The sequence below is a fragment of the Phocoena phocoena genome, chromosome 7, assembly GCF_963924675.1.
Source record: "Phocoena phocoena chromosome 7, mPhoPho1.1, whole genome shotgun sequence".
Taxonomy (NCBI): domain Eukaryota; kingdom Metazoa; phylum Chordata; class Mammalia; order Artiodactyla; family Phocoenidae; genus Phocoena; species Phocoena phocoena.
This window is the reverse complement of record NC_089225.1, coordinates 36,283,405-36,518,796: the sequence shown is the minus strand read 5'-3', so window position 1 is coordinate 36,518,796 and position 235,392 is coordinate 36,283,405. Positions and strand designations below refer to the sequence as shown.

General features: G+C 39.1%; 1 protein-coding gene across 1 annotated transcript; it reads left to right on the top strand.

Annotated features, from left to right (window-relative positions):
- The first annotated feature begins 3,412 nt into the window (after nucleotides 1–3,412).
- On the top strand, nucleotides 3,413–229,351 carry NEB (nebulin). Its single transcript, XM_065880211.1, has 142 exons — nucleotides 3,413–3,490; nucleotides 4,104–4,187; nucleotides 4,782–4,846; nucleotides 8,185–8,226; nucleotides 10,057–10,257; nucleotides 12,109–12,216; nucleotides 12,686–12,790; nucleotides 13,483–13,587; nucleotides 14,269–14,373; nucleotides 19,710–19,814; nucleotides 24,148–24,252; nucleotides 24,894–25,001; nucleotides 27,530–27,646; nucleotides 29,269–29,373; nucleotides 29,460–29,567; nucleotides 29,665–29,769; nucleotides 30,163–30,261; nucleotides 31,479–31,583; nucleotides 32,788–32,895; nucleotides 32,981–33,094; nucleotides 41,370–41,567; nucleotides 43,580–43,687; nucleotides 45,998–46,096; nucleotides 46,864–46,968; nucleotides 47,056–47,163; nucleotides 48,644–48,955; nucleotides 49,061–49,267; nucleotides 58,341–58,445; nucleotides 59,229–59,336; nucleotides 62,104–62,415; nucleotides 63,419–63,625; nucleotides 65,674–65,778; nucleotides 67,315–67,422; nucleotides 68,369–68,680; nucleotides 69,252–69,458; nucleotides 69,922–70,026; nucleotides 70,215–70,322; nucleotides 71,199–71,510; nucleotides 72,651–72,857; nucleotides 75,890–75,994; nucleotides 77,429–77,536; nucleotides 78,998–79,309; nucleotides 79,437–79,643; nucleotides 80,031–80,135; nucleotides 81,125–81,232; nucleotides 84,541–84,852; nucleotides 85,049–85,252; nucleotides 87,443–87,547; nucleotides 89,411–89,518; nucleotides 89,863–90,174; nucleotides 90,628–90,831; nucleotides 91,105–91,209; nucleotides 91,298–91,405; nucleotides 92,674–92,985; nucleotides 93,275–93,478; nucleotides 117,859–117,963; nucleotides 119,486–119,593; nucleotides 120,813–121,124; nucleotides 121,447–121,650; nucleotides 122,379–122,483; nucleotides 124,785–124,892; nucleotides 126,293–126,604; nucleotides 127,408–127,611; nucleotides 128,081–128,185; nucleotides 129,144–129,251; nucleotides 130,832–131,143; nucleotides 135,193–135,396; nucleotides 136,783–136,887; nucleotides 137,034–137,141; nucleotides 137,541–137,852; nucleotides 148,133–148,336; nucleotides 148,689–148,793; nucleotides 152,620–152,724; nucleotides 152,826–153,137; nucleotides 153,839–153,943; nucleotides 154,493–154,591; nucleotides 154,793–154,894; nucleotides 155,018–155,125; nucleotides 156,242–156,553; nucleotides 157,891–157,995; nucleotides 158,121–158,225; nucleotides 158,598–158,705; nucleotides 159,506–159,613; nucleotides 159,715–159,828; nucleotides 160,277–160,474; nucleotides 160,865–160,969; nucleotides 161,669–161,773; nucleotides 161,871–161,975; nucleotides 165,581–165,688; nucleotides 167,850–167,963; nucleotides 168,280–168,477; nucleotides 168,814–168,918; nucleotides 169,578–169,682; nucleotides 170,758–170,865; nucleotides 172,264–172,371; nucleotides 173,548–173,655; nucleotides 174,210–174,314; nucleotides 174,418–174,522; nucleotides 175,525–175,623; nucleotides 175,955–176,065; nucleotides 179,792–179,896; nucleotides 180,596–180,700; nucleotides 181,110–181,214; nucleotides 183,291–183,395; nucleotides 183,551–183,655; nucleotides 184,306–184,410; nucleotides 185,415–185,519; nucleotides 186,838–186,942; nucleotides 189,086–189,190; nucleotides 189,867–189,974; nucleotides 192,118–192,222; nucleotides 193,782–193,886; nucleotides 194,328–194,432; nucleotides 195,057–195,161; nucleotides 195,252–195,362; nucleotides 196,313–196,423; nucleotides 196,638–196,739; nucleotides 196,850–196,954; nucleotides 201,281–201,391; nucleotides 201,992–202,096; nucleotides 202,654–202,758; nucleotides 204,963–205,067; nucleotides 206,481–206,591; nucleotides 207,003–207,113; nucleotides 207,696–207,809; nucleotides 208,301–208,405; nucleotides 210,278–210,382; nucleotides 211,168–211,272; nucleotides 211,911–212,003; nucleotides 213,053–213,145; nucleotides 215,131–215,223; nucleotides 215,710–215,802; nucleotides 220,214–220,306; nucleotides 221,873–221,965; nucleotides 222,257–222,349; nucleotides 222,679–222,771; nucleotides 223,537–223,644; nucleotides 223,750–223,933; nucleotides 224,239–224,331; nucleotides 225,284–225,430; nucleotides 225,725–225,831; nucleotides 228,876–229,351. The coding sequence occupies exons 3-142, from the start codon at nucleotides 4,811–4,813 to the stop codon at nucleotides 229,047–229,049; spliced, it is 19,260 nt and encodes a 6,419-aa protein (XP_065736283.1). The 5' UTR covers nucleotides 3,413–3,490; nucleotides 4,104–4,187; nucleotides 4,782–4,810; the 3' UTR covers nucleotides 229,050–229,351.
- Nucleotides 229,352–235,392: the final 6,041 nt, after the last annotated feature.

Below are 235,392 nucleotides of genomic sequence, written 5' to 3'. Positions count from 1 at the left end.
ATAAATAAATAAATAAAATTAAAAAAAAAAAAGAATGACTATAAATCAGTATAGGTGGGGAGATATGGGCCAATAATACACCGAATAAAAGATACAAATGGTCGATAAACATATGAATAAATAACCAACTTTATTAGTAGTTGGTAAAGTGCAAAATAGAAAAAAATATATAATATGCAGGAAATTTTAAAATACAATGTAATTATTTGTGCAATTATATATTAAACTTATTAAATTATAAAATAATTACAAAATATAAAAATTAAGGGGGTTATTAAAGCCTGAGTCTCCTTCTAGCTTTACCTTTCTTAGTGTATGACTTACACCCTCATGCTCTGCCCCCGGACATTACATCTGTGTCCCAGGCCTAGAGAAGGGTGGAATGGCAAGAGGAAAACAGTACGTGCCTGCTGAATCTGACCCTGCTCCTCAGTAAAATCATACCTTTCCCAGAAGGCTTATTCTCTAGAATTACACTTAAATCTTATTGGCAAAACTATGTCACCTTTTTCCCCTAACATTTAAGGAATTGAGGAGGAATGTATTTTTTAAATTAGCATATTTCTGTCCCAAACTAAATTGCAGTTCCGTTAAAAAGCAAGAAGTGCTTAGTCAACTCCTGCTGCAGGATGGAAGCACCTAGAACAGTGCCTGCTACATTGTACATAATAAATATTAGTTAAAGGACTGGGAATTTTCATATTATAATCTACATAATCCCCAGAATGACAGTGAGGGGCATCAAGATGAGATCTGAGTACCAGGAAATTAGGTCGGATAGAACAAAAGGCTCCCTGAGAGATCTAAGATGAAATAGATATAACTATAAAATGCTACTTGATGTCTTTGAAAACACCAAGAGCGGATTTAGACAGAAAGTTTGAGGTAGTGATAAGCCTCTAGAATTGTGCTGTTAACACCATAACCACCAGCCCCATGTGACTATTTAAGTTTAAATTAAACAAAAAAATATATAAAAACTCAGTTGTGCAGTCATGCCAGCCATATTTTGAATTCTCAATAACCGCACGTGGCTGGTGGCTACCATCTTGGTGCTGCTGGTATAGAACTTTTCCATGACTACAGAGAACTCTATTGGATACTGCTTATCTGGAAAAATGAAGCCAATGGAGAAAAAAAAGGAGAGACAGAAAACAAACAACAACAACAGCAACAAAAACTATCAACTTGCAGAAAAACAAACCCTTGTGCAGGAAAAGAAAAATAATCATAATATATATATGGGGTTCAGCTATGAATGGCCTTTTGCAATCATAATAACATAAACATTGAATTCTGAATTACATAAATAGAACATTATTGGGAGGATAGAGATGGGGCATGAGGCTTGTGTCTGGTGAGAGTGGGGGTTATATAAAAGAGAACTAAAGCCTGATCTTCCAAGGTGGGAACCTGACAGATAATACCAATGACTGGAAAACTCAGAAAAGAATAATATAGACATTTTGTTAAATGTGTAGAGATAAATAACAAAAGATTCAGTTAAAAGGGTTAAAATTATTGTTTCCAGGGTGGGAAAAATAAAGGAATAGTGGAAACAGGAGGCACTGATTTTAATAACAAGCCTTGCAAAACTATTTGATTCTTAAATGATGTGCAGATAAAATTTGGTTAAAATAATTAATAAAATCAAACTGCAGCAACAAAAACTCTTTTACAATGCCATTTCCTCCATCAAATCTTTTCTGGTCCCCAGACGTGACACTTCTATACTTTGATATTTCAGAAAGCATCATCTGAAGCTCTGCTATTGGTACCTCACTGTACCCTGCTTTGTTTTGTAGCCAATTATATTGGCTTATAGCCAAATTCCTATTGATTCATAAATTCTGAGACTAACTACCAACTGGTTTCGGAAGCTTCACAATATTTTGGTATTTCAGTCTAATATAAAGAGTAAAGATTCCAATAAAATGTTTAAAGATGTAATAATAATTTAAAAATAATAATAGCTAACATTTATTGAGCACTTACTATGTATAAGGCGTATGATAAGAAGCTACCAATAGATCAAGGTGTCAATTGATTCTTTTTCAACAGAAGAGGCCGTTGATAGGCCAGAAAAATAGAGGTGCTCTTTTGTCTCGAGGGCATAACTCCAGATAAGCATTAATCTATGCCTATTTTTTACTTTTTAAAAGGCCCGTATTATTTTTCAACTTAACACCATCTTTTAAAAAGCACATAATGAATAGTAAGTCATAATTCTAGTTTGCAGATGCCAGGTGAATGATCTCATAATCCACACAAATATTCCTTGGTCATAAAACCTGTGGAAACAAAAGGAACAGGTATAATTAATTCAGATGATAAAATGATGTTCAAATTTTACCACCATATGAATCATGGAAGGGGGAGAGATACGTATGTTTGAAATGTGACATTACTTCCTAACATTTAACCAAAAAGAACTATAACAATATGTTTAGTTTCAAATCCATATCAAGATGTGAGTGACCCATGGGGTTTTTGCCTTAATACAGGGAAGTGGAAAGGGATTAAATCAGTGAAAATTGATTTCAGGTAGAAAATTGTTGGATGATTTTTACGAAGTCAATGTCTTACACTCTGACTTGCATAATAGAGCATTATCTTCTAGTAATTTACTGATTTCCATTTTATCTGCCCTTGCTGTTCAGAAATTGAACCCTTTTGTGCCTGCATTCACAATTTGCTTCTAGGAAGCATTTGAGTAAATAGAAAATCAATAACCCAGTTACATATGAGAGGCTCTGCATTCCTAGCAGCTAGGAATGCTTAGAAAGGGAGAAGGTGATGAACATGATCTTGGCATTCTCCCCACCTGGTTTAGTAATAGAAAAATGATGGGGCCTAATCTCTCTAATTACGCCCTGTGGATACCTTATCTAGTGTCACCATCAAGTATTTTCACCAATCACTTCATTTTTATCACATTTTAAAAAATTGGTTTTGCCAACTTGATGTTTTCTGGATCTTATCCCCCTGTTTCTTTCACATTAACACCTGTGACTTACCTGTGGCTCACCTGGTGAGCTGTATATGAGCAAGCATAGTTATCTCCATGAAGATTGGAAAATTGACAGGAAGAAAGTTGCAGAAAGCTTAAAGCCCCTCAAAGTCATGCTGATTTTCTTCTAAATTCTTTTGCATGAATATGGTATTAAACAGAGCTGTAGGAAATGAGAGATTAAACATAACTTAGAACCCCATACTCTGGAAGTTAGGTAAAATTCCATTACATTTGAATACTTCTATGCAAGCAATTTGTTACCCTTTATCCTTTAGTGGAATTGATGAACAGGTGGTTTTCAGAAGCTCACTTAGTATATTTAGCTTCTGAAATTTGAGCAACTCGAGATCTGATTGGCTGCTCTGGCCACATGATAATTCGGAGCCCAGGCTCCTCGCTGGCTCTTGCCTGGGGTTCTCAGGAGGGGAGAGTTGGGAGAGGCTTTGCTGCTGAGGAAATTTATTTGGTAGATTGAAGGTAAGGCCAATTTACGGCTTTTTCTGTAATATTCTTTCAGGACCTGTTCCACAACTTCCCTTGAAGTATTTTCCAAAGTTTGGGTTGTAACTGGGGAAATGAGTGACGCAAATGTGACTAGGAAAGTCTGTAACCCCATTGCCCTACTCAGACCTTACTAATACGTGACATGTAGTGTGTGATTAGAGTCGAGTCCTATATTAACCAATTTATTGCTTGACTGAGTTGGATCTGTTGTCTAACAATTTTTTTTTCATTTTTTGCCTTTTTTTTTTTTCTAAATATATTAGTACAAAAAGGATCTATGTTCTACGTTCCTATATTTATCTGGTTCTACTGGGGTTCATTTGCCTCAGAAGGAGCGGCAGTTTTGCTAGCGTAACAAAACCAGCCACAGCTGGGGTATTGATTTACATGGCAAATATCTTTGGCCGAAGGGACAGCTGCTCCAAATCATCATCCACTTTTATCAAGGGAGAGTCCTACTCTCTGGCGTCAAACTAAGAAGGCCTTGGGAGATCCTTTTGCTAGTTCCTGCATTAGAAGCTTAGGCCAGAGACCCACCATCTCATATGTACTTCAATCAATGCTTTAACAATTTGTTATTTTTCAGGTTTGAACAGAGCTACAGAAACAAAAGAGAAAAAGCCACACAGGCCAATGGTGTTCGGGAAGAGAATAACCCCATTGCCTTGAGGTTTCTATTTTTTCTCTTAAAGTCCGTTGACAGATTTATTTTTATGTGTTCTAATTTGAAGCATAGGATCTATTGCATACAATGTAGTAGAACAGGATGGAGACCTAAGGCAGCCCTCCTAGAATTTGGGTGCTACCAGGAAAAACTCCAACTTTTTCTGAAAGCCAAGCTGAACTTCCACTAAAATTTTTGCTTGAAATTTTACTTGAAAATACTGTTCTCCAGGTATCTGGAAATGTAGATACTCTGTACCTTTGAATCCAAACCCTTTACCTCCCTTACCTCAGCTTCCTTTTACAACTTTAGCTAAATTGATCATGTAGCTAGAAGTAGCAATACAAAACACATTCCTGCGGGAATCAAGAGAAAGAAATTTGAAAAAAAAAAAGAAATTTGAAGCCTCAGATTTTTTAGACCTGTATTTAAATGTCTTTTCTCACTTAGCCTGCAAAAATATATGAATATGTAGAATGGATTAGCCTTAAATTCTGTTTTTAGAATGTTATAAGATGGTTTCAGTCCTGGGGATAGATTCTAATGTATTTTCTAGTGTATAGATTCTAATGTATTTTCATTCGTCTGGAATATGAAAAGTTTGTAGGTGCCACTACTACTCTGGGAAAATGGCAGATGACGAAGAATATGAGGAGGTGGTGGAGGTAAGATTTTTTAAAATCCTGACTCTGACAGCAGAGAATTTTATGTGGCGACAATCAATATCGTGTAGGTGAACTAATCATTCGAAAAACACATTGTCTATTATAACTTCTCAAGGAGTCATCATTAAAGCATAAGAAAGGAATATTTTACGTTCAGTTTCACTATAATTATGTGGGAGTAGAACTGAAAAGAAGTATCACTGTTTCCCACTTCTGCTTTTCTTTAAACTCTCAGAAAAAAAAAAAAAAGTGTAGTGTAAAGACAGATTTTCATTTGTCTTCTGAAGTTACATTCTTCCCCACTTCCCAGACCCCATGATCAAAGGGACTAAGGGGATGAAGAGAAAGTTCTGAGAACTGAACTCAATTTCTTAGTGTCTGCACAGCCACAGAGGAAAAAGAGCTACTTACTCTTTGCTTCAATCAGCTAATTATCTATGTATGGGGCGAAATGGACCAAGTGTTCAGAATAATGTATATATATGAGCTTATAGACATATGGGAGATTTTATATATGTGTTTATGTGCACACACATACATATATAAAAGCAAACTCATGAGTTTATTTTTACTTGTCTCACAAGTGACGGCTGGAGCCACACTTCCCCACCAACTCCAATATATTTACCCAAGAGAACAAGACTAGCTTTTGCATTTGAATTTTGAAAAAAAAACAAAGATCATAGTGGGCATCTTGAAATATTCCCTCAAGATTATTGGTGGATATCTGACATGAGTTATAAAGTTAATTGTTTATTATATATTTATTTTATTTTATTTTGTCTTTATTATGTTGTGGGTTTTCTTTACCACCTCTTGCCTTTAGCATTCATGTGATACATTGCCATTGAATCTGAAGGTCCTTAATAATTACCAATTAACCATGATGATCTACACATGTGAAAATCTCTAAGTGCCCAAGATAGGTGGAGGCAGCTTTGAAAATCTGTGCTTTTTAATAAGAATGAAATTAACTTTAAGAGTTACCCAGAATCAAATTCAAATTGAACGTGCCAAAATTTGTCTTTGGAAGATTATTTTATGGAGCAGTTTATATTTAGGTCAAGAAAATTTTATTCTACAAATAAAATTGCTTTTATTACTGAAGGATAGGAAGAAGAAGGAAAAGAAAAAAAAAACCCACACTGAGACTCATTCAATATAATGTTCAACTTATCTGGCTTAAATGCCAAAGGTCATGTCTTCAGTGTTCAATATTATCACTAGTGCATTTTACATACGTCCCTGATGGTCAGAATAATCACTATGAAGCACTAACACAATTATAAATTAAATTGCCTTTCCTATGATGGTAATACCAGGAATACTTTTTAGCCTCCAGCTTAAATATACCTTGTCTTTCTTAAAATAATTGTGTTCATTGGTCCCTGGAAATTGTCCTTAGTGCTAGATTTGATGGATTTAACTAGATGTCATAAAAATGGGGGAGGCTATTTTTAGGCATCTCACCCTTGCCATTTTGTTCCCATTACTGCTTCTGGGTCTGACCAGCAGGTGATATACTAATAGACTTTCTGCCAGAGAGAATTGAACCAAGGTCTTTCTGACCTCAAAAAAGATGCCATGAGAATGGGATGGTGGCAGATTTAAGAAAACGGGCAGGGAAGAATTCACAAAACAGACAGGAACTAGCTTTAAAAATATATCTCCTGGGGATCTTGGACAACTAAATAAAATTGTACTGTCATTCTGTACTCAAACTTAAACTTGGAAAGAAAGGAAAAGGCAGAGATGTACTATCTAATTAGTGGCACAGCTCTAAAAAAAAAAAATGTGAGATTTGGCATGTAAGTTAATGCCAACCATTTGGATAATGTTGCCTGTTTTGGTAAGCTTTTTTCTAAGACATGTTTACTAATGATGAGAGCCCAGTAAAGGTAAAATTTGATGGCTACCAAAAAGCTGCTTTTACTTGGATGCTAAGAAAATCCAAAATAGTTGTGAATCACTCACTTTAGTTTAAAATTTCTTTTCAAGTCACTGATGTTTTGTGTGGCCAGAAAAATGGTTCCATGTAGATCAGCATCAAACAGCATTTCGTAAAGTGTCCAAATGATAGTTCCCAGGTGATGAAGGCACAGCACACAAGAGATTCTCTGTCCTGTAAGAGCTTGTGATTTATGTTGCTATGTGTAAGGGCACAGAGACAGAATTAGATTTCAAATTTTTAAAAAACAGTACAGGAGCAAAGAAAGCACAGGAGTGGGGGACGTTAAGCAAGTTTTATGCTAATTTTACTGCAAGTGAAACAGACCATGTGGCCTACTGACAATGGTTAAGTAATTTGATGAGAGTTCACTGAACCAAGGGCAAAAGAAAGGCCCCCGAGAGGGATTTTGCCTTCAGTGTTTTTTCCTCCCCGCAAGAATGTTTTGGTGGCAAAGAAAAAATGAAGCATAAAATGTTACACATTTTGTTAACTGAGAAAATGAACCAAGTGTTTCATTTTTATCCCTTTCCTTGTATGCCTCGGCCTAAACTAGTCTTTCCTTCTGTTCACCCAGCTTTGCTGGGTGATGCTGGGGGCAGGATTCCACTCTCCTTAGCATCTGAAACAAAATGTCAGCCAGCTCCTATCCACGTCTATTTATTGCTAGTGATGTCAGAAGTAGCTCAAAAGTAGATTTGACTTCATATCCAGCCTGCAGGCACCTCAGAGCCATCAGTGGCAAATCGCTGCCTAACTTTCCCACATTTTGTTGATGAGGAATTTCTCCGTAGCAACCCTTTCAGGACCATCATGCTACTAGAAGCAATTTGCCCATCACTCCAGAAGAAACTTATTACTTAGTACTCAGGGTGGTATAGGGATAATTGAGATGTGTCTGTGCTTTCGGATCTATCATTTCCATGATAACAATATTTTAAAATTTTATTCACACTGAGGTTTCTGGTTTTCTTCTTTTTTATTGTTAGTCAGCAGTGAGTTTTATCACAGTTCCTCTCTGCCAACTCACACACTCAAGATATTGTTATTATATTCTTTTCTCAGCAAACTCTATCTAGGGTACCATAAGAAAAGAATTTTACTTGTCTCAAGTAAAATAGCTTCAGCAGATAAATAGCCAGCATCAGACACTTTCCTCGTCATTCTGTCTGCATCTCCTTGTCCAGTCTGAGGGCTTTCACTGTAGCTACCCTGATGTTTCACATAGTTGGAATGCGTTCCAAAATGTGAACAGCCTCCCTCATCTACGTCCTTCCCACAAATATTAAAAACCAACTGGACTAGTGAAATAAGCCAAGTGGTTCTACTGAGGCAGAGCAGAGGTGATTTCTGCTTTAGTTCTCATGATAACTTTGTTCTCTATTTATAGTATTACACAGAGGAGACAGTCTATGAAGAGGTGCCGGGGGAGGTAAGACCCAGCCCACACCTGCACAAGCTGCATGCTCATTAAAGCAGAAGGAGCCTTCTCCTCTCAGACTCCCAGGGCCACCGAGCTGGCAAAAGGGAGAATCTGGAGGGTCACTCACCTGTGTGCCCAGCAGCCGGTGTTAAAAGAATGAACGTTACCTGTTTTTACTATTCAATATATTCAAGATGGCTAGGGATGGTTTCCCCTGTTACTCGTATTGTATTTTTGGTGTAGGTGATGCTTATTAGAATGACATCATTGGCTATCACCACTCTCTGACTGCAGCAAAGGTATTGCCTTGGACTTCTGATTTGCACGGGGACCAACAGTTTTATTGTGTACTGTCATAACTTCTGGGGCACCAGCTCTGCCAAAAGAGATGGCACCTCCAAGCCTTTGTTCTTGACGATACAATAAAATGCTACTTAGATTTTGGCACATTAGGAATTCTGAGAAAGTCATTTCCATAAATATTCCAAGTTGGAACTTTTTTTTCCAAGCTCTCTCATGCTTCATTTTCTGCATGGAGCTGTTTCTCTTGAGCATGACAAATAGTGATATGGATGGCTAACCCTGAAGCCTGCATAAAAACTAACACCTGTAGATGTTGTAAATTGGTTAGTTTCTCACCATCAGCCATACATCAGTAATAACGGGCAGAGAGCGACCTATTAACAATGATCTGACAAGAGTAGAGGTAGTTGTCATAGATGTACAATTTCCTTATCATTTAGCTTTCTATTTTCATAATTGATGCTGGAACTCTTCCTTTGGTACAGATGATATAAGCTGTGAAGGAAACTTTACTATGAGATGGATTGAAGATTTAGCTACTTATTTCTTTTCTTACATACTGTATTTTTAACCTTGGACTAGACCCAAACTTTGGACCTTCGTTTCTTCCACTATAAAGCCTGTTGTAAGAAACAACAATCTCCCACCTACCACATACGTAGGACTGTTGTGAGGCTAACCAATTACCCCATTATGTTGTCATCATTATTCTTGTCTACCTAAGCATTTATTAGTGTAAATGGCACTCCAGTTCACATTAATTTTTTTAAAACATCTTTATTGGAGTATAATTGCTTTACAATGTTGTGTTAGTTTCTGCTGTATAACAAAGTGAATCAACTCTATGTATACACATATCCCCATATCCCCTCCATCTGTGTCTCCCTCCCACCCTCCCTATCACACCCCTCTAGGTGGTCACAAAGCACCAAGCTGATCTCCCTGTGCTAACTGACTAAGCCAAAAGAATGGTAATCACTTGTAATATTGATGTGATTCATTTTTTCAAGTTCATCATTCTTTGTCTCATACTACAGAATGCTTAAAACACCTGCAGAACAAGCAACCAACTTTTTCTTAGAATCATTTAAAAGTTAATATTAAAGTCAAGAATTTGAGCTTTGATTGTCTTCATTTTTTTGTTCCCTGATCCCAGTTTGCTTTTACTTTACCCATGCAGTTTAAGAAGATTTTTAAATGTTTGAAAATATTTTTATTTTTGATTTTTATCCTATCTTAAGGTGTTCCTTTAGGCAAATGGAATTTTATGGTAATGTTGCAAGTCAGTAAAGAGTAACCATTTTATTCCATGCAATCTGACACAATCAGCATTCAGATTTATGTCACACAATATGCCTTCACATGAATATAGCATGTAAGTTCCTGCTTTGGCTTACGTTAGATATGGAGAAGTAACACCAGGGATATCAGTCTGACTTGAAGTTAGAATAATGTATATCAAGACTATGGTATCTCAGTTTTTACTTTCATAACAATGTTGTCAAATTTTGACATAACTGTATGTCAAATTTTCAGACAGTAACAGAAATCTATGAAACTACGACAACAAAGACATCTGACTATGGGCAATCAGAAACTTCCAAACCGGCACTGGCACAGCCAGTACCAGCAAAGCCGATGGGGAGGAAGAGAATCGTTCGAAAGAAGGTGGACTCTTCAAAGTTCATGACCCCTTACATTGCACACAGTCAGAAAATGCAGGATCTCTTCAGCACAGTAAGTTTCAAACAACTTCTGCTTATCTGGTTTTATTATTGAGAAATTACTGATCTCAGTCAACTCTGTTTTGGATGCTGGCTGGATTTTGTTTCTCAACCATGTATGAGACAAAACTTATTGTACAGAAATATAATGTCTTGTAACTCTTGAATTCTGCTTTCAGGTAATTTACTTGTACCATTGCAGCATCAGGGGAAGCATCCTTATTGAAATTGTCCCCACAAAATAAGCATAAGGCCAACTATAAAGCATTTACTGGATTTAATCACTCTTTGATAGCCAGTCTAGAATAATGGAAATCATAGTTATAGATTTATAGATATAGATTTAGTTGAAATCAGTTCACAGAAGCTAAATAACACTTATCTACACTATGTCTGAGCATGATGCCCTTCAAGTAGACTAGCTGACAGTATATAACAAGGTATCTAGGAGGTATAGTGCAAAAGAACGTGTCGTTGAACAAGCCAGGATCAGACTAAGAACTCTTCTGAAACTGAGGATCAGAATGTTTTACTGTACCTTGGAACAGCAGTTTTTTAACTGTGGCTGCACATTGGAATTCCCAAGGAGCTTTAAAATTACTGATGCCCAGGCTGTTCTAGTTTAATTGGTCCAGGCAGGCCTGGGACCTGTAGAGGAGGATTTTTAAAAGCTTCCCAGGCTCTCATGTGCAGCCTGGGAAGGTTGAGAATCTTCAGGTTGAGAATCATTGCTTTTGATGATCCCTGGTCCTTACATTTCCATGTACATTTCCGTAGGTTACAGTGACTGGCAGCAGGTTTAGACCCCTTTGAATGGATCTCACTTGTTGATTTCCAGAGTAGACTGAGGTCTCACTAGGTGGCCTGATTGCACATCCTCTGGAGGTTTGAAAAAGATGAAAGGTACTCAGGGGAACATCGAATTATATAGGATTAATGCTTATGTCAAAAGCATCCTGTTGTGGTTGGCCAATAAATATTCATTTCTGGTTGAGTGTTAACTACTGGGGACTATTTGGTAAATTTCTAGTTCAGATTATTGAATGATCTAAAATTTAGGTTTTCTAAAATTTAGATTTCTAAAAACAAGATTATCTTGCCTCTTTTATCACAGTCGTATTCAGCAAAGATAGAAAAATTTGTCAATTTATTGTCATAAAAATCTCATTAATTCAGACATTAAAATTCAAGAATTTCTGATGGTCTGAACAAAATGTTGGCAAAGGTTTGTAATATTTTTAAAGTGATTAGTAATGAAATCAATAGTATAATTTAGATTGTTGACTATTCCACTTGAGTCTTCCTGAAGCATTAATAATGATAAATTATGCATATTATTGTTAAAGCAAGAACTCGTATATTTAGCAGAAATAATAAAATTGCATTCCTTTTCAAAATACTCATAATTTAGACTTCCCATTAATTCAGCTGGTGTCTCAGTTATCTAAATTACTGAGATTTAGCTGCAACTTCTGAACTGAATATTTTTGCATTGTATTAGCAATCAAATCTTTTCAGACTTGACTCAATTTCTATACTTATTTCCTAAAATTATTGAGGTTCCAGCTTTTTATGTGTGAATTTAGACAATAAAAATATTGAAAGAATCATTTTAGGGCATTTCCAAGACAATATTTTATAATAAAATTTCTACTGTCTCCAGTATTCAGCCATGTTTAGGAAGAACAATTAACATATCTATTTTAGTTTTTGAGAATCAGGGTAAGGGACAAAAAGAGAGCTATTATAATTGATAATTGTTATAACCTGCAAGATTAAAAAATAAGATGGGGATGTGTGCATTGCCTGAAATTTCTGCTACTGTGTTGTCAGGGTTTAGGCTAATATCTGATATTCTTTTTAGAATAAATACAAGGAGAACTATGAGAAGGCAAAAGGACAGCCATACGCCATCACAACTGATACCCCAGAACTTCGCAGAATCAAGAAAGTACAAGATCAACTCAGTGAGGTGGGCTGCATTGCGAAAATAAAGGAGAGAGACATTTCAAAAATATGCCTACTACTGGGAATTTGAGGGCTTTAAATAGGTGTGGAGAGAATAAGGGGTCAAATTACTATGAGCCAGTCCAGAAATCTAGAGGAAGCAATGGCCATAGATTATGCTGCTGTAAATATGAACCTAAAGAGATTTCTAAAAGCTTGGCTTCAAGGTGATATGAGATGGGAGTTCCAACTCGCTGTGATCCTCCATACTGGAGCACAGAGAGGCTGAAATTTGCCCGGGAAAGCAGACACGCAGTAAATACAGGTGCTCTATAGATCTTTGGAGATCACAGTTTTCTACCTAAAATGCAGAAACTTGGCTTTGTGATGCAGACATAGAGTGATTGGGTCAGTGCTCTTTATTATAAGATATTCTTTAATATACTCATATGTTCATGCCTGTCATGAGTTCTAACTGTGCATTATTTTTGCAGGTTAAGTATCGAATGGATGGCGATGTTGCTAGAACTATTTGTCACGTAGACGAAAAAGCAAAGGACATTGAACATGCAAAGAAAGTGTCGCAGCAAGTCAGTAAGGTAAGGTCATGGGATGGATAGCTGGGGTACTAAATAGCATGTGCATTGTCTCTGCCTGGCCTTAGAGGAGAAAACTGGACTGGCCAGATCCTGCTCACCAGTCTCACTTGAACCCACAGGCATGGTGGGCTCTAACGGCAACACGTGTCAGGAAGGCTGCACAGGTGACTGAAGTGGCTGGTCAGAGCTATGGGGGTTGGAAAGCCCAGGCCATGCCACTCAGTTCCAGGCAGGTGCTGCACAGAATGCAGTCCCAGTGTCACCAGAATCTCTTATTTATTTTTTAAAGAAGTTGGGAGGTGAATTTTTATGAGAAATCTCCAAATTTCAAAGGTAGGCAACTAATTAAAACATTAAAAAAAAAATACCGTCTAAGTCAAACACATCTACCATCCAAATTCAGTGAATGACTGACAGGTTGCAACCTTTGTAAAGAATCTCTAGAGAATTAGAATCATGATTTAGTTTACAAAATTAGGCTTTTCAAGTAAAAGCTTACTAATGCAGGCAAATTATCATGGGATGTCGACATGGTCAGTGTTTCCATAATTGATGCTGGTGGCACATCAGCAGGCTTTGCATGAGGACAACTTGAGTTTGAAAGACTCTTCATAGTGCTCTCCTTTGTGCTCTAAATCCTCATGCCCTTGTGGGAGACATCAAGTCACAGGTCCTCTGTTCTTTCTGTCCAGGTTTTATACAAGCAGAACTGGGAAGACACCAAGGATAAGTACCTGCTTCCTCCTGATGCCCCTGAACTTGTCCAGGCCATCAAGAACACAGCTATGTTCAGTAAGGTAAGGGCCTCTGCTCTGTCGCCACTTCTATCTTCTCATGTCCTCCCACACGTCATGCAGAGGGATACCCCGTAAACCCTGGCTAATCTGGAATATGGTTCCCCAACCATTTTGTGAGTAACCTTGAGACATGTGGGGCTGCAGGGGTAGGGCTGGCCAGGAGGAACTGAGAAGAAAGCTCTTGGGCCGAGTAGAGGAGAGGGTCTGAACAACCAGGGAAAACAAAGATGCACCTGAGAGCCTGCTGTGAGACCCACAAAGACCCACAGAGTGTAGAGCCTGTGCTACACTTTGGATATTCCCAGCTGTCACTCTCATTAAAGCTTTAATTTTCTCACTCTTATTAAAGGTTTATTAAAGGTTTAAGCACAGCAATTATGCTAAGTGCTTCCTGGCTCCTTACATTTGCATTAGTACTTGCTGCAGGAGGCAGGTGCAGTTACAGAGGGGAGATGAAACAAAATCAGACACATCTGCCCTTCTGTAAGTAAGACTTGTCAGGAGAAGCTGGAGAAGCTATTAATAAATATGACTTGGATTGAATGGAATTTGTGAATTCCACTTACCTTTGCTCTCACCTTGCCCTGGGTTCTTTATGCCACTGATGGATGAATTCAAAATTATATATTTCAAGTAAGTGTGTTCTCACGTTCTCATAACTTTCATTCTTCCCTGATTTAGAAACTTTACACTGAAGACTGGGAAGCTGACAAAACTTTGTTTTATCCATATAATGATAGCCCGGAGCTGAGGAGGGTTGCCCAAGCCCAGAAAGCTCTCAGTGACGTAAGTGCAGTGCAGTGTGCACATTTGGGAGTGTGGAATCAGGACACCTCGAGTTATGTCTTCTAGCCAGAAGTTCATTGCAACTCCTCCTGTAAAAAGACTAAGTGCTATTATTGTAAAGGAGTACATCTAGAATCATCATAATTTATGATGTCTAATTTAAATTAGATTTTATAATTTATATTACATATGTTAGTCTAATGCCCTCTTCTTACTGGTGAGGAACCTGAGTCTAAGGTCACATAAGTAGTTAGTGGCAGAGCCCAGACCAAAAGCCTCGTCTTGTGATCCTAAGACCAATGTTCTTTCCGCTAGAGCATGTGTCCTTCTATCCCGCTGGCTGGAGTTAAGTTTTTCTGTGACATTAGAGTGGCATTTAAAAAAACTTACTGGGATTATAGCCACCTTCCCAGTTGTATTAAGGGAACAATGTTATTGAAGGATTTTGCTTTGCTATCCTAATCATAAAGTCTGAACTGTGGTATGTCACCTACTTCTGCACGGGGGACCTGACTACGTACTTGTCCAAACATCTTGGTGTAGTTATCTCACAAAGAGCTCTCACCATTGAGTGTACATAGAGGATATTTCAGAGTTAGTGAAAAAAAAAAAGTCAGCAGCCCCACTGGCCAGAATTTTAGTATCCTAGACCTTGAAATCTTTATTAGAGGAACTTAAAAGGCATAATAGAGCTCTTAGAATTGAGAGCAGCAGCAGCAAAGATGACCACTTGGGTCCAACACTAGCCCTTGTTTTGAGGTACTTTATTTCTTGACCCCTTGATTTGCTAGAGGCCATACTGAAAATAAGACTGCTCTAGGCTTCAGGAAAACACTGTATTATAGAATGAGACATTGTCTTTCATTCAATAGACCCCTGAACCTCTTACGTTAAACATAGACTTAAGTCACTTGGCATCTTGAGACTCATTAGAATGCATCCTAGGATCCTATCTTGCCCTGAACTGAAGTTATACATACTCATTTGAAGGTATCTCCAACTTTTGAGCTCTATTTTTTAATTCCTATCATTTGATATCAACTGCAAGTTTAATAGACATATTTCTATCCCAGTTTGCATATATTTGATTAAAATATAGCACAGATATAATCCTATCCTTCCACAGGGTAAACTAGGAAATAATGGAGGCATAACAAAATTTTAAGGCCTGCTAGTAAATGGCAGCAATTTTAATGTGTGGGGACCTTCTGCCTCTCTTTTAAGATTAGCTGTTTGGTTTTGAACCTCATAAATGTACAATGTTGTTGTGTGGCCTTTATTAAGTGATCAATAATTTTTTTTTAATTGAAAGTCCATTATGCATGCATACCTGGCAGGATGAAAAAGTACAAGAAATTTTCATCCTTTCCCCCTCAGAATTTAAAACCAGGCTGGTAAGATGAAAGTGTTCTATAACAAACAACAAGACAAAAATTAAAAAAAAACAAAAACAAAAAAGCCAAACCCAAACCATACAGTCTAATATTTGCTAAGAGAAAGACAGGACATGTGTGAATAATCAGAGAAAGCCATGTGGAGGTGGTGATCCCAAAGGAATAGGTAGTGATGAACAGGAAAGGCATTTTGAGGAGAGATAGTACTGGACAAAGGGACAGTAGTGAAATGAGTCTGGAGTTTTAGGGGACAAAGAAAGTGAATGCTTGCTGTGATAAACCATAATGGAAAAGAATATAAAAAAAGAATGTCTCTGTGTATAACTGAGTCACTTTGCTGTACAGCAGAGATGGGCACAATATTGTAGATCAACTCTACTTCAATTTAAAAAAATTGAAAAAAAAAAAAGTGAATGCTTGGGTGCTCAGTTAGGAAGGCACTTGTAAGAAACTGGTATCAGGACCTTGAAAATCAGACAAAATAGCTTTGATATAACATGGTAGGCATTGAGAAGCATCATAAGATTTTGGAGAGGAAAACAACATGTTAAAAGTAGAATCTCAGGAGGCAGACAGCAGAAGCAAGAAGAACTATAGTCCTGCAGCCTTTGGAACGAAAACCACATTCACAGAAAGATAGACAAAATGAAAAGGCAGAGGACTATGTACCAGATGAAGGAACATGATAAAACTCCAGGAAAACAACTAAATGAAGTGGAGATAGGAAACCTTCCAGCAAAAGAATTCAGAATAATGATAGTGAAGATGATCCGGGACCTCAGAAAAAGAATGGAGGCAAAGATCGAGAAGATGCAAGAAATGTTTAACAAAGACCTAGAAGAATTAAAGAGCAGACACCTGAAAGTAGAATCTGGAGAAATTTTGATGGACCATATGGTGGATTGAGACAGGGAACATCATGATTTGTAGAACATTATTTTAGTAACAGACAAATCAGAGGGATGATGGAGACAAAGGAGAGGAAGAAAGGAATCTGAAGGTGGTATTTAAAAAAATGTTAATGACATTAGATATTGCAGATAAAGGTGAGAAAGGAAACATCCATGAGTTTATGACAGACTGGTAGTCTGGGTGAATAGGGGTATAAGTGGTAAAGATGCCTTTAGTGAAAAGAGAAATAGAGTTGAGATAATGGAAGAAACATTCAGATCAAGGCATTTGATAAACTAGAAATTTAGTTCTATTGCACAGGTGTGATATCAGGACAAGAGATTAATATTTGAGTCAAATAATTTTTAAAAACTGACAACTGTAGACATGAAAATGTATGAGGGAGGCAGAACAGTGTATGGCCAAGGGCAGAGTTCTGGAGGACACCCACACTTAGGACATCTGGAAAGGAGCCAACAGAAGAATGACAGAACAAAGGTCAGAGAAGTTGAAGGGGAACCAGGAAATGCCATGTCATGTAAGCCTAGGGAAAAGTTTCCAAGAAGACTCTTAATCTCCAAATGTCTCCTTTTACCCACAAAATGGAGAGATGAAGAGTCACCTCTATGCCACTTTAGTGCTATGGACTTTGAACAATTAAAGTTGACCACATTTTTTGAGATATCTCAATAGATGACATAATGAAGAATTTATAATAACGAAGTAGAATCTTCCCATCCTTGCCTCAGAAAGACTTGGCAGTTGAGGTATGGCTTTTATTTTTGCTGCAGACCAAGTATCAGATTACCAGCATGCCTATTAATACTGTTTTCAGCACCATGAACTTCTACAGTTATTGGACACAGGGCCCCAAACAAGCTGTTGTCCACAAACATACCACTGGGTAGGTTCATAGATTTTGAGCTAAGGGTTTGGTTTCAGAGGCTCTCTCTCCCTCTCTGTGTCCTTAACCCTACTTAACCATGTTTTCCTTATTATCTATCTAAGTAGAGACAAACGACTTTGCAAACACTGAGAGTCTAAGCCGATCCGGAGTACCGAATTCTAACTAGACAGAATTCTGAACAAAGGTTCTTCAGAAATTAGGACTTCTAGATCTGATCTCTCAGAAAGTTCTTGACAGCATGTCATACTTAGTAAGCATTTCTCCTGGCAGAATGTTGCTTTCTCCTTAAGGACTTAGCTAGTCATGGAAAATACAGGTTGCCCTATGCCTAGAATAAGTCTTCACTTATTTAAAAGAAAATAAGCCATGGAATTAATACAAATACATTTTAAAATCTGTCTTTTGTATCCCAATTGACTTAGTATTTGTGAAAGCGTTTATATAGGCACGAGGCAGATATTTTTAGAATAAGATATAGTTAGACTTGGTTAAAGTATGATGAAGATGATTGTGACCTTGGAACTATCCTACCTATTTACTTTATAAATAAGGACACTGCCACATGGAAGAAGAAATCATCTGTAGAAGTCTCACAGCTGAGTAGTGGAAGAGCTGGGAGGATGATTCTCCTCTTCAGATCTCCCCCGATGGCCTCAGTTTGTAAAACACACATTCAGAAAACAGTTATCAAACCCTCGCTCCAGTCAGGTACTAGACAGGGAACAGGGTTCCCAAATGAGAGGTTGCCATCCCAGAGCTCACAATCCAAGGTGGGACAGACATGTAAACAACCAGTTACAGTGTCATCCGATAATTCCTTTAAAGGAGGTAAGGGCCAAGTTGAGTGAGATCCCAGGAGAAGGTCATCAAGACAAAAAAGGCTCAAGAGGTGAAATCGTGCCTGTCCTGAGACATGAAGAATGAGTAGCAGTTTGCAAGCAGATGGGGAGAGGGTGGAGTTGGAGCTTCCAGGGAAAGGGAACAGCATGTCTGAGGTTCAGAGGCATAAAAGGACCTTGTGTGTCTGGGGATCTGTGAATGTTCTACATTGTTAGAGGCAGGGGTCAAGACTGGTAGAAGAAAAAGCCGGAGAAGTCAGTAGTGAAGAAAAAAGGGAGAACAGGAGCCAAGGGGATGCATAGTTAATGGGCACAATGCTTATTTTAAGGTTCGAGAGGCCTCTTGTAGGCTGAAGGAAAGAAGCTAATGAAGGGGGGGGCTGTTGAATCTGTAAGAAAGAAGAGGGGTGGCTTCTAGAGCTGGGTACCCAGGGCTACTGGAGTGAGCAGCACCCCATGTGCAGGACTCATGCCCTGCAAGGGATGCTTCCTCTGAGCCATGCAGGGGCTGGGAGAGGCAGGGATGAGGATAGATAAAGATAAGTGTGTAGGCTGTCTTTATGAAAGAGGAAGCTGAGAGGAAAATGGAGCGGATTGGACAGTGTTGGGGTTTCAGACGAGTCACTGGGAGTAGAGACTGACCAGAGACACAAAATGGGATGTTCAAGCTTCAGTAAAGGCAAAGTAGCAATTGGATACCATAAATGCAGAGTTTTGGGCACACAGCACCAAGTAAGTAGCTGTTCACAGAACATACCATTGGGTAGACACATAGATTTCAACTAGAGGCTTGGGTTCCAGAGGCTCCCTCTCCCACCTCTGCACCTTCTTCCAGTGTCCCTTTTAACCCTGCTTATGGTGCTGTCATTACCTAATCCATAGAGTTGTGTGATTTTCCTCGGCAGCACTCAGCATCCTGGATATAAGAACAGCTGAAGTGTGTGCCTGACTTTTCCAGAGCTGGGAGTTTGTGAGCAGGTGTGATGTAAAGACAAGGGGATGGGAGTTGAGGGTGCTACTTAAGAGAATAACTTTAGTTGTAAATCATGGTGTGGAGACGAATGGAAGGGGATGGATGTAAGGCCAATAGTCTTGGAGAAGGAAGACTCAAAGAAATTGAAATCACTAGTAAAGCTGAGAGAAAGGGGCTGTAACATTTAAAAGGATAAATTACAGTACTCTAAAATGTAAGACTTCAAATAAAGTGGAAGACATAGCCTTTTCTAAAAAATGTCAACAAATGGAATGTGGGAAGTAGATTAATTTGCTATAGCTCTTGAGCATCCCTGTCTTTTATTTTGTCAGATTGCCTACAAAAAAGGTCATGCTGAACAGCAAACTCAATTCACATCTCTGCCGGATCCTCCAGATATAGAATTTGCCAAGAAAGTGACCAATCAAGTGAGCAAGGTGAGTAAATGGGGCTGGGACAATGTTTCCCTTGAAAACTCTGCTGAATAATCTCAGCCATCAGAGAAAGTAACTAAGGTAAACCTAAAAATGCAACACAAACACTAAGAGTATTTGTGTATATGACCGGAAAACTCTACAGCTAAAGAAACACATCCATTTACACCGTGGAACCATGTTAATAAATACTCAGCCAGCTTGATGACTCAGTGATTGATACATGGGAAAGTGTTTTGAGAACAGAACCCATGTCCTGATGTCCTTTGACATTTTGACTTATGAGAGGGATACTAACAGAGTAACCAAGTAACTGCAAATTTCCACAAAGGATCTGATTGTTTTAATTCAGTGCAGACCCTGTATAGTTTTATGCTCAGAGTCAGACTTGGAGAAAGTAAGAGCGCATGAGTGGTCTCTCAGATGTAGTTTGGTTAGACAGCCCTGGGAAGTGCACCTCATAATTTTTAAGGCCCTGGCAAACAGCTTACTCTGTCTGTATTTAGTCAGGTAAACTAGCTCTGAGGAATGCAGCCCTGACAGGGAATGCAGAGAAACAGATGTTCAACTGATGAATAGATCCATGCTAAATTACCATTTTATTTGTTTTGTTTTTGTTTTTTGCGGTATGTGGGCCTCTCACTGCTGTGGCCCCTTCTGTTGCGGAGCACAGGCTCCGGACGCACAGGCCCAGTGGCCATGGCTCACGGGACCAGCCGCTCCGCGGCATGTGGGATCCTCCCGGACCGGGGCACGAACCCATGTCCCCTGCATTGGCAGGCGGACTCTCAACCACTGCACCACCAGGGAAGCCCCTAAATTCCCATTTTAATTTGGCCCAAATCAGGCCACTTTCTTCTGGGATACTGCTGCTTTTAAATACTTTCCTTTGCCCTCTGTGGAGTTGACTGTCAGTTTGGTCTTCTGCTTGAATTGTGATGGGACCTCATGATTTCTATCTTGTTTAAGTATTTTGGGGGAAATTATGTCTCCAGTAAAGGAGAAGGAAGGAGATTACAGATGATGAAGTCTATTCAGCAATATTTTTTAGTGTCTGACATTGCAGATTACCTACTGGTGTAACCAAGGGCTATTTGGATAAAAGATCTAAGTACAGTAAATTTTCACTGATAGGAATACCGTGAACCTGAAATTTTGCCCAGGCAGGGCTAAGCAGATATTAACTTTAGAACTAACTATTCACAAAGGGATGGCCTCCTGAAAGTGTTGCTACTGTAAATAAGATTGGAGAGAAGGACAATTAGAGAGAAGGATGGTTATTTATTTATTTTGGAGAGGGGGAGAAAAATAAAAAATGGCTTTCAAGTAGTCATTTAGAAAGAAAAATGAATCTATTTTTAATATTTGCAACATTCTTTTACCTCATTTGAGTATGCAGGGTGGGTACTTGAAAGTGATTTTAAAAAAAAATCTATTTCAAACTCCTATAATCAGTCTCTCCACTAATTTAGGCTTGCCAGTTAGTCTAGAGCTGCACTCTTTTTTTTTTTTAACATCTTTATTGGAGTATAATTGCTTTATAATGGTGTGTTAGTTTCTGCTTTATAACAAAGTGAATTAGCTATATGTATACATAAATCCCCATATCCCCTCTGTCTTGCGTCTCCCTCCCACCCTCCCTATCCCACCCCTCTAGGTGGTCACAAAGCGCCGAGCTGATCTCCCTGTGCTATGTGGCTGCTTCCCACTAGCTATCTATTTTACGTTTGGTAGTGTATATATGTCCATGCAACTCTCTCACTTTGTCCCAGCTTACCCTTCCCCTCCCCGTATCCTCAAGTGCATTCTCTAGTAGGTCTGCATCTTTATCCTGTCTTGCCCCTAGGTTCTTACAATTTTCATTTTTTTCTTTTTCTTTTTTTTTAGATTCTATATATGTGTGTTAGCATACGGTATTTGTTTTTCTCTTTCTGACTTACTTCACTCTGTATGACAGTCTCTAGGTCCATCCACCTCACTACAAATAACTTAGTTTCTTTCCTTTTTATGGCTGAGTAATATTCCATTGTATATACGTGCCACATCTTTATCCATTCATCTGTCGATGGACACTTGGGTTGTAGAGCTGCACTTTTAAGAGAGTAGCCACCAGACACATGTGACTATTGAGCACTTGAAATGTGAGGGTATGAACTGAGTCCTATATGTGTGAAATATACACTAGATCTTGGATCTTGGACACTTGGTATGACAAAAGGTAAAATAGCTCATTAATTATTTTATATTATGTTGAAATGACAATATTTGGCATCTATTGGCTTAAGTAAAATATATTATTAAAATTAATTTCCCACCTGTTCCTTTTTTACATTTTAAAGTATGGCTACTAGAAAACTTAACATTACAATGGTGGCTTGGATTATATGCCTATTGGATTGCAGCAGTCTGCTGGATGCAGAGACAGCATTGGGTACTTTGAAAGCATTGCTACAACTGGGTTTGCTTTGTGGAATAACAATATGATCCAAGGGGAGGAGGGCTGTGGATGAAGGTCATTTAGATTCAGCCATGGTGATAGTTATTCATCCCAGTCTCATCCAGATTTCCAACTTCTAAATGGCTGTTGTACATCCAAAATAATAGTCAAATAATAATAGCCCCAATATAATAGTCCCAATAATAATTGGGAAGAAGTGCTTGTGATGGGTAGCAGTCCATCCAACAACAAACCATCCAGTAAGAGAGGTGTAGGGCTGCCAGGGGTGACTTAGATGTGGGACTTGCTGCCTTTCTTTTGAAGTTTTCCTCACTCTTAAGCTGCTTTGACCCATGTTTCAGTATCATTTCCTTTCTCTCCAAAAACGTAAAGTCTCCTTTATCTACTCTCTTTCGTGCTGTAATTTCTTAGCATTTCCTTGTCAGATTATGTCTCCCAGATCCATCCCTTTGTCTTACAGCCTCCAGTTCAGATTTTAACATAAGGAACACATATCTGTAATGATTATATTGCCATTACATTCTGTTTACCATCCTTCCTTACTGTACCTTTCAGAATCAAGTCTCTCACCTTTGTCTTTGGCCAAAGCCATCAAGTACATGCCAGCACCGCCTCCTGGCTCAGCGCGTTTTGTAGAGATGGGTAGGCAGGCAGGGCTGTTTGTGTACACCATGCCTACTACAACCAGCTGGGGTTGTTACAGGGGGTTCTGTAAGAAACACTGGGAAGTCCCTTTAGTTAGCTTCTCTGTGCTAACTGCTTCTCTGCTTTCTTACAGACTCGTAATAGGAAAGATATAAGATTTCAGGTTGGAATTTCCAGTTAACACTAGGTCTGGACCTGAAAGGAGAAACTGGGATCTAGAATGTTAACCTTTTGAGAAGAAAGGATATAGGGTGTTAGAGAGAGGGCTGGGCTTCCTATAACTCAAATTCTCTGGCTTTGCGTATCACTCACCCTTGGTACTTGTTCTTTAAAGGTGTAACAGAAAATGACTTTCTTTTTCTTTGAAGAGTGTGGTGGGGGTATAGGCAGGCAAACACTTTGAGACCCCCTGGTAATGTCTGTGGACACATTCTATTGAGCAAAGGAGGGGAAATTGCTCTAACCCAGCTCTGGCTCGGGCTCATGTCCCAAATTTGGGGTTAATTCGATTCCAAGAACATTCAAGCCAAGGTAGTCAATATATCATGGACTAGGTTCAATTTAACATAGTTGAACATACATTTATGTGGTAACTTCTGCATGCTGCATTTTGTGTTAGATCCGGAGGATTCAAAAATGAAAATGATACAATTCCTCTTTCCAAGGAGCTCACAGCCTAAGATTCAGGTGGTGTGGTGTTTGTGAGTTAATATGGGACAGCAGTTCAATTTTTTAATTACTTGTCAGTTCTCATTAAAATTTCTTTAAGTCTAAACCAGGAAGTCTTATTCATTGGCCTTCATGCCAAATTTTGTTGTGGTGTTGCTTTCTGGATAACTAGGAGTTTTGGTAAAGCTCAGAAATTAATGGCAAAGTTCATCGGGCATGAAAATCTGGGGTTGAGTGGTTTTATTATAACTATGAATTATAGAAGGAAGATGCATCCAACTCTCTCTTCCCTCAAACATCAGGGACCATCTGTGAGTTCTCAATGAACTAAGTCTCTAAACTCAGCAAAGCGGGGATTGATACCTCTATCCCCCACACCCAACCTTCTTTTGGGTAAATTGACACTATACTGGGAGATTTGAAGACATCTGTTAAGTACCCAGGAAGGGCCTGGTCAAGATATTTTTAAAAGCCAACCACTACCACTTAATTAGCTGCTTTATTTGGCAATTCCCAGATTTTGCTTCTCTTATTTTCTTTCTTTCTTGTTTTTTTTTATCCTAGCAAAAATACAAGGAAGACTATGAAAATAAAATCAAAGGCAAATGGAGTGAGACACCTTGCTTTGAAGTTGCAACCGCCAGAATGAATGCTAATAACATCAGCACGGTAAGTAGGAATGGATTGCCAGATGTCCTTGGGTTGAGAGGGTGACCCTTTCCTATATGACTTCTAGCCACCTGCTGCTCCAGCAATGGTACTGGAACATTTGAATCTGGGCACCTCTTCTTGGGGGTAAGACCTGTGTAGTGTTCCTATTTAGAAAGGAATTCCACAATCTTGCCTTCCTTTTGAGAAATGCTGTTTTTATTGGATTCCATTATTCTTGCCTCGGTTTTCATAGGAACAATATGGTTTCAAAGTGAGTACAGGTGAAAGGGGCCCTTTTAAGTTTATTCTGTGTCTGGGCACTCGAACGGTACATTTATGAAACTGATTAGTTTCTTCCTAGATTCTCCTCCCTGGAAAACATAAGTCCCCTTTTTCTCTTCTCTTAAATTCTCTGCCTCTGGCCTTTGAGAGCTCCTTATCTGAAGTTGTCTTTCAGCCTATTATAATTTTCCCAAGTCTCTGTTAAGTTGCTAATGGTTTTTGTGATGGCACCACATTCTATAATTGTAATCTGACCTGCAGAAGCTAAGAGGAGCATGGCTTTGGGTAACATCTCCAAATGGCCTCTGTCCTCGCGTATAAAATATTTATGTAGTTTGTTCCCTCAGCAGTTCTCCAGCATGTTTAATGTCTTACAGAGGAAATACCAGGAAGCCTTTGAGAATATGAAAGACCAGATCTACTTCATGCAGACTGAAACACCAGAGTACAAAATGAATAAACAAGCTGGGGTGGCAACTAGCAAGGTATGGGGACATTCTCTCTTTTATCTTGATGGTCTCAGTGTGGGTGAATTTCTTACAACTCTTACTTTTGTATATAATGGGAAAAAAAGGTTCTTAGGGGAACAATAAGAAAAATACTTTGGGATTACAATAGGGCTACCAAATTTTTTTTTTAAAAATTGCCATGTAGGAGAATTCACAATACTCAATTACCATCTTCAGCATTTCTTAGACTAAAGGACGTTCTGATACCCAGAAGTAGAAAGGACAAAAGAATTTCTCAAGAAAAAGCAACTGGCAGCCTTGTATGCATATAGACACTTCACACTTACAACTACCATCATTTTTCTATTTTCCTACTAACTGGTGAAAATATAGTCACAGACAAGATACTTGAATCCATGGATCTGCTCATATACTCTATAGAGTGACTTTGGTAAATAGTCTACTCCTAGGCATTCTAAAGCACTAGAAAGAGCAATATGTTCAAAGCCAATCAGACTTGATTCTAACCCTGGTGCTGGCTCTGCTGGAGCAGTGAAAGCAGAAAAATCACATCACTTAGGAGGCTATTTCAGTATCCAGGTGCAAGACAGTGATATTTTGGACCAGGAGGGTAGCACAGAAAGTGATGAGAAGTATTTTGAAAGTAAAGCTGACCTGATTTGCTGATGGGTTGGATGTGGGATATGAGAGAAAAGTTTTGGTCTAAGCAACTAGGTGGATGAGGTTTCCCTTTGTCAAGATAGGGAAGATGGTGGAAGGAGTAGGTAATTTCTTTTTAGAGGGGAGACCTGAGCTCTTCAGATATGTAAAATTTGAGATGCCTTTGAGACACCTAAGTGGAAATGTCAAGTGGGCATTTGATTACATGGGTCTGAAGTTTCAGGAGAGATATCTGGGAAGGCTGTATAAATTTGGGCATCAGTAGCATATGGACTGTATTTAATGTCATAAGACTGGAGGCCATCAAGGAAGCAAGTGTAGACAAAACTCTAAGGACTGAACTCTGGAGTGCTTCCATGTGAAGACATCAGTGAGATGGGATTGGAGCAAAATTAGGAGAAAGTGATGTCTTGGGAAGCAGGTGAAGAAGGAAGGGAGCGAGCAACTGTGTCAAATGTTTCTGAAGTGGATTTATCAATGTATGGTCTCTGGTGAACTTAATAAGAGCAATTTGGTTGAATCTGCTTAGAGAGGGTTTGTGAGTGAATGAAAAGAGAGACATAGAATATGAGTGTACTCCACTCTTCCAAAGTATTTTCCTGAAAAGAAAAGAAGAAAAAGGGGTAGTAGCTGATGGATAAGTAGGTGAAGAGGAGATTTTTTTAGGTAGGAGACAAAAATACCATGTTTCTATGCTGATAGAAGAAAAATCCAGTGTAGTGGGAAAATGTGATGATGTTGAGGGCCGGGGGAAGAAAGTGGCTGGAGTGTTGTCCTAGAATAGGGGAAAGGAGAAGGGACCTGGCATTTAAGAGGAGGGGATGGCTTCCTCAGAAACAGGAGAGGAGGTTGCGAATCCAAGATGCAGATAGGCGGATAGTAGGGTTTGTGAAATTTCCTTTCTGGTTGTTTCCATTGTTCAAGGAACTAGATAATTCTATAAGATTGAGAGGTTATCTATATCGTCCACTCCTGTAGAACACCCCCTGCGAGTCCCCTGTTTGGGCTCTAGGGGGTGGTGCATCTGTGTTTCAGAGTGTATCTCCTGCCTTTGGATACCAAGATGATTGTATTTGTTTCTGAGGTTCTTAAATGTTGGCAGGTTATCTAGGATTCCCTCAACTTGTCTATATTCTCACATTACATTGCTTGAACTAATAGCTGGCACTGGAGATCATGGTCAAGATTAGGACCAGTTTCTTGTTTTCTTTCCTTTGGACATGCGCCTGAAGGGGGCTTTTGTGCCCTCACTTAAAGCTTCTGTCATAGCTGGAATTGAAGGTGCAAAGCAGGGGGTGCAGAAGGAGAAGATGAGGTTGCCAGCATTCATCTAGCCCCAGCCCCTTCCTCTTCCTCCCGCGTGTACATTAAATACACATGTGCTCACACACATAGTCACGGATGAGGCATGAAGCTTCCAGCTTTTTTCTTTAAAAATGTGTTGGCACATAGGCAGGTAGAGGTTAAGAGATGAATGAGGGTTCTGGAGCAGCAGGTATCTGGGGCATGATGTACTACCGTTATTATGATGTGCATCTTTTATTATTTCTCTCCCCCTGCCCCCCACCTTCCCTCCCTCTCTCTCTGAGGTCAGGGACCATGTGTTACTCTTTCTTGTATCTGTCCCAGGGCCAGGAACGTAATCAATGCCCTATGGATATTTTTGAATGAATAAATGAATGAGAAGAAAAGATATCCTGAAAATGTATGCAGTTTCCCTGCTGCTGTCATAAGTTACTATGAATATTTTGTTTATGAAATGTCAAGCTGCCATTTTTCTAAAGAGAAAATCGATTTGTGGAGCTATGTCATAATATCTGTAATAGAGACGAGAGCAAAAATAACCTGGAGAGTTACTTTATCACTTTATTTCACTCCTACAGGTAAAATACAAAGAAGACTATGAAAAGAATAAAGGAAAAGCAGATTATAATGTACTTCCTGCTTCAGAAAACCCACTGCTTAGGCAGCTGAAGGCGGCAGGAGTTGCCCTAAGCGATGTAAGTATATTCTTGTCAAAAGTGTGTTTTTAACCTTAGCAGCAAGAGAGATGAAACTTCTCTCCTTCTATAATGAATAAATGCAAATAGAACTTTACAAATACTTTAAGATTATGGTGTAACAGTTTCCCTGGAGCTGTCTAACCACAGGAAGGCATTAGTGCCTCTGAGTATGATGTGTGTCAATTTGGGGAGCCTGTGGACTTATTTCAGCAGGCAGGGAAATCCTCATTTGCTTATAAGCTCCAGGAGCCTATGCCTTTGTGTGGGCAAAGAGTACATTGTAGGAGTTACGTTGTGATTCTGACAGAGGCAGAAGGAGACTTTAAAAGGGGAAGAGAGAAAGACGAAGCCACTTAGTGCCCTACCTTTGTGCTCTTCAAGCCTGCTGCTAGGAGAAGAAGGAAAAGTTCCTGTGTTTCACAACTTCTCTCCCCAGACTCTGCCATTTTCTGCTCAGGTCTTGGCCCCAGAAACCATCATCTGCAGATAGCAGAACTTAAAAGATGGCTCCCTAAGTCTTCAGAGCAATTTCTACTTGTGGAATATTAAGAGCTTGTCTAATCCATTAGGTTTCAAATAGATTAGATAAGTGAGAACTGGGCCTGGCATTAAAAGACTAACAGCCCAAGACCACTTTGATTATATATCAATATATAAAGACACTGAACAAAAGATCAGTTGAGTTTTTCCCTTTTGGTTAGGCAGTATTAAGTTTTCCAGTATTTGAGGATTATATGTAGCTCCCTGTGTGAGTTAGTTGTCTTTTCTTTGTGCCTTGAATTCAGCACCACAGAAATGTGTACATGTGACTGAGGAGTGGGGCAAGTGGAGTGGCAGGTGAGAGGATGTAAATGGATCTGTTCAAATAGCTCTACTGGGAAATCAATGCAAAGCACATCGCCTGCTTCCTAAATGAAGGTCATCTTTATCAAACGTATAAGAACTGAAGTTCAAATCCATTTTGTTGAAAAAGACAGCAATATAAAAATATTGAAAATGAATAGCACTATTTACAATTTCAAAACCGAACATGAAAAAATCATGTTTTGCACTGTAAAATCCAGTAACTTTTAGAGCTAAAGATAAATCCTAGCAGAGAAGAGGAGTTAGTAGACTCTTGTATATACCTTATTTTTAAGGTGTACTGTCTGTTCGTATGATAAGGGATTTTTTTCCTTGGTGGAAAGAGGAAGAGTGCGTATTTCTCTGTGTGCTAGACTTTTTCCATGAAGGTTTGTTTAAAAAAAATGAAAAATTTGCTGTTGCTCAGAGTATTCCTGTTTATTGGGGCATCACTAGTGAGAGAAGAGTATTGAGTTGGGAGGTCTAAAAGGCAGCAATTCAGATACGCAAGAACCTCTACAACTAAGGTCTTGGTCTGAGGCAGTATAGTGGTTTCTTAATTTTTTGGAGAATAATAAAAACTTAGGCTTCACAATAATAGCTAATAGAAAAGGTTTATCATTTATGACACTCCAATGTTTGATTGTCAGTTTTTAGACAGTTGACAGGTAATATCTTTTTTCTTCTTCCTTTGTTTAGTGTTGGAAAATACAAGTATAATAATCGGGGTGGGAGTGACAGGAATCTACTGTAACTGATTTTTTTTTCTTTGACAGAAACTGTACAAGGAAAACTATGAAAAGACAAAGGCAAAGAGCATAAATTACTGTGAGACCCCCAAATTTAAGCTCGATACAGTTCTGCAGAACTTCAGTAGTGATGTAAGCCACCCCATGGTCATTTCCTCTGTTAAATCAAAGACCCATCACTTTGCCAATAAACAAATGAAATATGTTTTGTCTTTCAGACTAAATATAAAGATTCCTACTTAAAGAATATTTTGGGACATTATGTAGGCAGCTTTGAGGATCCATATCATACACACTGCATGAAAGTCTCAGCTCAGAACAGTGATGTAAGTCCTAAGGCAATTGTTTGACTTCCCAAATAACACATTTTTAGGGCATGAATACACTGGTTGCATCCTTATGTCTGATTTCTTTTCCTCATAGAAAAACTACAAAGCAGAATATGAAGAGGACAGAGGCAAAGGCTTCTTCCCCCAGACCATAACTCAAGAATATGAAGCAATCAAGAAACTAGATAAGTGTAAAGATGTAAGTCTGTAGTATAAACTGTGAATGTTACCACCCTCCACAGTATCTAGTGATCAAGATGTGTTTAATATTTTGACACTTTTGCAAACAAATGCAAGCAAGGAGTCTGTAAGAAACACAATTTATTTTTCCCTGTTGTCACCCACATGTCTCAAGAGCTCATTCTAGCTCATTTTCCCAAAGAAAAGTAATCAGGAATCTGTAGATATGGGAAAGTTTCCTATATAGATGTAAGAGCATCTCTCAAAGAAACTGCAGTCTAATTAGAAAAAATGCATTTTGCTTACTGAAAGTTTCTTTTCTTTTGGGGGATGGGGTTCTGCTTGCTTGGCCTTTAGGCCAACTCAGATTTGACAAGTGATACTACTAAACGTGATTCTCTTTCCCCCACAGTACACCTACAAAGTCCACCCAGATAAGACAAAATTCACTCAGGTCACCGACTCTCCTGTTCTGGTGCAAGCCCAAGTCAATTCCAAACAGCTGAGTGATGTAAGTTCCCCTAAATATCCAAGAAATCCAGTTATGAGGGATAGCATATCATAACTCTATACGTGAAATCCAGTGACTTGTCACATTTATAAAAAAGGCTACGTAACTTTTAACAAGTTTAACTTGTATATATTTGTAATCACCTAAAATACTTTCCTATTTAGTTACCTTACATCTTCTTGGGTGGATAACAATTATAGTAAAAGAGCTCTGCAAGGGAAACTAACGTAGCTTAATGCGCTGGAAAGAACATGAGTTTCTGAGTCAGAGAGAACAGGATTCAAATTCCAGCTCTGTCATTTATGACCTGGGGCCTAGGAAAGTTGTTTAACCTCTCCATACCTCATAGTTCCCTTTGATAATTTGTGGTGGTTTTGAAGATTGTGAAAGAAGATACGCGCATAGTACACATCCTGGCCCAGAGCGGGTATTCAGTACATGGGATTTCTCTGTCTCTCAAATAAGTTTTTAGGAAATAGAGTCTTTGAGATACATTTTATCATATAAATTTTCAGTGTGAATTTCCAAACTTGTGTTGAAATAAAAAAATGAAAAATAAAAGTAACCTCAGTAGATTATGGCCAGAAATGAAGGCTTCAGTTAGAGTATCCACAAACCATAATGCATGTGAGGGGACATAACCAGATTTGTTAGAAAAGATTTTCCAGTGGTTGGGCGTTGACAGCAGAAAGGAAGAAAGGCTGTCACTCTCAGAACCTACAGGACCAATTGTGATATATAAAGAGGGGAGCTCCCAAGTATGAAAGTGCCACCTCTTTCCATTAGGGCCCTACCATGGTGACAGATATGATAACAGCTGTCAACTATCCTCACGCAGTGTCAGTAAGGCAGAGTGGCCCACCCTAGATCTGGATTTCTCTTTTTCTTTTTTTTTTTAACATCTTTATTGGGGTATAATTGCTTTACAATGGTGTGTTAGTTTCTGCTTTATAACAAAGTGAATCAGTTATACATATACATATGTTCCCATATCTCTTCCCTCTTGCGTCTCCCTCCCACCCTCCCTATCACACCCCTCCAGGTGGATTTCTCTTTTGATCGTAACGACTCTGTCAGTTGTTATTTAACAAAATGTATTTTACATTTTATCTCATGAAATGTACCACCCAATATTTTTTTTTCTTTTGCATTTTGGAGCAATCTTCTTCTGAATTGAGAACTAAATGGCTCATTTTCTCTCTCTCTCTTGCTCTCAGCTAAATTACAAAGCAAAACATGAAAACGAAAAGTTCAAGTGCCATATACCTCCAGATACTCCTGCCTTTATCCAGCACAAAGTCAACGCCTATAACCTGAGTGACGTGAGTTCCTCATGCACTATGCCGTGTGTTATACTGACAACTATGCTTTTATTTTTGAATTGCCTCATTGAATAAATATTTCAATGTTAAAGATGGGAATAACAGTTAACATTTGTATTGTGTCCCTATGCCCCTGCCAGGGTAACTTTAAACTCACCTTATAAAATGTGTGTAGCGATCTTATAAGTAGCTTTATACAATGAGACAATCTTAATATATTTTAACCAACCCTCAAAATACCACTGTTCATGTATGTTTAATTGCAAATCTTAATGTAAGCTCTTTTAGCCATATATCCTTTTATACTATACTATAATTTTCTTTCAGAACCTCATATTTTAAGATAGTTTCATTTTGTTTACTCCCCAGGCATGTAAAGTCCCTTCTTTCACACAAATGATACTTATTTCTACATGTAAGAGAACTTGCACTAACAAAGATATAGGGTATTCAAAAGGCATAAGGCCAGGTATCCATTGCTATCTTTCATTTCCAAACTAAATAATTTTATAGAAAAGTCAAATTACCCTTGAGGGTTTCAATTTCTTCAACAATTCTTTAAATAAGTACTAAAACTATCCAGCATCAATGAGTATTGCAATGATTCGTGAAATAACCTTTCCAGAGGACTTTGAGATCAAATGAAAATGGTGCCTTTATATAATACAAAGTAAGTTAACTATAGAATATTTGTGCCACTCTATAAAATATTCAGTGTTAGGAATCAAATATTAGTATGATAACTAGAATGAAGTTAATATAATACAATATTCTCATGGAGAGTAGAGAAACTTAATCTTAGAGAATTGGAAGATTCCTCTTGAGGAGAATTATCTAAAATATGCACAATTTCTTTTTTTTTTTATTATTTTTTTTTTGCGGTACGCGGGCCTCTCACTGCTGTGGCCTCTCCCTTTGCGGAGCACAGGCTCCGGACGCTCAGGCTCAGCGGCCATGGCTCATGGGCCCAGCCGCTCTGCGGCATGTGGGATCTTCCCGGACCGGGGCACGAACCCATGTCCCCTGCATCAGCAGGCGGACTCTCAACCACTGCGCCACCAGGGAAGCCCTATGCACAATTTCTTAAACAAAGAAAATGGTCTTTTTATATTAAGACAAGGTATTGGGTTACCCTCTAGTCTTTAAAGTGTGATAACATGCATATTACTTTTGCCCATTCCTCTGCTAAAATTTTTCTGTCCAGAATGCTTATAAGTATGACTGGGAGAAGACCAAAGCTAAGAAGTTTAACATTAAGGTGGATGCCATTCCCCTGCTGGCAGCCAAAGCCAATACCAGGAACTCTAGCGATGTGAGTATGGCCTGGGCACCTGGACAGGGGGAGCCTCAGCGATCTTCCTGATGAGTGAGATCTGGCACGTGTGATGTCTTTGCAGGTGATGTACAAGAAAGACTATGAGAAAAGCAAAGGAAAGATGATTGGAGCCCTCAGCATTGACGATGATCCCAAGATGCTGCACTCTTTGAAGACGGCCAAAAACCAGAGTGATGTGAGTGCTTTTGTGAATCTGTCTTGTTTTCAAGATTGTGTCCCAGTCAACATGCCCAAGGGTAATGGTGTAAAAAGATTCCATATCCATGGGCTCTCTCAGGTTCACAACAATGAACTGCTGAGGACAACTTTAGAAGTACAGTGATTCCCCAGACTCTTGCACCTCTCATGTTTGAGGAGAGAAATTAATGATTTGTACTTGATCTTCATTTCACTTTGAAAAAACCTGTATTCATATTTAGTAGAATATTGATTGTAATTCTCAACACCTTTTGGAAAACATTAAGATGTTTTCATATTTTCTAATTCAAAAGTAACTTAAAACTGTGGTTTAAAAAGTGACTTTATTTTGGAAGAAAATCATGAGTCAGAGATAAAAATCTTAGTATAGCTAACATTGCTCTTTACTGACTTTAGTAATTAGTATTGGCCTAGGTCTAAGATTCCATTAATTATAGGCCCCGTTGAGAATCTGATAAAAGATCTGGTCCATCTCTTTAGGGAAATGGAGTTTTTTTCACATCTTTTGCCTGACTTTCATAGAGAATTCATGGACTCCCTAAGGATAGCCTTTAGGATATCTATCATCTTCCAGTTAAAATTCTTACCATAGAGAGGCAAACATATACTATTGAAAATTGCAATATACACTGTGTTTTAAAATGTTTGGAGAATCCCTTAAAAGTGGTAAGAATGTTCAACATAGCTTGCAAATATTAGCTTTTCATGGTGAAAGAGAAGGGTGTTTGTATCATTTAGCTTCACTTTAACCACGTGTTCATATTGTGAGCTATTAAACCTTCTTTAAATCATTTCACATTTACTATATAGTCATATAGCACTTTAAATGTCTTATTCAGTTATTTTCTCTAGTAAATTCACACTGAATTAGATACAGTGTGATTATATACAGTCAGTATACAGTGCTCACATACATAATACTATCTTCTTCACCAGTTCCTTATTTTGTCTCAACTCAAGAAAGTTATAGCTCCCATTGACAGCACGTGTATGTTTATCTTTGGTTTTTACCCTACCACAGAACCCATTAGAACACTAAGTTATTAAGTGCATAATAATTGTTCAATAAGTACTTGTTAATTGATTCATGTTGGCAACCAAAAGGGATAGTCAATGATGAGTCATTCTCAAATAATATTCAGGCTAAAATCAAGCTGCAGATACAGAGCACACATCGCTTTAAAAAAGAGTCTTTTAAAGCCATTTGGGACTAAACAACATGCCACTAAAAAAACAGTCAGGCTTCCCTGGTGGCGCAGTGGTTGAGGGTCCGCCTGCCAATGCAGGGGACACGAGTTCATGACCCGGTCCGGGAGGATCCCACATGCCGCGGAGTGGCTAGGCCCGTGAGCCATGGCTGCTGAGCCTGTGCGTCCGGAGCCTATGCTCTGCAATGGGAGAGGCCACAACAGTGAGAAGCCTGCATACTGCAAAAAAAAAAACAAAAAAACAAAAAACCAGTGAGTCGATGAAGGAATCAAAGAGGAAATCAGAAAATACCTCAAGACAAATGAAAATGGAAACAACACTCCAAAATCTATGGAATACAGCAAAAGAAGTTTGAAGAGGGAAGTTTATAGCGATATAGGCCTTCCTCAAGAACAAGACAAATCTCAAATAAATAACCCAATCTACCACCTAAAAGAATTGGAAAAAGAAGAACAAACAAAACCCAAAGTCAGCAGAAGGAAGAAAATCATAAAGATAGGAAATAAATAAAATGAAAATTTAATAAAACAATAGAAAAGATCAATGAAACCAAGAGCTGTTATTTTGAAAAGAGAAAAAAACTGATAAAGCCTAGATCACCAAGAAGAAAAGAGAGGACCCAAATAAATAAGAAATGAAAGGGACAAATAACAACCAATACCACAGAGAAACAAAAATTATAATACTATGAACAGTTATAAGCTAACAAATTGGACAACCTCGAAGAAATGGACAAATTTCTAGAAACATACAACTTGCCAAAACGGTATCAAGAAGAAACAGATATTTGAACAGACCAATTGCTAGTACTGAAATTGAATTTGCATTAAAAAAAAATGCAAGCAAACAAAAATCTAGGACCAGACGGCTTCACAGGTGAATTCTACCAAACATATAAAAAAGAACTAATACCTATCCTTCTCAAACTATTCCAAAAAATTGAAGAAGATGGAACACTCCCAAGTTCATTCTGTGAGGCCACAATTACCCTAATATCAAAACCAGAAGAAGATACTAGAAAAAAATACAGACCAATATCTTTAAGTATAGATGCAAATCTCCTCAACAAAATATTAGCAAACTGAATCCAACAGTATATAAAAAGGATCATATACCATAATTGAGTTGGATTTATTCCAGGGAGGCAGGATGGTTCAATATTTACAAATCAATGTGATTCACCACATTAACAAAAGGAAGGATAAAGATCACATGACCATCTCAACAGATGTAGAAAAAACATTTGACAAAATTCAATATCCATTCATGATAAAAACTCATCAAAGTGGGTATAGAGGGAACATATCTCAACAAATAAAAGCCATTTATGACAAACCCACAGCTAACATCACACTCAGTGATGAAAAGCTGAAAACCTTCCCTCTAAATTCAGGAACAAGCAAGGATGCCCACTCTTTCCACGTCTATTTAACATAGTATTGGGAGTCCTGGCCACAGCAATCAGAAAAAATAAATTATTAAAAAAATAATAAAAAGCATCCATATTGGAAGGGAAGAAGTAAAATTGTCACTATTTGTAGATGACATGATACTTTATATAGAAAACCCTAAAGTCTGCACCCAAAAACAATCAGAACTAATAAATGAATTTAGTAAAGTTTAAGGATACAAGATTAATATACAGAAATCTGTTGCTTTTCTATACACTAATAATGAACTATCAGAAAGTAAAAAAAAAAGCCACATTTAAAATTGCATCAAAAAGAATAGGAATAAGTTTTTTTAAATTCAAACAGAAAGTCACAAAAATTATAATCATCCTCATCAGTTCACTCAGTCCCATGCAATTAATTTTTTTTCATCTTGATCTTTTGTTAGCACTTTTATGGATACATCAGTTTTCCATTAGAGTTCTGAAAATGCTTATTCATTCAGTTCAGCAGTGTAGTCAGTTACCAGAAACCTGTACTTGTCAGAGTCTTTTCCATGAATTCCTTGAAGATGAAATCCTTTTATAGGAACATTTTTGCAAAAGCATCAGAGTACACCCAGAACTGTCTGTAAATGACAAAAGACTTAAAAATGACCATGGTTAAAGATTTGATGAAAGTTCATAATAATGCAATTAACAAGGAAATTTAGTTATTTCTGAGTTATAATTTTAAAGTAATAACTAGAATTATGACTTATAACATTATACCAGAACATACAAGATTTTTAGAAATTTCATGTAATGTCTGAAACATTTATATTAACATATTTCCATACAAATAACCCAAAGAAAGTTTAGTATTAGTTGTTTTTTGTTTGTTTGTTTGTTTATACTGCAGGTTCTTATTAGTCATCAATTTTATACACATCAGTGTATACATGTCAATCCCAATCGCCCAATTCAGCACACCACCATCCCCACCCCACCATGGTTTTCCCCCCTTGGTGTCCATACATTTGTTCTCTACATCTGTGTCTCAACTTCTGCCCTGCAAACCGGTTCATCTGTACCATTTTTCTAGGTTCCACATACATGCATTAATACACGATATTTGTTTTTCTCTTTCTGACTTACTTCACTCTGTATGATAGTCTCTAGATCCATCCACATCTCAACAAATGACTCAATTTTGTTCCTTTTTATGGCTGAGTAATATTCCTTTGTATATATGTACCACATCTTTATCCATTCGTCTGTTGATGGGCATTTAGTTTGCTTCCATGACCTGGCTATTGTAAATAGTGCTGCAATGAACATTGGGGTGTACGTGTCTTTTTGAATTATGGTTTTCTCTGGGTATATGCCCAGTAGTGAGATTGATGGATCATATGGTAATTCCATTTTTAGTTTTTAAGGAACCTCTATACTGTTCTCCATAGTGGCTGTATCAATTTACATTCCTACCAGCAGTGCAAGAGGGTTCTCTTTTCACCACACCCTCTCCGGCATTTGTTGTTTGTACATTTTCTGATGACGCCCATTCTAACTGGTGTGAGGTGATACCTCATTGTAGTTTTGATTTGCATTTTTCTAATAATTAGTGATGTTGAGCAGCTTTTCATGTGCTTCTTGGCCATCTGTATGTCTTCTTTGGAGAAATGTCTATTTAGGTCTTCTGCCCATTTTTGGATTGGGTTGTTTGTTTCTTTAATATTGAGCTGCATGAGCTGTTTATATATTTTGGAGATTAATCCTTTGTTGATTCATTTGCAAATATTTTCTCCCACTCTGAGGGTTGTCTTTTCGTCTTGTTTATGGTTTCCTTTGCTTTGCAAAAGCTTTGGAGTTTCATTAGATCCCATTTGTTTATTTTTGTTTTTATTTCCATTACTCTAAGAGGTGGATCAGAAAAGATCTTGCTGTGATTTATGTCAAAGAGTGTTCTTCCTATGTTTTCCTCTAAGAGTTTTATAGTGTCCAGTCTTACATTTAGGTCTCAAATCCATTTTGAGTTCAATTTTGTATATGGTGTTAGGGAGTGTTCTAATTTCATTCTTTTACATGTAGCTGTCCAGTTTTCCCAGCACCACTTATTGAAGAGACTGTCTTTTCTCCATTGTATATCTTTGCCTCCTTTGTCATAGATTAGTTGACCATAGGTGCGTGGGTTTATCTCTGGGCTTTCTATCTTGTTCCATTGATCTATGTTTCTGCTTTTGTGCCAGTACCATATTGCCTGATTACTGTAGCTTTGTAGTATAGTCTGAAGTCAGAGAGTCTGATTCCTCCAGCTCTGTTTTTTTCCCTCAAGACTGCTTTGGCTATTCGGGGTCTTTTGTGTCTCCATACAAATTTTAAGATGATTTGCTCTAGCTCCATAAAAAATGCCATAGGTAATTTGGTAGGGATTGCATTGAATCTGTAGATTGCTTGGGGTAGTATAGTCATTTTCACAATATTTGTTCTTCCAATCCAAGAACATGGTATATCTCTCCATCTGTTGGTATCATCTTTAATTTCTTTCATCAGTGTCTTATAGTTCTCTGCATACAGGCCTTTTGTCTCCCTAGGTCGGTTTATTCCTAGGTATTTTATTCTTTTTTTTGCAGTGGTAAATGGGAGTGTAAAATAGGAATAAATTTAACAAAGGGGGTAAAATACCAGTACTCTGAAAACTATAAGACATTGATGAAGAAAATTGAAGGTGATACAAAACAATGGAAAGATATCCCATTCTCATGGATTAGAAGAATTAATGTTGTTAAAATGCCCATACAACCCAAAGAAATCTACAGATGTTATGCAATCCATATCAAAATACCCATAACATTTTTCACAGAACTAGAACAAATAATTCTAAAACGTATATGGAACCACAGTAGATCCTGAATAGCCAAACCAATCTTGAGAAGAAAGAACAAAGCTGGAGGTATTATGCTTCCAAACTTCAGACTGTATTACAAAGCTACAGAAATCAATACAGCATGGTCCTGTACAAAATCAGACACAGAGATCAGTGGAACAGAATAGAGAGCCCAGAAATAAACTCACGTGTCTATGGTCAATTAAACTATGACAAAGGAGGCAAGAATATACAATGGAGAAAAGACAGTGTCTTCAATAAGTGGTGCTGGGAAAACTGGACAGCTACATGTAAAAGAATGAAATAGAACATATTTGCAAATGATATGGCCAAGAAGGGGTTAACATCCAGACTATATAAATGGCTCGTGCAGCTCAGTATCAAGAAAGCAAACAATCAAAAAAAACAAAAACAAAAAAGAAAATGGGCAGAAGACTTGAATAGACATTTTTCCAAAGAAGGCATACAGGTGGCTGACAGTCTCATGAAAAGATGCTCAGCATTGCTAATTATTAGAGAAATACAAATCAAAACAACAATGAGATATCACCTCATACCTGTCAGAATGGCTATCATCCAAAAGTCTACCAATAGCAAATGTTGGCACGGATGTAGAGAAAAGGGAACCCTCCTACACTGTTGGTGGGTGTGTAAATTGGTGCAGCCACTATGGAAAACAGTATGGAGGTTCCTTAAAAAACGAAAAATAGAGCTACCATATGATCCAGTAGTTCCACTCCTGGGCATATATCCAGAAAAGACAAAAACACTAGTTCAAAAAGATACATGTACCGCAGTATTCATAGCAGCATTATTTACAATAGCCAAGATACGGAAGCAACCTAAGCAGCCATCAACAGATAAATGGATAAAGAATATGTGGTATATATATACAATCGAGTATCACTCAGCCATAAAGGAGTGAAATTCTGCCATTTGCAGCAGTGTGGATGTACCTAGAGAATATTATGCTTGTAAAATAAGTCAGACGGAGAAAGACAAGTACTGTATGATATGTGGAATCTAAAAAATAAAACAAATGAACGTATATAACAAAACAGAGACAGACACAGATATAGAAACAAACTTGAATTGATAGTTACCAGTAGGGAGAGGGAAGGAGAGAGAGGCAAGATAGGGGTATGGGATTAAGAGACACAAACTGTTATGCATAAAATAGATAAGCAATTAGGTTATATTGTACAGCACAGGGAATTATAGCCATTATCTTGTAATAACTTTTAATGGAGCATAATCTGTAAAAACACTGAATTACTATGCTGTCCACCTGAAACTAATATTGTAAATCAACTATACTTCAATAAAAAAATAAATCAGTAGGGAATTCCCTGGCGGTCCAGTGGTTAAGACTCTGCGCTTCCACTGCAGGGGGGCACAGGTTCCATCTCTGGCTGGGGAACTGGGATCCCACAGGCCACACGGTGGGACCAAATAAATTAATAGATAAAAATAAAAATAAAGCCATTTGGAACTTTGACAACCTTTTATATGTGCAGCATGTGTGAGCTTATCTGAACTTGAACAAAAGGGTCAAAACAATTTAGTCAAAAACACTTCCACACACCAACTGCTATTGCAACATTGCTTTATCCGTTTATTTCTAATAAAGACAAACTGTCTTTATTTTTTTCAGTGTTCTTGCATGCCATCATAAAGTTTCCATATTTTATTTTCATAAACCAGGGCCTAGATTTTACAATTAAGAGAGGAATTTATTCTGTGAAACTGACTACCCATGATGTTTTAGAAAGAAGACTATATTCCCTAAGAAAGTTAAAAGATTGGATTATTTGTAAAAGGAATTTCTGCAGGAGATTTATAATGCACATCTATACTTGCTAGCTTGGATCACTGTCTTTAGAGCTTACGTGATTATAGGGAGATATAATAGGTTTAGAATCTTCCTAAAGGAAAAATTCTGGGTCAGAATTTTTCTCTCTTTTAAGGTAATTGGTGAGCAGACGTGATGAACCTGGGACTTTGGCCTAATTAACACCCTGTCTAACCATTCCAGAAAACCAACCGATGAAAGTGCCTTCTGAGGCCAGTCAGGACATTTGGTTTATGAGAACACTGTACATAAGGGCCAAGGTTACTTCAGTGGGTCAGTTTCATAAATTTTTCTCCTTTGAGGTCTTATAACTGCTGAAATCTGAAACTTCTTTTAAATTGTTACCAAAATTAAACTTAGTATGGAAAAACCTCTGGGGTTCTCAGTGGGGCTTATCTGTTGTCCAAAGTAGAATAGTCAGGTTGAAAAATCAGTAACTATTCACTTAAAGATGACTTTAGAAAGGTCAAGAAGTCAAGTGTACAGCTCTGTTTATGAAGTAGTCATTTTATAAAATCAGAAGTATGAAATGATTGTCAAATGATTTTTGACAATTTAAAAAATACTTCTTTAATGGAAGACTCTTCCAAGGTTAGATTACCTTAGCAGAAATCATGCTTGCTAGTGGTCCTTGAAAAACCCTGTTTTAAAATAAAATAATAGCTGGCTGAATCAGAAGCTGTGGCCCATTCCTGCTGTCTGACAGTTCCTCTTTGATCTAAACAAAGATTTGAGAAGATCTGTCCATGCATCTGCCCATGATTTTGGGAGGGGCGGTTTCAATGATAGGAAACATATGATCAAATTTTAGGAAAAAATAACGAACTAGAAGGAAAAAATCTCTATCTTGTATTTGTTGTTTATGAGAGATCTCTGTGCTTTTCTGGAAATCCATTGAAGGTTTGTGCTAATAAATGGTAATTTCCTATTCACAGCATGAATATCGTAAAAACTATGAAAAGTCAAAAACTATCTACACGGCACCTCTTGATATGCTCCAAGTGACTCAAGCTAAGAAATCTCAGGCAATTGCCAGTGATGTCGACTATAAGCACCTCTTACACAATTACAGCTACCCGCTGGACAGCATTAACATGGACCTTGCCAAGAAGGCTTATGCACTGCAGAGTGATGTGAGTAACCAGATTTTCTCTATTCCCTCTTTTTAAGGTAGAAACTGAAAAGGATTTCTAAGTTGAGTGATTTTTTGGCAATTCTCAGAAGTATCTGCATTGTCTTCTGTATGTAGCAAGTAGTAATGGGAAAATGATCCTTGGGATTCTATGAGAGCACACCCCTCAGAGGTAGAGAGGCCTGGGTCTGGCAAAAGCACCCCATCACAGTTTCCTTTTGGGAAAGTGATCAGCCTTGCTGAGTTTAGAGTCCTCCTGCAAAATTGGAATAATACAAAAGAATTGTTTTCATTATTTAAATGCATTCAAAATACTCTTAGCATGGTGCTGGGCCCTGGTGAATTCTCAGTAAACATTCACTATTATCATTATCACCATTATCATAATTATCACATTCATCATTATCAATACTTTTTTGTGTAGATTGCTTTCTTGTCTGAAAATAGAATATATTATTTATAGCATTACTTTTTATAATAGCTGGGTTTTTTTCCCTGCAGATCAAAACTTCTTTAGGCAAATTAATTTGTCTGAGCTATACAATTGAATACTTTATCCTAACAATTCTATTTTTTTAATGGTAAAATAGACATAACATAATATTTGCCATCTTTACCAGTTTTGATTGTACAGTTCAGCAGCAGTTACATTCCCATTGTTGTGCAACCAATCTCCAGAACTTTTTCGTCTTGCAAAAATGCAACTCTCTGCACATTAAACAGCTCCCCATTTCCTCTTCCCCTCAGTCCCTGTCAACCACCCTTCTATTTTCCGTCTCTGTGAGTTGGACTACTCTAAAGACCTCGTATCAATGGAATTAATGCAATGCTTTCCTTTTGTGCCTGGTTTATTTCACTTAGCATAATGTCCTCAAGGTTCATCCATGTTATAGTATGTGTCAGAATTTTCTTCCTTTTTGAGGCTGAATTCTATTCCATTCTATGTGTATACATTTGGGTTATCCATTCATCTGTCAGTGAACATTTGGGCTGCTTCCACCTTCTGGCTATTGTGACGAATGCCACAATGAACATGGATGTATGAATATCTTCAAGATCCTGCTTTCAATTCTTTCGAGTATATACCCAGAAGTAGAATTTCTGGATGATTTGGTATTTCTATTTTTAATTTTTTGAGGAATCGCTGTACTTTTTCCCATAGCAGCTGCACAATTTTACATTCTTATCACTAAAAATTCTATTTTATGCATTATTATCTTATTTGTTTCATTTTGTTATGTTTCTTCCTCCCAAATAGATCATAGGTTTTTCAAAGGCAGGAACCAATGGTTTCTTGATTTTTCATTCCAGTTAGAAGGCCCACACTAAAGAACAATCATCAGAATTTTATATCTAGAGTACATGTTTTAGGTATCACCTATAGCCAGACAACAGGAGTAGGTCATTATTTTAATAGCATCAAGTAACTGTCTCCCAGATAGGTCCAATTCCAAATGATAACTGCTCTCCATAAGCAAATTATTGAATACAGCTGTATTAAAGTATGTTGTTAGCCAATGTAGAAACACTCCTAAGCTTACAATTACACATGAAGGGCAATATGTGTAAACACTTAATACAAATAACTACTATCAAGTCTTATCAGAAAATGAGTAAAATGATCCACCTTCAATATGGCCTTCAGTTATAATCTGACCATAGAAACATAATACATAATATGTTCTAGTGAGCAAACATCTCACGTTTGATGATCTAAATATAACAATTTCATTTATTCTTTGAAATACAGCTTTGATTTTAGCAGATTGGAATTATAATTCCACATACTTTGGAAATAAGGGTGAAGTAGAACATATGCCAACTAGAAAGAACAGTGCAAACCTAAGGGCTGTTAAAATCTTTCCCCAAGGAAATGTTTAAAATAACCTCAACGTATGGAATAAGGAAACTGGTCAGAAAACTTAAAAGCATTATTTTGGGGAAAATGTTAATGATTTTACGAAGAAGGATGATGCTGAGAAAAGAAATGTAATCTTTCTCTTGGTGTTTTAGGTCCAATACAAAGCTGACTACAATAGCTGGATGAAAGGTTGCGGCTGGGTACCTTTTGGGTCCTTAGAAATAGAAAAGGCAAAGCGAGCTTCAGACATTCTGAATGAGGTAAAGCCATCATATCTCTGTGTGTCACAGAGATAGATTTGTGAATGTGACATGGTAAAACTTCCCAAACCATGGGAAATGCCTCCTTTACCACTTCATTTTCTAGTATTGTTGCTGAGGAAAAAAACCCCAACTTATCACGTGCATGAATTATCTCGGTAGATAATCATACCTCTTCACATCACCAAAGTCGTTTACGTTAACCACTCATGACAGAAATATTTTTAACAGCTTTATCGAGGTATAGTTTGCATACCACAAAAATTCACATATTTTAAGTGTACCCCTTGACAAGTTTTAATAAATCCATATAGTTGCATAGCCATCCCCACAACTGAATTTTTTTTAACTGGTAAATGCATCTTTATTTTTCAGAAGCAAGATAGAAAATGAGTAGTATATTATGAAATACACAATATAGGAGTGAAATCAGCATGGTCTAGGGAGGTTGGACTGCAAGCTCTGTTAGGTCGTTGGATGCAGTTGGTATCAAGAGGTTAGGTCAAAGTTGCTTCAACTTTGGCCTTGGGTTTCATGAGATCCCCCTACTAGTTAGGAATGGTTTTAGCAGCAAGAAAAAGAGAATACTTGAAGTTATGGAGGCTACTCAAATATTTTGTCTTCAAAATAGTCAGGAGGGGGTTGGCTGCTGGCGTAGATTCAGGGGCTCAGTGATATCAGACCCACAATTGAATTTTTTTTTTTTTTTGCGGTACGCGGGCCTCTCACTGTTGTGGCCTCTCCCGTTGCGAAGCACAGGCTCCAGACGCACAGGCTCAGCAGCCATGGCTCATGGGCCCGGCCATGGCTCACGGGCCCAGCCGCTCTGCGGCATGTGGGATCTTCCCAGACCGGGGTACGAACCCGTGTCCCCTGCATCGGCAGGCAGACTCTCAACCACTGTGCCACCAGGGAAGCCCCACAATTGAATTTTAAGATGCTGCTAGCACCCCAAAAAGTTCCCACTCCCATTTTCAACCCCAGACAACCACCGATCTGCTTTCTGCCTCTATAATTTTGCCTTTTCTAGAAATTTCTTCTGTATCAGTATCAGACATATGTCTCAATGTTTTTGAGGTTCGTCCATATCTCTACATGTGTCTGTAATATTTTCCTTTTTATTAGTGAGAGTAGTATTCCTTTGCACGGCTATATCACACTTTGATTGTCCAGTTAGTGGGCATGTGGACTTTTTCCAGTATTTGGCAATTGTGAATTATGCATATAATGACTATTATAGAAATTTTCTTTGAAGTATTATTTTACCTTATGCTATATTCTTGATGACTTTGAAGTAGTATATATGTTGTTATTCAGTCTAAGAAGAAACAAAGATGATCTTGGGGCTCTTAAAGCAGTCCCTTCTCTGACAGCAACTGAACATTCCCCCTGCTGTCAGGTGAATCCGTCATCCAGGAAGTTAGACCACATAAAGAAGGGTCAGAGGTGCTAAGTGAGGGTTGTCTTCCACACCCAAGTTTTTGTTGTTCTTATTGTTTTGTACATCTGTTTGTTTTTGGTGAAAACCACTTTATCTACTCAAGAGATCTTTCAGAAAAAATTCTGGGTTAGTGGTTTTCAGAAGTCTGAAGTTGAAAGAGGGATGCTACTATATACACAAAAGTGGGATGTATAGTATGAAAAAATGAAGAGAACTAGGAGAAAAATATAGGAATAAGGGTAGCTAGATGTTGCCAGCTCCCAATTGAGACATCTTCCCCATGGCCCCTCTCCTGTGTCTCCTCAGCACTTTAGTGATAACTTATGTACTAACCACATTAAGGCTTACAAAGCAAAAGTCCTCCTTTTCTTATTAGTAATCCATAGCTATTGCCCTAGTTCCTCAATTCCTCGTCCCTCAACTGGAAAACTTCAGTTGCTGATGGAGTGACAAAGAAAATGACATTCCTGGGAGCTTGTTTAGTGTCATGCAAAGATACTCCAAAGATACTCCATACTCTTGCATGCTTTCCTGTTAATCCTTTAGAAAACTTTGTGATGTTTCGAGATTCTGCTGAGCTTTCACAGTGCCTTCTTTCACATCATAAGCAAGAAATTAAGAGAATAAAGTCATTCCTGAAAGTTGTATTGGTCTGTACTGCCCCAAACAATCCAAAATTAAAACAATTTCTTTAAATGTTGGTTTTTGTATTGTATTCATTTTTTCACCCAAGCCAACAAAGAATCAAATATTTTTACATTTTAAAATCAGGAAAATTTCTTGTCCCTCCAAAATAAATTTAAAGTTTTTTAATTTATTAGCCTTTGGTGAAAGTATTATTATCTTTCTCTTTTTAATTTGTCAAACAGAAAAAATATCGGCAACATCCAGATACTCTCAAGTTTACTTCGATTGAAGATGCTCCAATTATAGTACAGTCTAAGATTAACCAGGCCCAGAGGAGTGATGTAAGTGTTAATTCTCTCTGTATTTAAATGTTAACTAATACAAATACATTTGTATTCTAAATGTAATGATCACCTGTACTTATTAGGCAATCTAAAGAGACTCAGTTATATAAACAACTGTATAATTCCCCAGGTTTTCATTAAAAAAGCACACCTAATTCATGTCTTTAGAGGATTATACATATTTCAGTGATTGGACATTGCTCTCAAAGGAAAAGGTAAGAGGGGCTTCTCTTGATAACCAGAAACACAAGCCTATTTCTAGGAAAGATCAGGAAGGTGATTATAGACACTACATCATATGAAAGGGTTATATTTAAAGTCAGAGGTAAGACAAAAATCATGCTTAGTAAAAACTACCCCTAAGTCCCTTTAGTCACCCACTGCCCACAAAATATAACATAGATAGTTGGTAAATCCCACCCTATTTACTTTTCCTATGCTCAGGAAAGTGTCTACAGGTTAACTTTGTCTTTGGGTCACTTTCCTGGGCTCTTAGGTAGGTCCCCCTACCTTAGTCTGGAGGTTCTTAGCACATACCAAGGGACTTTTGCCAAGGCTAACAGGCACTAAGATCAGACCCTGTGCAATTACATAGGAGATCTTAAATGCCTACAAATATTTTCCGGGGAATGTGGGGAAGGCACAGAGAGTGTCTTTCATTAAAAAAACTCCTCTGTGCAATGTGATCTGCTCCAAAATTATTCTCTTGTGCCATTAAACACTTTCCCCTACTTTGTTTGTTTATGCATTTTTTTCTCTTCCAGATTGCCTACAAAGTCAAAGGGGAGGAAATTATTCACAAGTACAGTCTGCCGGCGGACGTGCCCCAGTTCATTCAGGCTAAAGTCAACGCCTACAATATCAGTGAGGTGTGCATGTGGGCTCAGCCACTCACTGAGGGTTAAGCCTTTTCTACACGTGGTCTGAGTTATCTTCAAATGACATTTTTCTTTCAGAATATGTACAAAGCAGACTTGAAAGACCTGAGCAAGAAGGGGTACGACCTGAGAAACGATGCGATCCCCATCAAAGCTGCCAAAGTTGCCAGGCAGGCAGCGAGTGACGTAAGTCCAGCTGGTGGTTACCTGTGTGTAACCAGAAAATGGGGGCAGGTGGGCTTCTTATCCAAGTCTCCACGTCTGCTGTCCCTGACTGGAAGAAAGCCAGGCTGAAACTATTTAGAGAAGAAAGTTCCCTAAACAGATCTGAATTTTCTTGGGGGTAAGGATTTGTATAACCTTAACCAATCTGTTCTAATCAAGCCCCCTAATTTAAAATTCTCATCTATATTTCGGTACAAATTCACATTATTTCTCTTATAGAAATAAAGAAGTTACCTGCTATTTACATCATAATAACCTCCTGATGGTAAATCTTTATCTCAAAACTTGCTTAATTTCTATGAATTCCCTCTTTGCCTTACCTCTCTTTTCATTTCATTGCTTCTACAGACTGATGAATGGGCTTCAAGTGTCAGAGCCCCTAAGAGTCAGTCATTAGGTTGCATTAAAGTGAAGACTTTTGTTTCTTTTCCTATCTTACTTCAACTCAGATGTCAACTGAAGTCACTTTGCTCTTTGAGATTTAAATAAAATGGACTCAAGCCCCCTCCTGCTGTCCTGCAGGAAGTGGGATTCCCTCCCCATGATTGCTGCATTCTCTGAGGTTTTTGCTTTTCTGATCACCTCTGGCTCCTGGTTTGCACATGATGGTTTTGCTCTGGCTCACCTGGGCTCTCCTCCCCTAGATTTATTCTCTTTCTGCTCTGCATGATCCAGAGATGGAACTCAGCCCCTTCTTTTTGGTTTCCCTCCAAATCCCAAGTACAACTTTAATAATTGTTTGAAATGGAGTTGTCACTGCAGCAATGTAAATACATTAAGGCTGAATAATGAATGTCCATGTCCTAAAAGCCCTGCTCCAGAATTTCTCACTGATCCCCTTTCTCTGTGGGTGATCTCCTCCAGCCACCCCACCCCAGCATACACATAAACCTTTCCTCACATCTCTGCTACTCCGTTTCCTGGGGTTCTTCCCAAGTCTCCTCAAGGACACTTAATTCTCCCCACTTTATTATTCGGAACCAATTAGTGTTACACACTACTGGTTCTGGGTCTCCCTTTGAATATCCAAAGATTCATTAAAATTGTACTACTACTACTACTAGTATAACTCTATTATTAAAATAGCCAGCTATTTGGCTTTAGAAGCACAGTATAATTGGTAGAGTTTGTGAAATATTTATCTTTTCATTTGTCTCTATCACTAAGTGGAACAGAACTTATTTTACTTTGTCACTGATATAAATTATAGTAACGTCCCCCAACCTCCCTTGGGTGGCAGAAGCAACCACAGACAACCAAATGGGCTCTAAATAACATTTTAATTTTAACAGGCTACATTTCATATATATACAAGCAAATATCAAATTGTTTGGTTATTGAAATAATTTCTGGGAAGCTCAGTTGCTCAAATCATGGTCTCATTGTTCAGTAAAACCTTCATAACTACATTAAAAAATATGCCCACCTTTGTTTCCAACAGGTTCACTACAAAAAAGATTATGAAAAAGCCAAAGGGAAAATGGTTGGCTTCCAGAGTCTCCAAGATGATCCTAAACTGGTTCATTATATGAATGTGGCCAAAATACAATCGGACCGGGAGTATAAAAAAGACTATGAGAAGACAAAGACCAAATACAACACACCCCATGATATGTTCAACGTTGTGGCAGCTAAGAAAGCTCAGGATGTTGCCAGCAATGTCAACTATAAGCATTTGCTTCATCACTACACCTACCTGCCTGATGCCATGGACCTGGAATTGTCGAAAAACATGATGCACATACAGAGCAATGTAGGTGACATTTACTCCACAAGACAGTCCCTCTCTAAGGAGGGAGCCTGCGTGAGAGAACCCACTGCCTGGGGCACTCACTTCTCTCTTCTCTCTTTGGTGTAGAACGTCTATAAGGAAGACTACAACACCTGGATGAAAGGCATAGGCTGGATACCTATTGGCAGTCTGGAGGTAGAAAATGTTAAAAAGGCAGGTAATGCCCTGAATGAAAAGAAGTACAGGCAACATCCAGACACCCTCAAATTTACCAGCATCGTGGACTCCCCAGTTATGGTCCAGGCAAAACAGAACACAAAGCAAGTCAGTGATGTGAGTACAACAAAACAGAGGGTGCAAAAGGATGGAGGGAGGCTTCAAAAGATGAGCTCATCATTTTTATTCTCTGAGCCTGATATCTTTTCCTTTTAAAATTATTATTTTATTTCATTTAAAAATAATAATTACAATTATTTTTAGTTTGGGCACTAACATTTTCTTTTTTTTTTTTATATCTTGCTTTTTACCTTCCTTTTAAAAATGTCTTCCTTTTTAACTGCCTATAAATACTGTGTTATTGGATAAAGTATTTGAGAAAGTGCAAAAAGTTCTACCCTAGAACGACACACACACAAACAAAACTTAAGCTTAAATCCCATACACGTTATTGTGGCAAATGCATCATATTCAATTCTGTATTAAGTTGTTCATATATAAAATATTAGTACAGGGAAATAATACACATGAGTAGATGATTTCTCTCCTCAGAATTCATCATATACAATTATTATAGATACTTTATTTATGTCGTGGAGATTAGTGTATTGTTTGCCTGCCTGTCCATGAGGAATGTATATGCTCTGGCTAAAGACAGCTCTCAAGGAAAAGTTGTATGAAAGAGCTAAAGGGACATCAAAAAACATTCATTCATTAATTCATTGAATGAGTGTTTTTGAACACCTTCCATGTGCGAGGCACTATATTATGTGCTGATGGTATAAAGATGAAACAGACGAGGATGAATGGGATACAGGACAAGAGTATAAGACAAAGGCATGGATAGAAACAGCATCATCATATGGAGAGACGAATGCTACAGGAGAGGCATGTGCTAAGTAAGTATAAGAGGAGAGGGTAACTGCCTGCCAGAGCTTCCCTGGCAAATAAGGGAAGGCTGCATTACTGGCAAAAGGAAAAACATAATGACAGTCAAAAAGTAATGAATGGAAGGACAGTGAAGGATGAAGGATTTAGGATTGTAATCCTTCAAGACCTGATTATTGAGGGTCTTGAATGTTAATTTATACTCTGGACATTATGGGGTAGGTAACAGGAAGTACTGAAGATTTTTAATCCATGGAGTTGCATTATCAGGTCTGTGTTTTAAAAGATAATTGGCAAAAAAATGCAGAGAATATATTGGAAAGGGGAGAGATTGAAGGCAAGGAGGTGAATTAGAAAGCTGCTACAGAAATTCGACAGAAACCTTATTTGGACCTAACTCAGGCAATAGCAGTGGGAAAGGAGATGTTTAGAAGGTAAAATTAACGAGATTCTCTGAATGCTTAGATGTGGTTTCTAAAGGCAGTGAGGAAGTGAAGATAGCTCTTGGATTCCTAAAAGAAATTATTTAGTATTTGGAGATTCATTTAGATATCAGCCATTTCAGATTTTACTTGTGATACATGCATACCAGTTTACATATGGTATTCCACACAGACATGCCTGGGAAATGGAGGTATAGATGATAAATGACAATCAAGAGATAAAAATTTACTTGGGATTCCGATTGTGTTTTAGTTTTAGAAACTGAGCAATTTCTTTCTTTTTCATTACCAAGAGGAGGATACAGTATGATTTCTACCCCATGCACTTTGGTGTCTTTCAGACATCTTTAAAATGGCAAAATAGGGTAAATGTGAAGTGGTAAACCTCTTGCGTAGGCTGGATTTACATATAAGCACCTTTATATCATGAGGAAATTATTATGTGCTTTTACTGATACAATTATAATTGGAAAGTTTTTAGGGGAATTGAAAGACTCATTCTAACTACTTCTTTCTAAGAATAAAAAACCAAAAAATAAAAATAAAACCAAGACTTTAAGAACTATTAATTCCACTAGCAAAAATGACCTTTTCTGGCTTTAGTGAATTCTGTTATCCATTTTAGGGTTTCACATTTGAACTCAGTTTTTATTCATCTCTGGCAAGCAAAGATTTCTATTTTCTTAGGATTTTTTTCTCTCTATTTTAATACAGAGTTTTTGGGTCTTCCTTAATGAGATTCTTGAGTTTCTTAAAATAGGAAGATGGCTTTGATGATTTTTTTTTTTTTTTTTGCCGTACGCGGGCCTCTCACTGTTGTGGCCTCTCCCGTTGCGGAGCACAGGCTCCGGACGTGCAGGCTCAGCGGCCATGGTTCACTCCGCAGCATGTGGGATCTTCCCGGATCGGGGCACGAACCCGCGTCCCCTGCATCGGCAGGCGGACTCTCAACCACTACGCCACCAGGGAAGCCCGGCTTTGATAATTTTAAGTAATAGAAATTGTGGGGAATTATGCTAGGAATAACTTCTTTAAGCGTGTAATTAATGTATTTTCCTTTTTGTACCATCCATAATGCATTTTTCTTTTAACATCTTCATTGGAGAATAATTGCTTTACAATGGTGTGTTAGTTCCTGCTTTACAACAAAATGAATCAGTTATATATATACATATGTTCCCATATCTCTTCCCGCTTGCATCTCCCTCCCTCCCACCCTCCCTATCCCACCCCTCCAGGCGGTCACAAAGCACCAAGCTGATCTCCCTGTGCTATGCGGCTGCTTCCCACTAGCTATCTACCTTACGTTTGGTAGTGTATATATGTCCATGCCTCTCTCTTGCTTTGTCACAGCTTACCCTCCCCCCTCCCCATATCCTCAAGTCCATTCTCTAATAGGTCTGTGTCTTTATTCCTGTTTTACCCCTAGGTTCTTCATGACATTTTTTTCCCCTAAAATTCCAAATATATGTGTTAGCATATGGTATTTGTCTCTCTCTTTCTGACTTACTTCACTCTGTATGACAGACTCTAGGTCTATCCACCTCATTACAAGTAGCTCAATTTTGTTTCTTTTTATGACTGAGTAATATTCCATTGTATATATATGCCACATCTTCTTTATCCATTCATCCGATGATGGACACTTAGGTTGTTTCCATCTCCGGGCTATTGTAAATAGAGCTGCAATGAACATTTTGGTACATGACTCTTTTTGAATTATGGTTTTCTCAGGGTATATGCCCAGTAGTGGGATTGCTGGGTCATATGGTAGTTCTATTTGTAGTTTTTTAAGGAACCTCCATACTGTTCTCCACAGTGGCTGTATCAATTTACATTCCCACCAACAGTGCAAGAGTGTTCCCTTTTCTCCACACCCTCTCCAGCATTTAGTTTTTCTAGATTTTTTGATGATGGCCCTTCTGACTGGTGTGAGATATCTCATTGTAGTTTTGATTTGCATTTCTCTAATGATTAATGATGTTGAGCATTCTTTCATGTGTTTGTTGGCAGTCTGTATATCTTCTTTGGAGAAATGTCTATTTAGGTCTTCTGCCCATTTTTGGATTGGGTTGTTTGTTCTTTTGTTATTAAGCTGCATGAGCTGCTTATAAATTTTGGAGATTAATCCTTTGTTAGTTGCTTCATTTGCAAATATTTTCTCCCATTCTGAGGGTTGTCTTTTGGTCTTGTTTATGCTTTCCTTTGCTCTGCAAAAGCTTTGAAGTTTCATTAGGTCCTATTTGTTTATTTTTGTTTTTATTTCCATTTCTCAAGGAGGTGGGTCAAAAAGGATCTTGCTGTGATTTATGTCATAGAGTATCCTGCCTATGTTTTCCTCTAAGAGTTTGATAGTTTCTGGCCTTACATTTAGGTCTTTAATCCATTTTGAGTTTATTTTTGTGTATGGTGTTAGGGAGTGATCTAATTTCATACTTTTACATGTACCTGTCCAGTTTTCCCAGCACCACTTATTGAAGAGGCTGTCCTTTCTCCACTGTACATTCCTGCCTCCTTTATCAAAGATAAGGTGACCATATGTGCGTGGGTTTATCTCTGGGCTTTCTATCTGGTTCCATTGATCTATCTTTGTTTTTCTGCGAGTACCATACTGTCTTGATTACTGTAGCTTTGTAGTATAGTCTGAAGTCAGGGAGCCTGATTCCTCCAGCTCCGTTTTTCATTCTCAAGATTGCTTTGGCTATTCAGGGTCTTTTGTGTTTCCATACAAATTGTGAAATTTTTTGTTCTAGTTCTGTGAAAAATGTCAGTGGTAGTTTGATAGGGATTGCATTGAATCTGTAGATTGCTTTGGGTAGAAGAGTCATTTTCACAATGTTGATTCTTCCAATCCAAGAACATGGTATATCTCTCCATCTATTTGTATCATCTTTAATTTCTTTGATCAGTGTCTTATAATTTTCTGCATACAGGTCTTTTGTCTCCTTAGTAGGTTTATTCCTAGATATTTTATTCTTTTTGTTGCAATGGTAAATGGGAGTGTTTTCTTGATTTCACTTTCAGATTTTTCATCATTAGTGTATAGGAATGCCAGAGATTTCTGTGCATTAATTTTGTATCCTGCTACTTTACCAAATTCATTAATTAGCTCTAGTAGTTTTCTGATAGCATCTTTAGGATTCTCTATGTGTAGTATCATGTTATCTGCAAATAGTGACAGCTTTACTTCTTTTCTGATTTGGATTCCTTTTATTTCCTTTTCTTCTCTGATTGCTGTGGCTAAAACTTCAAAAACTATGTTGAATAAGAGTGGTGAGAGTGGGCAAACTTGTCTTGTTCCTGATCTTAGTGGAAATGCTTTCAGTTTTTCACCATTGAGGATGATGTTGGCTGTGGGTTTGTCATATATGGCCTTTATTATGTTGAGGAAAGTTCCCTCTATGCCTACTTTCTGCAGGGTTTTTATCATAAATGGGTGTTGAATTTTGTCGAAAGCTTTCTCTGCATCTATTGAGATGATCATATGGTTTTTCTCCTTCAATTTGTTAATATGGTGTATCACGTTGATTGATTTGCATGTATTGAAGAATCCTTGCATTCCTGGTATAAACCCCACTTGATCATGGTGTATGATCCTTTGAATGTGCTGTTGGATTCTGTTTGCTAGTATTTTGTTGAGGATTTTTGCATCTATGTTCATCAGTGATATTGGCCTGTAGTTTTCTTTCTTTGTGACATCCTTGTCTGGTTTTGGTATCAGGGTGATGGTGGCCTCATAGAATGAGTTTGGGAGTGTTCCTCCCTCTGCTATATTTTGGAAGAGTTTGAGAAGGATAGGTGTTAGCTCTTCTCTAAATGTTTGATAGAATTCGCCTGTGAAGCCATCTGGTCCTGGGCTTTTGTTTGTTGGAAGATTTTTAGTCACAGTTTCAATTTCAGTGCTTGTGATTGGTCTGTTCATATTTTCTATTTCCTCCTGATTCAGTCTTGGCAGGTGTGTCTTTCTAAGAATTTGTCCATTTCTTCCAGGTTGTCCATTTTATTGGCATAGAGTTGCTTGTAGTAATCTCTCATGATCTTTTGTATTTCTGCAGTGTCAGTTGTTACTTCTCCTTTTTCATTTCTAATTCTATTCATTTGAGTCTTCTCCCTTTTTTTCTTGATGAGTCTGGCTAATGGTTTATCAATTTTGTTTATCTTCTTAAAGAACCAGCTTTTAGTTTTATTGATCTTTGCTATCGTTTCCTTCATTTCTTTTTCATTTATTTCTGATCTGATTTTTATGATTTCTTTCCTTCTGCTAACTTTGGGATTTTTTTGTTCTTCTTTCTCTAATTGCTTTAGGTGCAAGGTTAGGTTGTTTATTCAAGATGTTTCCTGTTTTGAAAGGTAGGATTGTATTGCTATAAACTTGCCTCTTAGAACTGCTTTTGCTGCATCCCATAGATGTTGGGTCATCGTGTCTCCATTGTCATTTGTTTCTAGGTATTTTTTGATTTCCTCCTTGATTTCTTCAGTGATCACTTCGTTGTTAAGTTGTGTATTGTTTAGCCTCCATGTGTTTGTATTTTTTACAGATCTTTTCCTGTAATTGATATCTAGTCTCATAACATTGTGGTTGGAAAAGATACTTGATACAATTTCAATTTTCTTAAATTTACCAAGGCTTGATTTGCGACCCAAGATATGATCTATCCTGGAGAATGTTCCATGAGCACTAGAGAAAAATGTGTATTCTGTTGTTTTTGGATGGAATGTCCTATAAATATCAATTAAGTCCATTAAGTCCATCTTGTTTAATGTATCATGTAAAGCTTGTGTTTCTTTAGTTATTTTCATTTTGGATGATCTGTCCATGGGTGAAAGTGGGGTGTTAAAGTCCCCTACTAGGAATGTGTTACTTTAGATTTCCCCTTTTATGGCTGTTAGTATTTGCCTTATTTATTGAGATGCTCCTATGTTGGGTGCATAAATATTTACAATTGTTATATCTTCTTCTTGGATTGATCCCTTGATCATTATGTAGTGTCCTTCTTTGTCTCTTCTAATAATCTTTATTTTAAAGTCTATTTTGTCTGATATGAGAATTGCTACTCCAGCTTTATTTTGGTTTCCATTTGCATGAAATATCTTTTTCCATCCCCTTACTTTCAGTCTGTATGTGTCTCTAGGTCTGAAGTGGGTCTCTTGTAGACAGCAAATATATGGGTCTTGTTTTTGTATCCATTCAGCCAATCTGTGTTTTTTGGTGGGAGCATTTAGTCCATTTACATTTAAGGTAATTATCGATATGTACGTTCCTATTGCCATTTTCTCAATTGTTTTGGGTTCGTTATTGTAAGTCTTTTCCTTCTCTTGTGTTTCTTGCCTAGAGAAGTTCCTTTAGCAGTTGTTGTAGAGCTGGTTTGGTGGTGCTGAACTCTCTCAGCTTTTGCTTGTCTGTAAAGGTTTTAATTTCTCCATCAAATCTGAATGAGATCCTTGCTGGGTAGAGTAATCTTGGTTGCAGGATTTTCTCCTTCATCACTTTAAATATGTCCTGCCAGTCCCTTCTGGCTTGCAGACTTTCTGCTGAAAGATCAGCTGTTAACCTTACGGGGATTCCCTTGTGTGTTATTTGTTGTTTTTCCCTTGCTGCTTTTAATATGTTTTCTTTGTATTTAATTTTTGACAGTTTGATTAATATGTGTCTTGGCATGTTCCTCCTTGGATTTATCCTGTATGGGACTCTCTGTGCCTCCTGGACTTGATTAACTATTTCCTTTCCCATATTAGGGAAGTTTTCAACTATAATCTCTTCAAATATTTTCTCAGTCCCTTTCTTTTTCTCTTTTTCTTCTGGAAACCCTATAATTCGAATGTTGGTGCATTTAATGTTGTCCCAGAGGCCTCTGAGTCTGTCCTCAGTTATTTTCATTCTTTTTTCTTTATTCTGCTCTGCAGTAGTTATTTCCACTGTTTTATCTTCCAGGTCACTTATCTGTTCTTCTTCCTCAGTTATTCTGCTATTGATCCCATCTAGAGTATTTTTCATTTCATTTATTGTGTTGTTCATCATTGTTTGTTTCATCTTTAGTTCTTCTAGGTCCTTGTTAAATGTTTCTTGCATTTTGTCCATTCTATTTCCAAGATTTTGGATCATCTTTACTATCATTATTCTGAATTCTTTTTCAGGTAAACTGCCTATTTTCTCTTCATTTGTTAGGTCTGGTGGGTTTTTATCTTGCTCCTTCATCTGCTGTGTGTTTTTCTGTCTTCTCATTTTGCTTATCTTACTGTGTTTGGGGTCTCCTTTTTGCAGGCTGCAGGTTCGTAGTTCCTGTTGTTTTTGGTGTCTGTCCCCAGTGGCTAAGGTTCGTTCAGTGGGTTGTGTAGGCTTCCTGGTGGAGGGGACTAGTGCCTGTGTTCTGGTGGATGAGGCTGGATCTTGTCTTTCTGGTGGGCAGATCCACGTCTGGTGGTGTGTTTTGGGGTGTCTGTGGACTTATTATGATTTTGGGCAGCCTCTCTGCTAAGGGGTGGGGTTGTGTTCCTGTCTTGCTAGTTGTTTGGCATAGGATGTCCAGCACTGTAGCTTGCTGGTCATTGAGTGAAGCTGGGTGCTGGTGTTGAGATGGAGATCTATCGGAGATTTTTGCTGTTTGATATTATATTGAGCTCGGAGGACTCTTGTGGACCAGTGTCCTGACGTTGGCTCTCCCACCTCAGAGGCACAGCACTAACTCCTGGCTGCAGCACCAAGAGCCTTTGATCCACACGGTTAATTTGGGATGATTGGTTGTCTATTCATGTATTCTACAGATGCAGGGTACATCAAGTTGATTGTGGAGCTTTAATCCGCTTCTTTTGAGGCTGCTGGGAGAGATTTCCCTTTCTCTTTGTTCTCACAGCTCCCAGGGGCTCCGCTTTGGATTTGGCCCCGCCTCTGCTGTAGGTCGCTGGAGGGCATCTGTTCTTCGCTCAGACAGGACGGGGTTAAAGGAGCCGCTGATTCGGGGGCTCTGGCTCACTCAGGCTGTGGGTAGGGAGGGGCAAGGAGTGCCGGGCAAGCCTGCGGCTGCAGAGGCCAGCATGACATTGCACCAGCCTGAGGCGCACCGTGCGTTCTCCCGGGGGAGTTGTCCCTGGATCACGGGACCCTGGCAGTGGCGGGCTGTCTCTGGGGTCCGCGCTTTTAGCCGCGGCTCGCGCCCGTCTCTGGAGCTTCTTTAAGCAGCGTTCTTAATCCCCTCTCCTCGCGCACCAGGAAACAAAGAGGGAAGAAAACGTCTCTTGCCTCTTCGGCAGGTCCAGACTTTTCCCCAGACTCCCTCCCGGCTAGTTGTGTTGCACTAACCCCTTCAGGCTGTGTTCACGCTGCCAACCACAGCCCTCTCCCTGCGCTCCGACCGAAACCCGAGCCTCAGCTCCCAACCCCGCCTGCTCCGGTGGGGGAACAGACAAGCCTCTCGGGCTGGTGAGTGCCAGTCGGCACCGATCCTCTGTGCGGGAATCTCTCTGCTTTGCCCCCCGCACCCGTGTTGCTGTGCTCTCCTCCGAGGCTCCGAAGCTTCCCCCTCCGCCACCTGCAGTCTCCGCCTGCAAAGGGGCTTCCTAGTGTGTGGAAACCTTTCCTCCTTCACAGCTCCCTCCCACTGGTGCAGGTCCCGTCCCTATCCTTTTGTCTCTGTTTATTCTTTTTTCTTTTTCCCTACCCAGGTACATGGGGGTTTTTTTGCCTTTTGGGAGGTCTGAGGTCTTCTGCCAGCATTCAGTAGGTGTTCTGTAGGAGTTGTTCCACGTGTAGATGTATTTCTGGTGTATCTGTGGGGAGGAAGGTGATCTCCGCGTCTTACTCCTCCGCCGTCTTCCTGGAAGTCAGCCATAATGCATTTTATTTTTGTGACTATGTGTTGCAGATCTTATACAAAGCTAAAGGAGAAGATGTGAAACATAAATATACGATGGGTCCTGATGTTCCTCAATTTCTCCAGGCCAAGTGCAATGCTTACAATATAAGTGATGTAAGTAGGAGTTTTGATGGGGTGTGAAATCCTGACCTGATGATAAAATAATAGAATTTTAGAGTATGACAGGGCTTTGACAATTTAGATCAGTTTTCTCCATAGCCCCCATTAGAGCATATCCCATGACGATGGTTCTGTACCTCTTGAGTTGGCCTTTTCAAGTGTTGGACAGCTCTAAAGGGTATAGCATTCTTCTTTGTGTCAAGCTCAACACATATTCCTCTAGTTTTCCTAGTTCTGCACATGGAGGAAGTTTTTATCCTCCAGAAAAATAAGGATAAATGAAATCCACCCCCCCCCCATTTTTTTTTAACAACAACACTAAAATTTCTAAAGCTAACCACCAGGTCTTGACCTTCCTTTCATAAGATTGAACTTCATTTTCTCCAGTTGGTTCTCACATACTGTAGTTTCCAGAACCTTTATTATTCTCCTCTGGATCCACTCCAGTTTCTCTATTTCCCTCTTCAATATGTGCCCAAACCAGACTTGGGTGAATGATTAGTACAGAGTCTAATAAGTTTATGCTATACAATTTCATGTACAGAGTCTAATAAGTTTATGCTATACAATTTCATGTATGACATTTTGCTAATGTGACTTCTGTTTTTTAAATTGAAGTATAGTTGATTTACCATTAATGTGACTTCTTAAAACTGTGTGCTATAGGAGATTCTTCTAGCTTCTATCTGGAAAAGAACAAAGCAATCCCAGCTGTTGAGTAATCAGTCGCTGATTACCCCACAGCATGCTGACATCCTTTTTCCTTTTCCATCGCAGGTCTGTTATAAACGGGACTGGCATGATTTAATAGCCAAGGGCAACAATGTGCTGGGTGACGCTATACCCATCACTGCAGCCAAAGCCTCGAGAAACATTGCCAGTGACGTGAGTAAAAATTTTAGGTGAAATCTGGGTGATTGTTATTTTTACAAAGTAAGCAAATGGGTGCTTGTTAAAATGATACCACATTGAAAACAGTATGTTGAATTAATGACATTTAAATTCTCCACAAAATATTGTTTTGAAAACCTGTCACTTTTTTTTTTTTTTTCCCCTGCGGTACGCGGGCCTCTCACTGTTGTGGCCTCTCCCGTTGCGGAGCACAGGCTCCGGATGCGCAGGCTCAGCGGCCATGGCTCACGGCCCCAGCCGCTCCGCGGCATGTGGGATCTTCCCAGACTGGGGCATGAACCCATGTCCCCTGCATCGGCAGGCGGACTCTCAACCACTGCGCCACCAGGGAAGCCCTGAAAACCTGTCACTTATTTTTTTTTTTTTCTCCCTGCGGTATGCGGGCCTCTCACTGTTGTGGCCTCTCCCGTTGCAGAGTACAGGCTCCGGACACGCAGGCTCAGCGGCCATGGCTCACGGGCCCAGCTGCTCCGTGGCATGTGGGATCTTCCCGGACTGGGGCATGAACCCATGTCCCCTGCATCGGCAGGCGGACTCTCAACCACTGCGCCACCAGGGAAGCCCTGAAAACCTGTCACTTATTTTTTTTTTTTTTCCCTGCGGTACGCGGGCCTCTCACTGTTGTGGCCTCTCCCATTGTGGAGCACAGGCTCCGGACACGCAGGCTCAGTGGCCATGGCTCATGGGCCCAGCCGCTCCGTGGCATGTGGGATCTTCCCGGACTGGGGCATGAACCCATGTCCCCTGCATCGGCAGGCGGACTCTCAACCACTGCACCACCAGGGAAGCCCTGAAAACCTGTCACTTTTTCAATGTTTTGTGATTCTTTTCAGTTGACCCCACTTGGTAGAGCTGTCCTAAATCTGACAGTGGCTTTCTCTCCTGATTCATAGCCCAAATTACCTTCCCTGACACATTTCCCTGACAGCCCACATTTATTTTCAGGGAGAATACCCCACCTGCCACTAACATGTTAAATTCAGATGACTGCCTGCATTATAATTGTATTAGAAGATTGAAAAAAATGTTAAATAAAATGTACAGATTTTATAAACCAAATGGGAGAAAGCCCACTTTTCTAGAATATAATTTTGATTTATTTCATCTGTAATAGAAAAAGTATACACTTATACTTCTTCTCATCATTGAAAAAGAAAATTTTCCAAAAGCACGCACACACCATAGATTTCACTGTCACACACTATTCCAGAGGCTACACTCTTCGTCTGACACAAGAAAAGAAAGAAACCACGTGTACAGACCATGTGGAAGATAGGGTGTAAGAATTCTACAGCCTTCCATGTAGGGATGGTACTGAAAATGTGTTCTTCAAAGCTTTGCACATCACTCTGAAATACATTTCTAGTTTAAGGAGAAAGTGACAGTCTAAAATATGACATTATCATTTTTATTTTTAGCCCTTACACAGAACTTTTTCTAACATGCCTAGAAATTACTTGATAATTCTTTTGCCTGCTAAACTCTTGTTTATAAATTGGTGCTTAAATGGCAGGAGCAGAGTGTCTTCAGAGTTTGGGTGGATTTGAATTCTCTTACATAAAAATTGAGGTTTTGATTTGTTACCTACTGTATAGCTCAGTCTACACCCCATTGCCGATCTTAGCAGTGAGAGACCTTGGACCGCAGAGCTTTTGCAGTCAGGCTTTTACTGATGAGGAGAGGTCTTGGTGGTTTCTGCCCTTATTATATAGTTCCTTAATTCATGTGCAGCTGCTTCAGCAGTGAGCTTGGAGAGTAGCTGCTGAGAAATGGGGTTGGATGAAAGCCTAGCTACCTGCCAAAGAAGAGGGTTTTTTTGTTTAACCACATTAGGTCAACTGAGACAACAAACATGGTAATATTTTCCATCCCCCACCCCAGAGAGATCTGAGTATAAAAGTCTTGCATGTACAGTTCTTTAGAGTTTCTTCTGCACCTTTTGTGTACATATCCTGGACCAATCAGAATTGAAAACAGAAGTATTTCTAGTATTCTGTGATGTGAAGTAACATGTTGGATTAGGCAAATTCACATCCCTGGAAAACCAAGAGGTATATTTGGAATGTAGTCTTATATTTTGGAATATGTTATGTTTATATTAAGTGTGAAAACTTAATAGAGTTGGCTCTATATAAAGTTCCAGGGCTTCCCTGGTGGCGCAGTGGTTGGGAGTCTGCCCGCCGGTGCAGGGGACATGGGTTCGAGCCCTGGTTTGGGAGGATCCCACATGCCGCGGAGCGGCTGGGCCCGTGAGCCACAACTACTGAGCCTGCACTCTAGAGCCCGCGAGCCACAACTACTGAGCCTGTGCGTCTGAAGCCTGTGCTCTGCAACGGGAGAGGCCGCGATAGTGAGGGGCCCGCGCACTGCGATGAAGAGTGGCCCCCACTTGCCGCAACTAGAGAGAGCCCTCACACAGAAACGAAGACCCAACACAGCCAAAAATAAATAAATAAATAAAAATTTAAAGTTCCACATGCAAATCATCTATAGCATTCGTAGCAAAGAAAAGAAACTGCTCCTGAATTTATCATGATACCCATTTATAACCCAGCAGTATTGGAAATAAATGCTTTCAGTCTAAACTTCCTGGGGTTGGGAGGCATGGGGTGTGGACTGTATTTCTTGTACAGTCTTCCAGAAAATCACAATATTCTGAATGCCTTTGTGTGTGAATATAATCGCTCCACCTAATGTTCCCAATGCTTAGGACTTTGCTAACCAAATTCTGCCTCCACAGTATAAATACAAGGAAGCTTACGAGAAGGCAAAGGGAAAGCATGTGGGTTTTAGAAGCCTCCAGGATGATCCTAAGCTCGTCCACTATACGAATGTGGCAAAGTTACAGTCTGATCGTGAATACAAGAAGAACTATGAAAACACCAAAACCAGCTATCATACCCCTGGGGACATGGTTAGCATTACAGCTGCAAAGATGGCCCAGGATGTTGCCACCAACGTCAACTACAAGCAGCCGATACATCACTACACATACCTACCTGATGCCCTGAGTCTTGAGCATACCAGGAATATGAATCAAATTCAGAGTGATGTGAGTATGTATAACATTATAGACCTAGAGATGCTGGTACTGAACAGGTGATCATTTCTTCCTATTTTAGTAGACTTCACAATACAATAAGGTATTTGAAAAATGCACTTTAAAATATACAGTCATCATTGAAAGAGTAACAAAGGCATGGTAGACACGCTGTGTTTTACTAGCTTTCTGTGCTCCTATCGCAATCATTGATATTACCTTTATTAACTTATGGGTCAAAGATAAAGCCATGTTCTACTAAGTACATAAGCCACCCTGGTTCTCAACAAAAGGAAATGGTTACTCCTGGTGGGCCTGCTTCAACGGCAATAGGTATAATGCAAAATAGGAGCATTCTCTATTCTTTCTGAATTCAGGAATGTTCTTTTTTTTCTTCTTCTTCTATTTTTGAACTCAAGGTCACACTGTCATGCATGTAAATGTATGTAACAAGTCATCTAAAATGAACCAGGAGGGTTTTGTGATTGCAGCATGACTCATGGAGAGCTGCATGGGGGAGGGTGTTTAATATTCAGAGCATTTCCTGCTGCAGGAGCCAGGTTTTTGTAAGAATCATCCTTGGTAAAGGGAAAAAACTGTGTTCCTTTATTGTTGCTCAATGAGAATGTCTCTCTCCAACTGAGATGGAGGAGCCCAGGTGGACGGTGTGGGTGAAATTCAGAAGTTGTGGAGATTTCAGTGAAATCAAAAGGAAAGCCCAATTTATTGTCAGAAGAGACACTTTTTTTTTTTTTTTTTTAGCAGTACCCATGGAAATATGTGGCCTACATTCTCTCCTGGAGTGTTAATGCACTCTAACAACAGAACTGCTTTTTCTTATGACCAAATTCTGGGTAAGAAGCTCTGTGGCAGAGATAGCCAAAAGCTCCAGTATAGACACAGGCATGCTGACAGGTTGCTCTTCATTCCCCCCCCCGGATAGAATTACAGATTCCAGAAACAGCTCTTGAGTATGCACTAGGATATCCCCTCATCTGAGATTACTCTTTTACAGAATGTATATAAAGATGAGTACAACAACTTCTTCAAGGGCATTGGATGGATCCCGCTTGGTTCTCTGGAGGTTGAGAAGGCCAAGAAGGCAGGCAATGCATTAAATGAGAGAAAGTACCGACAGCACCCAGATACCATCAAGTTCACAAGTGTGCCTGATTCCGTGGGCATGGTTTTGGCTCAGCACAACACAAAGCAGCTAAGTGATGTAAGTGGTTTTCCTTCAAAGAGTTTTGTCCATGAATAAACCCATGTCCAGTTACTCCACAATCCTTCTTAATTCAATTCATGAGTGTGCATCTATCTTAGCAAATCATCTGCTTTTGGAGGTATATCAAAAGGTTTTACTTTTGAAGCAACTTAGGACTTAAGAAGAACAGGAAGGAGAGAAGGACAATGTTCCAAGTTTGCTTTGTTTTCCAAATGTAGAGAGTCTATGTTATTTATAAGTCTCTCTTTCTCTCTCTCTCTCTCTCTCTCTCTCTCTCTATATATATATATATATACAGTGTATATATATATATATATATATATATATATATATATAGTTGTAAGAGTTCTACCTAGCCAGATGAGGAGAAGGCTAATGTCCTAATCCCCTTGCAAAATAAATAGGGCGATATTCTGAGAGAGAGATACACCTCTGGGGAAGAGTAAAGCAGTTTGCTTTCAGAGTCATTTTTCTGAGCCGAGGTCTATCTGGACCCTTTTTCTTAGTCAGAGGCTAATGACAATGCTCAGTGCTTCCCCTCATTTGATAATTTCAGAGTTCTAAGGTATCTCCCCCAGAAATAGAGTGGTAAGTAAAAAACAAAGAAGAGAGGACTTTTTGTGTCTTTAACCCCAGGTATTCGAAGGTGGGGAGTGCATTCTTTGGTTCAGATTTGAGGGTTTTCTGGATTTTATTTCTCAGATCAGTCCCACATTACCACAGATGTTTCAAGGTTAATTCTATTCTAGTGGTACTAAATGGTGTAGACTGTTCTGATTTCTTTTGTACTGACCGAGGTGTCACTTATCCCTGTGTTTTTCCAGTTAGCTAGGAAAACCCTAAACTCACTGTATTAAGTCTTCCTCATCCCAATAAATGCCGTCAACATCTACCTAGTTACTCAAGCCTGAAACCTGGCAGTCACCATTGACACCTCCCCATGTGAACCCCCCTCATCCAACGCATCTACTGAGTTAGCCTCCCAAATCTCTCAGCCATCCTGTTGGAGCACTTCTCTGTCTTTCAGCTGCCACCAACCCTAGTTCTGGCCTCCATATCTCACGTGGACAACTGTAATAATCCATTACCTGGACTCCCTGCCTGGGGCCACACAAAAACCAAAAAGACTGTCTTAAGACATAAATCAAATCATGTCCTTCTTATACTTAAAACCCCTTAGTAGCTTCTCCTTGAACTCAAATTAAAATCTAAACTGTTAACTTGGTTGAAAAATCCCTCAGCTCTGTGCCCCTGCCCCCCTCCTGTCTAATCCTCCTGGGACCCCGCTCAGCACATTCCAGCCCAGTGACCTTCAGTTCCTCAAGCTAGCCATGCCCCTTCTAGACCCAGGGCCCTGAATGCTCTTCTTCTGCCCGGACCCTTCCCTTTTCTTCAAGTTTGGGTGTAAATGTTACCTTTTTAGAGAGCCTTTGCTGACCCCCCACCCTGACCCTGTTCACTTCTTTCCTAAAGTTATTTAGTTTACAACACATCACGAATTCTAGCTCTATCTTACAGTTTATGTGCTATTCTCTGTTTCCTCTATTGGACTATAAGCTCCAAGAGGACAGGTCTGCCTTTTTCTTTTTCTTTCTTTTTTTTTTTTGTGGGCCTCTCACTGTTTTGGCCTCTCCCGTTGCGGAGCACAGGCTCCGGACGCACAGGCTCAGCGGCCATGGGTCATGGGCCCAGCCGCTCCGCGGCACGTGGGATCCTCCCGGACCGGGGCACGAACCCGTGTCCCCTGCATCGGCAGGCGGACTCTCAACCATTGCGCCACCAGGGAAGCCCCTGCCTTTTTCTTTTTAACCACTTTAAACACAGAACCTACCATGCTGCCTATTGATCAGAGTGCTGTCCAATAAATATGGGTGGAATGAGCAATGAATATGTCTGCCAATACTCCCTCTGTGTGATAATGTAGCTAATTGCCTTATAAATGGAAAAACACAAACGATAGTCTTCCTTTTTAAAGGAACGTGTGCTAGATGAAACTTACATTATGTTAGCTAATACGATTTGCATGCTGCCTCCTTTGTTTTTAGTTGAACTACAAGGTGGAGGGAGAGAAACTGAAGCACAAGTACACTATGGACCCTGATGTACCACAGTTTATTCAAGCCAAGGTCAATGCCTTCAACATAAGTGATGTGAGTATTTGGCCTGGTGCCCGTCTAGTATTGCTTACATGGGCCTCTCCTTTCCAGTTCTATATAACTCTAGCACTGGGAGTTTTAAGGGGAGCAAACTGAGTGTGGACCCTTTGAGTCTTTGATAGAGGAGGTCATTGAGAGGACATGATTGACAGGTGACCCTTGAACTGGACTTGGGCAGTTGGAGGCTCCTCACCCCCTCCCATCCTTGGAATGTAAGTTCTGCCCACTGTTCCCACAGTGGGAGCCATTTTCAAGTACACAGCCTTGAGAGACCAATGTGTTGTTGAGACCATTTGCACTGAATCCACTTGAGGCCTTAATAAACTTGAAAGGTTCTGGCGGGCGGGTGTGAAGATCTACTTGTCTTGTGACTGCCCAAGACAACCCTCGAATGTAAGTTCCCTTGTTTATTAAACCTACCGCCTACCAAGCTGGAGTGGTCAGCCTGTTTTTTCAGTCTCTCCTTGCCCTCCATGTACGGGGACCAATTTGCGAACCAACAGTCTCCAGATTGGATCCTTATCATAGAATATGAGACTAGAGCCTACCATACATTTCACTTACTGCAGACTTTTCCCAACTGTGGGCTATGACTCATTAGTGGGTTATAAAATCAATCTAGTAGGTTGTGTTCCATTTTTTAAAAAGTAAAACAAAATAGGACAGAGAGGATTGGAAAATACAGGAATGCATGGTCTGTAGTAAGGATAAGTATTGCTATTTCTATAACTTTTGTTTCAGTTATATGTTAAAATTCTAAACTTCTAAACAAGTTTACCATGATTTTCTTTAGAAACTCTTCTTTGTATGTGACTAGCATCTCTCTCTAATTGGTGGCGATGTTTAAATTTACTATTATGAATTATTTCCTTTTGCTTTTAAAGAAAATTGGTAAATTCTAATTTAAAGACATAATCCAACCTGGATAAAATTGTTCATTTCTTAAAAGATGATTTAGTCATTCTTCCTAACATTTTAGGCTCTCTTTTATCTCCAAATAAACATTTTTTAAAGTACTCATTTCTATGCTTTTGGTTTATTTAAAACTTTTTCCTGCTTTTATAAGTAATATTTAAAAATTAATATTAATTAAAGCTGGGTGGTACTACATCTGAACTTTTAATTTTAGTACCCACATCTTTCTGTAAGTTTAAAATGTTTCATTATAAAAAATACAAGAAAATAAAAGCATTGCATGCTTATTATAGAAAAATTGGAAAATATAGAAAATTATGAAAAAATTAAAATCTTCTGTTATCCCACATTCAAAGCAATACCTTTCCATTGCTTTTTTTAATGCACACATATACATTTTTTACAGCAGTTGAGATCATACTGTGTATATAGTTTACTGATTTTTTTTTTTTAAAGAATAATAGATTTCTAAAAGATGAACTTAGAGCCCTAACTCTGGATTCTTTTAATAGAAAAGGATATATTATGACATGTTTTATAAGAAAGATTTTGGTTTCCTGTTTCATTCCTCTTTTAATTATGTCAGATAATAAAATAATCTTTCCTTTTTTCAAGGCTAAGTATAAAGCAGATTGGAAGAAAACCCTTGCTAAGGGCTATGATTTGAGACCAGATGCCATTCCAATTGTTGCTGCAAAAAGTTCAAGGAATATTGCTAGCAATGTAAGTCTAATTTGAAAATAGTAAACTCTCTTTATATTTAAAAAATATTTACATGGTGTATGAGGTTATATGAGCTATATTAGGAAGCAAATAAAAAATTGTAGTATAAAAATAATTCCTAATATCTTAGGTACCAGTGATTTTTTTATCTTAAAAATATTTAAAAACTCAGTAAGTTGTTACAAAGAAGATACTTTTTTTTAACTGTCAAATACATGGAATTCTCATTAGTATTATTATTATGAACTTGAAAACTGCTTTTTATTTGGATTTTGTTAAGAAAAAAGCCTTGGTATACTAAAATATTACTAAATCAAGAAAGTCTCCCAGTATTTTAAAAGAATACAATTTTTTGATAATATAATTTCCATAAAGAAAAAAATCTGGTGAAATATGGAAAACCAGGAAGAATTATATATTAAACCACAGCATTTCAGTTACCTGCTTACTTAATTAATTAATTACTTTTTATAAATTAAGTTATATTTTCTACAGGAATTGATATACCTTGGTAGAGTAGAAATTCATTTGGAGTCCAATATACTAATTTTTATAATGTCTTTGCTGCAATTTACTCAGGATTATGCAAATAGTTTATAAGGTGATGCAAATTAATCATAGAAACAGATAATAAAAACTATGTACACCAAATCCTTAATAAACTTTTCAGGAACCTTTGATTGTATTCAAAGAATCCACCTATGAATAATCTAGATATAAACTACAATTTATTCCATTCTTAATTGTCCCCAGAGCAGATCTCAAGACCATCCATTGGAAATACTTTGCTAGTTGTTTACTTAAAAATACGAAAAGACTTAGGTGTTACCTAGATTCAGAATGAATTTGGCTATTGCTTAATTTGTGATATAAATTCAGTTTAATGCTTTAATATTTCATACAATCTACCCTATCAAACTTCTGTCTGCCCTTCTTTTTCATGTAGTTCAAATATAAGGAGGCCTACGAGAAAGCCAAAGGCAAACAAATTGGATTTCTCAGTCTTCAGGATGATCCTAAACTGGTTCACTACATGAATGTAGCCAAAATCCAGTCAGATCGTGAGTACAAAAAGGGCTATGAAGCCAGCAAGACCAAGTATCACACCCCCTTGGATATGTTCAGTGTGACAGCAGCCAAGAAATCTCAGGAGGTCGCCACTAACACCAACTACAGACAACCCTTCCACCACTACACCCTGCTGCCTGATGCCTTGAACGTGGAGCATTCCAGGAACGCGATGCAGATTCAAAGTGACGTATGTAGCAGTCATCAGATTGTCAGCATAAAATTAGTTATCCATTTCTAGCTGACGGCTAAGAAGAACTAGAAATCAGCAATTCCATTTACTCCATCCTAAACCTGGTTGGACTCACTGTAATTAGGGATCCTCTCCAGAATTTGGAGTTTTAGGATTTCACTCATTTGAACTATATATATCGTTTTCTTTAGTTATAATGTATATATATACTCAAACTTTGGAAGTTAGACCCAATATATGTTGTATTCTGTGAAAGACTAACAGGTCCAAATGGGTGCTATATAATATCCTTTCCAGTGCAAAATTCTGTTAACGTTCCCCCCAAGAAAGTTAAATTTTTAAAGGAATTATTGGGTCAGGATTTTCTGTTCAAAACCACCATGAATACAATCACTTTGTAATTAATTTTTTTCTGAAGGATGGTAGGGAATAAAAAGCAGATTATTCTCCCAGTCCCCCCCATCCTTTTTTTTTTTTTTCCTCTTTTTAAAAATGAGCAAATCATCTGGTCAAAGAAACCCATGCCCTGACTCTTTCTGAAACGAGAATTTCCTTTTTCGTTGTGAAGAATCTGTACAAATCCGACTTCACCAATTGGATGAAAGGGATCGGCTGGGTGCCCATAGAGTCATTGGAGGTGGAGAAGGCAAAGAAAGCAAGAGAGATTCTTAGCGAGAAGAAGTACCGCCAGCACCCTGAGAAGCTGAAGTTCACATACGCCATGGACACAGTGGAACAAGCACTAAACAAAAGTAACACACTGATTATGAACAAGGTAAGAACTCACCTGCTGGCCTCAGCCTCAGAACCCCTGCAGTGCTCAGACCATTGAACCAGGCAGTGCCACTTTGACCTTCATCAGCGTTTTCATCTTTCTGATGGTCGTGGTCGTGGCGGTGGTGGTAGGAGGGGGCAGTCTATAACCGTCATCGTGTCTAGAGAGCTCCCACTTATACCAACACCAGGCTGTCTGTCATGCTGAGTGTGTGCTAGAACCACGAAACTCTATGTAATGTGTGGTTGGAGCAAGATAGCCTTTGTTGTTTCAGTGGAAGAGGGCTCCCTTGTTTGATGATTTTTAAAATCATGTGTCCAGTCTCATCAGCCCATCTTCTTGCTATTTCATTCATTTTCCAATATCAGATTTAACCTCTTCTACCATGGAGATGTGAGTCTCTTGATAGCACATTGCAGATTTTTCCTGCTGTACAGTCATGTGCCTGCCTTTCTTGTTGTAGAGGCTCTACACTGAAAAATGGAACAAAGACAAGACCACCATTCACGTCATGCCTGATACTCCAGGCATTTTACTCTCCAGAGTCAACCAAATCACCATGAGTGATGTGAGTAGATTAACAACAACAACAAAGATGCAGGGAGCGGGGGAGGGGGGTGGCAGGGGGAGGGAAGAGTTTGAAGGGAACTAATAGTTGTGGAATATCTGTCTTCCACATGACAACCCCTTTAAAATTAGGGTCCCCATTCTAACACGACTAACAAGCTGCTGGTGTTTTTTTACTTCATCATTTAGAAACTGTACAAAGCTGGCTGGGAAGAAGAAAAGAAGAAAGGATATGACCTGAGGCCTGATGCCATCCCAATAAAGGCTGCAAGAGCCTCCAGAGACATTGCCAGTGATGTAAGTGCTTTCACTGATGCTTATTTAGTCTAAACGAGAAAAAGAGCAAATGAACCAAGCTCATGTGTATGCAGGAGCTGTAATCAGCTCTGTCCAGTGTTGGTGGGACCACTGTCCCATGTAACACACAAGACACCTCCCTTCACCCAGTCCAAGGATGCTCTAATTATTTGTTCATCATTCAATGTAAAAAGTGACAGGGTCTTGTTAAAATAAGTTACTTTTAGAGTGCTTAAGTTGTTTATGGGCAATTCCTAGCAAACATAGGGATGTGATCTATGCACTTTATCCAGAAGATCCATTACCAAGCTCTTTCCTGAATGTAGAGGTGCACCATGAAAAGTGGTGCCTGCAGCCTTTTCCGCTGGTTACACATCAGAGTGGGAAAAGCTGCTTTCTAAATAACCCTAAAACAACTTATTTACACATCACTTTGATTAACTCTAGATGATTTTTTCCCCTCATGGACTCAAGTCTGTCGAGAAATTTGAAGTAAAAATATTTTGCCCCTGGGGCTTCCCTGGTGGCGCAGTAGTTGAGGGTCCACCTGCCGATGCAGGGGACACGGGTTCGTGCCCCGGTCTGGGAGGATCCCACATGCCGTGGAGCGGCTGGGCCTGTGAGCCATGGCCACTGAGCCTGCGCGTCCGGAGCCTGTGCTCCGCAACAGGAGAGGCCACAACAGTGAGAGGCCCGCGTACCGCAAAAAAAAAAATTTGCTCCCAGTCCCCCCATCCCGCCAACAACTCCTCCCTTTGTAAGTTTAGAGTAGCTCTAAAACCCTACACCTGTGACAAAGCTAATGGCACGTAGTGAATTATATTTTGTTCTCTTTCTTTCACTATCTTCATCACCATGTTTCTTTTCCATCCACAGTACAAGTACAGGCAAGCCTATGAACAAGCCAAAGGGAAACACATTGGCTTCCGGAGCCTAGAGGACGACCCCAAGTTGGTGCACTTCATGCAAGTGGCCAAGATGCAGTCAGACCGGGAGTACAAGAAGGCGTACGAGAAATCCAAGACATCCTTCCACACCCCGGCGGACATGCTCAGCATGGTGGCAGCCAAGAAGTCTCAGGAAGTGGCCACCAACACCAACTACAGGAATGTGATCCATGCCTACAACATGCTTCCTGATGCCATGAGCTTTGAATTGGCCAAAAACATGATGCAGATTCAAAGTGATGTACGTGACAGCCACAACATTTGCAGAGCATTTACTTTGGATAATAAGCAAATCATGAAAGACCATAAGTAATGACATTTTGAAAATCCTGAAAGAAATTCATGTGTAATTTCCCAATGAGGTGTTTCAGTTTTTACCTTAGATTGAATTTATTTTTTTTAACACAAAAGGGATGAACCCTATCTGTTATTGTTGTGAGCATTATTGGATGCTAGATCAGCAATAACACATGAAATTTGGTTTCAGAAAGAATGTGTTGAAGGAAATATACCTAGCAGGGAGAGTCAGAAGTATAAAAAGTTCCTGATTAAGGAGTAAGAGGTAAAACAGAAAGTCAGGTAACTTGAGAGCTACTGTCCCTCACTCCCAGCCAGCTTTCATTTCCAGCTTTATAATTGCCTATCTTACTTACTGATGAAATAGTAAGGAGGTGATGGCTGAAACAACTATTAGAATAAATGTGAGGAAGGCACAGAGAGTGTAAAGCCAAGAATTGAGCTATAGGGGCCCTTTGGTGGCTGGGGAAAGTGAATATAAATTATGAACGAAATGCAGGCCATGCCGAGCCTATATTTCTCTTTGGAAATGTAAGAGATGAGCTATAGCTGGGGAGGTACGTAAGTACCCAAATGAAAGCAACCATGGTACAGTTATAGGGGGAAATGTCTGATTTGAGGGGAAAAAAATGAAATTTGCACAAAGTATCAGTGAGGTTTCTGGCATACCCGAAGGAGTTGTAACCATGGTGGCTGCTCAAAGGCTTATAACAAAAGAGAGAAATGGAGTCCTCTAAGTCTCCTATTAACCAAGGGGCCTTGGGGATTTTTGTAAGAAAGTTAGTCCAGCATGGTCACCTTTCTTGAGATAGTAGTCACATGGTAGATTGATCTATTTGGTATTTCTTAGCACTTTTTCTTTATGAAGGCATTGAGAGAAGCAAATAAATCACAAAGATATTGCTGCTTGTTTTAAATTCCTCATGCAAGGAGATGTAAAAAAAAGTAAAGTTTAGGGTTAAAAGTAATTAAAGTTGAATATACTATCAGTTGAAAACTGAAGTGGAACTTATGGAATATTAAATACTCATGGTTCTTGGAAGATTTGGTTTCTTCTCATCCTCGAACTTTTCCTCTTTTGCAGAATCAGTACAAAGCTGACTATGCTGACTTCATGAAGGGCATTGGATGGCTCCCTCTGGGCTCCCTGGAGGCTGAGAAAAACAAGAAAGCCATGGAGATTATCAGTGAAAAGAAGTACCGCCAACACCCAGACACTTTGAAGTATTCCACCTTGATGGACTCAGTGAACATGGTTTTGGCCAAGAATAATGCAAAAATTATGAACGAAGTAAGTCTTTCAATATTGTAGTGTTTCATAAGCAACAGGAATAAGCCAGGAATATCCTACATTTAATCTACAGGTTTTGATAACAGTTTTACAGCATCATAATTAATGTTTCCTCTACCTTGAAAAAGGGTCTTGTAGTTAAAAAAACAAACAAAAAAGATAGAAATTAGTCCTAATAAGTGCCCTCTCCAAATGCTCAATGAACCACCCTACCTAATAGACATAACAAAATAAGTATGGACTCTTTTCTTTCGATGCAGATCTTGAAAATGAGTCCCATTTGTCTAAGGCGAAGTTAGTAGAAGCTCATTATGCTGAATCAGTAGACTGTAGGGCTGATGATAACAGCTGGGTGTTGCAGCCCACCCCTGCTTCCTTGCTCTTTTGATGGAATAAAAGAAAACTAGATTACATGGCTGTAGTAGCATTCTGAGCCAGGACCTTCTCTGGGCAATGCTGAGAGCGATAGCTCTCCACTAGTACTTCCCTGGATCATTAATGACTCCAGCCTTCAGAAAAGCCTTACTGTAGTTTGACATAATTAGCCATAATTTGATTTCAGGACCAACAAGTACATCACCCTTGGACATCTGTTTTTAAGTTGCAAAAATAAAATAATTGCAACAGCATTGGTTATATGTTGTGGATCATAATTAGAAATGCCATTGATTAACCAAAAAGGGGAAAAATAATTTGGATCTGAACATGAAACGGTTGCAGGAAATGATGTAGAAAGATAGAGCTGTATTACGCTAAGTCTCTGGGTAAATCCTCTGGAGTCTTCTGAGAAAGAATTTTGTCAAGAAGACCAATCTCTTTGGAAAGGACTTGTTGACACAAGGCAAAAGTCTCAGTGCCCCTTTTAAGACTTAGAATTTAAACTACCACAAACATACATTTACTTTTTAAATATTAAATTAAGCCTTTCATTTTTTCAATGCTAAAGATTACCATTTTAAAATAATCATGCCAAGATGAGAATCACAGAAGTAGCAAATGCTAACACTGAGAGATATCTTGATGGTCATCAGGTTGAACCCCTTCCTTGCAGAGTTGAGGAAAGGGTGGCCCAGAGAGGCAAGGCACCTCCCTTAAAGACACACAGCAGGTCAATGACCTGGTCTGGACTAGAACCAGTACTCTAATGACTAACTATTGCTCTTTCCATTAGAATTGTGCTTCCAATACTATAATCACTAGCCACATGTGATGACAAATCTCAATTAATTAAAATTAATGTTAATAATTTGTTCTTCATTCACATTAGTTACATTTCAAGTGACTGATAGCCCCGTGTGGCTAGGGACTGTCGTGTTGATGACACAGATGACACAGATCACTTGATCAGAAGTCAGAAAATTAGTTTTTGTAAATAAAATTTTATAGTAACACAGCCACAGCTATTCATCTGCATATCATCTGTGGCCGCTTTTGCACTGCAACAGCAGAGCTGAGTAGTTCATAACAGAGACTCTGTGGCCCACAAAGCCTAACATTATTTACTATCTGGCTCTTTACGTTTACTGACCCCTGATCTAGAAAAAGACTCTAGCAGAAGTTTTTTTTTCTTTTTTTAATCAAACCTGGCTAAAACAAAGAGATAGCATTTTTCACCTATAAGATTTGCAAAGATTAAAAAAGTTGTGTGATATACAGTATTGGAAAGGGAGTTAATGTAAACTAATCAACAGTTTTTGTTAATATTTGTTAAAATATTAATAGTTGCCCAATACCCTTCAGAAATCCTCATGTATGTGCAAAGATGTACACACATACATACACACGGTAATATTTTTTGCAGGTTAGGGTCCCCAAAAAGAGATGCTGAGATGAAATTTGGAGTACAGGGCATTTTTCAGGGATCAGTACCAGTGAGGGGGCTTTAGGATATGGGGAGGGGGAAGGGTAAGCTGTGACAAAGTGAGAGAGTGGCATGGACATATATACACTACCAAACGTAAGGTAGATAGCTGGTGGGAAGCAGCCACATAGCACAGGGAGATCAGCTCGGTGCTTTGTGACCACCTAGAGGGGTGGGATAGGGAGGGTGGGAGGGAGGGAGATGCAAGAGGGAAGAGATATGGGAACATATGTATATGTATAACTGATTCACTTGGTTATAAAGCAGAAACTAACACACCATTGTAAAGCAATTATACTCCAATAAAGATGTAAATAAAAGGGGGGGGCAAGAGGGGTCCGACTGTGATGCCAGCCCTACAAAGCCTATGCCAGTGCCCCAGAGGTCTCTTGAGTATATACGGCCTGCCAGACGTGTCCTGAACTGGGTGGAATGGCCAGGCCTTTGTACCACCACTCTGATGAGTAACTGGATGGCCACCAGGGAAGAGTGTGCTCTTGAGTGAGGCAACAAAACCTTGAAGCAAGTGACAGTTTGGAGGCTGTCTGCCAATAGTTGGTGCAACCAGTCCTTCCTTGAGTGAGTGTCTGGGTTGTCCATCTCCAGGCCCACCACAAAGATCATGGTATCATTGCTTATAGTAGAAAAAAACTGGAAACAACAAATTAAATGTCTATCAAAGGAGAACTGGTTAAATCAATTGGGTTACACCTCTTCATGGAATACTGCACAGCTCTTTAAATGAATGAAGTAAATTATTAAGAGGGCTAAAAGATGTCTAACCTATAATATTAAGTAAAAAAGCAAGATGTAAAACATGTTTTATATAACCTCATTTATATTAAAAAAAGGACTATATGTGGACTTTAATACGCATAGAAAATTTTAGGATGGAGATGCTATATCCAGGCTGTAAAATAGGAAGGCAGGACATTTTACTTTCCATCTGACATCCTCTCCACTGTTTTGTTTGAATGAGCACCTTTTTCCTTTAAATTTTTTAAAAATAAGAGCCAGCTAATAAAAATACATAAAATATTGATATTTGTGTACAATAATATATATGTACTGACTTCCTTTAAAACTTTTAAATACTAACTTCCATTGCTTTTTTCTTCTCTTTTTTTTCTTTCTTTTTTCCTTCCTTTCTTTTCTTTTTTTTTCTTTCCAGCACCTCTACAAACAAGCATGGGAGGCTGACAAGACCAAAGTCCACATCATGTCTGATATCCCCCAGATTATTCTGGCAAAGGCAAATACAATTAATATGAGTGATGTGAGTATAATTCCTCCAGTTGTCATTTTTCTTTCCTACCTGTTTGAACCAATAAAAACAAATTAACTAATTAATGGCTCGATTTTGAGAATGACTGTTTTGACAATAAGTGGGAACCCACAAATGAGAATCTTTCTCTTTCTAATCTTGCTTTGCTAAGAGTAGGAGTAGGCCTGTTTATGGGACAGCAGTTAGGAATTCGAAGGGCAGTTGGATTTTGTTCTAGTAGTAGGTACTTCTTAACAAACTAAGAGAAGTAAAGAGAGTGGTTTAGAGCCCAGGATAAGAGATAAGGAAAGAGTGAATCCCAGGACTTTCTTAAAGAGTCCCTCTACCAAGTTTTTGAAATGATTCTAAAGAGGCAGTCTTGGGAAAAGTTAAATGGAAAGGGAAGAATAACATTTTGAAAAATTTAGGTCAAGCCCCGTAAGGAATTTAGGTCAAGCCCTGTAAGGAATGTAATGTTCTAACTTACTGTTAGAAACTTCATAGGTGTTTTATTTCACTTCCTTTCTCATCCTAACCAGTTGCCAGGAAACCCTCAAATCCTACCAGTTTTTTTAAAAAAAGATTTATTATTTATTTATTTATAATAAATGCCGCATCGTGTCTTAGTTGCGGCACGCGGGATCTTCATTGAGGCGTGCGAGATCTTCGTTGCAGCACACGGGCTTCTCTCTGGTTGTGGCATGTGGTTTTCTCTCCTCTAATTGTGGCTTGCAGGCTCCAGGGTGGGTGGGCTCTGTAGCCGTGGCACATGGGTTCCAGAGCGCATGGGCTTTGTATTTTTGCCGCTTGCAGGCTCTCTAGTTGAGCTGTGTGGGCTCAGTAGTTGTGGCATGTGGGCTTAGTTGCCCCACGGCATGTGGGATCTTAGTTCCCTGACCAGGGATCAAACCCGGGTCCCCTGCATTGGAAGGTGGATTCTGTACCACTGGACCCCAGGGAAGTCCCTCTACCAGTTTTTTTCTTTTGTTTGTTTGAATTACACAGGGATTTGGAATTGTTGACTTCTTTTTGAATTGTAGTATCCACACAGTTATATACATAAAAGTGTCAATTGCAAAACAGTGAAGTCTTTTGATGTAAGAACATGGCTATTTTGTATTCTTCTCTTGACTCTTATTTGACAAAATGCATCAGTAAGAATCTACTGGGCTTTCACATTTTTAAAAAGCATATTTACAACCTAATAGAGACGAGTAGCTCTTACTTTTTCTGATGGTTTTTTGAAGATGTTTTAATTTGTAATAGATTTTGTTTTCAAACACAGTTATGTTACTTGTGAGAGCATTTAGCCCTTGAACCACCAATGAAGCATTCTGCTGAAAGATTAAAAAAAAAAAAAGATGCTGCAGTGCCAGTTTACTCTTTTAAAATAAACCCAGACTTTCCTATTTAGAAGAAAACTATTTCCTTTGCCTCTCTTTCCAGAAACTCTACAAACTTTCTTTGGAAGAGTCTAAAAAGAAAGGGTATGATCTCAGAACTGATGCCATTCCTATCAAAGCTGCCAAAGCCTCAAGAGATATTGCAAGCGATGTAAGTCTGAAGGAAAGCGGTCACCTGACTGGGGGTTTCTAATCTACCAAAATAATAGGGGCTGAGTTTTAGAAACACTGAGTGAATAAAATATGAGAAAGAAAGCATGCCTGCTAACAATAGTCCCATTCTGTTCTGTGAATGCTTCTTAGCCTTGCTCTTGTGTTTTCTCTGGTATTCTGAAAAAACAGAATGCCAGCTACATTATGACCACCTTTGTACTCCATCACCAAGGCCATGGCCAGTAGAAATCCAAAGCCCTTCACTAAGTTTTCTTAAGACTTGTGTTGTTCTTGCCTCCTGCCTCTTAGGCTCTGTCTTCCCAACAGGATGTCCCAGGAAGTGGTGTGCTGGGGGTCCTGATCTTTTGTGCTCATGATAACTGATTATTAAATAATCGTGTATTTTGCAAACCAGTTGTTAAACTATTGGTAGTTTGATATCAACCATAATGGGAGAACTTACACCACAGAAATTGGCAAACACTACAAATCAGGGCTTTTTTCCCCCAGAGAGCTGGTGTGCCAACACACCGTTGCCATAACACATCACCTTTATGAAACTCAGTTCTTTCGTTTGGTTGTTTCCACAAGAAATCCACTCACAGTGAACATTTAATGATTTGGGGGTAATGAGAGGAGCACATTCAGGGCACTCGTTCCTCAGCCATCCCCCAGGTCTACTTTCTCTTTCCTCTTCCATCTCTGCTCTTCATTTTTCCTACCTACCCATCCCTATCCCACTCCTACATCGTCCTGAGGACTCCAGACTTCTCCCTCTATTGTGCTGGAGTCATTTGGCTCTCCCAGCTCCTAACCCCTAAGTTGTACACCCGAACTCACAAGAGATAGGCAGAATAAGAAGTTTTCCATGCATCAGGATCTCCCCATGAAAGAGGGAACTTGGTGATAAATAGTAAAATTTCTTCCCCATTATACCAGAGTAGAGAGTCTTAAAAGAAAAAAACCTCCACAAATATAAAGCTGCCCTAAAATTATACTGTGTATCTCATAACTAAGCCTCTTCTCATCAGTGAAAGACTGGCTGGATGATTTTTCAGGGCAACATTAAACTGCTTAGAACATTCTGCTTTTTTTTCTCTCATTTGCTGTACACTTATTACCTACTAAATGTTCTTTAACAACAGGGTATGTGTGAAAATCTGGGTGGTGTATCATCGCAAGATCCATGTTCTAAGCTTTAATGACTTTAGCAAGTCACTCACCCCTCTGGCCTCAGCTTACTGTTCTCTAAAATGGGGGCAGTAACAATAACCTTGCTGTCTACCTCACAAGGTATAGTTGTGATGATCAACTTACACAAATAAATGTGAAAAAAGTGTTTTGTGAACTGTAGAATTCTATAAAAGTATCCCTTTTTATGAAATACAGAATATTGACACTAGAATGATTTCTGGTCAAGGGAATTGCTCTGAATAAATATTCAATTGTTTCTTCACAGTATAAATACAAACACAATTATGAAAAGGAGAGGGGGAAGATGGTTGGTTTCCGCAGTCTTGAGGATGATCCCAAATTAGTCCATTCCATGCAAGTGGCCAAGATGCAATCTGATCGGGAGTACAAGAAAAACTATGAGAAAACCAAGACCAGCTACCACACCCCTGCCGACATGCTCAGTGTCACGGCCGCCAAGGATGCCCAAGCCAACATCACCAACACCAACTACAAGCACCTGATTCACAAGTACATCCTCCTTCCAGACTCCATGAACATCCAACTGTCCAAGAATATGAATCACATACAGAGTGATGTAAGGCTCTCTTCTTTCTGAGTGATGGTTGCATTCTTAGCATGAGAAGGGAGATTACAGGCTCCTGTGCCACAGTTTTGTATCTAAATTGATAAGGTAAAGTAGAATGTGCTTCTTCTCTTTATAGAATGAATATAAGCAGGACTACAATGAATGGTACAAAGGGCTTGGCTGGAGTCCAGCTGGTTCCCTAGAAGTGGAGAAGGCCAAGAAAGCAACTGCAAATGCCAGTGATCAGAAATACCGCCAGCACCCTAGCAACTTCCAGTTTAAGAAGCTGAATGACTCCATGGACATGGTTCTTGCCAAGCAGAATGCGCATACCATGAACAAGGTAGACAGAACAGCTATCCTTCCTTGTAGCTCCCAGCCAGACAGGGCTAGCAGTCTCTGGTTCTTGTTTGGGAAATTTAATTTGGGCCCACCACTTCTATGCAGTGGCAAACAGTACCAGAGCACTCCCCTACACCATATTCTTCTGCTCCCAACCTCTTATTTTTATTTTACTTGCCCTTCTAATTAAGTTAGAAATTATTTGTTCTTTTAAATTATTTTTTTAAGTCTGAGTTTATTTTTGGTGTCTTTTCTGAATCATATACTACTTTAGTTACTAAGTTAACTTAATCTAATTCAAATTGAGTGCATTCAAGTATATATGTTTTCTTTCTTGTTTGTCCTTAAAAGTTATTAAATTTTAAATGTATGCTTTTTAACTTTCTAGTACCTATACACCGTTGATTGGAACAAAGATAAAACCAAGATTCATGTGATGCCAGATACACCAGATATTTTACAAGCCAAGCAAAATCAAATACACTACAGTCAGGTAAAGCTACATAAAAATTTTGCTTGAAACTAATTGAACGTTTTAAATGATGGCATGGTATATCATTGATGTAAATGCTGAAGCAGTGGAAATGAATGACTCAAACTGGTTAGCGCAGGGATGTTGCAGTTTATGGTGGTTTAAAGCAAGCGCTTCGGCTGTGATTATATATCCCATGGAGTAGGCATTGTGCCTGTTTTGTTTATTTCAGTACTCGTGCGTGGCGCAGTATAGAAAATTGATAAATAGCTGTTGGAAGAAAAAATTGCACCAAACAGACCTGGTATGAGCTTTGGCTTTGCCATTTATGAATTGTGTAATATTGGGTCTAAACCTTAATTTCCTCATCCCTAAAACTGGGACCATAAAAGTGCCTATGACATTGAATTGCTGTGAGGACCAAATGAGAAATTCCATAAAGGGCTCTCATCACAGTGCCTGGCACATAGTAAGCACTGGATGGCCTTCAGCTATTTTTATTATTGTCCAGTTTTAACATACGTGCATCCATTCAATAAATTTGATTCAAAAAGATTAACTTATTTATTGCACTTTACAAAAGGCATTTCATTATCTATTACTTTTATCATTTAGATAATTAAAATATGTTACCCGGCCCTTTTTTTTTTAAATCAATTTAACATCTGTAATCAAAATAGTGAGCCTAGACTGTATTTAACTGCAAAGGGAATCTACCTAATATACTTGATATGACCATATTGTGTCTGAACAGAAAAGGACATGATCAACTGCACTACCAAGGGGGTGGGGAGTGAGTCTCAGAGGCAAAGAACAAAAAAAGAAGCCAGATCATGTGATGCTAAGTCATTGCTCTATTAAACAGCTTGCTTTGTTTTTATCCATATCTTCAGAGATAAGATAGGTGATGTTAAAATCTGCTGTCTACTCTTTAGGTACACTTTTGTTCAATAATCTGTTTGGGTTTTAATATACACTGAATAATGCTAAATAATTTCTTTAATTTTCAGAAACTCTATAAACTTGGATGGGAAGAAGCTTTGAAGAAAGGCTATGATCTCCCAGTTGATGCAATTTCTGTACAATTGGCCAAAGCGTCAAGAGACATTGCTAGTGATGTAAGTATTGTTTGACTTCTATGAGGATATACTGTTATCTGAATCCAGTACCTTAATGCTGGTAATGATTTTCACAGATAGGCCCTACCTTTCAAAATGTAATGCCGTCCCCTTCATCTTCTCCTACCCTCTTCACTTACCCCCAATTCACTCTTGTTTCTCACTGATCGAATATCAAAAAAGGGGCTGCCTGGACAGAGACTGAGCCAGAGGACCTACAAGGTGCATTACACTAAGACATGACGTTTCTAGACATTACAAAAGTGCCAGAGATTTCCGTTTTCCCCTGCTTGCCTGCAAATAATTTTTCTGGCTTCTATCTGTCTATTTTAGACAAATTCAAAGTGCCAGATAATAAATAACCTCAACAACCTAATGTCAATAGATTTTTCTTTGCACATATTTAAAATTAGCTTCCAATTCTTTCTATTTAGTCCATCCTTGCATTTACGTAATTATAATAAATTGGCTCAGGGTATAGAAAATACAGAAAGTGGCAGGAATTTAGGTTTAAGATCCAGAGGACTTAACTTTCCCCGGATATCTGGTCGAAAGTTCATAAAGCAAGGATGTTCGCTCTCCAAGGCAACTTCTTCTTTTTTTTTTTTTTTGGCAGCACACAGTTTGTGGGATCTTAGTTCCCCGACCAGGCATTGAACCCCAGGCCATGGCAGTGACCGCGCCGAGTCCTAACCACTGGACAGCCAGGGAATTCCCAAGGCAACTTCTATTTATGATTGGAAAGGGTAGTAAATTTGATAAATAAACTGGATATAGTTCCTATTGATCAATTAAATTTTTATAAGTATTCAACTTAGATATTCTGCAAACACTAAAACATATAATTTTGTTAACCCCAAAAATTAAACACCAAAAATTCAGAGAACTTTGGTTATAGAGAATAAATTACCAGAATTTCATAGGGAAGCACAACCTCTTAATCAAAATCTTTGAAACAAAGCAAAACAAGGATTTGGTTTGGAGAGAAAGCAGAATCTGACATAAAGAAGATGTGGTACATATATGCAATGGAATATTAGTCATAAAAAAGAATGAAATAATGCCATTTGCAGCAAAGACCTAGAGATTGTTATACTGAGTGAAGTTAAGTCAAACAGAGAAGGAGAAATATCGTATGATATCACTTATATGCGGAATCTAAAAAGAAATGATACAAATGAACGTATTTACAAAACAGAAACGGACTCACAGACTTAGAGAATGAACTTAGGGTTACTGGGGGGAAGGGGGGAGGGAAGGGATAGTTAGGGAGTTTGGGATTGACATGTACAGACTGCTATTTTTAAAATGGATAACTAACAAGGACCTACTGTTTAGCACAGGGAAGTCTGCTCAATGTTATGTGGTAGCCTGGATGGGAGGGCAGTCTGGGCAAGAATGGATACATGTTTATGTATGGATGAGTTGCTTTGCTGTGCACCTGAAATTATCACAACATTCTTAATGAGCTATACTCCAATATTAAAAAGGTTAAAAAAAATAAAGACAGAATCTGACAATAAATTCTAAGAATATAAGGGAAGTTTCTCTCTAATTCAGTTAATCTGTGGCACTCCAGAAGTGCTGAGAATTAATTAGATGATGTGTTATTACCCACCCTGGGGCTTGCAGGTCAATACTTCATTAAAATGAATAGATGTGGTAATGAACCTAAAGCAGTAGTGATGCTTGAACGGTCCCCGGAAAGTAAACTCATTTTCATTTAATGTTAGTGCTCCCCATGAGGTAAAGATAGTTTAGGAAATTAAATTGTGTCAATACTTTCGTAACAACACGATATTTGAAAGTACCTAATTTCTTTTCACGTAAATCTGTTAGAAACTTTCGAAATCGTACCCTAAAATTACCTATAGAATTTCCCACCATTGTAGAGATTGTATCTCCTCTCAGTTTCAAATGGTTCTTGTATCTATACAGTCTAAGGAGAGTAGAGCTATTTTTTTATGAGTACTCAATTTAATAAATTAGAATCATAGAATTTAGAGTTAGAAGATAACTTAAAGGTTATTTAATCTAACCTCCCACTCAGCATCCTATCTTCTCTCCATTCCAACTGGTCTCTGGATACTTACAAATATAAGAATTTTTGTATCCTTCAGGGCAGGTTGTTTCCTTGCTGGATCATCTCTAATTGACGTTAGCTATTTCCTTATTTCGAACATGTTACTGATCAGCCCTAGGTCTGTGTTTTAGAACACCACAAAAGTAGCATATTTCCTCTTTCACCTGATACCCCTTCAAACATTTCAAGTTTCTTACTTATTCTCCTTTGGTTTTAGCTTTATAGGTCCTTCAATCCTCTGATCATTCCACTTGTGATTTATTCTATTTTTTTCAAAACCCCTCTCAAAATAGAGTGCCTCAAAACTCGGTGTTGTTTTCCTGTTTCAGGTCAGGCCAAGCAAGTGAGTTTCTGATTTGCCTTCATCTGTACCCCTACAGAATCTCTTACAAAAATCTACTTTTTAAAAAGCAACTTTGTCAGATTGCCCACATTGAGCTTATAACCCACGTAAACTCTTGAGTATTTTTAGTAGACATAACCATGAAGCTGGGTGTCAAGAGAGAGTAGAACCTACTTCTGTGAAGTGTAATGTTTGTTCAGCATCTGGTATCAAGTACATGCTATTATTCCTCTCATTATTATTATCCCTCTTGTCATTGTCATCCAACAGTAATGCAGTTTTTTCCCAATTGAATCTAAATACTAGATTTCACTCTTAATTTCTTACATTTATGTAGTTCGTTTGACCTATCTTGGCGATATGTTGAGATCTTGTGGAATTTTGTTTCTAATTTAACATGTTTAGCTGTTTTATGTGCATGAAGATATGGATCCCGAACAGGCCAAGTTTATGTGACATAATTATATGGCAAACCACTAAAAAACCCTGCTGCTTAATAAATTAATCTACACTATTAGGCCTGTTCATCAAGTCCTGAATCTACCCAATTTTTTTTTTTTTTTTGCCATTCAGCCGTACTTTTCCATCATTCCCATAAGGATATCACAAGAGCTTTATCAAATACTACCGTAGTCAGCATACACAATGTCTAGCACATCCCAATATATATTTCTACCTCTAGTTGATTTTAATTTCTCATCATAACCTGTCCTGATACTCAGCTACATTATGTTTTTTTGGAAGCTTCCACTTAAGTTTTCACATTTCTTATTAAGTTAAATGAAATTCTCAGTTTTGGAAAACAAACATGCAAACAAAGCAAACTGAGTTTAACTTGCCCTGTGTTTATGTTAATAAGAGAACTGTTTCCTCTGATTTCAGTTTAAATATAAACAAGGCTACCGCAAGCAAGTCGGCCACCATATTGGATTCCGGAGTCTGCAAGATGATCCAAAGCTTGTGTTGTCCATGAATGTAGCCAAAATGCAGAGTGAAAGGGAATACAAGAAGGACTTTGAGAAGTGGAAAACCAAGTTCAGCAGCCCAGTGGACATGTTGGGAGTGGTGCTGGCCAAAAAATGCCAGGCCTTGGTCAGTGACGTGGACTACAAGAACTACCTGCACCAGTGGACCTGCCTGCCTGACCAGAATGACGTTATTCAAGCTAAAAAGGTTTATGAACTACAGAGTGAGGTCAGTTTCTACTAAATCTCATAGTTTATGTAGTACTTTATATCTCATATGAGTAGCCATTTAATCATAGACAGAGTGAAACTAGATAAATTATTATTGAATATCTAAAATGCATCTGTTTGTAATGCATAGAATCACTTCGGTCAAGGGTCCAGATGAGGTTGGAATTTTGATGGCTTGCTTTGTATTTTCACAGAATTTGTATAAGTCTGACCTTGAGTGGCTGAGAGGCATAGGATGGAGTCCCCTGGGTTCTTTGGAGGTAGAAAAGAGCAAACGGGCTTCAGAAATCATCAGTGAGAAGAAATATCGCCAGCCTCCAGACAGAAACAAGTTCACCAGCATTCCTGATGCCATGGACATAGTTCTGGCAAAGACAAATGCCAAAAATAGGAGTGATGTGAGTAACTCTTCATAAATAAATAAAAGAAATTATAGTGCCTGATACCTGGTAGGTGCTCAATAGTATGTGCTTAATAAATTAGTAGAACAGCACAGCATCGCATCACACAGCATAATGTTTTTTTATTTGGTTACTTCATTTGAATTATCAGTTACCCTACACTGGATCATGTAAAAATGGGTTAGTATAAATTTTGTCACCCAAACCTTGCTTGCTTATTTATTTATTTATCCAAATCATAAAGAAAAATCTATTGAACGTATTTTTTTCTTTGAAACTTGAGTGCATTAAAGACCCAGATTTTGTTGGGATAGAGTATATGAGAGGGAGATATTCTGAGTACCTTACACAGGCACAGTGGAAATGTCATAAAGAGTATATAGTTATCTATTTATCTGGTGGTTCCCAACCAGGGACGATTTTGTCCCACAGGGGACATTTGGCAGCATGCAGAGACCTTGTCATAACTTGAGGGTGGCATGCTACTGGCATCTAGTGGATAGAAGTCAGGACAGTTCCCTCACAACAAAGAATCATCCGGTATACAACACCAATAGTGCTGAGGTTGAGAAACTCTGATCTTTCTTAATCAGAAAGGTTAGTCCAGAACCAGGGTAAAGGTATATGGAAATTCACAAGCCTTGGTTTATTTTAGTCCTGAATGTCTTTAATTGGCTCCTCTGGGTTACATGGACCATAGTAAGAATGTTCAGGAAGGAGAAAAGTGCCAACCCCTCACACCCCACACTGCACACCTCAAAGGGAAATTGATAAGTCCAAGGAACCAATGAGACTTTAAAATCTTTTTATATTGAAATAATTTCAGGTATACAGAAAAGTTGAAAATAGTACAAATAATTTACGTGCATCTTTATACGTATATATATCTTTTCACCCAGATTCCACAATTATTAGCATTTTGTCACTTTTGCCTTTTTCTTTCTTCCCTCCCACCTCTTTCTCTTAGCTCTGTGTGTGTGTGTGTGTGTGTGTGTGTGTGTATATGTATGTGTATGTGTATAAGTTGCTTCCTGATGCCACTCTATCCCTAAATGTGTATTTCCTGAAAATAAGAACATTCTCTTAGATAACCACAGTGCAATGATCAAAATCAGGAAAGTAGTGTTGAAATAACACTAGTCTACAGAATTTGCTCAATTTTACCACAAGTGTCCTTTATAGAAAGTAAAAAATCTTTTCTGACCCAGGATCCAATCCAAGACCACACGTTGAATTTACTTGTCATGTCTTTAGTCTCCTTTAATCTGAACTGGTTCCTCACTTCTTTGTCTTCCAAGTCCTTGACATTTGTGAAGAGCACAGGCCAGTTGTTTTGTAGAACCTCCCTAAATTTGGTTTTGTCTAGTGTTTCCTCATGATTAGATTCAGGTTTTGTATTTTTGGCAGGATAGCACATGTTGCATCCTCCTCCATATAGGCACATAGTATCAATCTGTCCCATTACTGATCATTTTAACTTTGATTACTTGGGTGAAATGGTGTCGCCAGCTTTCTCCACTGTCTGGTTACTATTTTGTCTTTTGTAATTGATAAGTATCTTGTGGGAAGATTCTCTGACAATGTAAACAAAGTTTTTCATCAGACTTTCACCCCCTATTTTTAATATATCAATGAGATTTTTGTTTGGGTCCCTCTGTCTTCTGTTGAAGAAAGACGGATGATGACCCCAAGACATAAAAGAGGCTTTGATAAATCTCATACAAAATCCTTTGGGGGAATCCTAATCCTCCCAAGTAATTATGAGGTATAACCATATAATAAACCACATAGGAAATGAGACTGCTTAATATATAGACATACCCTGAATATGTCATCTTTTCAGAAGATAAGGGCTGTCCCCCAGTTAAACACCGAGGGAGACTTTTACAATCCAACAGGTGGAGAACTGCTGCTCCATTTGATGATGTTGGCAAAGGCTTTAAATACTTGGGTTGATTTCTTACAGACAGGTTAGTTGTAACTTTGAAAAGGTAATCCATAATCTATATTTTTGAAGGCAGTTATGTCTCAGATGGGTCAAAAAATACTATATCTATTCTCTGCTTATGTTATCTGCTTATGCTATTGTGATGCTTAATTTAGATGAATCAGTAACACTGTTTGAAGTTAACTATGTCACTCACTAGTCTTATAGCACCACTGAAAAACACTTATTTCTCATTTTAGAGACTTTATAGAGAAGCTTGGGACAAGGACAAGACTCAAATCCACATCATGCCTGATACACCTGGCATTATTCTGGCTAAAGCAAACTTAATCAATACAAGTGATGTAAGTTTCCAAATTCAGCATGTGTTTTCAGAAAGCTCATTTTATTTTTATTTTTTAAAATATTTATTTTTATTTGGTTGCACTGGGTCTTAGTTGCAGCAGGAGGGCTCCTTAGTTGTGGCATGTGAACTCTTAGTTGCGGCATGCATGTGGGATCTAGTTCCCCGACCAGGGATCGAACCTGGGCCCCCTGCATTAGGAGCGTGGAGTCCCAACCACTGCGCCACCAGGGAAGTCCCCAGAAAGCTCATTTTAATTGCGTCTAAGGCAGTGAATTTATTTGGAATTTATTTTGAATACTTGAATCATGTTAATTAACAAACTACAAGTGACATAGAGTCCTCATTTAGTGGTTTTAAGCCTGAACATCCAAATAATTGGCACTCCCTATGTCAGATAGAGTTGGAAGGATGTGCTCTCTGTTCATTTTAGTCCATTATTGCACATGTTGTTATAACATAATGGTTTGTATAGCTCTTCCCTATGTGGATAAGAACTTCTTGGGAGCAGAGACAATTCATATTTGATCTGCAGTGCTTAGCTAGTATAGTGCCTGACATACATGAAATTCAATAAAATTTAAATGAGTGAGCATAAAAAACTCTTGCACACACACAAAAAATTCATGCACCAAAAAAAAAAACTCATGCAGGATAATTTCATTTTTATTGTCATCATGGCATAATCTCCTGAAAATAATGGATGTAAAAATTAATATTTTAAAGACAAGTTCTAAATTCTAATACAAACACTTTAGCTTAAATAATTTACTAGAGTAATGACACAAAGGACTAAAATATAAAAATAAATCCAAGATCAATAGGCACTTTAAACAATCTGGTTTCTAAATGAAGTGCATTAAATTAGATTCTCAATTATTTAATTATGTAACAAATCTGAAGAAGCACATTATTTCACTTAAGCTTTTTAATTCAATATTTAAACTTTCCTCAAAAAATCTTACATTTTAAAATCTTACATTTTAAAAATTATGAAGGACTTTGTTTCTTACCTAAAAATGTGTATCCTACTTTTGGACAGCCCTATATTGTGAAATAGACTTTGTTTCACAATGTGTTAGCTACGTAGTCCGTTAGGTGTGATTTTCCCCCACTAGAGGTGTTAGATGGGAAAAGGCATTGCTCTTGGGCTTCCCTGGTGGTGCAGTGGTTGGGAATCCACCTGCTAATGCCGGGGACATGGTTCAAGCCCTGGTCCAGAAGGATCCCACATGCCAAGGAGCAACTGAGCCCATGCGCCACAACTACCAAGTCTGCACTCTAGAGCCCATGAGCCACAACTACTGAGCCCGCATGCCACAATGACTGAAGCCCCGCGCACCTAGAGCCCATGCTCCGCAATGAGAGAAGCCACCACAATGAGAAGCCCACGCACTGCAATGAAGAGTAGCCCCCGCTCGCTGCGACTAGAGAAAGCCTGTGCGCAGCAACAAAGACCCAAACGCAGCCAAAAATAAATTAATTAAATAAATTTTTTTAAAAAAGGCATTGCTCTTTTCTAACAAAAACTTCTAATGAAACATTCAAAGTTAATTGGAAAACAGCACCTAAATGATAATTTCATTTCATGTCTCTACCAATTTACTTCTGTCTGTCTCATTCTCATAAACATTTGGGAAGAGATGACATTTAATTTTATTGATCTAAGTAATTGAAGAGCTTTCAAGTTTAAAACAGGATCATCAGCAATCAATGAGCATAATTTCCAATTACATTTGAGTATTCTAGAGCACATATTGTACTATCCTCATGAGCTCTTAAAATATTTAGCACGTTGGATTCATTATGATGCAGATGTTTATGGAAAATAGCTTTTTTCAAAGTGATTTTCATCTCTTAACAGAAACACTACCGAATGGGTTATGAGGAGCTGAAGAAAAAAGGTTACGATCTTCCCGTTGATGCCATACCACTCAAAGCAGCAAAAGCATCCCGAGAAATTGCCAGCGAAGTAAGACTTTCTCCCTTGTTTGTATTGATTGGATTGCAATTTTCACTTCAGAGCAGTCTCAATTTAAGATTAAGTTGAACACAGTCCTCCAAGTAACAAATTAAAACACAGTGAAATGATCCCAGGGACGCAGTGTGAGATGAGGATAAATTCAAGGATGCATTTATTATGTATGGGATTTGTAGGATTTAGCCTATAATCTTTACTATCAAAAAACCCTTAAATCTGTGGCTCTCTACCCTTGGTGATATTTGGAATATATGTTCTTTGTAATTTGCCACAAAGATAGTAATATAAGTTAATCTTAAAAAGAATAAGACATGATTTCTTTTTTTTCCCTGTAGTACAAGTACAAGGAAGCTTTTCGCAAGCAGCTTGGCCATCACATTGGAGCCCGGGACGTGAAAGATGACCCGAAGATGATGTGGTCCATGCATGTGGCCAAGATTCAGAGTGACAGGGAGTACAAGAAGGACTTTGAGAAGTGGAAGACCAAGTTCAGCAGCCCAGTGGACATGCTGGGGGTGGTGCAGGCCAAGAAGTGCCAGGCCTTGGTCAGTGACATAGACTACAAGAACTACCTGCACCAGTGGACCTGCCTGCCTGACCAGAGTGATGTCACCCATGCTCGACAAGCCTATGACCTCCAGAGTGATGTGAGTATAAGATTTTCCTTTGGCCAACAAAACACCATGTCTGATTTCCTAAGTATCCCAGTTCCCCCAAAATGAGGGGAGTTGAGTTTATACAACTGAGTTCTACCTCCCTGGACTAATGCCCACTCTCTATCCAGTCACACAGACATCTGAGAGCATCATTATTTCCATAAAGAAAGAACCAGCAAAACACTGATTACTTTGATGGAAACCTCTAGATTATTGATCTAGTAGAGTTGGGTCATTCTCTATGTTCTGTTTAAAATGTTTTTCAAAATAGGTTTCTAATCTGAATATTGGGTGGATTCACAAGACATAGCAAAATTTTTAAATTTCCCAAGAATCCAAGCATTGAAATATATAATATTATACAATGTATTGTAATTCAAATTTTTATTTCTTTAAGGCATATCATTATGCTGATGTTTAGTGGTTTATCACTTACAATTTCAGAATTTGTACAAGGCCGACCTTCAGTGGCTCAAAGGCATTGGCTGGTTTCCTAGTGGCTCTCTTGAGGATGAGAGGAACAAGAGAGCTACCCAGATTTTGAGTGACCACGTTTACCGTCAGCACCCAGATAAATTCACATTTTCCAGCCTTATGGATTCCATCCCAATGGTTTTGGCAAAAAACAACGCTATTACCATGAACCACGTAAGTCCTTTTTTTACTTGAGCGGGGTATCAATTTTTGTATGTGTGTATGTAAACACTGAAATCTGTTTTGATAAAAGAAGAATCACATTCAATTATTTTGCTTGGTATTAAAGTGGTTTTTAAGTAAGTGTTGTGCTTCTTACTGATATGAGACACTTAGACGTAAAGGTGTCACAAGGACTGACTCACAGAGTGGGCTCTCTTTACTCTCATTAAGAACCAGATTCATCACTGGCCTGTACTAGTCACATCCTTTTTTTGTTTCTTTCAGCATCTCTATACAGAAGCTTGGGATAAAGATAAAACCACTGTCCACATTATGCCAGACACCCCTGAAGTTTTACTTGCTAAACAAAACACAATAAACTACAGTGAGGTAAGCAATGTATTCATGGTGCATGTTATATTTTTTTCTTGCACTGCACTTTATATATCAAACTTACGATGATTTATGTCTATTTCAGAAACACTATAAACTTGGCCTAGAAGAAGCCAAGAAGAAAGGCTATGATATGCGGATAGATGCCATTCCCATCAGGATGGCCAAGGCCTCCAGAGACATTGCAAGTGAAGTAAGTGCACCTGTAGAGTTCTTTGCTCAGCTTTGGCTCAAAGATTTCTTTCTCTCTCAAAGATATGTAGTAGAGCAAGTAAGCTATGAAGTTAAGGTTCTAGCTAACAGTTTTTTGTAAGTAAATAGTTTAAAATAATGGTAATAAAACTCTCAACATAAAGGTTTACTTCTAGGTACGACTGAGTCCACAGCAACATGCATTTCAAAATACTGTCTGTTCCCTGCTGAACAAAAGCACTGGCTACTTGACTATAGCTCAGACAGCCTTTTGGCTTTTCCACATTATGTGTACTTATATACAATTGAGCTCATCATAGGATCCCTTCCAAACCCAGCCCATTCATTCCCTGTAAACCAATGAACCTGTAAGGGCTGAAGGAATGGGACACATTATTCTATTTAAAGTCCAACCATTCATGCGCACCATGTGTTTATCTCTGCATCCTGTGATTGGCTGCAGATACTCACTTATATCAAAATATGGGTTTGCTCACATTTCTAGAAATGTTTGTCCTTCTATTTCTTTTGTCTGTGAAGTCAAAAGCATATTTTCCCTTTATATCCAAAATATGGGAAGCAGCTGTCATACTTTAAAAATAAATGTTCAACGATCACAGAATGGTTAAAAGTATTAATATATACCAATATAATGGAATACCTGCTGTCATTAAAATTCATGTTTGTTGGGAATATATAATGACACAGGAAAATGCTTATATAATAACTGAAATAAACAGATACAAACCCATATACAGTATGACTCCTAATTTTAATCTTTCTCTCTCTCTCTCACACACACACACACACACACACACACACACACACACAAAGCCGTTTTCATCAGCGGTTATCACTGAATGGCAGAATAATGTCTTAATTTTTATTTTCTTTTCTGTATACATATACAAGCTTTATTTTCTAAATGGTTAACAAGGTGCAGACACACATATTATTTATATATTCGGGGGGAAACATTTTTTTTTTTTTTTTTTTTTTTTTTTTTTTTTTTTTTCCGCGGTACGCGGGCCTCTCACTGTTGCGGAGCACAGGCTCCGGACGCGCAGGCTCAGCCGCTCCGCGGTATGTGGGATCTTCCCAGACCGGGGCACGAACCCGTGTCCCCAGCATCGGCAGGCAGACTCTCAACCACTGTGCCACCAGGGAAGCCCGGGAAACATGTTTTTAATGAATAGGAAAATCTGAGCCTACTAATCACTTTATACTAAAAGTTATACTAGGTGACTATCGGTATTTTTCTTCTTCAAGTTCAAATACAAAGAAGGTTATCGTAAGCAACTTGGCCATCACATTGGTGCCCGAGCGATACGTGATGACCCCAAGATGATGTGGTCCATGCATGTGGCCAAGATCCAGAGTGACCGGGAGTACAAGAAAGACTTTGAGAAGTGGAAGACCAAGTTCAGCAGCCCAGTGGACATGCTGGGGGTGGTGCTGGCCAAGAAGTGCCAGACTTTGGTCAGTGACATAGACTACAAGAACTACCTGCACCAGTGGACCTGCCTGCCCGACCAGAATGACGTCATACACGCTCGGCACGCCTATGACCTCCAGAGCGACGTGAGTACTGAGGATCATAATGCCGTGCAAAGGTGGGAAATCAGTGAATTAACACCCCTTGGATAAGTGGCGCCAAACTCACCAGCCCCTGCAAGTGGGGCATAACACTTCTTCTTTTCCTGTGAGTGTTAAGTGTCAAACCCTCCAGACCAAAAAGGAATATTGTCTGATACCCTGCCTGTCCACCAAACTACGTTTTCAAGAGTGTTCTTACTTTATTTCATATCCTTCTGATGAAAATGTTTTCCCAAACCAGAGATAAATATTTATTGGCTATTTGTATCAACAGAATATGTACAAGGCAGATCTCCAATGGCTGAGAGGCATCGGCTGGGTTCCCATTGGCTCTTTGGATGTGGAACAATGCAAAAGGGCAACTGCAATTCTGAGTGATAAAATCTATCGCCAGCCTCCAGACAAATTCAGGTTTACCAGTGTGACTGATTCTCTGGAACAAGTGTTGGCCAAGAACAACGCCATCACTATGAACAAGGTGAGGCTTCAGAGTTCAGAGAACTAAGGTAGGACTCCTAATGCTAAACCAAAGGAAAAGAAGCATGATCAGGAGAAGAAAGAAATAGAGCAGTGAGCAACAAAATATATCTGTTATCTATCTATATCTATCCATATCTGTCTACCTAATGTCTATGTCATTTATATTTTAACATTTACTTCAGTAGTTATTTCATGGTTTTGATAAAATGGTACATGTTTATGGAAAATCATCTCTGCATAAAGGATATTCTAAATTTCCTTTTGTTAACATACAACTCAGAGTATCAGAAGGCACTCATACATATCTGTTTTACTGTGAACTGGTTACTTTACTTGAAGATACGTGTAAAATACATAATGTGTATAAAATACGTAACCTTTTGTTATTTCTCTTTATAAAGTTCTTGTGGCCTTGAAGTTTCGATTAACAATACACTGAAGTTTTTTCCTGATGACATTTTATATTTTCCTTGCTAGCGTTTATACACGGAAGCCTGGGACAAAGACAAGACCCAGATCCACATCGCACCAGATACACCAGAAATTACGCTGGCAAGAGTGAACAAAATCAACTACAGTCAGGTGGGAGCAGATGCTAATTCTATGACATTTGCATGGTGTTTCATATTTCAGTTAATCCATTCCATGGTGATGTAATACTAAATGACAACTTTGTAAAAAAATGTCTTTTCTTGCTCCGTGTGAATACCAACTCTTTCATTTCTCACTTACCTAAACATCAGTCTTCAAGTAACACATATTATCATTTCGGAAGTGCAAGTTATAAGGATGAATGATTTAAGCAGTAACCAGAAGATTAATTAGACCTTCCTCTTTTATTAATTTAAGAAATTAGCAATAGACCAAAATACGTTTATCTCCTCCTTATGCTACATAGCTGTGCTAAATGTATTTGCCACATATGATTTATTTATCCTAAATTGTACTCTAGGGTCAAAATTTAAGATTTTTAATGTACAAGATTTAAGTCAAGGATTAAAATCACAGTACATTCAAATAACACTTAGAGACAGACAGACAGATACAGAGAGGATCTGTCAATATATAAATATATTAGCAAGCCCATTTCCTGTTCACTTTCTGTGAGCATAGAGCCGTGTGCCCCCATATCAGAAGCACAGATGTTTAGGCTGAGAGGTCAGTCTCCTCTAGCGCAGGAGTCCCCGCCCAATAGGTCGTCATCCTGCCTTCGCTTAAGTGTTCTCAGTGACGAGGTGCTTATAAATCTCATAAATCAACCTATTTGTTCTGGAAAGTTCCTTTAGAAGATGCTTTTCATGTATTGGGTCAATGGTTTCTCTCTGTAGACCCACATAATCCTCTAAGACCATGCAGAACCAAACTGTGCCAACTCCATAGGCACTGTGTGCCTGCGCTGCCACTTCACCCCAGGTTCTCTTTATAATCCAAGCATCCCAAGCTCCTGGGCATTCCTCACATGACATCCCTGCTGGAATGTGACTCTCAGAACCAAACAAAGTCCTGCGAGTGAGGAATGACTAGTGTAGGGTACAGTCAAGATTGCATTTCCTCTTCTGGACATTTATCCTCCATTTCTGCACTCTGTGCCTTGGGGCTCCTTGGGGCTATGTCACTGCTGGTGTGCGTGGGACTTGGGCGCAACCAAAACCCTAAGACAACTTACATGGGCTTAAACTAGGTTTCCTCTATCTTGTATTTATACATTTTTCAACTTAAATCTCAGTTCAAAGATTGACATTTATCTCTCTGCATTTTTTTCTTAGAATGAGCCTATTGGTTTAAGCCTGTGGAGATTTTTGTGACTCTAAGATTCTGTCAGATGATGTATTAGTTATTTCTTCCAGCTTTGTGCTACCAGCAAGGAAAATATTGTTTCTTTGACAGCATAAATCAATAGCGTGTTACTCTTCTGCAGAATATAACTGAGAGAATTTAGATTGACTAGCCACCACCATAAGTCATTTTGTTTTTCAGGGGTGCAAACTATAATTTTAATGCTTATATAACTAGCTCTTAATTGTCACCCCAAACTAAAATTGTCAAGTCCCACTCTCAAATCAAAAATAAGTGAATTTTCAGCTAAACGTGCACTATAGGTCCCATAGTGTTACAGGAAAGCGTGTGCTATATGAGCAGATATTTTGAGAGACAAAGGGTTCCTGTAACTAGCCACTCAGCATTTCTGGAACTGTTAACTCTGTCTTTGCTGCAAAAGCTCAGAGATGTTGTATGTTGCCCCTGGTTTGAAGAGGCCCAGGAAGAATGCCTGAACCGATTGCCTAACCCGTCTGGTCTGCTTTCTCTGACTTTCTCTTTCAGCTTAGTTCATTTCTATTGTGTTTCTTTCTCGTTTAGGGTAGGAAGATACAATGCAGATTTGATGATGTCACTGTTCCTCAAAGATTGTTGTTGGTTTCCCTTTTCCTATAGAAGTAAGGACAAAGTTATCTTAGCACCAGGCCTTCATAGCCCGACTCCCGATTCTTTTCAGTTCTGTCCTGCCACTTCCTCTGGCACTGGCCCCCCCCCCCCACCGCCACTGCTTAACACCCCTGCACTTTCACTGCCCCGTACTTTGATTCATGGAAGTTCCTCTGCCCTCGACCACCATCTCAGTCTATTGAAACCATATTTATCACTCAGGATCCAATGCCAAGGTCATGCCCTCTGAGGAAACTTCCTGATTTTCAATTCAGAATAAATTACTCCGTACTAGAGCTCGTTCTTATTTTTAAAAAAAAACATTCCATCTTTTTTTAAAAAAATATTTACTTATTTATGTATCTATTTGGTGCGTGGGGTCTTAGTTGTGACAGGTGGGCTCCCCAGCCGTGGCTCGTGGGCTCCTTAGTTGTGGCAGTCAGGCTCCCCAGCTGTGGCCCCAGGGCTCCTTAGTTGCAGCTCTCTGGCTTCTTAGTAGCAGCATGCAGGCACCCCAGCTGTGGCATGCAAACTCTTAGTTGCGCAATGCATGTGGGATCTAGTTCCCTGACCAGGGATCAAACCCAGGCCCCCTGCATTGGGACCGTGGAGTCTTGTCCGCTGCGTCACCAGGGAAGTCCCGTGGAGCTCTTTCTTAATAATATGGTTAAAGCACCTTTCATGGTCTGACTTTTTGGCAGCTTGTTCTGCAGGTTATCAGTCTTTCCATCAGTTCTCCCAGAAACCCTGAAGATGGGAGAGGCCTCATATTCATCTTTGTTTCCCAAGTACCAAGCACAGTCATGGCACAGAGTCAGTGCAGAATAAATGTGGATCAAATGAGTGTCCCTTCTGTCCACATTTTGCCACCTTAGGCCCATGAGTTTCAGCTTAATTTTTCCAGTTCTTTCCAAAATGGATTCATTGTTGTAACTAAAAGTTCTAAAACCATGAATAATATCTGTATATGGTTAATGTAACATAAATTTTAAAATAAAAAAGCAAAGGTGCCATATTCCATATAGGTATCATGTTTAAGTCTCAACTTCAGCCAAAACCGCAGAAAGCTTAGGACTCTCAAAAGTGACATTATTACAGGCACCTACCCGTGTAGAACTTGGTGAATTATTTTAGTCGTCTGTCGTTTTTGGATATGAACGTCAACATGTAACTGATTTTGTTTTTTGCCCCAATTTAGAGTCTGTATAAACTCGCCAACGAAGAAGCAAAGAAGAAAGGCTACGACTTACGAAGTGATGCCATACCGATTGTGGCAGCCAAGGCCTCCAGGGACATCATCAGTGATGTGAGTTGTCAGTTTTACTCCTAGTATGTGGTCAGTCTGAAGTGACATTTTCACTGAACTAAATCTTCTAAAAGAATTTTCCTGTCCCTTTGGAAATATATCCTGATGTATTTGTGTAGGGTTTTTCAAAAACCTGGTTTTGAGGGAAATGAAAAATTTGATGTTTACAAAAAAGTTTTATAACCACTAAGTCACAGTATCTTCAGTGAAAGCGGATCCACCAAGAACAGAGAAAGATCCATTCATGTGGAATTTGTTAGAGTGTAGCTGCAGGCTTGGAGATGCTTATATAAAAATTGTCACAGTGCTTATAGAAAGTGTGACTCATAAACTGAAGTTCTCCCAGTGAGAATCAGGGCCTAGCTTTATATAGCATTTTAATATACAATATTCAAATAATGCATATGACACTTGCCATTACAATTCATCCTTGTAAAATCATGTAAAGAAGGCAGTTGATCAGTGCCAGACTAGCCCAAACTTGCACCCTTAACACTAGCTCCTGGCTTGTGGCTTGTGACTCCCAGAATAAAACCATCATCCCTTCCTGGTACCTCAGGGAATTCTTGAGGAACAGACCACTGCTCTAAAAATCAAGACCCACTATTTGGGAATATGGTAATACGCTGCCCTTTATTTTGGAAGATCATATTAGTGACTCACTTTAGTTTACGTATGTTGTACCTTTCCTACAAATGGATTTATACCAGTAATAATATATAACAAAATAATAATAACCAAGAAGTGTTGAGAAATCTGTGCTAAGAATGTTACATGCATTATGTCACTTATTTTTCATAATTACACTAGGATGTAAGATTGTGATTATCCCTGTTTTATGGGTTGCTTAAGCAACTTGTCTAAAATCAAACTCTTAGTAGGTGATGGAGTTGAAACTCCAATCAACCTGATTCCTTCCCACTGTACTATATTGCCTCTGCTGACTCGTTTATACTTTCTCACTCAGTTATCTTTGAGACTAGAAGCATGTATTTTGGATAATTGGCTCAGATTCCAGGACAACGTCTTTGGACATGGAATAATAACAACACTGTTGGTCCATGAGAGATGAGAACCCATGACTTCATTAGGAGCATGCTCTAAGCAACTGGGCTGCTAGGTCAGCTTCCCTAGTATAACCAGTTTCCAAAATGATGCCAAAATTTGCCACCACCACTGAATGCCTGAATCCAGTATGAAACAGGAAATTCTCTTCTGTTGCTACTGCAAGTAGTCCTTGACCTTGACTTCATCCTCAAAGGAGCCAGACACGCATTTACTACTTATTAAACACATCTTGTCACCAAGTGCATCTCTTTTCTGATGTACTTTTAGTGCCTAACCCATTTCTCCAAGTCCCTTGGTCCACATGGCCTCTCCGCTGTGTGCATTTGCTGCCCCCAGAACTATTCCTTGTTACCAGGCCATAGGTGATTTGGGGTATACACTACAATTATATGAATTCCATCTATTTTATTACCTCTATAAGCTTCTAGGGGAAAGGTAGGATATTGCCTTGAGTTAGTGCTTATTAGCAAAAGACAACGTACAACAGTGATATAAGCAAGATGATTTTGTACAGGCTTGTGACCTCTACGGGCTTAAAATAAAAATCTAATTTGTGCATTTTCATCTCAGTACAAATACAAAGATGGTTACCGCAAGCAGCTTGGCCATCACATTGGAGCCCGGGACGTGAAAGATGACCCGAAGATGATGTGGTCCATGCATGTGGCCAAGATCCAGAGTGACAGGGAGTACAAGAAGGACTTTGAGAAGTGGAAGACCAAGTTCAGCAGCCCAGTGGACATGCTGGGGGTGGTGCTGGCCAAGAAGTGCCAGACTTTGGTCAGTGACATAGACTACAAGAACTACCTGCACCAGTGGACCTGCCTGCCCGACCAGAGTGATGTCACCCATGCTCGACAAGCCTATGACCTCCAGAGTGATGTGAGTATAAGATTTTCCTTTGGCCAACAAAACACCATGTCTGATTTCCTAAGTATCCCAGTTCCCCCAAAATGAGGGGAGTTGAGTTTATACAACTGAGTTCTACCTCCCTGGACTAATGCCCACTCTCTATCCAGTCACACAGACATCTGAGAGCATCATTATTTCCATAAAGAAAGAACCAGCAAAACACTGATTACTTTGATGGAAACCTCTAGATTATTGATCTAGTAGAGTTGGGTCATTCTCTATGTTCTGTTTAAAATGTTTTTCAAAATAGGTTTCTAATCTGAATATTGGGTGGATTCACAAGACATAGCAAAATTTTTAAATTTCCCAAGAATCCAAGCATTGAAATATATAATATTATACAATGTATTGTAATTCAAATTTTTATTTCTTTAAGGCATATCATTATGCTGATGTTTAGTGGTTTATCACTTACAATTTCAGAATTTGTACAAGGCCGACCTTCAGTGGCTCAAAGGCATTGGCTGGTTTCCTAGTGGCTCTCTTGAGGATGAGAGGAACAAGAGAGCTACCCAGATTTTGAGTGACCACGTTTACCGTCAGCACCCAGATAAATTCACATTTTCCAGCCTTATGGATTCCATCCCAATGGTTTTGGCAAAAAACAACGCTATTACCATGAACCACGTAAGTCCTTTTTTTACTTGAGCGGGGTATCAATTTTTGTATGTGTGTATGTAAACACTGAAATCTGTTTTGATAAAAGAAGAATCACATTCAATTATTTTGCTTGGTATTAAAGTGGTTTTTAAGTAAGTGTTGTGCTTCTTACTGATATGAGACACCTAGATGTAAAGGTGTCACAAGGACTGACTCACAGAGTGGGCTCTCTTTACTCTCATTAAGAACCAGATTCATCACTGGCCTGTACTAGTCACATCCTTTTTTTGTTTCTTTCAGCATCTCTATACAGAAGCTTGGGATAAAGATAAAACCACTGTCCACATTATGCCAGACACCCCTGAAGTTTTACTTGCTAAACAAAACACAATAAACTACAGTGAGGTAAGCAATGTATTCATGGTGCATGTTATATTTTTTTCTTGCACTGCACTTTATATATCAAACTTACGATGATTTATGTCTATTTCAGAAACACTATAAACTTGGCCTAGAAGAAGCCAAGAAGAAAGGCTATGATATGCGGATAGATGCCATTCCCATCAGGATGGCCAAGGCCTCCAGAGACATTGCAAGTGAAGTAAGTGCACCTGTAGAGTTCTTTGCTCAGCTTTGGCTCAAAGATTTCTTTCTCTCTCAAAGATATGTAGTAGAGCAAGTAAGCTATGAAGTTAAGGTTCTAGCTAACAGTTTTTTGTAAGTAAATAGTTTAAAATAATGGTAATAAAACTCTCAACATAAAGGTTTACTTCTAGGTACGACTGAGTCCACAGCAACATGCATTTCAAAATACTGTCTGTTCCCTGCTGAACAAAAGCACTGGCTACTTGACTATAGCTCAGACAGCCTTTTGGCTTTTCCACATGATGTGTACTTATATACAATTGAGCTCATCATAGGATCCCTTCCAAACCCAGCCCATTCATTCCCTGTAAACCAATGGACCTGTAAGGGCTGAAGGAATGGACACATTATTCTATTTAAAGTCCAACCATTCATGCGCACCATGTGTTTATCTCTGCATCCTGTGATTGGCTGCAGATACCCACTTATTTCAAAATATGGCTTCGCTCACATTTCTAGAAATGTTTGTCCTTCTATTTCTTTTGTCTGTGAAGTCAAAAGCATATTTTCCCTTTATATCCAAAATATGGGAAGCAACTGTCATACTTTAAAAATAAATGTTCAACGATCACAGAATGGTTAAAAGTATTAATATATACCAATATAATGGAATACCTGCTGTCATTAAAATTCATGTTTGTTGGGAATATATAATGACACAGGAAAATGCTTATATAATAACTGAAATAAGCAGATACAAACCCATATACAGTATGACTCCTAATTTTATTCTCTCTCTCTCTCTTTCTGACACACACACACACAAAGCCGTTTTCATCAGCGGTTATCACTGAATGGCAGAATAATGTCTTAGTTTTTATTTCCTTTTTTTCTTTTTATTTATTTATTATTTTTTTAACATCTTTATTGGAGTATAATTGCTTTACAGTGGTGTTTTACTTTCTGCTTTATAACAAAGTGAATCAGGTATACATATATCACCATATCTCGCCCTCTTGCGTCTCCCTTCCACCCTACCTATCCCACCCCTCTAGGTGGTTACTAAGCACTGAGCTGATCTCCCTGTGCTATGTGACTGCTTCCCACTAGCTGTCTGTTTTACATTTGGTAGTGTAAATATGTCAGTGCTATTCTCTCACTTTGTCCCAGCTTACCCTTCCCCTCCCTGTGTCCTCAAGTCTGTTTTCTACATCTGCGTCTTTATTCCTGTCCTGCCCCTAGGTTCTTCATAACCAGTTTTTTTTTTTTTAGATTCCATATATATGTGTTAGCATATGGTATTTGTTTTTCTCTTTCTGACTCACTTCACTCTGTATGACATACTCTAGGTCCATCCACCTCACAACAAATAACTCAATTTCATTTCTTTTTATGGCTGAGTAATATTCCATTGGACATATGTGCCACATCTTCTTTATCCATTCGTCTGTCGATGGACACTTAGGGTGCTTCCATGCCCTGGCTATTGTAAATGGAGCGGCAGTGAACATTGTGGTACATGCCTCTTTTTAAATTATGGTTTTCTCAGGGTATATGCCCAGTAGTGGGATTGCTGGATCGTATGGTAGTTCTATTTTTAGTTTTTTAAGGAACCTCCATACTGTTCTCCATAGTGGCTGTATCAATTTACATTCCCACCAACAGTGCAAGAGGGTTTCCTTTTTTCCACACCCTCTCCACATTTATTGTTTGTAGATTTTTTTATGATGGCCATTCTGACTGGTGTGAGGTGATACTTCATTGTAGTTTTGATTTGCATTTCTCTAATGATTAGTGATGTTGAGCATCCTTTCATGTGTTTGTTGGCAATCTGGATATCTTCTTTGGAAAAGTGTCTATTTAAGTCTTCTGCCCATTTTTGGATTGGTTGTTTTTTTGATATTGAGCTGCATGAGCTGCTTGTAAATTTTGGAGATGAATCCTTTGTCATTTGCAAATATTTTCTCCCATTCTGAGGGTTGTCGTTTCGTCTTGTTTATTGTTTCCTTTGCTATGCCAAAGCTTTTACGTTTCATTAGGTCCCATTTGTTTATTTTTGTTTTCATTTCCATTTCTCTAAGAGGTGGGTTAAAAAGGATCTTGCTATGATTTATGTCATATAGTGTTCTGCCTATATTTTCCTCTAAGAGTTTTATAGTGTTTGGCCTTACATTTAGATCTTTAATCCATTTTGAATTTACTTTTGTGTATGGTGTTAGGGAGTGTTCTACTTTCATTCTTTTCTATGTAGCTGTCCAGTTTTCCCAGCACCACTTATTGAAGAGGCTGTCTTTTTTCTGCATTGTATATTCTTGCCTCCTTTATCACAAATAAGGTGACCATATGAGCATGGGTTTATCTCTGGGCTTTCTATCCTCTTACATTGATCTATATTTCTGTTTTTGTGCCAGTACCATACTGTCTTACTTACTGTAGCTTTGTAGTATACCCTGAAGTCCAGGAGCCTGATTCCTCCAGCACCGTTTTTCTTTCTCAAGATTGCTTCGGCTATTCTAGGTCTTTTGTGTTTCCATAAAAATTGTGAAACGTTTTGTTCTAGTTCTGTGAAAAATGCCATTGGTAGTTTGATAGGGATTGCATTGAAACTGTAGATTGCTTTGGGTAGTATAATCATTTTCATAATGTTGATTCTTCCAATCCAAGAACATGGTATATCTCTCCATCTGTTTGTATCATCTTTAATTTCTTTCATCAGTGTCTTATAGTTTTCTGCATACAGGTCTTTTGTTTCCTTAGGTAAGTTTATTCCTAGGTATTTTATTCTTTTTGTTGCAATGGTAAATGGGAGTGTTTCCTTAATTTCTCTTGCAGATTTTTCAGCATTAGTGTATAGGAATGCAAGAGATTTCTGTGCGTTAATTTTGTATCCTGGTACTTTACCAAATTCATTGATTAGCTCTGGTAGTTTTCTGGTAGCGTGTTTAGGATTCTCTGTGTATGGTATCATGTCATCTGGAAAGAGTGAAAGCTTTACTTCTTCTTTTCCAATTTGCATTCCTTTTCTTCTCTAATTGCTATGGCTAAAACTTCCAAAACTATGTGGAATAATAGTGGTGAGAGTGAGCAACCTTGTCTTGTTCCTGATCTTAGTGGAAATGATTTCAGTTTTTCACCATTGAGAACAATTTTGGCAGTGGGTTTGTCATATATGGCCTTTATTATGTGGAGGTAAGTTCCCTGTTTGCCAACTTTCTGGAGGGTTTTTATCATAAATTGGTGTTGAATTTTGTCGATAGCTTTTTCTGCATCTATTTGAGATGATTATATGGTTTTTCTCCTTCAGTCTGTTAATATGGTGTATCCCATTGATTTGTGTATATTGAAAAATCCTTGCATTCCTGGGATAAACCCCACTTGATTGTGGTGTATGAGACTTTTAATGTGCTGTTGGATTCTCTTTGCTAGTATATTGTTGAGGATTTCTGCATATATGTCCATCAGTGATATTGGCCTGTAGTTTTCTTTTTTGTGACATCTTTTTCTGGTTTTGGTATCAGGGTGTTGGTGGCCTCGTACAATGAGTTTGGGAGTGTTCCTCCCTCTGCTATATTTTGGAAGAGTTTGAGAAGGATGGGTGTTAGCTCTTCTCTAAATGTTTGTATAGAATTTGCCTGTGAAGCCATCTGGTCCTGGGCTTTTGTTTGTTGGAAGATTTTTAATCACAGTCTCAATTTCAGTGCTTGTGATTGGTCTGTTTATATTTTCTTTTTTTTGCAGGTTCAGTCTCAGAAGTTTGTGCTTTTCTAAGAATTTGTCCATTTCTTCCAGGTTGTCCATTTTATTGGCCTATAGTTGCTTGTAGTAGTCTCTCATGATCCTTGGCATTTCTGCAGTATCAGTTGTTACTTATCCTTTTTCATTTCTAATTCTCTTGATATGAGTCTTCTGCTTTTTATTCTTGATGAGTCTGGCTAATGGTTTATCGATTTTGTTTATTGTCTCGAAGAGCCAGATTTTAGTTTTGTTGATCTTTGCTCATTTCCTTCATTTCTTTATCCATTAATTGTGATCTGATCTTTATGATTTCTTTCCTTCTGCTAACTTTGGGGGTTTTTTTGTTCTTTCTCTAATTGCTTTACGTGTAAGGTTAGGTTGTTTATTTGAGATGTTTCTTGTTTCTTGAGGTGGGCTTGGATTGCTATAAACTTCCCCCTTAGAACTGCTTTTGCTGCATCCCATAGGTTTTGGGTCATCTTATTTTCATTGTCATTTATTTCTAGGTATTTTTTGATTTCCTCTTTGATTTCTTCAGTGATCTCTTAGTTAATAAGAACTGTATTGTTTAGCCTCCATGTGTTTGTATTTTTTACAGAATTTTTCTTGTAATTGATATCTAGTCTCATAGCGTTGTGGTTGGAAGAGATACTTGATATGATTTCAATTTTCTTAAATTTACCATGGTTTGATTTGTGACCCAAGATATGATCTATCCTGGGGAATGTTCCATGAGCACTAGAGAAAAATGTGTATTCTGTTGTTTTTGGATGGAATGTCCTATGAATATCAATTAAGTCCATCTTGTTTAATGTATCATTTAAAGCTTGTGTTTCCTTATTTATTTTCATTTTGGATGATTTGTCCATTGGTGAAAGTGGGGTGTTAAAGTCCCCTACTATGATTGTGTTACTGTCAATTTCCCCTTTAATGGCTGTTAGCATTTGCCTTATGTGTTGAGGTGCTCCTATGTTGGGTGCATAAATATTTACAATTGTTATATCTTCTTCTTGGATTGATCCCTTGATCATTATGTGGTGTCCTTTTTGTCTCTTGTAATAGTCTTTATTTTAAAATCTATTTTGTCTGATATGAGAATTGCTACTCCCGCTTTCTTTAGATTTCCATTTGCATGGAATATGTTTTTGCATCCCCTCACTTTCAGTCTGTATGTGTCCTTAGGTCTGAAGTGGGTCTCTTGTAGATAGCATATATATGGGTCTTGTTTTTGTATCCATTCAGCCAGTATATATCTTTTGGTTGGAGCATTTAATCCATTTACATCTAAGGTAATTATCAATATGTATGTTCCTATTACCATTTTCTTAGTTATTTTGGATTTGTTTTTGTACGTCTTTTTCTTCTCTTGTGTTTCCTGCCTAGAGAAGTTCCTTTAGCATTTGTTGTAAAGCTGGTTTGGTGGTGCTGAATTCTCTTAGCTTTTGCTTGTCTGTAAAGGTTTTAATTTCTCTGTCAAATCTGAATGAAATCCTCGCTGGGTAGAGTAATCTTGGTTGTACTTTTTTCCCTTTCATCACTTTAAATATGTCCTGCCACTCCCTTCTGGCTTGCAGAGTTTCTGTAGAAAAATCAGCTGTTAAGTTTATGGAGATTCCCTTGTATGTTATTTGTTGCTTTTCCATTGCTGCTTTTAATATTTTTTCTTTGCATTTAATTTTTGATAATTTGATTAATATGTGACTTGGCCTGTTTCTCCTTGGATTTATCCTGTATGGGACTCTCTGTGCTTCTGGACTTGATTAACTATTTCCTTTCCCATATTAGGGAATTTTTCAACTATAATCTCTTCAAATATTTTCTCAGTCTCTTTCTTCTTCAACCCTATAATTTGAATGTTGGTGCATTTAATGTTGTCCCAGAGGTCTCTGAGACTGTCCTCAATTGTTTTCATTCTTTTTTCTTTATTCTGCTCTGCAGTAGTTATTTCCACTCTTTTATCTTCTGGGTCACTTATCTGTTCTCCTACCTCAGTTATTCTGCTATGGATTCCTTCTAGAGAATTTTAAATTTCATTTATTGTGTTATTCATCATTGTTTGTTTGCCCCTTTGTTCTTCTAGGTCCTTGTTAAAAATTTCTTGTATTTTCTCCATTCTATTTCCAGGATTTTGGATCATCTTTCCTATCATTACTCTGCATTCCTTTTCAGGCAGACTGCCTATTTCCTCTTCATTTGTTTGGTCTGGTGGGTTTTTACCTTGCTCCTTCATCTACTGTGTGTTTCTCTGTCTTCTCATTTTGCTTAACTTACTGTGTTTGGGGTCTCTTTTTCGCAGGCTGCAGGTTCGTAGTTCCCGTTGTTTTTGGTGTCTGTCCTCAGTGGCTAAGGTTCGTTCAGTGGGTTGTGTAGGCTTCCTGGTGGAGGGGACTAGTGCCTGTGTTCTGGTGGATGAGGCTGGATCTTGTCTTTCTGGTGGGCAGGGCTGTGTTTGGTGGTGTGTTTTGGGGTGTCTGTGACCTTGTTATGATTTTAGGCAGCCTCTCTGCTAATGTGTGGGGTTGTGTTCCTGTCTTGCTAGTTGTTTGGCATAGGGTGTCCAGCATTGTAACTTGCTGGTCGTTGTGTGGAGCTGGGTCTTAGCGTTGACATGGAGATCTCTGGGAGAGCTTTTGCTACTTGATATTACGTGGAGTCGGGAGGTCTCTGGTGGATCAGTGTCCTGAACTCACCTCTCCCACCTCAGAGGCACAGGCCTGACACCTGGCCAGAACACCAAGGCCCTGTCAGCCACACGGCTCAGAAGAAAAGTGACAAAAAAAGAAAAGAGAAGGAAGTTATTAAAATAAAAAATAATTTTTAGAAATTTAAAAGTAATAAAAAAAGAAAGAAAAAAGAGAGCAACCAAACCAAAAAACAAATCCACCACTTATAACAAGCACTAAAAACAACAAAAAACGGATAGACAGAATCCTAGGACAAATGGTAAAAACAACGCTCTACAGACAAAATCACACAAAGAAGTGTACACACACACACTTACAAAAAGAGAAAAAGGAAAAATATATATATATCATTGCTCCCAAAGTCCACCGCCTCAATTTTGGGGTGATTCTTTGTCTATTCAGGTATTCCACAGATGCAGGGTACATCAAGTTAATTGTGGAGATTTAATCCGCTGCTCCTGAGCCTGCTGGGAGAGATTTCCCTTTCTCTTCTTCGTTAGCATAGCTCCTGGGGTTCAGCTTTGGATTTGGCCCCGCCTCTGTGTGTAGGTTGCCTGAGGGTGTCTGTTCTTCGCTCAGACAGGACGGGGTTAAAGTAGCAGCTGATCAGGGGCCTCTGGCTCACTCAGGCCGGGGGAGGGAGGGGTACGGATGCGGGGTGAGCCTGTAGCGGCAGAGGGCAGTGTAACGTGGCAACCGTCTGAGGCGTGCCATGTGTTCTCCCAGGGAAGTTGTCCCTGGATCACGGGACCCTGGCAGTGGCGGGCTGCACAGGCTCCCTGGAAGGGAGGTGTGGATAGTGACCTGTGCTTGCACACAGGGTTCTTGGTGGCTTCAGCAGCATCCTTAGCATTTCATGCCCATCTCTGGTGTCTGCACTGATAGCCACGGCTCCTGCCTGTCTTTGGAGCTCATTTAGGCGGTGCTCTGAATTCCCTCACCTCGTGCACCAAAACAATGGTCTGTTGCCTCTTAGGCAGGTCCTGATTTTTTCCGGGACTCCCTCCCAGCTAGCTGTAGTGCACTAGCCCCCTTTAGGCTCCGCTCACGCAGACAACCCCAATCCTCTCCCTGAGATGTGACTTCCGAAGCCCGAGCCTCAGCTCCCAGCCCCGACCCGTCCCAGCGGGTGAGAGACAAGCCTCTCAGGCTTGAGTGCTGGTCAGCACCGATCCTCGGTGCGGGAATCTCTCCACTTTGACCTCTGCACCCCTGTTGCTGTGCTCTCCTCCGTGGCTCCAGAGCTTCCCCCCCGCCAACCCCGTCTCCACCAGTGAAGGGGCTTCCTGGTTTGTGGAAACTTTATCTCCTTCACAGCTCCCTCCCAGACGTGCAGGTCCCATCCCTATTCTTTTGTCTCTGTTTTTTCTTTTTTCTTTTGCCCTACCCAACTACGTGGGGAGTTTCTTGCCTTTGGGGAAGTCTGAGGTCTTCTGCCAGCATTCAGAAGGTGTTCTGTAGGAGTTGTTGCACATGTAGATGCATTTCTGATGTATTTGTGGGGAGGAAGGTGATCTCCACGTCTTACTTCTCCGCCATCTTGAAGGTCTCCCCTCATTTATTTATTTATTTATTTTCCTCATTTATTTTTAAAATAAGTTTATTTGCAATCTGGTGACAACAAAGCTTGTGTAATCTTCAAACAGAGAGCTTCTGAATATATGAGTTCACTTTTCTGGGTCTTAGTTCCTTCATCTTTAACCCGTGCTCCCTGGGGCCCGACGGTGCATGCACGAGGCCACCCAGTGGTGACATGCTGACTGCCACCCCCATCTAGAGCAGCACCCAGGGCACTGCGGAGGCTGAACACACGAGGGCGCACAATGGCTGAGCGCAGGGCGACGTGGGGTCTGGCCAGGCGCAGGGGCCTATTTTCTTTTTTGTATACATATACAAGCCTTATTTTCTAAATGGTTTACAAGATGCAGTCACACATATTATTTATATATTCGGGGGGAAACATGTTTTTAATGAATAGGAAAATCTGAGCCTACTAATCATTTTATACTAAAAGTTATACTAGGTGACTATCAGTATTTTTCTTCTTCAAGTTCAAATACAAAGAAGATTATCGTAAGCAGCTTGGCCATCACATTGGTGCCCGAGCTATACATGACGACCCAAAGATGATGTGGTCCATGCATGTGGCCAAGATCCAGAGTGACCGGGAGTACAAGAAAGACTTTGAGAAGTGGAAGACCAAGTTCAGCAGCCCAGTGGACATGCTGGGGGTGGTGCTGGCCAAGAAGTGCCAGACTTTGGTCAGTGACATAGACTACAAGAACTACCTGCACCAGTGGACCTGCCTGCCCGACCAGAATGACGTCATACACGCTCGGCACGCCTATGACCTCCAGAGCGACGTGAGTACTGAGGATCATAATGCCGTGCAAAGGTGGGAAATCAGTGAATTAACACCCCTTGGATAAGTGGCGCCAAACTCACCAGCCCCTGCAAGTGGGGCATAACACTTCTTCTTTTCCTGTGAGTGTTAAATGTCAAACCCTCCAGACCGAAAAGGAATATTGTCTGATACCCTGCCTGTCCACCAAACTACGTTTTCAAGAGTGTTCTTACTTTATTTCATATCCTTCTGATGAAAATGTTTTCCCAAACCAGAGATAAATATTTATTGGCTATTTGTATCAACAGAATATGTACAAGGCAGATCTCCAATGGCTGAGAGGCATCGGCTGGGTTCCCATTGGCTCTTTGGATGTGGAACAATGCAAAAGGGCAACTGCAATTCTGAGTGATAAAATCTATCGCCAGCCTCCAGACAAATTCAGGTTTACCAGTGTGACTGATTCTCTGGAACAAGTGTTGGCCAAGAACAACGCCATCACTATGAACAAGGTGAGGCTTCAGAGTTCAGAGAACCAAGGTAGGACTCCTAATGCTAAACCAAAGGAAAAGAAGCATGATCAGGAGAAGAAAGAAATAGAGCAGTGAGCAACAAAATATATCTGTTATCTATCTATATCTATCCATATCTGTCTACCTAATGTCTATGTCATTTATATTTTAACATTTACTTCAGTAGTTATTTCATGGTTTTGATAAAATGGTACATTTTTATGGAAAATCATCTCTGCATAAAGGATATTCTAAGTTTCCTTTTGTTAACATACAACTCAGAGTATCAGAAGGCACTCATACATATCTGTTTTACTGTGAACTGGTTACTTTACTTGAAGATATGTGTAAAATACATAATGTGTATAAAATACGTAACCTTTTGTTATTTCTCTTTATAAAGTTCTTGTGGCCTTGAAGTTTCGATTAACAATACACTGAAGTTTTTTCCTGATGACATTTTATATTTTCCTTGCTAGCGTTTATACACGGAAGCCTGGGACAAAGACAAGACCCAGATCCACATCGCACCAGATACACCAGAAATTACGCTGGCAAGAGTGAACAAAATCAACTACAGTCAGGTGGGAGCAGATGCTAATTCTATGACATTTGCATGGTGTTTCATATTTCAGTTAATCCATTCCATGGTGATGTAATACTAAATGACAACTTTGTAAAGAATGTCTTTTCTTGCTCCGTGTGAATACCAACTCTTTCATTTCTCACTTACCTAAACATCAGTCTTCAAGTAACACATATTATCATTTCGGAAGTGCAAGTTATAAGAATGAATGATTTAAGCAGTAACCAGAAGATTAATTAGACCTTCCTCTTTTATTAATTTAAGAAATTAGCAATAGACCAAAGTACGTTTATCTCCTCCTTATGCTACATAGCTGTGCTAAATGTATTTGCCACATATGACTTATTTATCCTAAATTGTACTCTAGGGTCAAAATTTAAGATTTTTAATGTACAAGATTTAAGTCAAGGATTAAAATCACAGTACATTCAAATAACACTTAGAGACAGACAGACAGATACAGAGAGGATCTGTCAATATATAAATATATTAGCAAGCCCATTTCCTGTTCACTTTCTGTGAGCATAGAGCCGTGTGCCCCCATATCAGAAGCACAGATGTTTAGGCTGAGAGGTCAGTCTCCTCTAGCGCAGGAGTCCCCGCCCAATAGGTCGTCATCCTGCCTTCGCTTAAGTGTTCTCAGTGACGAGGTGCTTATAAATCTCATAAATCAACCTATTTGTTCTGGAAAGTTCCTTTAGAAGATGCTTTTCATGTATTGGGTCAATGGTTTCTCTCTGTAGACCCACATAATCCTCTAAGACCATGCAGAACCAAACTGTGCCAACTCCATAGGCACTGTGTGCCTGCGCTGCCACTTCACCCCAGGTTCTCTTTATAATCCAAGCATCCCAAGCTCCTGGGCATTCCTCACATGACATCCCTGCTGGAATGTGACTCTCAGAACCAAACAAAATCCTGCGAGTGAGGAATGACTAGTGTAGGGTACAGTCGACATTGCATTTCCTCTTCTGGACATTTATCCTCCATTTCTGCCTCTGTGCCTTGGGGCTCCTTGGGGCTATGTCACTGCTGGTGTGCGTGGGACTTGGGCGCAACCAAAACCCTAAGACAACTTACATGGGCTTAAACTAGGTTTCCTCTATCTTGTATTTATACATTTTTCAACTTAAATCTCAGTTCAAAGATTGACATTTATCTCTCTGCATTTTTTTCTTAGAATGAGCCTATTGGTTTAAGCCTGTGGAGATTTTTGTGACTCTAAGATTCTGTCAGATGATGTATTAGTTATTTCTTCCAGCTTTGTGCTACCAGCAAGGAAAATATTGTTTCTTTGACAGCATAAATCAATAGCGTGTTACTCTTCTGCAGAATATAACTGAGAGAATTTAGATTGACTAGCCACCACCATAAGTCATTTTGTTTTTCAGGGGTGCAAACTATAATTTTAATGCTTATATAACTAGCTCTTAATTGTCACCCCAAACTAAAATTGTCAAGTCCCACTCTCAAATCAAAAATAAGTGAATTTTCAGCTAAACGTGCACTATAGGTCCCATAGTGTTACAGGAAAGCGTGTGCTATATGAGCAGATATTTTGAGAGACAAAGGGTTCCTGTAACTAGCCACTCAGCATTTCTGGAACTGTTAACTCTGTCTTTGCTGCAAAAGCTCAGAGATGTTGTATGTTGCCCCTGGTTTGAAGAGGCCCAGGAAGAATGCCTGAACCGATTGCCTAACCCGTCTGGTCTGCTTTCTCTGACTTTCTCTTTCAGCTTAGTTCATTTCTATTGTGTTTCTTTCTCGTTTAGGATAGGAAGATACAATGCATATTTGATGATGTCCCTGTTCCTCAAAGATTGTTGGTTTCCCTTTTCCTATAGTTTTAAGGACAAAGTTATCTTAGCACCAGGCCTTCATAGCCCGACTCCCGATTCTTTTCAGTTCTGTCCTGCCACTTCCTCTGGCACTGCCCCGCCCCACCCCACCCTCCCCCAGCTGCTTGACGCCCCTGCACTTTCACTGCCCCGTACTTCAATTCATGGAAGTTCCTCTGCCTTTGACCACCATCTCAGTCTATTGAAACCATATCTATCACTCAGGATCCAATGCCAAGGTCATGCCCTCTGAGGAAACTTCCTGATTTTCAATTCAGAATAAATTACTCCGTACTAGAGCTCGTTCTTTTTTTAAAAAAAAAAATTCCATCTTTTTCTTAAAAAATATTTACTTATTTATGTATCTATTTGGTGCGTAGGGTCTTAGTTGTGACAGGTGGGCTCCCCAGCCATGGCTCGTGGGCTCCTTAGTTGTGGCAGTCAGGCTCCCCAGCTGCAGCCCCAGGGCTCCTTAGTTGCAGCTCTCTGGCTTCTTAGTAGCAGCATGCAGACACCCCAGCTGTGGCATGCAAACTCTTAGTTGCGCCATGCATGTGGGATCTAGTTCCCTGACCAGGGATCAAACCCAGGCCCCCTGCATTGGGACCGTGGAGTCTTGTCCGCTGCGTCACCAGGGAAGTCCTGTGGACCTCTTTCTTAATAAGATGGTTAAAGCACCTTTCATGGTCTGACTTTTTGGCAGCTTGTTCTGCAGGTTATCAGTCTTTCCATCAGTTCTCCCAGAAACCCTGAAGATGGGAGAGGCCTCATATTCATCTTTGTTTCCCAAGTACCAAGCACAGTCATGGCACAGAGTCAGTGCAGAATAAATGTGGATCAAATGAGTGTCCCTTCTGTCCACATTTTGCCACCTTAGGCCCATGAGTTTCAGCTTAATTTTTCCAGTTCTTTCCAAAATGGATTCATTGTTGTAACTAAAAGTTCTAAAACCATGAATAATATCTGTATATGGTTAATGTAACATAAGTTTTAAAATAAAAAGCAAAGGTGCCATATTCCATATAGGTATCATGTTTAAGTCTCAACTTCAGCCAAAAAAGCAGAAAGCTTAGAACTCTCAAAAGTGACATTATTACAGGCACCTACCCGTGTAGAACTTGGTGAATTATTTTAGTCGTCTGTCGTTTTTGGATATGAACGTCAACATGTAACTGATTTTGTTTTTTGCCCCAATTTAGAGTCTGTATAAACTCGCCAACGAAGAAGCAAAGAAGAAAGGCTACGACTTACGAAGTGATGCCATACCGATTGTGGCAGCCAAGGCCTCCAGGGACATCATCAGTGATGTGAGTTGTCAGTTTTACTCCTAGTATGTGGTCAGTCTGAAGTGACATTTTCACTGAACTAAATCTTCTAAAAGAATTTTCCTGTCCCTTTGGAAATATATCCTGATGTATTTGTGTAGGGTTTTTCAAAAACCTGGTTTTGAGGGAAATGAAAAATTTGATGTTTACAAAAAAGTTTTATAACCACTAAGTCACAGTATCTTCAGTGAAAGCGGATCCACCAAGAACAGAGAAAGATCCATTCATGTGGAATTTGTTAGAGTGTAGCTGCAGGCTTGGAGATGCTTATATAAAAATTGTCACAGTGCTTATAGAAAGTGTGACTCATAAACTGAAGTTCTCCCAGTGAGAATCAGGGCCTAGCTTTATATAGCATTTTAATATACAATATTCAAATAATGCATATGACACTTGCCATTACAATTCACCCTTGTAAAATCATGAAAAGAAGGCAGTTGATCAGTGCCAGACTAGCCCAAACTTGCACCCTTAACACTAGCTCCTGGCTTGTGGCTTGTAACTCCCAGAATAAAGCCATCATCCTTTCCTGGTACCTCAGGGAATTCTTGAGGAACAGACCACTGCTCTAAAAATCAAGACCCACTATTTGGGAATATGGTAATACGCTGCCCTTTATTTTGGAAGATCATATTAGTGACTCACTTTAGTTTACGTATGTTGTACCTTTCCTACAAATGGATTTATACCAGTAATAATATATAACAAAATAATAATAACCAAGAAGTGTTGAGAAATCTGTGCTAAGAATGTTATATGCATTATGTCACTTATTTTTCATAATTACCCTAGGATGTAAGATTGTGATTATCCCTGTTTTATGGGTTGCTTAAGCAACTTGTCTAAAATCAAACTCTTAGTAGGTGATGGAGTTGAAACTCCAATCAACCTGATTCCTTCCCACTGTACTATATTGCCTCTGCTGACTCGTTTATACTTTCTCACTCAGTTATCATTGAGACTAGAAGCATGTATTTTGGATAATTGGCTCAGATTCCAGGACAACGTCTTTGGACATGGAATAATAACAACACTGTTGGTCCATGAGAGATGAGAACCCGTGACTTCATTAGGAGCATGCTCTAAGCAACTGGGCTGCTAGGTCAGCTTCCCTAGTATAACCAGTTTCCAAAATGATGCCAAAATTTGCCACCACCACTGAATGCCTGAATCCAGTATGAAACAGGAAATTCTCTTCTGTTGCTACTGCAAGTAGTCCTTGACCTTGACTTCATCCTCAAAGGAGCCAGACACGCATTTTACTACTTATTAAACACATCTTGTCACCAAGTGCATCTCTTTTCTGATGTACTTTTAGTGCCTAACCCATTTCTCCAAGTCCCTTGGTCCACATGACCTCTCCGCTGTGTGCATTTGCTGCCCCCAGAACTATTCCTTGTTACCAGGCCATAGGTGATTTGGGGTATACACTACAATTATATGAATTCCATCTATTTTATTACCTCTATAAGCTTCTAGGGGAAAGGTAGGATATTGCCTTGAGTTAGTGCTTATTAGCAAAAGTCAACGTACAACAGTGATATAAGCAAGATGATTTTGTACAGGCTTGTGACCTCTATGGGCTTAAAATAAAAATCTAATTTGTGCATTTTCATCTCAGTACAAATACAAAGATGGTTACCGCAAGCAGCTTGGCCATCACATTGGAGCCCGGGACGTGAAAGATGACCCGAAGATGATGTGGTCCATGCATGTGGCCAAGATCCAGAGTGACAGGGAGTACAAGAAGGACTTTGAGAAGTGGAAGACCAAGTTCAGCAGCCCAGTGGACATGCTGGGGGTGGTGCAGGCCAAGAAGTGCCAGGCCTTGGTCAGTGACGCGGACTACAAGAACTACCTGCACCAGTGGACCTGCCTGCCTGACCAAAATGACGTCATGCACGCTCGGCAGGCCTATGACCTCCAGAGCGATGTGAGTACCGCGTCCGTAACAGGGCTGTGTGCGGAAATAACTTGAAGCATATGAATGTTATCCTTTGTAAACAACCCACAGGCCTACTCAAACTAGGATTTCTTGTTTATTGAATGAGATTTGAATCAGAGTATGGTTTTATTGCTTTATTGTGGATACATTACTAGGCTTTATAAGGAAGTGAAGTTTACCAACTGGACCTAGCCTTATAAAAATAAGACTGGAATTAAGCAGTGTTAGAATTCAGGGTCCAACACAGGAAGACGTTTTATTTTATTCTTTTAAGGGGGAAAGAAATAACACATTTTTATTTTTAAAAATTACTCATAAATTTGTTTTTAGCTTCCTTGCAAAACAAATGAGGTTATCATTAGCAGAATACTGTTACAACACTAATTGTTACTCTTATGAATTAAAAGAAGTCACTGTGTCTGGAAGCTGTGGGGTCATTTCATTGACACTTTGTCCTCTCAGCACAGCTCTCTTTGTGGAGAGGTCATGTGGTAATGACAGAACCGGTACCTATTAGAAACAGAGGCAGCATCTCAAATCTGGGTGTGACAAGCACATTTCCTGCAGCATATATTTTATAGACGTTTAAAGGAATTATTAAGCATTAGAGGACTTTGGAGAATAACATGAATTAACCATAATTATACATTAAATGGCTGTTCCTAGAAATTGTACAGCCTACCTGTGGAAACTCCCACATTTGTTCTGTAGCTTTCCACAACATGCAGAACCCTGTGTTTTGCAAAGAAAGGCTTTGCCTGCATCTGAAAGGTAGTTAAAAACGGTTAATGTCACCCATAGAATGACAGCATTGACAGACTGCTTGCCTCTGTCTATTTGTCAAGTGCCTTTTTGAGATCACCTCCTTCTCACGGTGACACAGTCTTAATAATATGGGAAGCATTCGAAAGTTAAGAAGCACTCCAGAGGTGTAAAATGTTATTGTTTTCATTCTTGCTGTTGTTATTTAAGGGGCAATAACTAGTCAGCATAAGGCAGTTCCAATAGGCTTTTAGTCTAGACAGTAAAATAGCTGTCTGTATGCTCTACTTAACTGCCGTTACAGGTAAAATCCTTCAAATGATCTGGGCAAAGGTCCGATGCCACCGTTGTGAAGTAGTTATGAATGCCTAATAAGTACACAAAAGTCTTTAGCAGAAAAAATGACTTAAAGTGTTAAATAAAGATATGGAAAGACAATTCTGGAAAGGAGTCTGTGCTTCGCAGCCTGAGGATTTGGTGGGGAAGAGACGGGTTCTGGGCCAATAAGATGGTCATTTATTGTCCTGAATCTTGGACAGTGTCGAAGTAGTCAAAGGTCTGCCTCAGGGCTTCAGAGGTTCTATGTCATTATTATATTTTAACTTCTCTTTTTTGTTGTGAAACCAAGAGCTTTACAGATATTTTGAAATATAAGAAAAAATACACAGAAAGCAGTAAGAATCCAACGTAATCCAACCACTGAAAAAACCCACTTCTGCTCATGTAATTTATATACAGATTGTTTTATGTGCTATTGTTTCGTTATTGTTACATTAATGACATTTCTACCAATCATTGATATTCTTTAAAATGTGGCTTTTAATGGCTGCAGAGTGTTTCATTGGACTGGACCTAATATTTATTTACTGACAGCCTGTAGGTCGACATATGTGTGGTTTCTCTCACTTTGGGCTGGCATTCTTTTCCTGTGCACACGAGCAGTGAACATCCACTGAACTGGCTGACAGAAGATATTCATTTGGATTCCTCCTGTCCTAACAACCTGAAATATTCTATCATTTTTTTGTTACATTTTTGGGTCGTTTTTGAACATACTTCCTCTGTTAGTCTGCCTAACACAGGGAGCCAGTTTTCTATGAAACCAACAAGAGCAACAACCAGAATTGTACTTTACTATCAATTCTATTTGCACCTTGACCCTAAATCTTTCAGTCTTACTGAAGAGTTCCTGCCTTTTTCCTCCTCACAGAATGTTTACAAGTCTGATCTCCAGTGGCTGAGGGGCATTGGCTGGGTCCCCATTGGGTCTGTGGATGTGGTCAAATGCAAGAGAGCTGCAGAGATACTGAGTGACAACATCTACCGCCAGAGTCCAGACAAGCTGAAGTTTACCAGTGTGGCTGATTCTCTGGAACAGGTGCTGGCCAAGAACAATGCCATCAACATGAGCAAGGTGAGCCCCAGCTGCCTCAAGCTTCTTCAAGATGTCAAAAGAGGTTTTTAGACTTTAGTGACTAGTAGAGTTAAAATTATCCATGCAGGTGTGGGGTCACGTTTATCTCCTAAATGATGTACTTGAAATCCTCTAAGTACTTTCTATTATCCCCAGTTGTAACCCTGATAACTATCATTAAGACAAACCTCCAGCTGAATACCTTAAATCCTAGTGTGGTTTATTTTCCTAATTAGATCAGTAACATTCCTGCTTTAATTGGCTTTTTGTAATTCCTATTTCAAATGGTTTTCTTTTTTTTTTTTCAAATGGTTTTCTATCAACATATTCTTTGATAGCACTTATACACAGAGGCCTGGGACAAAGACAAGACTCAAATTCATATAATGCCTGATACCCCGGAGATCACGTTGGCGAGGCAGAACAAGCTCAACTACAGTGAGGTAGGGGCAAAATCCTGGGGGACCACGCTTGTTTTGTTGTTATTGTTGTTGTTATTGTTAGTTTTCTACACTTTTGTGGATATTCTCGGACCTCAGCTATCATGGTACGTGCAGCTCTGCGATATGAACACTCAGCCCATCCAACCTTTCATCTGTGGGTTGAATATCATACGCTATAGGATTCCAGGGGCAAACTGAAGTCACATTATCTTTTCCATTTGTGGTCTTTACCAGTGTGGGTCAGTGGAACTGAGGAGTATTTTTGGCATTTCCAAGGCGTAGGATAACCAGATATAATACTAGCTCATTATTTATATGAAACCATTGTTTGTTATTTATCTGAAATTCAAGTTCAGCTGGGCATGCTATCTTTTTATTTGCTAAATCTGGCAACCCTACCAAGGGGACCTCTAATAATATGCACCTCTTTCCCACCTGGATCCTGAATAAAATTGAGAAGTAAAACAAAGGAGTGGAACTAGAAGTCAAAATCTCACATCTCTTACTACTAAAGTTAGGTTCAAGGACACATTTGTATGAGAGCCAAACAAACCTGCTAAGTGAACCCCAGAATTAGGTTCCCCATCCAGGCACAGGCCACACTGGAGCAGGACAATCAGCTCTACCTCCCTCAGGGGAGAGTCCTGCTTCACACAGAGAAGCAGAGGAGGGCACTGGGCATGTTCCTAGAGGGAGGAGGTCAGAGCTGAGCTGGGCATGCCCTGCTATCCCATCCCTACCAATTAGATACATCAGGAAATCACTGCACCTCTCCAGGGTAAAGAGAGTAAAGGGGCAGAGATGAAATAATCGAGCTCCTTTTATAGAAAGAGAACCTCAGGCATGGGGAAAAAGTGCTCTCCATTAACAATACTGATTACTATTTTTTTTAAGTAAAATGCAGTTTTATAGTTGAATGTTGATCCAGCCAAAAATTAGAATCATAAAGTTGTGATTATAGTCAAGTTAACTATGTTTTAAATTGTACTTTAATTTTTTTCTCATTTGTTTTTTTAAACATCATAAGATATTACATGATTTTCAAAAATGTTTAAGTGATAAAGAACTAGGTAAAAGTATATAAATATATATTTTATATACAAATGAATAATATTAAACACATTGTTCTGCAATTTTTTCATTTAGAAATACGTATAGATTGATGCTTTGCCTATCAATCTATATTACATTAACATTAACATAGATTATATTAACATTAACATTATATTATATTGATATGCATAATGTATCATATAATCTACATATTATATATATTAATCTATAATGATATAAATAATAGATTACTCTATCAATCTATGTTAATGCTCATTGATATATTTCATTTGTTTCTAATGCTACATAGTTTTTTTCGGTAAAATATAATTTATTTACTTCCCAATATTGCTAGAAAGTTAGATTGTTTCTGGAGCCTATCCTTTTTAAAATTTTGTGATATGTCACCTGTTAGACTCCAAATTGTTGCTATCAAAACTTTGCTTTAAGTCTGACTTTGCTTCTATAGGCTCTGTATAAACTCGCCAATGAAGAAGCAAAGAAGAAAGGCTATGACTTGCGAAGCGATGCCATCCCGATCGTGGCAGCCAAGGCCTCCAGGGACATCATCAGTGATGTGAGTACCAACACTCCACATATGTACATGGCTGGATGGGGGTGGAGCAGAATCAGTATTACAACAGCAAGATACGTCCTGGTGCCAGTTAAAGCACATTTACTGTGCTTTAAATGAAATGTTTTTCATTTCAAAAGAGCTTTAATAATTTAACTCCAAAAGATTTTAATATTCAGGTCCCATATGCAGAGGGGGTATCCTAAACTTCAGTTAAAAAATGGAATTTGAATCTACATTTGTTTATATCTGTAACTATAAGGCATTCATCTGCATATTTTGAGCACATAGAAATAAGAAAATGACAGAAGAGTTGGGGAAAAAGCTTGGGTACGTGTATTGGTTCAGCATAAGAAAAAGATCTGGTACAGCCAGGTTCAGGAAAATTCACCCTTTCCCAAACCTGCTCTGGATTCTTGCCAACCCTTTCTTTGAAAAATTGCCTTAAGTGCTTCCTTTGAGTTCTTTTTAAATGAAAAAAGAAAAAAAAAGTTTTATAACAACCAAAACCAACAAAATAGCCTGATTTCTCTTTCCACTGTCTCCGAAAGAAGTTCCTTTGGTAGAGAATTCAGACTTCAGTAAATATATGCTAGGATTTGTGTAATTTTGTTGCCTGAAGTGGAGAGAAGCTAATCCAGAGTCAGCTCTTACCATCGCCAACAACAAAACACTTTCTTGTAGTTGTATAATCCGTTTTTTCTCCTCACGGAATCCCAACAGACCTCACCCAAATTTGGTGTCCAGTAGAGCCGGTATACAGGATGGAAACGCAAGCCAGTCTATTTCAGGAGTCCTGTGAAAGTTAGCAGAGCCAGATTTGGGAGAGGCGGGATGGGCAGGGGAGTGAAAAGTTTCCTCTGAACTCAGGAGTTGTTCTAAAAATCATGTGTAAAACTTCTGGGTTAATGATTTCACTGGCCCCAAAAAGATTTTAAAAACGGCAGTTTTACAACTCCAACTGATTTTCTGAAAAGTGCTGCTGCCTTTATTTCCAGAGACTTAGTGTCTGCAAAGCATAGAACTATGAAGTTTGGCCTGCTCCCCATTAGAGTACTGCTGTGAAGTCTCATCAGAGTTTAGGATGAGGAGATAAGTTGATATTCAGATGATTTATTTCTCTGCAAGAATTACCAATTTTAAAATAATGAAGTTTTATATTAATAAGACTTTTAGCCCTTTTCATTAATTTTTATTTTTAAAATGACTACTGTTATTTCAGTATAAATACAAAGATGGTTACCGCAAGCAGCTTGGCCACCACATTGGAGCCCGCGACATCAAAGATGACCCCAAGATGATGTGGTCCATGCATGTGGCCAAGATCCAGAGTGACAGGGAGTACAAGAAGGACTTTGAGAAGTGGAAGACCAAGTTCAGCAGCCCAGTGGACATGCTGGGGGTGGTGCAGGCCAAGAAGTGCCAGACCTTGGTCAGTGACGCGGACTACAAGAACTACCTGCACCAGTGGACGTGCCTGCCCGACCAGAATGACGTCATACACGCTCGGCAGGCCTATGACCTCCAGAGCGACGTGAGTACTGAGACCCATTAAACACCACTGTTGACCATGCTTATGATGATAATACATAGTAATATGCAGATAATGGCCTAGGATTAGGTAAAGCCCTCAGAAAAAAAATAACGTTTTTTCCTCTCCACCTTTAATTTACTGTGCCTTACTTTTCTTTTAGAGAGAACATAATACCATGAACTATATCCAATTGGGCTTCATATTTTAAAAGACATAGACATGAAGTTTGCCTATCCACTTTTTCCAGTCCTTTTCATTCATTTTTGAAATCAAGAGTCCTAACAGCTTCAGTAATCCTTGCTTTTGTGTTTGATCTCACCAGAACATTTATAAATCAGATCTCCAGTGGATGAGAGGCATTGGCTGGGTCCCCATTGGGTCTGTGGATGTGGTCAAGTGCAAGAGAGCTGCAGAGATACTGAGTGACAACATCTACCGCCAGAGTCCAGACAAGCTGAAGTTTACCAGTGTGGCTGATTCTCTGGAACAGGTGCTGGCCAAGAACAACGCCATCAACATGAACAAGGTGAGCCCCCAATGTGGGGGAACATAAAACAGGGCTGTATGTCCTTGAGAATATCTATTACTAATTAAGTTAGTCCTTTTGTTTGTTTTATCTAGTTGCCATCCTGTGTATGGTGATTTGATTGAGTTCTGTATTAGGATTCCCCAAGTATATGTGGGAATTTCTGCTTTGACATCTCTTGTGAAATAGAGTTAGGAGTAGGACAGCTGTTTGGTGTTTAAATTGTTTTAAGTCTATAACAGTTATACATGTTTGGTATCAAGGTTCCTTTCTCGTTGGGTACTTATCTAAGTAAGTATAGAACAAACAAGTCAGGTGCAAATCTTCATAACCTTTATCAAAAAGAAATCTAGAGATGGCATATCCAGGTAACTTTGCAGTTAATAAACAGAAAAACAGACAAAATCATGGGAAGAATTTGTTGATACAGCCTCAGTACATATGGACGTGTATACATGCTTGGAAAATACTTGCTTTTAATTTAATTGGAGTGGAGGTGATCTTGTAATGAAACACACACACATTTTCTTTTCATATCTTAGTCTACACTTATATTTAGTGACAATAATATCTTGTAACATCAAAGAGATTGAAGAATGTTAATATACAGCAGACAGCCCAGATAGTCAGAAGGCTGGCTTTCAACTTTGTCATGATCTCTAAGTTGGAAACCTCTGTTTACAGCAAACATTGTTGTTCTAATTCATTAACCTTTTTATCCTTCACAGCGCTTATACACAGAAGCCTGGGACAAAGACAAGACCCAAATCCACGTGATGCCTGATACACCTGAAATTATGTTGGCGAGACAAAATAAAATAAATTATAGTGAGGTAAGACCATTTGTTTTGACCTGGCCACGTTATTTTGCTGATGTAGTAGAAAGGTCAGAATTATGGATTTAATTCTCATGTTGACCAATTATTTATTTATTTTTGCCATAACCTACCCTGAATATATGTATCATTATATTCAAGAATAGTTACAGAAAAAATTAACACAACATTGTAAATCAACTATACTTCAATTAAAAAAATACATAGGGAAATGGATAAATACAAAAATATCTCCATGTCAGAAGCGGACAGACCCAAGGACAAGCCTGATCACGAGGATTTGATTGACCTTGGCTTCAGTCATTTTTGAATGAACGATTTTTCTCTTGGCCACAGGGCTTCTCTGTTGGACTATCTTTTCCCAGACATTCTGCCTCACCCCAGGCAGATGAAGTTAGTTTCTATCCCAAAGGGATAATGCTTTTAAGCCTCTCCCTTTTGTTAAAATTAGGTCAGATGAGGTAGGGTATTTTCTTTTCAGACTGCTGAGAGGAAATTGGGCTATTTTTTTAATTTCTAAAATTTTCATCTGGATTTATTTCTTTAAAATTGCATGATTATGTTAATTCCCTAAAAACTGTCTCCTGAAGATTAGATTTCAAAACAGCCCACCTGAATTTCTTCTCAACCTGTTACCAATGGTACCTTCATTCCATACTTAGCTCAGTAAAGTTTAACAAAACAAAGTAACTATATCTTATTTTTTTTCTCTTAAACTCTCATCTACCTATTCTAGTTCTCTTGGATAAATAACGTACCAAACATTCTTTAAAACGTAGCCTTGATGATAATAAAATTGTTTTCTTTGAAGCCCTGCATCTTTTTCTAATGTTGAAAGAATGAAAAAATTTTGTTTGGCCTGAGGCTGGAAGATGATTCAAGCACATTTTTTCCCACTTATACATAAGGATAAACTTGAGAATTTATTCTTCAAAGGAAAAATATAAAGTATAAGAGTATTTGACTCTAGTTACAAAATGAATATTTCTAGAAAATTTTTTTTAATTTATTTATTTGTGGCTGCATTGGGTCTTCATTGCTGTGCACAGGCTTTCTCTAGTTGCAGTGAGCAGGGGCTATTCTTTGTTGCAGCGTGAGGGCTTCTCATTGCAATGGCTTCTCTTGTTGCAGAGCACAAGCTCTAGGCATGAGGGCTTCCGTAGTTGTGGCACATGGACTCAGTAGTTGTGGCTCACAGGCTCTAGAGCGTAGGCTCAGTAGTTGTGGCGCACAGGGCTTATTTGCTCCGTGGCATGTGGGATCTTCCTGGACCAGGGCTCAAACCCGTGTCCCCTGCATCGGCAGGTGGATTCTTAACCACTGAACCACCAGGGAAGTCCCTAGAAATTTTTAAGAAGAACAAATGCCCTTGGGACTTTATCTCAAATACATTAAATTTATTCTTATTTACTTTAGCTTTACCTTGTAAAATCTCAATATAAAAAAATGTGAATTGTCACACGTTAATAATCTACATTAAAAACATTTAATGACATCCTTCTCAAACTCTAAAGTCATTTAAAAATTATTAATAACAAAGCACTAAATTCTTGTAATGGTTCACAAGCAAAAAAGACTGAATACTACTGGTATAGATGATTTGTTTAATGCCATGGTTTTCAAGCTGTGTTCCCATGGAATACCTGTGTTCCACCTTCTGTGTGCATCTGTCCTGCCACAGAAACTGAACAGTGGGTATGTCCCAATTCATAAAGAAATTATTATAATTTCATCAATTTTGTCCTTTTGTCTCATAAATATCTGGTATCTGCTATCCCTCTGTCTGCTAGCAATTTCTGGCAATCGACAAAATGAATAGAGAGCAAATCAATATTAACAAAGATGTTCAGAAACAATGGATTATCCTCCGTTTAGCACTGTTTGAATACAGGTACATGCTCATGGTGGTAGTGTTGTTGTTATATAATCATATTCTCTGTTAGTAAAATTGGTCCTAATTCAAATTTGCAGTTAAATAAAGTCATTTCTTGGTTATTTCATGAAAAGAATAAGTGCTGAGCCATCCAAGCACATTTCAGAGTTAATGACTTAATGTGTAAAATCTAGAAGGATTTATCCAAGGAAAAGTTGTGTTAGATCTGCTGAAAGTAAGATTTCAAGTTAAATAAATAGCTTGTATATGTAGGAAGAAAAAGGAAGAAAGATTTTTTTAAAAATTTATTTAAGGCTAAACATACTAGTGTTGTTCTGCATCCAAAAGTAGTCTTCCTTTGACAGAAATACATATTTAGGGTGAAAGTGAGCACTGTATCTAAAAGCTACTACTTCTTCCTTCAGAACCTCTATCGCCAGGCCATGGAAGAAGCCAAGAAAGAAGGCTATGACTTAAGAAGTGACGCCATTCCCATCGTGGCTGCCAAGGCCTCCCGGGATATTGCCAGTGATGTAAGAGTTGATCACATCATTACGTTTGTTACCAACAGGCCAGCCACCTGCATAGGGAATCACACTCTTGGGACACAGCTGGAAGTGTCTGTAGTCATCATCCATCTTAACTGCCTTCATTGCACAGGCAGATAAATTGAGGCTTTGAGACAGTAGGTAACCTGCCCAAGATTACAAGTTTCATAGAGACACACTGGGATATGGTTCCTTTGTTGCTCATGTTTTGGTCTTTGCTTAGTAAGACTGAGTGCCTTGGTCAAAGTTAAATGGACATATGTTGAGCTACTTATGAAACCTCATGAGCTCTCCTCAGGCTACACTCAAGGCAAAGATGCCAATAAAGAAGCAGGCTTAACTGAGTTCCCCATGACTTGAGGAAGGACATAGGATAGCAAAAAAGTTAAACGTCTCTGCTATGGGGCCCACAAAAATCAACATTCCTTTACCCTAAAAATTAATACATCAGGTTCCTGGACAACTTAAATATTAAGAGTAAATATTAAGAGTAGCAAAATTGTCCATTTTGGTAGGTTTTTCTTTTAAATCATGATAAAAATACATAACAAAATTCACTATCTTTACCATTTTCAGTATATAGTCTAATAGAATTAAGTATATTTATGCTATTGTACAACAGACATCCAGAACTTTTTCATCTTGCAAAACTGAAACGCTATGCTCATTATCAACAAAAATTATCCATTTTAAAACTACTCCTTCCAGTTTATTTGTGCAGAGGACAAATTATTTCTCAGAATGCCTTAAAAAAAAGAAAATTAATGAGCCATGTAAACAATTCCCTCCAATATGTTCTCACTTGGGTCCACTCACATGACCAACTTCTGAGAAACTGCTTGTCACTGTAATTGAGCTCATTCAGTGTTCACTTTTTGTTTTCATTTTTGTTTTTGGTTTTGGTTTTTTTTTGCGGTACGCGGGCCTCTCACTGTTGCGGACTCTCCCGCCACAGAGCACAGGCTCCAGACGTGCAGGCTCAGCGGCCATGGCCCACGGGCCCAGCCACTCAGCGGCATGTGGGATCCTCCCGGACCAGGGCACGAACCCGTGTCCCCTGCATCAGCAGGCGGACTCTCAACCACTGTGCCACCAGGGAAGCCCAGTGTTCACTTTTTAATCACTTTTTTTGTGATTAAAACACCTAATTTTCTAGCATAATATAAAGGAATCAATGTGGAGTTATTCTCTATAGAGGTGTGGAAATGAGCACTGTATCTTCTTTTTTGGGTGAAAGCATGCCCCAGTGTGTAGCATCACAGCATCATGTTTGATGAAATTCCCCTGATGTCTTGAGGATTTCATAGAAAAGCATCACCACAGAGAGAGCAACTGGGACCAGCCCTTGCCACTTCCTCCTCATTTACTGGGTTCTTTTCTTTCAGTACAAATACAAAGAAACTTATCGTAAGCAGTTGGGTCACCATATTGGTGCCCGGATGATACATGATGACCCCAAGATGATGTGGTCCCTTCACGTTGCCAAAATGCAGAGTGACCGTGAGTACAAGAAAGATTTTGAAAAATATAAGACCAGGTTCAGCAGCCCAGTGGACACGCTTGGTATCGTTTTGGCCAAGAAATGTCAGACCTTGGTCAGTGATGTGGACTATAAACATCCTCTGCATGAGTGGACCTGCCTGCCCGACCAGAATGATGTCATCCATGCTCGGAAAGCTTATGACCTCCAGAGTGATGTGAGTACCCCCAATGCTGCTTCTGCATACTAGTGTTAACAATAATAATAAATACTAGTGCAATAATAATAATACAGTTAGCATGCCCTATTGAGAGTAAAATAAAATAATTAGGATTTATCTAATATTATTATCTCTAGAACACCGCATTACACACTTTATATTTTGTGATTTTGAAGATGAAAATAAAGGCAAGAGTTTTTTAAAAATCTCCCATCATAAGAAAAAAAAAGTGTGGGTATGGTGATCATTTCACAATATACACACATACTGAATCATGATATTGTACACCTGAAACTAGTATATGTCAATTATATCTCAATTAAAAATGCAAATCAAGAGCGTGATTTGTAAAACTTAACATTACTATGTGTTGAAACTCACAACTATAGTTGAATTTCACCTCTTCTCCCTTTAAAAAAAAAAAGGCAAAAGTTTTTGTGACTGCAACACTTACACAGCATTGGTCTAAGTATGCAGTCTTTTGGGGAGCTATTAGAACACATTTTCCAAAGCTAAAGAAACTCTGCTCTTGTGTAAAAAGTCTTGTAATACCCTCAAGGGCAGGACTGTGTTTTTACTTTTCAAAAAAGATCTTTCATCATTCCTAGTACAATCCTCTGTGCCAAAAAATGCTTAGGAAAAAAATGTACTCAGGATTCAATAATGCTTCTGAATGAGTGATTGTGATGGCAGCTTTACCTGTTCATCAGTGCTTTTGTGTTTCTCTAATATGATCCATTTTGTGACTGTGAATCTGAACAATTAATTAATAAAAGTGTTTCTTGTTGGTTGATTTGAAGAATTTGTATAAGTCAGACCTTGAATGGATGAAAGGCATTGGCTGGGTTCCAATTGGCTCCGTGGAAATAGTTAAAGCCAAGAGGGCCGGAGAGATACTGAGTGATAACATCTACCGCCAGCGTCCAGACACACTGAAATTTACCAGCATAACTGACTCCCTGGAGCAGGTGCTGGCCAAGAACAACGCTATAAACATGAGTAAGGTGAGTCTTCACTCCTCACCATCGGGTATAGGAATTTACCATAGAATGAAGTAAAAATTCTGACATGTTACTACATTTTAAAGATTCCTGTAGGATTTACAATACCTTTTAAAATGATTTTCCCATTATAACACCATAGTTACCTAGTAATACTTCAGAATAGTAAACTGATGTTAAAAATACCATGTGCTGTAATTATTTCACAATTATAGATATTAAATTCTGCAACTCAATTATACTTTTCAGAACTGTTAAAAAATTTTAATAAGAAACAGTAAAAACTCTGAGTCAATGAAAAAGTGAGCTAAATACTCTTGGAAATAGTAATTTATCTACATGAAAGGTAGGAATTTATGCAACTTTAGTAATTTTATTTCTACTTTGTACAGAAGAGAGGTGACTGGCACATAATCAAAAGAAAAACTGTCTGTGAACTCCAAAATAATTTTTCTCATTTTTTTTTTCATAGCACTTATATACTGAAGCCTGGGACAATGACAAGAAAACAATCCATGTCATGCCTGATACACCAGAAATCATGCTAGCCAAACTCAACCGAATAAACTACAGTGATGTGAGTAAACTACTGATCATATCATGAAGAGAAAGGCAGAAATGGACTATTGTAATAATATCCTTAGTGAAACCTTTTGACTAATTTATTGTGCATTCTCCAGAACAACATCGTCAATAAAAGAGATAGTTCTCCCTTGATTCAAGAGATAGTTTTCCCTTGATTCAATTTTGGTCTATGTGGTAGGTCCACAAAGTAGACTAGCCTTTTATGAAAATGATACCAGAGAATGAAATGATTTGGGGGAAGTATCCCAATAGGGAATATACTCTTAAAGCCTTCCGCTACAGGTCAGTGTGCTTATCAAGTCATTATTTTATTCAACAACTATTTAGCAGGCAGTCACTAGGTTAAAACAGTGAGTTACCGTACTGTGTATTCTTTTGCCACTTCATTGTGTTCTGGTTACCATTTAATGTTATTTGCAAGCATTTTCCTAGCCATCTCCTTCAGGACCAACATTTTCATCAGAGTGAGGATTCTGAAACCCTAGTCTACACAGATCAATCAAGGTCTGTGATGATAATCCATGGAAAAATGGGAGAAAACAAGGACAACGCATTGAGTTGTTCACAAATCCAAATATATTCAATTTAAAAATACTGTATTTATTCCTTCTCCTTCTTTGGCATAAAAATGGCCTTCCTTTTATATTAAGATCATGACACTAAATAGCTGGGTTTTTGTTTTTGTTTTTTACAGTTTTGCTTGCTTGGCAAAACAAAATTTTAGCAACCTGATGCTGATTTCCCCAAAAAACTTTTTAGATTTACTAATCAATAAAACATCAAAGTTTAAACCATGTGCCTTAAAATCCTTGAGCACCTATGAAAGTTTTCTACAAACTCATACTGATACTTAATTCTGTGTAGTTTAAATGAGGACAGAGAAAGCTTAGTAATAAATAGTTTCATTTTTTATGAAAGGAGTAATGATTGATCAATTCTTTTTTCTGCAGAAACTTTATAAACTTGCTTTGGAAGAGTCAAAGAAGGAAGGCTATGACTTGCGCGTGGATGCCATTCCAATCCAAGCAGCCAAGGCATCAAGAAATATTGCTAGTGATGTAAGTTGATGTTTTTGGAAGAGGCATTTCTTACTCAAAGATGGTAACAAATGGCAGCTTTTACAGCTTTTCTTGCCAGAAATTTAGCCTGCAAGTCTCAATTTCCTTTAACGACTCCCCCATGTACAAAATGGCAAGTGAAAACAAAGAAAACAAAAGATACTACATCCAGTATACCTGCTAATCTGTCAAAGATGGAGTTATGTTCTTTAAAAATAAGTGTCTTATGAACACTAAAAATGGGCTCATATTTTATTTTATTTTATTTTTTTAATTTGTTTTTTTGCGGTACGTGGGCCTCTCACTATTGTGGCCTCTCCCGTTGCGGAGCACAGGCTCCGGACGCGCAGGCTCAGCGGCCATGGCTCACGGGCCCAGCCGCTCTGCAGCATGTGGGATCTTCCCGGACCGGGGCACAAACCCATGTCCCCTGCATCGGCAGGCAGACTCTCAACCACTGCGCCACCAGGGAAGCCCTGGGCTCATATTTTTGAGCCTCAGAAGTTGAGCAGCTGATAACCCAGACGTTTGTAAAAAACATTGTTGTTAAAGACGTTGGTAGCACATGTAAATCAGCCAGCATAAATGTGAACTCTTTCCTACTACTTCTATCCGTTTACTCTGGTATTAAGGGAAGATGTTAATTATGCATACATTTTAGAGTTTTGTTTAATCCTTTGTTGACCTTTAGTGAAGTTCTCCTACCAAGATGCCCATAACTGGACACAAGAACAAGTTGAGAAGTAAGCAAAGCTTTTACTCAGCACTCACTTTCCTCTCCTCTCTAGTCCTTCCTGTGTCATGAGAAACATCTCCTGAGGGTGTCCAGTACCCATATTCTGTACCAGGGCTCCTTAAGACCCAAATCCAGACTTTCCTTCTTCTGGAAGTGTCCCAGACCTTAGACATATGCTTCATTCCTTCCATTATAAAAACTTTTTCTGGCTGTTAACCTAGAGAAGCCCACACTGTGACCATCTCATGGTAAAATGGACCATAAAGTATTATTCTTGAATTTTAAAAGTAGATAGAGTGTTAACCCAAGGTATTACTCTCTCATGGTTGAAAGTTCAATGAAATTGACGGCAAATAAGGGAGGTATTTCCTGGTGAAACTTTCTAAATGTAGCCTGTATCCTTGACCACGGAATTCACCATAAATTCTGATTACAAGGGAAATATTCTAAAATATTCATCATATCAAAACATTTTTAGAAAAAACAGTCATGTCTTTAAATTAAGTAGATGCTCTTTTAAATCGTACAAGATGTTTTATCTTTACTTGTTAAGCAAATGTAAACTAGGCAGTAGAGTTTAGTGGAAGGGGAAAATATTAGGAGTCAGAAGCTCTCCATTCTAGTCTCAGCCCTGCTACCTGCTTATGATGTGACCTTGAACAAATCACTTAACTCCTGGAGGCTTCAGGTTTCTATTTTATAAAATGGAGTTGATAATATTAAACTTTCTCCCTAACACTAGTGGTGGGGAAAATCAAAAGAAATAATGTGTCTATGAAACTATGAAATGTGATATAAATAAGTTGTCCTTATCATGAGACTTATATCTCTATTCTTTTTTCAGTACAAGTACAAGGAAGGCTACCGCAAACAGCTTGGCCACCACATTGGGGCCCAAAATGTTAAGGATGACACCAAGATGATGTGGTCCATCCACATGGCCAAGATCCAGAGTGACCGGCAGTACAAGAAGGACTTTGAGAAGTGGAAGACCAAGTTCAATAGCCCAGTGGACATGCTGGGAGTGGTGCTGGCCAAGAAGTCCCAGATCCTTGTAAGCGACGTAGACTATAAGAAACCCCTTCATGAATGGACCTGTCTGCCTGATCAGAATGATGTCATTCAGGCTCGGAAGGCCTATGACCTTCAGAGTGATGTAAGTGGGTTTAATATTCTTTAGCAAGGTTTCAAGAAGGGGTTCTAACTTTTGTGCTGTGGAATCTTTTGCCAGCCTGGTGAAACCTATGGATAACTTCTCAGGACAGCGTCATGAGATGCATAAAATTACACACACACACACACACACACACACACACACACACACAGGTTTCAAAAGAAACCGATTACATCGAAATATGGTTATCAAAATATTATACTAAGCAAGGGGAGGGATAAATTAGGAGTTTGGAACTAACAGATACACACTACTGTACATAAAATAGATAAACAGCAAGGACCTACTGTATAGCACAGGGAACTATATTCATATCGTAATAACCTATAATGGAAAAGAATCTGAAAAAGAATATATATATATAACTGAATTATATATAACTGAATCACTGCTGTATACCTGAAACTAACACAATATTGTAAATCAACTATACTTCAATAAAAAAATAATAAAAAATTAAAAATAAATTAAAAATAAATAAAATTAGATTATCAGGAGAAAAAAATTAAACTAAATATGTGATGCTTTTTTATTGAAGTGTAGTTGATGTACAATATTATGTCACAGGTGCACGATATAGTGATTCACAATTTTTAAAGGTTATACTCCACGTATAGTTATTATAAAATATTGGCTTTATTCCCTGCATTGTACAATATACCCTTGTAGCTAATTTTATACATAATCATTTGTACCTCTTAATCCCCTCCTCCTATCTTTCCCCTCCCCCCTTCCCTCTCCCCACTGGTAACCACTAGTTCTCTATATCTGGGAGTCTCCTTCTTTTTTGTTATATTCACTAGTTTATTGTTTTTTTAGATTCCACATGTAAGTAATATCATACAGTATTTGTCTTTCCCTGTCTGTCTTATTTCAGTTAGCATAATACCTCCAAGTCCATCCCAATTGTTGCAAATGGCAAAATTTCATTCTCTTTTATGGCTGAGTAGTATCCCGTTATGTATATATATAAACGTCTTCTTTATCCATTCATCTCTCGATGGACACTTAGGTTGCTTCTATATATCTTGGCAATTATAGTAATACTGATATGAACTTTGGGGTACTTGTATCTTTTCAAATTTGTGTTTTTGTTTTTTTCGGATGTATACCCAGAAGTGGAATTACTGAGTCATAGGTACTCCTATTTTTAGGTCTTTTGTTTGTTTAATTTTTTTTTTTTTATACAACAGGTTCTTATTAGTCATCCATTTTATACACATCAGTGTGTACATGTCAATCCCAATCGCCCAATTCATCACACACACCCCCACCCCCCACCACTTTCTCCCATTGGTGTCCATACGTTTGTTCTCTACATCTGTGTCTCAGTTTCTGCCCTGCAAACCAGTTCATCTGTACCATTTTTCTAGGTTCCACATATATGCATTAATATACGATATTTATTTTTCTCTTTCTGACTTAACTTCACTCTGTATGACAGTCTCTAGATCCATCCACATCTCAACAAATGACCCAATTTCGTTCCTTTTTATGGCTGAGTAATATTCCATTGTATATATATATACCACATCTTCTTTATCCATTCGTTTGTCGATGGGCATTTAGGTTGCTTCCATGACCTGGCTATTGTAAATAGTGCTGCAATGAACATTGGGGTGCATGTGTCTTTTTGAATTATGGTTTTCTCAGTGTATATGCCCAGTAATGGGATTCCTGGGTCATGTGGTAGTTCCATTTTTAGTTTTTTAAGGAACCTCCATACTGTTCTCCATAGTGGCTGTATCAATTTACATTCCCACCAACAGTGCAAGAGGGTTCCCTTTTCTCCGCACCCTCTCCAGCATTTGTTGTTTGTAGATATTCTGATGACGCCCATTCTAACTGGTGTGAGGTGGTACCTCATTGTAGTTTTGATTTGCATTTCTCTAATAATTAGTGATGTTGAGCAGCTTTTCATGTGCTTCTTGGCCATCTGTATGTCTTCTTTGGAGAAATGTCTATTTAGGTCTGCCCATTTTTGTATGGAGACACAAAAGAACCCGAATAGCCAAAGCAGTCTTGCGGGAAAAAAATGGAGCTGGAGGAATCAGACTCCCTGACTTCAGACTATATTACAAAGCTACAGTAATCAAGACAATATGGTACTGGCACAAAAACAGAAACATAAATCAATGGAACAAGATAGAAAGCCCAGAGATAAACCCACGCACCTATGGTCAACTAATCTGTGACAAAGGAGGCAAGGATATACAATGGAGAAAAGACAGTCTCTTCAATAAGTGGTGCTGGGAAAACTGGACAGCTACATGTAAAAGAATGAAATTAGTACACTCCCTAACACCATACACAAAAATAAACTCAAAATGGATTAGAGACCTAAATGTAAGACCAGACACTATAAAACTCTTAGTGGGAAACATAGGAAGAACACTCTTTGACATAAATCATAGCAAGATCCTTTTTGATCCACCTCTTAGAGTAATGGAAATAAAAACAAAAATAAACAAATGGGACCTAATGAAACTTCAAAGCTTTTGCACAGCAAGGGAAGCCATAAACAAGACGAGAAGACAACCCTCAGAATGGGAGAAAGCATTTGCAAATGAATCAATGGACAAAGGATTAATCTCCAAAATATATAAACAGCTCATGCAGCTCAATATTAAAAAAACAAACAACCCAATATATTTTTAGTTTTTTGAGAAACCTTCATACTGTTTTCCACAGTGGCTGCACCAATTTACATTCCCCCCAACAGTGTGGTAATATATATGCTTTTTATTAACACATTAAATAAAAAGATCTAGCAGTGGGTGTAAAACTAGCTTAATTTCAAAGAAGTGATGAACATAAATATGCAAGATGTCTGCAACAACTGTAATAAAATATGAAAATATTTATGACTTCTATTGCTGATAAAATTCCATGTAGTGTTAATACTACCATAATCTGTTGCTTACAGTTATAGCTAAAAGAAATGCTATGTTTTAGTTAGAGGTTAATGAAAATAAAGATGTTTTTTCTATCTAAGTTCATTGATGCCAGGTTAAGAAATCCTGATTTAATGCAACCGGATTTTCCAAATGAATTTATTGCATTATCATTTTTCTGACTACTTAACTTATAGAAAATATCTATTATAGCTTGTGGAAGGAAATATAAGAATGAGTTATATATATCAAGACAATTTTTCTAAGAAGCTGAAAACAGTGTCTCCTTAGAAATACGTTAAGTATTTTTGTTGTCAGCCAGTAGATTGTCCTTGGGACTCAAATACTACCTTACTGGTATAGTAGCTCCTTGTTTTTTGATCAGGCTCTGACAAGTAGTCACTTTTGGAAGAATGATAAAAGTGGTGGCATTGTAAAAAAGAGTTTCCCAAAAAGCCATAAAAACAAAAAGAATTGTTACTCTTACTTATGAGAAAAATTCTCCTTCAGCCAATTTATTTAAGTTCAAAGAAGAAACATGAAAGCAGGATAAAATATCTTTTTTTTTTTTTACTTGAACTGCAACACAAGAAGAGGGACTGAGGATAAGTAAGAATAAAAATATATATACTCTTTGGCTTAGAAACATGAGTATAGAATCATCTGAAAAAAGATCCCTTTTTGTTGTCCCGAGAAAACACGTGGATTCAGCATGTGGAAGTGTTCATCCTTTCTTTTGGTGCACAATGGCTGTGAAGGCCCCTGCCCAACGAGATAGGAACAAACTATACTCTAACAGAGAATTATTCCCATACAAAGAGGTATAGGCAATCAAATCAGAAAATAAACACTTTGTATCAGGAGGCAGGCAGGAATTTCCTTAAAATGGTTTTTCATTGATGAAGTCACATATTATTAGAGATTTCATAGGTCTTTAAAACAGCAAACATTGACTACCTTCAGGGACAAAGTGCTGGACTAGCCATTCTATACCAAAGTAAGGCAGTCCTGTGTCTTCCTCGAAATTTACACAAGATGCAGAATTATACACCATCTGTATACACCATGCTAAATCAAGATTAGACATCAGGCTGTGGAGGTAATTTCTGCACATATTTGACATTGTTTCATTTTCAGGCTATTTACAAGGCTGATCTTGAGTGGCTGAGAGGCATTGGGTGGGTGCCCATTGGCTCTGTGGAGGTCGAGAATGTGAAGAGAGCAGGAGAAATCCTGAGTGACAGGAAGTACCGCCAGCCCGCAGACCAGCTCAAGTTCACATGCATTACAGACACCCCAGAGATTGTCCTGGCAAAGAATAATGCCCTGACTATGAGCAAGGTGAGTCTCCAGCTTTTGCCAGTTGCCTGTGTCATACCTTCCACAGACTGGGCTTATAAAGTGAGAAATGTCCTAGAGGATTTCCAGAGAAAGGAGAGGTGATGGGCCTAATTCTCATGCAGGCCTTCAACAGAGCATGTGCTTGAATCCTAGTTGGACCTGCATGCTTCTCTCAACCCTGTGTCCCCTCATTCTCTGGGTGGGTGAGGAAGTACAGCCTAGGACAATTTCTCTGCAGTAAGGCATACACTCTTCTGAGCAGTGACCCAGAGACATCCACAAATGCATTACTTTTCTCTGCACATTCTGCTTGGCAGAGCAGACTCAAGGCATCAGCATCTCTTTATCCATCCTGTAAAAAAATATACAGTCGTTTTGCATTTTGTTCAGAAGTCTTGGAAACACAGTGTGCATAGCAGTGCCAGTGCACAACTCAAATTACTTGCTTCCAAAACCATAGGTGGTAGAAATCCCACTTTGGAAAGTGAGATGTTATTGCTGCTTTCATTTTTATTGTACAAGATCGATGATCACTTTTTCCCTCCAGAGTGCTGGCAATCTGTTTATTTATACTCGGCTAATTTCTTTATCCAACAGGTAGGCCCTTAATATGCACAGCTGAGATTGAATTGAACTTTTCTGAATTCTCCCACACCTGCCTGAATGTCTTCCAAATATCTGGGTAGTGAGAATGAGGGCTCAGTGCAGAATATGAAATTGACTCTCAGATAGCAAACTCCAACGTCTGGGGTATTAAAACTCCAGAAACTCTATTCTGTACCACACTCATCAACAGCAGTGATAATAACAATAGGAAACATAAAATTTGTTGAGTGCCTACTATGACTCAAGCACTTTACATATGTTACAGTTAATCTCGAAAAAATACTCAATAAAGTAATACACCAATTTCACCCCAACTTAAAAAAAAAGAGGTAAGTATAAAGTTTAAAAAAATACTTAATGAGAAAGATATGATTATCCCCCTCCAAAAAATGAGGCATGTGAGGCTTTATGTACCTTTCTCAAGATCACACAGCTTGGACATCGGGGAGTTGGGTTTGACCTTGGGATTGATTCTGAAGTCTAGGGATTTCTACTATATCATAGTTCTATAGCCAAGCTCCATCCTTGAAGGTTCTGTGAGTAAGCTTGAGAGTCACTGGATGAAAAGAATCAATAATTGAGATGATGTTGCTTTACATTGGCTATGAAACGATTATATGTCTGTTTAAATATTGCCATGATTTACTCTCCCCATACCCTTTTGCTTCCCTCACCTCCACATAAGTTTTCAAAGGCTATTTTACAGTTAAATGAGTTAAATTTTATAATAACTGCAATGTATTGGCTTTAACAAAGAGTTTTACCTCACCTCCCCCATAGCATTTATATACAGAAGCCTGGGATACTGACAAAACCTCCATCCACGTGATGCCGGACACCCCAGAAATCAAGCTGGCCAAGAGCAATTCTGCCAATATAAGCCAAGTAAGAGATTTCCTGATTGTTAAGTCAGCCTTTAGTCTAGGAGTAATTAAAATACTTTTTCTATCTTACCACCTTCCTTACTGGAAGTGGCCTGTTAACTTTCTATAACTCTTTTCTTTTTCTGTTGTGTATTATCCTCCACCTAGAAACTTTACACCAAGGGATGGGATGAATCAAAGATGAAGGACTATGATCTGAGAGCTGATGCTATTCCCATCAAGAGTGCCAAGGCCTCGAGAGACATTGCCAGTGACGTAAGCGCTCTCTGTCTAACCCCCTTGGTCTCACCTTGCTGAACAACCACAGTGCAGCTGGTAGTCCACAGTTTGTAACTGCTTCCTCATATAAGTCATGCTTCTTACCTTCCAAGACCTTTCCCTTTGTTGTCTCAGAGAAGAAAAACACATTTTGAAAACACATTTTAAAATTGTAGTTAGAGTTGTTGCAGGAAAAGTTTTCAGCAGTGAAGATATATGATTACACTACTGTTACGTTTATGACAGCATAAAACAGTTTAAAATTGTTCAGAGATGTCAAAATATTCAAAATATGAAATTCTTATCCATTTGCTTGTGGGTTTTCATGTTGTCTAACTGTCAGCATGCATATGGTTTTAAAACTGGGCTTTTAAACATATATTTCTTATGTTTTAGTACAAATACAAAGAAGCATATGAGAAACAGAAAGGCCACCACATTGGAGCCCAGAGCATTGAAGATGACCCCAAGATTATGTGTGCCATACATGCAGGGAAGATTCAAAGTGAAAGAGAGTATAAGAAGGATTTCCAGAAGTGGAAGACCAAGTTCAGTAGCCCAGTGGACATGTTAGGCATCTTGCTGGCCAAGAAATGTCAGATTCTGGTCAGTAACATTGATTATCGAAATTACCTGCATCACTGGACGTGCTTACCTGATCAAAACGACATTATCCAAGCAAGGAAGGCCTATGAATTACAGAGTGATGTACGTAACATGATCTTTGGGAAAGGAGGAGTGGGAGGACATAGATTTGTTAATTGTACAGACAGTGCCTATGTGGACAGACCCATGGGTTGCTCACTGCACAACCTCGGGGAGCCATTCACATTGTTAAAACAAAACCCATATTTAGGAGTTATGTTATGGGAATCAAAGAACATAGATGAAGAACCCTACTTAGGTCATGTCCTCCCTGGCTTAGATTCCAGACTATTTTCTTCATGTCCTTTGTACTGTCTGGCAATGAAAATATATTTCAAATAAGCGTAAATTATCTGAACATTTAAAAAATAACTGCCACTATTGTACTATATCCAAAACACTAAACAGAGTTTCATCCTATTACAGGATGAAAATGAAATGAGATTTGACACAATATCTTTAAATTGTTTTTCAGTTATATAATTTTTTGAAATATCAAATAATTACCATGAAATTTAGCATTATTACCATTTTATCCTTATTCATGGCTAGCATAAAAAATTATGCTTTTACAAATTACTCTGTCATGGATATTGAAACCCCTGATTCATGTAACATCTCAGGTCCTGCTTTTTTGGAAACACCATCTCCTGTGCTTATCAGCCCCTCAACCCCGTGAACTTACTTTCCAATTAAGGGATGCTATGTCTAGCACTTGGAACAATATTTCTGTCTAATGTCTCTGTAGAATGTGTACAAAGCAGACCTGGATTGGCTGCGTGGCATTGGCTGGATGCCAGAAGGCTCAGTAGAAATGACCAGGGTGAAGGGTGCTCAAGACCTGCTGAATGAAAGGCTCTACAGGACACGCCCAGAAGCCTTGAAATTCACTTCCATTGTCGACACGCCAGAGGTTGTCCTGGCAAAAGCCAATTCTCTGCAAATGAGTGAGGTAAGAACCATCCTACCGCCAGGCTCTCCTTTAGCAGGACTCTCGTCTCAGAAGATGCCACCCAAACGGAGCATCTGTGGATGAAACAGAGAAAGTAGATTGTTTCTCTTCCAAGACTTAAAGTGCTTGGAGCAACTCTAAGAATCTCTTAGTTTAGTTTAGTGAAGGCACATGCTAAGTAGAACTCTGACAAATGCCAAGGCGCCTTTCCCCTACCTCACACACAGACCTGGAAGCACTAAAGTGAAAAATGTCACTCCATTACAACTCAGGAAAGCAAATACTTATTACAAAACCTGTGGCATAATGCTACATGTTAAATGGTAGAACACTGTATTAGTCAGGGTTCTCCAGAGAAACAGAGCTAATAAGAGGTATGAGAGAGAGATTTTTTTAATGGAATTGACTCACATGATTGTAGAGGCTGGCAAGTCCAAAGTTTGCAGGGTCGGCCAGCAGCCTCAAGACCCAGGCAGGAGTTGCAGTTCAAGCCCAAGGTAGTCTGCTGGCAGAATTACTCTCGCTCAGGGGCGGTCAGTCTTTTTTCTCTTAAGGCCTTCATCTGACTGAACAAGCCCCCACATCACAGAGGGTAATCTGCTTTACCCAGAGTCTACTGGTATAAATGTTAATCTGATCTAAAAAATACCTTCACAGAAACATGTAGAATAATGTTTGACCAAATACCTGGGTATGCTGGCCTAGCCAAGCTGACACAAAAAACTAACCACTGCAAACCTATAACAACGTTTTCCCGGGTTAAATAGTTGCTAAGGCTTAATGTTTAGATATCCATCTCTATTGCTGTATTAAAATAATATTTTCCTTCTCTCCACAGAAACTATATCAAGAAGCCTGGAATAAAGATAAAAGCAACATAAACATTCCTTCTGACATGCCAGTCATACTGCAAGCCCAAATCAATGCCATGCACATCAGCAATGTAAGAGGCATAAATATGAAGTGTAAATGTCTTTATGGGACAATATCTGTCAGCTTATGGGGTGTGTTATAATGGACAAATTACCTGCCTTAGAAATGTTGACAGCTTTGGGTGCTAGATACTTCCTCTTTGGCTACCATTCCCAATGCAGTATGAATGGAAATTCTCTTTCAAACATTAGTTTCGATACATATCTGGGCCCCTGCACTGCAAGAGGTGGGATACCTGAATCTCACTGGTGTCCTTCTTTCAACCTTGGAATCATTGTCCTATATCCAACGTCCACAGCTCAGTTTCATTGTATATTAATTGAGAGGAATGAAATCCCTAGTAAAGTGCCTCTTACACAAGTAAGTATAAGAGATAACAGTCTCTATTGTCTTGATAGGTTCTTGGTTGATCCAGAACTTTCTTGTTTGACATTTCAAGGCCATAAGAAAAGTCAGACTTTTAATTATATGCAAAGTGTAGGATAGGTATGATATCTATGTCACATCCCTTTAGCAGGGACCTTTGAAAAGTCAAAGGGCAACATTGGGAAAAAATCTTATCAAGTCTTATATAGTTACTTGATGAAGGTTCTCTAGGTTCACAGTTGATTCTTAGTTCCCATTACTGTATAATGGGATATTTTCACATTGTACTATATTGTGGTGAATGCAAATAATTCAAATATTAGTAGATTTAGATGTTTAGCTTTAAAATTGTAGTCACAAGTACCCTGCACTCCACAAAGTAAATAGGCAATAACCAAAAGAAGGACTCAGAAGCGACTGTTTTTTCTTATGCCGCCTTCATTTACATTGTGCTTTGTGATTCATATCATGACTCCTTTGAATATGTCTACTGATTTTCAATTCTTGTAAGCAAACCTGTGTTTTCCCTCAATAGAAACTCTACCAGAAAGACTGGGATGAGGCCAAGCAGAAAGGCTATGACTTGAGAGCAGATGCCATTGAAATCAAGCATGCCAAAGCCTCCAGAGAAATTGCCAGTGAGGTACAGCTCCTTCTGTTTCCTTGTGGATTTTCTTCTCTATACAACAAATAGAATATTTTTCAAGAATTTTGATTTGGTTTGATTTTTTTTTAATTCTATGCAAACAATTGCATTTGCCTTGTGCTAAAGACTTTATTTTAAAATATTAAAATGGGATGAAAAACACTGAGGTAAGCATAGGTGAAGGATATGTGTAAATACCTTCTAAGCTGTTTCTAAGTAGAAGTAAAATATCATGAAGATCTATACCAAATTCTGGGGAAAAATTCAAGAACCAATACAATGTGATTTTATCCCACAGATCTTTGGGACATTCTCCATAAATATAAATCACAGATGAAAGTTTGATACAAGACTTAAGACTGAGATCACATTTTATATACAAGATTTTATGCTGGAGGTGTATGTATACTCCTCTGAGTAACCCTTTGAAGTTCATTTAACAGTAGTTTTAAAACGTACCAGCAGTCAAAATAATTATTCTACCAAGGCCCCCCAGCTCCAAATCTTTAAGCTACCTTTGTTCCTTTTCTTCAAATTCTCCTCTAGTTTTTGTCTTAGTATCCAGCTGTCTCTTCCTTCTTACTTCTCATTTTTATCTCTGAAAAGGCATAGCCAATCCATAGTATCTGCATTATTCCCAGCTCTCTCTCTCTCCCGTTTCTCCAAACTTTCCCATGTTATCCAAATATAAGAAAGAAACAGAAATGATCTTACTCTTGTCCTAAGACACTGAGAACAAGTGTGGAATAGGTGGAAACTCTTATCCACAGGCCTTTTGTTGTCATCTGCTGATTCAAACCAACAGCCTTGTCTTCCATTCCTGAAGCATGCTCCTTTCATGTCTGTCTCCAAAACCACACATATGACTTTTTCCTACCTGAAGTACCTTCAGTACCCTTGATACTGACCTTCCACTTGCCAGGCAACCTTAGGGACAATGATTATCCCCATTGTGCCTTACTTTTCCCATTTGAAATATGTGATAATACTAATATCCACATCATAGAGATGTTCTGAGGATTAAATGAGGTTATAATTGCCACGATTCAACTATTTTTAACCAAAAAATTCAGCAATTTCATATGAATCAACCTAATACATTTGAAGCATTCATAATAGTGTCTGACATATAGTGATTGCTAGTAAATGTTAGCTATTATTTTTTTATTACTCTTGTTCACCATACTATTTCCCTCCTGATTTGTTCGTGTCCTCTGTGAAACTATCTAAAATAGCCCTAATTTCCTTAAAGAGAACTAAAATATATAATGACTACCAATTTGAGCCAATTTACATTGAGGCTAAAAAAATATTCCAAAACCATTTAATGAAAAGTCCTCTTCATACATTATGTCCATATGTCTTTTTATCTTATTTTTTACAACTTTAGTACAAATACAAAGAAGGTTACCGTAAGCAACTGGGCCACCACGTGGGTTTCCGCAGCCTACAAGATGACCCCAAATTGGTATGGTCTATACATGCTGCCAAGATCCAGAGTGACAGAGAATACAAGAAAGCTTATGAGAAGTCTAAAGGAATCTACAATACACCGTTGGACATGATGTCCATTGTTCAGGCCAAGAAATGCCAGGTCCTGGTTAGCGACATTGATTATCGCAATTATCTGCACCAGTGGACGTGTCTGCCAGACCAGAATGATGTGATCCAGGCGAAGAAAGCCTACGAACTGCAGAGCGATGTGCGTATCCTGTCTCCAGACTCTTGGGGAGATGTGTGTCTATGTGTTTAATCACAGAATATTCCTTAAGGATGTAATTTAAACAGTAATCTTAATAGAATCTAACATATTCTGTATTTTTCTGCAGAGTTTTCCTGAATATTTTCTATCTTATAGAGGATTCCTTCTTATAAGACTTTACTCATCAGATGAAAATCACTCTCTTATTCTATGTAACTAAGTAGAAAATTTCAATCCCAGTTGTCCTGATCCATTACATTTGCATGATCAGGTATCTAAATGTCAGAAACAGATGTAAGCATAAAAAAATGTTGGATTTCAAGTTTATCTGGCACACATAGGAAAAATGTGTGTGTATATATATATATTTAAATAATATGTTTAGAGAGAGAGAAAGAGGAGAGGTGTACATAGATATAAGTATGTATTTTGCTTTTTATTATACATGCTTCTAAGAAACTTTTTCTCCCAGATTCCTACAGAAATTATCCCCAGTGGCACATAAAAGGCAGATTTCAAGTAGTGAGCACAGAAGCTCAACCTTACATAAAAACAAAATTATGTGCCATTGTGGTCTGTCATTCCACAAGTGCTAGTTGTTAGCCCTGCTCCAGTTCCTGTAGGATACTCTGAACTTCTCCCAGAGATGTGTGCCAGAGATGTAACACTCAAATATTAACATCTAATATTGATCCTTGAGTTTCATGGGACTGGCCACCCAGCTGGTTTAAGTAGAGGTTGTGTGTGGTTTGCTGGCATCATGCTCTAGTAGGCAAATTGACTCTTCTGTACTCTGTGGTCCTCTCCTTCTTGTAGAACGTGTACAAATCAGACCTGGAATGGCTGAAGGGTATTGGATGGTTGCCAGAGGGTTCCGTGGAAGCGATGAGAGTAAAGAATGCCCAGAATCTCCTGAATGAAAGGTTGTATCGCACAAGGCCTGAGGCCCTCAAATTCACCAGCATTGTTGATACCCCTGAAGTTATTCTGGCAAAGATCAATGCTGTACAGATCAGTGAGGTAAGTCAATTGATGCTATGTTCAGACACATTGAAGAACTCTCAATAAAAATTATAATTGTGAACTTTAAACTGCTAACACCAGGATTAGAATCTTGAACATTCATGTATGCAGATAGAATTTCATATAGCCCATCAATTAACGGCATCAACATTTCATTTGTTTAGATAATTCTTTGGTCAATATAAGTATGGTAGGCATCTTCATATTCTATATTCTCTGAAGTACACCTTGAACACATTTTGTAGACCTTGCCTGTAATACAGGTCCACCAGTTAATACAATGATCACAAAACCGCCACCTTTTTACTGCTATTCAACGGTGAAATAAGTTGAAAGGTCCAGGGGCAGCCCCAATATTAGACATTATGACAGTTATTTAGGCCAAGAAAGCCAGGACTTGATTTGCAATGTGGATTATCATAATCACCTGCAATGAGAGCTTACCTGCCAGATAATTGCATGTGAATAAATAGAAGAGGATCTATTTACTATCATGTTTCTGACTCGTTTTACATTTATATTATAGCAAACATGAATGTATTCTTCTTGCTGAAGTCACTTTTGGCACCTTCTAAATAAAAACACAGATAAAAAAAAATGTGATCTCCATTTACATCTGAACACATCCAAAGAAAACCTTTAATTGTACCTGTAATTTTATTCATGTGGTAATTGGCTTATTTACTCATCACCAATCCTTTGTTTTTCATTTTTACCAGCCACTGTATCGTGACGCCTGGGACAAAGAGAAGGCAAATGTGAATGTACCGGCTGACACTCCATTGATGCTGCAGTCCAAGATGAACACCATGCACATCAGCAACGTAAGGCCCTGCACATCCACTTGCTTCACACAGTGTTCTCTGCCTCACCAAACCTCTCATCAAAATGCTCCAGAGAGCATTTAGCAAAAGGCATTTCCCTAATATTCCTTTTACTTCTATTCTTTAATGATAAGTGTCATTTGTGTGTGCTTGCACACCTACGTATGTGTTTATAATATAGAGATGTGTGTCCTTATCTTTTTTGGAAGGAAAAATGCAGTGGTTTATGCCAAACACACAACATCAAAACATATATATGCATGTATAGTAATACTTAGTTCTCTTTTTAGTGGCCTATCATTGATTTTTCCCTTTAAAAGCCAAACAATATGTATAATTTTTCTCATTTTCACATGATTTACTATCTTTTAAATTCCCTTCTTTAAAAAAAAGTTAGTGGAAAAGAACTTTACTACATGTCATTAAAAATGTACTGGAGCTTAAGTTCAGTATGAAACCAGTCTATTTTATAAATCTTAAGGGGAGATTAATTTTTCATCGTAACTGTTAACATATTCTTGAACACATCAGTAATGCTGACTCAGTAGCTTCCTCTTCATATTGACTGTGGCACTGCAATCTCCATTTGCAGAAACAGTATCAGCAAGCTTGGGAAGATGTCAAGATAACGGGTTATGACCTGAGAGCAGATGCCATCGGGATCCAGCATGCCAAGGCTTCCAGAGATATTGCCAGTGATGTGAGAGCTCCTCCTTGCCCAGCGTTAACAAACACTAATTCATAGACACTCAGAGAGTTAATACTGTACTAATATTTAATTTAATTCCCCAGGAATTATATCTAATGGAATGAAGGGCATTGTTACTAGTGTCGTGCTTTAAAATCCCCAATTCAAGAACAACTTTGACAACAATTTGATGACCCACTTAACTTCTCTGCTTGGTTCTGCTCTCCGTATGTTTAAGCACAGATTTTTATTTTCTTTTCAATATCTTCTCAATATCAGTTAATGCATGAACACTTACAGAGATCCAGTGGGTACAAAGAACTCTACTGTTTGTTGAAGTGCAGCATACATAGGTGGTTCCTGTGATAATTTTATGCAGTACATGGACAAGCATTTTTAAAATAGTTACGTTGGTTTTGATGTGTGCTAGAAAAATACTGATTTTTTTTCCCATTTAAATAGGAGTATAAATTTTAAAATAAAAATATTAAATAAGTTTAAACTTTAAAATATATTTATTTAGACAAAGAATCAAGTTGACAAAGTAAAGTATGAAGTACAGGTGGTGCTTTGTAGCAAAACATGTGAGAATGGCAAACAGTGACTGAAGTCTGGGAAACAGTGGGCAACACTATATTGGAATCCAGACGCACCATTGTTGCCTTTGAGGTGTTCACAACGTTTTCATGCTTACAGAAGACAAACCAATGTATCAAGAAGTATAAAACTTATAGTATGAATTCAAAGAAAAGCAGTGCCCCAAAAAGGGTAATGTGAGGGAGATGGAGTTATTTGAGTAGGCTGTCTAGAAAAAGTGAGTTTGGAGAAACAATTCTTCTTTCTTCTGTTCACATCCACCAGTATCTATACAAAACTGCTTACGAGAAACAGAAGGGTCATTACATTGGGTGTCGCAATGCCAAGGAAGACCCTAAACTGGTCTGGGCAGCAAGTGTGTTGAAGATGCAGAATGACAGGCTGTACAAAAAGGCCTACAATGACCACAAGGCTAAGATCACCATCCCGGCAGACATGGTGTCCATCAATGCTGCCAAAGAAGGCCAGGCGTTAGCAAGCGATGTGGACTATCGCCACTACCTACACCAGTGGTCTTGCTTTCCTGACCAGAACGATGTGATCCAAGCCAGGAAAGCCTATGACCTGCAGAGTGATGTAAGTTGTTGCTTGTGGTGCCTGAGGGGTGAGCTATTGCCCAGGAAGACAGCCTTCCACAGCTTTGCCCGGTCACTCCTGCCAGTGCTGAGGAAAATGCAATTCTCCCTGCCTGAGCACTTACTTCCCTTTAGTACTTTACCAAGTTTATTAATCACAAGCCTTAATGCTGGGCTTATTCAGAGGGTTTTCATCTTCATTGCTACTGGTGCTACCAGAATTTTTCTATAGGTTTGTTCATGTGTGCACTGTCTGTAGTTTATTAAACATAGGCATCTTCGTGGTTCTTCAATTGAATGATAGGGGCTGTCTTCCTTGAAATTAATTTGAAAGGTTAGCAGCACACTCCAAACTCACTAGGTTCCCTGAACTTGGTATTCTTCACAGCACTGTTTTATTAATTTACCTAAAGTATTTTTAGATTTACTTATCTTTTTGCAGATTTAATCTTTTGAAAATGATGACTTCCATCAGGATGTTTGTTTCTTGTACAGAATTAATACCTTCTTTTAATTATCTGAACATGGTTGCCTTAAGCTTCAGGAGATGTTTTCTCATAATGAATGAGTTTGTTATAGAAAAGTATATCCATCATTTGAAACGAATTCCCAACCAGTGGATTTAGTACCCTTTCTAGATAAATTCAGTCTCCTCATTATCCTGAACCACGTTAGTATATTAAGGAATGCATATCAATGAAGTTCTTAAAGAATGAGGAAGGGAAACTTCAAAACCTGTATGTAATCCTCTTCAAGAATCCCTTCTCCCAAATTTTGGGTACCCACAATACTTTACACACTAAAACATATAACATTCTTCATTAAGGTAGAAATTTCCCTACATTTTCACTCCTCTTACTCTTTATTTTAGTTTGATATTTGTATCCTATTAAACAGTTATTAAAATACCATTTCTGAAGAACACAGTGGGTTATTTTATGAAATTAATAGTTGGTGTTTCACACAGAGCAATTATATCTGGTTAACCACTTAACATATACCTGACCAAACAGGTTTAGACAGCCAAGAAAATGCAAATTCCAATTCAAAGAGAAGTGCTATCTTGGAAAAAGAAAACTCAGTTGAGATCAAAATTGTGGAAGTAAGGATTACATTCTTAATTATCCCTTTAAAAGTAATTATTAAACACACCATGTGCCAGGTCTTGTGCTAAGCCCTAAAGTTACAATGGGGAATAAAGAAGAACAAGACAAACTTCCTGACTTTAGGGAGTTCACACTGATGAAAAGGAACAGATGTTAACTAGAGAATATCCATAAAAATGGGATGGCTGAGGAAGAATGATCATGGCACTATGAAAAATGAGGTGGGGAAAGCTTCTCTGGGAAAGCGCTGATTTAGGAGTAAGAAGGGAGAGCATGAGTTTGTTCCATGAGGAGGACACAGGGTGCATTCCTGCAGAATGACCAATGTATGCAAAAGGGGTGGTATGCAAACCACAAACTGAAAGGCCAGTGTGGTCAGAACACATGGGTAAAAGGGAAGCACGTATAAAATGAGGCTGGAAGAATAGGTAGGGACTGATGCTAGACCATCATCACCTTCTAATCTATGTTAAGATTTTGATCTTTATCCTGAGACCAGTGAGAAACCATAGGTTGGGGGTATGTTGTGACATCAAATCTGAATGGTGAATTTTGTAAAGATCATTCTGGCTGTTGTGTGGAGAACTTGCTGGAGAGCCTATTATTATTGCTTTAAAAGTCCACCTTGGCTAGTGTGATGATTACCAAAATATTCAAAAATCTTCCACACATCCCCTAAGCAAAGCACTCCTTCTGCATCCTTCTGCTTTCTAGACTATGCATAGGCACCCCAACACAGAGCCCCTGCCACGGAAAACAAAGTAGGACAAAACACTGCTATGCATATGAGGAATTATTTTTGTCAGGCCCATGCTCGGCTTTATCATTGTTTGCGGAAGAGAAAATGCAACATGAAAAACTGCTTCCTTACTTTACCACGATTTAAAAAAAAACAAAACCCTGCCTCTCCTAACTTTGTTTTCTTAAACAGGCCATCTATAAGGCTGACTTGGAGTGGCTGCGTGGCATCGGCTGGGTGCCCGAAGGGTCTCCCGAAGTACTGAGAGTGAAAAATGCCCAGCATATCCTACAAGACAGTGTCTATCGGACACCTGTGGTGAAACTCAAGTACACAAGTATCGTTGACACACCTGAAGTTGTTCTTGCTAAATCAAATGCTGAAAATATTAGTATTGTAAGTCACATTTTTCTTCTATATTAAAATTAAGTTCATGTTATAGAAAATGATAATTAACCTGGTAATCCATTTGTAAGATAATAATATTGATGATAGCAAAGATTTTAATAAGTAATATTGATACAGTTGTTTTGTTATTGCTTACTAATTTTAAACCAAAACTCGAAGTATGAATAAAAGGTATTAATACAGATTTCATATCAAATTTGAGTAACTTATGTGAAAAGATTCTGGAAACTTTTACCTTAGTATGAAAAGATTTTGGATCAGAAAAATCGAAAGTTGTGCACTACAACTAGCAAAATGACAAATTGTGAAGTAATTTTGTTATCATTGGTTCTTTCCATAGCCAAAGTACAGAGAAGCTTGGGACGTGGATAAAACTTCGATCCACATAATGCCAGATACTCCAGAAATTAATCTCGCTAGAGCCAACACTCTTAATATGAGCAATGTAAGTACTGCAACAGCCTCCCTTTTTGTTTGGAAAGTCACCCGATTGGTATGAAGATATCACTAGGGAACTCTTCATAGCCAGGGAAGAGAAGATTGAGTGGGCAAGGAGGCCCTTGACCAGGAGTGAGGAGAGGGGCAGACCCCTGGCTTTCAGTCACTGGGCAAGGCCAATTATGGTGAAGCAATGTCAACATGACAGAAGAGAGAAGGGAACAAGGACAAGAAAGATAATGAAAGAGGAATGAAGAGACACACAAAGAAAAAAGGGGAATTAACAACAGATTCAGAAGAGCACAAAATAATTATGAGAGTTCTTTTCACAACTTTATACAAATTAATTTTAAAACCCAGATCTATAGGGGATTTTTAAGGAAGTTATAAATTACTAAAATTGAGCCCAGAAAAAGAATAAAAACATATTGCAAGAAATTAATAGGTTATTAAAGACTCTCCTTCCTCCTCTCTGATATCAGGGTCAGGCAGAATGATTTCATAGGGGAATTCTTTCCAAACCTCAAAAAATAAACAAACTGACAGCCTAATGAAACAAGGAAAGCCATCACCATTATCAAAACTTGTCAAAGATAGTTCCACAAATGAAAACTGTAGACCATTAATAATGGGGAAAATCTTAAATGAAATATTAACAAATCAAATTCAGTAACACATGAATATGATATGATACAAACAGCTAGGGTTCATTCAGGAATGCCAAGAGTGTTCTGTATTCAGAAACCTAATGATGTGATAAAACAAAAGAGAAAAATCATATGCTCATTGTATTAGATTTAAAAAGACATGTGGCAGGGAGGGGGAAGGGTAAGCTGGGACCAAGTGAGAGAGTGACATGGACTAACGTACACTACCAAATGTAAAATAGCTAGCTAGTGGGAAGCAGCTGCATAGCACAGGGAGATCAGCTCGGTGCTTTGTGATCACCTAGAGGGGTGGGAGGGAGACGCAAGAGGGAGGGGATATGGGGATATATGTATACATATAGCTGATTCACTTTGTTATACAACAGAAACTAACACACCATTGTAAAGCAGTTATACTGCAATAAAGATGTTTAAAAAAAAAAAAAAGACGTGTGGGATTTCCCTGGTGGCACGTGGTTAAGAATCTGCCTGCCAATGCAGGGGACACGGGTTCGAGCCCTGGTCCGGGAAGATCCCACATGCCGCGGAGCAGTTATGCCCGTGTGCCACAACTACTGAGCCTGCGCTCTAGAGCCCGTGAGCCACAACTACTGAGGCCAGCGCACCTAGAGCCCATGCTCCGCAGCAAGAGAAGCCACTGCAATGAGAAGCCCACGCACCACAACAAAGAGTAGCCTCTGCTTGCCACAACTAGAGAAAGACCCCATGCAGGAACAAAGACCCAACACAGCCATAAATAAATAAATACTGATGAATTAAAAGAAATTTTTTAAAAAGAGGTGTGAGCAAATCCAATATCCATTCTTATTTTTTAAAATAAAATCTTAGCAAAATAAGAATAAATGAATATTTTCTTGTCATAACTAAGAATAAATCTCATATCAAAGGCCAGCCACATCCTCAAGTAAGTAAGCTTCTCAGTCAAGTCAGGATACCCATAACATTACCATTTATTAATATTTGCTGGAAGTAGCTAAGTGATAAGCTTCTTATTCACAGCAAAATAATTACATAAGTATAAGAGATAAATATTGGAAAGAACAAGGCAAAATTATCATTATTTGCAGAATAAATCATTACATGTCCAGGGAAAGGAAGAGTATCAACTAAAAAGTCTATTAGATAAAAAGAGAATTCGCTTACATGGCTAGCTTCACAGTTTAAGAAAGTTCAAGAAATGTACCACCTTCATAGATCACAGAGATTTTTCTGTGTGTAGAACAAGTATGACCTTAGAAGAAGGATACTACCTTAATGCAGTCCACCATGGCTTGGAACTTGGCATCTTTCAAAACATAATAAATCTTTGTGAGAGAAGGAGCCTTCCAAGCAAAGATTACTCACCCTATGCCAAACTGCACCACCAACTCTATTGTAATGAGCCTCTTGGGAGCTAATTTTTTCCAAGGGCTGGGAAGAAAACAAAATTTTGAGGCATTGCTACATTCTTTTTTGGACCAGAATCAGTATATGGTGCAGTGTACTCTTACTGCCAAGTGACTGGATGAAGAAACAGCCAGCTCATCACTGCAGTGTAGTCTCCTCACCCTCTTCCTTCTGAGCCATAGGTATCTTTGGCAGGGGAATTCTGAAAGTCTCGTGGGCTCTCTTTTACATGATAAGTTTCTCAGCTGGAAATACCAGAACCCTACCATTAATATCATGATAAAAACAAGACTAGTAATTGAAACTATGCCAAAAGTAAAGTTGTTAAATTTAGGTATTTAGATACTAATGAGAATGACTTTTGTTCTGGAAGAAATCAAACATCCTATTTGAATGTTAACCAAAATATACACTTTCTTCATACATGATGTTGCCAGTAGTATAATCTCGATAAAATCCACTATTTTAAATTATTTCCATCATTTAGAAAGTACAACTTTTGCAGAATATTTGTATATCATTTTATGGGTAACCAAGCAAATCCATGTTAAATTAACTCATTTAATCTTCACACTAATCACACGGGTAAGACTGTTATTTTGTTTGTATCATATGGGAAAGCTGAGACTTAAAAATATTAAGGAATTTGCCCACATTCTCAAAATTAGTACGTGAAGAAGTTAGGTCTCAAGCCCAATTTTTTTTGTAGTTCAAATAAAAAATATATTTGACCACATAAACAAAAAAAATACATAAGAAAAAATAGTGTAACAGTATATGTAATAAAACAAATTTTAAAAGTTTAAATAACATAGTTACAAATTTGCATGAAATATTCTCTAGTGTAATACATTTAAATGTGGAGAACACTTTTTTCTTTTGTACAAAAAAACAAGTCAAATGTTAAAATTGGACCACCCAAAATTCATACAAAAACTTGAATGAAAATTCATATAAAACTTGTCCATTACAAGGACAAAATTTATCTAAGCACTCATTTTTCAAATATGAAAAGGCCATGAAACTGTCAGTGATTGAAATTCACTTCTCCTTTCTGAACTGTTCAAGCTCCCATAGTGATAGGTATGATTTCTGATTTATACATTTAAATTACTCTTATTTCTGAGTCTTTCTGACATCGTCAGTACAGAAGGTATCCACTTAAATGTGAGTATGTTTTTAGAAGGCTATCTGTAAATCAGTCACTACTTTAACTGACTTCTCTTTACAAACAAAACAGTGCTGCACTGAGAAAATAGCCGTTACATCCAATGGTGCTTCAGAAAGAAAATCTAACATTCCCAAACAATATGCATCATCAATCGTATTAGAAGATCTAAGAAACCATACAGAGAGGAAAAAAACTCAAATGTAAAATGTTTATAATTCTGAAGATTAAAAATTGAATTAAAGAATTATTAAACTAGAGAAATTCAATACTAGCCTGCCAATGTCTGAACTTAAACATATCCCAGTGCCACTAATACACCAATACAAGAGGCAGATAAACCCTTTCACATAAACCATGAACAGCTACATCAAAGCTATAATTCAAAAAAAAAAGAAAAGAAAGAACTCTTGTGCAGCCCAGATCTTTGGATTCCAGATATGATTTTGTTCTCCAGTACATTGGTACAGAATGATTCTTTCACCTATTCTTTTTTTAAACTGGTCTGGGACTTCAAAAATGGCACCCCTCTGATATTAATTCTACTTGAACCCTTGGAGTCATTAGTAAGTTTGAATCTGGAACGATACCTTATTTTTCCTTCTCTTCAGAAAATTTACCGCGAAGGTTGGGATGAGATGAAGATGAGCTGTGATGTACGGCTGGACGCCATCCCCATCCAGGCCGCCAAGGCCTCCAGGGAGATCGCCAGTGATGTGAGTATGGCCTTGTTTAACTCCTCAGTTTTTCAAACAAATGCCCTAGGTACACTGAGAGTTCATGCTGTGATCCATCTGCTTTGTTTTTCTGTCTCCAGTATAAATACAAGCTTGACCATGAGAAGCAGAAGGGACACTACGTGGGTACCCTCACAGCCAGGGATGACAACAAGATCCGCTGGGCCCTCATAGCTGGCAAGATTCAGAATGAAAGAGAGTACCGGCGGCACTGGGCCAAATGGAAGTCTAAGTTCCAGAGCCCTCCGGATATGCTTTCCATCACGCACTCTAAACATTGCCAGGCTCTGGTCAGCGACATTGATTATCGCAATTACCTGCACCAGTGGATGTGCGTGCCTGACCAGCAGGACGTGATTCAGGCCAGGAAAGCCTACGATCTGCAAAGCGATGTGAGTGGGCTGCGTTTTAGCCTGAGCTCTTGCATCATTTTCCCATGACTCCCAGAAAGTTTATGTCATTAAATCCTTGCATCATCACTTCACATCTTTGTATAGCGAAGAATTTGGTTTTGGTTAGACCTTATAGTATGGTATCAAAATCACCAGAGCCATGAAGGATCTGGACTTTGTATCAAGAAATAAGTGGTAGTGTGAATATAGTTCTTAACTGTTTCCGGTTAAAGACAGCTACTCTGAAAATATTATTTTAATAGAATTTAAGTAGCAACAGAGGTTTAAATTGTAACTAATATATCAGCAGTCCATGGTCAGGATGTAGTCACAGATATGCTATTTTAGTTGACACAGTATTTTTAAATGTTGAATTAAGTTGCCAAGGCTTTTAAATCAGGGAATTTTGTGTACAAATCTAGGGGTTCCCATTTTTATTGAAAAAAAATCAGAGGATGCAGCTCCAGACATGCATTAGCCCTTGCAACAATAACCTGGAGCTGAATTGAGGCTAACCCCCTTTAAATAGCAAATAAGTCCCCAGCCGGTTTGTCATACCACCTGGCCTCATAGTTAATTTACTTATGTTACTTGTCTGGCTGCTTGAGTATGTCATTCTTAAAATGCATTTCTCCATCAGACCAATGGATAGAATAAATATGACCAGGGTCACTGACTTCTTCCTGGTCTTATTTTCACAGGCTATTTACAAGGCTGACTTGGAATGGTTACGTGGGATCGGCTGGATGCCAGATGATTCTGTTTCTGTCAATCATGCCAAGCACGCTGCAGACATCTTCAGTGAGGTATGCCAGGATCTTATCCTGCCATTCAGCACATTTCCTAAGAGACTGAGCAAAAACTGTAAGAGCCAAAATGCAGTCATTCCCCATCAGCAGTTTTAACAATTTCAATTGCTGTCATTTAAGCCAGACATACATTTTTCCAAAATAATCCTGTACTGTCCCTTTCACATTATGGAATCACATCCATCTACACTCAACAATGCTTAGAATTGTATAAATAGAAACCTTCTTTTGTCAGCAATGGCAATACACTTGAGAGAAGTTTGTCCAGTTGAAAAAAAAAATGAACTGAGTTCACATAATGATACATTACATGGCTTTGGGAGCTAACTAGATCTGCTACTTTAAAATCTGTGGAAGGTGTAAGAAGGCAACCCATTTGTTAAAAAATAAAATGCTAAGAAGAAAGCCAAATTGCCAGGAAGATGCCATTGACATACGGCATTCTATGCCTCTAGTAGAGAAAGGGTCCTTAAATGCAGCATATCTTTATCAACTCACACAGGACCAGAGACTACAGCTATCTAAAAGATATTTTCTTTCCCATAGAGAAAATATCGCACAAAAATAGAAACTCTCAACTTTACTCCCGTGGATGACAGAGTTGATTACGTGACAGCAAAACAAAGTGGTGAAATCCTAAATGATGTAAGTACATGACTGTCATTCTAAAATTGCTCGGTTGGGAAGACATCATTTCCAAAGCTTTTCCACTTACTTACACTCAGCGTGCAGTCATTGTCTGAGATACAGATTGTAAACGTTGAGATGAATGATGCTAGCATTTGCTTGGACAGCATTATGTTTTCTTAATATCAAAGAACTTACCAACTTTCTTCTCATTTCTAGATTAAATACCGAAAAAATTGGAATGACACCAAATCAAAGTACACCCTCACAGAAACCCCTCAGCTGCATGCTGCCCAGGAGGCAGCCCGAATACTAGACCAGGTATGGATTTTACCTGGATGCCTGGCACTTTGTATGGGGACAGAGGACCATCACATAACAATAGGAGATTTATCCCTCCATTCTGACTCCTTGGTTTAACCCTTTGTCCTGGCTGTCTTTTAGTATCTCTACAAGGAAAGCTGGGAGAAACAAAAAGCCACAAGTTACATTTTGCCTCCGGATGCTGTGCCGTTTGTTCATGCCCATCACTCTGGTGACGTTCAGAGCGAGGTAATTTATTCTGATATGAGTGTGCTTTGCAAAGGCTGGACCTTCCCTGTGCAGGAACCCATTTATGCTAAGGCATGTAGCGTAATGGAGAGTTCCTTGTTGGCTGGCAGGCCTGGCCAGGCTTGGGGATGGTCAGGGTACTTGCTCCCTTCTGGTCCTTTTCCCATGGGCTTTTGGCATTCTTCATCTTTTTTTTTCTTGGCTTCTTTAAAAACTATCGTTTGAAGTCTTTGTTTTTTCTTCTATTCCCTGCTTCCCTAAAATCTCTAAGCTTTCAAATACAATATTGCCAGAATTAGAAAATAAGTGTATATTTTTCTATTTTTAAATTGATATTTCTTCGTATCTATTTATTTCAATGTTTCTGTTTTGTTTTTTAGCAAAGTGGTAAAAATAGATTTTATTTAAAAACTATAGTAAAAGGGGAAAAGCAACCTCATTACAGAACTGGGCTCAAGTCCAAATACAAAAAGGACAATTGAAGATTTATAGCCAAGGAACAGTGAGGGGTCCAGTGGACGGAAAGTTACTAAAAGGAGATATCAAGGATAGGGGGATTCCTGCTAAACTCTGCGAAAATTTAACAGAATTTTTGCTAAAACTGGGCTCTGCAGCCCCAGCAAAGACAGAGACCAAAGTGGAGCCCTCATCAAGAAGAGGGCCCAGGGGAGCCTGACTAAAGTTTGATCAGTGAGAGAGCCTGTCAGTACTTACGTGGTTCTCCTTAAATAATTACATCTACTGAGCGAAATAATGATTATTTTATTTCTATTATTTTATACAAAAGATTTATATATAATCTTGCAATTATTTCGTGCAATCTTGTTGCTCTTTCCCTTTTACTTTTTAAAAAAAATATCTTTATTGGAGTATAATTGCTTTACAATGTTGTGTTAGTTTCTGCGGTACAACAAAGTGAATCAGCTATATGTATACACATATCCCCGTATCCCCTTCCTCTTGAGCCTCCCTCCTACCCTATTTCAATGTTTTTTGATATTTATTCTTGGGGGAGTAACACAAAGAGCTGGGGGACTGAGTTTGCTGATGTTTCAAGCCCCCTTTGCCTTGTGTGCTTGTCAAAGCTGATGGGATCTCTGTTCCTCTTCCCACCAGCTGAAATACAAAGCTGATCATGTCAAGCAGAAAGGTCATTATGTTGGTGTCCCGACGATGAGAGATGATCCTAAACTGGTTTGGTTCGAGCACGCAGGCCAGATTCAGAACGACAGACTATACAAAGAGCACTATCACAAAACAAAGGCCAGAATCAATATACCTCCTGACATGGTGTCGGTGTTGGTGGCCAAGGAGGGGCAGGCCCTTGTCAGTGATACTGATTACCGCAATTACCTGCACCAATGGACGTGTCACCCTGACCAAAATGATGTTATTCAGGCAAGGAAGGCCTATGACCTACAAAGCGATGTAAGTGATTTTTGTTTCTTAATTATCTAGAAACGTATGGTCTACTCTGAGAATCATAAGCAGCATTCTAGAACCACCAGTCTATGACACTTTGGACCATAAATACTTAGTTTGCTCTCAGAAGGTAATTAAGACTGGATATGAAGTAGAGAAAGGTTGGGAGCAGTGACAGACAGCTTTGCCTACTGACTGTGCATTTCTGAATAACTTTCAAAGTCAATTTTTTAGAAATCTGCTTTTGTACCATCTCCGCCATCAACAGCTCCTCACATTTGCATGGAAAATTATCAATTTATGATTTAAAATAATAATTGGCTGGGGTGGGAGCTGAGATGGAGTTGGGATTTTGACTACATTAGATGATAGTGTAGTCAGGGACCTGGGAATGCCTCCTTCTTGCTTTGCTGAGCGTCTCCTTCCTCATGGCATTTATGAAGGAGTTGCTTACAAGGGATCAAAGCAAAGAGGACACAATGTACTGATGAGCTGCATGAGGCCCAGAATCCCTTATGCAGAGTTTAAAGCTGGGATGGAGAATATATCTCAGGCCACCTCCCATTGAAGGCTGAATCAAGATCTCTACCTGCCACCAGCAGTCTTTAGGGAACAGAAACACAATGCATCGATGTGATGCTCAGGTGCGCCGAGGAGCTAACCCTACCTGGGTCTTCTCATAATTACCAAAACAGAAACAGGATGTCAAAGACTGCCTGCAGCACAGGTGGTGAACTTGAACATCCCACCTCACTGGTTGCTGCAGGAGGATGACCACTGTGGAACTTTAATCAGATTAGCAACTCCTCTTCATTTGGTGTGGGATGGCCTGAGAGAATTCAGGAAGTGAGGGGGAAGGGTAGAGATGGGCTGGAGGGATGCTTCCCCCAACCCTACAGTACATGAGCATTTACTCCTTTACTTAGTCTAAATGCCCCCTTAGTCTAAATGTATTTCTGTGTAACTATAACTTCCTTGGTAAAACCTTCTCTTATGCTCACAGATGAAAACAATGGTCCCTTACCCTCAACTCCCACAGCATCTGCATGGTCTTCCTCTCATAGCCTTTAACCACTTTGCACTTTATAAGTAACTTTCCTTTACACTTAGAGGTCTTCCTTATACTTATACCTCAAATAACCTTCCATAGTTCTTCATTTATAGTAACAGGCTCAAGAAATGTTGCTCAGGTGTACGGATGAAATCATGATTGAATCAATGAGACAACAGCCACTAGAGAGAAAACCCTAAAAAGCTTCTGAAAACATTGTTTCTAACCTGCTGCTTGTCATCCTGTGCCTGAGTCATTTATACCTGCATCATGTCTCCCTTCCTGCTCTCAGAAAGTCTACAAAGCTGACCTGGAGTGGCTCCGAGGCATTGGTTGGATCCCCCTGGATTCTGTAGACCATGTGAGGGTTACCAAGAACCAGGAAATGGTGACTCAGGTAAGCAAAGCCTGTTCTTCTTACATAAGGCCTGGCCTCCTTACCTGCCATGTGGGGATATGTACCTATCCCCATTTGGGGGGGCAGGGGGGACACCTGTCTTAATCGTCTCTATTTCTTTGCAGATAAACTATAAGAAAGATGCTCTTGCCAACTACCCTAACTTTACAAGTGTGGTGGATCCTCCAGAGATTGTTCTGGCCAAGATTAACTCGGTCAATCAAAGTGATGTAAGTTCGCTTTGTGTATAACGAGATACACAAACTGGAGACTTAGTTGTCTGTAGTTGAACAGGCTTGCGTAACTCCAGATAACTGCGTGTGAGACGATAGGGAGTAAATTATAAGAAAATCTTTGGCGGAGAATGTCTTAAAAGTCACTAGTAGGTGGTATACTGTACCCACTTTTAGATAATATCTAAATTATTATCCAAAACTTTCCATTATATTAGTTATAATATAAATTATATATCATATAATGAAATTTAACCAGTTGGTTAATCTCTAAATGTAGACTAATTATTATCTTGCTAGGTAGATCTTGTGAAACTTTAAATATACATTTAGAATAATCAAAGGTTTTGTTTTGTTTTCTCCCCTCAGGTAAAATATAAAGAAACATTTAATAAATTAATAAAGGGCAAGTATACCTTTTCTCCAGATACACCATATATTACCCATTCCAAAGACATGGGAAAACTCTACAGTACCGTAAGTTCCATTTTATGTGATATACAACTCAGTTCCGAATTTTAAGCTCTTGTCGGTATTCATATTCTTGGCTGATTTTGTGAGCAACTGAACTTATAAGGAGATCTATTGTTTTTGTTGTATTTAGTCTTGTTTATTAGAAGTAGCATATTATTCAGGGCAAATAATGTTTATCCAGCTGGTGTTGTTTGAGCCCCTGTGATGTGCCAGGCCCTATGAGAGGCACTGAGGAGCTAAAGATCAATGAGACAAACCCTCCAGGAGCCCCTGTAAGTGAGGGAGACATTCAAATAAAGAGAGAGACCATAACCTAACAAGAGCTATGTCACTTCCGGGCGCACGTAGGACCAAGCAACTACCAACAGAGAGAAGAGAGGAAAGGCTGGTCCCTCTTTAGCAATCATGTACATATATCTCCAGCCAACAAGTGGAGGACTTGCCCTCCAAATTTTAATTCAGCTAATCTAAAGGTGATGTGTGTGTAGCGTATATGTGTATATGCCGAATGGGAAGCCATCTTTGGTGATTCTCTCTCTGTGTGCAAATTTGTTTTCACTTTTATTAGAACTGTAAATACAGTTAAACTCTGTTATAAAATGCCTCAGGGTCTGCAGATTTAATTTGCAACAAGCGCAAAGACTCTGCCCTGTTCTTAGGTACGCACACTAACAGCTGTTAATGAAGATCTAAGCCTTGCCTTTAATCATGAGTATTTTACCTTGATTTTACTACTTTCTTTCAAGTGACACCTGAAAGAAGTTGAATGCAAACTTTTGTTGATACACCTTTCTTTGTCCTAGGTACTGTATAAAGGAGCATGGGAGGGAACCAAGGCCTACGGCTACACCTTGGACGAACGCTATGTTCCCATTGTTGGAGCCAAGCATGCTGACTTTGTGAACAGTGAGGTCAGTAGGACTTTTTCCTTTCACAAGTTTGAGAGTCTTTCCAGCCACAAAGGGCTGGTTAGAAAGCCCCAGTGATTTTCAATGTTGCACCTATTTCACAGCTTAAATACAAAGAGACCTATGAGAAGCTGAAGGGTCACTACCTGGCTGGAAAAGAAATCAGTGAGTTCCCCAACGTGATTCACTGTCTGGATTTCCAAAAGATGAGGAGTGCGGTAAGCAAAGTTCACTGTAACAGAGGATCTGCACACTTAAGTGTAATACTAGTCTGCCTATTTATAATCTGCCCTTTGGTTCAAGATTAGCTGGGGGGGTGGGATGGTGAGGAATGAGCCAGTCTTGAGACTGTCCCCCGCGCCTGCCAGTTAGCCCTGTGCACCTCTGATGGCTGTGTGTTTTCACCCTTTCCCTCCTGCCTCCTCCAAACACAGTGAGGGCTCTGTATTTGGAAAAAGGAGAAAACAAAGTCACTCTTTACCCTGTGTTATAAAAGGATGGGAAATTTTTAAAGAAGAAGAGTATATTAAAGTGTCATTTTTTAACCTTAGTCTATTCTAAAGGTATTGATCTATGTTGAAAATAAGACTATAAAAGAGATTGATCAGAATAATTTACATTTAATTCCTTTCTTATTTTTGTCTTTAAAAACATATTATTCTTTAGTTGAACTACAGAAGACATTATGAGGACACCAAGGCAGATATTCATATCCCCAATGATATGATGAATCACGTGCTGGCTAAAAGGTGCCAGCACATCCTCAGTGACCTGGAGTACCGACACTACTTCCACCAGTGGACATCTCTTCCAGAAGAACCCAGTGTTATTCGGGCCCAAAACGCGCAGGAGATGTTGAGTGATGTATGATGTCCTTTCTGCAGGTTGACTAAGTTACAGGCTTCACCCAGCCCTGCCTGGGGCCCCATGTTCTAATTGTCCCTGTATTCCTAAACCCTGCTGCTTTTCAATACAAAGTGGCATGAGTAACCTTTTTTGGTGTAAGGATCCCCTTGGAGCAATGAGGCACCTATGTTAAATATTTTATCTGGTCAACACTAGACTAAAACTTAGCTGTTGCTCTCTTCCTAAACTTCTTTAGGCCAGGGCATTAAAGACCTTCCAGGTGTTGAGAAACCCACCCTATGACTGCTAAGTACTAAGCACAGCCAAGGGCTGATAGGAAATTATCAAATGCTCGATTGTAAATTCAGTTAGTACCTGTCACCTTTCACAGTTTCTTCTTTCTTGCAGAACGTGTATAAAAGTGACTTGAATTGGCTGAAAGGCATTGGATGCTACGTTTGGGATACACCCCAGATCCTCCATGCCAAGAAATCATATGACCTCCAGAGTCAGGTGAGCCATCTTCTTAGAGGGACTAGCTCACTGTGGATTGATGGGCTCCATGGTGCTCTCAGTGGAGTGATAGCAAGGCTGTCCCTGTGCCCCAGAGAAAGCAGCTTTGACAGTGCATGATCTAAGGGAACCAAAGGCCCCTGCCCAATAAAACCTCTCTGGTGGCCTGTTCTGGTGCTGGTTTTCCTCAGTTTGAGTCTCTCCTGTGATTTAAGGCTATAGACATTTACAGCAGAAAGTTATCTGGGAGGTGTTTCAGAGTGAACTGCTCTCAAGCATCTACACCTTAGTTGATCAGGTTAACTGGCAGGGAGTAGAATGCGCATGCATACTTTGACCATAAATAGTTAAATCTTGAAGTAAAAAGTAGACATGTGGGAAATTTCCCAGCAGAAATTCAGCTTGGATAGGGCAGACTAATGGAATGTTGAAATTGAGGGGCTGCTGTCAGGGATGGAGTATAGGCATGGAAAACAACACAAGGAAGAAGGGACATGGCAAAGATCTAGACTCCACTCTTGGTCAAGAGAAACTGTTAGTTTTGACAGCCATGCCAAGTCTCAAACTGTACAACGTATCCTCTGTTAGGATTAAAGCAGAAACCCAGAAATAAAGGTACATCTAAGTAGGCACAAACTGCTAAAGCTGATGGAAGACCTGCATTTTACCATTTTCAGTGACTTTTCTTTTTCTTCACAGATACAATACACGGCAGCAGGGAAAGAAAATCTAAAAAATTATAACCTGGTCACAGATACACCGCTTTACGTGACTGCTCTTCAAAGCGGCATTAATGCCAGTGAGGTGTGTCTTCCTTGTACTTCTCTCCCAAGACAAGCTGTTATTGTCTTTACATATTGTCAAACAACAGAAAAGAATAACCCATGCTTTTTGTCTGTAGGTGAAATATAAAGAAAATTATCATCAGATTAAAGACAAATACACGACAGTTCTAGAAACGGTGGATTATGACAGAACCAAGAATCTGAAGGATCTGTATAGCAGTGTGAGTTGAGTTCTCTTTCTTTTCTCTGTATTTGAGTAACCTTTTTCACCTTTATAGACAATAAGAGATGAAAAGGGACAGACAACCTTACCCCCAAAGGTCTTTCCAATCTTTTTCCCGGACCTTTAAATTCCTACTTTATCTTGGAAGTCCTCATAGTTACAAGTAAATCAGCCCCAATTTGAATATTGTTCTGTTTCATGCAATTGACACAAATTCACCAACTCCTTCCTTATTGCAGACAGGTACTGTTGAAGCTCTTCTTTGTTGACCCTAGACTTGTTTTTCTGTGGCTTCTCCCTTGGCCAGTGACTTACAGACCAACAGAGGCACACTTTTTTTCCTGCCTCTGAATTGGTTACATTTTTTTTTTTTTTTTTTTTTTTTTTGCGGTACGCGGGCCTCTCACTGTTGTGGCCTCTCCCGTTGCGGAGCACAGGCTCCGGACGCGCAGGCTCAGCGGCCATGGCTCACGGGCCCAGCCGCTCCGCGGCATGTGGGATCTTCCCGGACCGGGGCACGAACCCGCGTCCCCTGCGTTGGCAGGAGACTCTCAACCACTGTGCCACCAGGGAAGCCCTGGTTACATTTTTAAACTTCATTTTGAATTAATTTTAGATTTACAGAAACACTGCAAAAATAGTACAGAGAATTTCCTCATACTTTTCTCTATAGTACAACTATCAAAACTAAGCAATTAACATTGTTACGATGTTACAATGTTAATTATAGGCTTTATCCAGACTTCACCACATTTTCCACTAACCTGCTTTTCTGTGCCAGATTCCAGTCCAGGATCCCACATTGCATTTTGTTGTCGTGACTCCTCAGTCTCTTCTAATCTGATAATTTCTCAATCTTTCCTTGTCTTTTTCTCATCTTGACACTTTTTGATGAATACTAGCCAGTTATTTTGTAGAATAACTGGCTAGTATTCTTTCCTCAATTTGGGCTTATCTGATGTTTTCTCATGATTAGATTAAAGGTATGCCTTTTTCTTTTTTTTGCAAAAATAACACAGAATTGATGCACCTTTCTCAGCACACCATAGCAGGTGGTACATAATGTCAGTAACTTGTGATGACCTTGATCACTTGGTTAAGTTGCTCACTGCCGAGATGCTCCACTGTAAAGTTACTAGTTTTACCTTTGTTATTAATAAATATCTTGGAGGAGATCCTTTGGGACTATGCAAATATCCTGTTTGTCCTTATACTTTCTCTCATGTGTTTTAGCATCCATTGATGGAGCTTGCCTGCAAGAATTATTACTGTGGAATATGCCTACTAGTGATTTTCTCTTTCCCTTTTTTCTTCTATATACATTTATTAACTGGAATTCTTCTGTAAGGAAGAGCTGTTCCTTCTCCACTGTTGGTTTGCTTACATGGGCAATACCCATGGCTCATGGGTATTTATTTTATTCTATGGTAGAGTCTAATATTATTGTTATTTATTTTGTTGCTCTAATGGTTTCAGCTTTGCTATGGGGAGCTCTTTCAGGGTGACTCCTGTGTCCCCTTGATACACCCAATCACGTGTTTTTTGAGCACTTCCTTACTGCTTGGCACCACAAGATGTTCCAGGCTCATCTGTATTTTCCCTGTTCCAGACCTGGAATCAACCACCTCTCTAAGAAATCCCAGTTTATTTTATTGGAGAACGGTATTTTGAACCAAGATTTAAGCACTAAGTGTGCTCATTACTACTAGGATGTCATTGTTCCTAGGCTCTCTAAGTGGACAGAGCTTAGAAATATATGCATGTATACTAACCCATGTATGCATACATATCTGTATCTATTTCTGTACTTACCTAACTGTATCTATATTTTAAAATCATGAGTCCATACTGATACCTTCAGTGCAATTAAACACCACAGGGTTCATTCTATCCTTCACCCTTTCCTTAAGTGAAACTTATTTTTCCAACTTGTGACTTTCTATTTCCTTTCCAGTGAAAAGCCTGGCTCTCATTATTTATGATATATCTACTTATTTGTGCAACCCTTGTATCCACATAAAGTATTTTCAGAATATCTAACACACGCCTGTGAGAAACAAATTTACTAACTAGAGTAGGGTATTTTTTTTAAAATAAATTTATTTATTTATTTATTTTTGGCTGCATTGGGTCTTTGTTGCTACGTGTGGTCTTTCTCTAGTTGCGGAGAGCAGGGACTACCCTTCGTCGTGATGCGCGGGCTTCTCATTGTGGTGGCTTCTCTTGTTGCGGAGCATGGGCTCTAGGCGCGCGGGCTTCAGTAGTTGTGGCACGCAGGCTAAGTAGTTGTGGCCCATGGGCTCTAGAGCACAGGCTCAGTAGTTGTGGCGCATGGGCTTAGTTGCTTCATGGCATGTGGGATCAGTAGTTGTGGCCCATGGGCTCTAGAGCACAGGCTCAGTAGTTGTGGCGCATGGGCTTAGTTGCTTCACGGCATGTGGGATCTTCCTGGACCAGCGGTCGAACCTGTGTCCCCTGCATTGGCAGGCAGATTCTTAAACACTGCGCCACCAGGGAAGCCCTAGAGTAGGGTATATTGTGTGCAGTTATATTTGCCTATAGCCTTAGAGTATCCAGTCAAGTTACCATTTTCCAAATTTACTTAAGTCAGTTGTTTTCTTTGCCACTTCCTTCACTGTAGTCTTGTTATACATTTGTATTACAATCAGATTTATTTGCTACAGTTTGTATTCCATTTTAGTCACCTCCCCCATTCTGGCTGATTCTTTGTTTTAATTTGCATACAGTAAATTTCACTCTGGTATGTAGTACTATGGCTTATGACAAATGCATAGAGTCATGTTTTCACCATTATAGTCAAGATACAGAAAAATTCTGTATTACCTCCACATTGTCCCTTTGCTGCCCCTCTCCTCTCCCCTAGCATCCACAGAGCTGTTTTCTGTCCCTATAGTTTTACCTTTTCCAGAGTGTCACGTAAACGTGATCACAGTATATATGTAGCCGTTAGGTCTGGCTTCTTTCTCTTAGCAAAATGCATTTGTGTTTTACTCACATTGCTGCCTAAATCAGTAGTTTATCCTTTTTATAGCAAAAGCAATATTCCAAACCACAGTTTGTTTTTCCATTCACAGCTGAAGGACATCTGAGTTGTATCCAGTTTTTGACAATTAAGAATAAAGCTGCTATACACATTTGCATATAGGTTCTATGTGTTCATAACTTTTTATTTCTCCTGGGTATATAAATACCTAGAAGTGGAAACAAACATTTTTTAATCTTCATATATATATATATATATATATATATATATATATATATATTCATATATATTTTAATGTTAGTGGTTTTCATCCTCCAGGAATTCTAGACCTATGAGGGAATGAATATGGCATTGAAACCTCTGATAACTGTCAAACTGTGATAAGTGCTATGGTAGAGAACAAAATAATGGACTCTGAAATTATGGTCATGACATTAAACCCATTATTCACTTAGGAGTACTTGGCTCCTACAGAGTGAGAAGATCTGGGGATTGCTAGGGAATGTCTGAGAAGGACAAAAACAGAGGAAAAATCCACTGCTGGAAGCTAGCCAGATTGCATTTTTCTGTGTTCACAAGAAGATTTTTAACCCTTATAGAACCTGTACAAGGAGGCCTGGGATAAAGTGAAAGCCACCAGCTATATCCTGCCTTCCAACACCGTGTCCCTGACACACGTCAAGAACCAGAAGCATCTGGCCAGCCATGTAAGTCAAGTACAGATATGATAACCTTCCCACCACCCTTTACCCTTCCCTGCCCTCCACTTCCAAAATGTTTCTGGCTGATTCCTGTGTTGCCTGTGTTGAACACCAGCAAATAACTCCAGACACTTGGTCATCACAAAGTCTGTGCACTTATGCTTCCTTTCAAGGGCCCTGAAGTCCAGAGAGATTCACAGACACTTACATGAAGGACAGCGATGTGACCTTTTAGGCTGCCTGCCTGAAAATGACATGGATGGATACACTCTATTTTAGCCAGAAATGGGAATAGGTAGAGGACATAATATGCCATACAAAATACTCTTTTCTAATAGAATTATGTGGACATTGCTATAAAAAATAAACCAGTGATGTACAGCAGAAACTAACACAACATTGTAAATCAACTATACTTCAATAAAAATTAATTAAAAAAATAAAAAATAAATAAATTGTACCCTTAAAAAAAGACAGTGAATGTGGTAACTAGTTATTGCACCAGACCCAAATACATGATTTAAAAGTAAATCATTATCTTTATCACTATGAAATATAAAAATTTTTAAATCTTGAAATTCAGTTTTTTTTAAACAGAACTTTTCTTAGGTATAGACATAATTTTTTTTAAATCCTAAATCACATGAGCTGTTTAAATATAGTATAGTATAAAATCTTAACACTTTTAACCCTTTATGCCTAATATGTTCTTAAGTAAAACTTCTTATTGTAAAATTCCCTGTAACCTTCACTGCAGTTCTAATAAGACTAATTCTCTTTCGGAAACTTTACTTCTATTAGAGACTTTTACTTCTTAATTATGAACATTTTATGTAACACTTTAGACCAGTATTTCTCAAATCTTTTTTTTGACCATGACCCACACTGAGAGATTTATTTTGTACTGCAAGTCAACACACACACACACACACACACACACACACACACACACACAACTGAAGTTTTTGTGAGTGCCTTCTGATATAAGCATTTTACAGAAGAGTACTGATCACTACACTAAAGGCAGTGCATCCTGATCTTTCAATTCTATTCTCTTCACTTAAATGCTAATGACTCAGGAAACTGATTTCACTACTGTTTAATGGGCCTAGAGAGTCATGTTTAGAAAAAGACGTTGTTAGACAATATATGGAATTAATTTAATTTTTACCCAGAGGAAAAATTAAATCTAAATGATTTTTCCCAGAGCCAACTCTATTTGGAAGATTGCAAACCGACTAGCCCAAAGGAGCAAGCTTTTCATTTGGGAAGAGAATTTTTGTAGATAGGATCCAGAAAGTTCAGCAAAGACTTTTTCCTTTAGTCATGAAAAAAGTCACAGAATACTATCTTCTTTATAATTGAAGAATAGCTTAGATGTAAGGAGTATGTGAACTAATGTTACGGAAAATTCTGATGGGAATTTTGTTTAGTTTCCAGTCAGTGAAGAAGGGCTTTACTGGAGTTCTGTATATATATATACATATATACTCCCATCTTTCCTTTCTTTTTTTTTTTTTTTTTAACTGAGATGTGGGTCTCTGAGTTGTGAGAGCGTTGTTATTTTATCATGTGCTAGGAGATTGGATCTCAGCCTCTGTAAGGGCCTTACTTCCTAATTCATGAAATCATGAAGCATTAATTAATAGGCAATATGGCTTAAGAACTAGACGTTGGTTTTCCCATAGAAGTTAGTTGCACTGTGTTTTTGGAAAGCCTTGTAGAAACTGAAATTCAAGGATTGAGTCTCTTAAGCATCAGGCTTGTCAGTTACTAAAAAAACAAAGAAATTCCTGAGTACATTTTTCATCTTTCACTTATGGTTAAGAAAAACAAAACCAATATCACAAAAGAGATCATTTAAAAATTACATAATCTTTAAAAGTAGTTGTGGTAACAGTAGAAGTACCAGTATTGGTACAGGGGTTTTAAAACCGGTACCCGAAGAACATTTACACACAGTCTACTCTAATCCTCAGGTAATCTGGAGGCAGGCTGTGCCACCTCTGCCTGTGGGCACAGACAAGGAAACAAGCTCAGAGAAGTGCTGACCCCAAGGTGGCCCATCTTAGAGTCGGGTCCTTCTGTTAAGTCTCATGCGTTTTTAACAATCCAGATCCATTACTCTTCAAAACTGTGTTTCTTCCTTTGTATTTTCTCTCTATAGAACAAATATCGGGAAGAATATGAAAAGTTCAAAGCTCTTTATACTTTACCCAAAAGTGTTGAAGATGATCTGAACACAGCACGGTGCCTCCGAGTTGGCAAGTTTAACATCGACGTAAGTGACCCCAAAGGCTGGCTTCAAAAGTCAAGTAACAGAGCCACGAACTATAAAGCAGAACATGTTCTGTTCAACAACGCGTATGGCGTTGACCATGCACGTGTGAGGAAGCTAAGTGTTCTTTCAGCCCATACTGCTTCCACCACCGCCATGAATCTGTAGAAAGTGTCAGAAACTTCTAGTCTCCACCCTGCCCCCAACCAACTGCTGTAAATTGGTTCCCCTGACCTCTCTGGTGTCTAAGAAAGGCACGTATCACCATGATTCCTTGCGTAATTCCCTGTGTAACTGGCATGTTACGTTATCTTCACAGCGCCTGTACAGATCCGTTTATGAGAAGAACAAGATGAAAATCCACGTGGTGCCTGACATGGTAGAGATGGTTACCGCTAAGGATTCTCAGAAGAAAGTCAGCGAGATCGATTACCGCCTTCACCTCCACGAGTGGATTTGCCACCCCGACTTGCAAGTCAACAGTCACGTCAGGAAGGTCACAGATGAGATCAGCGACGTAAGCCCATTGCTTATGAAGATCTCCCCTCCCCAGACCCATACGCCCACCCTGAAGAGAGACTGACTCACCTCGTTCTTCACCTGGTTCTTCAGCTCAGCCCTCTTCCAGTATTGCTTTTCGATACACCCATAGGTCTGTCAGGAATTCGAGGCCGTCCCTAGAAGCAGGGCTCTCTATGCTGATGTCTCCAGGACACCCACGGCCTCAGGGCATAATGTCTTGCTTTTCATTCCACAAGGTCATCCTGGGTCCCGAGGGTGTCCATGTCTTTGGTGTTAAGGTTACAGTAAAGTTTTCTTTTTCTGACCCCCTCCATCTGATGCAATCCCCTAGATTGTGTACAAGGATGATCTCAACTGGCTGAAAGGCATTGGTTGCTACATCTGGGACACTCCTGAGATTCTCCACGCCAAGCATGCTTACGATCTACGCAATGATGTGAGTTTGCCTTGTTTTTTGTTTTTTTAGCTCTTTAAAGTATGTTTCCTTCTCTGTGTAGTCTAGCGTCAAGGGGAGAGTATGTAAAGTATAGACATTGTCACACCCAGCTGTGTCTCAAGTGGTGCTGAGGATGGCTGAGCTGGAAGAAGATTCTGAGGAGCAGAGCGCCCATTTCTCAAGAGTGCAAACAATGCAGACGAGCTGTCCCACTGTGCTCTGGTGGAGAAGGGACCCCTGGCTCTTCTCGCCACCTTCTGAACTATTTTGGATATATTAATGCACATATAATCCTCATTATGAGAAAAAACTCGTTTGTTAGGAGTCTTTGATGCTATAGATGGGATCTATTTGTAAAGAGGATTAGCTAGGCAAAGTAATACTGTAATCAAGATTTCAGGAAGAAAGCTTAAACATTCCTAGGAAAGCAGTTGTCAAGCCTCCTAGAAGACTCTAAAAGATCCATGTGACTGTAAGCATTGATTACGCCGATTGTTATAAAATTCAAGTGCATGTTAGTCTGTTGTAAATGCCATTTACATGGATGTAAATGTACATGTAAATGCCATGAGTTAAAAGCAACCAAACCCTCTGTGAAAACCAGCAATTTCTAATATAACGAATGGTCTAACACAGGCTTATTTTCTTCCTTTCGGCAGATCAAGTACAAAGCTCATGTGCAGAAAACAAGGAATAACTACAAGTTGGTTACTGACACTCCCATCTATGTTCAGGCTGTCAAAAGTGGGAAACAACTAAGTGACGTAAGTGCCCACTGGGAAAGTTACTGCTGGGAGAGTAAAGACAGGGCCACTGCTCCAGCAGAAGTGGGAAAAACCAAAGTAGGGCAAGGCCAGGCCTTTTCTCAATGGGAAACCAGAGTTGGTGCCTTAGAAAGTACTTAAGAGTCTGCTCTTAGGGCTTCCCTGGTGGCGCAGTGGTTGAGAGCCCGCCTGCCGATGCAGGGGACACGGGTTCGTGCCCCAGTCTGGGAAGATCCCACATGCGGTGGAGCGGCTGGGCCTGTGAGCCATGGCCACTGAGCCTGCGCATCCGGAGTCTGTGCTCTGTAACGGGAGAGGCCACAACAGTGAGAGGCCCGCGTACCGCAAAAAAAAAAAAAAAAAAAAGAGTCTGCTCTTATTTCCTAAAACCTGATATGTTCCATCAGTTTCCTGGGGTGGCCTTGTAAGTGATCCAAATCTATGAAATCCATGGATTTAAAAAGCTTTTAGAGCTTCCAAGGTTACTTTTGTATCCTTGTGTTGTAAGCAACGGTTTATGCCTCATAGTATCAGCCTTCTAATACATTAGTGCTCACTATGGTAAGATGAGGAGGGGAAGGTCTCTGCAGTTACAGATGTGGCCTCTACCATGCATAATCGGTGAGGCTTGAGAGAAGCTCTTAATCCCCCAAGCCTCAGCATCCTTATGCAGATGACTAGAAAGTGGATAGAAAGCACCCCCTGTAATGGCACAGTGACACAGAGCAGGCTGCCCATTTTTTTTTATTAACCCCAAAGGTTAATAAGCAAATATTAAATCCCACCAATGAGTCAGGACGTGAAAACTTATTCTTTTGGAATAGGTAGTGGTAAAATGCCCATTCTTCCTCTTCTTGTGCCTGAGTTGACTCTTCCACTGATTTTTCAGTGTGGGGTCCATACCCTGGCTGTGTTCCTGGTGGACAAAGCACAGTATATGAGATAGAGTTCCCAAGGCAAAGGGGGGCAGGCTATTACTTTTTATAATAGGAGACTTGGGTTTGTGTTTACTTTGCTTCTTTCTAACCCTGCTGCCGTAGTCCACTCAGCTCACTCTGCTTCTCTCTGTACCCAGGCCGTCTACCACCATGACTACGTGCACAGCGTCAGAGGCAAAGTGGCTCCAACCACAAAAACTGTGGATTTGGACCGGGCCCTTCATGCATACAAGCTCCAGAGTGAGGTGAGAAATGAGACCTGGACAGAGTGCCCAGCAGAAATCCAGGACTCAGCTGACGAGGGCCAGGCCTCTGTAGAAGTGGCCTTGGCTTGGGCATCCTCAGCCTTTACAATTTACATCCTGACCTTGTAAATTGTAAAGCCTGTTTCATTCACATGAGCTAAACAAAACAAAACAAAAAACAGTGCACTGCTTGTCTTCCCTCTTGTCTGAGAGCAAGCAGTGGGCATTTTTGGAGCAATGCTTGCACAGAAGTTACATAGAACAGGGTCAGTCTACTATCTCTGCTCTCAAAAAGCTTAAAATCCAAGACAAGATGACAAAGACAAGGCATATAATCATAAAAGACTATTTATTTGGGCTTCCCTGGTGGCGCAGTGGTTGAGAGTCCGCCTGCCGATGCAGGGGACACGGGTTCGTGCCCCGGTCTGGGAAGATCCCACATGCCGCGGAGCAGCTGGGCCCGTGAGCCATGACCGCTGAGCCTGCGCATCCGGAGCCTGTGCTCCGCAATGGGAGAGGCCACAGCAGTGAGAGGCCCACGTACTGCAAAAAAAAAAAAAAAAAAAAGACTATTTATTCCATACAATAAGAGATAAAGCTAGAAATTACTGTTGGAATTCAGAAGAGAAGGAAACTAGATTCCACTCACGTTATTTAATATCCCTGTTCTTTGTTATCTGGTGGTGCTACTTTGGTCTCACCTTTAATGCTACTGTCCTATACTGAATGTTAAAAGTAATTTGGTTTTTAATATTTTAATAATATTTAATAATATTAAATTATTAATTATTTATATTAATTAATAATTATTATTTATTTATAATTATTATAAAATATTAATTATTTTAATAATATTTTAAATACTATTCTTTAGCTCCCCTGAGAGACAGACTATTTCAAATCACAGACAGAAACTCCTTTCCTCCTTCTGCCAGGAATATGAGCCTCCTGACCTGACAGCCTAACATCAAGACACTGTATTTATGGGGTCCTAGGGGCTTCCAAAGATGCGTCTTATAATTATGACTATCTCGGGGATTGGTGATGGCTTGAATATCAGCTAAGGGTAGGGTTAACCACAGAGGTGGCACTAGCTGCCGATTTACTTTTCCCAAATTCTTGCTGGTTGCCATGCAGTCAACCAGGCATATGTTTAGAAACACAGAAGAATTATTTTCTATAAACCCCTTCACTCATGGCTCTTTTTTTGAAAGCAATATGTTAAGAGTAATTTGCTTCATTGCTTGACTCTTAGAATTTAGTTAATTTCTTCTTGAAATCAATTCAATGAGTGTAAGTACACTAAGTATCAAATTGAAAACCTGGATCTGACTTGTTTAACTTAGATCAGTCATTTGATGTAGCTCCCATTTAACCTGCTCTTCTCTGTCCCGGCAGAATCTGTACCGAAGAGCTGGCCTGCACTCCCTGCCTACGGGATATAGGCTTCCGGTTGACACCCCTCACTTCAAACACACCAAGGACACCCAATACATGAGCAGCTATGTGAGTGGTCTCCTCTTCATTAAGATGGGGCTTAAAGGGGGAAGGGGGACGCTAATATTTGTTAACAGTCTATTCTCATCCCCCTAATCACACCCTGAAGTTTCAACATGATACAATGATGGGAGCAGGGAAGGGGAGATGGTGTGTTTTCTAGGGGTGCTGCTCCTGCAATTCGGCAGTGCCTGGGTAGCCCAGTGGGTTAGCGTAGGATTTTCATGGGGTTGTATCTGCATCACTCAGTTACCTTGGCTTAGCAATCATGGCTGCCATGACGCCTCCACTTCTTTTGGCCTTAGCACAGAAGCATCCTGAACTATCCCAAGCCCTCTACTGGAAATGCAACTTCATACATGCACCACTGCTGGGTAGCGATAGTGTTGTCTTCCTTCTGCAACATTTCATTGCAGAAGATACAACATCACCGCATGTTCCTTTGAAAGGAAAGGCTCTGATACGTGCCCCACTACTTACCCTCTGTGCCCATTTTATAGAAATCTCAGAGGGGTAGTTAGACTCTCACTACCTGAGAGCATTGCCCAGGCATTAGCTCTGATACCAACCTTTCCCACTAGTGTCAGGTTCGGACTTGGTGAACAAGGCCTGAAGAAGCGTAGGCTATCCCAGTGACTCTGGCCTTCAGGTCATACCCACAAACCAACCATCAGTTGAAGAATGAGCTCTTCATTCCACATTGCCCTCCAGAGTCCTGGGAATCAAACATGCTGACCAGCAAAGTCCCATAGTCTGTGGCCCAATAATATGGTTTCCAAAGCAGAGTCACAGATTTAATCTTCTAACATCATTTTTTAAATAGTCTATAAAGCCATTCATCCATCAGTCTTACAATTAGTCTCTTGTTTCTGCTTTGCATTTCTTAATTTCCTAGCCATAATGGGACTAAAAATACAGGTTTTTCTTGCATTTTGCATACCTACTTACAAACAGATTTAATCTAGGCAACCCTGAGTTGTATTCCTTTCTGGACCTGGCTTTACTAGCCAACAAATAATTTTCAAGACTCAGATTATTACAAAAATTTTGTCAATGACTTTTTTTCTTACTTAATGCTTAGAGACTAATTTTCAAATGAAAGCGACAGCCCTTTTCCATTTGAGAAATGTGACGCTTACTCTCTGTTCACCCATCAGTGATCTCATTCTCACTTTGCGTCTGCAGTTCAAGTACAAAGAAGTTTATGAACACATGAAGGCAAATGGGTATACCCTTGGACCCAATGACGTCCCATTTGTCAATGTCCGAAGGGTCAACGACGTTACTAGCGAGGTACTGTAAATGTTAATTCTGTGGAGGAGTTTCAAAGACCATGGTTTTGTTTGAAATGCATTAAGAATTAATTGTATTTCAGCTATAAACTTACACATCAGCAAGGAGTAAGGAGATCCTTTTTGTCACCATTTTGATACTGATATCCTGTGGCAATGTTTTTTTTATTTTGGTAATGCCATTGTAGAGACCCACCCCATCCATAGATTATAATGCAAATTAATTCCTTCTTTTGACATTTGTATTCAAAAATCTTTAGTAAGGTTGCATGTTAGTCTGACTCATGAACCTGGTTTTCTACATAAACTATTGGTCTGAATATCTAACCCTACTATCCAACCATCTGATAGAAAGTGGAAAGATTGTGCTCAAAATTCTTCACCCAAACAAAATAAATATCACTTTCTATTTTTTCTAATTTCAATCATTTTCTGTATCCTTAATCTCACTTCTCATGGCTCTTTAAATATGTATACTATTTGATTGTTGATTAGTGTATAGATGCCCTCATCATCCTACACTAACCACCTGGAATGGTTTTCCCTCCAATGTAGAGACTGTATCGACAGTTGTACCACAAACTGAAAGACAAGATCCACACAACTCCCGACACGCCTGAAATCCGCCAAGTCAGGAAGACACAAGAAGCTGTCAGCGAGGTGGGTATTTTCTTAGGAGAGAGGGGAGGCCATGGAACCCAGGGATGAATGTCAACCATTTGGTCTCTAATTTATGTGTTTATGGGCATTTTTTTCCCTGTAGTTGATTTACAAATCAGACTTCTTCAAGATGCAAGGCCACATGATCTCTCTGCCATACACACCCCAAGTGCTCCATTGCCGCTACGTGGGAGACATCACCAGTGATGTAAGCATCTCATACGGGTCTTTCTGGAAGACTCTTACCAAGAGGCAGGCTTGCTCTCAGTATGTAAGCCAAGCAGTCTTTGAGCAGCCTTTTGCATTGAGTAAACTTCTAAACTGAGTGTAGAACTTGGAGGTAAAGCAGTGTGGAAGCAGGACCCCATATTTCCCCAGCTATGGAAATAGTAGTAAGAGGACCACTTGGGAGATACAAGAATGGCTGACCACCATTCTACATTCAACACCAAATCATTACCAGCTCCTCACTCCAAGTGGCCTCTGTCCAGGTCATGTTTAGTATCTTTCTCCTACTCACCCCTGCTCCCATCCACTTTAGCTACTTCCTGCTGAATTTTTTTTTTCTCCTTGAATGTTTACTTCTCATAAAATACCACTCCATTTAATCTATGGTATTTTTCATCCATATAATAATAAAATAATAGCCATATCCTCTTCTCAGTTCAAGGTTAGCAATTAAAATTTTAAAAACATATGGGACTTCCCTGGTGGCACAGTGGTTAAGAATCCGCCTGCCAATGCAGGGGACTCGGGTTCGAGCCCTGGTCTGGGAAGATCCCACATGCCGCAGAGCAACTAAGCCCATGCTTCACAACTACTGAGCCTGCACTCTAGATCCCATGAGCCACAACAACTGAGCCCATGTGCCACAACTACTGAAGCCTGCGCACCTAGAGCCCGTGCTCCACAACAAGAGAAGCCACCACAATGAGAAGCCCACACACTGCAACAAAGAGTAGCCCCTGCTCGCCGCAACTAGAGAAAGCCTGAGTGCAGCAACAAAGACCCAATGCAACAAAAAATAAATAAATAAGTTAAAAAAAATTTTTTAAACCTATGACTCATTTGAGTTCAAGCAAACTCAGAGTACAGGGTGGATGTGTTGAACCAAAATGAAAGGTCCGTCACTAAAAAAGTATCACTACTCTGTCTTATTCTTGATTTATATTTGCTCATGACCAGCTATATTTCTATGTTTGTGACACAGATTAAATACAAAGAAGACTTGCAGATCCTGAGGGGACTGGGCTGCTTCCTGTATGACACTCCTGACATGGTCCGCTCCCGGCACCTGCGGAAGCTCTGGGTGAGTGCACACCGTCCCAACACGCAGCTCCTCCTGCACAGCTTCACAAAGCTGGGCAGGAGGAGTCTGTCTGTAGCTTCTGTTAAGGGGAAATTTGCCATTAACTCACTGAGAGAGTCCTGACCCACTCAAGATGATCTGTGCTTCCTCAAAAAGGTAATGAGCTTAGTTAAATGACGGTTGTCTTTGGTCCTGCTTGGGAAGACCTCCAGGACACAGGGAGGGTCAGTGTGGCTTGCACATGCCAGCCGTTTGAAAGACAACATGTGACCATGACATGCAATTCCTGAAGTGATTAATCAACTTGTATTTCCATTGTTTTTTTTTTAAGTCTAATTACCTATACACCGATAACGCGAGGAAGATGCGAGACAAATACAAAGTGGTGCTTGACACTCCAGAATACAGAAAAGTGCAGGAATTGAAGACACATCTGAGTGAAGTAAGTAAACATGTCACCACAAGGGCCTCCTTCCTCTAGCGATCTTTTTTTAGGTAATTATATTGGGCCAAAATCTCCCTTCTGCCTTTAATTACAGAGTGGCCACCCTGTCTAAACAAGTCAGTTGACCTCACTTTGCCTCAATTTACTTATTTTGTCCCTTTTTAATAAGATGAGGCTATTGATACTTGCCCTACCTATGACTAGGACAGCTGAGAGTTTACATGATTTTATACATTAGAGAGTCCTTCTGTCTTAGACTATTGTTGTCTCCAAACTGAATTTATTTCAAAAATTTCTCGCTCATTAATTCCTGCTGTCAGGAACCCTAATCATGGCAGTGCAATTTGAAAAGTTTTTCAATGGCTCTCTGCTCTACTGCCCACTCAGGAAATTCCAAACAACTTAGTTTCATTTTCATCTGCCCCACCTGGCACCCAGGCTCCTGATTTATTGCCATTAGTTGTGCATAGATCTGATTCTCTCACCTATGTTGGTCCCTTGAGGGATGGCCCCCCATCTTACTTAGATGTGTATCCTATAGTGCCATAACAGATGTCCGTGTTTGCCAAGGACGAAATGTGCTTTCTAAAGGTAAGGGCATCCCACAAATGTAAATGGTTGCTTCTATTATAGGTCAGTGGGCCATTCTCATTCAACTCAGTTTGTCTTGTGACCTCATTTATCGGACTCCATAAAGCTGTCAGGCCACTTCATTGACTCCCCACGCTTAATAACTCTGATGGCTGCTGTTTAGGGATCACTTATGTCCTTAGACTTAAAGAAGCCTTGGCAAATCAAGCGTTGTCCTCAGTGGAGAGGATGTGCAGCCTCCTACGCTTGGAGTGAGCCAGGGCAGAGGGTGATTCATTCTTCAGCTCTTACAAATGCTACACTGAGCACATTTGCTTTCCTGAGCACTTCCCTCTGTTATTTCAACCAGTGCTAGCACTCAGATAGGAATGCGTATGGGATTTCTTCTCAGTAAAGGTGCCTCTCCACGCTGGCTAAGTATCAGAATCATCTCTGAAATATTTTAAAAATACCCTTGAGTGGGCTCCAACCTCAAGCCCCACACCAGATTCTCTATGTCTGGACATCTGCATATTTTTAGCTGCCTCACAGATGATTCTAATATTCAGGCAGTGTTGGAAACCACTGCTTTAAAGTATCACATCTCTCCTTCAGCCAATAATTAACTAATTAAAAATTGTTTGGTAACTTAAAGTGCTTATTGGCATCTTTTGAAATACCTTTACTTCTCTCAGCTGTCTGGGTTCAGAATTATCTAAAACTTTAATTTCTTTTCTTCCCAATTCCTGTTGGGATTTTGTGCATATTACGCAACAACATTGAGGAAGAAAAATAGATATTGTTTAGTAGTGCAATTTCTCTCACACTTGCCTCACTGTAGAATGACCTGAGCTTGAGAAAATACCGATTTGAGCTACTACCCTGGATTCAGAAGGTCTGGGGTAGAGCCTGCAAATCTGTTCTTACTAAGGGGGTTTTAGGATCAGGTGAGTTTGGGAAACACTGGCTTAGTAAAAAGTTTGATGGCCAAAAGTTCAAATTATTGACTTTTGACTTGTCTTTAAATTGTGCAGGTTCTTGACACATATGTATCTGTAGTACTAGGAAGCAGAGATGTTGTCCCAAGGAGTATAAACAATGCATACCTAAGTACAGGGGAAATACACTTCAAAGGGAATCGTAGAAATGGCATGGGAGAGGTGGGTCTTAGTTCCAGATTTACTTCCAATTTGTTGTGTGACTTTTTCTAATTCACAACTTTAACACCCTAATTTCCTGAGCTAGAGAATTGGACTAGGTAATGATTTGGGCTTCTTTTAGCCATAAAATTCTATGATTTTGTCGATTTGATTTATTCAAAAATTTAGCCTGGGAGAAACAGTAAATTTCTGTTTTGTTTATCTTCTTTCTTTCATTGGTAACACCAAAAACAGCCCTAAGTAGATGAGCTATATTTTGTTTCAGCTTGCACTTGTATATAATTGAGATGTAAAGAAATGGACACGTACTTACATGTGTATATACACATTATTTATTTCCTACATTTTATCTCTTCAACCAGCATTTTTATCCGTGATTAGGATTTATTTGTTATCCATTTAGACTTTCTCGTTCACCTCATTATATTAAATATCCTCGATATTTATTAGAGGACTACTGTTTTTCAGATCTTCTATCTAAATATGAGGTGATAAAAGTATGATAAAACTGAGCTCCTGCATTCTATGGGCTCATAATCTCTGGGAAGAAACAGACATCAATATGATAAATGGTATCCTATAGGAATGATCAAGACAGTATGGTCTCCAGGAGTTCTCCAGGCAGATAAGAGTGGGAAGAAAATTCTAGGTAGAAGGCACAGTATGGGAAATTGGCCATAATGAGTTCTAGAAACTGGGACTAGTTTCAAATATCACATGGGGAGTGTGGAAGACTGTTGGGAAATGAGACTGGAGACATGGGATAGAAGAAGCCAGGTTATGAAGACTCATGGGTGATATATTAATGATCTTGGACTTGATGAAAAGTCATTGATGAATTATTTCTGAGCAGGATAGATCTGAGCATTAACATCTAATTAGATCTGAACTCTAAGAAAATCTCTTTCTTGGGCTTGTGAAAGATGGGTAAGCCATGTGAAGTGTCCAATAGAGGATTTGGGAAGGTGGTTTAGAGGCTCTCAAGGATGTGTAGAAAGAAACAATACAGGAGGCTGAACTAGGGCCATGGCAGTGGGAAAGGAGAAGAAGGTCAGATTTAAGGAGTATCACAAAGTTAGGAGCCCAGGATTCATGACCATTTTGATGTGGGAATGAGGGAGAAGGGGTCTAGGATGACTCCCCAAGTTTCTGGCCTGCATGACTAGGATATCAAGGAACCATTTAACAAAATTTGAAAACCATCAACCTCAAATTGATGGTTGAGGTCCTGGGTAGAGAGGAGGTTACCCAAGGAGAATGTATAGGGTAAAAGGAGCCAACCCTTAACTCTAGCTAATAGCAGCCTTTGGGGGAGTGCAGAACCATAGAAGGAAGCTGAGGAGTGCCTAGAAAGATGGGAGGCCCCCTAGGGGAGAATGGGGGAATGGAAGGCAGAGAACAGAGTTCAGGAATGAAATTGCTGAGCAGTTACAGTTGTTGCAGAAAAGCATTCTAGGATGTAGCAATTGTAATTGTTTGTGGTAGTCTTAATGCAATTCACTTCATTGGAGTGGTTGGGTGGAAGCCAAACTATTGCCTTGTGAAATTAATCAAAAGAGAGAAAAAGGCAAAACACATAGTTTGCTTGGTTGTGAAAGAAAGGAAAAAGGCCATTGGCAGAACTTGGAAAAGGCTTAATGAAGGGAGGGACTTGGGTCTGTTTGCAGAAGAAGGGAGAGGGCTGGAACATGGGGAAGGTTGAGGGTAACTGCTAGAACAGGGTCCTAGAAGGGACAGGTGAGAAGGGAACAAGAACACAGCAGGTGGCTTGGAACTCGGACAGGCTGCAGAATGTCTCTAATTTCGATACAAGGGAAAAAAGAAAAGGAAGGCTAAGGAGGTTAAAAAAATGTATTGGTTTACTGGACAGAAACTGAGATTGCTGCAGTGGGAGAGGCCCTGCTTTTTCTCTGAAGTAAGCAATAAAGGCATCTGCAGAGCATAGAATGTGTCCATGAAGCAGAAATGATGGTTATGACTGTTTTATGTCCAGCTGGTGTACAGAGCTGCAGGCAAGAAGCAGAAGTCAATCTTCACTTCAGTTCCTGATACTCCTGATCTTACAAGAGCCAAGCGAGGGCAGAAGCTTCAGAGTCAGGTAACATTCACACATGAAGATTCATAAACCTGCCCCAGGGGGTGGTTCTGTGTGCCTGACCACTCCTGTCAGTAGCAGACCCTCACACTTGGTCGTCCTGATGCAGCCTCATGCCCTTTAACTTCAAGAAGCTGCTTTCTTTGGGGCCGTCTTCACTATGGTATGTTTTACATGAGCAGGTAATGCCATGTCTTCTAAGTTCTATACAACTTTAGTCATTGGATGAGTGGTCTGTGGATTCCAGGTGGTGAAAATAAATTTTTTAATTCATTCCATAGGACCTACATTTTGTCCACAGATAAATGAAACCACAATTCATGCATTCAGGCAAAAATGAAAAAAAAATATGTTGAAGACTATCAGAATTCCTCTCATTCTTCTATCAGCATTTTTTATCACGTGGATTTAGACTAGACCACACTCAGCAGCAGGAATGTTAGATGACTGGAGCGCGTATATGTTTCCTAATGTTAGACAGAGGGAGAAACAAATAAACAGAAACACACATAACAACAACAACAAAAAATCAGGACAATAACAAGTAGACACTGCCCTCCCATCTTAGGGTTAGAAATGAGTAAAGAGGACTGAATACTAAATAAGGGGTGTTTTATCTCTGTAACATCTGATCCCTATTCTTTGTTTTTCATTTTTATTGGCATATAGTTGATTTATAATATTGTGCCTATTATCATTCAGTATCTGTATGTTGAACTTGCCACCAAAGAGAGGCCACATCATCATGCTGGAAACCAGACCACAGCCTTGAAGCATGCTAAAGACGTGAAGGACATGGTCAGTGAGGTAAGTTGGGAATTCAGCACCCAGGCACTGAGCTAAAGAAACAAATCCTTTGCTAAAACCTTCACCTGCTTGGGAGTTCCCTGGTGGTCTAGTGGTTAGGATTCGTTCACTGCCATGTCCTGGGTTCAATCCCTAGTGATAAACTGAGATCCCATAAGATATGCAGCGTGGCCAAGATAAAAATAAATAAATTTAATTAATTAAAAAAAAACCTTCACTTGCTGCCTCTGATCAGAGAGCTCATTTCTATAAGTTGTGCTCAACAGCATCAAGAAACAGAAGGCAGAGCTGTTCTCTTAACGAGCATGATCCAGTGTGTCCCTAGGCTGGATCTGTTCCATGGTTGTGAATTGGGAGGGATGAAAACACTTGAACTTAAATTTCTCTCTCTTCCATCTTTATTTCTTAGAAAAAGTACAAAATTCAATACGAAAAGATGAAGGACAAGTACACTCCAGTTCCAGATACGCCAATCCTCATCAGAGCCAAGAAGGCTTACTGGAATGCCAGTGATGTATGCATCCCTCCCTTCTTTCTTCATTGTGATGGGGCAGCTGAAGTGGAAACGCCTAAGAAGCATAAGATATTACAGTCATATCCATAATTCAAAGTCCTGGCCCACAGTACAGATCAGGAAAGAAACAAAAATACAAGAGCCAAACAAACAGGCACAAACAATACCATTTGGCAAAGTCGCTAAGAATAATGCTGGGAGATGCTGAAAACCTACTGCTTTTCTCGTTGCTCTTCCAAGCAAAAATAGGACCCTTTCTTCTAATTCTTTGGTGGCATTTCCTAGGGATACTTGATGTTGCTTATCCATAAAATGTGGTTCTTGGAAACCGCCAAACACGGTTTCAAATCCTGATGCTGTGATTTGCCTGCTGTATGACTCCATATAATTTACCTAATTCTTCTGAGTCTCTTTTCTTATATGTGAAATGAGGATAAGAATTGTGATAATTAAATTAGACTAAACAAGATAACAGATACATGTTTCTAGCACAGTGCAGGGCTCTTAGTTGACACTCAGAAAATGTTTGTTCCTCCTCTTGATCACCTAAATCATGTGAATGACATGTTTGTTAGAATTCAGAGGGACAGACTTTCATTTCCCATACCACGTGATCAAGGACAGAGTGCCTTTCAACGGTAATGAGATTATCTGTTAACGAAGATATGAAATGAATCAACCTGGTTAGATGGCCAGTCCTTACCAGTTTTGTGTCCCAGAGCCCAATTATGAATGCATTGCACCTATTACCAGGATCTCTGGAGGACTGGAGGACTGGTTGGGACTTAACCCAGCCAAAAGCTCAAGCAACCCCCTCACCCTCAATTTAGCAACATAGCTCTAGGATTTCAAGCATCTTAAGTGGTTACAGTAATCCCTAAGCAGAATTGTGAAAGTGTACAGCAAATTGGAACAATATCTTAGTTCCGTAATTTTGTCAGAAATTTTCAGTTGCAGCTAAAAGGAGTCTGCTAGTTGGAAGAAGACCATGTCGGTTTGCTTAAAATATAAGCTGAAAAAATTATACGCTACCCTCAAAATCTATTTGCTAGGATAGTTTTTGTCTTCTTGTGACAAGCCCATCTTTATCACTTCAAGGTTACTGTTGAATATTAATTTGAACCAAGCTTGCTCTGCATCACCACTTCTCAGGGATGTCCACACAGTGAAATTGGCCCCTGGAGCTCATTATACGCCACTGGACAGCCCTATCCCCAGGGCTTTGTCAGTACCAATACTGGTAACTCTAACCTTTGAAATAGTCCAGCTGGTATGTGGCATTAAATTTAGCCTATCTACCGTGGCTATCTCCACAAGTAGAGCTAAAGGCTCTTAGATTACCCATCTGAAAAACAAAGTTAAAGGCCTCCTTCACTATGTGTTTGCTCAGCTACCCAAAAAAGAAAAGATTCGTTCGAGATTGAAAACAGAGTGCTCAGAGAAGTACTCATTTTGTGTAGATGAGATGAATCTTCTATGATATTCTTAGGTTAAAGTCAGAGCTGTTGACCTTTGAAATACCACAATGATAAAGATTGAAATGGAATAAAATTTTAGGACTGCTCCATGAAAAAGGCATTTTAATACCAGGAGTTAGAAACTAAATCTTTCTCCTTTTTCCACATACATTAGTATGTCTTGGGTTCAACAAAGTTATGCTTCTTTTTTTTTTTTTCTCCTCCCAAATGAGCTTTTTGTCTGCTTGTTTTACGTTTAAATAAACTTTTTATTTTAAGTAGTTTTAGATTTACAGGAAAGTTGCAGCGATAGTACAGAGTTCCCATATAGCCTATACCCAGTTTCCCTTGTTGTTACCACCCTACAATACCATGGGACATTTGTCACAAATCAATATTGATACATTATTATTAACTAAACTCCACACTTTATGCAGATTTCTTTTGTTTTCTCCGAATGTCCTTTTTCTCTTCCAGGATGTGAAAGAGGTTTTTAATCTCTCCCAAATTTATTCAAGGGAAAACATAAGAGATAAGACTCAGGAGAGTTCAAGGTTAAAAGAGCTTAGTTATTTAACTTGGTAGTTCTTCATAATCCATGTGCTTTTCCTCTTTCCAGCTACGCTATAAAGAAACATTTCAAAAGACCAAAGGGAAATACCACACTGTGAAGGATGCTCTAGACATCGTTTATCATCGCCAAGTCACAGACCACATCAGTAAAGTACGCCCCTATATATTTCTACTTGTGTTGGGCTCAATAACCCACCATAATTTTTAAAAGTATCCTCCCTTTCCTAAAACTCTCTGGAGACAAATGGACTTTTTTACATTAAATTTGGGTAAGACGTTAAAGCTGTCTTTGTGCTTTTACCGCAGATAAAATACAAGGAGAACTACATGAGCCAGCTGGGAATCTGGAGGTCCATCCCTGATCACCCTGAGCATTTCCACCATCGAGCAGTCACTGATGCAGTCAGTGATGTGAGTCTTGAAATCTTCTATTTTTACATATGAATTAATATGTCCACATGACAATGAAATCAAACACTGCATAAAAACTGATTAAACACTTGACTAAATTTTAGCTCTTGTGTATGGATGTTTAAGTCATAAAGCTCATTGCTAAATAAGTGAGCTTCAACTCAGGAGACAGAAAAATATATTCAAATTTATAAACCTTATTTTTCTTCTAAATGTGTTACATCATAATACATGACTGGAAGCGATATATTTCATGTAAATGATAACCTATTTTTGAGCAACTGAAGAGACAACTTCAGGACAATTAAGCAATGAAGACACATGACAATGCTCATTTAGAAAGAAATTTCAGCTCTTTATATGAAAATACAGCTGCCAAGCTAATGATGTACTCTCTAGGCAAGTATGCCTGTTAAATTTGAATTGCTTTACTTGGTATTAAAATGAAAAATTCCATATGCAATACAGTACACCATAAAGTGAGCAGAAATCAGTATTATTGGAAATGTCTCTTAAATAATTATTTCAATACTTTATTATTCTATATACCTTAGTGGTCAGACCTTCTATTTGTTCTACTTGTATCGATCCTAACCTACTGCTATTTGGAGATAGGTACTTAAAACTCTTTGGTGACATTCTTCTCCCAGGTAAAATATAAAGAAGATTTGACCTGGCTTAAAGGCATTGGTTGCTATGCCTTTGATACCCCCGACTTCACTCTGGCTGAAAAGAACAAGACTCTCTACAGCAAGGTATATATCTACTCAAGGGTAACAGCCACATCCATGAAATGTACTCCAGTGCCCACAGAGAGAATTAGTACTGAGGAAACAGCTTCTTGTATTTCCATCCCTATCCTTGCTTCTAGACCCTAAAGTTGGAGTATATACTACATTATTCACTCTACTCAGGAATTATTTTAGTATTGGCCTCATTGACAATAGTAATCATTTATTTACATCACTCATTTGAATTTGATAAAAGGCCATCTCAGTACAAATCCTCATGGCTCTTCCAGAATTTCCTAATATGTCTCTGGGTGATTTGATATGGAAGCAAATAGAAAGTGAGATTATTTTAATCTACAAACTTGACGTGTGACTTGAAGCAAATAACTTTGTTTTTATGGCCTCATTTTCCTACTTACAAAATAAAGCAGTTGGATTAGCTTCCTTTGAGTTCTAAAATAGAAGTCAGCAGACTTTTCTGAAAGGTTCCAGATAGTAAATAGTTTACACTTTGTGGATCACATTCATTCTGTCACATATTCTTTGTTACAATCCCTTAGTACTATATAAAAAAGTTTTTTCTTAGTTCATGGGGCTATTTAAAAACAGGTAGTGGTCTAGATGCTAGCATACCCCTGCTCTAAAATATTATGATTATCTGATTCATTACTGGAAAACTACTTCTAATTAACGGACTAAAAACTGCCTTCGAGGGCACATGGAAATACATTCAAAGTAAAATAATAATCACTATAAGTATTGAAACAAAGAAGAAACTGATTTGGGTTTTTGTCCAATATGGAATATAGATCTATTTGACATCCATTCAATGAAAGTATGTATTTGGGGGCTAGTTCTTAAGACATTGAGGTGGGTATACCCTTCACTGCCTTGGGAGCCAGAGTGTGTTCAGTGATTACTTGTTATCTCTATGAATGAATTAATCACAATTGTATACAATAAATGGCATGTCTCATTCTTAAGATAATCACAGATGCTATCAAGTAACCATGTTCTATTTTCTCTAGTATAAGTATAAAGAGGTATTTGAAAGGACGAAGTCAGATTTCAAGTATGTTGCTGATTGTCCAATCAACAGGCATTTCAAGTTTGCAACTCAGTTGATGAATGAGGTATGTATGACCGGATCCAATTGAGCCTATTAGCGTCCCTTAAGAAGTCTATAAATGACGTTTGATTAAAACCCAATACCTAAAATGACAGGAAAGCCATTTTAGTGTTGATTCAAGATTGCGCATTGGGAAGGCTCTTATAATATCACTGTCTGATGAGCTCTGCCAAAAACATGAATAAGAACAAAGGAAGGGGCTGTCCAGAGTGGAGTGAGGTCCCCACAGCCAGCACAGCCTCTGCTCGCACTAGCACAGGGCAGCACAGCCCTTTGGGTGACGAGAGCAAAGAGGTAAAGGATTTTGTTGACCCTCAGCTGAACTCCCTTCAACAGGGAGGGTGTAGGATTCTGTGTAGAGTTGGAAGACCCAGAAGTTCAAAGTTAACTTAGTATCCCTTACCAGGGCACAGAAATGGCAGCCCTAAGGGGGTAGTTGTGATTCACGCCTTCAAATGTATTGCCATTGTGACTCATACATTGGTGCAGAGAAGTGTCCATTTGCACTCAGAATATTCCTTTACCTTCTACCCAGTTTTTCCTGGAACTGTCTTTGCAATAGTTTAAGGTAAATTTAGCTTAAAATGATGAAAGAAGCAAGCTATGAATTAATGTATGGATGGATGGTTTTTACATTTAATTTCCTATCTTTGTATTTTCCACAGATTTACATAAATTCAAAAACAAAGTTAGAAAATTAGTAAAATGTGTTAGAAGATGAAAATGTAGCCAATGGTATATTTACTTCAATATATAACTTTTTTGTTGTTTATAAATTTGATTTAGTTTATTTTCAGTAGATTTCCAGGTGGGATGACTCTGAAGAATTACTGTTGGTAGGTTCCTAGGAAGACAGTCTTGATATATTTTGTTTCTATTTTTCTAATTCACGAAGGATTTCCAGGTCTCTTTTATAATCAAATAAATTAACTAGCATATTAGAATGTGTCCATGAATATACCTTTTGACTCTCACAGCCTAAAGTAGTAAACCTGTAGCTTGTCAGCGCCTTATTTTAAATACAATTTAAGATGTCATAAAACTTAACGTTGCTAATGACATCATATGTAAAGATGGAACATGTTTAGGTACAAGGTATTTCAATTTTGATGTTATAACTAATCTAGTCCAAGCCCCAGCCTTCTCCAGGCCATCTTCCTTTGCTTAATTCTGTTCACCTCCCTATTTTCATTACCCTGAATGCTTTGGGAGCCCACCTCTAGAAAGGACATTTTTCTGGCTCTCTGAAGTATCTTGGGACATTTGTGTATAGCCTTGAAGTTGTTGTACTCTTGCTATAATTTGATATGATGTTTGAGCAGAAAAAATACAGAGCTGATTATGAGCAGCGGAAAGATAAATACCACCTGGTAGTCGATGAGCCTAGACATCTGCTGGCTAAGATCGCAGGCGACCAGATCAGTCAGGTACTGTGATGGGGCCGCCTGGACGGCCAAGCAGGACTGTGCTCCAAGTTTCTCATGAGATGTCGTCCCGTCTGCTGCAAGGATGTCATAGGTTCTGCCTATGATATTGGGATGTTCTGTTCCAAATTATCTGTCTAGCCACCCAAAGAGCCCACGAGCTCTTTGAGTGTGCCAGTCCATGCTCTGTGTCCTCACGTGTGCTGTGGTGAACATGAGATGCACAGCTGGGTCCTCACACCCTTCATCCTTCAGGAGGGCCTATGTGTAAACTGCAGTTGTAAAGTGTGAATTAAGGTGCAAACGCAGAAACAAATTAACAGAAGGAAAGAAGACAGAACTCCTTACTGTGTTTTTCTATTTCAATGATGTCACCTTTTCTATAAGGCAATTTTGGTGGGACTGGCCCTATTTTTCCCCATTCACAAGGGCAGTGGATGGTCAACTGCAAATATCACATCACTCTGCTTGGCATTTTAATGCATTTGGTGTCTTCACCCCCACATACACGTGAGAGCACAAAGTGTGTGTGCCTACATCTCTTCACTCAGAGGTGATCAGGATATAGAGCTATGTTCTTTTCCGTCTTCACAAGTCTCTTTTGTGCTTCACTGCTCTTTGCATGAACAGAGAAAATATAAATCTAGTGCCAAGATGCTTCTGAAACAAGGATGTAATGAAATTCTGCGTCCAGATATGTTGACTGCCCTCTACAACACACACATGTGGAGCCAGGTAATGTCTGATGTGATGTGAAGAAGAGATTTAGAAGCCTTGGGGGCATTCACTTCTATGCTTCCCCTGATTTCCTTCCCTGGCCCCGACCAAGCTGGTTTCACATGACAAAGCTACATAAATATTCACTGCCTGTAAGTGAACTCTGGATGTGACCAAGTGTGGTGCTGTAGCAGCCAACATTTGTAGGTCTTCTGACACTTTTGGAATTCCAAGTAATATTAACTGAGACTATTTCAAAGTTTTTCAAACTTTTCCAAATTGGTATAACTTTATGTTTTTCAATATTTGCCCCAAAGAAGTAGATTTCTTAGAGATTGAGGATGTTAAGTAAATTTGACAGTATTTAAAAGATGTGACTATTTAATGTTTTCACCTAATGTGTCCATTGCTCAACAATGACCACGCTGTACCATTTCGGAGAGATGAGGATGACAGCGCAGCTCTGTGAATATTGTGCATATTCATGGCCCCTCTTGAGTTTGACGCTGAATTTGCTAGGTTATTTCCAGCACATCTGTCCTCACGCACCCTTGTTAACAGCACTGCTGATCACCTTGCCCTCCTGCAAGCACACACCACCACCTTCCTGTCATACGCTGGAAGGTAAATTTGAAGCAGCAAAAGACACTGATAATTGCTTAACTACCAGATACGATGTTAATAAAAGGCCATCGTTCCCACACGCAAAGAAAGTTTTTAATCAGGCTTTTGTATTAGCAACTTGTTTTATCACTTTAGTTTGACATCAGACCAACACATGAAATGAGGAGGATGAGGTCTTCCTATGAACATTCGGTTTGCCTGAACTTTTACCTTGGTCCCGATATGATCATCAGATAGTTGTGCATGGAATTTTGCTGTGCTCTCTGTCTGTACTGTTTGAAACCGCTTATGTGCATGAAAAAAAAAAAATCATGACTTGAAAATTTCAAAAATGAATGTCTTTAAAAAGAACTACTTCAAAGTGTATGTATTTATTTTTTTATCTGTTCCATCTTTGATATGGAAATATACTTAAGAGATCATATATATTCGACGTAGCATATTGTGAGCGAATCATTACTTGCCAGAGTCCAGAGAGCATGGGTCTAGTCCTGGCTCTGAGATTCACTCTATATTTGCCCTTAGCTCATACTCTTAACCTCTCTGGGCCTCAGTTTCCACGTGGATAAAACATATGGAAAATATTTATTATTATTATTATTTGCTCACTCTATTACACTATTGCTATCAAATACAGATTTATATAAACATTTCCAGTTAAGAAAGCATGGCATCATCCCGCACACCTATGGCTTATATAACAATCCTACTCTTTGCCGTGGGACTCTCTCAAGAGGAAAACTAGAGTCCCTGAAAGCCCTCTCTCCTACTTCAAGTTAACTTGTTCTTCTCCTCTACAATTTAGATCAAGTACAGGAAAAATTATGAAAAAACAAAGGACAAGTTTACCTCAGTTGTGGATACTCCAGAACACCTACGTACTACAAAAGTCAACAAACAAATCAGTGATGTAAGTACAAGAAACACTGAATGGATTTTTGGCCTTGGGGGGGCACTTGCAAATGTGGAGGGGCATTTTAGATGGCCACAATGTTTGGAAAAGTTTTTTTTTTTGGCTGCGTTAGGTCTTTGTTGCTGCGCCCGGGCTTTCTCTAGTTGCAGTGAGTGGGGGCTACTCTTCGTTATGGTGTGTGGGCTTCTCACTGCGGTGGCTTCTCTTGTTGTGGAGCACGGGCTCTAGGTGCGCGGGCTTCAGTAGTTGCAGCACATGGGCTCAGTAGTTGTGGCACGCGGGCTTGTGGGATCTTCCTGGACCAGGGATCGAACCTGTGTCCCCTACGTTTGCAGGCAGATTGTTAACCACTGCCCCACCAGGGAAGTCCCTGTTTGGAAGATTCTCCTGCCATTTAGAGGGAGGGAGGCAGGGACAATAAGTGTCCTACTATGCTCAGGACTCTTCTTTTACAGTAAAGAATTGTTCCAACCAAATTGACAGACACCCCATTGTAGAGGCACTGGAGCCTTAGCAGAAAGCATGAAAGCACCTGTTGAGTTTATGGAATTCTCTTTCCTTTATATACACTCGATGACAACAACAACAATGTTGCCTTTATATGTTTACATTATGTTACAATGTCAATCGAGATACGTAAAGTTGTCTCTTTCTGCCTTTTCATCTCCTTCAGATACTGTATAAGTTGGAATACAACAAGGCCAGACCCAGAGGCTACACCACAATCCACGACACCCCCATGTTGCTGCATGTCCGAAAGGTCAAAGATGAAGTCAGTGATGTAAGTTACTAGGACGGCTTTGCAGCCCCTCTCACTTTGGCCTCTTTGTAATGTGATATACCAAACCCAGGTCCACTTGTCTATTCCTGTGTAACAATCGCTCTAAATGTAGTGGTTTGAGACAGCAGTCATGCCTTTTTGGCTCACAGTTCTGTGAGCTGAGTGGGCACAGTTGAGTGGATGCTCTACCCCACGCGCTGCAGCTCAGGCAAGAACGCTCACTCCCGGAGCTGGCGTCCGATCACGGCTGGGCTGGGAGCTCAGCCACTGTATAGACAGGAGCCCCTGTACGTGGCCTTTCCGTGTGGTTTGGCCGTCTCACGGCAGAGTGGATGGGTTCTAAGAGGCTAGAGTAGAAGCTTCCAGACCAGTCTGAAAAATGCAGTGTGCCATAAACTCTGTAAGTTTTGTCTTGGCTAAGAGGAAAAGGTAGCCATTAAATTCTAATACTCTGAATTTGAGGAGAAGTTATATTCACATATTTTCATATATATAGCTAGATTCTATGGTGGAAAACTATCATAATATTGGTTAAAAAATAGATTAAATATATATATATATATATATATATTTTTTTTTTTTTTTTTTTTTTTTTTTTCCCGGTGCACGGGCCTCTCACTGTTGTGGCCTCTCCCGTTGTGGAGCACAGGCTCCGGACGTGCAGGCTCAGTGGCCCTGGCTCACGGGCCCAGCCGCTCCGCGGCATGTGGGATCTTCCCGGACCGGGGCACGAACCCGTGTCCCCTGCATCGGCAGGCAGACTCTCAAACACTGCGCCACCAGGGAGGCCCTTAGATTAAATATTTTAATGGCTATATGGGCACCATAAAGAATAATGAAGGCAACTATGGAATCCCTACCCCAAAGCCTTGACTGAGGCTGGTGCTCAGGAATTCTTTGGTAGCTAAACAAATGGGTTCACACTATTGACTCTAAGTTGCCAAGAAAAATGCTAAATACATCAGTGCACTGTTTATGAAGGCAGAAATGTATAAATCATTTAAAAAACATTTTTTATATTTTTTATGTTAAAATAAATGTTGACACTTTGGACATAAACGTCGGGTATTCATAAACATCTATAAGGTAGATCCCTTATGTGGAGCAGCCCATTCCCTCTCAGTGTAGAAAGATGAAGCAATTCTATATCCACTTCCCTAAATTTCTGATTGTAACAATAACCTGAGACGTTGATGAAAAATATGAATTTCCAAGTCAGTCCCCTAAAGCTACTGATTTACTACATCTATGGCGAAGCACAGAAAATTGTGATTTTTATGATCAGGCAAGTTTAGTAAGCGCTACTGTGGCTTCCGTAGAACAGTTTTACTCAGTCACAGTAAGACCTAAGATCCTTCCCCAATAACTAGTGAGAAGTCCCAGGTGGAGTCCCAGGGCCCTGAAATTTAAAAGGAGCAAAAGTGAGTGAAGCTAGAAATTCCAGGCTAGACATGAAAAAATGACCAGTTGGGCTCAAAGAGGCTAAGCCTTCCCTTTTCTCCCCCTCCCATTCAAACCCACATGTGCCCAAACTTACCAGCGATGGCTCTAGCAGTGACAGTAGTGACGACAGCATTCATCCATCAGTTCATTCATTCATCAAATATTTATTGGGTTCCTAAGTGCCTGATGCTAGGAATGAGGTGATGAATGATACACAATCTTTGCCCGCAAGGGATTCAGCTCAATGGAAAGATAAATAATTATAACACGACATGATAGCAGCTACAACTGTAGGGACGTGGAAGAAGGGCAAGCCTGATCCCATCTGGGTGAGCCAATGGGGGAAGGCTTCTCTTCCATCAACAGTTTTCAAGATGTCCTGAACTCAGGAGTTTCTGATTTGGGGACAGGAAAACACACATGGATAGCTGTCCAGCTGCCCCTTTCAGCACAAGCTCAGAGGACATAAGTTCTATGGTGACACTGGTGAACATACACAATGTGTCCTAGGGAGTTGGTTTTAAGATCTGAGACAGGATGGTGCGTGTCACATAGCTGCACGGCTGCATCCCTTCTTCACAACAGACCGATTCAGTCTTAAGGAGTATCATGTACTATATCATGGTTTTAATTTCTTGTTTTTTAAGATACTTGTGGGCTGCTATATAAAAAAAAAATTGATCTGTGTTTCCTCCCACAGCTGAAATACAAAGAAGTTTACCAGAGAACTAAGTCCACCTGTACCATTGAGCCTGATGCTGTTCATATCAAAGCAGCCAAGGATGCCTACAAAGTCAACACCAATGTAAGTTCCAGAAACGTCCCCAAGCCTAAGAGGGGTTCATCAGCTTCTGTAGGGCACATGGCCTCTTTTGACATCTTTTCAAGTGATTGAGTTCTAGTGAGTCCAGATCAAGGGTCGGGCCCCAGAACATGAGTGATAACACTGACCCCTAAATGCTGCCCATGGTTCTTGCAGAGGACGGTGGGGAAGAGCTGGGACGGCCCACGGATGTTATACCCCCTCAGCCTCCATGTTACGATGCTGAAAAATGGGGGATTTAATTCTGAAATGAAGGTTACATTTTCGACAGTGTCTCCAGTCTCCATGTTCTTCTCCTGCCACAAACTCTAGAGCCTACTTCTCCTGAAAAAAAAAAAAAAGAGAACACTTTAGCTGCTTGGTGCTGTCAGGAGTTGGCCTAGACCTTCCTCCTGTTCACATCTCCCTGCGCTGACTCATTTCTTTGTGATGGGGCATCTTAAAGCCTCAACCACAGAAACATTTTTGTGCATTTAAATGAGTATCGACTTCTTAAAATATATATAAATGGTTATATAATGAAATATTGTAAAACCCAACTAGTGCCTACTAGTGCTACAGATAACTTATATTTATTAGGGCCAGCAAACTGAAATGCCTTTAGGGACTGGCAGGTATCGTACAGGTGTCCTGGGGATGGACAGAGGGATGGGTAGCAGGATTGATGTGGGACGAAGCAAATGCAGTAAAATGTACGTTGTAGAATCTAGGTGCTGGGTGTGTGGGTATTCTCTGTAAGATTCATGCAACTCCTCATGCATCTGAAAATTTTCACAATAGAATGGGGAAAAGTTGGATCAATTTTTAACTTATAAAACATGTTATCTTATTGTATACCAATTATACCTTGACCAAAAAAAGGAGAAAGAAAAAGAGTGAGGAAAGAAATGTGCCTCTCATGATGAGGGCTCTTCCCAAGGACACTCACTTCTGTGCCTCAGGTTCAGCCCAAGGCAGCCAGTTCTCCAGCTCAGATGCAAGTCTAGCAAGTCCACAAGCACCTCTGATGCCTGGCTGCCCAGGTTTGAAACCCAGATCCACTGTTCACTAGCTGTCTCACCTGGGCAGCTTACTTAGCCCTTCTAGGCAGTTCCTCAGCTGCTGATTTCATATAGTTGTGCTAAAGAGTCAATGAGTTAATATACATATATATAAAGCACTTTGAAAAGAGTCTGGAATGAAATAAATACTGCAAGTGTTTAATACTTTTTTTAAAAGTTTGAATTTCGTTAGAAATTAAAAGTACTTGACTCTGAAAATGATTAGACTGCACTGACAGAGTGAGTTTGAAGAGTTGTTTTGCCAGGAGCCTTTAAAAATTTTAGCCCCTATTTTGAGGCCAGAGGGTCCCACAAGAGGACAACTTGAGTGGCCAACTAGTTGCATCCATTGTACAGAAATTTTACTTGGGGCTCTCTCTTGCATAAAGAACCATGACTTGTTACATGTTAAAACGCAAGATGAGTCTCTCTGTGCAACGTGTGCGGTTGTGAATTCAGGCCACTGAATGAAGTGACTTGTTTTTGTCTTGTTAAAAACAGCTGGATTACAAGAAGCAGTATGAAGCCAACAAAGCCCACTGGAGATGGACCCCTGACCGACCGGACTTCATCCAGGCCGCCAAGTCATCCCTGCAGCAAAGCGATGTGAGATAAGAGAGGCAGTCAGAACTGCATGACATACCTGAGACAGAAAAATTTATCTTTATTCATAATAACCACTGTCACAGGTGTTAACCCTAGCTCATTTGAGATCCAAGAAGGACAGGAGGGTTGTAAGGTGTGGAAGGCAAGCTCAGGAAGCAGACCTGGCCACAGAGCCTGGTCTCCCGTGGCTGGGCCCAAACACTAATGGCTCAGAGTCCTGAGGGAGGCGGGGGAGGGCCAGGAGGGCTTTGTCCTGGCCTCGGGGCTGGAAAGGAGGAGCCCAGCTTTCAGTGGGCCTAGCAGGAAGCCCCTGCCCCCATCCTGGTAGCAAATCCCCATAGTGCCCTTAAGAAGAGGACTCCCTACAAATTCAACCAAATACCGGCTTCCTCCTGTGCCTGTCACCCTTTCCCATCTTCCTCTGTCTTTCTTCTGTTACAGTTTGAATACAAGCTGGACCGGGAGTTCCTCAAAGGTTGCAAGCTTTCTGTCACTGATGATAAAGACATGGTGCTGGCCCTGAAGAATTCTATAATAGAAAGTGATGTAAGTATTCAGTCCCTTCCAAGAGGCCTAACCTCACTCAGGGCTGTCTTCTGCAGCCCAGTGCCCAGGGGCCCGCAGCACAGAGGAGGCTGCTGCCCACGTCGACCCCACTGACTTGGCAGAGCAGAGCGGCAGCAGTGGGAAGCTGTTACAGCCAGGTGGCCTCTCCCGATCTATGCTGCAACTCAAGATAATCCACGCGCCGCAGTGGGGACTCTGAAGGCCTGGTTGGACTCTATAAGGAAGCGTATTCATTTCTGTGGGGTCATACGCTTCCTATGCTTCCTGTGTTTCCTCATCTGGAAAGGAGGAATAATAATGCCTCCCAGGGTTTACGGGAGGGTCCAATGACATATTTAAAAGTGCTGTGAACTAACGCTGTATGTATAAAGATTCATCGTAAGATTCATTCTGATTGTTATTAAAGCCTCAACTTGCATGAGATAAAGAAAATCCTTTTTTGATATTTCCCAAGATTTCCAAACATGAGATCTTTTCCTGAGTTTAATGATTCTACTCCGTCAATGGTGCTATTCTCCCAGCTCTATTTAGTAACTTGGGAGCTTAATAAAAATATGCAGGAGAGTCAGAGGAGCTGAAGAAATGCTTTTTTCACCCCTGCAGCTGAAATACAAACAGAAACATGTCAAGGAAAGAGGAACCTACCATGCCGTGCCCGATACGCCTCAGATCCTCCTGGCAAAGACAGTCAGCAATCTGGTGTCCGAGGTAACCCTCCAGCACCCCATAGGCTTGCCTTCCGTCTTGGGCTGATGCCCCAGGCAGACATTTAAACAAGCTCTCTGTGCTTTCCCTCAGAACAAGTACAAGCAGCATGTGAAGAAGCACTTGGCTCAGGGCTCATACACAACACTGCCGGAGACCCGGGACACCGTTCATGTCAAGGAGGTGACCAGGAACGTCAGTGATGTAAGTGACCAGCCCCAGGACTCTTGGCAACAGCAATGGCACTTTACCTTAGAATCCAGCAAAAGACTGTCAGCGGCATTTTTGCTTACACTTTCCTTTGCGTTACTTCACTCTTACCATCAGTACCTGTATGTGAATCTTGAACGCTGGTTTCAAAGACAACTCAATACTTATTGGCTTTCCAATTACGGCAACTGTGGCAGATGTGGGTTTGGCCATAGGGTGTATTGTCTAGCAGTATAAGATGCCGCTAACCTAGTGGTAATAAAGGGAGGGAGCATTGATAGTAAAGATCAGCCTCTCCCATCATCTCCCCTCCCCTTAAACTGCTGAACAATTTTAGAGAAGTCAAGTCACCTCTTTGTATCTCAGTAATCTCTGCCCACTACATCCTTATGGATAATGCTCTAATAATCACGGTATTATATTTTATGTATCTTAGTATCTCAGTAATCTCTGCCCACTACATCCTTATGGATAATGCTCTAATAATCACGGTATTATATTTTATGTATCTTTGTATCTCAGTAATCTCTGCCCACTACATCCTTATGGATAATGCTCTAATAATCACGGTATTATATTTTATGTATCTTTGTATCTCAGTAATCTCTGCCCACTACATCCTTATGGATAATGCTCTAATAATCACGGTATTATATTTTATGAGCCCTGTGTGGTTCCATTTATTTTAAAAAGGTAGAAATGGTCAATGAAAGAGTTTAATTTGCTTGTCATCAGTTCTCCAAAGACTGGTGTGTGGTTCAATGACAGGTTCCAGGACAGAAATGACAGGGAAGAACGAGAATATGTATCAGAGACCCCAGTTCCAAAATGACACCAAAATGGAGAGCCACGGATTTTCCTCAAGATCTTCTCATAGTTCTTCAAGTAAAACAATTCTGTTCCCAGCTTCCTCTGCTCACATAAGTAATTCTGGCTCTTTTTAGACAAATTACAAGAAGAAGTTTGTCAAGGAGAAAGGAAAATCCAACTACTCCATCATGCTGGAGCCCCCAGAGGTGAAACACGCTATGGAGGTGGCCAAGAAGCAGAGTAATGTAAGTTTCTCCTCTCACTCGCAGGGGGCCACTTGAGCTGGTGGATCCCACATCGGTATATGCTGGGCTGGGTCCAGTGAGTGGTCACCCTAATTTCTATATCTGGTGGTCTAAAAAATACGGTAGTGGGGTTGATTTGGTTTTAGTAAAAGGTTCCTTTCAGAAAGATAGCGTATCTCTCAAGTGAGCAAATGTTTTCTTTTTCCAAATAAAGGTCGCTTACAAAAAAGATGCTAAAGAAAACCTGCATTACACAACAGTGGCCGATCGGCCAGACATCAAGAAGGCCACGCAGGCAGCCAAACAGGCCAGCGAGGTAAGGGTGTGTTTAGAAGGTACCCAGTCCCAAGTGGTCACTGCAAACAAGTAGTTGGTGGTCCCTGGCCACCTAGAACGTGGTGCCCATTCTGGTTTTCTTTGATGCAGGTGGAGTACAGAGCCAAGCACCGCAAGGAAGGCAGCCACGGGCTAAGCATGCTTGGGCGCCCAGACATTGAAATGGCCAAGAAGGCAGCCAAGCTGAGCAGCCAGGTAACACAGATGGACGAGCAGCAGCTCTGATGTGAGGGGATGTTTAAAGACCTTGCAGGAAGAAGTGATTCCCAGAATGAAAGTGCGGTATTAGCAACCAGAGAGATACTGCAGCACTCCAGAGCTTTGAAAATGATATCACGAAAAGCTTTGAAAAGTTATATCAGATGCAGTCACTTTTAGTTTTTCATTCAGCAAACATATATTGAATGCCTAGGCTAGAAACTAGAGGCAGTAGATGTCCTCAGACTATATGTCTATGGCTAAATAATTACAGTTTGGGGTTGTAAGTGTTTGATCGAGGTATGTACAGGGAGCTGAGGGGGAATGCCTAATTCTAGCAGATTTCATATTATTGAGTAGATGGACTTAGGAATGTGTCCAAACTTGATTGCCCCATTACCTAATTTCCCTTGTGAGACCAATTATCTAGAATACTCCTGAGTTACGACAAGTTTTCAGACTTTAGATCAGAGACCCCATGATCAACCACCAGATCTTCCAGAGAGCAAGTTTTAGTCCCAAAAGATGAGCTCAGGAATATCTTATCTCTTCTCCAATTCAAAGATCCTACCTTCTTTTCATTGTCTGTTTTCTCAAGTATTTGTTTGAAGAAATACGTTTAGGATACCTCTGGTGGTTGTATGTATGACTTTCAGCAATGCCAAATGTGGGATCCCAATCTTTTGGAAGATACAAGTAACATCAAGTGACAAAACAGGAGGGAATTATGAGGAGACGAAAAGTTCAGATGACTGAGGACAAGCAAATACTATTTTTAAAACGTTTTTGAATTTAAAACTCCTATGTGGTATTTTTATTATAAGTTATTGGAATTGTATAAGTACTTGAAACCAAGATATGAAATCACCAGCAAGAAACAGTGGAATCTCTAAGAATAATGAAATGTAACATGAACTTTTCAATGTAAAAATTTTTAGTATGTTTTTAAATCTCCAAGGTCATACCATTAGCAAGTTAAAAACAGGTTGAAATTTTGAAGACTTTACCGGTTTTACAAATAGAGGCCTGTATTTCTTTTTTATTTTTTATTTTTGGTACGCGGGCTTCTCACTGTTGTGGCCTCTCCCGCTGCGGAGCACAGGCTCCGGCCGCGCAGGCTCAGCGGCCATGGCTCACAGGCCCAGCCGCTCCGCGGCACGTGGGATCTTCCCGGACCGGGGCACAAACCTGTGTCCCCTGTATCGGTAGGCAGACTCTCAACCACTGTGCCACCAGGGAAGCCCGAGAGAGACCTGTATTTCTAACCCCAAGTGAATCCTATGATGTGGAGAATGAGTCCCAACCAGATCGTTTTATGAGCTCCCTTTCCTGGGTTTACTTCCTGGGAAAGGCTTGCCTCAGGATTGACAGCTTCATGGTGCGGCCCCTGGTCCAAGGAGACTTCTCCTCTGTGTGGGCCCTCCCCGTTCTGACTTTGCTGTCTTGCTGGTACTCTAGGCGGAATACGTCAAAGGCCAAAGGAGAGGGTACGGGCACGGCGCCGCATCTTATGACACCCCTATGATGAGGCAGCTTAAGAAAACTAATGTGCTCATCAGTGATGTAAGACTGGCATCAGTGATCCCATATATCTGTCTTCCTCTTTCTCTCACCTATCTTCTTAGCCTTGGTCAGGGGACTGACCAAGTCGCACTCTTTTCTGTTGGTTTTGTGTTGGAACGTGTAGAATGCTGTGGAAATTTGTCAAAGGATATACTTTTGCACACACCTGTCTTTTGCTGCATGAAACTTTCCCTCTGGAACATGCCTTTGGAACAGGAAGGTAGAGTAGATTTGGAGATGGCCTCCTACCTTCTTTAGGCTGCTGACACCAATCAAAAGATGAAAACAGACTGAGAATCTCATCTGCAACCACACAAAGACAGCCTCTGCTGATTACCATTGCTGGTGTTTAATACATTTAAGACTGGCATTTAATACAGTCTCTCAGTTCAGACATACTCTGAGTCAACAGTATAAACTGCTCAAAATGTTTTCGCTCATAGCTTTCACCCTGTTTTTTGCAGTCTCAGTGGCGAGAAACATTCTAATTCTTGGACCTGCTTTTCAGTCTTTAGAAGCACCAATATACAGTTCAAGTCCCTGAAAAGGAGCAGAACAACTGGATGTTAGATCTTTAAATTTAATTGAACTTTGAAAGAATAATTGATCAGAAACCGTTTTCTCACACTATCTGAGCCCTTTGGGGTAATGGACACTGGTATTGCCGTTTGCTGATACACGGCATTGCATGGTTGCCTCTCACTTCCCTGGTAAACAAGAAAAAGAAGGCTTTTCCGTTCCATACGCCATGTGAATGTGGTTTTACTGTACTTCCTGCCTAATCCCACACCTTTCTAAGAATTCTTGGAGTCCTGAATCTGATGTGTGTCCTTATCATGCAAAACATAGTAGTTCTTAAGATCCAGTCAAAAAGGAAGGTCGAGCGTGTTGGCTCAGATTCCCGGCAGCAGTTGTGCTCACCTGCACTTGCTTGGGGCCTTCTTGTGGAAAGAGGAGGCACAACTTTTTTTTTTTTTTAATTAAAAAGTTAGAAATTTAAATCTACTTAAAATTAACAGAAAAGAACTGAAATGAGACCAGTAGAAAGCTGCTCTTCAAATATTTTCTCAGAAATGAGTTATTTTCTAAAAGATAGAGGATTTTTAGCATTCTTCTAAAAGAAATGGATTTTATTCTCATCAGAGATGGGCCTTTGCATCATCCCTTCCCCAGTCTGACTCTGCACATCTAGTTTACTTTGCTTTTTCCTTGTTTCACTGCTCTTGGGATCAGCCCTAGTCTTATGGGTTTCTATATCCTTAGGAAAAGTTTTCTCTTGGTTCAGACAACTCACCACCTCTGACTTTCCTTAGCAGGCTTTGCATTTCTTTCTTTGGGGAGTGAACTTCCTTTCAGAGAAGAGCCATTGTAGCATTTATTCACATTGTGTTTTCCTGTTATGTTTTCTGCTTCCTCCATTGTGTGTCTGACTCAGTGTGCCTGCATCGTGCTGTACTGTTCTGCATGCTTATTTTGCCAACACATTTCCACTGGAGATTTATTCAGAATCAATGAGCCTCAGCACTGCGAATGCTTTTTCTCTGATGTGGCAGATTTCATTGTTCTTAGCATTTGAGTGGTCTCCTTTTGTTCCTGTTGTGCTGGATGTGTAAAGTTGTGGGGAAGTAAAGTGATGAAGCATGAGGGGTACTGATTTTAAATGCCTACAGTGTGAAATATCTGGTGACCAGATCCTGGTGTGCTAATAACTTTGAATGAGCGAGTCTTTCATCTTACCAATAACAGAAACTCTAGGTGTCCCAGAGCATCAAATATTGCCCTTTCAGCTGGCTAACTTCTAGAAATAGCTCATTTTTCTTTGTTCCTAGAGTGAGTAACTAGTAGAGTTCTACTTCTGGATTAATCCTAGTGACAAAGGCATCAGTCTGTTTTTAAATAAGGAAATGTTTCTGTCACTTTCAGTTTATTCTGTTGAATATCCCTATAAGTAAATTGTCATCTTTAGCTATTTTACCTAGGCATTATGACTGTCTCTCTCTTTCATCAATCAGATCACATTTATTGAGCAACTATTAGTGCCAGGCATTGTGCTTATTTTTTAAATTGAAGTTATTTTGTCCTTTGTGTATTCTTACTTTTATGTATCCTGCAAGTATATTTAATCTTATTTTTCTCATTATACTAAAGTTATCTCACTTCTTTCCTTCTTCTAGCCTGAAATCATACCGAAGCCATTAACCCCCAAATTCTGTGCTTCTTTTACTCAGAAGTTATGCCAATTTTTTTGCCAATTAAAAACAAATTTAAATGATATAGCGAAAGTACATAACAATAAATCTCCTGATTTAATAGATTCCTTACTTCTCACCCTTCTTGATCATTTATAAAGCCTCTTGGAACTCCTGGCAATAGACCTAAAGTGCTTTTGGTTTTGCTAGTTAAGAGGACCAAAATGTTCTGAGTCAAATATATTAGATCACTTCTTTGAATTGAGCCTGAAGCCTTTTCCCATGCATTTTTATTCTGCATCAAAAAAAGGTGAATATCTTTCATACCTCCAGATAATATAAAAATGAGCAAAACAAATACTATATCACTTGATCTTATTCTCAATTGCCTGTTGTCCCAACATAATTATTAATAGTGCTTTTACTCTTAAAAGTGTCCTAATTTGGATAATAAATTATATGACCCCTTTATGTGTAGCACATACTCTTTTATATTTACATTTCCTCCATTCCTCAGTCTTCAGATTAATTGATGCTCAGGAATAATTTGGATTTTTGCATTTGCTGTTAGGTTAAATACCGAGAAAATTTCAACAAAGAGAAGGGCAAGACACCAAAATACAATCCAAAAGACAGCCAGCTCTTCAAAATCATGAAAGATGCTAATAATCTCACAAGTGAGGTATGTGTTTGTTTAACTGTGGTAAAATATATAATGTGAAATTTGCCATTTTAACTATTTTTAAATATGTAATTCGGTGGCATTAATTACATTCACAATGTTGTCCAACTACCACTATTATTTCCAAAACTTTTTCATCACCCCAAACACAAACTCCGTAACTATTAAGCAATAACTCTCCATTTCCCCCTCCCACCAATCCCTGGTAACCTCTAATCTACTTTCTGTCCCTATGAATTTGCCTATTAGAGAATTCATGTAAGTGGGGTCATACAGTATTTGTCCCTTTTTTTGTCTGGCTCACTTCATTTAGCATAATGTTTTCAAGGTTCATCCCTGCTGTAGCATGTGTCAGAACTTCATTCTTTCTTATGGTTGAATAATAGTCCATTGTATGTTTACATCACACTGTGTTTATCCCTTTGTCTGTCGATGGACACTTGAATTGTTTCTACTTTCTGGCTATTGTGAATGAGGTATGGTTTTTCACCGCCATCCCCAGCACTTGTTTCAGGATGGGACATCTTATTATGGTTTCCATTAATACAATTTTCCATTTCCTATTTATGTGATTTCCTTTTTTCCTTTACTGTTGTACAGGTTAAGTATAAGGCTGACTTGAAGAAACTTCACAAACCTGTGACTGACATGAAGGAATCTTTGATAATGAATCATGTCTTGAATACAAGCCAACTCGCCAGTTCTGTAAGCTCAATCATTTGCTCCAGAAACAGCTTGTTTCACCCATTTTCAACTGAATTCCTTCTCTGAGGTCACTTGCATCTCCTTCTCTGCTACTGAGGCACTACATTTATTAGAAAGCTCTCCTGTTCTCTGAGTGCATTCTTCCAAATTACAACATTAATCTACCAGTTCTCCACTGACTCTAACACCTCTCAGAATATAAAAATGCTTCTATTTTGGGGCTATTTAAATTTTTTTTCAAGTAACCACTCCCTTTCCCCCTTCTAAAAACATAGACTTACCATTTGGAATAGTTTCTTTCACGTTTAACTTTGCACCTTAAAACCTACTTTGAATAAGCCATATAACCTAAGTGTTTACATCCTTGTATTAACTGACAATACTGAATGTGGATCTTCATCCTTTTAAAACATTTTCTTAAACCCCCTATGTAGTGTTTGCTAATTTTAATTTGGTCTTGGTGCTGTTGCTGTGTAAATATCTAATGTAAAGAGGAAAAATAGGAATGCTGAGCAGCTTTGCCATCAATGTGCCTTTTTTTGCCACCTTCCCCTCAGTACCAGTACAAGAAAAACTATGAGAAGAGTAAAGGCCACTACCACACAATACCCGACAATCTGGAGCAGCTTCATCTAAAAGAGGCCACAGAATTACAGAGTGTAGTAAGTTGACCAAGACTGACTTTTTTCCTGCACATTCTACAATGTAAAAAATTTTGATGTATTCCACCCCTACCCCCCAAGGATGGTAGTTATAGTTGTAGTAACCATTGCTTGAGAAAATACCCAAAGATATTAGGGGCTTTGAATTTAGCAACATGTTGAAACAAATGTTTATGTTATGAATGAGAGCAGCGTGAACATACGTTGGAGAAACAGTGCATAGACATGCAATATGTGTTATTCAGGGTACTGACAGGGACTGATAGCATAAAGATTACATCACAAGGGAGACAGACCCCTTAGAAAATATTACTAAGGATGATAGGGAGCCTTTCGAGCAGAGGAGTGATATGCTCAGGTCACCACTGAAGTGGTCTCTGGGGGTGGAAGAAACTGCAAAATTTGTAAAATAATTAAGATTCTCAGAGGAAAGAACTTAGAGAAGGAGCTTGCTGTCACATGACCTTCTATATCACAAATTCAACACTATTTAGGTCCCCCATTGGGCATCAACCAAGAGGTCTAAATTACTAGAAATGCTCTCCTGTCATCTGTAAAGCAGCCCATGATCCCGGGCCTCTATTTTATTTTATTTTATTTATTTATTTATTTTTGAAAATGTGTTTATTTTATTTAAAAATACCTACAGCATCCCTTTCATTTATTTATTTTTTTAACTTTTTATTTATTTATTTTTAACATCTTTATTGGAGTATAATTGCTTTACAATGCTGTGTTAGTTTCTGCTTTATAACAGAGTGAGTCAGCTATACATATACGTATGTCCCCATATCTCTTCCCTCTTGCGTCTCCCTCCCTCCCACCCTCCCTATCCCACCCCTCTAGGTGGTCACAAAGCACCGAGCTGATCTCCCTCTGCTATGCGGCTGCTTCCCACTAGCTATCTATTTTATGTTTGGTAGTGTATATATGTCCATGCCACTCTCTCACTTTGTCACAGCTTACCCTTCCCCCTCCCTGTATCCTCAAGTCCATTCTCTAGTAGGTCTGCGTCTTTATTCCCATCCTGCCCCTAGGTTCTTCTGACCATATTTTTTTCTTTTCTTTTTTTTTAGATTCCATATATATGTGTTAGCATATGGTGTTTGTTTTTCTCTTTCTGACTTACTTCACGCTGTATGACAGTCTCTAGGTCCATCCACCTCACTACAAATAACTCAGTTTCGTTCCTTTCTATGGCTGAGTAATATTCCATTGTATATATTTGCCACATCTTCTTTATCCATTCATCTGTTGACCGGGCCTCTATTTTAATGTGTTGTCACAAGCAAGAGAGATGAGATTGGGCTTTGCTATCAAGATGCTGTGTGACACAGACTTCTGTCTCTATGTCTTTCAATGTCTCCTGTGTAAATTAGGAATATCTATAGGCTCCCCCCATTCCTGGTCACATGTGATGAGGATAAGGAGATTGTATTTGTAAAATAGCCTTGGGGGTCTTTTTGAGAATGACAGGTTTGTTAGTAAGTCAGTCAACAACTAGTCAACTGGATTTCATTTTTTGGACGCGCAGGCTCAGCGGCCATGGCTCACAGGCCCAGCCGCTCCGCGGCATGTGGGATCTTCCCAGACCGGGGCACGAACCCATGTCCCCTGCATCGGCAGGCGGACTCTCAACCACTGCACCACCAGGGAAGCCCTGGATTTCATTTTTATGCCAATCTATATTGGCAGCACTGAATATGTGACCAGTTATGACCTCAATTGAGTTTTTGATATATAATTAAAGCTGTATGCATTATCTATTAAATCAAGACCCCAGGTTCCTCATAAAAGTTCTTATGAAAGAAAAACTGGAGATTTTTATCAGAAATATTGGCTGAGGCTCTGGCTAAAATGTTCACATCTACACACATCAAATCTTGGCCAACCTTATCTATGGGCGGTTTCCCCAGGCACTTTCTTGCCTCACAGCTTCTCTTAGCTGATTCTTCTGCAGTGATTCCTTTGTCTCCTTGAATTGAACACAAATCCTGACCATGCCTTGCAGACAGTAATGATGTTCTCCCACCAGGCCAAAACAAAAAGCTACTGGATCTGAATCACAACAGGAAACTGTTTTGAGTGGCAATGAGATACCACCCACTGGACATAATGTATCAATTAAAAATACTATTGCTAAACTGGTGTCTGTCTACAGATTGGCCAGAGAAGACATATCTCATAAAGCTTTTCATAACTAGGTGAAATACAAAGAAAAGTATGAAAAGGAACGAGGAAAGCCCATGTTGGACTTTGAAACACCAACATACATCACTGCCAAAGAGTCTCAGCAGATGCAGAGTGGGGTAAGTCCTGCACAAACCCACCACACAGCAAATATACCATCAAGCTGATGAAAACAAGCTCTACCCACAGAAGTATCCAGCCTGTTGTTATCCCAAAGTTGTGAATGATGGGACTCTAAAATATGATGACTAAAATCTTTTCCATCTCACAAATCCTGTGGCTCCATTATAAAAAGAAATGATCTGAATAGTAAACATTTACCATATATGTTTTATTTCAACTATCCTTTTCATAGAATTAGAACATAGAAAACTGTTCCTAACACTGAAACAATTTATTTTGAACATAACATAAATTTTTCTTTGAATGAAAAGTTCTCTCTGTGCAGACCTACTGTTGGCTTTGAATTGCTCTTCTCTTAATAGGAAGCCTCCAGTCCCCAAAAGGAAGACTTTTTTCTTTTAATCAGGATTTTTATCAAAATATCAAGTCAACATGACATATTTCCTATTTTAGAAATGTAAGCAGAGGCATCTAAAATAGTTCTTTTAATTTTTAAGCAATAGTAGAGAAGAATGGATCTTAGAATGTCTGTTTTCATTGGGAAACAGGCTTATTTTGGATTTCTTTTTGCCTCCCCTCCATGGGCATATCTCCAACCATAAAGATAAATGGTTTTTAATAAAAGTAACATTTTGGGGAGCTTCCTGGTGTGTAGAATGCCAAATAATGAAAAATTTTGAAGGGTTTCAAACAATTGCTGACTCTGGGTAAAGCATCTATGGGAGTTCCTTGTACTATTCTTGATACTCTTCTATAAATGTAAAATTCTGTCAAAATTAAAAATGACAAAAATCAAGTCCCAACATCTCTTCCAAGCCTCCCAGTAAAACAGCCTCATCCAGGGATTGGAGAGGAGATGGGGGAGGTCATGGCCCTCCCTCTCAACAGTGAGCAAAGCCGGAGAACTTGTCTGTGCTACATTATTCACCTTATCTGTTCAGTGACTTAATAGTCATGATTATGAAAAAGGCCAAATTTGCATTTGGTACCCTCAGGTTTCCTTCCTCTGGGGTGTTTTTGTTTTTTTTCCCCCTTGAGTCACTTCTAATTCAGAAGTAAAATCTTTTGTTGCCTTCAGAAAAATGTCATCAGGAGAGATGACAGTGGATTGAGAGTCTTGGTGGCATATCCATCCTTCCACTTTCAAAGGGCCAGCCCCCATCACAGCGGCAGACAGACGAATGAGAGGCCACCAAAGTTTCTCAGCCTCTGAGTTTCCTTGGGCCATTTGCTCTACACAGAGTATTTCCAGAACAATCAGGCATATTTCAAATGTGTGACCATTAGCAGAACTAAGATCAAGTTAAGAGGCCATACATAGAAGGAAAATGGAATTCTTTTCTTCCTAGGATTGAGAAAGAAATTGTAATAAACATTCTTAACTTGTCTTTCCTTCCTACTCACTTTAGAAAGAATATAAGAAAGATTATGAAGAGTCCATTAAAGGCAGAAACCTGATTGGCCTGGAGGTCACGCCAGCTTTATTACATGTCAAATATGCAACCAAAATAGCCAGCGAGGTAGTGCCTACGTGGTCTTTTCTTTCCCTCCTGATCCAAATAATTGCACTAATGACACTCATCAACGTGTTCCTTCTACCATTTTCACTACCACCTAACTTTTCAGGTTTCAAGTTGGGTTCACATGTGTTTGGTACTACCCCCTAATCTACTACCCATGTTAATTCTTCTAATTTTTTAATTGAATACCTTATTAAATGTGCTTACCTCAGCCTTCTATTAATTTCTAGTTTCTTATTTGACATTGAATATTAACTGATGAAGCTTATACCCTGCCTTTATTCATATCTTTATTTACTAAACTGTAACTCTTTAAAATTAGAAGGATTTTTTGTTTTGTTTTGGCTCTTCACCAAAGAGGAATAATCCAGGCTTTCTTGTCAGCATTGTTGCTTGTATTTTGTGCCATAGAAAGAGTACAGGAAAGATCTAGAGGAAGGCATCCGTGGGAAGGGTCTCAGTGAAATGGAAGATACGCCCGACATGCTAAGAGCAAAGAACGCCACTCAGATCCTCAATGAGGTGGGCACACAGCCAACTGCATGCACAGAATCAACCCAGCATCTCCTCCTCCTTAGCCAAGTTGCATAAAAAACCAGAAAGCAATAAAAAGAGAGTTTTTGTATTTCAGATTCCATATTCAACATGATTATTAACCGTTAAATAAAATATCTCGATTTTGGATGTGTTGATATTATAACAGTCTGTTTCTGTAGTGGCTATTGTAACCTGTTATTTATCTAATATTATTTGATTTAACCTTGATACATTTGTTGTGCCCATTTAAATAAAGGCAGCACACTGGAGTGGTGGGCACCTAAGTATAATCCTTTACATACCAAACCAGATTTAAAATGTGCTTTTATACTTTAATTTTCTAAGTAGAGAATGCTAACAAGCGTTCCAAAGGAGGCCTGGCATGAGTAGAATAGTTTCCTAAAGTGGTCTGCTGTTGTCACCACTCCATCCTGCCACAGGGAAAGGTGAAGGTGACATCAGCAACTGAGGTGGCATGTTATGTGGATCTGTATTCACTCTGCACATTTATTACCTAGTCATGAGTTAAGTAACTTTTCTTTTTTTTTTTTTTTAATGCTACTATAGAAAGAATATAAGAGAGACCTGGAGCTGGAAGTCAAAGGAAGAGGCCTGAATGCCATGGCCAATGAAACTCCCGACTTCCTCAGAGCCAGGAATGCTACAGATATTGCCAGTCAGGTCAGTGTTACTGTTCCATGTCAGTCTTTCAACAAAAAAAGTAGCTGTGATTACAAGGACACAGTGTTGTCCTTCTGTTGTCTTACTTGTTGATCAATTACAGTTAAACACATATAGTGGCATCCCTAAATATCCACATGGTGGAATGCATTCTGATGAAAGGATCAGGGGCCCTTTGCCAGGGCTGCTTTCATCTGTCCTTCTCCTACTGTCTGTTGATTATCTCTCTCCTTCTGCTTTCCCATACCCTACCCAACACCACCCTGCCCCCGCCCCCAAATAGATAGTAAGCCTTTCAACAGCTAGGACTCAACCTTTCTTTCTGAATCTCACTCTTTAGCATAAAGCTATAGACACAATAGGGAAAAAATGTTGGCTAGCAAATGAATGAATCCTTTTGGATAAGAAATATTAATCACTTCTTAGTCAAACTAAGCCAACGGATGTGCACATTGTAAACATTTACCCAACTATTGGCTGTCCTTTTGCAGGTTAAGTATAAGCAATCAGCAGAAATGGAAAAAGCCAATTTTACTTCTGTGGTTGATACTCCGGAGATCATTCATGCCCAACAAGTCAAGAACCTTTCAAGCCAGGTAAGGACATTCATCAGAACATCACTTATTGACCCCAATCATGAAGAACAAGTCTTTCCATTAATACCAAAGAAGATTCTTTCAAATCACAGTTTTTCCCAGTGAAAAAGAAGGGGTTCGTCTATGATGCAAGTTTGAGTTGAAGTTGAGGTTTCCGTATCAGAATTAAAATAAAGGAGGGAATTTTAAGGTACTGAAGAACTCTTACATGGTACCACCCATAATTTTTTTAAATTTATTTTTCCAGTTTTATTGAGACAAAATTGACATATATGACTGTATAAGTTTAAAGTGTACAGTGTAATGGTTTGGCTTATATTTACTATGAAATGATTGCTTCCATAAGTTTAGATAGCATCCATCATCTCATAGAGACACAGTAAAGAGAGAAAGCAAAACAAAAAGACAAAAATTTTGCCATGTGATGTGAACTCTCAGGATTTACTCTCTTAACACCTTTCACATGTAACATAGAGCTGTGTTAGAGCTGCATTCACTGTAGTCGTCGTCATGCTGTACATGACATCCTTAGTACTTATTTATCTTATAACTGGAAGTTTGTCACTTTTGACCACCTTTCTCCAGGTCCACCTCACCCTCATGAGTCTCCCGCCTCTGGTAACCACAAATCTGATCACCTTTTCTAGGCACTTGTTTTGATTTTAGATTCCACAAATAGGTGAGATCATACAGTGTTTGTCTTTCTCTGTCTGACTTATCTCATTTAATGTAATGCCCTCAAGGTCCACCCATGTTGTCACAAATGGCAGGATTTTCTCAGTTTTTATTCCATTGTACATATATACCACAACTTTTTTTTTTTTTTTTTGCGGTACACGGGCCTCTCACTGTTGTGGCCTCTCCCGTTGCGGAGCACAGGCTCTGGACGCGCAGGCTCAGCGGCCATAGCTCACAGGCCCAGCCGCTCCGCGGCATGTGGGATCTTCCCGGACCGGGGCATGAACCCGTGTTCCCTGCATCGGCAGGCGGGACTCTCAGGCGGGAATCAGTCTCATAATGTGGATGTAAAATTTGTGTGCAAATCTGGAAGAAACAAAGTAGACCTCCCACATTTGGATTATCAATTTTTTTTAATAAGACTGAGATTATGTCATCAACGCTAACCACACAATCTAACCCTGATTCCTCTTATGGTGGGTAACTCTCCATCTTCCTACAAATAGAGAGACAAAGAAAAGTAAGATGTCCTTCATACACCAGGATATACCCTCATTTGTTTTAATCTTCACTGCTGATCAGGAATCTGCAATTTACTTGAGTAGCCCCAAATTATAATGTTTGCTTGTCTCCTAATCAGTGAGTTCTAAAGCAGTAGTTGCCTGGCCTGACTATACTTCGTAAACACCTGGGAATGTAGATTTCCTGGTCCCACCCTGGGAGCTCTGGCCAGGAGCCTGGACCACACCTGCTCACAGCTCAGCAAAAATATCCTTGTCACCAACCAAGGCCTGGCATTCAGGAGGCCTTGCTGATGGCTCCTCCTGCTTTTCTCTCCACCTGCCTGTTGAATAATCTGGCTCCATCCAGTTCACTGTAGACATCCCCAAGTCCCTGCCAGGAACCTCAGGGGCTGTCAACCTCCCTTGTGTGGACCAGTCCACAGGGGCCTCCCTCTGCCAGCTTTGCCATGACAATGGGTCCTATTAAATGCCTGGGCTCAGTTCTCCTGGAAAGAAAAGGCGTGGCACTCACTGACCCAGAGGGCTCTGTTTTATAACTCCCTAACATCCTTAAATAGTCAAAAAAATATAAAGGACTTCCCCTCTGCTGAGCAGGAAGGGCTATTTTAGGTCCCATTGGCCCATATCCCTGTGTTATTCCCTATCCTTATTTCTTGGAATCTATTTCCAGAAAAAGTACAAGGAAGATGCAGAGAAGTGCATGTCATATTATGAGACCGTTTTGGACACCCCAGAGATGCAGAGGATCCGGGAGAACCAAAAGAACTTCAGCCTTGTGAGTTTTTATTGAATCTAAGACACAGCTCACTGGTACCTGGGATGAGACGGGGCAAGAAGGATGCCTCTGGGCACACATGCTTGCATATCTACCTGCAGCAGCCCTCCACACTTCCCCACGCCCCGCCCGGGAGCTGTGTGCTCCTGTCTCCTCTGAACTCACCTTATATCTCAATCCCAACTCATAGCATGAAAGACCCATCTCTCACTTTGTTGGTTTCCTGTCACTGAATATGAACTATCACCATCTTCCATTGGTGGTGACATCTTTTTCAAAATTAACTCTAGGCAAGATATATATATATATATATATATATATATATATTTTTTTTTTTTTTTTTTTTTTTTTTTTTTTTGCGGTATGCGGGCCTCTCACTGCTGTGGCCTCCCCCGTTGCGGAGCACAGGCTCCAGACGCGCAGGCTCAGTGGCCATGGCTTATGGGCCCAGCCGCTCCGCGGCATGTGGGATCTTCCCGGACCGGGGCACGAACCAGTGTCCCCTGCATCGGCAGGCAGACCCTCAACCACTGCGCCACCAGAGAAGCCCTATATATATATATATATATATATTTTTTTTTTTAAACTAGTTTTAGGGCTTTAAAAATTTAGTTTCTTCACAAAATTCGTATTAAAGAAATTCCCGTTGGCTATGTGACTATGATTATCGTAGCGTAGAAATTTTTTTTAAATATAAGATTTTAACTTCCTTTACACAATATAGGACAATACAATATATAAAACAATGTTGAAATCTTACCAAGATGTTTGCTCTTTTTTCATAGCTTCAATACCAGTGTGACCTTAAAAACAGTAAAGGAAAAATTACAGTTGTTCAAGACACGCCAGAAATACTGCGTGTTAAAGAAAATCAAAAGAATTTCAGCTCGGTATATTTACTATTTATTTTCCATTTAATGCTAACCTAATAATATCAGGCTCCTCTTTGAAAATATACTAGCCGTATGTTGATTCAGACAATTAACATCTAACCTCCTCAGTTAATGCTAGCAGTTGTTAAAATTCCCCATACTTTGCTCTAAAATCATCACCCCAGAGACCATTTGAAATAACAACTTAAATCTGCTAACAAAGGAGCTTTTTTCTTTTTAACTTTTTAAATCCCAGAGCAGTAACGTGTTGTCTTGCTCCAGAAGATGGATTTCTTTCTGACACTGTGATTTATTATCCTTTCCCAAAATAACTGACTTTGTATTTCTTTAATGGATTTTGTGTTTCACATGGGAGGGTTTTTTTAACCAACATTTTCTGGTTTTTCTCATCATGTCTTAATACAGTATGATAATCTTAAAAGAAATTTCAAGATCTGGAAATTTAGATGTGTGTTGTATACATGGTTTGAGTTATTGATGCTGATGCAGAAGACAGTCCAGATACTCCAGCACTTGCCTAAGAACATTCTGTAGTGTCTTCTGTTTTCACAGAAGCCAAGTTTCCTAGTCTTTCTCCAGGAATTGCTGGGGTTTCCTTTCTTCTGTGTAACACTGTCCTGATTCTGAATGCCCAGGTTTTATATAAAGAAGATGTCTCACCAGGAACGGCGATTGGAAAGACACCCGAGATGATGAGAGTGAAGCAAACCCAGGACCATATTAGCTCGGTAAAGACAGCCACTGGGGACTTCCAGAATTTTCTGCTCGCCTTTGCAGATTTACACTGATGTCTGAGCTGCGCTCATGACTTTTGTCACCAGAAGCAGCTTAAGTTGCTAAAATAAGGGTCATTTCATAATGCAGTGCCCAGGCAGTTTTCATGAGGGCTGGTTAGATGTAAAAAATGGAGAGGCCTGTGTCAAAACAAACGAGAGCTGGACAGTTGTTTAAACAGTTAAAACAACAACAAAAAGATTTTTATTCAGGACAATTGCGATATAGGGGAAAAGAGATCTCGGTATAGAGCTGAGCTCAATTCTAAATACAAGGGAAAGGAGGGATTTATGGGGGCGGGGATGGTTGGACAGGGATGGGGGGATGGGGAGGTCGGGGTGTGGAGAAAGGATCAGTGGATGGAAAATTACTCAGAAGAAACATCGGGGGTAAATGGGGGATTCTGCCTAAACCGACCTACCAGGATTTTTGCTGGAGGCAGGTCAAGGTGATCAGACTTCTCCTGGGGGATTGGGGGCAGAGGGCGTTAAGGAATTTGATCAGATATCAAGGATGATGAGACATCCAGGGTGGGGGATTTTGGCTAAACTGACTTAGCAGGTTTCTGGCTAAAATTGGGAGGTGCAGAGATGGTCTAGGAAGTCCGAAGCTCAAGGCCTAGTTGGGAAGAAAGTGCAGAGGAGCCTGACTCAAGTTTGGTCAAGAAGAGACCCATTGTCACCTGTAAGAAAGTAGCAGTTGTGAGAGTCAGAGACTGGCTCTTCCTGGTGTGTATATGTGAGTGTGTCCATCCTGGGTCAATGAACTGTGGCTGTAAGACATGGGAGACCCCAGGGAAGAGAAGGGGCTTCAGTCTAAGTGTGGACCCCACCCCAAAGAGACCAGAGAGAGCCCAAATGTCCGTGTCCTTGGCACGGACCCAGTATCAGCATGTGGCCCCCTTCCCCCTAAGCATAGGTTTTGTGCTGTTTAAACTGCGACTTCGCACGTCGCGGGGCTACTAATCAAACGCATGCACACGTTCCCACTTTTACACCTGCAGGTGAAGTATAAGGAGGCGGTTGGACAAGGAACCCCCATCCCAGACCTGCCTGAAGTGAAGCGCGTCAAGGAGACACAGAAGCACATCAGCTCGGTAACGCGCCCCCGGCCCCTCCCCCGTACTCAGCCCTCCCCCCGCCGGTTGGCTTGTCTCACCCCGTCTCCCTTCTGCTGGGCTTCCCAAGCCCGGAGATGGCGCGAATCCTCCCTGCCCTGTGAGGGGCAGTGCGGTTTGCAAAAGCAGAAGAGGAAACTCTGTCTTTACGTAATCAAGGAGCACAAGGCACTAGGCTTCGTGATTGCTCATCATACCTGCAGTTTCTAAAATAAAATGTGCCGATTGTAGTAATAAGTTTATTGGGATGATCTCAAGGTAGTTAACCAAAAGCATATACATATAAACATAAAAGTAATAGAAAAGAAATATGTATACATGCATGGATGTATATACATACCTCAGGGCATTCTCCAAGGCATGCCTAGCGACGTCTCCGCGGCCACCTCCCCTCCCTTGCCCTGTATCCTCTGCTCTCTCCTTGTAAATACAGCGCGTGTTCAAGGCGCTGGCTGTCATCTACCCACAAGGGTATATTATACCTTAACCCTGTTCTCTAACAGGAATCACAGACACCTGTGCGCAGTGTGTGTTTTGGGGGAGGTGGGATTCTCCCACACCTGAAATATCAGGTTTAGTACACATTTCTCCCGACCTTCTGTCCAGCTAGCCCCGTCTCCGCCCACACACCCCCTGTCCCCCCTCCCCCAGCGCGCCGCCCTTCCATCCGTAAGCAGTTTCTAAGCAATTGCCGGCTACTAGCAAAAGATTGTGTGAAGTTTGGGAAATAGTTGATGGCCCATAAAAGGTGAGGATCTTGGTTTCAGAGATCCGCCTGGCCCCTGGAGGCCTGAACTCTCATTTAATTTCCATTAGAAGACAGTTGCTATTTCTCTTGCAAGTCGTTTGTATTATTTAGACCTCATTCCCTTCGCATTCCCTGCATATACTCTGGCTCCCAGTGGTACAGACTGCATTTAGAATTACATGTCCACTAATCCAGGAAAACCAGCCCGCATCTCCTTTGCTGCTTCTGATTGCAACTTCTTGCCTTTCTCTGATTTTGTTTTGTTCTGTGGTCTACGATCTGTTCCGTTGCCTTGCCTAGTAAAGAAATACAACTTTGTACCAAGATGGTAGATATTTAAAGATCCCGAAAAGTTTCCTAGCAAAGAAATCAACACTAGTTTGTCAGTGATTTTAGGAATTAATCTGTGACACAAACCCCTAGGATTTCTGTGTTGCTCCCCAGCCTGTGCTCTAGTGCAACATAGAATCCATCCATTTAAAAAGAATTCATTCCTTCCTTGAGGCTGAAAATTCTTAACATTGGGAGGGAGGGAGGAATGGAAGAAGCTAAGAGGCTCTGGAAGTTCCTTACTTGTTTCATTAACATTTACACTCCTTTGACACTACCCAGAACAAATAGGGACTCTTCCCTGTTCAAAAACACTAATTGGCAAGATCCAGCAATCATCAGTAAAAATTTCAGAGAAAAATGCTCTTCCTGGAAAAATAAACTGTTTAAGTCTCCTTGCATTAAGGGTACGTGCAGTCTAAAGGCCAGCTAGGAATTTTCAGAAGAAAATACAAAACAAACAGAAAATTCTCAACAACTGTGAAGGAACAGAGGATCACATGATTAGAAAAATCTAAGCCAAGCCATCGATTGAAGTACAAATCTATTGTGGACCCGTTATATTCAAGGGACTAATACTAGATGTTATGAAATGGTTAGACTTTTTTCATTGTTAAATTCATTAGCACTATTTAATGCATTTAAGGAATGTACTAAATGTTGACTACAGAAAATGCATAATTTAGTACAGTCTTCAAGGTAGTAAAATTACTACTTTTGAAGAGAGAACATAGATATTTGTGGCATTTCCTTCCTTATTCCCTGAGTGTCATGTTTGAAGGCTAGATTGCTTTTATGAGTTTCCACCAAATAGCCCACATATAGCTGTAATCCAAAGGATTCGTGGTCATTTTACTTTTTTAGATGTTCTAATTATCTTCTACAGGTTTTGTACAAAGAAAACTTGGGAACAGGCATTCCAACCCCTGTCACTCCAGAGATTGAGAGAGTCAAACGCAATCAAGAGAACTTTAGCTCGGTATTTACAAATATATCAAATAAGATACTTGATTTCCCATTAAAAAAATTACCGGAATAACCCATCATCCTTTTTTAAAAAGCAACATCTTAACACCAATTTTGTGTGTGTCCGTGTGTGTATGTGTTCCACCTGACCAAGACCATCTGGACTTACACAAAATGACTCAATTTTCTGATGGTATTTTAACACTTTTGGCGACTGACAAGTGTGAGCACTTAGAGCTGAAATACTGTAAATAGAATTAACATAAGATTCCTCACCATTCATAACTCAACCTTTTCTGTGGTACCTTTTCATGCCCAGAATTAGCATTGTAGAGTTTATCCTTAAAATGTGAAGTAAAAAATAAAAGCATTATCCTTACTAAATATTACTCACTAAAAAACCCCCTCCTCACACCCACCCCCTGCCCCCCATCTTCTCTCTTCCTTAATCTTTGTGTTTGTTTTGAATGTCTTTTGGGTACTTTCTTGTATCTCACAGGTTTTGTACAAAGAAAATCTGGGGAAAGGAACCCCAACCCCTGTCACTCCAGAGATGGAGAGAGTCAAACGCAATCAAGAGAACTTTAGCTCGGTATTTCTTAGGGGCCATTATTTAAAATAATATTTTTAACACTACCAATATATAATTTTCCTGTAAAAATACTAAATTCATATAATGAAAATGATACCAAATATTACCTCAATTTTCAACCCAAATCTAATTTAGTATTTTAGTTCTGCTGTGAAATTTTAACTATGTTTTTCCTAAAACGTAGCTATTGATCACATTCCTTAAAAACCTGTAATACTTAGTGTTTCCTTCCTCAAATTCCCCTTGAGTAACAGCAGGTGTTTCTAACCGGTGTGGCACAAGTCAAAAGTAAAATCTAACATGCCTCCGAAAGGATAATGTTAGCTAGAATTTTATGTGTATTTTTTGTGGCTCTGTTTGATGTATTTTGTTTGCAGCTCTTCTTAAAAGAATGTGATTCTTGAACATTTTCATTCCAAAGACAACAGAGCAATTCAGAGTAACTCAGAAATACAGAATTTACTTGGCTCAGCTATTTTTGGTATATCACGAGAGATAAATGAGCTTTCCTTGGAATAGTTTCAGGATCATTGAAAGCTAATATTTATTTAGCTTTTAATACTATTTTATTCCCCCAACACCCCCCCCTTTTTTTTGTTCACTAATTTAGAGTTACCAACAACTCATGAGGCATGTAAATTTCAGTTAACTTGAGTTGTCTCTGATAAGGCCGAGTCCTTGTCTTTGAGAGAAGGCTCATATAAGTGACTGACTCCTCCTGCAGCCTGGCAGCTCGGTCGCTATGAATGCCTCTTACTGACAGACCTCATACTGTATGTGATGAAATGGCCAAAGGTGATCTGTACTTGTTCTATTTCTTAAAGTTATTTAGGCCAATTTATGTCATTATGAAAACAAACAAGCAAAAATACTTTTAGAACCTATTTTAAAAGCTAAATCTTCCTAAACAATGGGTCCAGGCTGATTTGATTGTTGATTTTGTGCACACAGATTCTGTACAAAGAGAACTTGAGCAAGGGGACTCCCCTCCCAGTCACTCCCGAGATGGAGCGGGTCAAGCACAACCAGGAGAACTTTAGCTCGGTATTTGGGAGAAAGCTCTTTTAACTCGCATTAAAAAAAAATGATAATACCGTTGTATAAAACAAAACTTCTGTTAGTCCCTTTAAAATAATCAGTTTAACACATTTTTCTAAAAAAAAAAATCTCATCAACTAAATTTTTGTTTTCCAGATCTTTTACTCACCATTTGATTCTAACATTTTATACTTCCTATAATAGTCCCTTAAAACGTTTCATTGATTCTTTTCCTTCCCTTTTCACGTTTTATGGGACTTTTGAAGTTAATTGATGTCCAAAACCCCCAAACACTATAGCTTTATTTACTTGGGAATATTTTTATTTGATGTAGCTGCGTTAGCATTGAAAGAAAAGACACAGGACTTGAGGCCATGTGTAGAAATAGTGGCCTTTGCTAGGGACAAGGTTTGGCTTAACATAGATCCTATCTGGATAAACAGAGCACCAAGAAAGAAAATCACTCAGTATTGGAACCCAAAGCAATCTTATCTTGATACTTGTTCTAAACAAGCCATTCCATGAATTGAAATCCAGATCTTCTGATCTTTTAAAAAATATACAAATTAGATCGTGAGTCTATATTTAATGTTATTTTCTCTTTTATTAATATTTTTGTTGCTAAAAAACTCTATACTATTCAATAGTCTGTGAAGCTTTTATATAAGGATCTTAGATTTACTTATGCCTGAGATGGAGAATCAAATGTCATTAGGAAAATTTAGCTGGATTTTTTTTTGGCGGGGTGGGCAGGTTGGGAGGGTGAGTTTTGATCCAAAATGTTTAATTCTCCATTTCAATATTTTCTGAAAGTTTGATTCTTTCACACAATTAAGTAACTTTCTTTGGTCCCACTGTCTTTTTGTTTTGTTTTGTTTTTAATTACTATTCACTAACAACCTTTTGATTTTATTAAATTTTCGGTATAAATTGATAATATTTTCGGAATGTTATATTCACTGTTTTCCCTATAGGTATATATTATTATTCCTTCTTTTGGAAAGGTTTACATTAATTTTCAAAACTATTTAAAAATCATTTTCTTCTGTATTACAGTAAGTATATTATTGTTCATATCTATTTGAGATATTAATGATCCTGATGATCCTGGACAATTTCTTTAAGTAACCATTTGTGTTAATTTTTACATAGGTTGCATTTAGGCAATTTTTATCCAGTGGTGCATAGAGCCTTTAAGATTCTATGGAAGATAAACAGTGCTATGTATTTAGACTTGACCACCTCTATAACTTGAATTTACCCAAGAAAGACCAATTTCCTATATTGTATAGATTTGACCTAGGGTTTAAAATATCTGTTATTCTGTAAAACAGATGTTCTTTGTAGGGAAAATAAGTATTTGCCCATCTAATTAAAAAATAACCTTTCTATTGTACACTAAGCATTTTAGTAATTTTATGAAATTAATTTTTTTTCTTAATTCCTAACACAGAAAACCAACATTTAATATATGAGTTAGCTTAAAAGTTGAACATCAAATACACCAGCACTTTAGCCAAGGAAATATGGAGCATGTTTTCATCCAGATCTGTGCTTGAAAAAACAGATTGACTTGGTGAATTTGTCTTTCCTGTTTGACGTCTGTGTTTCATAGTACGTTCCTTACACGATAGATGAAAGGGCTGTTTTTGACTGCTCTTTTTTTTTCTGGATGCTTTCTTGTATCGTACAGGTGTTGTATAAAGAAAACATCGGGAAAGGGATTCCAGTTCCCATCACTCCAGAGATGGAGAGAGTCAAACACAATCAAGAAAACTTTAGTTCGGTATTTAAAAAGCAAACAAACAAAAACCCTTTAACTAATTTTAAACCATTTTTTAAAAAGATTAATGGCTATATTTTAAAACCTAATCAACTTATCCCAGTAAAAACTTTGACACGTCTTGTGTCTTGTTTGCAACTTAATGCTGCCATTTCCCATGAATCCGTTTCCCCATTTTGGTTGAACATTAACATCACTTAAAAAATGTTCAATATGATATTCCAATATGTTTAAAAACATAGCATTCCCAGTCTCTAGGCACCCACATTATCCTGCTTTGGCAACTTTCATTTGAACGTAAAGCTTACAAAAATTTATTCTGCAAATAAATTTAAACTGTTGGCTTCATTTCCTAGTCTAACCTTCTTGGTCTCTACTGGTATTTGTATAGATATTTTCAGGTTTTTTTTTTTTTAGCATTTTGTCACTGTTCTCCATTTAAATATAATTAATTCTTCCCAATATGTTCACCTAAACTAAAAATTAAATACCTTGACTTCTTTTGAAAATCAACAAAAGAAGACTTGTGTGTATGCATCTTCATATATGCAGTGTTTATTAAACCTAAATATCCTTATGTGGTTTATTAATAACATTTCCAAATCAAAATAACTTCCTTGGTTCTCCTTCTGCCTCTGCCCTTTTTTTCCCCAACCTCAAAACAAGCTGGGGGGCGCAGCTCATCATTCCCTTCCATGGTGCTCTCCTTTGCTCAGTGATGCAGAGACTAGTTCAACAAAACAGTAAAATTCTTTCAAATTTCTTAGTTTCCCTGCTCCTTCCTGCATTCCCTTGCTTTTAAGGACGTCTTTAGGCTCCTACAGGTTGGATCTAGAAGCTTCTGGTATTTCCCTTCCTCTAACTGGTTCTCTTCCTCCTTGTCCTTCTACTCCCAGCTGCTCTGCAAGAAGGGGAGAGTGGTTGATTGCTCTTTTTGTTCTGGATGCTTTCCTATCACACAGGTGCTATACAAAGAAAACCTGGGCACAGGAATCCCAATCTCCATCACTCCAGAGATGCAGAGAGTCAAACTCAATCAAGAGAACCTTAGCTCGGTATTTTGGAACAAAAGGGAAAATAGATGCCATTTAATCTCATAATTAAGTTGATTCTTAACATTTATTCTTCTTTTAAATCCACTTCCCTTCCTTTGCTTCTAACATACCTCACTTAGCAAAAGGACGTACTTTCACATTTCTGTGGTACTACCATGGATTTTTTTTTCCAAGTTAATTCTGATTTCTGTTATATCTGGCATTTAAAAAAATGTTTTTTGAAACCCTTTTTCTTTTAGTTTGCTTGGATAACGACACAACCAAGTTCTAACAATCTCAAATCCCCAAGTGACTGTTTGGGAGGATAACTCCAGTCTTTCCCCAGCAACTACCTGCTACCCCAGATAGTGTCAGTTTGCTAATCCCAAAAGTGGCTATCATTACATTTTTTTGTGGCATCTTGTTAGCACATAACTCCTGGCTCCTCAGACTACTGTGTCATTTGATAACAAGGAAGTTGAACTGACCCTTAAAATCTCACAACAAATGTAATGTTACTTATGGTTGTTTTTCTGGATGCTTTCTCATCACACAGGTGTTATACAAAGAAAACATGGGCAAGGGAACCCCTTTACCTGTCACTCCAGAGATGGAGAGAGTCAAACACAATCAAGAAAATATTAGCTCGGTACTTTGGCAAGGAAAAAAAAGAAACTACTTCTTTAATGATTTAAAATAATACATATTAATCCTACTTTTTAAAGACAACTGAAATTTTGTGCATTTCTTAATCACATTGATCCTTCTTCCCTTTAGAGCTACTCCTAGACTTAACTCCATAAAAACAAGGTTGCTTTAATCCATATTTTAAAGTTGTAATATCAGAAAGTAATAAATCATCCTTTTGCTCCTCTCTCCCTAAACTTACTCTCTATCCATTACCCCTAAGGTCTCTTTGTTTTACGTACTTGTGAAATTTGGGGAGTGGCGTAGTAGGTGTGGACAGGGCTCTTTCTAGACAGTGGAGTTGTGATTTTGTTGTGTTTTTGCACCTGACTTTAGGTTCTAATTTACCCTGCCGGATTTGGACAAAGAGACCTTGGGGAAAAATAACCCCTAATCCTCTCCCTTCAGGGATAACGACATAAATTTAAGATCCAGTAGTGGTTTTGGCAAATGAATGTCAATTTACTTAAAAATGAAAGTGTCACTCGAACTGTTTTTTGTTTTACCAGTTTTAGTTCTCTTTGTTCTTCTGTATTTATCATGGTCTTCAGCTGCTAATTTTAGTAAGCCGTTTTCTGTAAGCCTGCACTCTGTGATATTTTATACGTTTATAGACTGCTGGGGCATTGGGGTTTGTGTGGGGACATTAGCGTACACAGTGAAGCGCCAGCGGCCCTCCACATCTACACTGTCTGCAGGTTCCTCGGATACTGGAACGCAGGACTCCTGAGACTAGTGTGCATTAGAATCACCGGGAAGCCCACGGTCTCTCATTCTGTAGATCTGGGGTGGGCCAGAAAGTTTGCATTTCCAGCAGGGTCTCAGGTGATGCTGACCTTGCTATCCAGGGACTTCAGCTTTGAGAACCACTTCTTTGACAGAATTCTTCCTCTTGAATGCCATATCCCGAAACTCCTGTGACCCCAAGAATGACACTGAGGTGACAGCGAGGCTGGGAATTTATCACAGTGTTTCCTATTGACTTACCATGATAGTGATCTAATTGCTGAAAACATTTTTCCTTACTACGTATGATGATGTACTGAACTAAAGCAAGAGGCAGAGCACAGATGATAGCAAGGATACATTTTCCTGATGTGTCTATGTGAGTTCAAGTGTGGCAAAAGGGTCCAGTCTCCCTATGCTATTTAGGGAGCAGCCTCCACCTTCTGTGTTATTCAAGCGCATGCCCTAAGTCCTGTGAGATGACCTGTCAGGAGCTTGACATGCATAGATTAGTGGGAGAGTGAAGGCAGTTTCCCATCCCTGCCCCACATCCCAGAACTAGGCACAAAAACTGCAGTTCTGTCTTGCAGGCTGTAAGGATTTCAGGGCAGGGTCCTAACCTAGAAATGTGTCTTGCTGTAACTACATCAACTTGTTTTGGAAATGTCTTTCCATCTAACCTTATTGCCCAAATGGTTTAGCACCCTGAGCCTCCTAACAAATGATCTGTTCTGTTTAATCTTTTGGTAACTGCAATTCTTTTTTTCCTTTTTGGCTTTTTGGATCCATTGGACTCATGTAGGTTTTGTACAAAGAAAATGTGGGGAAAGGCACCCCAACCCTTGTCACTCCAGAGATGCAGAGAGTCAAACGCAATCAAGAGAACATTAGCTCGGTATTGTCTTGAGAAATGAAAGTGCTTTTAATTTTGCAAAGTAACCCCTGCCGTTTGACCTGCTCCTAACTCCATCTCAGGTTAAAACAAACAAGATGCCAGCTTTTTACAATCTCCCCTAAATGATATACATTTACTGTTGCCATTAACTGTTTTTTAAGCTTTCTTCTAGAGTTGTACTCACTAATAGTAATAGATTAAACCTGGAGTTTTCTCCCCCAAATTGCATTATATTGAATAGCCTGAATACTGCCTCCTAGTGACTTTCAGGTCCACCTTTGTATCTCACAGGTGTTATACAAAGAGAACCTGGGGAAAGCCACCCCCGCACTCTTTACTCCCGAGATGGAAAGAGTCAAACGCAATCAAGAAAACTTTAGCTCGGTATTTGAGAGAGGAAAAAAGAAATGGTGACACTTTTAACAAGTCTGGCAAACATGGTTATACCACTAACTTATCTCACAGTTTCCCCAAAACTTTTATCTTTTAAAATTCTTCTTTACCTACTTAAAAATGACATACCAACCCCACCGGCTCACCTGATTTACTTCTTTCGTCACTTTTTGCTTTCTACAATAACACTTTAATGGCTTTCTCTTCTTGAGGTGTTTTTATAGAGTGTGACATAACTGAGCCATAACAACAGCTCGATGATGGTTTTCAGAACTGGGTTTCTGCTCTCTGATATCTGGATGCTCTCTTGGCCCCTCTAGGTATTGTACAAAGAGAATATGAGAAAAGCAACTCCAACACCGGTCACTCCAGAGATGGAGAGAGCTAAGCGCAACCAAGAAAACATTAGCTCGGTATTTTCTAGGACTAAAGGAGGAGTAGTGCAACAACTTGGAAAATAACATTTTAACATCATAAAAAAGTGTTTTTATTCAACTGAAAATTCACACTAAAATTAACATAACTGTGCTTTTAAATTCCAAATGACTGTACTAAGAAGTAACAAGTTAATTGCCAGTGTTTCCTCTTCCGTTTTACTTTACTCTGAGGTAGTCTTATGTAACCAAGTGTAACAAATTGACTTCCTAACATCCTCAATCTTCAGCAATACTTTTTTAAGATACCTTATGAAACAGGTAATACTCTGAAATGGAAGCCTTCTCTGACTTTGATATTTTGGGTTTTTCATTTCTGAGACTTTGATTTCTGTATTAGCATATTGGTTTATGAAATCTGGACATAATCCTTCAAAAAATGATCACTTGTTTTAAAGGATAGTTCTTTCAAACGTCAGTATCACGTTTAGCTCCAAATATCATCCAATGTGCTGGTGCTACAATTCCCAGCAAATTCAAGAGATCACTTTTTCCCCTTCCTTTCAAAATTATACTTTGCCCTGTCTCCTCAAACTCAAAAGAAATCCTTTGTCTCATTCAAGCCCTGCCTGTCCACCCTCATGCTAACTGTTCCTCTGTCGGTCACGGGCTAGCTGGGGCTTTTCAGGTGACTCAACCTTCCCTCCCCAGTTTCTTTCACCTCCATCTGTTGGAAAGGTTTTGAGGCTTCAGAATTAGGATGGTACCACAACCTGTCCTCATTCATGGTCTCTCCTCTGTCAGGTGCTTTATTCTGATAGCTTCCGGAAACAAATACAAGGCAAAGCTGCCTATGTCTTGGACACGCCAGAGATGAGACGGGTGAGGGAGACCCAACGCCACATCTCAACGGTGAGTCAGGAATTCCTCAGATTGGGTGGGTGGCCTGTTGGAACATGTAAAAAAGGAAATGATCACACCATCCTATTTTCACCAAGTGAACTCATGAAATTTCAGGTGAAATATCATGAAGACTTCGAGAAACACAAGGGTTGCTTCACACCAGTGGTGACAGACCCCATCACTGAACGAGTAAAGAAGAACACACAAGACTTCAGTGACATTAACTACCGAGGTATTCAGAGAAAAGTGGTAGAAATGGAACAAAAACGGAATGACCAGGATCAGGAGACTATTACAGGTAATTGGAGCCTGGGGAGAAAAATCAACGTTAAGTTAAGGAAGGTAGAAGAACACAAGTGACATTATCTAGAGCAAAGCAAAGGCCAGAGGACCTCAATCTGTGTTTTCATTAGATGTGAAAGAAAACCCCTATCATTTCACTGTTTGCAAAGCTGAAATCTACTTTATGCTTTGTTCCCCTCCTAGAACTAAGCTCAATGAGTGTTATTCAATCCGCCTGTGGTTGTTTAGGTTCATGCCTTGGTCTCCAAGCTATCACAAGCGTCCAAGAACATCTGTGCTGATCCTGAATCTCATTTTCAGGTTTACGTGTCTGGCGTACAAATCCTGGCTCAGTTTTTGACTATGATCCAGCAGAAGACAACATTCAGTCCCGAAGCTTACACATGATTAATGGTATGTGATGCCACAAAAGGCTTACGACGTAAACATCACCATTTAGTGGGCTAGTGCCAGTGGCTTTTAGGCTCAGAAGTTCGTCTCCTCCAGGGCTTTCAATTTCCTGAGTCACCCATTCAGCATAAGAACACCTCCTTGACTAGTGGGCCAAGCTCATTTTCTAGACAAGTTCAAGTTAGGAAAGATTGTTTCACTGCCTAAGGGTAAGTCCCCTTCAGTCCCCATTATCATTTTTTTTTTTTCCTAAAGAAAAAAAGGTAGTACATCTTTCTGTTGGGAGAAATAATGAAAAAAAAAAAAAAAGAAATACATAAGCAAAGGGAAGAGAATGGATTTGCCCTTTAACAACTTTCTGAACTCTCTTATGTCAAGGAAGATTAGCCACTCAACGAAACAGGCCACATACCTTTATGCCTTCTATTCATGTTAAAAGTAAAACAATATGTAGTGCCTATAAGTCTCAAAGGATTTATACTCTAGTCCACTGATGAAGAGAGACCAGTAAATCAGTGGTTACACCCTGACATGTACAATTTTAAAGGTCTGCACACAGATTGCGGAAACACAGAGAAAGTGTATCTAAATAAATTTGGAAGTTAGGGGGCACGTTCTGTAGAAGTTGAAAGGTGGAATTTGTGCACATTACTATCTGTTCATTTTAGTGAGCCCGGAAAATGAGCAGGATAGAGGGATGGAGTAGTAGTCAAGGACAGACTCCAGGATTGGAAGCCTGGCTGTACCACTTAACGGATAGGGGACCTTGGGTGATTAAACTGTCATCTGGAAAATGTATCATTAGAGTTTTTGAGGGTTTAATCCACAGAAATCTACTTAAAACCCTGCATGCATGACAACAAACAAAAGCCAACTGAGAGTCAATTACCGTTAGGCATTGCTGCTATAAAAAGTTTCACCTCTGCTCCCTCTCCAATGGGTCTTACCTCCCCAGCACAAGCTCAGCGCCGGAGCCGGGAGCAGTCTCGATCTGCCAGCGCACTGAGCGTCAGTGGCGGCGAGGAGAAGTCCGAGCATTCAGAAGGTGCCCACCTCTCCACCTACAGCGACGGGGGCGTCTTCTTCTCTGCAACCTCACCAGGTACACGTGGATGGCCCTGACCTTGACAGCCACGGCCAACCAGCTAGCTCGCTGGAGGTTACTGTTAAGAGATGCTTTGAGTAAAAACACAACAAAAAACATCTAGATCCTTTCTTCTAATGAGAGGGCTAGAATTGTGGAGAGGTACACGCAGTTAGCTATTTCATTTTCATTCCTCCAATCTTGGAAATCATTCTTTTTAAATTAGGGGAAAAGATTAGCTCAGTTGCTAATCACAGATTAAATGAGGTCTAGTCACGTTTTCTCCTAATAAACCATTTTCTCCCTTTTCAGCTTACAAACATGCAAAAACCACAGAGCTCCCACAGCAACGATCATCTTCAGTTGCTACCCAGCAGACAACGGTATCCTCCATCCCATCTCATCCATCTACTGCTGGAGTAAGTAACAGTAACTTACTGAAGTCATTCTCACTTTTTGATATGTGCAATAATGATTATAGGTATTCTGGTCTTTTTTTTTTATTAACCGCATCTTCTATTTTACATAATGCTCTTTTACTACACATCTCATGCTAACAGTAATAAATTATCAGAAAACCTTCATTAGCAACTCACATTAATTAAAAAGCATTACTCGGTGATTGAAAACAAACACACCAAAAAAAAAAAAAAAGCCTAAAGCAAAGTCATCATTTTGGTCTCATTAGACCCACCCACTATCTTAAAGCAAAGCATCTGTGGCTTGGAATCATTCTTCCAGAATATATTGGGCTGGCCAAAGAGCTCGTTCGGATTTTTCCCCATCATCTTACAGAAAAACCCGAACGAACTTCTTGGCCAACCCAAATATATGTGTATGCACATGTCACACATGTAATCTGGTCATATCTTAGATATCCCCTATTAATATACATTGAAGAAATAAGTCAAATCATGTTCACAATTCACCAGGACTACTTAGTTTAAAACCCTGGATCTCATTCATAATATTACAAAAACATAATTCTTTAGGATTGAAATGAACAATATTTGTATGTAGAAAACTATCTTTACTAAAGGACATAAGACTTAAGTAAGTATTGAGACCCATTATAGTTCAGGAAGGGAATCTTGAAGTCATTTCTCCAGAAACAAATCCATAAATTCAAGGCAATTCCAATCAAATCCTAGTAAAATTTAAAAAATTTTTATACATTAATCCTATAATTTATTTGAAAGAGTAAAGATGCAAGAATAAGCAAATTTTGAAAATGATAATAGGAAAGGACTTAACCATAAGAGCAAAATATGCTACAAATCTATTGTAATTAAATATGAATTTAGCATGAGAATAATTTTAAAATAGATGAAGTCCAAAAATGGACCCTAAAAGAATTACAAATCAGCAGAGAAAAAAAAAAAGGAAAACTAAAATACTACAGAAAAAGAGAGACTACTTTTACAATTGGAAATGCGGAAAGCCTTCCTCAGCAGACTCCAAAATCTAGATATGTAAAGGAAAAGACTGACAGATTTGACCATAAAAGGTTAAATGTTTTTATAGCAAAAAGAAATGTCAAACTGGGAAAAAATATTGTACTCAATAAAAAGATTAATATCTAAAAACGCAAAAAGTATCCAAAGTTCATTGACATATTATCCCCCTTCCCTTCAAAATAAAACCTGGAAGCATATGAATAGACAATATACAGCAAAATTTTTAAAAATGGCCAACAAAAAAAAACATGTTCACCATTTGACTACTAACCAGAAATATGCAACAATAAAAGTATATTAGAACATTACAGTAGTGAACTTTCTAAAAAAACTTACTTAAAAGGCACATGCCTTTGACCAAATACTTTTACTTTTAAAAGCTTTCTTTTGAAATATCTGCCCAAAGACAAACACTATAGGGTTAGTGGATGAAAACATGGTGACAAAAACATGGTGACAATTAAATGTCCAGAAATATAGAAATGGCTAAATAATTTGCGATAGTACTAAAATATGGAATTCTCTACAGCAGTAAAAAAGAATGTGATCAATCTATATTCATATGGAAAGACTTCCAAGCTATATTAAGTGGAAGGAACAAGTCAGAGTACTATTTATAGTAGTATTCCACTTATGTGGGGTGGGGGGAACCTATCCTTGAATGTGAATATATGTTGTGTATATTTCAGAATGCTAGGAAAAAATATGTAGGTGTCATACCAAATTACTAACCAGTGACTGCTCCTATAAAGAAAATTTGGGCACTTTCAAATTTTATTTTTATCTCTAAATTGTTAGTTTTTAAAAACCTTATTTCATTGTTGTGAGAACACGAGATCAACCTACCCTTATATTTTTAAGCGTATAATGCATTATTGTTTACTATAGATTCAAGGTTGTGTACAGATCCCTAGAGATCTCTAGAACAGATCTCTAGGGTTTATTCATCTTGCTTAACTGAAACTTTATGCCTGTTGATTAGTAATGCTCCATTTTCCTTTCCCACCATGCTACAATTCTTTAACAAAAAACATTGTGGAGGTTAGCTTTCCAAACTTTTACTACTGGTATGCTCCCAAATTCCAAAAGTGAGAAAAACATGCAATATTGCTATGATTTTTCAAATTTTTTTCTCCAAAACACTAGATTAGTACATCCACTAATGTACTTTCTGTATATATTTGCCTATTTGGGATATATTTCATATAAATGAAATCACACAACATGTGGTCTTCTGTGACTGGCTTCTTAATGTTTTGAGGTTATCCATGTTGTATCATGTATCAGTACTTCATCCCTTTTATTAGCAAATATTTAATTGTATGGGAATACCTTTTCTTTATTCATTCATCAGTTGATGGGCATTTGGGCTAGTTCCACTTTTTGGCTGTTACAAATAATGCCGTTATGAATACGGATGTACAAGTTACTATGTGGACTTATGTTCATTCCTCGTGTATATACCTAGGAGTAGAATTGCTAGGTCACATGGTAACTCTTAAAATGGGAAGAACTTCCAAAACTGTTTTCCAAAGTGTCTGCACCATTTTCCTTTCCCACCAACGGTTTATAAAGATTCAAATTTTCCCATATCCTCCCCAACACTTGTTACTATCTTTTCAATTATCACCATTCCAGTGTGTGTGAAGGGGTATTTCATTGTAGTTTTGCATTTTCCTGATGACTGACGATGTCAAGCATCTTTTCACGGGCTTATTGGCTCTTGGTTTATCATCTTCTTTGGAGAATTCAGATCTTTTGCCCCTGTCCCTTTTCAGTATTGAATTATAGGAGTTTTTTTTTTTATATAGTCTGGATAGTGATCCCTTATTAGATATATGATTAGCAAATATTTTCTCCTAGTTTGTGAGTTGTCTTTTAGTTTTGGTGGTAGGTAGTTGCACATTCTGTTTTGTGCAAGTTAAGTTGGTGGAAACTAAAATTAGGTGTTCGGGTTAATTGCTGCAAATCTAATATATATTTCCCTTTTTTGTCTTTGCCGATAGAAAATCTTCCGTGCCATGTATGACTATATGGCTGCAGATGCAGATGAGGTGTCCTTCAAAGATGGGGATGCCATTGTAAATGTTCAAACTGTTGATGAAGGTTGGATGTATGGCACCGTGCAGAGGACTGGCAGGACGGGCATGCTCCCAGCCAACTATGTTGAAGCTATTTAGGAACTTCAAAGCACTGCATCTGTCTACAGCACCTACAGATCTTGCCGTCAGCATTTGTTTAGACTCTCCACTATTCCCCGAGTTCTGAAGCTGCGTAGTGCTTTTTGTGTCAATATGATTCATGGTTGTACCATCCCTTGTTTCTATATGTACCCCAATAATTCACCAGGAAAACAAAGGTTAGTACAACTAATCTGTCCAATTATTAAACTAGACTTCTATCTTCTGGACTTGCACATAAAACCTGAGACAACATTAAACCCATAGGTCTTTTAATTGCCATTATTAAATTTTCCTTTGGGTTTTAAAATGTTAAATTTCAGAATAGACATTTTTAAAGTTTCTGCATTGTTGTTATATTACTGTTGCCTCAACCCAGAATCTTTCTCCATTATGAAAATGTTTTAACAGTATTTCTTTTCTAAATCAAGAGTTCTAAACATGTTAAACACATTTTTTTTAATGGCAGATATTCACCTTTTCCTTGCTGACTGTAGTTCTGAAGTTATAAAGCGACTAGTCAATATAAACTGGTGTTAAGCTAGTAACTAATAAAATCTGCACTTCTGCAACAAACACCACTGATGGAATGAGCATTATTTATTTTTAAAGATCTACAAATAAAAACTTCAACAAAAGCAAACCCCCTACACTAGACTTCACTAAAAAAATTAAACTTAAAAAAGTATTAAATGCACCAGACACAACATTGTAGATCAACTATACTTCAATTAAAAAAAAAATGCACAAGTGTAGACTTTCTCAAAACTCTATCCATACTTGTATACACAAGCTTTCCTTATGGCTTTAGAAATAGCTGTGGGACCTGTGGGATCCCAAAGGGGATCTTCCCCGTGTGTATCCAGTGGGCTGGCAGTTTGTGGCAAAGGCATGGGCAAAGGGTGGAGTGCCAACCAATAATGGCTTGTGCTTAAGTTTATAGAGTATCCTTTCTAAAAAGCAAAAGATCTGTCCACAATACTTTAGAGCCGTAGTAATACTGCTGTCCTAAAGCTTCTTAATGTGTGTCTGAGACTCAAGAGCAAAGAGTACATGTGAAAATGAAGGCAGAGACTGGGGTGATGCTTCTACATGCCAGGAAAGCCAAAAATTGCCAGCAAACCACAGAAGCTAGGGGAGAGGGATGGAACAGCCTTCCTCACAGCCCTTAGAAGGGACCAACACTTGCTCACAAAGTTATCTCAGACTTCTAGCCCCCAGAACCAAAACAATAAATTTCTGTTATTTAAGCCACTCAGCTTGTGGCTGTTAACAGCAGCCATAGGAAACTAATACAGTATTTTTCAATATCACTAAGTATTTCGGGTTTTTCTTCCCCTTACTTTAAAAGTACGGATTTACAGTCTCCTAAGGCAAAGAAATAAAAGCAAAAATAAACAAATGGGACCTAATCAAACTTTAAGCTTTCGCACAGCAAACCATGAACAAAACGAAAAGACAACCTCGGAATGGGAGAGAATATCTGCAAATGATGCAACCAACAAGGGGTTACTTTCCAAAATATACCAACAGTTCACACAACTCAATACCAAAAAACCAAACCACCCAATCAAACAACGGGCAGAAGATCTAAACAGAAATTTCTCCAAAGACATACAGATGGCCAACAGGCGAATGAAAAGACGCTCCAAATTGCTAATTATTAGAGAAATGCAAATCAAAACTACAATGAGGTACCACTTCACTCTGGTCAGAATGGCCATCATCTTCAAATAATGCTGGAGATGGTGTGCAGAAATGTTGGTGGGAATGTAAACTGGTGCAGCCACTATGGAGAACAGTATGGAGGTTCCAAAAAACTAAAATAGAACTACCGTATGATCCAGCAATCCCACTCCTGGGCATATATCTGGAAAAGACGAAAACTCTCATTAGAAAAGATACATGTACCCCAACATTCACAGCAGCACTATTTACAAAACCCAAGACAGAAACAACCCAAATGCCCCTCAACAGACAATTAGTTTAAGATGTGAGATATATACATATATATATATATATATATGATCTCACACACACAATGGAATATTAGCCATAAAAAAGAACGAAATATTGACCTTTGCAACAACATGGATGGACACAGAAAATACCATACGGAGAGAAAGACAAGTATTGTATCACATATGCACAATCTATAAAATAATACAAATGAATCTTTATACAAAGCAGAAAGAGACTCACAGGCATAGTTAACAAAGGGGACAGGGAGGGAGAAAGTGATAAATTACAAGTATGGGATTAAGAGATAAACTCTACATAAAATAGATATGCAACAAGGATTTACTGTGTAACACAGGGAATAATATTCAATATCTTGTAATAACCTATAATGGAAATAACCTGAAAAACATATATATAACTGAACCACTTCACTGTATACCTGAAACTAGCACAATATTGTAAATCAACTATACTTCAATTAAAAAAAAATGGATTTAGAAGTGTGTGGAACCCATAAGACTATGAATAAAAGAGAGATCCTCTACGGTTAAAAATAGGCCATAAAAGAAGGGAAGAATATGAATGGTTCATGTGCTCATGGAGGAATACAATGCTCACTTTTAGGTTGGTATCTGGATTATGTTATTCTCATTCATTGCAGGAGACCTCACTGAAACACAAAAATAAAAAAACAAAAACCAAAGAACAACAAGTACCATAATTTTTTTTGTTTGTTTTATTTCAGATTAAAGTGCATTTCTTTAAAAATGTTTCAATGTCCAGTTTCAATTGGCAAGTGGTAACAGTCAACTCTCAACAGATTATGAAAGTTTTACTGTGGATCAGACACAGATTCTCCCTCCCTCCACTCAGTCATAATGAACCTGAAAATACAATTTTAGTACAGGTCTACCTGCTTCAAACGTTGTATAAAGCATTACACAAACAAAACTGACTGCACCCTTATTTCCCATATACTAGTACAGTCAATTGAGGAATGAACAGGTACTTCTGTGAAGTTTCAACTTACATCATTTGACTTATCAAATATAAATACTTTCTGAATGTAAAACTAAGCTCTCTTAGAGTTTATCAAGTGATGAAAACAAAAATATTACAGGGCTAATAAATGACTGATTTGGCTTCTCTCAGTCCTTTTCTAAGTGCACATTAGTCAAGTCTATCCACAGGAGGTAGTGTTTATATTGAAAGCGATCCATTACTCAACAACACAGAAAACAAACTCCCCAAAGCCCCAATTGTTTTACAGGTGTGATTTAACCAATTAGTGCCAGATGCCTTTCCTTCACACATCAGGTCCCTTAATATCCATGGCAAACACAGAACAATGCTTTAAGGGTTTGGGAGAAAAAGGCGTACGTAAAAAATACTAGCATCTCCTAGTATATGTGTATTTGAGCGATGGTAAGATATAAATGGAATCAGGGGAACCCATTTTATAAAATAAAATCTAAATAATGGCAATAGAAATTAAATCAATATTCCTATCCTGCCTGCCAGAAGTAGCCAAACTGCCATGTATGCACAAATCTCTCCCTTATGTCAAGGACTGGCACACTTTATGTAAAGTGTCAGATAGTAGTATGTTTGAAGTGTCAGACAGTATGTTTGATATTACAAGCCACCACAGTCCTTCAGACTACTCAATTCTACCACTGTAGCTGGAAAGCAGCCAAATATGTAAATAAGCATGACCGTATCCCAGTAAAACCTTATTTACAAACAATACAATTTAAATTTTATATATTTTCATGTGCCACAAAATACTATTATTTTGATTTTTTCAACCATTTAGAAAACGTAAAAACCACTCTTAGCTCATCAGATGTAAAAAAGAGGCGGCAGGTTGTAGTCTGTCAACCTCTGCTCTTTAAACTTACTAGGCAAAACTGCCGTCTTTCGTTTCCTATACTCAAAATCGATTAATTCCATTCTTCTATTAAAAAATTTCCATTCCATAAAAATTAAAAATTCCTCAGACCCCTGTTAACTATTCAGCTAAGTATCAAAATAGCTATTATACATTCCATTTTCAGTTCCATGACATTTTATTTTGAAAGTGAACCTTCTAGTTATATGCAGCTTTTCCATCTAAGGAGTAACATTGTCTTTTGTTGGAAATTATTTACTGATGGGGGGGGGTCAGAGTATTAAATAATAATGTATTTCTAAATAATTATTCAAGGGCTTTATGAACATTAATTATGGTACTGTATTATGTATAGGATAACTCAGGGACCACTGGCTGCCAGTTATTTTCAAAATACACAGAACTGTTTGTCTCTATACTTAATGCCCTAATTGCTTTATTACTATTTCAGCTCAATTTTTCTTTCCCTTTCTCTTCATTTTATCATTTATCAGTGCATCAATTTCTATCAGCATATAAGTCTGCCATCTGATAAGCTTAGTTTCATCCAGCTATAAAATGGTTCACTGTAGTGTAAAGATATTGTTCCCTCTACTACAAGTAGAAGACCAAAAGCTATGTAGGTTTTCTTCTTCCATGTGACATCAATTTAAAATACTGTCTTTAATTTTATACTCACATGTAAAGAGAGAGGTTATCTTTTATTCTAATGGTATATTTCAGGGGAGTAAGCATTTACAGTTCGGCACTTGGTTTTAACTGTTCTTTGGTGAAAGGACTGGCATATGAAGAAAAAAATGGTAAAGACCACATTGTAAAATTTAATATTCTACTCCAAGAACTAAGTAGACACTCATAATTATATCAGACTACTACTCTATTATCTATAGATCTTCAAATCCAAATGACTCAGATTTTAATGGATACTTTCAAGAAACAATATACAAAACCTGGCATATAATAGACATATCATTAATTGGGCCATGAGAAACCACAAAGACCAGATTTGTTTCACAGGTTATCAGTAAATTTTGATAATCTATTTTTAAAACCCATTACTTAACTCCTGGCGACATTTCCTTAAGTGCTTTGGATGAGGGCAGCTCTTACAATAAAAGTATTTAAATATGAAGGAAATATAACATCTTAACAGAATGCCAAGAAAAACTCATTTTGGAAAATCAGATTATTCAACTCTTTCAACTCCATTTTACAACAAAACAACAAGTTTTAACCATGTAATGTCGCAGCAGTCACCAGAGGTCTTCAGTAAAATGATTATAAGGCACATTTGTCAGAACTGACTTACTACAGCACTGCTAACTTTACTGCCAAATTAAACTTAGTTAGGGGTAGTCTGTTTTCAAGGTTTATTAATGAAATAATGAAGTCCCATAACTTAGTCTCTAAATGAAATCTTGCCTTCTAAATGCACCTCTAATATTGTGAAAATTTACCTTTATATTAACAAAAAAATCAGAACATAATTCACATATACTCGTAAGACTCCACATTGTCCAAACTACTTAATAAGGTTCTTTATAACATAAAATATTTATCTTCCATATTTAAAAGGCTCCAAATGAGGTAAAATTCTACCTTTTACAATTTTATTTAAATTTTTGTACTGTAATTTGAAGCCTTCAAGATCAATCTGAATCCTCAATTCAGACATTTGAAAAAGTTTCTTTAAAAAAGACTAGCTTTTTATCTTTTGTGGCAATAATTCTAAGGACTTAAATCTGCTTGGGATACCAAAACCTAATTTAGATCTTGAAGCCTCTTATGCCTACAACCACAAATGCAGTCCACATCAGCATTTGTATGGATCACATGGGAATTGTTAGAAATGAACTATTAGGCCCCCATCACAGACCTACTGAATCAGAATTTGCATTTTTACAAATACATGCAAGTTTGAGAAGTACTATGTTAAGAGTCAGAACTTCACTCTAATGTTTGTATACAACGTACAAGACCTTTCCAATGGCTTAGGGATAAAATGGTCTTGTGCTGAACAAGCAGCTAACTCCCCTGACTCAAGTATTAGCCTAATAATTATTAACAACTGCTATTTTATGGCCTCTAAGCCTAGCTCACAAATTATCTCCCTGCAAATCAATTATGAAGAATATGAGATGGAATCTAGGCTTTTCTTAGTGGATTATAAAGTCAAAGTTGGAAGGAATGGCATTAAGAGAAAAATGTGACACTGTAACTCGTATTTTTGGTAAATTTCAACTAAGCCTGCCTTTGAAACAGCACTTATTTTTACTCATTCCTTTAAAAATAAAACTCTACTTGTATGTTTTCCACATACTCCTCCCATTTTTCCAAACTTTTGTTTCCTGTCCTGCCACCTTTATTTAAGGCAAGATATAACCCAACTTTCTTGACATTTTTATGATTCTTAAATATGTAACAGAATCCCTGACTACTACACCAAGCTGCACAGAAAGAAAGAATCATGGGCAATGTCAGGGTTACCAT

Excerpts from the sequence above, each read along its gene's own strand:
- NEB (XM_065880211.1), top strand. The coding sequence starts at position 4,811 with ATGGCAGATGACGAAGAATATGAGGAGGTGGTGGAG. Across the intron at positions 121,125-121,446 it reads CCTATGACCTCCAGAGCGAC|AACATTTATAAATCAGATCT; the intron begins GTGAGTACTGAG and ends TGATCTCACCAG. Across the intron at positions 202,097-202,653 it reads CAAGCCAACTCGCCAGTTCT|TACCAGTACAAGAAAAACTA; the intron begins GTAAGCTCAATC and ends CCTTCCCCTCAG.